Here is a 257194-nt window from a genome sequence, read left to right on the forward strand (position 1 = left end):
CTACAGTACTCCGCTTGACATCATGGAGTTCATAACCAGGGTCTATTAGCTAGAGAAGTTGATCGGAGCGCGGACCACAAAGCTGTGATGCGCCCTACCATTTGGGTACTTGGATCAGCATGGGCTTACCCATACTCACTACGCCTGGCTCGCTAGATATATGGAGTCAAACAAGGGTCTATAGCTTACCCGCTAGGACATCATGGAGTCATAACAGGGTCTATAGCTACTCGCTAGAATGTCATGGAGTCATAACAGGGTCTACAGCTACCTCGCTAGGACATGTCATGGAGTAATAACAGGGTCTTACAGCTACCTCGCTAGGATGTCATGGAGTCATAAAGGGTCTACAGTACCTCGCTAGGACATCATGGAGTAATAACAGGGTCTATAGCTACCTCGCTAGGACACTTTCCGAGGTAGCTATAGACCCTGTTATGACTCCATGACATCCTAGCGAGGTAGCTATAGACCCTTTTATGACTTCAGGACATCCTAGCGAGGTAGCTATGGACCTTAGTCTGACTCCATGATGTCCTAGCAATGTAGCTATGGACCCTGTTATTACTCCATGATATCCTAGCGAGGTAGCTATAAACCCTGTTATGACTCCATGACATCCTAGCGTGGTAGCTATAGACCCTTGTCTGACTCCATGACGTCCTAGTGAGGTATCTATAGACCCTGTTATGACTCCATGTCATCCTAGCGAGGTATCTATAGACCCTGTTATGACTCCATCAAAATGAACTACATTTCCATTCCATGTTTTCTTTTTAAAGTGAATATCCCTTCACTACAGTTAGATAATACTTTTTGTCCAAGTTGAGGGTTTTCTCACAGATTTTTCATTTGTGAGTCAATTCAATATCTTCAACCCATATACCTCCTGAGGCTCCTTTAGCTCCTTAAAGACTTTGAAAAACCACCCTGACACATGCTCCTTTAAGTGTAGGGTTTAGAGCAAAAGAAGGCGTGGGGAGCAGGGACAACCAAGGGCACTTAGAGAAGAGCCTTTCCAAACAGAAACCATCAGTCACCATCACTGGAGCGAGAAATCTGACTGAATATCGKCTGGTTCAGTCCTGACACCTTCAGGTCAACAGCCCAACAACAAGCTCTGGGTAGTGGCAGAGAAGCGATCGTTATTTTATGTATACATCGCAAATGGCACCCTATTGTCTACATAGTGCACTACTTGGGATGCACACTATAGCCCTATGGGCCCTGGTCAAAAGTATTGCATTATGTAGGGAATAGGGTGCCATTTGGGATGCACACTATATGTCTATGGTGGCAATGTAGCAAAGTGGCCTGTACTGTTAGCTGTAGTAGTAGACTTGCTGATGTTGTCACAGAGGAGACTGGAGTGTGCATGTGTCTGTCATCACCATTATCGGCCTCTGGGACTGGAATCTACTACACTACACTGTCAATGTGTAAAAATGTGTCAAACACAAGGTATATTTTACAACAATTTTCACAAATAGAGCAGTGTAAAAGCACCCAATGTCCTCCCGGTTCACTCTGTAACAGTAAGGTGTGATTCTTCTTAGGATATCTTTGAATTGAATTACTCACTTAGCGGCGCATGAGAGGGGTTTTCATTGGAGGGCTTGCGAATGCGAATCAGGGATTGCAACGTGCTCTGCTTCACGGAAACATGGCTAACTCAAGAGACGCTAACGGAGTCGGTGCAGCCAGCTGGTTTCTTCATGCATCGCGCCGACAGAAACAAACATCTTTCTGGTAAGAAGAGGGGCGGGGGGGTATGCCTCATGATTAACGAGACGTGGTGTGATCATCATAACAACACACAGGAACTCAAGTCATTCTGTTCCACCTGATCTAGAACTCCTCACAATCAAATGTCGACCGCATTATCTACCAAGGAATTCTCTTCAATCATAATCACAGCCGTATATATTCCCCCCCAAGCAGACACATCGATGGCCCTGAACGAACTTTATCTGACTCTTTGTAAACTGGAAACCACACACCCTGAGGCTGAATTCATCGTAGCTGGGGATTTTAACAAGGCTAATCTAAAAAACAAAACTCCCTAAATTCTATCAGCATATCGATTGTGCTACCAGGGCTGGAAAAACCTAGATCATTGTTATCTAATTTCCGCGACGCATATAAGGCCCTCCCCGCCCCCTTTCGGAAAAGCTGACCACGACTCCATTTTGTTGATTCCAGCCTACAAACAGAAACTAAAACAACAAGCTCCCGCGCTCAGGTCTGTTTCAACGCTGGTCCGACCAATCTGAATCCACGCTTCAAGACTGCTTCGATCACGCGGATTGGAATAGTTCCGCACTGCGTCCAACAAACAATATTGACGAATATGCTGATTCGGTGAGCGAGTTCATTAGGAAGTGCATTGACGATGTTCGTACCCACAGCAACGATTAAAAACATTCCCAAACCAGAGACCGTGGATGACGGCAGCATTCGCGTGAAACTGAAAGCGCGAACCACTGCTTTTTACCAGGGCAAGGTGACCGGAAGCATGACCGAATACAAACAGTGTAGCTATTTCTCTCCGCAAGCAATCAAACAGGCTAAGTCCCAGTACAGAGACAAAATCGAGTCGCAATTCAACAGCTCAGACACAAGAGGTTGTGCAGGGTCTACAGTCAATCACGGATTACAAAAAGAAAACCAGCCCCGTCGCGGACCAGGATGTCTTGCTCCCAGACAGGCTAAACAACTTTTTTGCCCGCTTTGAGGACAATACAGTGCCACTGACACGGCCCCCTACCAAAACCTGCGGGCTCTCCTTCACATGCAGCCGAGGTGAGTAAAACATTTAAACGTGTTAACCCTCGCAAGGCTGCAGGCCCAGACGGCATTCCCAGCCGCGTCCTCAGAGCATGCGCAGACCAGCTGGCTGGTGTGTTTACGGACATATTCAATCAATCCTTACCCAGTCTGCTGTTCCCACATGCTTCAAGAGGCCACCATTGTTCCTGTTCCCAAGGAAGCTAAGTAACTGAGCTAAACGACTACCGCCCCTAGCACTCACTTCCGTCATCATGAAGTGCTTTGAGAGACTAGTCAAGGACCATATCACCTCCACCCTACCGGACACCCTAGACCCACTCCAATTTGCTTACCGACCCAATAGGTCCACAGACGACGCAATCGCAACCACACTGCACACTGCCCTAACCCATCTGGACAAGAGGAATACCCATGTGAGAATGTGTTCATCGATTACAGTCAGCATTTAACACCATATACCCTCCAAACTCGTCATCAAGCTCGAGACCCTGGGTCTCGACCCCGCCCTGTGCAACTGGGTCCTGGACTTCCTGACGGGCCGCCCCCAGGTGGTGAGGTAGGTAACAACATCTCCACCCCGCTGATCCTCAACACTGGGCCCCACAAGGTGCGTTCTGAGCCCTCTCCTGTACTCCCTGTTCACCCACGACTGCGTGGCCATGCACGCCTCCAACTCAATCATCAAGTTTGCGGATTACACTACAGTGGTAGGCTTGATTACCAACAACGACGAGACGGCCTACAGGAGGAGGTGAGGGCCCTCGGAGTGTGGTGTCAGGAAAATAACCTCACACTCAACGTCAACAAAACAAAGGAGATGATTGTGGACTTCAGGAAACAGCAGAGGAGCACCCCCCTATCCACATCGACGGTCAGTAGTGGAGAAGGTGGAAAGTTTTAAGTTCCTCGGTGTACACATCACGGACAAACTGAATTGGTCCACCCACACAGACACGTTGTGAAGAAGCGCAGCAGCGCCTCTTCAACCTCAGGAGGCTGAAGAAATTCGGCTTGTCACCAAAAGCACTCACAAACTTCTACAGATGCACAATCGAGAGCATCTGTCGGGCTGTATCACCGCCTGGTACGGCAACTGCTCCGCCCACAACCGTAAGGCTCTCCAGGAGTAGTGAGGTCTGCAGAACGCACCACCGGGGCAAACTACCTGCCCTCCAGGACACCTACACCACCCGATGTCACAGGAAGGCCATAAAGATCATCAAGGACAACAACACCCAAGCCACTGCCTGTTCACCCCGCTATCATCCAGAAGGCGAGGTCAGTAAGGTGCATCAAAGCAGGGACCGAGAGACTGAAAAACAGCTTCTATCTCAAGGCCATCAGACTGTTAAACAGCCACCACTAACATTTAGCGGCCGCTGCCAACATACTGACTCAACTCCAGCCACTTTAATAATGGGAATTGATGGAAATTATGTAAAATGTACCACTAGCCACTTTAAACAATGCCACTTAATATAATGTTTACATACCCTACATTACCCATCTCATATGTATATTACTGTACTCTATATCATCTACTGCATCTTGCCATCTTTATGTAATACATGTACCACTAGCCACTTTAAACTATGCCACTTTTATGTTTACATACCCTACAGTACTCATCTCATATGTATATACCGTACTCTATTACCATCTACTGCATCTTGCCATGCCGTCGTACCACCACTCATTCATATATCTTTATGTACATATTCTTTATCCCTTTACACTTGTGTGTGTGTATAAGGTAGTAGTTGTGGAATTGTTAGGTTAGATTACTTGTTGGTTATTACTGCATTGTCGGAACTAGAAGCACAAGCATTTCGCTACACTCGCATTAACATCTGCTAACCATGTGTATGTGACTAATAAAATTTGATTTGATTTGATTTGATTTGAATGTGATGGCGATCGATGCATTTACCTGGTTCTTCTCATCCTGAATGAAGTCTAGCAGTTGTGTCGTGTCACCCTGATTAATATACGCCAATCCAGCATTCTGGAACAGCTCATGGTCCTCTGGCCTTAAACCATCTTCCACCACGGCTTTTCGCTGTACAGATACAAGATGCCAACTGACACCACTCGCAGAGACAGCTAGTTCAAAGTAATAATTCTGACAATATTATGCATCTGATTAGTCATATTATTGTTGAAAATGTCTTATCAATGATATTATATTAAGCGTAGCTAGTTCTAATCATTCTTATATGAGCCACTGTTAGCATGTTAGCTTACCCATCTCTGGATGACATCCTGCAGCTGATCAGCCATCCTCAGCGTTTGTCTTGAATAACAATCGTGGAGGGGTCCAAAAAATAAGAGTGTGAATATTCAGAATATAGATGAAATAATGATAATATCCAAATGTCTGCCAAAAATAGGACACCAGATAGTTACTGTTGCGGTTTGAAATTACTTGTGGTAAAGGTGGACTGTCCAGAGACCTCAGTCAGTAAACCTCTTATCAAGCCCTATGTGCCTGAGCTATAATCGGATTAAAGCAGTGCTACATAGTCACGGCAGACAACAGAACAGTCTGGAAGGCTCTAGCTGAGTCGAGGGAGACTCACTCAATCTTAAACCGCTAGAACTAACTGCATGCTGGTGACCTGGGTTTGTTTTGTTTTGTTTTAATAAACCACAAATGTAGGCTCCTGTAGGGAAGTAAAGTTCATATCTTGTACATCAAATGCATAACAGACTCTGTTACTCTAAGAACCAGTACTGAGCACTGGCCTAAGCTGTATCAGTTTGCTGCCCCAGACAGACAGACAGACAGACAGACAGGAACACACACACACACACGGCTGTAGCTAGTTGAGATAAATAGATAGGGCGTTTGAACGGTAGGATTTAGCCAGCGGCTGCTGGTTAGGATAGGTTTGCTCTCTGTATTGGGCCGTGATGAAAGCAAAGCCCTGAACAAAAGCCACAAAGCAAATACACGCAGAGACAGTGTGCTGTGTTGACTCTGATTTAGTCATCTTTAATTGGAGACTGATGATTGTTGTGACGGTTACATGTAGCCTACTGTATGTCAAAGCTGCTTACAACAATATACGGTTGCAAGAAAAATTATGTGAACCCTTTGAAATTACCTAGATTTCTACATAAGTTTGTCATGAAATTTGATCTGATCTTCATCTAAGTTACAACAATAGACCAACACAGTCTACTAAAAACACACAAACTATTATACGTGTTCATGTCTTTATTGAACACACCTTGTAAACACAGTGCAGGGTGGGAAAATGTGAACCCTTGGATTTAATAACTGGTAGACCCTGCTTTGGCAGCAATAACCTCAACCAAACATGTTCTGTAGTTGCGGATCAGACCTGCACAACGGTCAGGAGGAATTTTGGACCATTCCTCTTTACAAAACTGTTTCAGTTCAGCAATATTCTTGGGATGTCAGGTGTGAACCGCTCTCTTGAGGTCATGCCACAGCATCTCAATCGGGTTGAGGTCAGTACTCTGACTGGGCCACTCCAGAAGGCGTATTTTCTTCATTTGATTCATTGGTTCGTTGTCTTGTTGTTGTTTAGTGTTTTACATATCGTAGACTCGTCAACAGAGATGTTAGCATGTTCCAGAGATTTCTGTAAGTCTTTAGCTGACAGTGTAGGATTCTTCTTAACCTCATTGAGCATTTTGCACTGTGCTCTTGCAATCATCTTTGCAGGACGGCCACTCCTAGAGAGAGTAGCAACAGTGCTTAACTTTCTCCATTTATAGACAATTTGTCTTACTGTGGACTGATGAACATCATGGCTTTTATAGATACTTCTGTAACCCTTTCCAGTTTTATGCAAGTCAACAATTCTTAATCTTRGGTCTTCTGAGATCTCTTTTGTTCGAGGCATGATTCACATCAGGCAATGCTTCTTGTGAATAGCAAACTCACATTTTGTGAGTGTTTTTTATAGGGCAGGGCAGCTCTAACCAACATCTCCAATCTCGTCTCATTGATTGTTCTCCAGGTTAGCTTTTGGAGAAGTCATTAGCCTAGGGGTTCACATACTTTTCCCAACCTATACTGTGAATGTTTAAAATATGTATTTAATATAGACAAGAAAAATACAATAATTGTGTGTTATTTGTTTAAGCAAACTGTGTTTGTCTATCGTTGTGACTTAGATGAAGATCAGATCAAATATTACGACCAATTTATGCAGAAATCCAGGTAATTCCAAAGGGTTCTGTCACGTTCTGACCTTTATTTCCTTTGTTTTGTCTTTACTTAGTATGGTCAGGGCGTGAGTTGGGGTGGGCAGTCTATGTTTGTATTTCTATGTTTTGCTATTTCTGTGTTTGGCCTGATATGGTTCTCAATCAGATGCAGCTGTCAATCGTTGTCCCTGATTGGGAACCATATTTAGGTAGCCTGTTTTGAGGGTGGTTGTCTTCAGTCTTTGTGTGTCTGCACCAGATAGAACTGTTTCGGTTTTCACGTTTTGTTGTTTTGTATTTTGGAAGTGTTCAGTTTATTGTCTTTTATTAAACATGATGAACACTAATCACGCTGCGCTTTGGTCCTCTCCTTCTTCCACAGAAGAAAACCGTTACAGGTTCACATACTTTTTCTTGCAACTGTATGAAAAATATCTGGAAAGGAGAGGGGAAAGAGGGAATTTGAAAATAATCAGTTGTAGAGGATAACTTTATAAAAGAAAGTAGCACTTATTTTTCAAGCACTGTACTCACTCGATATCAAAGACAACCACAATGATACATTGGGTCATTCGTTTTCACTATACATTGAGATGATGCAGACTGAGACAGCCAAATACTTATAAATGCAACATGCAACAATTTCAAAGATTGTACTGAGTTACAGGAAATCAGTCAATTGAAATAAATGAATTAGGCCCTAATCTATGGATTTCACATGACTGGGAATACAGATATTCATCTGTTGATCAGAGATACCTTTAAAAAAAAAAAGTAGGGGTGATGATCAGAAAACCAGTCAGTATCTGGTGTGACCACCATTTGCCTCATGCAGCGCAACACATCTCCTTCGCATAGAGTTGATTAGATGGTTCATTGTTGCTTCTGGAATATTGTCCCACTCCTCTTCAATGACTGTGCGAAGTTGCTGGATATTGCCGGGAACTGGAACAGGCTGTCGTACACGTCGATCCAGAGCATCCCAAACATGCTCAATGGGTGACATGTCTGGTTAGTATGCAGGCCATGGAAGAACTGGGAGATTTCAGCTTCCAGGAATTGTGTACAGATCCTTGGGACATGGGGCCGTGCATTATCATGCTGAAACTTGAGGTGATGGAAGCGGATGAATGGCTCGACAATGGGCCCAGGGTGTCTCTGTGTATTCAACTTTCCATCGATAAAATGCAATTGTGTTCGTTGTCCGTAGCTTATGGCTGCCCATACCATAACCCCACCGCCACAATGGGGCACTCTGTTCACAATGTTGACATCAGCAAACCACTCACCCACATGATGCCATACATGCTGTCTGCTATCTACTCGGTAAAGTTGAAACCGGGATTCATCTATGAAGAGCACACTTCTCCAGCATGCCAGTGGCCATCGAAGGTGAGCATTTTCCCAATGAATTTGTTTACGACGCCGAACTGCAGTCAGGTCAAGACCCCGGTGAGGACGACCAGTACGCAGATGAGCTTCCGTGAGAYGGTTTCTGACAGAAATTCTTTGGTTGTGCAAACCCACAGTTTCATAATCTGTCTGGGTGGCTCGTCTCAGACCACAGCTGAAGAAGCTGGATATGGAGGTCCTGGGCTGGCGTGGTTGCACGTAGTCTGCAGTTGTGAGGCAGGTTGGACGTGCTGCCAAATTCTCTAAAACGACGTTGGAGGCGGCTTAGATGAGAGAAATGAACATTCAAATCTTACCATTCAATTCTCTGGCAACCGCTTTGGTGGACATTACTGCAGTCCGCATGCCAATTGAACGCTCACTCAAAACTTGAGACATCTGTGGCATTGTGTTGTGTGACAAAACTGGACATTTTAGAGTGGCCTTTTATTGTCCCAAGCACAAGGTACACTTGTGTAATGATCATGCTGTTTAATCAGCTTCTTGATATGCCACACCTGTCAGGTGGATGGATTATCTTTGTAAAGAAATGCTCACTTACAGGGATGTAAACAAATGTGTGCACCAAATTTGAGAGAAATAAGCTTTTTGTGCATATGGACATTTTCTGGGATCTTTTATTTCAGCTCATGAAACATGGAAGCAAAATCGTACATGTTGCGTTGAGAAGTGGAGCCAAATTATGAATTATTTGCATTGAAATGCAATGCAATGCCCAGTATATTGGTGTCTTCACACTCCTGGACACAATAAAGATTGACACTGAAGAATTGTTCTCTTTTCCAAAGGGGAAATCATCTCAACTTCACATCAATATTTTATTGTACCAAAGTAAAAAGCCAGACTCTTTTCAGCTCAATAGAAACCTATGACTAAACTCCACCTGTAGAGGGCACTGTTTTCAAGAAATGTAAACTGTGGGGTTTCAAGTGGAGCTGAGGGTAAAGCCACAAGGGAGAAATATACAGTACCAATCAAAGTTTGGACACACCTACTCATTCAATGGTTTTTCTTTATTTTTACTATTTTTTACATTGTAGAATAATAGTGAAGACATCAAAACTATGAAATAACACATATGGAATCATGTAGTAACCAAAAAAGTGTCAAACAAATCAAAATATATTTTATATTTGAGATTCTTCAAAGTAGCCAGCCTTTGCATTGATGACAGCTTTGCACACTCTTGGCATTCTCTCAACCAGCTTCATGAGGAATGCTTTTCCAACAGTCTTGAAGGAATTCCCACATATGCTGAGCACTCCGCGGTCCAACTCATCCCAAACCATCTCAATTGGGTTGAGGTCGGGTGATTATGGAGGCCAGGTCATCTGATGCAGCACTCCATCACTCGCCTTCTTGGTCTAATAGCCCTCACACAGCCTGGAGGTGTGTTTTGGGTCATTGTCCTGTTGAAAAACAAATGATAGTCCCACTAAGCGCAAACCAGATGGGATGGCGTATCGCTGCAGAATGCTGTGGTTGCCATGCTGGTTAAGTGTGCCTTGAATTCTAAATAAATCACTGACAGTGTCACCAGCAAAGCACCCCCCATCATCCGCTTCCATGCTTCACGGTGGGAACCACACACGCGGAGATCATCCGTTCACCTACTCTGCTTCTCACAAAGACACGGCGGCTGGATCCAAAAATCTCAAATTTGGACAGATCAAAGGACAGATTTCCACCGGTCTAATGTCCATTGCTCGTGTTTCTTGGCCCAAGTCTCTTATTCTTATTGGTGTACTTTAGTAGTGGTTTCTTTGCAGCAATTCGACCATGAATGCCTGATTCATGCAGTCTCTTCTGAACAGTTGATGTTGAGATGTGTCTGTTACTAGAACTCTGTGAAACATTTATTTGGGCTGCAATTTCTGAGGTGCAGTTAACTCTAATGAACGTTTCCTCTGCAGCAGAGGTAACTCTGGGTGTTCCTTTTCTGTGGCGGTCCTCATGAGAGCCAGTTTCATCATAGCGCTTGATTGTTTTTGCGACTGCACTTGAAGAAACTTTCAAAGTTCTTGAGATTTTCCCGGATTGACTGACCTTCATGTCTTAAAGTAATGATTGCTTGTCGTTTCTCTATGCTTATTTGAGCTGTTCTTGCCGTAATATCGACTTGGTATTTTACCAAATAGAGTTATCTTCTGTGTACCACCCCTACATTGTCACAACACAACTGATTGGCTCAAACGCATTAAGAAGGAAAGAAATTCCACAAATGAACTTTTAACAAGTTAATTGAAATGCATTCCAGGTGACTACCTCATGAAGATGGTTGAGAGAATGCCAAGAGTGTGCAAAGCTGTCATCAAGGCAAAGGGTGGCTACTTTGAAGAATATCAAATATATTTTGATTTGTCTAACACTTTTTTGGTTACTACATGATTCCATATGTGTTATTTCATAGTTTTGATGTCTTCACAATTATTCTACAATGTAGAAAATAGTAAAAATAAAGAAAACTCTTGAATGAGTAGGTGTGTCCAAACTTTTGACTCGTGCTGTATGTGTAAGATAAATTCAGCTCGCGATTTAAGAATATAAATCAGTTTTTACAGTGATTTGAAGAGCTTGATGAGATATGTTAAAACACATAGACAATGTGTTCGTGACCAATGATTGTTCGTCTCAAGCAATCGTAAAAAGGTGACACATGGAATACACTGAGACAGACATAAGCAAGATGAGCTGCTGAAAGTTTGTAGTTCTGGTAAAGTGTTGGTTATCCACTTATGTAATAAACTGTAAATATTATTCACGTTATCATTATATCAACCAACTGTGTTATTGGAAACTTTATTGTTGTGACTGTCAAATCATATCATATGGCCTAGTGAAATGCGACAAACAGATTATCTGTCTTGAAAAGTGCCCTGAAACAGTCAAAGGATGGACTAGGTTTGGTTGCTATGGCTATTGCCATGATTGCCACTGTGTAGGCCTACTGTTAGGATTCTTCCCAGATGACAATGGACCAGTAGAGGAAAGTGATCCAGGCAGGGTCTACCTGTGTCTCTGGCAGTGCAGTGACTCCATTCCCCCTCTGGCATGGCCTGAAACATTAATGATCACCAGGAGAATGTGATCTGCCTGGCCACCGCAACTCACAGCTCTCCTCCCAACCACCGCCCCACCCAGCTACAGCMTTCTCTTCTCACATCACTGCTTGGAAAGGAGGCCAGTGGATAGGAAGCCTGTGGGCCAGGATGAGCTGTACTGAAAATACAGCACTTTGTGTTGATGATAGACTTTTATTTAGAAAACTATGAATGACATCTGATATATTTACAAAATAGCAGGAAAGTTAATAAGCATAGTCATTTAAGTGTTTTGAAAAATAAAATGTTATTCTGTATTTTTAAGTTATATATTATAGATATAGGCATACATGCTCAAAATGCAGATTGTGATATTACTCACTAATACCTAAATGAAAGATATTTCAGAGTATGTAACTCTGCCACAACTCTGTCTGTCTGTCTGTCACATAGAGGAGATAGGAAGGGGCTGGAAAACGTCTGTGACAGGTCTAATAGATGTTTTAACACTTGAGCGAGCACTTAAACGGATAAAGAGTTTTTTTTCTGAAAGGCTAAAAGCCTCCATCACTTCCAACAAGACAGTGGAACCCMGAACATAGAGTGTCAGCATCTCAAAACACTGGAATTGTGATCCGGCTGTCAAAATTGCTTTGACAGCCGGATCACATGTAACATCTCCAATGCTTCCACCTTGGGGACATGCCGGGGAGACGGGGCTGGTGTGCACTGTGCACGCCAAAGTTGCCGTGCACACCATAGCAGAGAGAGAGGCCGGTCTTGACTGTAGCCCCTGTCTGTGAATCGAGACACACAGTAGATTATTGATCACAGCCAGACAGTGTGTCAGTCTCAGAGACACAGCCGACAGACAGCCGTGTGTCTATCCCTGTCAATTAAAGTCCCCTCTCTGTCTGTATTGATTGGGGAACAACTAAAAACTGGTAATTGTCATCAATATGCCGATTTACAAACAGGTGAGCAGAGCAGAGGCTGGTAGAGGAAGCGCAGTACAGTGACAGTGACAGTCAGTATGGATCTGTTGTTGTGTGTTACCTCCAGCGGCCCCAGACAACAAGCCAACAGGCAGATGCTAGTGTCCAGGTAACAGTGAGGCCTGCTTCATCATCTGGGCTTCCCTGTGCCTTCGGTGCTGTCTACTCTCTACTCTGTGGGATAAAGCAGCATTAAGGCCTGTTGAAAGATGTGGGAAAAAAGGGTCCAGACAACATGCGCACCATGGCACGGTAGCCTTCACCAAAGTACACAGAAATGCGCACAAACACACTGACACACTTAGAGCTGTTTTCTGCTCCCTCACAGCAGCACAGCCCCTCCCTTTAATTGTTTGGTATGGGCCGTATGGGGGGCAAAGCTTTTACAAAATGGGCCCAGGGAAGGTCAGGGTGTTCCCTTGAGAGACCTGGAGCTCCATTAATTCAGTCCACTTGGGATTCTCTCTTTATCCCTGTCAAAACTAGTCCTGCCCTTCAAAACCCTATTCCTAAAACCTACCTTGACAGTGAAACTCACAATTCTTCCTACAGTGAGCTACAAAAGTATTGGGACAGTGACACATTTGTTGTTTTGGCTCTGCACTTTGGATTTGAAATGATACATATTGGATGAACTGTTTAGAAATGACGGCACTTTTTGTACGTATTTTGTGCCCAATAGAAATTAATGGTAGATAATATATTGTGTCATTTGGAGTCACTTTTATTGTAAATAAGAATAGAATATGTTTCTGAACACTTCTACATTCAYGTGGATGCTACCATGATTACGGATAATCCTGAATGAATCGTGAATAATGATGAGTGAGAAAGTTACAGAGGCATTAATATCATACCCGCCCAAAAATGCTTACCTCTGCTGTTATTGTAATGGTGAGAGGTTAGCATGTCTTGGGAGTATGATACACTACATGACCAAAAGTATGGGGACATATTCTTGTCGAACATCTCATTTCAAAATCATTGGCAATAATATGGAGTTGGTCCCACCTTTGCTGCTATAACAGCCTCCACTCTTCTGGGAAGGCTTTCCACTAGATGTTGTAACATTGCTGCGGAGACTTGCTTCCATTCAGCCACAAGAGCATTAGTCAGGTCGGGCAATGATGTTGGACGATTAGGCCTGGCTTGCAGTCAGCGTTCCAATTCATCCCAAAGGTGTTCGATGGGGTTGAGGTCAGGGCTCTGTGCAGGCCTGTCAAGTTCTTCCACACTGCTCTCAACAAACCATGTCTGTATGGACCTCTCTTTGTACACGGGGGCATTGTCATGCTGAAACAGGAAAGGGCCTTCCCCAAACTGTTGCCACAAAGTTGGAAGCACTGAATCGTCTAGAATGTCATTATATGCTGTAGCGTTAAGATTTCCCTTCGCTGGAACTAAGGGGCCTAGCCCGAACCATGAAAAACAGCCCAGACCATTATTCCTTTTCCACCAAACTTTACAGTTGGCTCTATGCATTGGKGCAGGTAGCKTTCTCCTGGCATCCGCTAAACCCAGATTCGTCCGTCGGACTGCCAGCTGTTGAAGCGGGATTCATCACTACAGAGAACGCGTTTCCACTGCTCCAGAGCCCAATGGCGGTGAGCTTTACACCATTCCAGCCGACGCTTGGCATTGCGCATGGTGATCTTAGGCTTTTATGCGGCTGCTCGGCCATGGAAACCCATTTCATGAAGCTCCCAACAAACAGTTCTTGTGTTGACGTTGCTTCCGGAGGCAGTTTGGAGTGTTGCAGCCAAGGACAGACAATTTTTATGCGCTATGCTCTTCAGCACTCGGCAGTCCTGTTCTGTGAGCTTGTGTGGCCTACCAATTTGTGGCTAAGCCGTTGTTGCTCCTAGACATTTCGACTTCACAATAACAGCTGCCTTGACAAACTGACTTGTTGGAAAGGTGGCATCCTATGACGGTGCCACTTTGAAAGTCACTGAGCTCTTTAGTAAGGCCATTCTACTGCCAATGTTTGTCTATGGAGAGTTCATGGCTGTGTGCTTGACTTTATACCCCTGTCAGCAACGCGTGTGGCTGAAATAGCCAAATCCACTACTTTGAAGGGGTGTCCACATACTTTTGTATATATAGTGTATCTTTATTCACGATTCATTCAGCACCATCTGTAATCATGGTAGCATCCACATTAATGTAGAAGTGTTTAGAAACATATTATATTCTTACACAATAAAAGTGACTCCAAAATGACACAATACATGAATGCATCCAACAAGTTTGTAGAGTCACAATCTTAATGTAATCATTGTTCGCTAGGAATAAGGGATCAAATGCTAAACTTTTGACTACTTTAATTTAAAATGGGGGAAGTATGTACAAAAATAGTGTAATTTCTAAACGGTTTCCCCGAAATGGATGAAAATACCCTAAAATGAAAGCTGACAGTCTGCACTTTAACCTCATAGTCATTGTATTATTTAAAATCCAAAGTGCTGGAGTACAGAGCCAAAACAACAAAATGTGACACTGTCCCAGGACTTTTTGAGCTCACTGTGCCTTCAGAMCCCTTGACTTTTTCCACATTTTGTAACTTTACAGCCTTATTCTAAAATGGATAAAATAAAATAAAATCCTCAGCAATCTACACACAATACCCCATAATGACAAATCAAAAACATATATATATATTTTTTTGCAAATGTATTTAAAATAAAAAACAAATAGCTTTTTACATAAGCTCAGGTGCATCCTGTTTGCATTTATTATCCTTGAGATGTTATTAGAACTTGATTGGAGTCCACCTGTTGTAAATTCAATTGATTGGATATGATTTCGAAAGGCACACACCTGTCTATATAAGGTCCCACAGTTGACAGTGCATGTCAGAGAAAAAACCAAGCCATGAGGTCAAAGGAATTGTCTGTAGAATTGTCCGTAGAGCTCCGAGACAGGATTGTTTCGAGGCACAGATCTGGGGAAGGGTACCAAAACATTTCTGCAGCATTGAAGCTCCCCAAGAACACAGTGGCCTCCATCATTCTTAAACGGAAGAAGGTCTGAACCACCAAGACCCTTCCTAGAGGTGGCCGCCCGGCCAAACTGAGCAACCGGGGGAGAAGGCCCTAGGTCAGGGAGGTGACCAAGAACCGATGGTCACTGACAGAGCTCTAGAGTTCCTCTGTGGAGATGGGAGAACCATCCAGAAGGGCAACCATCTCTGCAGCACTCCACCAATCAGGCCTTTATGGTAGAGTGGCCAGAGGGGAAGCCACTCATCAGTAAAAGGCACATGACAGCCCGCTTGGAGTTTGCCAAAAGGCACCTAAAGACTCTCACACCATGAGAAACAAGATTCTCTGGTCTGAAAAAAACCAAGATTGAACTCTTTGGCCTGAATGCCAAGCGTCATGTCTGGAGGAAACCTGGCACCATCCCTACGGTGAAGCATGGTGGTGGCAGCATCATGGTGTGGGGTTGTTTTTCAGCGGCAGGGACTGGGAGACCAGAGATACTTGATGAAAACCTACTCCAGAGCACCCAGGACCTCAGACTGGGGTGAAGGTTCACCTTCCAACAGGACAACAACCCTAAGCACACAGCCAAGGCAACGCAGGAGTGGCTTCGGGACAAGTCTCCGAATGTCCTTGAGTGGCCCAGCCAGAGCCCGGACTTGAACCCGATCTAACATATTTGAAGAGACCTGAAAATAGATGTGCAGCGATGCACCCCACCCAACCTGACAGAGCTTGAGAGGATCTGCAGAGAAGAATGGGAGAAACTCCCCAAATACAGTTGTGCCAAGCTTGTAGTTTGGCACAAAAAGACTCAATGCTGTAATCGCTGCCAAAGGTGCTTCAACAAAGTACTGAGTAAAGGGTCTGAATACCTATGTAAATGTGATATTTCAGTTTTTTATTTTTAATACATTTGCAAAAATGTATAATAACCAGCTTTTGCTTTGTCATTGTGGGGTATTGTGTGTAGATTGATGAGGGAAAAAAACTATTTAATCAATTTTAGAATAAGGCTGTAACATAACAAAATGTTGAAAAAGTCAAGGGGTCTGAATACTTTCCAAAGACACTGTATATCAGCACAATTTGGGAAGTACAAGAAGGCACTTCCGCCTATACAATTCTAAATAGCTATAAACCTACTGAAGCAGGGAGATTCTTGAGAAAATGTGATCTATGGGTTTATACTTGACTATGGAGAACTTCTCTCCTTTTAGTTGTGCAATAGGAAGAGCCTGTGGTATTCAACAAATTTCCAATTTACTCTGTGGGCAATTTCTACACATTATTTAGGTAATCAGTGCTAAAAAGGAACTACGAATTGAAGAGGAAACTGAGGTTCCTGCTAATTGACTCTGTGGTCAATTACTACACCTCTCCTTTAGGTTACAGTACTCTGAGATTAAATGGGAAACACCATCCAATCAAAGAAGCAAATCAAGACCAGMATATCAGAAGAATATCGGTTTGAAATCAGACGCATCATTCGGGGGGGGTCGGTTTGGGGCAGGCAGGAGTGGTAGCAGAGGCAGTCTGTTAGGGGCCCCTATGAGCCTGCTCCTTCACACTGAGTTGGGCTGGGGTGGCTGGCTGGCTGGTAAATGGTCCACTGTGTGTACGTTCTCTAAGAGGTAAGTAAGGAGAAAGTAAGAAAAAGGGGGAATCTCTCCATGGAGAGATTATACTGTATATACAAATTAAATTCTGTTATAAACACTTTATAACTTCAACAATGTATTACTCATCTATATCACTGTAATTCCTTAATAAATCGCACATCCTAATAAAGAAATTGTTCTTTCAAATTTTTTAATTGTTATTTTCAGGAGAGATAAAAAAAAAAAATCCTAGTCACACATCTTTGAGTGTAACCTTGCAGAGCCATGCTGAATCTGTTAGCTGCATGGCCAGGTTACACAACTGTTTATTGTTGTTGTTTCGCCTATTAAATATACATGGCTATACGATAGCAGTGACCTGAGATATGCCTCCTGTCCTGCAACACTGCTTTTGCTCCCCACATGCCTTCAGCTTTCAGCTGCCTTCAGTTCAGCTGCCTTCAGCTGCCTTCAGCTGCCTTCAGTTCAGCTGCCTTCAGTTCAGCTGCCTTCAGCTTTCAGCTGCCTTCAGTTCAGCTGCCTTCAGTTCAGCTGCCTTCTGTTCAGCTGCCGTCAGGCTGCCGTCATTCAGCGCCTTCGTCGCTTCGTCCCGTTCGTTCGATCTTCAGGCTATTTCTTCAGCTGCTTCAGCTTTCAGCTGCCTTCAGCTTTCAGCTGCTCGGCTTCAGCTGCCTTCAGTTCTTCAGCTTTCAGCTGCCTTCAGTTCAGTTCGTTTGCCCTTCAGTTCAGCTGCCTTCAGTTCAAGCTTCCTTCAGCTGTATCACATCCGGCCGTGATTGGGACTCCTATAGGCGGGTGCATCAATTGGCCCGGGGTAGGCCGTCATTGTAAAAATTTGTTCTTAACTGACTTGCCTCGTTAAATAAAGGTTATACAGTATATATATTTTTTTTTAAATGTTCAAAGCTGCCTTGGCCTAGTCACAATGACATATTTGGGAAGGGTTCTTTGCTATGACTGCACACAGTGATTCAATTCACTGGTGTTCATTGCATTGTTTGTTGTTCCTGTGTGTGTGTGTGTGTGTGTGTGTCTGTGCGTGCGTGCGTGCGTGCGTGCATGTGTGTGTGTGCGCGCGGCTTGTCTCCATTCACGTGGGTGACTATTAGCCAACATGGCAGTTTTTCAGGGGGGCTCTCTCCTCTCTACTGCTTTGTATGAGCCAAGGCTGAAAGGAAAGGGCCTTTGGGCTGTGGAAGTACTCACACAGCCCCCTGAACGGCCATTAGAGCAGGCTTCAGTCACACAGTCCCGCACTGAAGCGGCCATTGAGCAAGCTTCAGTCACACAGCCCCTGAACGGCCATTAGAGCAGGCTTCAGTCACACAGCCCCCTGAACGGCATTAGAGCAGGCTTCAGTCACACAGCCCCTGAACGGCCATTAGAGCAAGCTTCAGTCACACAGCCCCCTGAACAGCCATTAGAGCAGGTTCAGTCACACAGCCCCTGAACGGCCATTAGAGCAAGCTTCAGTCACACAGCCCCCTGAACGGCCATTAGAGCAAGCTTCAGTCACACAGCCGCCCCCTGCAGACGACCATTAGAGCAGGCTTCAGTCACACAGCCCCTGAACGGCCATTAGAGCAGGCTTCAGTCACCCAGCCCCTGAACGGCCATTAGAGCAGCGCTTCAGCTACCCAGCATCTGTCTCCACACCCCACATGCACCGCCACCCACGGCTCAAATTCATTTCATTAAATCAGAACACAAAAAGTTACTTTACTTGAACGCCTCTTGCATTAATATTTTATCAGAGCTGATTTTGTTCTCCTTCCTTCCTAAAGTTGTTTATTTCTCTTGTCTTATAGCTCCCCTACGCGCACACTTGGCTTGGACGTTTGTGAAATGGATCCTATGAATTTTTTCAAAAGGATTCATTGCTGCAATCAGGCCTGGCTTTAATTGTATCACAAAGCAACATCTTCTGCTGCTCTCTCTCTCCCTCTATCGCCCTCCCTCTTTCTCTCTCTCCCTCTCCCTCTCTCTCTCCCTCGCTCTGCAAATCACATGCTGTTTGCATAGACAGGATTTTTACAGATATGAAGAGAAAGATGTGTGTGTGTGTGTGTGGAACATAACCATGTGGGGTGATGGGGGGGGGGGGGGGGGGGGGCACCATGATGTGCTCTGTGTGTGAAGATCAGAAATGTAATGTGCTGTGTAATTAAATAAGGTTGGGATGAACCCCAGGGAGATCTCTGGTAGATTACATTGTTTCTTTTTTTTAAATGTATCTTTATTTAACTAGGCAAGTCAGTTAAAAACAAATTCTTATTTACAATGACGGCCTACTCCGGCCAAACCCTAACCCGGACGACACTGGGCCAATTGTGCACTGCCCTATGGGACTCCCAATCACAGCCGGTTGTGGGACAGCCTGGAATCGAACCAGGGTCTTTAGTGACACCTCTAGCACTGAGATGCAGTGCCTTAGATCGCTGCTCCACTCGGGAGCAGTCACACCATTGTAAGTGGTGTGTGAGCACCAGTTTTACCTATGCTATGAATGGTGAGCAAGCTACTGACCCGACTCTAACAGAAGGCGTTTCAAGGTCTTTTCCCTGACTGACACGTTGATGTGTTCTGGATTTCCTTGTTGTGTGCTATTTATCCCCTGAAGAGAAACACTTTGTTATTAAGCCTTTTAACCAAAGTTAATCCTTTTAGCACCACAGTCAGAATTCATCTCACATTAAACAGGACTTAAAATAAAGATGAAACAAAGCCTACATGACACTGAGATAGAAATTGTGCGACTGTAGACAAGGTAAAAGGATTTGGACAAATAAAAAGCTTTTTCGCATTACACTTTAACTCGCCCATGTTATGAAGTTTGTATCTATGCTTTGTGAAATATGATGACACAGAATATAATATGAGAATGAATGTGTAAAAGGGCCTGTCTGTCAGTGTCTGCAGCAGTGAGACCTAAGGAATCTGACTAAGATATACAGTAGACTGCAAGCTGAGCAGAAGGACCAACCCCCTCTTTTCTTCAGGCTGAGTGAGTGACAGCTCACTTCCAAATAGTATAGTGATATGTAATGGTAAATCAAGCAGATAAACATGTCTTTAAATGAGCAGACGACCTTATAGTCAGTCAGATGGGTGTCACAAATAACACCCTATTCCCTTTATGGTGCACTACTTTTGACCAGGACTCATAGGGATCTGGTCAAAAGTAGTGCACTATAAAGGAAATAGAGTGTTATTTGGGATTCAGACAGAGTCTGACCCCCACCTTTTATAAGTCAGCCTAGTGGGGGAGGGTCGGATCTTTCCTTAAGGAGCCGTGCTGTTCAGGGCCACTCTCAGCCCCATCTCAGCCCTCCCAGCAGGGCTAATGGAAAGCTTTCAAGGCATGATGCTCCACAAAAACGTCCACTCTCATTTGGCCTCTGCTTGCCTGGCTCTGATGTGATGTCACTGGCTGCTTGCGGACGGGCATTGGCCACTGGCTCAGCCCATTCTTCTGGCTTGAAAGCCCCCAGGCTACCCCTCCTACGTGTACACGCGTGCATRCACACACACATGCATGCACACACGAATGCATGCACACAAACAAACAAACACACACACACACACACAGGGGACTTGCCATGTTAAACAGGCCTGAAAAGAACAARAGCTTCAGAACTAAATTCTAGATCACATCATGTGCACATTGGACATCCCAGAACCAGAGCAGGCTGACTGGAAAGTCCCCCATTCCTCTTGAGAAGGCAGGTAGGCGTCACATCAAGGGAGACCCATAGAGAGACACTGGTCCATAGCCATCTTTATTTTATAGACAATCTTGAGCATCTCTGACCTTTCTGAAGATATTGTATCGCAAATCACGTAATGGATTTAGATGTAAATCTTTCCACAATATATGACATTAAACACTGCTGTAGACTTAAAAACACTGCTGTATAATGTTAATTGACTGCTGAATTGCGTGGAGATTTACATTTTTATTTTGAGTTTCAGAGTGCATAAAGCCCACTCCAGTCTAAGCCAGTAAAGATGGAGTTTGATCCAAGCCGTGTCAGAGCAGAGAAACCTTTTTACCCTGTAGATGCCAGCTTTCCCCACACACCCTACCCTCTCTTGTTATCATTTTTCTCTCATTCTCCTCCTTTTATCTTTCCAGAATCATTAATAATTTGTGCCTTAGACTTGCTGTTTGATGACAGCTGTGCAGTTGGCTTCAGTCTAATTTTCAGATCAGGTGAATAATGAATAACCTCTTGCAACAAAAGAAGTCAAAGTCGTTCTTCTATACGAGCCCTCCCTCCTCCAGCTTACCTCCCCGTCCTCCCCCATCCAACCTCTTGTGTCAGGGGGGAGGAGGCAGGTGAAGAGAAAAGTCACCTTCTCTTACTCTCTGACATGTTGGATGATTTGCAAAGGTCTAACAATTACAACTGTGGGTAAAATGTATGTCCCTTTTGTTGTTTCGTATAATAACACTGAAACAGTCATATTATGGTATTCAAATCAAATCAAACTTTATTTGTCACATGCGCTGAATACAGCAAGTGTAGACTTTACCGTGAAATGCTTACTTACAAGCCCTTATTAACCAACAGTGCAGTTCAAGAAGAAGAAAATATTTACCAAGTAGACTAAAATAAAAAGTAATAATAAATAGTAACACAATAAGAATAACAATAACGAGGCTATATACCAAGTCAGAGTGCGGGGATACAGGCTAGTTGAGGTAATCTGTACATGTGCAGTAGGTGGGGGCGAAGTGACTATGCATAGGTAACAAACAGCGAGTAGCAGCAGTGTACAGGGGAGGGGGGGTCAATGTAAATTGTCCGGTGGCAATTTTATGAATTGTTCAGCAGTCTTATGGCTTGGGGGTAGAAGCTGTTGAGGAGCCTTGTGGTCCTAGACTTGGCGCTCCGGTGCCGCTTGCCGTGCGGTAGCAGAGAGAACAGTCTATAACTTGGGTGACTGGAGTCTCTGACAATTTTATGGGCTTTTCTCTGACACCATCTATTATATAGGTCCTGGATGGCAGGGAGCTTGGCCCCAGTGATGTACTATCCTCTGTAGCGCTTTACGGTCAGATGCCGAGCAGTTGCCATACCAGGCGGTGATGCAACACCAAGGAACTTGAAACTCTCGACCCGCTCCACTACAGCCCCGTCGATTTTAATGGGGGCCTGTTCGGCCCGCTTTTTCCTGTAGTCCACGATCAGCTCCTTTGTCTTGCTCACATTGAGGGAAAGATTGTTGTCCTGGCACCACTCTGCCAGTTCTCTGACCTCCTCCCTATAGGCCGTCTCATCATTGTCGGTGATCAGGCCTACCACTGTTGTGTCGTCAGCAAACTTAATGATGGTGTTGGAGTCGTGTTTGGCCACGCAGTCGTGGGTGAATAGGGAATACAGGTGGGGACTAAGTACACACCCCTGAGGGGCCCCAGTGTTAAGGATCAGCGTGGCAGACGTGTTGTTGCCTACTCTTACCACCTGGGGGTGGCCCATCAGGAAGCCCAGGATCCAGTTGCAGAGGGAGGTGTTTAGTCCCAGAGTCCTTAGCTTAGTGATGAGCTTTGTGGGCACTATGGTGTTGAACACTGAGCTGTAGTCAATGAACAGCATTCTCACATAGGTGTTCATTTTGTCCAGGTGAGGAAGGGCAGTGTGGAGTGCGATTGAGATTGCGTCATCTGTGGATGTGTGGAGTGCGATTGAGATTGCGTCATCTGTGGATCTGTTGGGGTGGTATGCGAATCGGAGTGGGTCTAGGGTGTCCAGGAGGATGCTGTTGATGTGAGCCATGACCAGCCTTTCAATGCACTTCATGGCTACCGACGTGAGTACCACGAGGCGGTAATCATTTAGGCAGGTTACCTTCGCTTCCTTGGGCACAGGGACTATGGTGGTCTGCTTGAAGCATGTAGGTATTACAGACTCAGTCAGGCAGAGGCTGAAAATGTCAGTGAAGAGACTTGACAGTTGGTCCATGCATGCTTTGAGTTCCCGTCCTGGTAATCCATCTGGCCCAGCGGCTTTGTGAATGTTGACCTGTTTAAAGGTTTTGTTCACATCGGCAACTGAGAGCGTTATCACACAGTCATCCAGAACAGCTGGTGCTCTTGTGCATGCTTCAGTGTTGCTTGCCTCGAAGCGAGCATAAAAGGTATTTAGCTCGTCTGGTAGGCTCGCGTCACTGGGCAGCTCACGTCTGGGTTTCCCTTTGTAGTCCGTAATAGTTTTCAAGCCCTACCACATCCAACGAGCGTCGGAGCCGGTGTAGTAGGATTCAATCTTAATCCTGTATTGACGCTTTGCCTGTTTGATGGTTCGTCTGAGGGCATAGCGGAATTTCTTATAAGCGTCCGGATTAGTCTCCCGCTCCTTGAAAGCAGCCGCTCTAGCCTTTAGCTCGATGTGGATGTTGCCTGTAATCCATGGCTTCTGGTTGGGATATGTACAGTACGTACATTCCCTGTGGGGACGACAACATCGAGGCACTTATTGATGAAGCCAATGACTGAGGTGGTGTATTCCTCAATGCCATTGGATGAATCGCGGAACATATTCCAGTCTGCGCTAGCAAAACAGTCCTGTAGTGTAGCATCCGCGTCATCTGACCACTTCTGTATTGAACGAGTCACTGGTACTTCCTGCTTTAGTTTTTGCATGTAAGCAGGAATCAGGAGGATAGAATTATGGTCAGATTTGCCAAATGGAGGGYGGGGGAGAGCTTTGTATGCATCTCTGTGTGTGGAGTAAGGGTGGTCTAGGATTTTTCCCCCCTGGTTGCATATGTGACATGCTGGTAAAAATGGTATTGTATGGTTGTCAACAATATGTTTGCCCACACACAATATGACTATCTGTCTGTATTGTTCAGCTCTCTGTTGATATAGTACTGTCCCAGGTACCACTCTTCTGTCCATCATTGCCTTCTAGTGATTTAGGCTTGCAAAGATGTTCTTTCCAGTGTGGCTTCTGTGTCTGAGGCAGAGTACAGTTTGATAGGATTGTTGTCTATCATTCTGGCCTTCAGTCTGAGTAAGTCTTACCTCTGTTCACTGGGAGTAACATAGTGTGTGACCTTGTTAATTTTTTTGTTGAATCCTGCTTTTAAACAAYTTCCTCAGTTTGTTTCTGTCAAAGTCTACTAATCAGTGCATGAGAACCAACGCAACATCCTGATTATACACATTAACATTGAAATAGCCCTAGAATTATCACAACTTTTCTCTCCCTTTGTCTTCCCCCCTTCTACATGACACATTTACTATTTGATTATTGGAGCTATTTTCCATTCAGCAGAGGCTGTTGATTCCAGATGTGGCCAGAGGGTTGGGTGTGATCATCTCTAATGTAAACAGGCTCTGATGACTGTTGGTGATTTATATACTAAACAAAAAACAGTTCTTATAAGGAAATCTGTCAATTGAAATAAATTAATTAGGCCCTAATCTATGGACTTCACATGACTGGGCAGGGGTGCAGCCATGGGTGGGGCTGGGAGAGCATAAGCCCACCCACTTGTCAGCAAGGCCTATCCACTGGGGAGATAGGCCCGGACTTACTGCCAAATTCTCTAAAACGACGTTGAGACGTCTGTAGCATTGTGTTGTGTGACAAAACTGCACATTTTAAAGTGGCCTTTTATTGTGTGCTCCAAAAAAAATGGGAAATTATGTTTTTACTGTATGTTTTTTTGTGTGCGTACAATGTAGCTCAGTATTTGAATTATTTTTGCTCGTCTTTATCAAGGTTGTCAATCATTTCGGACCTCACTGTACATGGATAAGGGAGAAACAGATCCTGGAAGGAACAGTGTTTTAACCCAAAACTGAGCTGTTATGGAGGCTGTTTCATCCTCCAACTATAAGAGATGCAAAGATTCTCATCAAAAACCAAAGCATGACTTAAAATGTCTCTTTTTTATATTTCATTTGTTATCTGACATCAATAATAAAACTGCCCCAAACCACCAAAACCACCGCACTCTACTCTCTAATTGAACAACTATGTTTTATTTGTCAAGAGAGACTAAATTAATTAATCTCAGCTGTCTATTGAAAGTGTGTGTGAGTGTGCGTGTGCGTGTGCGTGTGCGTGTGCGTGAGAGAGAGAGAGAGAGAGAGAGAGAGAGAGAGAGAGAGAGAGAGAGAGAGAGAGAGAGAGAGAGAGAGAGAGAAACACAACTTCAGAGCAGGCCTAGATTTGATCCACAGAATGTGCTCTGATTTTTTCCCCACTCGAATCAATCAGACAATTTCAGGACTTATTCTATTCATATTTGATATGCAGTGGGGTAATGCTTTAAAATTCTAGGCCAGGCATCAGCCAGAGGCCTGGAAGGAAAATCTGGGTAGACTAATGGCTCACTTGAAGGCTTTGCTTGAAAAGCCTCCTCGGTCTACTTTCAGAATGAACCACACAGGACTGAAGCAACTGAGTAGTTTTTAGACCCAGCCAGTCAGCCAATCAGTTAGTCAGTCAGCCTAAAAGATGAAGGACTGCTCTCCCTTCTCATAGTAATACATCCTTTACTGTACTCAGTTATTATCAATGCTTTCTGCTGATGCAAACATATCTCACAGCATTTTGAACTCTACCAGCGCTATGAGGAGCGAAACTGCAATTCATTTCTGTCTCCCAAAGAAATGTGACGTTGTATTTAGGATATTGTGTGACTTGCATATTCATCACAGGATTGAGTGCTTAGCAAATTCAATCAAGTTCTTGGCCATTTTGACTTTCACCTAAAGTCAACCCATGAAACTTTCCTCTTGACCTGGCTGACAGTAAGGTCCTTTGACTTGGGTAAACTGAGTCACTAACTAATGCCTTAGGAATCCATTTGGCTTTAGGGGCTATAGGGCATGGGCTGGGTTATACTGTATAGCTAGCTGCATGATAGTGGGATGGGAGCATTTAACAGCCTGGTAGCTTCAGGCTGCCTCTGAGTGTTAAAGGCACGTATTTATAGAGTGCTAGTTAGCTGCTTACTACTGTTCATTCTGCCAGAAGTCCCCAGAGCCAGACACAGCTCAGACCAGATATAGTGTCTCAATCAGAGCAGTCAGAGTGAGACATCAGAAGGTCACCCTGGTGGAGAGGGATCCTGTCACTTGGCAGATGATGATAGAATCATCTTTGTAGAGTAGGATCAGTCTTGACAGTTTACTTTGTATTTCTTTGCTTTGTTTTACTATGACTTTCATATGTAATAAGTTCACACTTGAATGATATTTCCCTCAATGCAGGTCCACAGTTGGTCACTTCTCTATTGGCCATTTATAAAACATAGACAAATCGGAATTATTATTATTGATATAGGAAACTAGGGAATACTTATTACATGCAGTAGCTGTCGTGATTAGTGCTGGTCTTTTTCCATGGATTTAAAAGAGGAAAGTCATGAACAAATACTCACAGGTTAATCATCATTCTTTCACAAGTAAACTCTACCTGGAAGAACGGCTGGCCAAAAGCAATGGTTATGCTTCCCTTCAGTGGCAATTTTAGCATGGAAATCTTGGTGGCGCAAAAGAATACAAGTGAAATGCATGCCAGCAAAGCCACTACACAACACAACACTAAACAATACATTCATTGTACTATAACGGTGACAAACGGTGCCCACAAACTGTTAGGGCCTACATAAAGCTGTCCCAACAGCAGTCCCAACATCTTATCACTGCTACACCTGGCTATCAGCTGAGCCTTGTTTGGCAGCAAAACAGTTAATTCAGCCTCATTTACTGCCTTTTAAAAAAACTGAGCTGATATGGCTGACTTGCTTAAACAAATTGTCTAATGACAATTGAGATGTACAAACTATGGCATAAGGGGACGACAAGCGGATAAGAGGCAATCCATAATTTCAATTAAGACATTAATGAGCGAGCTAGGATAGGCGTAACGTTAGTCAATATAACTATTTGTTTAGCACTTTTGAAATGTACAGCGACATAATTCAGAACATTGGCCGGTCTTACAGTGTACACCAAATCAGAACCGTAGGATAAATAAAGGGGGCATATAAGTAGACAATGAAAGATCTTACCATATTTGATGATTACATTTCTCTAAAATAGGTTATAGGCCACAGTAGAACAGTCAAAACAGTAGACAAAATTAAGAGGGGTAAATAGACCAAATTATTAGGGTGAGGCACATGGGCTACTAACATCTTACTACACAACATACACTTAGTATTACTTTCTTAGCTACAGTATACATATCTCTCTGGCATATTACATCATTTATGAAGCAGCGTACAATAGATTTTTGGACTCACATTGTTCATGCTGTGCTCACTTGAACAGGAAGGTGGGGCGGCGGTCTTCCGAGTTAACGGTTGTTTTGAGCACGGCACAAATCATGCTTCATTGACAGAATGGCCAATGTTGAATGTTTATAATTTTAAACTTGGAAAAGAGCATTTTAATCCCAGATTTGGGACCACACAGCCACAGTCACTGATTCCTTCCAAACCACTCGTTGAATTTGCGATTTCCTACTTGTTGTGTAATGTTTATGKCCAATGGCCGATGAGCACCGATACGTTTTATCTATAATTTCTCTTCATATGACAAGGATTAAAAAGGATTTGCCAGTAGATTGTTGACTTGATTCATGATGATAACTGCTAGCTAAAATTGTGAAAGTATGATATTGACATCAGTCCAATCAAAACTACCGTGATTTGACTTCATTTTATCTCTGGCCAATGACCTTGAGCCTTCTTGGATGGGCACTTCTATGGCAGCAGCCGAAGGGCAAAAAMATTCAAGGTCTCCTCTTAAGTGACAATTTTCAAAGTCCACATGGGTGACAGAACACTGAGCCAATCACGTCGCAACGCTCCGTAATTTCTGCTGGCTTGCCCCACCACCACAGAAAGCATTGAGCTAGGCTGAAACACCTGCATTTTGGAGTTGCCTTACTCAAAAAAAGAGATCCTGTTTGTATGCGGCTTTATTAACTCAATGATATAGATTATTTTTTACATTGTTTGCAAACTGATATGTGACACGTATTAATGCCAAAATAACATCCAAAACAGGCAAGCCCACCACCCCCCCMAAAAAAATATGCATTATTATTTTTTATTTATTCATTTTGCTATAAATGTAGGGCTCAAAACAGGTGGGGCTCTGCCCTGAATGACAGGTCGCCACTGCTTCCCTTTGGCTTTCTCCCTCGTTTGTTAAATAAGCAGACATTTTCCTGTACTCCTCAGTCTGTTCTTCAGGGGGTTTAAAATATTCAGTATTTTTGCAGGCCTGAACGTCGTAAGACTTGAGTGAAGTGAGGCGTGTAAAATCCTTGTGAGTCAGTGATTTCAATCAATGTAAAGGAATAAGCACTTCCTGATTAAGTTCTGTATCGAGATGAAATGATGACGTTGATGTAGGCTMTAGGCCTTCCCAATATATGGCATTTTGTCTAATTGACTAATATACACTACCGTTCAAAAGTTTGGGGTCACTTAGAAATGTCCTTGTTTTTGAAAGATAAGCACGTTTTTTGTCCATTAAAATAACATCAAATTGATCGGAAATACAGTGTAGACATTGCTAATGTTGTAAATGACAATTGTAGCTGGAAATGGAAGATTTTCAGCAACCATCACTCCTGTTTTCCAATGGCACGTTGTGTTAGCTAATCCAAGTTTATCATTTTAAAAGGCTGATTGATCATTAGAAAACCCTTTTGCAATTATGTTAGCACAGTTGAAAACTGTCATCCTGATTAAAGAAGCAATAAAACTGTCCTTCTTTAGACTAGTTGAGTATCTGGAGCATCAGCATTTGTGGGTTCGTTTACAGGCTTAAAATGACCAGAAACAAAGAACTTTCTTTTGAAACTCGTCAATCTATTCTTGTTCTGAGAAATGAAGGCTATTCCATGCAGGAAATTGCCAAGAAACTGAAGATCTCGTACAACGCTGTGTACTACTCCATTCACAGAACAGCACAAACTGGCCCTAACCAGGATAGAAAGAGGAGTGGAAGGCCCAGGTGAGCAACTGAGCAAGAGGACAAGTACATTAGACTGTCTAGTTTGAGAAACAGACACCTCACAAGTCCTCAACTGGCAGCTTCATTAAACACCAGTCTCAACGTCAACAGTGAAGAGTCGACTCCGGGATAGACTTGGATTAGCTAACACAACGTGCCATTGGAAAACAGGAGTGATGGTTGCTGATAATGGGCTATTGTACGCCTATGTACATATTCCATTAAAGATCTGCAGTTTCCAGCTACAATAGTCATTTACAGCATTAACAATGTCTACACTGTATTTCTGATCAATTTTATGTTATTTTAATGGTCAAAAAATGTCATTTAAAAAAAAACAAGGACATTTCCAAGTGCCCCCAAACTTTTGAAATGTAGAGTATATATACAGTATGTCAGGCCTATAGGAATATTAGCTATAAAGGAATGTAAATATGCATTGACGGTTTCATAACCGTCATAAAGTTCATGATTATGATTAACTTTCTATTTTATATAACTGGGTAACTTGTATAGTTGTTTAGTTTCTTGTTGCTGTTCATTCTCTCATTTTATAGCTGGCCTATTTCTATGTTAGCAAATTGCTAATTACAAATGTTGAATAAATTAATGAGTATTGTTCTCAATGGAAGGGATAACAGTAGCCCACACATACACCTGTGTTCCCCCTTCCTGCTCTTGCGCTTACAAGCTGTGTTTCGGGCAGAGGTGGTGTACAGTAGATGCCCTCCAGCCATGCTATGTGACGCTTTTTGATGGGTCTTTAGTTCCACCTGCGTAAATCAATCCTGTCCGGTCCTGTTTCCAACTTGAGCTTTATACAGAGTGGCCAAAGTTACATACCATTTGGTTAACGTGTAATATAGGCAACGTTTGAGGTCTAAACAAATAACTCCTTACTGCCTTGGTAAAAACAAACCAAATGTTTATAGGAGCTTTAGTCTGATGAAACGCAGCAGCATCCTGTAGTCTTGGTGGAATTGAGTTTCTATTCCCTATGTATTTTTCCACATAAAATTCTATTTTATTTATTTCACCATGACAAAAAGCTAAATTTACTCGTGGATGTCATTTTAAAATTCGATATAAGTTAGCCGAATATTTTAAGCATCTACTTCTTCATTCTAAGCGAAATTATTTGATAAATAGATGATTAAGCAATCAACTCTATGGCTTTAGAAAACTGCCCTTCTGGGTGGTTCAGATAAAAACGAGAAGAAAACACAACCTGGTTTGATTAATGAATAATGGGGGAACATAAACCTACCAGTTGGAAGGCACTTGAAGACCTTCCCTGTGATACTCGACTTAATTTGTGGTCACCTCTCAGATTTCCAGTAAAATAGCCAACGCCAAGAAAGCACTTTATAGACAGACCTATTACATGGAGTGGAGAATACACCAAGCCGCTGTAGGGGCTTTTTCCTGTATGTTTTAAGAGACTTCATATCAATTTGTGCTCAGCCAAGTTTTTCGGTTAATATTATACCCCTCAATGAATACAGGAGAGACATGTTTTCTATGGAAAATCACTGAAGGTTAACCACGAGGACAATCACTATCCACACAGTGAAAATATAGTATAAGGGCTCTATTCCATCCGCATCGCGGAGGATCATCTTTACAGCATGATTTAAATGAACTTTAATCCTTTATTACTAATATTATTATTAGGGATATATTCAATTTGTAACGCCGAAGCGTTACAGATTCAGCGATAGAAATGTAAAGTTAATTTCAATAAATGTAAACTATTAAATTCAACGAAAATGAATTGCCTCAAATTAACATTATCACAGGTCCCCCTCCAAGACGCATTTCAAGGGGGATAATTCTGTCTATAAAATKTAACAATGTTAGTTGGACCAATAGTCTAGACTAGCCTACTACAACGAATCCAGATAATCTGAGTTAGAATAAAAAATAAATTCTGAATATTTGCGTTGGTAGTCCTTCAAAGAATTCAGATAGGCCTATGCAGGATTTTGCAGCTTGAAACATAATGCAGTAGGCTACATAGAAACGAAAGAAAAATGAACAAAAACCTCTCGAAATCTGTTGGATTACAGTTTTCATATTTAAACGATAATCTGATTAATAAATAAGGTTTGACATTATAGTAAATGACACCTGGATATACCGTAGAGTTGATATTCTTAATATAAAATACAAATGTGCTATTTGAATTCTAAGAAGAAAAAAATGAAAATAACATTGTTTTTTAAAATAAATACACAACCATTGTTTATTAAATCACATAGACTTATTGTAGTGACTGTTGTGGCAGCATCCATGGCGTCCAACTAAAAACAACGTGTCTGTCATTCTTTAGACAAGGTCTATTTTCCCAATTGTCCGTTGGAAATTGGTCGTCTGTTGTTTTTGTTAACGCGCTTTCTTTGGGGTTATTACCTATCTGGTTATTTTGTGTTCAGATAGTGTCCCTCCCTAGTTCAACCCGGTTTTGTCTTAACCTACACTGCACAAAAGCCTCTATAACTCTCCACCAGTAAATCACAGTCTGAAATGTTTGAGGAATGGATAGCTACAGTAGCTTATGTCTGGTTTCCAAAAACAAGTGTTTTGTTTTATAGTGTTTGGTGTCCATTCTTTTATTTTATTTTAGTTTGAGGGTTTTAGTCCATGTTGTGACTCTTTGTGTCTTCTTAAGTCGACTTTTCTCTGGAATCCCTTGCTGCAGAGGTCGCATCCGAATGGTTTGAAGCCTGTGTGTTTCCGGCTGTGCGTTATGAGGTTGGAGCTCTGGCTGAACGCTTTCCCACACACTTGGCATTTGTGCGGCTTCTCACCTGCAGAACAAACATGTATACATTAACCATCGTGCTACCTTCAGTAGCCAAACCATATAAGCAAGCATGCTGTTTTATTTTATTGTATCAGGTCTTCAGAAAAATGCATGTCAATTACGCATGACCTCACCATTATGCATTGGGTGGCCGTGTATGCAATTAACATATTTAGTGTTGTAGCGAGGTCTACTAATACACTACCATTTCTGACGCCTACTTGCCTGTGTGGATGAATGTATGTTTCTTCATGTCTGATTTCTGGTGGAACCTCTTCCCGCAATGCTGGCATGGGTAAGGCCGTGTATCAGAGTGGATGAGGAGATGCGTGGAGAGAGTCGACGACCTTTTGAAGCTTTTACCGCATATTTTGCAATCAAAGCTTCTTTCCTGTGGAAGTATACAGGCAAATATAAGTCTAAATATGATATTGATTAGCTCGTCAAAACAGTAAAGTAGCCTATTTTGCTTGTTGCCTTTGAATAATCAATGTCAAAAACTAGAATGGTCTAGATTCTAGAATAGTCACCTGAGAGTGCACAGCTTTATGTTGCTCGAGGCTGACAGCATGTCCGAAGGTTTTGCCACAGATATCACAAGCGTAGGGCCTCGTGCCACTGTGTGATCTGCGAACGTGAACCTCCAACCCATGGGGAGTCGAAAACGCCTGCAGAGGGAAGTTGTTTGAAATTCGTGAGGGGAATGATGGTGGTACAAGGTCAATAAAGGGAGGGACAATTGTGTCCATAACCATACATCTTCAAGCAAATCATTGCTAACATAAAATGCTTAAATATTACATTTGCATACATTATCTTACCTTACTGCATTTGATGCACTTGTAGGTACCATTCAGAATGAACCGTGAGCAGGGTAAGTCAGACTCAGCCTTGATTTCTGGTCTTTTCCCGTGCAGGTTCCCTTCAGAGTACAACCCAACCCCGGGGGCGACGGCTCTCTCGAACAGACCGGCAGCGGACCGGTAATCACTGTCCTTTTCTGCTACCGGACTTCTGTTAAAGAGTGTTGGTTCGATGGCCCGGTCGCTGTAGTACCCTATCGCCGGGCTTCTCTTCAAGTCCATGGGGTGGTGGTGCTGGTGATGGAGACTCTGCTGGACCAGGTGACGGATGTCCGAACCAGAGTAACTTTTCCACGCATAGGGCCGGAAGGGAACAACGGGGAAGGGTTGTGTCTCGTCCACCGGGGACAGGGATTTCTCTGAATCTACTATTGAGTTGCAAAAATAAATATAATTCATTCGTGTAGGCCTATTGTGATTTAATTAATAGCTTAAGATCGATATAGGCCTACAAGCAATGAGGATGTCCCATCATCAAATTGTGAAATTGTAATCGCAGTGCATAATTTATCATTGACTCTGCTACAATCTCCCACTTTGGGATAGCTACATTTTAATGCACCACAGACTAGATCTCTACCTGGTGATGCTGAAGGCGATGGAGGCCGCCAGAAGTCTTCATAAACTGAAGCTGGACTGCACACACTGTCCCCACAGCTGAGTGTGGACTTGGAGGAGAAGTCAGCCGTGTCCACTAGGTGAGAGTCTGGGGAGAACCCGCGGATGGCATCGCCTCCTGTCAACGCATCCGAGTCCTCTAGAATCTTACTATTCTCTGTTTTAATTCCAACGAGGACAACGTGAGTAGCCTATTACAATAGCCTTAGCCTATAACAACGACAAAAATACAACTTTGCTAATGATATCCTAATAATGTAATAATTATTGTAAGAAGAAGAAACAATATAAATAAATAGTAATAGCCTATATGTGTCAGTACAATTAAACGTTATGAATAATAACTATACGAGCAAAATCATTCCACTGAGGTCAGTGTAGCTATCGAAATAATGTAAACATGTAAGATTTGGATACAGGATAAGCCCTTATGGGCTATATATTCCTTTGAATTAACAGCTAGGTTTTCATTATAAATCATAGGCTTGTATTTCTAATATATTACTGCTTCTTTTGAATAAAGCCGTGCCTCACAATATAGCAATCTGTAAAACTAGACAAATAAAAGTGGATATTTATAACAATATAATCAGGCTACAGAAAAACAAATGAGTTTGTTCCATTTCGATTGAAATAATTTGCATGTATAAATGGTGCACCTCACACAACATCCAGACATTAACATGGAAATAACATCCACATACCTGCACATATATGAGCTAAGACAGTATCCAGTCTACTGTAGTCATCTTCTAAGGAGCGAGGTTTGTGGTAGCTGTGCGCCTTCTTACTCTTCACCAAGAAGGACCGAGGCATTTTCACTCTCCTTGTTCGGTCTTTGCTAATATCCAAAATCACTGGCCATCCAAATCCAATAGCAATCTGCACCTCTGGTCCTGGGATGCGGTGTTGCTGTCTTATCCCTGAAAAGATTTGAAGACTATTGGTTGACAATGTGTGGTCAACTATAAGAGATTTCTGGCTGAGGATGGAGCACGCGCACACGCCCTCTCACGTCTGCCAGGTGTTGTGGGCGGGGACAGGTGCCTAGGCTAGAGGAAACTCCTCCCCAGTTCATTGCCGCCCCTGGAGCCTATGATTGGTCCGTCTCCAGAACAAACAGCTCTCCAGACAGCTCCCTCTCACGGATCAGCCTGTATCTCTCCACGGGGAATTAAAACCCATGGCAATCAGGATAAGTGATACACTGCTTTATGTGTTACTTAATCCCTCCCTATACCTAGCTGCAGGACAGGACAGACAGAGGAGAGAGGAAACACGGAGACCAACAGCACCTGGGTGCCAGTCAGTCAGGGTTGCTGTKGGCCGGAGTGTGCTACGTGTGTCTCTAATCAACATGACTCATGAGACGTGTTATCTACATGCTTGATAATGGTACAGTATCCACATATTTCCGTCATCGATTGAGCACGAATGAAAATGCGAATTAGAGAATAGTAGGCGAAGTATGGACGTGGTTGTGCCCAAATAGTCACACGTTGAATAGCCCCTCACTGGCTTACATAGCATTTCTCAAAATGAACAAATGTTGTAAAAAGACTAATGCATGATAATACTGCATCAGTCTGGAATTGTCTTGCGTCCTTCACAAATGTATTTTTATCCATCAATTTGGTCGGTGTCTCTTCATATATACATAAGGCTATATTTGATAACGGCAGACAGTCGCTGTCCACACGCCTGCCTGAGGGGCCACGGGAGTTTCGTATTTCCTGCAGTACTATAATATGBTCAGTGAGTAAACAGTGCTACCTCTGTTCCCTGTGCGCATAGTAAGGCCGCTGATTACCTGTTCTGGACCAATTACGCACAGAACAACAGGCCATGCAACGAGCGCATTCAGCTCGCCTAGCACTCCAGACTGCCAGTGGGGCGGAGAATATCAGTATCAGTCACATTTAGAACGTTTCAACCAGCTGATGGCGCGTGCCAGACATTCAGAATCTGTGATAGACATAAGTTCTATGTCCTTACATTATAGGTCTACTGCATTATCTTGCTACAATATTAATATTCGACAGGTGAAATGATTAACTCAAAACACCTATAAGCCTATTCTTTGAAATTATTTGGAGTATACCACAATGTAACTAAATTAGTTAGTTATGGAAGTTCAAACTTGGCCAATCAAACTAAATAATAGCAATGTTGGTACGAATTCATATTTAAATATAAATGTAGGCCTATTCGTTTATGACCTTTGCAGTGAGACAATACGTTGGTGACAGGAAGAGATTTAAAACATTTTATAATAAATAATTTTGTTTTAGACTCATGACGTAGCATTCTTTTTTAGTTATTTTCTGTCATCTTATTTCTATTATTTTTTAAACGCAGAAGTATTCTGGCAGGCCAAAAACCACAAGTGACTTGCAGGAAATCAAAGCGCCATATGCCCTCTATCGATTAGAAACATCGCCGCTGCATCCGGAACTCGCATTGGGTTGGAGGAGATATGACACGCTACCGCAACACAATCTCCAAAGAAAACGCCATGGCTACCATGGCTACCGATACAAGACACACTGACGCGAGGTAGTCCTAACCATTGCCCAATTTCTGGTGCAATGATATGACTGATGTGACTTTATTTCATATAGAAGCCTAGAAAATATATTCAACTAATCAAACCACTGGATCGTAATTTGAAATGCTTTAATAACATAATCCAAGCAAATCATTTAGGTAGAAGTTCATTTCTAGCCTATTTGAATGGAAACACTTTTAATGCAATTAATTATAGGCCTATCATTTAACAAAATAGCACTCAAAGAATCAAATAATTTAGGTTATTAAATTTGATAGGCTATACAATAAATCTGATAAGAATGGCTTTGGGACCATCAATGCATAGCCTGTAAGTTAGCCTATCTCATAATAATAATCATACATTATGAGGCCGTTTATCAAAATTCAGCAGGCCTATAGATTCCAACTAAATAACCAGTCATCTGATTGATTTGTTCTCCCTTTATGCATAGCTTATTAAAAAACAGGTCCTTCGTGTCTTTTTCCAGATGGCTATTAGCTGTTTTATGTGCATTAGGTATATACATTTTTTWAAAGTACAATCAACAACCATTGCTGAAATATTTATAATTTATAGACTAACTTTGTTTAAAAAAAATAAGAATGGTTTTCCAAACAAGTTTTTACGTATTGAAATGTATCACGGTTTTGAAGGATTGAATCAATGGCATTGGCTGCATGTAATGAACATAATAGCCTCAGCCTCTGTTGAAAGCCTGTGTCAAACTTTGTTATCCTCTCCTCTCATTTGAAAATGCGCGCTGGATCCCAACGCACAGTTCAACAAATATGAAAAAGCAGCCTGAGCCTACGCATATAACTCGTGGTTGTATATGCCTTTATATAAACCTACAGCCTTTTAGCTCATAAAGGTTTCTGACACACAACATAATTCTAAAGGTCGCCTCTCCACTGAGTCAGAAATGTACAGCTATGTTTAAGGTATTCTATTAAATTAAATTAAACCACTTTTTTGTCCACGAAAATGAAAAATGTTGAGCATCTATGCTGCATTGCGCAATTGATCCACGTGTTTAGATAAAAAGTCTCACACATGTTCTTATCAATAAAGAGCTGTACATGTTTTATGTTGTAGCCTATCAATTTAATATTATGCCCGTGTGCGTCCTCTTAACGCGGTATACTATAGCCATGCAATTGACTTAGAAAAATTAAGAGTTTGACAGTCGTGGAGCAGGTTCAAGACATAGCCTACCGGAGTTCAAGCGTAATGAAAGCTCCTCAGACTTGTCACAACAACCCGGGTCCAGTGCCGCTGAAGGATCTTATGCGTTGTTGTCCCATTGAAAGGCGCATTGCAAGACATGCAGCTCTGAAAGTTGGCCTCTTTAAAGCAGCAGAATGATTGACTTCCTGAACGTTATTTCAGACATTTGAGGTGGGGGGGGGGGGGGTTTAGAGCATCACTGACTGAGCGCTAATTCAAACTAAGCTCAACATTGAACCTTGTCAAATTGGCATAGGCTACCAATGAAATAGTGTAATAAGGCCCAAAGTGTCGTATAATTATTTAATCTGTTATCCAATGGGCGTTGTACATTTGAACTGCAAAACATTTTTACCCACCCAAATCAAATCAAGTAGGGGAGAGTGGGGTAAATTGAGCCATTTTCTAGATTCAGCATCACTCCATCAAAGCAAACATAGTATTCTTTCTAACAAAGATATCTACATATATTTCAGTATTTTGTATATCCCTAGAAATCATCAGAAGTCATGCAAATATTACAGTTTTGAAAACATAGCTTGTCCAAAGAAAGTGGTCTCCTGGCACAACTTACCCCGGGTATGAAGTAAATTGAGCTGCGGGACAGGTTAAGTTAAGCTGCATACACATTTCTGTGTTTGAATGAAATATTACCACAACCTTTCTAAAACCATATCTATCTTTATTTCCCAAAGACAATTCAACACGATCACAATCACTTTGTCTTCTAAGAATTTTAAGCATCTTTTAACACAGACTTAACACCTAACAAACACTGTACTTTTTAAATACTTAACGTAGGCCAGGCCCTGTTGTTACCTCACATCCCAGCGATAATGTCCAATGATCAAATTTGCAATGAATCTGACTTTTAGTCCATGAGAAGATTATTATTTTAAGCGTTAGCTTAACCTAGTCAAAAAAGTGAATTGTTAATAGGTTCCTTATTTCAGATATTAATGCCAAACGTAATATGGTTCATCATGGTAATGTCATTGATGATCCTAAAAAGTTTCAAGTTGATAGGACATTGTGAAGTGGATATTGTTTTTTATTTCAATGGACACGTAAAATCGTATTTCCTGATTTATCAACAACTCCGCCATCTCTTAACCAATCCCTTAGCTTTTCTCAAACTAAGTTAAGCAATGTACCATAGGCCTGCATGGTGTTATTTGGACTTATGGTTAATGAGAATATGTTTTTCAAAAGGTTTTCCAAAATGTCCAAGATTGAGGGAAATTTGTTCAGCATAAGGAAAACCACATACATAAAGTTTCTATGTTAAAGGGGCCGCACATATGAGGGATTAAGTGAGGCTATTTATAATAGCGCCACCTATAGGCCAATTGGTGCCATTGTATGTGACCAAATTACGCATGGGTTCTAGTTTGTGTGCCAAATTTGAAGATTTTTTTKGGGGGGATCTATGCTTGAGTTATTTAACCATGTCGAGGAAAAGAAATGATCTAAGAATAACAATAACAATGATATATAGGGAGGGTAATAGCCCATCAATTCATGCAACCCAAAACTATTTTAATCTTATTTAAAAAAAATCGGAGACCAATGACACGATACTGCAGTAAAAGATGTGAGAATGGAATTGTATTTGCTCCACCATGGTTACTATTACAGCACATCAGTAAACACTATATATAACATCAACAGAACTGAAAACACTGAAAATGTTTATCAAATAGTGAAGTTTATTTGTGAACTCAAACACATTCATTTCACATACATGTTGTTTTCAGAGTGTGGTAATGATTATTCCATAGCGTTATTATTCCATGTAGACTTCTCTCTTTACTGCATTATATTGTCTTTCTCTGAAAGTGCCAAAACTGCGTCATGATGCCTTTCCAAATATTCCATCTTTCGTTGTCCTCAACCAACCAAGGAATATCACATCAGTATCACAAAACCTCTTCTGAATAATGAGTCCGTGCGTTCTGGATATAAATATGTTACCGAGCCTGAGTAAGAGACTTGGCTGATAGGTTTTGGTTCTAATGTCTTAAAAGGGCCACTGCGGTAAAAACGTTTAAAAATCTCGCAAATATAAGATGTCCATTGTTGTGTGCCTCATTTCCAARTTGCGATGTAATTTACGCATTACGATGACCGTACCGAATGCATCGTTATTTACGAGCCAACTTTAAGTGTTTCCCAAACAAGCACGTAAAGAGAACGTGTGCTAAATGCGCCTTAAGACCATGTGTCGATACTGATAGGATAGAAAGAAAAACAGCGCTCGGATCAGCTTTCTCCATTCAAATCTTATTTAAACATAATTATCCCACAATACTGATGACAGATCAACTCATAGAGAGAGATCACCTTCTATGGCTATTGAAGGCGACACGGTTTATTATGCTTATAATAATGCACGAAATCACAGATTGGGTTTATCATTACACACGTTGTCACACAGAGGCAAACATTACAAACTGTAGCCTAGTCGCAAACTAGAACTCAATTGATTGAACATGAAATTTATTTCAATAAGATTAAAATAGCCTAATTAGGCTGTGTAGTCCATGTAATAATCTCTGTAATAATCTCGGTTTTCATTTGTTTCCAACAATTAGAAATACTTTGGCAACTTTGTATTTGTAGTCAATAACGTCCTTCTGAAGTTATCGGCAGTTAGTCATACCAATAGAATCATGATGTTTAATATATTTTTAGCGGAGATCTGTGAATAATGTGACGCGGAAGGGCAAAAATGCATCTAACGACGCACTTTGACTGCTCTACGAGTAGTCTGGATCACTCGTAGATGTGCAAAGGTTTCTATGAGCCACGTTACTAACGAAGGCTCAGGGAAACACCTTGGCTACTAAATATGTAAGGATTATCTTAATGCTACGARGGCTCTGGGAAACAAGGCGCAGGTCATGTCAACCTAGAGAAGTTGTCTATTTTAGTGTTCTGCTAATCCTGATAATGGATCAACATCAACCTTTATGAAACCGAGTGGTGCGTATTTCTCTGGCTGGCAGAGCCTACTGTTTAAAATGCCATCATTGTCCCAGATCTGTCATGCCAAGGCATCACAATGACCATACGAGTTATAGGCTATACAGCACAAACTGATCTGAGACCAGGCTTATACAACCCCTCCTACAGTTTGGTAACACTTGACAATACACTTTGCTTCATTCACAGAGGAAACAAACAGCCCATTTCTTATGATGCATCCCAAATGGCAAGCTATTCCCTACATAGTGCATTACTTTTGACCAGAAGCAGTGCACTACACATAGGGAATAGTTTGCCATTTGACAAACATTTAGAATTATCTTCTTAGTATTTTCAGATAAGTGTTGTTTCCCAAATGCAGTAGATTGTTTCATTGGCTTGGACCGTCATTCATTTCGTGCAAAAGTACAACATAGCAATACTTCTGTTTAACATTATTTATGTTCATACAAGATTCAGATTACAGTTCTCATACTTCTCATTATGTCCCTTAATGATTATTTATTTAAAGATCAATATGCCCACTTTAGAAATAGCAGTACTTCTAAATCTGGGCTGGTTTACTTAATAAACTAGTTACATGCTTCCATTAACCAACATGCTGAAACGTATTCTAATCTATGAAATTATGAAGTGATCCTAAATCAGTCCTTCCTCCAAAAGTAAGATCGTCCCAACAGAGAAAAGTAGGATATATGAAAACATCTACAGTACATTGAGACTGTGGCTACGTTCCCATACTCTACCCCTTTCCCAAAGAGTGCACTTGTACACTCCCCCTCATAGATATAAAAGAAATGCACTGGTATAGGGAATATGGTGGAAACTCCCTTCAGCCATGCTTGCACCAATCCAATGCTTTTAAATGCATGAGGGGAAGTGAACAAGTGCTCACTTCTGGAGAAGGGTGGAGAATTGGAACGCAGCCCACATCTGAAAGAAATGTCTGCTAATCAGTTATCTGTGCATCTTGACAAAACTAGAGTGATATGTCCCTTTCAGCCGCATCCTACATTAAACAGATATGCAATAATTCATTAGATACATATTTTCAAGTCAAAATGGACATGAAAAACAAACAATTACATATATACGGAGTATACAGGACTCAAATTGACCTTTGGATAGGCCTATACCAGGCCTGATGATAGACAGGTTGTATGTCTAAAGGCCAAAAAGCCAACATTATATCAACCTAGGTCGTATTCATTAGTGCACATTGTTGCAAACGGCAAGTTTTGAAACAAAAACATGTTTCTTTTTTTTTTTAGAGAAGTGGTACACCGTTCCTGGAGGAACTGCAAGCTCCATTTCCAACTCCTTGGTCTAAAAACCTATTTAGTATGTAGTCCCCTGATGGGGGACATATCAGCTGTTAAACTGTTAACAGGTACTACACTAGTCCCTCCCTGTTTTGGTCCTTTTTTTTCTCCTTTGTTTGGTGTCTAGTGAATACGACCCTAATGCTTGTTGACACTGTTTGATACTGGGGCTCATTAACCATGTTCAATAGAGACATTCATCACTCTTCAGTACATTATTCTCTCCTGATATAATACAGACACCCACACAAAAGGGCTCTATACATTTTTGATTGTTCACTTATAAAAGCGATAAAAAAAATAAAAACTGATTGAAAGAAGTGTCATAGTCATCATAAAGCATAAAACATTTTATTGCACAGTCTCTGTGTGTTGTGTCTGTTGTACCATGGTTGGTTGTGGGGCTGAGGGAGTGCCTGTAGTTTGGTTGTCTGGGTGGGGTCACCCTGGACGGGGTAACCCCAGTCCACTTCCCTGGTGGTCAGCCTAGCTCCGTGGAGCTCAGGGGGCTACTTGAACCTCCATGTTGTCCTTCTCTGATCTGCCTGCCTGGGGTCCAGACCAGAGCAACACACTGATATGATCCTCTTCAGGTGGGTTTTGGCAAAACAAGAGTAAAGCAGACTGACGCAACAGACAAAGAAAACAACCAACTCCACCACAGGTGTGATTCTGCTACGACTTCACTTGTTGACAAAGCCCACACATTCCATTCCAAGATTCCATTGAAAGGAGCTCCCTACATTGGAGTCCCACAGACAGTCAAACGCGATTCTCCTGAAGAGTGGCTTGCTACCATGGACAACCCCTCTGTCCCACTGTACCAGATCAGAACTGCCCTGATCAGCCTCCAGGCGTCTAGCGATGGTGCCCATCACCCAGTCACACGGTGGTGTGTTTGTGGGTGCCAATGGGAGGCACAGAGAGAACCAGACCCTGCCCATCATCATCCCCCTCACTGTCAGTGTCCCTAAGACCCAGGGAGGGGTGCAGCCTGATGCGGCTGATGCTGCTGTGCTGATGGTCCAGGTGGGAGGGGGTCTTGCCTACACCTGTGTCTTCGTCCGAGGAGTGGTACGACTCGTCATCTGGTATGTAGTGATTGACAATGTGGATCCCATCAAAAGCGGGCTGATTGGACATGCTGCTCCCCCTCTGGCCTTTTAGGCAGCGGATCTGTGGAAAAAGACAAGAAGCGTTTAATGGAGGAGCATGTAGAGTAATGTATAATGGGGACGTGTAAATAAACACACTGGTGAGTGGGAATTGTAAAATCAAAGATCCATACATTGCCAAGGCACATGAGAACATCAGGGTTGTTCATCTTTCTAGAAATCACATGCACAAACTACAACAAAGACGTCAACACCAATGAAAACATCAGTTCTGAAATTTTGACACTTGGAGATGAATTTYTAAACACATGCAGCGGGCACGTTCACACTCATTTGGGTAGACATGGTCCAGAAGCGGCTGTTGGGAGGAAATATAGGAGGACGGGCTCATTGTAATGGTTGGAATTGAATAAATGGAACTGAGTCAAACATGTTGTTTCCATATGTTTGGTACCCTTTCATTTATTCCATTCCAGCCATTACAATGAGCCTGTCCTCCTATAGCTCCTCCCACCAGCCTCCTCTGACCACGCTCCCCCTTCCCCACAACACATCAGATATTAGGTATAGGCTGCAAAACCAGTGGAAGAYGGGTAGAGGTCAGGTCAAAAGCTTGGTCTGGACCACACCTGCCCTGCCTAGAACTCACCTGGGTCAGCCTGCCTCGCAAAGACAGACATGTAGAGAGAGAGACACACTTAGAGAAATTGCTAAATCTAGTTATTGTACCGGTACTTGTCACTTTTCTCAAATACCAGTGCTTTATCTGTTAAATGTAAAAAAGGACAAATGTACAACGGAGATCAGTGATTTGAAACTACCGTGTTAACTTGACTGATGCAAGTGTGCAAAGACACTTCCGGGCTAAAAACCAAGAGCCGTTCATGACTTATTTTTGATCCTGAGAGAGATTAGTCAACTTTGGTTTAGCTCAACTCTCTGTGGCCGACTGGAAACCTTACTCTCTTATGAGAATGTGTGATTGAAAAGAACTGAGGCATCACTTTTTCTTCTTGGTCCAAGTCCATCTACTCTGATCTATTGGTCTCACTACTGCTCTTCTACCATCCCCAAGAAATGCATAAATTAGGCCTAATAATTATGCATTGACAAATGGAATCAACTAGCATATTCACCTCTAAAAGTCAGTAGTCTAGTCAGTATTTCCAGCTAACTGCAGTATCTCCAGGATTAGATCTCTCAGGTCATGAGGGTCAGGCAGGGGAGTTTGTACACCCAGATCCTGGCAATGAGGCCATTTAGAACCTTACACCACCAACACTTCAATCAGCATGTTTCATAGTTTCACTGCCGCCCATTCGTTTCCAACACCTCTGACCAAATGGCACCCTATTCCCTTAATTGTGCACTACGTTTGACCAGACCCTGGTCAAATTTAGTGCACTATTAACCTTTTCACGTGTGAGTTCCAAATATCTCTAACCGTCGCCCCTGTGTGAGTTTTTTCATACGCGTGATGTCAGAATGCTCTCACAGTTCCAAAATGTGATTGTTACGCAACAGGACAGTTACCCGCCCCGTCCTCAAACCAAGGCACGCTGACTGCTAATTATCTATAGGCTGTTTCAACTTGTCAATTTCTAAATATTTTCTAACAAGTTTTATTTTCTAACAGTTTGAATTGAGGTGTGTTCCGCCTCCTTGTTAATTCACATAAGAAGCAGCCCATTTCGATGTTGTGGACAATTTATGATTGAGGCTTTATTGGGCGGACAAACATCTCTCTTCAACGAGAGCCCAAGCACTTCCCTAGTGTTTCCCCCGATCAAGTATGAAGACATTGCGCATCTCTCCTCAGAACAGGCCTTGCACAAACATTTTCCCCCAGCACATTTTCTGGCTGGCACCCGCATTGCCTTCATGGTTGTTTTCCTTACACATTAGACATGTGTGTGTTCCTATCAAAGTAAGTGGCTTATTTTCTGTATATCGTGTTGTCGTTTATGATGTAGCACACCATATGTATGTACGGATCAATGTATTTGCTGTTTTATTCACGTTTTCAAGTACTGGTGACAAATCATGCATCGCAATTCTTGCATAGATTGTAATGGACACATATGTGTGTAAAATACTTTTTTGAATGTTGTACTGATTATGATGAGCTAATGCTAAGATATTTGCCGGCTATGTGTGGCGCCAAGTTTGTTGACAACATACCATGCCTTCTGGTTGTCACGTAAGTGTCTGTCAGACCAAAGATGTTAAAACAAAGGATAGTTCACTCGACTGACTTCTGTAGTTTAAGACAACTGTGAACTTGGGAAAAATAGTAGATAAAATCATGACGGCAAATTATCTTCAGGTCGGAGTTCTAGAAAGTTCCAGAGTTGGATGACCATTCAAAACGATTTTTCCCAGTCGGAGCTTGTCCCATTTTATTTTCTTTGTCAAAAACAGTAAACGACTTGTCAAGTCATATGCTCCGGTTCTTGTATACACTAACAAGTACATCGACGATTTGTAATATGCTAAAAAGTGGCTAAACTAAGTTAATATTTTTCAGGCAATGAGCGCAGCCATCTTTGACTTTGTTTATTTGTGTCTTGTAGTGAATGGCATTCTGGGATTAGGGAATTTTCGCCAAGTTAAACAAACAAACATGGCTGCCATCAAAGAATTTAGCTGCTGTTAGCTTAGCTGACACACATTTATTTTCTWAACAACATTACATTATTCTCTTGTGCTCACCAGAGACGTGGTACATTGTTAACTAGTCTAGCTGTTAGGTCACTAACTTCTGTTTTGTTTTTTGACAGCGCAACCTGTTATTTAGACTGGTTTACGGAATGAGTGTTTCCTTGTGATGCTTGGATGATGAAGTTCGCATGTATCTTTTACAATAAAAGGTTAAATTGAGGAATAAAGTTTAATAGCTTTAATTTCCATCAGCACAAAAAAATATTTAGATGGTGTTTAGACGCGTTTGTTGCGTCATACGTTCTGTTTCTACTGTTCCAATCACATATTTGAGATCGTATGCTGCAGGGATCACTCAACAATGATCACAAATATGTGATCGTACGCATCAAAGAGTTAAGGGAATAGGGTGCAATTTGGGATGCATATCTGAGTCCAGCCAAGAAGAGAGGAGGCGGAGTGGTTCTGTTCTGACCGACTGGCTCTGCCTGCCTGACTAATTGCCTTGACTGTTTGCCGGCCTGCCTGACCGCCTGACTGCCTGCACTGTCTGGATAGGAGATCCAGAGCGGCACGCTGCATGATTTAATGCTCAGCTCAGTTTAAACACAAGACACCAGCCTTTTGTTAGGAGGGGGTACAAATCTGACTACATCCTCCCTTATAAAGGATTGATTTGCTGGAAGAAAACAAATGGCTTTTTTCTTCTGGGGGTTTTCTACCACTTCTCACAACAAGAGTGGTTTATAAATATATATCAACTGGGTGGTTCGAGACCTCAATGCTGATTGGCTGACAGCTGTGGTATATCAGATCGTATACCATGGGTATGACAAAACATATATTTTTACTGCTCCAATTATGTTGGTAACCAGTCTATAATAGCAATAAGACACCTCTGGGGTTTGTGGTATTGCAGCATACGTAAGAACAGTCCTTAGCCGTGGTATATTGGCCATACACCACACCCCATCAGGCCTTATTAAATATTTGCTTCTCTCTCTCCTCTTTTGCCTCTTGGAGTCAAGTGCCATATGTCATATTACAATACATTGCACGCACATGCACCACACACAGAATAAAAGGGTGCATCAGGGCCTGCCAATATAATCCTACTAGGGATCCCTTCATTCAGGTCTGATCAGGTCTTTGTATTATTTGAAGGACACTAATCTGATCAAAGATGGCCCACTCTGCTGAAGTGATAGTGTCAAAGTCAAACCGTCAAATCTGTACGATCTGTTGCTGATCCTGTAGATTTCTGTGATGAAATTCATAACCTTTAAATCCTTGATCTAGCAATTCAGATAATAATAGCTAGCTGTGGTGTACACAGAGGAGCAAAAGCAGATTATGAGACTCTTCTATTCAATCTGGGCCCTCTCTCAGTATGTTGAGTAGTTGGTTTTAGGGTTTTCTTTTAGAAGATGAGTGTGAGGAGAGGGGTGTGTGCTAGTAAATCAACACCCTCAGCGCAGGAAGCTTTTGGGCGTAGTTTACACTTCTAACCTACAGTTGGCTTCAAAATAGACAAATCTGAGCAAAACACATGAAAAATACAATTAACAAAATCATCTCTGAAAACAACAGATACAAGCGTGTTTGTTATTCTCCCGGTTCAGTATTCCCCTGTTGTAACTACTCACCTCGTGTTTGAGTTCAGCTATCTGGTCCTTCAGGTCTCTGATGTACTGACTGGAGTCTGTGTTGTTCAGCTGGCCCTGGACCTTCCCTTCTTCTTTCTGTAGAAACAAACAGAAAATCACACGTCTTAAAACATAACTTTTCATTGTTCAGCTACTCATAACACTGGAGAGGAGATAAGAAGTTTGTGTCACTGCAGATGTTTTAAAAGTTGGAAACCTTGAATTGCTATAAGGGCAACTTGACAAGACCAGGTTGGGTTGCACTGTTGTAACAAAATGTAGGAGGGAATGAGGGAGATAACTACTACCACCAGACAAGAGACACTATAGCTACACATCACTGGAAAACTTGCATCACAGAAGCATCATAAAATATACAGTATGTAGAGAGTGGCTGTTGACTAAGCCATAGATGAAGTGGGGAACCTAGCTAAGCTAACACAAGGTAGCTATAGTCGTTTGTGTTGTTATCCTCTCTGGGCCCTGGGGATGAGGCTAGTAGCTACTGTATGTTTAACTGTCAAACATGACACGTGTGCTGTTTACCTTCCTCAGTGCAGACAGCTGCAGCCACAAGAGACAAACACACATACCCCATACACACCTCAAATCAATCCTGTCTAAAGCCTGGGAGAATATACAAGCAGAGAGAGAGTAAGGGGCACCGGCACAGGCTGAAGGGTTCAGGCTAACCACAACCAGCAACGCAGGAACAGGAGAGGGTAAAAAGTGGAAGAAGTTAAAAGCAGGGGTGGGGTAGGTGAGGTAGTGAGGTGAGTTAACCATCTCGGTCTGACCCAACACCTCAGAATATATACAACGCTCTCAGTTCCTGTGGTCAGGTAAGGGTTGATAGGTTGAGGATGTAGGCTTAGGCCCCTGAGAAGCTGCTGACAAGCTGACAATGTGAGATCTACAAAACAGCTATTCTTCCTGGAATCTGTGTTTTTCTTGAGGTTCCCTCCCTCCCTCCTGACAGAGCTAGTGATAAGGGAGAGGCAGTTAGCAAGACTTCCTCGTACTCAGTTGTGTGGATCCCCAGGTGCCAGGGGGTTAGGGGCTGTGGCCAGACACGTCAAACGTCTTTAAGTCATGTTGTGCATCCCAAATGGCACCCTATTCCCTATATACTGTACTACTGATTAGAGCCTTTGGGCACCCATTGGGCTCTGGTCAAAAGTAGTGCTCTATATAGGGAATAGGGTGCCATTTGGGATGCAGGAATGGCTTCCTTCGCCTGCCTGCGCCCCTCTAGTTCTATGCTACACCCACAGCAGGTTAGTGTTTTTCATAATGAATGTTGTTCTGAAGGCAGCTCTGCCGAGTGGTCACTAGCTGGCAGTGTCACAAAGCCATAAAATCAGATTTTAAACCTAACCACACTGCTAACCCTAATGCCTAATCATAGCCTTAAATGAAGACCAAAAAGCCAAAATTTTTGTTTTCATGAATTTTTACAATATAGCCAACTTCGACTTTGCAGCTGGCCAATTTAGAGGAAACCGTTCAGTTCTTCCTCCAGGACAAGACTCATCTCAAAAAACGCCAACCTGCTTTCCCAGACCTCCCAGAGGTTATTGTTGTACAGCTTTTGGCTAGTGACATGGTGGCTTGTTTCCCTCTGACAGATGGGCATTTCAGCATGGTTTAGATGGCCAGATCTCGTGTTCAGTTTCATGCTTGTTCTCTCTCTACAATCAGTCTTGGTTTATATGGCTATGGCAGAGTAGCGTTAGATTGATTCTGTGCAATCTCGCGACATATGGCCAACACAAAAAACCAATAGTTACCCCAATAACAATAGTTACACTAATATAATTAGTGTTAAAAACAAACACCTATAGAAACCACAAGACAGGAAACATTACTTTTTGACAAAGGAGATGACACTTAATTTCTTTGTAAAAGCAAACCACCATGTAAAACTGCAGACACAATTCTCAAGAGAGGAGTCCAAAAACACTGAGGAACCTCTAATAACCACTGAATTTGCWACAGCACATTCTAAAGCCCCCTGCTAAATATACATCTAAATCTGGGGAGCATATCATGCATGCAGAAGGACAAAATCATAGATAGGCCTCCAACAGTTGTCAGTTTGTCTTCGCCTCACAGTAGGAAGTGGTTTCTTGTCTTGTCTTGACAAGAAGATAGCCGAGCTGTGGTATTATCATGGGTCACACATACATTCAGCTACTTTCATACTGCAAAAACGTTGGATGTAAAAACCCTGATGTCCATTTGACTATACGTTCAGTTTTATCGACTGAGCTCTATATACAGATATATTTTCGGTAGTTTAGTACTGGAGGTTCTTTGCGACCCTATAATTTGTGAAATTCTTTAACTCAAGATATAAATATAGACATCACTGGCGTGTTGTGAATACTTTCCAATAGCGGGCGGTAGTGCAGGTGGGCCATACTGATGTTTTAGTTAGAGGAAGATCAGGTAGGCAGGCCGTCACAGGGGCTTTTTCAAGCTAAGAGAACTACAATGGTAAGGGAAACACTGCAAGGTACAGTGGGCAGAAGTGGGCGACACTCATTGGATGAGTTAACTAAAACTACACAATACATTCCTATTTGGAGAAGAAAAAAAAGGAATTTCTAAAGTTGTCAATTTTTGTCTATTTGTGTGTGAACCATCCTCCAACAAATTACTAAGTTTAAGGTTGAGCGAGACAGTACCCACTTTCTTCACTATTTGGAAAAAAAGTAACTTGTACTGTGGCGCGGCTCACAAAGAACAAACTTCTGTCATGTTATAGCATGCCTTCAGACACCTTTTATGAGTCTTTATTCGAGGTGTTAAATGCAGTAGACAGCAATTTATCAGTCATTGCTTTCTTGTACTCTTACCCCTGGTTCTACAACCAGAGCGACTGAGAGCTAAGGTAACACAGGTCATCTACCCACAACCTTAAGAGCTGCAACCAGGTACCCAAACCACAGACCAAGAGTTTGCCACTGGCACCACACAAAGTGGTTATACATAGGGAAAATACCTGTTTTGTCTGTCTGGCAGAGACTATTAGCATCCTATGCACAGCATATTCAGAGAAGGCTAGATTAAAAAGTAACTCAGTTTAGTGAAGATGGAGATTATCATCGGAGGCAAATAATGGTTTCATAGGATGACGTGAGAGTGTGAGGAGGGCGGTACTCGGTAGTGGTGAACGCTGGTGTTGATGCACTGTTGTTGTTGTTGAAGCGCCTAGTAACAAAACCTGACTACACTGTGTGTGCATGGAAGGGATGTTGGTTTGAAAGTCTATTGACACTTATTAAAATGGGTATAAAGGGTATATTAGAGGGTGTATGTGTGTGGGCCAATGGTGTGAAGAAAACTAAGTGTCAGACTGTCTGCTAACTCGTGATGGGAATGTTTCTGAAACACCAACACGTTAACTCGACGGGTTGAGACATCAAAGCTTCTGCATTAACATTTCTTCAGATTCAGAGCTGATGGAAAGAACTGAAGCAATCTGTCAGTGTCCCCTGATTATTCTCATGACAGAAAATGAGTTAGAGTGTTGTATCATGTATAGTTTCACACACATACAACCCCAACACCACACTAGATAAGGAACCGCAGCATGATATGCAGAGACGCACACAGAGGTTTCAATAATCTGACAAATCACTAGCACAGGAAGTGCATAGGTTATTTTCTACTGGCAGACAATCTGTTTAGCTGCTGCTAATACATTAAACACTAACCTATCTTTTCTTCTGACGGTACAAAACACTACCTTTCCATGATGTTCAGTTATTTCAGAGAAAGGTTGATCTCAATCTCCAAATACATAGTTCTGGGTCTCAGGTTTTCGTCACAGGTTATTTGGACCTATCAGCATTGGGCGAAGGCGGTGCTTAAACTGCTTGGCTTCGACGGATGATAAACACAGTTGAAAATATCTGACCAAATAACACAAGCTTTTAGTTCTGGTTTAACTGAGAGTACAAAATCAAGCATGAGCATGGTTGGTATGATATGCTAGACTATAAGATGTCACACTGTCCTTCCGGGAGATGATCATGGTTTCTTGGTTCACCTTTCACCTCTGCAGCAAACTGTCACTTTAAAAATACCCCACCTTCTTCCTCACATCAACAAAGAACACAAATAGATACAGGCTCTAAACTGTAAAACCTTCTTGGCGTGTCTGTCAAGAGTTGATGCACTCAGAGTTAGCCTGTGTGCTCATATGTTGGAGTGGGTATGGAGTGTTGAACTGTGGGTTATGGTGAAGAGAAGTCTATGGGCTGGACACAAATTAAGCAGAGTCATGGACTATGAAGTACAGTCAATATAGATTAAAAGTACTTTTTAATCCATGACTAGGCTAAATGTTCTGCACCAAGCTAGTGTGACAGTGAGTGAGGGAGGCCGGGATTAAGTACTACACCTGTATCTCCAGTTCAGAGATCTGTTGCTGCAGCTCGGCCATGGCAGCGATGTTGTCAGCCTCTCTCAGCCTCACCGCCATCACCTCCTCCTTGTTCTGAAACAAACAAATGAACAAACACTGTCAGGCCAGTGTCACTCACCTGAAGTAATGTTTCTAGAGTGTTACCAAAGACATGTTGACAGCCATTACATACTAGAGGTCGACTGATTATGATTTTTCAACGCCGATACCGATTATTGGAGGACCAACAAAAGCCGATACCAATTAATAAGCCAATTTTTTTTATTGTTTTATTTATTTGTAATAATGACAATTACAACAATACTGAATGAACACTTATTTTAACTTAATATAATACATCAATAACATCAATTTAGCCTCAAATAAATAATGAAACATGTTCAATTTGGTTTAAATAATGCAAAAACAAAGTGTTGGAGAAGAAAGTAAAAGTGCAATATGTGCCATGTAAAAAAGCTAACGTTTTAAGTTCCTTGCTCAGAACATGAGAACATATGAAAGCTGGTGGTTCCTTTTACATGAGTTTTCAATATTCCCAGGTAAGAAGTTTTAGGTTGAGGTTATTATAGGAATTATAGGACTATCTCTCTCTATACCATTTGTATTTCATATACCTTTGACTATTGGATGTTCTATAGGCACTTTAGTATTGCCAGTGTAACAGTATAGCTTCTGCCCCTCTCCTCGCCCCTACCTGGGCTCAAACCAGGAACACATCGACAACAGCCACCCTCGAAGCATCGTTACCCATCGCTCCACAAAATCCACGGCCCTTGCAGAGCAAGGGGAACAACTACTCCAAGTCTCAGAGCGAGTGATGTTTGAAACGCTATTAGCGCGCACCCCGCTAACTAGCTAGCAATTTCACATCGGTTACACCAGCCTAATCTCGGGAGTTGATAGGCTTGAAGTCATAAACAGCTCAATGATTGAAGCATTGCGAAGAGCTGCTGGCAAACGCACGAAAGTGCTGTTTGAATGAATGCTTAAGAGCCTGCTGCTGCCTACCACCGCTCAGTCAGACTGCTCTATCAAATATCAAATCATAGACTTAATTATAACATAATAACACACAGAAATACGAGCCTTAGGTCATTAATATGGTCAAATCCGGAAACTATCATTTAGAAAATAAAACATTTATTCTTTCAGTGAAATACGGAACCGTTCCGTATTTTATCTAACGGGTGGCATCCTCAGTCTAAGTATTCCTGTTACATTGCACAACCTTCAATATTATGTCATAATTACGTAAAATTCTGGCAAATTAGTTCGCAACGAGCCAGGCGGCCCAAACTGTTGCATATACCCTGACTCTGCGTGCAGTGAACGCAAGAGAAGTGACACAATTTCCCTAGTTTACTATTGCCTTCTAACATCAATTTCTTTTAACTAAATATGCAGGTTTAAAAATACATACTTCTGTGTATTGATTTAAAAAAAGGCATTGATTGTTTATGGTTAGGGTTACATTCGCTGGCAACGATTATGCTTTTGTTCGCAAATGCGCCTTTTGTTAAATCATCCTCGTTATAGGCGAAGTTGGCTGTCTTTGTTAGGAAGAAATAGTCCTTCCGGGCAACGAGCCAGGTGCGCCCAAAACTGTTGCATGTTACCCTGGACGGGTTGCCACAGAACGCAAGAGAAGTGACACAATTTCCCTAGTTAAAAGAAATTCATATTAGCAGGCAATATTAACTAAATATGCAGGTTTAAAAATATATACCTGTGTATTGATTTTAAGAAAGGCGTTGATGTTTATGGTTAGGTACACATTGGTGCAACGACAGGGCTTTTTTCGCAAATGCGCTTGTTAAATCACCCGTTTGGCAAAGGTGCTGCACTCGCGGGTGCTGCACTCCTTGCTGCACTCGCATAACAGGTAGTCAGCCTGCCACGCAGTTTCCTCGTGGAGTGCAATGTAATCGGTCATGATCGGTGTCCAAAAATGCCGATTACCGATTGTTATGAAAACTTGAAATCGGCCCTAATTAATCGGCCATTCCGATTAATCGGTCGACCTCTATTACACACTGTAAGCCCCAGGGTCACAACAACGTGCATCTGAGTGCTACTCTTAACACAAACTTTGAACCTTCTGAAACAGTTGTTTAGTATGATTCCTGCAGTAATCCCAGAGAGACAAGGGGTGTTGCTGAGCTGCACAGAGGTTTCACACACACACACACACACACACACACACACACACACACACACACACACACACTTTTAACATCAGCAGCACAGAGATGTTATCTGAAGATGTCAAGCAAAACTGCTTCCCTCTTCAGAACCTGGACTCTGAAGATCTGATTTTAACAAGAAGCGACGGATAAGATTAAGGATGATTTTTGACAACTCATCAAACCAGTGATTGAGAAATATTTCCAGTTTGACTGATTGTGGGGCCGATACACTCATACCCATTTCACACTATCATGCCGACCCAAACCAAACTGTGCCGGCTCAGATATTTTCTTGGCTCTAGTCATCTCAACAGCACATACTTTTTCTTACCTTGCACTCAATCTCTGCCTGTTTGCGTTTGATCTCCTGCAGCTGAACGTGTAGGCCCTTATTCTGGGCCGTCAGCACAGTCACACGCTCCTGAAAGCCCCGCCCCTCCTGCTCCGCCCGACGCAGTTGGTTGCTATGGATCTGGTTCTGCCGGAGGGGAAGGATATGGTAGGTAAATATTGGGAGGGGGAAGTTTACTCATCACACATTTCTGTTATTCTAGAATAGTCTCTATTCACAACCCCACTGTAATATCACAAGAGGCAACCCATGTAAAGCAAGCACTATAGCTTGAATCTGCTAAATGGCATTGTTCACCTACTACATTAGAAAGTAGTAACTGAACTCTGAATACAACACATCCTTATGGGAGCTACTGACAGTTAAGAATATGTACCTCTGCTGCCCCCTAGTGGTTGGACAATGCAATAGAAAAGGCCATATGTTTACTCTCACACATGCATGTGAAGATACATTGGTACTCGGGCTGCATGACATGTTAAACACCGCAAAAATGTTTGATGCTGTTAATCGCATCTCCATTTGACAGAACAGAACCTTTTAAGCGCATATATTGCCATACAGACCCTTTCAAGCGCAGAACACAACACGAACACAGTTACGGTCAATGCTAGTGCCTTTACATTGCTTAAGACCTTGTGCCTCTTGCCAAAATCTTGTCTAAGTTATGCCCAATATTACCAGAGCTATGTTTTTTCTTTCTGCCGCGGATTCATGAGCATGTCGCGGGCCATTTCAAACTACTTTGATAACAAACATTGTTTAGCTAGCTAGTCATGTTACCTAACTAGCTTGCTATCAACCTGATAACTTGACCACTGACTAGGCTATGCACAAATTTGGATGATACAGGAAGAACTGAAAAGGAATAGGCTTCTCAGAGATATTTCTAAAGGTGGGGTGTGTATGATTGTGTGTGTGTGTGTGACAGAGGATGTGTGTGAGAGCGGGAGTAAGTGGGCGAGTTCGTTTTGTATTGCCTGGTGCCCCGGGTGGGTGGAGATTTCACTTAAGGACCAATGGAATGGCCTAAAATGTGCAAACTCTGCCCACCCGGAGCACCAGGCCATACAAAACTAACTCGCCCAGCGAGAGGGCGAGAATGGAGGCCTACGTGTGTAAGGTTATCTGAACAGGACAGATGGTTACAGTGTTTTCATAACATTGTTGGACATGTTTAAAAAGGTCTTTGTTCTTTGTACCCATAGAGCCAGTTCTTTTTTTACTATATTCACACTCATTTAGAATGGCTGAAGATTAATTAGTACTTGAGCAAATTCAATAATGTACTCAATTATTTTAATCATTTGACAGCCATAATTGGTACACTACTAACATTTCTCCAAAGGCTRAGCTGTGTGTGTCTCTCTGACTGACCTGTGTCTCCAGCTCCATCATCCTCTGACGTGTCTCTCTGAGCTCTGCCTGGGCCTCAGCCTCCCGTAGCCTGACACTCATCAGCTCATCCTGCAGCTCAGACACAGCATTCTTCCTAGGGTTGTCCTTCCAGCGGCCCGCCGTACGCGCCAGGTGACGCTGTAGGAGCAGGGGGAGAGGGGGGAAGCACACAGTCAACCAAAGATGTTTGGACTCGACACACCTAAAATAGTAGTCCTCAACTCATACACACATGGACACACAGCAAGATGACAAAAATACATTTAACATTTACATCGGGTATATTCATGTTAATCCTCTCTGGGTCTCTTAGTGCTGTGTCTTGGGCAGGAGTACTCATGGTACAGCTGAGCTAGTCAAGTCAAAACACATTTCAATTTTTATTTGAAGTTCATCAGTTTCAATACACTATAGACCTACAGAAGGAAAGTTTTATTACTCATCYATATATTTATATATTCTTAATTCCATTCCTTTACTTAGATGTGTGTGTATTTGGTATATGTTGTGAAGTTGTTAGATATTACTTGTTAGATATTGCTGCAATCGGAACTAGAAGAACAAGCATTTCGCTACACTCGCAGTAACATCTGCTACACACGTGTATGTGACCAATAAAATGTTATTTGTTAATGTGTTTGATTCTTCCATGCGTGTGTATGGTATGGAGAATAGATGTTCATCCTCACCTGCCAGTGCTCCTCTAGGTCTCTGACCTGTTGTCTGAGCTCCTTCAGCCCCATCACAGCCTCAGCCTCTCTCAGCTTCACTGCTATCAGCTCCTCCTGCAACCGCACCACGTTGGTGTCATCTGGCAGAGATGTGTTCCTCTGGGGGACAGGCAACCAAAACAATGACTGAAAAGACTCAACTTCAGGATGCTTATGTCACGGGACAGTAAAATACCATGGATGCGTTCAGCAGGGCACAACATTGTGGAATTTTCAGATATAAATGTTTACGTAAAAAAAATAAAAAAATAGTCTCTACATGTAGAAAAGGAATCACGTCCACTCTAGTCATGACATTTATATCTGCAATATCCCACAACGTTTGCCTATTCCAGGCAGAATGCCTGACAGAGGTGTGGGACTAGGAGGCACCGTGACAGTGTGTGAATTGATGATAGACAGTTTGAGCCAGGTAACACACCTTCTCTATGTCCAGAATCTTGTCTTGCATCTCCTTGAGGGCACACTGGGACTCTGCCTCCTTTAGCCTGGCCTGAACCAGCTCTCTCTCCAACTGCAGGATGGACTCCTCTGTGAAGCACGGGATGCTCTTCTACATAGGGAGGAAGCAGGAGGAAGGAGAGAGAGGAAGAGGAGAGAGTAAGGAAGAGAACTATAGTCAGAGCTTTATATGACTCCGGGAAACCAGCCAGTGTCCTTAAGGTTGGTCTCTGAGTAGGAATATTATGTTGAATCTTGAAATAACTGCTAATTCAAATGACCTACTTCAAATCACACTGTCTCGAAACAATACAAATGTATAACAATATACATGTTATACATTTTCACTCAGGTATATACAGTTGAAGTCGGAAGTTTACATACACTTAGGTTGGAGTTATTAAAACTTGTTTTTCAACCACTCCACAAATTTCTTGTTAATAAACTATAGTTTTGGCAAGTCGGTTAGGACATCTACTCTGTGCATGACAAGTAATTTTTCCAACAATTGTTTACAGACAATAGTATGCAAGTATAAACACCATGGGACCACACAGCCGTCATACCACTCAGGAAGGAGACGCATTCTGTCTCCTAGAGATGAACGTACTTGTGGGAAAAGTRCAAATCAATCCCAGAACAACAGCAAAGGACCTTGTGAAGACGCTGGAGGAAACAGGTACAAAAGTATCTATATCCACAGTAAAACGAGTCCTATATCGAAATAACCTGAAAGGCCGCTCACTGCTTGGCCATAATGACCATCATTATGTTTGGAGAAAAAAGGGGGAAGCTTGCAAGCCGAAGAACACCATCCCAACCGTGAAGGATGGGGGTGGCATCATCATGTTGTGGGGGTGCTTTGCTGCAGGAGGGACTGGTGCACTTCACAAAATAGATGGTATCATGAGGAAGGGAAATTATGAGGATATATTKAAGCAACATCTCAAGACATCAGTCAGTAAGTTAAAGCTTGGTCGCAAATGGGTCTTCCAAATGGACAATGACCCCAAGCATACTTCCACAGTTGTGGCAAAATGGCTTTAGGACAACAAAGTCAAGGTATTGGCAGTGGCCATTACAAAGCCCTGACCTCAAGCCTGTATAACATTTGTGGGCAGAACTGAAAAAATGTGTRCGAGCAAGGAGGCCTACAAACCTGACTCAGTTACACCAGCTCTGTCAGGAGGAATGGGCCAAAATTCACCCAACTTACTATGGGAAGCTTGTGGAAGGCTACCCGAAACGTTTGACCCAATTAAACAATTTAAAGGCAATGCTACCAAATACTAATTGAGTGTATGTAAACTGCTGACCCAATGGGAATGTGATGAAAGAAATTAAAGCTGAAATAAATCTTTCTCTCCACTATTATTCTGGACATTTCACATTCTTATAATAAAGTGGTGATCCTAACTGACCTAAGACAGGGAATTTTTACTAGGATTAAATGTCAGGAATTGTGAAAAAACTGAGTTTAAATCTATTTGGCTGTGTATGTAAACTTCCAACTTCAACTGTATGTGTGTATATATATATATATATATATCTCTCAAATACACTGTAGTATTGTAAAACAAAAAAACGATTTGCTAGCTACCTAGTTCAACTGCTCACCACTAACAACTCCTCTAAAATAAACCAAGAAGTATGGCACTTCACTTTCAAAAACATATTCTCAATTGCACCATTGATTTCCTCTCTAGGACAACAAATGAGCCTCCCTCTTCCAAGTCATTATAAATGGTTAATGGATATAGCAGCACATTATGTAAAACACTGCTTCATTCACTGCAGTGCAGACATTATCATCTCAACATGTTTCACCTCATCAATATTAAAGGGGTCTGTTTGGCCAATGGATATACATCACCAAGAGAGGGTCCTGCTGGCCGGGGTACCATCCATTCCACACCCATACATCAGATGCTTATAAATTCATGAATCCTTTCCTGGGAGTATGTTAATGGGTGAAAAAGGTTGCTGAACTGTGTCAAACAGCATGTCCCGATTTCAAATCATGCATGAAAACAGGATCATTATGTATAGCGAGAGAGGGAGAGAGCGAGTGCGTTCTGCAGTGGAGAGGTAGGGAGAATCCATATCCACTGTTACCATCACTCACTGCAGATTTAGTGCTAAGCAATGTACACATTTCAATTGGCTAGACCTGGTGATCACCCCTCCCATTGAGGGCACTGTAATAACTGCCATTTACGAAGGCACTTTAATCCAAAGCAGTTTACAGTACAGTGAGTACATACATTTTTTGTATGTGAACGTGTCTCCTGCATTCCATCACCAGAGGCGGCACAGGTGCACGTGCCCCATCAGATCTGCCCTGTTTACAATTAAATACAAATATATATTTTTGTTGTTTCTCTGTAATACTACTAGCCACCTATCAACTGTATGAAGTTGTCTTTAGCTAGCCCAGATAGGTTCCCAATCTCCCAACCTCATAAGTAGCTACCAAGAAGACATTTCAGACCATCAATCAAGTTATATTAGCTAGCTTGTCTAACTTAGATGGCATGCCTGATGGCAAGGTTGCTAGACTTTAGAAAAGCAAGCAATTAGTAAATATACTGAATAAGACTCACATTCTTTTGCCCAGATTAAGGCAGAGAATAATTTTTTGTCAAAATTGTTTGTTTTCTTAATAAAAAAAACACACATCAGTTTGGAGGATACAGACAGCTCAAGAGCCATGTTTAAATATGCAGTTATATATATATATTTTTACATAGAATTAAGCTTATCCTCACATTGTGCCCCCTCAGATTCTGGGGGTGCACGACACCCCTGATCACCACTGTACCAACTGAGCCATACAGGACCTTCAACTTGAGCACTGTGCTTCTCCTTACCAATAGGGGTCTCTGCTGGAGATCCCTGATGGTGCTCTGTGCTAGCTCCAGCTGAGCTGTGGCCTCTTCGCTCTGCTGCCTGACCGTGGCCAGCTCCCGCATGACCAGGTAGGTCTCCTCTGCCTCCTGGGCACGCGTCACTTGTCCCTTTAGGACATAACCAACCGAGGGGTAGGATGAGCAGGGTGCACCACGGGGGTGGGATGGACGGAAGGGGTGGGCAAATCAAAGATTATATAAACGTGGGATTTGGAGTTTAGAAACTCATGCTGTTTTTTTTCTCTGCAAATGTTTTGACAGTCTTATTGGTTGACTGATTGATAGCTCTAAGCATTTTGTTTTGGCATGGTTCGAGATACATGCGCATGCTGGGTGATTAGTTATTTTTCTGATTTCAATGTCCTCATTTTATATTAATTGATTTWWAAAAAATACTGTAATCGCAAAGACATTTATTGTGCCATAATTTAAAGGTAACATTATGAGCATGCAAAGCTACATTGAGATACAGAGAAATCTAAGTGGTGAAAATTGCAATNGGTGAAAATTGCAATGTGAGATGGGGGGAGGGGGGGGGGGGGGTAAAGGAGGAGAAAATAAAGTTTATACCTGGATCAATCTATCTGCCAATGAAGCACTTTCCTACAAAACAGAAATATCCACAAGAGAGATAAAGCAGAGAGAGAGCAAATAACACAGTTATAACCTAAATATAAACAAAACACTTGATTTTGTTTTTGAAAAGGGAAATTCAATGTTCATTGTCCTTCCTCCGTCATTTTGGCAACCAATTAAGTCTATACATTATTTATGAACAATTCGAGAAATCTTGAATTCCACTTCAGTTGAATTTTCAGTTAGCCATGCATTGATGTCAATGGGAGAGGTTAAGATACGTCCCATAGTGTCTTAGTAATTTAGCCAGTTTGAGGTAGACAAGGAACATGGTCTTCAGGTGTGGTGGTGATAAGTCGTCGTGATAAGGTTGTGGGGGATAAAGTGGTGACAAAGTGAGAATTAGGTGGTGGTGGTGAGAGAGACAACATGGTGGTGAGACAGGCAAAGCAGAAGACTAAGGCTGAATGGGGCTAAGAGGAAAAGCATCATTAGAAGTTAGCTATAAAACAGCTAAATAACAGTTGTTTAGATGAAGCCATGCTTTTTAGGTTTGTGCCACACGGTTAAGTTTTAGAAGCTGCTGTGTCATTCCAGTTAATATTTTGGGTATGACGTTGCAGCCGCCGACTGTTGTTTAAAGCGATACGAGTGAGTGGTTATGTCTCAGACAGAGCCTGGTCATTTGGGACAGCTACTTAGGCCTCTGCATGGTGCCCTGGTACTCTGACCAGGCCTGGCAATGCCTGTATCTTTGTGCTCTGACAAACACAGAGGAGGATCCCAACAACATGCACAACAAAGGCAGCCGTGTACTCTGGCATGCAGTGCTCCTCTGCATCATCTTAGAGTGTACAGCCATCACTCTCACAGTGAGTAAGTCAAGCGTTTTACAGCTTTAGTTAGTTAGTGTCCGGTGGAATTACATAGAGCCCCAGAATGTAGCCTTGTGGAGCTCCACAGCCAGCTACAGTTTTAGAGTCTGGCTTAACTGGTCCTGAGTGTGGATCTCAAGACTGAGACATGCATATCAATGGAAGACTTCCATTCCAAAGCCAACTAGGATSCATTTATCCAATAAGATACACACCGACAACACTCACAGCCCAGTTAGTAACAACAAGACTCCGCCATGTGTCTTTGGTGACCAACAAGAGACGCATGAACAAGCGCTTGATGGTTTAATGTAGGGGGTTATGGATTTGTTGTGTGAATAGCCACGACAAGCGTTCACTGGTATAATATGGCTTCTTATTATGACTGGTGTCATGACATAGGATGGCAAGGAGAGCCACAGTTCAACTTCTACTCCTCCTTTTCACTCACTTTCTCCAGTGTGTCTATCCTCTGTTTCAGCAGTCGGTTCTCTGTGCGCAACCTCTGCAAAACAAAGACACGCAACACACACACAATAATTATTCCACACAACTGGGTTTTTAAGTACAGTGCACTCGGCTTAGGGAGAGTGCGGTTATAGTGATCAACTGCTTATAGTGATCAAATGGAGCTGTACTAATGTGATGACTATAAGAGCGCACTGTACTACCGCAAAACTAAAAACGTAGCCTACTGCGCCACCACTCACCTTAATCTCCACCTGCTCCTCCATCTCCTTAGTTTTGATTGTAGTGTATTCCTTTTCCAACCTGAAAACAGGAGTCATACAGCATCAATACAGAGCACCGACAACACCTGTACTTGCTTCAAGCATCCATCTCCAGTAACCCAGCCTAGACCCCAGAGAGCAAGCAGAAATGTACTACTCACTTCTTCATCTTCTTGGCGTTGTACTTGACATTATAAGCAGCCAGGATGACCTTGTCTGGTCCACTTTCCAGCTGGGGGGGAATGACCCTCTGAAAGTACTACAGCATTGCAGGGAAGACAATGGGTGAGGACCAGACATACATGTTCACATAAAGCAACTTAGAGTGTGTTTGTCTTTCAATCTGTATGCCATAGCCTGGTCCCAGATCAGTTTATGCGGTCTAGCCAACTCTTACGGTCATTGACACTACAGAACAAACAGATCTGGGACCAGATTATGTATCTTATGCCTGCTAGGGATGAAAAAAGTGTATTGAATTGATAAGTGTGCATTAACTCAGACAGGGTTGTTTTCCCAATGTTTATGGCTGCTCAGTCTTACCTGTAACATTCCCTCCATATCAAGCTGTATGAGTTCTGCCTGATTCATCTGTAGGATGGCCAGCCCCACGCGGAACACTATCTCCAGACCCTGAGACAAACATTACATTATCAAAGCATTATCGTTGCATTATCATAGCATTACGTTACCTAGTACTACACGGAACACTATTTTCAGACCCTACGACAAAAAAAGCAAAAAAAGTTACTGAGGTGAAATCGAATTTTAGTCCAGAAGATTTTAAGTTATGTGCTTTTGGCCAAGGCCACCAGAGGGTGCCAAATGCTTGCATTTACTCACAGCCCATTGTGTTTGCTGTAATAGAAACTATATTCTGGACTCACTCGGTAGACTAGAAGTAGATTGTCAAACATGAGTAAATCAGAAATAATTCTTTAAAGCTACAATCTGGGATTTGTTTATCAGCAAAATGGCAGCCCTGCCACTTGTTTTGGTATACAGTTGAGGGATTGGGATGCACCTTTAACTGGACTCACCTCTARCATGAAGATATCAAAGATCCTGGTGGCAACGGGGAGAGGGAATGAGGTGAGGAAAATGGTGAGGAACCAGGAAGAGGCATACATAGAGGTGTGGAAACTCTGGGCCTGGAAGTGGATATGGAGGTCTGGGAGAAGTTCCTGAAGGAGAGGGGGGGACGTTGGGAGAGAGAGACAGAGAGATAGATAATAGATTAAAATATATAATCATAAATAGATATGACCCATCATGACACTGACTGAATTATGATAAGAGTGCCTGCTAAATTATTAAATATAAAGTTGTTATTCATGATATTGTCTCAGTGAATCAGAGTTATAAGGATAGTCTAACAGTGCATCAATAATGCTCTGTAAAGGTTTGTCATTCAATCTTGTTCCAAACCCATGCCAGGTCTTACCTGGATCATATACTCAAACTGATACATGCAGAGACCCAGCTCAGCCATACTGGGCTTGAACAGTTCTCTCAGTCTGTAGTCTTGCATCAGCTTCACAAACACACAGAACGCCTCCTCTTCTGGCATCTAGTGACAGGGACACCCACACACCAAACAACCCTTAGAGATCATCAAGCAGATTCATTTAACCTTCAACAAAATACTTCCTCACACCATCTAGGCTAGAGGACAGACACATTTTAAGCCCAGTCCTGGACTAAAATTTACCTTCAATGGAGTTTTTTTTGTCCATGCCTAGGCTTAATCTGTATCTGGGGAAACCAGCCTTTAGAGACTTAACAATTTTATGAAACCATCAACAAAACATGTCTTCCTCATATACATAAAATACACATTTCACACATCACAATACAAAATATCTACCATAGTACAAGATAATTACATGAAAAACACAACTCTCAGTACACAGTTCTCTCAGAAAATGTTCTCTGATCTATAAGGAGTCTGTCAATGTGTGTAGTGGCAAGTTTCATGTGACCAATGACACAGCATGTTTTTCTATGTGAGTGAGGCTATCGGGTAGACAGCGTGTGTATGCGTGTGGTAGACGGTGACATTACCTGCATGAGAAGCAGTCCGACGATGAAAGCACTTCCCTGACAGTAGCCGACCTCCCGGTCCACCAGAGAGTAGGCCTGCAACAACAGGAAGTGATCTCGGATCATGGTCAAGAGAGGAGCGCCAAGAACTTTGGGGCTGCAACTCAATTCCCAAATGGCACCCGATTCCCTACATAGTGCACTACTTTTGACCAAAGGCTATGCAATATATAGGGAATAGAGTGCCATTTGGGACTCAGCCTGGGTCTACATGACAAACTGTCCAGCTAAGGGTTTCCAGGGTCAAGGTGTAACTGTGGACTCAACACTATGCGCTGTATTCATGCCCTGTATTCAGCACCAAGCAGGGCTACTGACTCCATTTTAAATCTGCACCCTGAACAACTCCCATTGTATTGAGAACTATTTTGTATATACACTACATGACCAAAAGTATGTGGACACAAGCTCGTAGAACATCTCATTCCAAAATCATGGGCATTAATATGGAGTTGGTCCCCGCTTTGCTGCTACGACAGCCTCCACTCTTCTGGGAAGGCTTTCCACTACATGTTGGAACATTGGTGCGTGGACTTGCTTTCATTCAGCCACAAGAGCATTAGTGAGGTCAGGCACTGATGTTCGGTGATTAGGCCTGGCTTCCAATTCATCCCAAAGGTGTCGATGGGGTTGAGGTCAAGGCTCTGTGCAGGCCAGTCAAGTTCTTTCACAACGATCTTGACAAACTATTTCTGTATGGACCTCGCTTTGTGAATGCGGGCATTGCCATGCTGAAACAGGAAAGGGCCTTCCCCAAACTATTGCCACAAACTTGGAAGCACAGAATCGTCTAAAATGTCATTGTATGCTGTAGCGTTAAGATCTCTGGCCCTTCTTTGGACACTGTGTTAACAAACCTCCAGACGAGCTTCAATGCCATACAACTCTCCTTCCGTGGCCTCCAACTGCTCTTAAATGCAAGTAAAACTAAATGCATGCTATTCAATCAATCACTGCCCGCATCTGCCCGCCCGTCCAGCATCACTACTCTGGGCGGTTCTGACTTAGAATATGTGGACAACTACAAATACCTAGGTGTCTGGTTAGACTGTAAACTCTCCTTCCAGACTCACATTAAAACATCTCCAAACCAAAATTAAATCTAGAATCGGCTTCCTATTTCAAAACAACGCATCCTTCACTCACGCTGCCAAACATTCCCTCGTAAAACTGACCATCCTACCGATCCTCGACTTCGGCGATGTCATTTACAAAATAGCCTCTAACACTCTACTCAAAAAAATTGGATGCAGTCTATCACAGTGCCATCCGTTTTGTCACCAAAGCCCCATATACTACACACCACTGCGACCTGTACGCTCTCGTTGGCTGGCCCTCGCTTCATACTTGTCGCCAAACCCACTGGCTCCAGGTCATCAACAAGTCTCTGCTAGGTAAAGCCCCACCTTATCTCAGCTCACTGGTCACCATAGCAGCACCCACCCGTAGCACGCAGTCCAGCAGGTATATCTCACTGGTCACCCCCAAAGCCAATTCTTCCTTTGGCCGCCTGTCCTTCCAGTTCTCTGCTGCCAATGACTGGAACGAACTGCAAAAATCACTAAAGCTGGAGACTCCCATCTCCCTCACTAGCTTTAAGCACCAGCTGTCAGAGCAGCTCACAGATCACTGTACCTGTACATAGCCCATCTGTAAATAGCCCATCAAACTACCTCAGCCCCATACTGTTTTTATTTATTTATCTTGCTCCTTTGCACCCCAGTATCTCTACTTGCACATTCATCTTCTGCACATCCTACCATTCCAGTGTTTAATTGCTATATTGTAAATAATTTGCCACCATAGCCTATAGCCTTACCTCTCTTATCCTACCTCATTTGCACATGCTGTATATAGATTTTTCTACTGTATTATTTTTTGTATGTTTGTTTATTCCATGTGTAACTCTGTGTTGTTGTAKGTGTCGAACTGCTTTGCTTTATCTTGGCCAGGTTGCAGTTGCAAATGGGAACTCGTTCTCAACTAGCCTACCTTGTTAAATAAAGGTGAAATAAAAAATAAAAGTTTAAAGCACTATGCATTGGGGCAGGTAGCATTCTCCTGGCATCCACCAAACCCAAATTTGTCCGTCGGACTGCCAGATGGTAAAGCGTGATTCATCACTCCAGAGAATATGTTTTCACTGCTCCAGAGTCCAATGGCAGTGCACTTTACACCACTCCAGCCGGCGCTTGGCATTGCGTATGGTGATCTTAGGCTTGTGTGCGACTGCTCAGCCATGGAAAACCATTTCATGAAGCTCCCGACGAACAGTTAACACTTGTGAGTGCTGCAACCGAGACCAGACGATTGTTCTGTAAGCTTGTGTAGCCCACCACTTCACGGCTGAGCCGTTGTTGCTCCTAGACGCTTCCACTTCACAATAGCAGCACTTACAGTTGACTGGGGAAGCTCTAGTGGGGCACACATTTAACGAACTGACTTGTTGGAAACGTGGATTTTATGCAACGGGTGTGGCTGAAATAGCCGAATCCACTCATTTGAAGGGGAGTCCACATATGTATATACAGCGTATTTTCTTTCTTATTTAACTGCATCATTGGGAAAGTGCTTGTATGTAAGCATTTTACTGTCTACACCTGTTGTTCTACACCTGTTGTATTCAGCGCGTGTGAAAAATAACAAGGTTCTCCCCCCAATTTTGTGATATTCAATTACGATCTTGTCTCATCGCTGCAACTTCCCAACGGTTTCGGGAGAAGGTCGAGTCATGCATCCTCCAAAACTTGACCCGCCGAACCACACTTCTTAACACCTGCCAACTTAACCCGGAAGCCAGCCGCACCAATGTGTCGGAGGTAACACTGTTCAACTGACAACCAAAGTCAGCCTGCAGGTACCCGGCCCTCCACAAGGAGTCGCTAGACCACGATGAGCGAAGTAAAGCCCCCCGGCCAAACCCTCCCCTAACCCGGACGACGCTGGGCCAATTGTGCACCGCCATATGGGACTCCAGGTCACGGCCGGTTGTGACACTGCCTGGGAACGAACCCGGGACTGTAGTGACGACTCTAGCACTGCGATGCAGTGCCTTAGACCGCTGCGCCACACGGGAGGCTAAAACAGCTTTTCTTGAACAATTCTGCCTCTGGCTAATGAGAAAAATAAAATTATCAGCTCTAACGCAATATTGTTCTTCATCTTCTATTGACAGGACAGTAAACTGAGTGCTAGTCTGTTTGTGCTATCCCGCCAAGAGCACAAACAGATCTGTGACCAGGCTAATAGGACAGATAGTAGAAGACAGACAGGAAAGATGCGTCGAAAGATGGGACCAGAATTCATTCCAGTTAAGTGTATATCCACCCACCTACCCACCCACCGGTAACTGCCCAAATAAAGGAAACATCATAAAGTGTCTTAATAGGGCGTTGGGCCAGTATCTGCTGTTCTGCCCTTGAGCAAGGCAGTTAACCCCCACAACAACTGATCCCCTGGGCACCGATGATGTGGATGTCGATTAAGGCAGCCCCCTGCACCTCTCTGATTCAGAGGGGTTGGGTTAAATGCGAAGGACACATTTCAGTTGAATGCATTCAGTTGTGCAACTGAATGTATCCCACCTTTCCCATGAGCCAGAACAGCTTCAAGATTCTACAAGTGTCTGGAACTCTATTGGAGGGATGCGACAGCACTCTTCCACAAGACATTCTATAATTTTGTGTGCTGATGATGGTTGTGGAAAACACTGTCTCAAACGCCACACCAGAATTTCCCATAAGTGTTCAACTGGGTTGAGATCTGGTGACAGATGGCCAAGGCATATGGTTTACATCGTTTTCATGCACATCAAACCATTCAGTGATTACTTGTGCCCTGTGGATGGGGGCATTGTCATCCTATAGGGACACAGCCACGGTAACCAAAATAATGGCGTGCCCAGCATTTTTACATATGACCCTGAGCATGTGATGTTAATTGCTTAATTAACTCAGGAATCACACCTGTGTGGAAGCACCTGCTTTCAATATACTATGTATCCCTCATTGACTACTCATTATTATTTTGACAGTTACCTGTATGTGCTGAAAGCGCCAGCGCTAAAGAGCTAAACCAACTCCAGAGCACACTGTAAAGCAATCTGTTGCGGGTAAAGGTTTCAGACAAAGAACCAGGGTCGCAAAATTCCAGTTACTTTCCCAAAATTATTTGGCTTTTCAAAAATACCGGTTGAAGAGTTCCAGACTTGAAGATTCTCTAGTGGGAACTTTTTCGGAATTCTGCAAACCTATGAAGCATTCACCTTCATAACATTGAAGAGTACTTCCTGTCCCAAGCTGTCCTCCTTAAAGAAGTCATGCTCAGGATACGTCCGGGCAATGTCCCGGCGAATCAGCTTCTCACATGGTGATGTCATCTTCAGCAGCTCAGAGTACTGGTCTTTGATAGGCATGTTCTGGGCGTTGCATAGCAACTGCCACACTATTGCTCGGAAGTGATGGGGGATCCCTTTTCTGACCAGATCCTGTTTGGAGAGAAGAAAAATATTGGTCAATACCATCCCGAATGCTTGGGACCTTCCTACCCTAAACCATAACCCTTACCTAACCTTAGCCTTAACCATTTTACATTTCAACTTCAATGGGGTAGGGACATCAAGGTACCCGGATAGCACGGACAAAACATATAATCAGCATTTACTTTGTTTTGAAAATGCTAATATTACCAATTGGTGTCAGTGGACAAACCGAAGTGTGGTTTGCAGTTTACCCAACCTTGTCTATAGATCGCTTTCAAGGTATATAAATAGTTTCGCTGAACTGGTCTATTCCTAATCATTAACGTAACAACAGCCTCTGATGGAAAATATGTAGTCCTTGTTTTCTGAGTGTGTTTATATATCAAGGAACATACTGGTATCCACATAAAATGTTTTATTCTATGTGGTGTTCAGAGCAAATCATGTGTCTGTGTGCTGCTATGCTCCAGTGTGTTTTCTCCACAGCACAGCATGTACCCCAGTCAGTCATTCTAATAACATTTTCCACCACTAAATATAATCTAGTCAGCGAGGCATTGTGCAGAGCGAAATGTTCTTGTAAATTACTGCCGAGGTGACTTGATTAAGACATTTCCTCTGCAGAGGGGGAACACTGACCAGTGGTGCTGGAGGGAGTGTGTGTTAGTGTAGGCTATGTGTTGTTTTTGTGTGCGAGTATGTGTGCGTGCAAGCTTTCGAGAGTGTGGGGTCAGGGGATCTTTCTCTCTCTCTGAGGTCAGTCTTGACAGTCCCAGCCTTGTAATGGAAACACACACACCTGTCTCTTATACACATCTAGATGTGTATAAGAGACAGGACACACACACACACACACACACACACACACACACACACAATCCCTCCACTGGATAATACTCACACACACATGCAAGAGGAAACACATGAATAACGCATACAGCTGCAATTACGCCTGTAAAATGACCTGCTCCCATTACTCTGCCTGTCACTACATTACTCAGTCTATGGTTGGTGTTCACTCAATGTTAAGTCCCAAATGGCACCCTATTCCCCATCTAGGGCTCTGGTCAAAAGTAATGCAGTATGTAGGGCATAGGGTACCAGTTGGAACGCATCCAAGGACAGGCTCATTGTTAAGAGGCTTATCTTTTTTTCTGGAGCACCCTAGTGGAAAAGGGGGAATATGATGCATTGAATTCGTCGCTAGTACGTTAAATTGAGAATGTCAATTTTGCTGATACAACATAAAAGTAGTCCACGTAGTAGTATCATCCTGCCTTGCAAGTTGAAACACACTAAACTAGGTCAACAGGAGAGAGCAATGTCAACTGAGCAATCTATTTGTTGAGGAGCTCAACATGATGATTAATAACATGACTAGGATGCAGTCTTGCAACAGTCAGGTTACATGGAGGTGATGTAGCTAAGGCCTCTTCTCTGGAAAAATTGTGAAATACTATTGTCATTTATAGGGCTGTGGCGGTCACAAAATTTCGTCAGCCGGTGATTGTCAAGCAAATAACTGCTGGTCTCACGGTAATTGACCGTTAATTAACAAACATTTATAATCTCCTGGCTTCCACACATAGCCTTCAATCCACTGATGCAGACCTTTGCAACGTCTACATTTTAAAAAAGTTGTATAAATACATGTAATATAGCCTACACATTAACAATAAATCCATTATTTATTTTAGACAGGTCTAAAGAAACATGATATGAAGAAAATGTAGTCTATTTCAGAAGACTTGTTCTTAAGTCAGGTCCTGATCTAACTATGCCATATGGCTGTGGCTACACTAGTGCATTTAGCAGACAAGATTTGCTTAGAATTCCGTGGCATTACTTTTATAGTCTGAAGAATTCAATTGAACAAAGCTGAATATTTTTCTCCAACCATTGAGGGAGTGTGCACACGCGGCTTTTCTGTGTTGAGCGGCTAACTAAGAAATAGGTACTCCTATATGCTTAATTTAGAGTTATTAATGTAACTTTAGTTGCTCTACAAACGTTGGGCTATATGTTTTGCATGCTGTGACTAATGATTATTTGAAAAAAGTCACATGAAAAGGCATGAGCTCTGCTTAGCTGTACACACTTCAATCTCCTATTCACAATTTGACAAGCACTTGATAATGCCTAAAATTTCACGCCAGCATCCTCTTTGTGTGGCCGTAATGCCCCCTAAAACAATCCATGCCTTTTGCAGCCAGTGGTCATTGCGCCCTTGGGCTAAATATAATAATTATAATTACCTTCTCCCTGAGTGCTCAGTACGCTGCAGCTCCTCTCACTCAAATGGCTCTCCATCACCTGATCGGGTCTTTCTCACAGGCTACAAGTGAAGACAGACATCGGGGGCGCAACTGCGCACGTTCTTATCCAATTCCGAGGTGCATATTGAAGGTATTGGGAGAACTGTCCACATTTACTTTTCATCAGCCAACAAGATGAGTGGGCCTAACGAACAGCAAAAGCATTAGCCTATGTCGGGCTCCCAGGTGGCGCAGCGGTCTAAGGCACTGCATCTCAGCCCAAGATGTAGTACCTGGTTCGAATCCAGGTTGTATCACATCCAGCCGAGATTGGGAGTCCCATAGGGCGGCGCACAATTGGCCCAGTGTTGTCCGGATTTGTATGTCATTGTAAATAAAAATTTGTTCTTAACTGACTTGCTAAGTTAAATAAAGGTTAAATAAAAAAAAAGGTTTTAAATGTCAATCTACTATCCCCCTTAGTACAAAAGTTGATCTATTCTATTGGTCAACTTTTCCTTCTGTGCGAGAAAGAAATATTCCAAACATAGTGTGGAACAGTTGTGGGATGCGATAGATCTCAAATTAATATAACCACTAGCATCAAAAAACACTTTTTATGCAATGAGGCTGACGGAACAGATCAGAACATTTAGCTTAAAAATGTTGATAAACGAATAGGCTATTTTTTCACATTATAAGCGCAGCAATGTGCACACGGCAGTAGGCTGGCTATAAGCGCAAATGTTCCATTAGCGGGAAAACAGCCTGATCAAAAGTGACCACAAATGCGATTATGCATGTAATGCTTTTATTATAAAGGTGAATTTTTATGGTGAAAATGATCTTCCCCAAACTTGAAACTCACACACTGCTTAAGTATGCCAGTTAGGCTCTACACCCCTTGTAAAGCAGATTAATGAGCTTCATTTTAAGAAGTTATTTGGCAACTTTAGTTGATACAAACCGTATCAAAACATATAGGCGTATGCGCTAGGCTACATGAGGTGTGCGACTATAATTAGAAAAAGTTGCACACAAAAAAGTCATCGTTTCTTGCCTTACACTGGCATCATTCACAAGTGGTAATATATAATTTACAAGTAATAGGCTAATATTGTCACCATTAGACTATTCTTGATTTAATCTTGTCTTTACATATACTAAATAATATATGTGTGAGTTTTTTTGTTGTTGAATGGACCATTATCATCCATGTATCTTGAAACAGGTGCAGGTGAAAATTACATGTCATCTACGCACTTAAATAGCGAATGGAGGACGTTTTTCCCGTGGTTCATTTTCATGCCAGCCAGGTAGGCTATATTCCTGCTGTAAAGATAAACGATGTGCTTAATATTAGGAAAGTTGAGAAGTAAATATGAACTCAGCAAAAAAAAGAAACGTCCCTTTTTCAGGATCCTGTCTTTCAAAGATAATTCGTAAAAATCCAAATAACTTCACAGATCTTCATTGTAAAGGGTTTAAACACTGTTCCCCATGCTTGTTCAATGAACCATAAACAATTAATGAACATGCACCTGTGGAACAGTCATTAAGACACTAACAGCTTACAGACGGTAGGCAATTAAGGTCACAGTTATGAAAAGTTAGGACACTAAAGAGGTCTTTCTACTGACTGAAAAACACCAAAAGAAAGATGCCCAGGGTCCTTGCTCATCTGCGTGAACGTGCCTTAGGCATGCTGCAAGGAAGGATGAGGACTGCAGATGTGGCCAGGGTAAGAAATTGCAATGTCCGTACCGTGAGACGCCTAAGACAGCGCTACAGGGAGACAAGGCGGACAGTTAATCGTCCTCGCAGTGGCAGACCACGTATAACACTTGCGCAGGATCAGTACATCCGAACATCACACCTGCGGGACAGGTACAGAATGGCAACAACTGCCCGAGTTACACCAGGAACGCACAATTCCTCCATCAGTGCTCAGACTGTCTGCAATAAGGCTGAGAGAGGCTGGACTGAGGGCATGTAGCCCTGTTGTAAGGCAGGTCCTCACCAGACATCACCGGCAACAACGTCGCCTATGGGCATAAACCCACCGTCGCTGGACCAGACAGCACTGGCAAAAAGTGCTCTTCACTGACGAGTCACGGTTGTGTCTCACCAGGGGTGATGGTCAGATTCGTGTTTATCGTCGAAGGAATGAGCGGTACACTGAGGCCTGTACTCTGGAGCNGATGGTCAGATTCGTGTTTATCGTCGAAGGAATGAGCGGTACACTGAGGCCTGTACTCTGGAGCGGGATCGATTTGGAGGGGGAGGGTCCGTCATGGTCTGGGGCGGTGTGTCCCAGCATCATCGGACTGAGCTTGTTGTCATTGCAGGCAATCTCAACGCTGTGCGTTACAGGGAAGACATCCTCCTCCCTCATGTGGTACCCTTCCTGCAGGCTCATCCTGACATGACCCTCCAGAATGACAATGCCACCAGCCATACTGCTCGTTCTGTGCGTGATTTCCTGCAAGACAGGAATGGCAGTGTTCTGCCATGGCCAGCGAAGAGCCCGAACCTCAATCCCATTGAGCTCGTCTCGGACCTGTTGGATTGGAGGGTGAGGGCTAGGGCCATTCCCCCAGAAATGTCTGGAAACTTGCAGGTGCCTTGGAAGAGTGGGTTAACATCTCACAGCAAGAACTGGCAAATCTGGTGCAGTCCATGAGGAGGAGATGCACTGCAGTACTTAATGCAGCTGGTGGCCACACCAGATACTGACTGTTACTTTTGATTTTGACCTCGCCTTTGTTCAGAGACACATTATTCCATTTGWTAGTCACGTCTGTGGAACTTGTTCAGTTTGTCTCAGTTGTTGAATATTATGTTCATACAAATATTTACTTTAGGTTTGCTGAAAATAAACGCGGTCGACAGTGAGAGGACGTTTCTTTTTTTGCTGAGTTTAGTAGGCCTAGCCTATTAAAAGCTGATGGGATGCTCCTCTATTTAGTAGAGGCCATCACTCTGTTCTCACGCAATTGCAAAGCCTTTAGAAATGTTGTGCAACATAAGCACATGATCTCTCATTAAGTGTTTGATTAGATTTTTTATTACATTTGCATTGATGTCAGAGTGATTAGAGGGACAATATATTGCTGGGTACCAGGCAGTTTTAGCAAGTTTGGTAGGCTACTAATACCCATCAGCAGCATCAGAGCTTGGAGAAGCCTAATTACTGTGACAAAACGGTCATTCGGAATTGACCGTCTTCATGACTCGTGACCGCCGTTGTGGTGGTAATTCGGTCACCGTAACAGCCCTAGTCACGCAGCCGAGGTCCAGTGGAAGGTTCTCCACCACTTTAACATACAATGCAAAACTAATGCATAACAGCACCTCAGATTTACCATTAGCTTTTTTGTCTGTGACCAGGCTTACGATTCGAACACACCGACAGCGTCATTGCACAAAATAGTACGCAGCCTCATCTGGATATGTATGCAATAAAAGTTAAACATTCAACTTCTGCTACCATTTCTGTTAAGCCGTCTACGCATACAGTTTGACGCATTCATTCGATAAATCCAGCGTATACATCACACCGAATGCACTGCAACTGCCTCTGCAACGCAATGCTGCAAGGCAAACGCCGCGTTTCATTGGAAATGAATTGAAATTCTGGTGTACCAAAATGCATTGATGCTGTCGGTGTGTTGGAAGCGATACTCTTGGTCCTGGATGTTAAGTTCATGTTTTAAGTATCCCTATATTTCTGTTATTACGGGGCTATCACTCAGTCAAGAGTGCGCATGCGCAGGAAGTCTAGTCGTTGATGGACCTAGCCTTGAGTGAAATGGCTACCTTGTAGTGTGTTCATATAGTAAACTTTGTTAAACTGGAACCTTCTCGTTGTGTCATTTCGAGTTAACACTGGAAACACGCCCCGATTGGCTGATTCAGATGTCATTGACATGGGTAATCAGACTTCCCCCTGAGCGACTAGAGAGACACCATCAGTTGGCAGTGAGCACTAAGAAGGCTACATTTTGAACAGGGTTCACACGGTAAAATCAAGACAACAGTAGTAAGGGTCAGTGAGAGACGTAGCTGGCCTTGGGGAAATACCCCTGAACTGCGCCTGTATAGTATCAATACCAGGAAACAAAGAGACTGCTGTACTGTACAAAATGTATTCACTAACTTCATTGATTACAAATATTTGTGCAACTTATAGCTAGCTAGTAAGCGAAGATAGGAACCTTGTATTATTCACTATTCTCTGAAATATTCAGGCGAGGATGAGAGGAATCGAGCACAGATTGAGACTCACCAATAGTCTCTCACCTATAGGTTTAGGGCCTAGGGGAAGGGGTTAGGTTTAGGGTCAAGGGATTAGGGCCAAGGGGAAGGGGTAATGGTGGTAGGGCAAGAGAAGGGGTTATGGTTAGGGCCAAGGGGATGGGTTATGGTTAGGGCTAAGGGAAGGGTAATGGTTAGGCCAAGAGGAAGGGTTATGGTTAGGGCCAAGGGGATGGGGTTATGTTAGGGCCAAGGGGATGGGGTAATGGTTAGGGCCAAGGGGATGGGGTAATGGTTAGGGCCAAGGGGATGGGGTTATGGTTAGGCCAAGGGGAAGGGGTAATGGTTAGGGCCAAGGGATGGGGTAATGGTTAGTGAGGGGATGGGTAATGTAGGGCCAAGGGGATGGGGTAATGGTTAGGGCCAAGGGGATGGAGGGTAATGGTTAGGGCCAGGATGGGGGTAATGGTTGGCCAAGGATGGGGTAATGGTTAGGGCCAAGGGATGGGTATATGGTTAGGGCCAAGGGGATGGGGTAATGGTTAGGGCCAAAGGAAGGGGTAATGGTTAGGGCCAAGGGAAGGGGTATGGTTAGGGCCAAGGGAAGGGGTAATGGTTAGGGAAGGGGTATGGTTAGGGGGAAGGGTAATGGTTAGGGCCAAGGGGGATGGGTTATGTTTAGGGCTAAGGGAAGGGTAATGGTTAGGGCAAGGGAAGGGGTAATGGTTAGGGCCAAGGGGATGGGTAATGGTTAGGCAGGGCTAAGGAGGAAGGGGTAATGGTTAGGGCCAAGGGGAAGGGTAATGGTTAGGCCAAGGGAGGTATGGTTTAGGCAGGAAGGGGTAATGGTTAGGGCTAAGGGGGAAGGGGTATGGTTAGGGCCAAGGGAAGGGTATGGTTAGGCCAAGAGGGAAGGGGTAATGTTTAGGCCAAGGGGAAGGGTAATGGTTAGGGCCAGAGGAAGGGGTAATGGTTAGGGCCAAGAGGAAGGGGTAATGGTTAGGGCTAAGGGGGAAGGGGTAGTTGTCATGGTTAGGGCCAAGGAGATGGGTATGGTTAGGGCCAAGAGGAAGGGGTAATGGTTAGGGCAGCGTAAGTTACGAGGAAGGGGTTAATGGTAGGGCCAAGGGAAGGGGTAATGGGTTTAGGGCGAAGGGGAAGGGGTATTGGTTAGGTGGCCAAGGGAGGGGTAATGGTTAGGTCCAAGGGGAAGGGGTTATGGTTAGGGCCAAGGGAAGGGGTTATGGTTAGGGCAAAGGGGAAGGGGTTTAATGGTTAGGGCCTAAGAGGGAAGGGTGTATATGGTTTAGGCGCCAAGGGGAAGGGGTAATGGTTAGGGCTAGGGGAAGGGTTATGTTAGGCAAGGGAAGGGGTAGTCATGGTTAGGGCCAAGGGAAGGGGTAATGGTTAGGGCTAAGGGGAAGGGGTTATGGTTTAGGGCCAATGGGAAGGGGTAATGGTTACGGCTAAGGGAAGGGGTTAATGGTTTAGGGCCACAGGGGAAGGGGTAATGGTTAGGGCCAAGAGGAATGGTTACGGGTAAATGGTTAGGGCCAATGGGGAAGGGGGGTTAATGGTGTTAGGGCCAAGAGGAAGGGGTAATGGTTAGGCCAAGGGAGGGGTAATGGTTAGGGCCAAGGGAAAGGTGGTAATGGCTTAGGCCAAGGGGAAGGGGTAGTTAGGCACCCAAGGGGAAGGGGTAATGGTTAGGGCCAAGAGGAAGGGGTTATGGTTAGGGGGAAGGGGAAGGAGTTTAGGGCATAGGGGAAGGGGTTAGGTCCAAGGGGTAGGGAGTGAATTGAGACGGGCTATTCCAGAGAGTTGACTCTTACAAAAGGCCAATAATAGTCTCTCCCTTTTTAAGCTTGTCCCCAGGCTATTGTGTACAGGAAGTGTCCAGTGCACGAGAGTACTCACCTTGAGCTGCTTCTCGTTCTTCTTGCGGAAGTCCTCCCACTCGTTAACTATGCGTCCCCAGAGGATCCAGGAGTCCTCCTCCAGGTGAGACAGATTGGAGGAGGCCGAGGAGCTGGACACCAGGCTGGAGACGCTGTTCCTCCTGGAGCCGTTCACAGAGCGGAGGGACTTACTGTCCGTCTCCAGCAACCTAGAGACACAAACACAACATGCATGAGCTTCTCTTGCCACATGACCAGCATATAACCATTATACTCAGGCATACATGATCTCCAATGAGAGACATTACGATGGGAGTTCGGACTGAATGAGAGAGCATTTCATTCTATGTTCGGAGGTGAAGGCAGCTCAAATTACGGACGACAGATATAGATTATTTAATGTAGCTTTAACTGCTAATGTACCAAATCAAGAATAAACACACGTAACTGGTCAATCTGAAATGTTTCATTAGTGTCAATAGATAGATAGTCACTGTAATGGTTAGCTGTGCCACTAGAGATTCTGGGTTCAAGTCCAGGCTCTGTCGCAGCCGGCCGTGACCGGGAGACCCATGGGGTGACGCACAATTGACCCAGCGTCGTCCGGGTTAGGGGAGGGTTTGGCCGGAAGGGATGTCCTTGTCCCATCACGCACTAGCGACTCCTGTGGCGGGCCGGGACCAGTGCACGCCGACACGTGTACAGTGTTTCCTCCGACACATTGGTGCAGCTGGCTTCCAGGTTAAGTGGGCATTGTGTCAAGAAGCAGTGCGGTTTAGTTGGGTTTCGGAGAATGGACGGCTCTCGACCTTCGCCTCTCCCGAGTCCGTACGGGAGTTGCAGCGATGAGACGAGACTAACTACCAATTGGATACCACGAAATTGGGGAGAAAAAGGGTATAAATAAAAATAATTTAATAAATAGATAGTCACTGTTACAGTAGAAAGGATCAGACATGCATTGATATGGGCAGTGTGGGTTTACTTTACACTGGGTAAATGCTTGAGGCAAGTAGCCCAATAACTGATGCTGAACATTTATCCAAATCGTGGCACTGGTAGACGGTGAAGCCACTAAATTCTAGCGCAGTGCTAAAAATGGAAACGCTCATTCAATGCAGAAGAATTTGCAGTGAGATATAGTACAGCTTTATGACAGAGCCATAGCCAAGGAGAGCCCACTGCAACAGCATCCCCAGTGATGATGGGAGAATAGCCAGCTGCCAGCTCTGAGCCCTGGATGTAGGGTCAATGGGGTTACAGACAGTACTAGGGACAAAGTGCATCTCTTAAAAAAGGTTGGCAGGACAACATATCCTTTCACAGCACTTCTGTTTGTTTCCTAAAAGAAATGCAATGAACATGGTGGATAGTAAAGCCTTGAACAACCATCATGATCACTATATCAGGGTCACTACTATATCAGTCAGACTGATATTTCATGGAACATTTAACTTGCATTAATGTCCCAAGTGTCGCAAGTGACAGAAAGCAAAGTGGACTTAGACAGTTGATTAACTATTACTTCAATGAGATCCTACATTTGACCTTAACCCAAAACATGACCATAAAAAAAAAAAGCTATGAAACGTCAACAGTAAAGTGGGTCAATACAAAGTAGCCTAAATAACTACCTGGCATCTGGTCTCATCTATTTGATTGAAAACATTCCTGAAAGTGGGTTGGTGAGAAAAAGCTGCAGGAGTATGTTTAAGTTCACAGCAGACTGACCTTGTATCACTGTATCAATTTATGTGCCAATTTGTTTGTCACTGGAGCTGTAAGACTGCAGTTAACAGACACTGGATCATGTTCATTAGGGAACGGAACAAAACACATTTTAAAACAAATTGAAACAGAAAACGCAAATTAGCATTTCTCAGACAAGTCCAGGCAGTCCATCCCTGTTTCAGTCAGTTGTCTTTCCGTTTAGTTCCATATGAACAGGACCCAGGGCTGTGAGAGGGAACCATGCCTCCCAACCTATGCAGTGCTGACGAGCCCATGTGTGTCCCAAATGGCAACCTATTCCCTATGTAGTTCTGGTCAAAAGTAGTGCACTTCATAGGGAATAGGGTGCCATTTGAGAAGAGGCTATGGCCTATGCTGGGACACAGAGGCTCAGAAACCTGAACTCAGAAAAAGTGCCTGGGCCTCTCGGCTCCAGGGTGACGTCACTGGGAGTGCTCCCAGACTGGGTAGGGTTACAGCCATATTTGGGTCAGGAGGAAGGGGGCCAGGGTAGGCCTGTGTTACAGGGACAGCTAGGAGATCCCCAGCAAGGGTTTTACATTTAGGACATACATTCAACATGTTGGGAAAGGTAGTAAATATTGCAGATTAATAATACTGTGTCGTAAGAATAATTTAAAAACAGTGATAGCTGCTTGCTTAATTAAAACATAGCTTTGCTTTCAAAGGCAACAGATCTAGAAAGCAGTAGGCTAGATACCAGACTATGTATCATGAGAGGCCTAAAAAGTGACAAGGCTGTTGCTAAATGTAGAGCCCAATGTCATCACAGCTATAATGGGATGTGAGGGAATACACTACTAAGATATATGCTAAAGGTTTAAGCCATCCTAACAGGACGCAAAGTTGCAGTAGCAGCCCATGGCTTCTAGCAAACATGCAAGATAACACTGAGTGTGTTCTTAAGAGGCCGTGTGGAAGTAGGAAGGGTAGGGAATGTTGAGGTCATTGATAAGGTTAGTCACTGGCCTCAGTGGCCTGTAACGATTCACTTTCCGCTAACCTAAAAAGTCTATGAGTTGTAGGCCTAAAGCAACAAATGTAGCCTAGAACATGGAACAAACAATCCATTTCAACCATGGATGAAGAACCGTCCACATATTCTCCTCTCCCTCTCTCCTTGGTAGATTTCATCACACTGTCATTTTCAGAAAATTTCCAAATGTTGATACACTGTTTATTCTAGGCACACACTGACAGTCAGAAAACCTGAATTTCCCATGTAGCCTAGTCACTGCTCCTCCGCTAATAATTCACCAGTCGACAAAACATTCCATGTTGGGTTCTCACAGATGGCTCAAATGGCTCAAAACAAATACATCAAACCATTGTAATTTACTGAAAAGATCCAGTACAGCACAGAGATTCGTAGGAGGAAAAACAGAGGATACAAAGGAACTATTTAAACAAGTTGCTCTGTCGCCAAAATAATCCATGTCAGTTAGACTTTGTCCTCAGTTATGGCCTCTCGGTAACGAGAAGAGAGCCATGGCATCTAGAAAGAGAAGTTAGGATCCTCGTGCTGCTTACCAGGATAAACTCATGGTGCTGTCTTCATGTCTTTGATGTGTAGTTAGAAGATCCAGAGAAGCTACCAGCCTTTGCCTAGTGAACTGGCTGAACTGAGTCTGGCACTAGTCTCTCTCAAACGCAAACCTCTTATCTACTTTGCACAGTACAAAGGCCTTCCCCTTCTCAGTGTGTGTGTGTGTGTGTGTGTGTGTGTGTGTGTGTGTGTGTGTGTGTGTGTGTGTGTGTGTGTGTGTGTGTGTGTGTGTGTGTGTTGCATTACATTAGTATCTGTGATACTGCATTGATCTCAAAGTACACAAGTCTTCCCTCGGTGCTCATAGATGTATAAAAACCTACTTTTGATGCACCTGCAGATCAGTGTCTTCCTGCTCAGTCAGAAAGTGAGGGTATCTAGGCCTTTACATAAAACTAAGATAGAAAAACTGCCAGTCCATTATTTTATATATCTTGTTCTCATCCATTTTGGTATTTAAAAAGGGGAGAAACAAGGAATTTCAACATCAGTGTGACATCATACAACTTTTTTAAATTATTTCTTTTGTTGAAAGATTATTCCTGCAATGAATGTGTACTTCTTCAAAGACACAGTGCTGGTTCGGAGGATACAACTTATTTTCTATGGGAGTTAATTAAATTTATCAGATTGGAAAAACTTTGTAATCTCCGATAAAAATGTAACATTTCTGTAGACGAGTCATTTTCAAACCCCAGTCACGATGATCCTCAAGACTATACCTCCTACCCTTGACACTGYAACAATAGCTCTGAATGTCGTGCTTTTTGGTCCACCAGCCACTCATATTTTTTACCAGTAATTTGCCATAATTACATAACACAAAAAAGCAGATGGCCATGCTTTGTAATGTTTCTAAAACAAATGTATTAGTAACAGGTAATGTGGTATATTGCTCAATTACAAAACGTGTGACCCGAGTGTTTTAATCAAAATATAAGGGACAAAATCTTCAGCTGCCCCTTTAAAGCGGGAGGTTACCACGGTAACAGGGCCACTCGAGTCCTGTCACGTGTGTCTGTGTGCATGTGTGAGATTTGGGATCTGATTAGGGAGTCTTCACTATCAGTTGAAGCAGCAGACAAACAAACGTTGAAAAGCAACCCGAGCTTGTGAACAAAACAAATGTAAATAGCCAAGAAACACGAGGACAAAGTCTCACTCTGCAGACTTGAGTAAATTAGACCGTCTTTTATGTCTGTACGCAGCACCTCCAAAAATGTATCTATCAGCACTTAATTCATTGCACACAGCTCCCCTGCCAGGCAGTATTGCTGCACGAGGTGGGATATACAGTAGGATTAGTATATCTTTGTGCAATTAGCAGCTATGAAACAAAACAGCAGAAATACTTTGAAAACAGCTACTACAGCCTTTTCTAACCCCAACATGTACTCAAAATTGACTTGACTATTTTTATTTGCAAATGTAATAGTGGAGGTGTCATAATACCCATAAAACCTTGCGGTCAAACAGGGAAATGGTTCTATTCGTTTTTCCACCATTGATTTTTCCCATAGGGAATTTTAAAAACACTTAAAATAATGGCTGTGTTGTGTGTAGGCTTACCCTGGCGTGACATTTTGAAAACCATGTATATCTCTCTTGCATAGGGAAAAATAAATAGTGGAAAAACGATTGGAACCATTTCCTTGTTTGACTGCTATGTTTTATGGGTATTATGACACCTGTTATGACTCATAAGGTGGTACTCTATGCTTGCACTGTAGAGCCTTGCAAATTGACCACCCGCCAACGTGGCTGGTGAAATAGACATTCTTAACCGCCAACACCTAAATTGACCCCCTGGAGGGAGACTGATGCAGGAGGGAGGGGCAGCAGGGACATGTGCCAAATGAAAGAGGCCAGCTGTAGCCCTGCTTGAACTAAACACCACACCTGCTGTCCACCCTCTGTTGAGGAAGGTGCTTAGAGGTCTGTCCAGGACAAAGAAAAGTTGACCTTTCCCCCCTATAATTACTTTGAACAGGAGGAGACATCGCCACGCTGTTGTCTTCAATCATGTTGTAGTGACTTCTGAATAATAAAATCAGCGATCTAAGAGGTTAAGAATCACTACTTCTGACTGCTCCTCTACTCAGTTGATGTCTTAACGGATGTTAGCCAAGCTTTATAAAGCATAAGGAAAACAGACCTATTCAAATATCATTCTCACTTCTCCTTCTCTCACACGGCAGACTGTTCAGAAGATTCAGCCAGTATTAGCTTTCATTAACTGTGTCCTACTACTACAACTCATCATCTCAGCCCCATGAGCATCGCTCTCACACTTCAGACAGATCAGTACAGCCACATCTCACAGGGCTCTGACTGCAGTCTTCTTCATTTGCGATTTCCATACTGAGTCGTCGTCCCAAATGGCAACCTATTCCCTTTATAGTGCACTACTTTTGATCAGGGCCCATCTCAGCGAGTCACCTGCTGCACTTCTCAGGCCTTGTTCTTTCCATGTCAACACTCAGAATGCTCATAAAAGCAGGGTGAGAGCCACAGGACGGAGAGAAAAGGGTAGAGTGGAGGGGACAGCAGTGGCTGTGTGTTGAGTCCTAATGCACTTATCTTGTTTCAGCTAATGAACACTTCAGGGACAGACAATGTGGCTGTAGGCCTACTTTTACTTAGATCATTGTGAAAATGTCTTTGTAGCCACTGTCAGTCACTGTTATTGTTAGACAATTAAGATTGATATAACCACTGCCTTTGTCACTGGTCTAATCAATGCAAATGTTGTACATGAAAAGAGGAAAGGGAACAAAAACGTATTCATATGTTGACAGAACTTGATTTAATAATTCATAGTTGGCACTCACCTGTTCTGCTCCTCCAGCTTGGCGAGCAGCTCCAGTTCATCTGGGCTGAGTTTAGCCGGCGATGCCGACGTGGGAGACGGGGAGAGGGATGTTGAGGAGGCGGCTGTGGTGGTCTGCAGGGACGAGGGCACCGTTGCAATCTGGCTAGACGAGGTGGCAACCTGGCTAGCCATCTGACTAACCGTGTGTGACACAGAGTTCTTCACCCATGAGAGAGTAGAACTCAGCTTGCCTGCAACCTTGTCAGTCGCCACCTGTGGAGAGAAGCATGTGAGCTGTAGGAGGGATTTACAAGTACACTTCCTTCCTTCTATCTGTTTTATGTATTTTGGGCTCTCTTTCCTGCAATGTTAAAGTTTATGAACACTGTCAATAGTCCTTTTTGTTCTCTGGCTGTCCAACCATCTCTAGACATATTAGAACACTGATTTGTGACTGTTACTGTGTAGTAAGGCTTTTCTTGGTGTGGATCCATGCTTCATCTAACGACTGTCTCGTTTTTTTTCTTCATCACACTGATGCATCAAGAATTTACAATACACAGACTATTAAATGCAAAAGCCGCAGCTTGAAGGAAGAAAGACAAACTGGTCTCAGTAGGTCATTGATACAGTGCATTTAGAAAGTATTAATACCCCTGGACTTATTTCACATTGTGTTGTGTTGCAGCCTGAATTCAAAATTGATTAAATAGATTTTTCCAACCATCTACGCACAATACTAAATAATGACAAAGTGAAAACATGTTTATTTTATTGAAAATGAAACACATATCGAATTTACATAAGAATTCAGACCCCTGAGTTAATACATATTAGAAACACCTTTGGCAGCAATTAAGCTATGAGTCTTTCTGGTTAAGTCTGGAAGAGCTTTGCAGACCTGGATTGTAGAATATTTGCACATTCTTTTTTAAATTCTTCAAGCTCTGCCAAGTTGTTTGTTGATCATTGCTAGACAGTCATTTTCAAGTCTTGCCATAGATTTTCAAGACGATGTAAGTAAAAACTGCAACTAAGCCACTCAGGAAGTCGCCTTGGTAAGCTATTCCAGTGTATATTTGGCCTTGTGTTTTAAGTTATTGTCCTAATGAAAAAGGTGAATTTGCCTCCCAGTGTGTTGGAAAGCAGACAACCAGGTTTTACTCTAGGATTTTGCCTGTGCTTAACTCTATTCCATTTATTTTTATTAAAAAAAGAACTCCCCAGTCCTTGCCAATGATAAGCATACCCATAACATGATGCAGCCACAACCATGCTTGGGAAAAAATGAAGAGTGATACTCAGTGATGTGTTGGATTTGCCCAACACATAACACTTTGTATTCAGGACATAAGGTTAATTTCTTTGCCACATTTTTGGCAGTTTTACTTTAGTGCCTTATTGCAAACAGGATGCATGTTTGGGAATATTTTCTATTCTGTACAGGCTTCCTTCTCACTCTGTCATTTAGGTTAGTATTGTGGATTAACTACAATGTTGATCCATGCTGTTTTCTCCTATCACAGCTATAAGACTCTGTAACTGTTTTAAAGTTACCATTGCCTCATGGTGAAATCCCTGAGTGGTTTCCTTCCTCTCCGGCAACTGAGTTAGGAAGGACGCCTGTATCGTTGTAGTGACTGGGTGTATTGATACACCATCCAAAGTGTAATTAATAACTTCCCCATACTCAAAGAAATATTCAACAGCTGCTTTTTTTTTTTTTTTACACCCATCTACCGATAGGTGCCCTTCTTTGCAATGTATTGAAAAACCTCCCTGGCCTTTGTGGTTGAATCTGTGTTTGAAATTCACTGCTCGACTTAGGGGCCTTATAGATAATTGTATGTGTGGGGTACAGAGATGAGGCAGTCATAAAAAATAATGTTAAACAAAAATCCATGCCACTTATGTGACATTTTTACACCTGAACTTATTTAGGCTTGCCATAACAAAGGGGTTGAATACTTATTGACTTAACGCAATTTTTTTGTACATTTGTAAAATGTCTATAAACATAAATCCACTGACATTATGGGGTATTGTGTGTAGGCCAGGCTGTAACACAACAAACTGTGGAAAAAGTCAAGGGGTGTGAATACTGTCTTAAGACACTATACATATTGAATGTATTCAGTTACATCACACCACTCACTCCAATGAAACTGACACCACTAGTGAGAATGTTGTGAGATCCAATGGTCTATACTATAGTCTAAGCAACACTCCAGTTCTTCTCCTAACCTAACAGAATGACACCACGGCTCAACTCCGTCTTTTGAAAAATAGTCTCAAAAGAAGTTTGCGGTGTGTCTTCCGTTACTTTGCAGGGTCATATGCTGATCACAGTGTCAGGGCAGACAGGGTCAAAGTTCTGTTTCTCCTCCTGAGATATTCAACACAGCACAGTGCTGCCTGGCACCAACAGGAGTTGGTTAAATCTTTCCTTTCAACTGTAGTCCGCAAGATAAGAGCCTCTGGAATTCACCTGACAGCGGGTGGCTCAGAACAACGTCAGTCACCAACTCATGTCACATCAAACTTAGAGTGCACTACTAGAGACATAAGTTTGACCTCAAGAGGAAGTCTGAGGAACCTCAGTCATCAAGCAGGTTTTTGTTGTTCTGTCAAAAATGGTGAGTCACTTGATTTCTAGATCATTGCAAATATTCCCTGATCGTCAATTTCCTTATAAATCAGCACAATAATAATCCATGTTCAAGCGAGCGGGAAATACTGTATCAGTGCTGAGGAAAAATACAATCTTATCACCCTTTCAGAATGACATTTACACAGTACAGTTTCCACAAGCTATAGGCCTAATCATAATGTCTGTTGCAAACAAAAATACATTTAGTGTTGAGAACAACTAACTAGTCTGCATGTTGTTTTGGCTGACAAACTTAAGCCCATGGCTCTACCCAGTCCCTTGACGCAAAACGTTTCGAAAGCAGCAGCTGTTACCATTCTGCTGGAATGAAAATACAGACAGCTGTTTCTCTGGAGAGAAGACGCCTACGTCCCCACCTGCTACATATTTCTATCTAGTGCTGTGGTGATACAAATGTTAGAGTGACGCAAATTTGACTGTTGAGTGACTGAAATAGAGGATCATTGTATTAGACCTAGGTGGCGTATATATTCAGTCTTGGAGAGCAACACTGATTGACATAATGCTATTTCATCTCTGGGAAACGAGTCACGACTTCACACTAACCATATCCTGTCATTTAGATCTGCAGTACTAATGAGGCCTGACTGACATCTTTAGAGATAAATCCTCAAAAGGAAACCCCTTCTTGAAAGGCTAACCTCAAGTCACTTACTCAATTTACACACAAGCCCACGGGAGCAGATGATATTGCTACCAGAGAGTCTCAGAGGCGTGTTCTGAAAAGTAACAACTCCTCAGCTCTTCTTCCTGGACCGTCTACATCATTTATACATAGAGGCAATTTGCTGCGTTGTGAGAATGCCAGAGCAGAGCTGAATCCGAGTCGACATCCACCAAAACCTCATGCATTTTGAGTTACTGTAGCTTAATGAGGAAGAATATAGAGCTGGAGCGCCGTCCCATAGTGAGCCTCAGAGAGTGTTTGATTTCTTTCCTTCTCATCTGCTGGGCCAGTTCATTAATTAAAACAACAGCATGGTCTTTAAGTGCTCCAGAGTCCTAACGTTAACCCGTTTAAAGGTCTTATTCACATCGGCTACAGAGAACATGATCACACAGTTGTCCGGAACAGCTGGTGCTCTCATGCATGGTTCAATGTTGCTTGCCTCGAAGCAAGCATAGAAGGCATTTAGCTCATCTGGTAGGCTTGTGTCACTGGGCAGCTTGCAGCTGGGTTTCCCTTTATAACCCGTGATAGTTTGCGAGCCCTGCCACATCCCGATAAGCGCCCGAGCAGGTGTAGTAGGATTTGATCTTGGCCCTGTATTGACGCTTTGCCTGTTTGATAGTTCATCGGAGGGCATAGCGGGATTTCTTATCAGTGTCCGGATTAGTGTCCCGCTCCTTGAAAGCAGCAGCTCTAGCCTATAGCTCAGTGCGGATGTTGCCTGTCTACCTGGCTTCTGGTTGTGATATGCATGCACGGTCACTGTGGGAACAACGTCACCGATGCATTAATGAAGCCGGTGACTGACATGGTAAACTCCATGCTATCGGATGAATCCCGGAACATGTACAGTATATCGTTTCCATATTACCCACAGATACAGTGCATTCGGAAAGTATTCAGACCCATCCCTTTTTAAACATTTTGTTATAGCCTTATTCTAAAATGGATTAAATAAAAACAAATCCACAGCAATTTACACACCACACCCCATAATGACAAAGCGAAAACAGGTTTAGAAATGTTGGCAAATTTATAAAAAGTAAAAACAGAAATACCTAAATTACATAAGTACTTAGACCCTTTGCTATGAGACTTTCTACAACTTGATTGGAGTCCACTTGAGGTAAATTCAATTGATTGGACATGATTTGGAAAGGCACAGACACCTGTCTATATAAAGGTCCCACAGTTGACAGTGCATGTCAGAGCAAAAACCAAGCCATAAGGTCGAAGGAATTGTCCGTAGAGCTCCGAGACAGGATTGTGTCGAGGCACATATCTGTGGAAGAGTACCAAAAAAATTCTGCAGCATTGGGGGATGTTTTTCGGYGGCAGAGACTGGGAGACTAGTCAGGATCAAAAGGGAAAGACGAACGGAGCAAAGTACAGCGAGATCCTTGATGAAAACCTGCTCCAAAGTACTCAGTACCTCAGACTGGGGGCGAAGGTTCCCCTTCCAACAAGACACTCACCCTAAGCACACAGCTAAGACAACGCAGGACTGGCTTCGGGACAAGTCTCAGAATGTCCTTGAGTGGCCCAGCCAGAGCCCAAACATCTCTGGAGAGACCTAAAAATAGCTTTGTAGCGACGTTCCCCAACCAACCTGGCAGAGCTTGAGAGGAACTGCAGAGAATTGGATAAACTCCCCAAATACAGGTGTGCCAAGCTTGTAGCGTCATACCCAAGACAATTACAACAATACTGAATGAACACTTATTTTAACTTAATATAATACATCAATAAAATCAATTTAGCCTCAAATAAATAATGAAACATGTTCAATTTGGTTTAAATATTGCAAAAACAAAGTGTTGGAGAAGAAAGTAAAAGTGCAATATGTGCCATGTAAGAAAGCTAACGTTCAAGTTCCTTGCTCAGAACATGAGAACATATGAAAGCTGGTGGTTCCTTCAATATTCTTCTTCAATATTCCCAGGTAAGAAGTTTTAGGTTGTAGTTATTATAGGAATTATAGGACTATTTCTCTCTATACGATTTGTATTTCATATACCTTTGACTATTGGATGTTCTTATAGGCACTTTAGTATTGCCAGTGTAACAGTATAGCTTCCATCCCTCTCCTCGCCGCTACCTGGGCTCAAACCAGGAACACATCGACAACGGCCACCCTCGAAGCAGTGTTACCCATGCAGAGCAAGGGGAACAACTACTCCAAGTCTCAGAGCGAGTGACGTTTGAAACGCTATTAGCGCGCACCCCGCTAACTAGCTAGCCATTTCACATCGGTTACACCAGCCTAATCTCGGGAGTTGATAGGCTTGAAGTCATAAACAGCGCAATGCTTGAAGCATTGCGAAGAGCTGCTGGCAAAACGCACRAAAGTGCTGTTTGAATGAATGCTTACGAGCCTGCTGGTGCCCACCATCGCTCAGTCAGACTGCTCTATCAAATCATAGACTTAATTADAACATAATAACACACAGAAATACGAGCCTTAGGTCATTAATATGGTCAAATCCGGAAACTATCATTTAGAAAATAAAACATTTATTCTTTCAGTGAAATACGGAACCGTTCTGTATTTTATCTAACGGGTGGCATCCATCAGTCTAAATATTCCTGTTACATTGCACAACCTTCAATGTTATGTCATAATTACGTAAAATTCTGGCAAATTAGTTTGCAACGAGCCAGGCGGCCCAAACTGTTGCATATACCCTGACTCTGCGTGCAATGAACGCAAGAGAAGTGACACAATTTCACCTGGTTAATATTGCCTGCTAACCTGGATTTCTTTTAGCTAAATATGCAGGTTTAAAAATATATATTCTGTGTATTGRTTTTAAGAAAAGGCATTGATGTTTATGGTTAGCTACACATTGGAGCAACGATACGCACCGCATCGATTATATGCAACGCAGGACACACTAGATAAACTAGTAATATCATCAACCATGTGTAGTTAACTAGTGATTATGTTAAGATTGATTGTTTTTTATAAGATACATTTAATGCTAGCTAGCAACTTACCTTGGCTTCTACTGCATTCGCGTAACAGGCAGGCTCCTCGTGGAATGCAATGTAATCAGGTGGTTAGAGCGTCGGACTAGTTAACTGTAAGGTTGCAAGATTGAATCACCCGAGCTGACAAGGTAAAAATCTGTCGTTCTGCCCCTGAATGAGGCAGTTAACCTCTTTCAGCTAGGGGGCAGAATTTTTATGTTTGGAAAAATAACGTTCCCAAGGTAAACGGACTATTTCTCAGGTCCAGATGCTAGGATATGCATATAATTGACAGATTAGGATAGAAAACACTCTAAAGTTTCCAAAACTTTTAAAATATTGTCTGACTATAACAGAACTGATTTTGCAGGCGAAAACCTGAGGAAATCCAACCCGGAAGTGCCTTTTATTTGTAAAAATCCCTGTTCCTTTGCCTGCCCCTCCATTTAAAGGGGTATCAACCAGATTCCCTTTCCAATGGCTTCCTCAGGCTGTGACYAGGCTTTAGACATAGTTTCAAGCTTTTATTTTGAAAAAATGAGCGAGATTTTTCAAAACGCGTCAGGTGTCCTTTGATTAGTTCCTGCGCGCGAGAGATGTAGCTCAACATTTTCTTTCTCTGTAGTATTGAATAGGTTACCGTCCGGTTGAAATATTATCGATTATGCATGCTAAAAACAACCTGAGGATTGATTATAAAAACGTTTGACATGTTTCTACAAACATTACGGATACTTTTTGGAATTTTCGTCTGCCTTTCAGGACCAGAACGAGCTTGTGGTTTTCTGAACATAACGCGCAAACCAAATGGCGGTTTTTGGTTATAAAACTAATCTTTATCGAACAAAATTAACATTTATTGTGTAACTGGGAGTCTCGTGAGTGCAAACATCCGAAGATTAGCAAAGGTAAGCGATTAACTTTATTGCTTTTCTGACTTTCGTGACCAAGCTAAATTTGCAGCTAGCTGTTCTTACTGTTTTGTCTAGTGATTGATAAACTCACAAACGCTTGGATTGCTTTCGCTGTAAAGCATATTTTCAAAATCTGACACGATAGGTGGATTAACAACAAGCTATGCTGTGTTTTGGTATATTTCACTTTTGATTTCATGATTAAAAATATTTTCAGTATATATTTTTTTAATTTGGTGCTCTGCAATCTTTTTCTTTTTTCACCTTTATTTAACCAGGTAGGCTAGTTGAGAACAAGTTCTCATTTGCAACTGCGACCTGGCCAAGATAAAGCATAGCAGTGTGAACAGACAACACAGAGTTACACATGGAGTAAACAATAAACAAGTCAATAACATGGTAGAAAAAAAAGAGAATCTATATACAATGTGTGCAAAAGGCATGAGTAGCAATAAATCGATAATTACACATTTAGCAGATTAACACTGGAGTGATAAATCATCAGATGATCATGTGCAAGAAGAGATACTGGTGTGCAAAAGAGCAGAAAAGTAAATAAATAAAGCAGTATGGGGGGTGAGGTAGGTAAATTGGGTGGGTAGTTTACAGATGGACTATGTACAGCTGCAGCGATCGGTTAGGCTGCTCGGATAGCAGATTTTTAATTTGTTGAGGGAGATAAAAGTCTCCAACTTCAGAGATTTTTGCAATTCGTTCCAGTCGCAGGCAGCAGAGAACTGGAAGGAAAGGCGTTCAAATGAGGTTTTGGCTTTAGGGATGATCAGTGAGATACACCTGCTGGAGCGCGTGCTGCGGGTGGGTGTAGCCATCGTGACCAGTGAACTGAGATAAGGCGGCACTTTACCTAGCATAGCCTTGTAGATGACCTGGAGCCAGTGGTCTGACGACGAACATGTAGCGAGGGCCAGCCGACTAGGGCATACAGGTCGCAGTGGTGGGTCGTATAAGGTGCTTTAACAAAACGAATGGCACTGTGATAAACTGCATCCAGTTTGCTGAGTAGAGTATTGGAAGCTATTTTGTAGATGACATCGCCGAAGTCGAGGATCGGTAGGATAGTCAGTTTTACTAGGGTAAGTTTGGCGGCGTGAGTGAAGGAGGCTTTGTTGCGGAATAGAAAGCCGATTCTTGATTTGATTTTGGATTGGAGATGTTTGATATGAGTCTGGAAGGAGAGTTTGCAGTCTAGCCAGACACCTAGGTACTTATAGATGTCCACATATTCTAGGTCGGAACCGTCCAGGGTGGTGATGCTAGTCGGGCGTGCGGGTGCAGGCAGCGAACGGTTGAAAAGCATGCATTTGGTTTTACTAGCGTTTAAGAGCAGTTGGAGGCCACGGAAGGAGTGTTGTATGGCATTGAAGCTCGTTTGGAGGTTAGATAGCACAGTGTCCAAGGAAGGGCCGAAGTATATAGAATGGTGTCGTCTGCGTAGAGGTGGATCAGGGAATCGCCCGCAGCAAGAGCAACATCATTGATGTATACAGAGAAAAGAGTCGGCCGAGAATTGAACCCTGTGGTACCCCCATAGAGACTGCCAGACGGACAACATGCCCTCCGATTTGACACACTGAACTCTGTCTGCAAAGTAGTTGGTGAACCAGGCAAGGCAGTCATTAGAAAAACCGAGCTACTGAGTCTGCCGATAAGAATATGGTGATTGACAGAGTCGAAAGCCTTGGCCAGGTCGATGAAGACGGCTGCACAGTAATGTCTTTTATCGATGGCGTTATGATATCGTTTAGTACCTTGAGCGTGGCTGAGGTGCACCCGTGACCGGCTCGGAAACCGGATTGCACAGCGGAGAAGGTACGGTGGGATTCGAGATGGTCAGTAGTCTGGTTTGTTGACTTGGCTTTCGAAGACCTTAGATAGGCAGGGCAGGATGGATATAGGTCTGTAACAGTTTGGGTCCAGGGTGTCTCCCCCTTTGAAGAGGGGGATGACCGCGGCAGCTTTCCAATCCTTGGGGATCTCAGATGATACGAAGGAGAGTTGAACAGGCTGGTAATAGGGGGTGCGACAATGGCGGCGGACAGTTTCAGAAATAGGGGTCCAGATTGTCAAGCCCAGCTGATTTGTATGGGTCCAGGTTTTCCAGCTCTTTCAGAACATCTGCTATCTGGATATGGTAAAGGAGAAGCTGGGGAGGCTTGGGGCAGTAGCAGCGGGGGGGGCGGGGCTGTTGGCCAAGGTTGGAGTCGCCAGGAGGAAAGGCATGGCCAGCCATTGAGAAATGTTTGTTGAAGTTTTCGATTATCACGGACTATCAGTGGTGACCGTGTTACCTAGCCTCAGTGCAGTGGGCAGCTGGGAGGAGGTGCTCTTGTTTTCCATGGACTTTACAGTATCCCAGAACTTTTGGAGTTAGAGTACAGGATGCAAATTTCTGCTTGAAAAAGCTGGCCTTTGCTTTCCTGACTGACTGCGCTGTATTTCCTGACTTCCCTGAACAGTTGCATATCGCGGGGGCTCTTCAATGCTATTGCAGTTCGCCACAGGATGTTTTGTGCTGGTCGAGGGCAGTCAGGTCTGGATGAACCAAGGGCTATATCTGTTCTTGGTTCTGCATTTTTTGAACGGAGCATGCTTGTCTAATATGGTGAGGAAGTAACTTTTAAAGAATGACCAGGCATCCTCAACTGACGGGATGAGGTCAATATCCTTCCAGGGTACCCGAGCCAGGTCGATTAGAAAGGCCTGCTCGCAGAAGTGTTTTAGGGAGCGTTTGACAGTGGATGAGGGTGGTCGTTTGACGCGGACCCGTGGCGGATACAGGCAATGAGGCAGTGATCGCTGAGATCTTGATTGAAGACAGCAGAGGTGTATTTGGAGGGCAGGTTGGTCAGGATAATGTCTATTAGGGTGCCATGTTTACGATTTAGGGTTGTACCTGGTGGGTTCCTTGATGATTTGTGTGAGATTGAGGGCATCAAGCTTGGTTGTAGGACTGCCGGGTGTTAAGCATATCCAGTTTAGGTCACCTAACGAAACAAACTCTGAAGCTAGATGGGGAGCGATCAATTCACAGATGGGTCCAGGGCACAGCTGGGAGCTGAGGGGGTCGGTAGCAGGCGGCAACAGTGAGAGACTTATTCTGGAGAGATTAATTTTTAAAATTAGAAGTTCGAACTGTTTGGCTAGACCTGAAAGATGACAGAACTTTGCAGGCTAACTCCTCCCCTTTGGCAGTTCTATCTTGACGAAAGTGTTATAGTTGGGTATGAAATCCCAGAATTTGGTGGCCTTCCTAAGCCAGGATTCGGACACGGCAAGGACATCAGGGTTGCAAATCTGATAACCAGGTGGTGAATCGCATCTCTGCATGTCTGGCAGACATATCAGTGTGGATGACGGATCACCACCTCAAGCTGAACCTCGGCAAGACGGAGCTGCTCTTCCTCCGGGAAGGACTGCCCGTTCCATGATTCTCGCCATCACGGTTGACAACTCCATTGTGTCCCCTCCCAGAGTGCTAAGAACCTTGGCTGATCCTGGACAACACCCTGTCGTTCTCAACTAACATCAAGCGGCGGTGACCCGTTCCTGTAGTTCATGCTCTACAACATTCGCAGAGTACGACCCGCCTCACGCAGAAGCGGCGCAGGTCCTAATCCAGGCACTTGTCACTCCCGTCTGGATTACTGCAACTCGCTGTTGGCTGGGCTCCCTGCCTGTGCCATTAAACCCCTACAACTCATCCAGAACGCCGCAGCCCGTCTGGTGTTCAACTTTCCCAAGTTCTCTCACGTCACCCCGCTCCTCCGCTCTCTCACCTGGCTTCCAGTTGAAGCTCGCATCCGCTACAAGACCATGTGCTTGCCTACGGAGCTGTGAGGGGAACGGCACCTCCGTACCTTCAGGCTCTGATCAGGCCCTACACCCAACAAGGGCACTGCGTTCATTCCACCTCTGCCTGCTCGCCTCCTACCTCTGAGGAAGTACAGTTCCCGCTCAGCCCAGTCAAAACTGTTCGCTGCTCTGCCACCCCAATGGTTGGAACAAACTCCTCACGACGCCAGGTCAGCGGAGTCAATCACCACCTTCCGGAGACACCTGAAACCCCACCTCTTTAAGGAATACCTAGGATAGGATAAAGTAATCCTTCTAACCCCCCCTTAAAAGAGTTAGATGCACTATTGTAAAGTGGTTGTTTCCACTGGATATCATAAGGTGAATGCACCAATTTGTAAGTCGCTCTGGATAAGAGCGTCTGCTAAATGACTTAAATGTAAATGTAAATGTAAATGTAAATGGTTGGCAGAGTGTGCTAAAGCGGTGAGTAAGGCAAACTTAGGAGGAGGCTTCGATGTTGACATGCATGAGGCAAGGCTTTTTCGATCACAGAAGTCAACAAATGAGGGTGACTGGGGACATGCAGGGCCTGGGTTTACCTCCACATCACCCAGGAACAGAGGAGTATGTAGGATGAGGGTGCGGCTAAAGGCTATCAAAACTGGTCGCCTAGAGCGTGGGGACAAAGAATAAAAGGAGCAGATTTATGGGCGTGGTAGAATAGATTCTGGGCATAATGTGCAGACTGGGGTATGGTGGGCACGGGTACAGCGGAGGCAAGCCCAGGCACTGGGTGATGATAAGAGAGGTTGTATCTCTGGACATGCTGGTCTCAATGGGTGAGGTCACCGCATGTGGGGGGGTGGACAAAGGAGTATCAGAGGTACGGAGAGTGGAACTACGGGGTCATTGCAAACCAAAACAATGATAATGATAACTAGCCTGAACAACAGTATGCAAGGCATATTGATATTTGAGAGAGACATACAATAAGGCATAAAGTGATTGCAGGTCTTGATTGGGAGAGCTAGCTAAACAACAGTAAGATAACAGCAGCAATAACAGGGTGCTAGTCTAACACAGCAACAACAGGTAAAAATGGCGACGACTAGGAGAGAGGGTCGGATTAACTACACACAGATCCTGAGTTAAAGCACAGAGCCGACAGATAAAACACAAATAAACAGAATTGGAGTACCGTGAATTAATGGACAGTCACACGCAGGCATCAGCTATGTAGCCAAGTGATCATAGTGTCCAGGGGCAGCCTGTAGCTGATTTAGACCAGTTGTGATGGATTGTCAGGGCTCTGTGTCGGCAAAAAAAAGTCCAGTCCAATTGGCAAAAGAGGTATTGTAGCCCAAGAATTCGCTGGTAGACCTCTTCGGCTAGCCGGCAGATGGGCCTAGCTCGAGGCTAGCTCAAGGCTAACTGGTGCTTGCTTCGGGACAGAGGTGTTAGCCAGTAGTAGCCACTCGGTTGCAGCTAGCTAGCTGTATGATACGGCTGTGAATTGTCCAGAGCTTGCGTCAGGAATCCCTGTGATGTGTAGAGAAAAGCAGTCCTATATGCTCTGGGTTGATATCGCGCTTGCAGACTGGCAGGTATTGGCCCGAGCTGAAGCTGGCTGTGTCCGAGTTAAGGGTGAAGACCGCAGCAGTGCTAACTGACTACTAGCTAGTTATCTGGCTAGGTTCTGATTGGGGTTACGGTTCTAAAGTATAAAAAATAGCAGGTCCGTACCACATTGGGTGAGGCGGAATGTAGGAATGTATATTCAGTTCCTAGATGGAAAGTGAAATTAAAATATATACGAAATGTATACGAAAAATACGAGGACTATTTACACGGGACAAGACAAACACACGTCCGACTGCTACGCCATCTTGGATTCAATAGTTGGATTCAAATTCAGCGGTTGTTTAGGAAAATTCCCTGTAAAGGGATCCGTGCGGCAAGAAGTTAACCCACCGTTCCTAGGCCGTCATTGAAATAAGAAGTGTTCTTAACTGACTTGCCTAGTTAAATAAATGTCAAAAAAAGTTTTAAAATAAAAATCGTCCAAATCGGTGTCAAAAATACCGATTTCCGATTGTTTGAAAACTTGAAAATTGGGACTAATTAAATCGCCCGTTCCATTAATCGGTCGACCTATATCTAGGCTATGTTAAGGACCCTAATAATGAACTATTTATAGCCTGCAGATGTTAAACACACACACACACATATAAAGTTGGGTGAATTTTGGCCCATTCCTCCTGACAGAACTGTGTGAACTGAGTCAGGTTTGTAGGCCTCCTTGCTCACACACACTTTCTCAGTTCTGCCCACAAATGTCTATGGGATTGAGGTCAGGGCTTTGTGATGGCCACTCCAATATCTTGACTTTGTTGTCCTTAAGCCATTTTGCCACAACTTTGTGAAGTGTGCTTGGGGTCATTGTCCATTTGGAAGACCCATTTGCGACCAAGCTTTAACTTACTGACTGATGTCTAGAGATGTTGCTTCAATACATCCACATCATTTCATACCTCATGATGCCATTTATTTGTGAAGTGCACCAGTCCCTCCTGCAGCAAAGCAACCCCACAACATGATGCTGCCACCCCCGTGCTTCACGATAGGGATGGTGTTCTTCGGATGCAAGCCTCCCCCTTTTTCCTCCAAACATAACAATGGTCATTATGGCCAAACAGTTCTATTTTTGTTTCATCAGACCAGAGGACATTTCTCCAAATAGTACAATCTTTGTCCCCATGTGCAGTTGCAAACCGTAGTCTGGCTTTTTTATGCCGGTTTTGGAGCAGTGGCTTCTTCCTTGCTGAGCGGCCTTTCAGGTTATGTCGATACAGGACTCGTTTTACTGTGGATATAGATACTTTTGTACCGGTTCCCTCCAGCATCTTCACAAGGTCCTTGTTCTGGGATTGATATGCACTTCTTGCACCAAAGTACGTTCATCTCTTGGAGACAGAACGCGTTGTCCCATGGGGTTTATACTTGCGTACTATTGTTTGTACAGATGAACGTGGTACCTTCAGGCGGTTGGAAATTGCTCCCAAGGATGAACCAGACTTGGACGTCTGCAGAAAAAAAATCTGAGGTCTTTGCTGATTTCTTTTGATTTTCTCATGATGTCAAGCAAAGAGGCACTGAGTTTGAAGGTCGGCCTTGAAATACATCCACAGGTACACCTCCAATTGACTCAAATTATGTCAATTAGCCTATCAGAAGCTTCTAAACCCATGACATTTTCTGGAATTTTCCAAGCTGTTTAAAGCCACAGTCAACTTAGTGTATGTAAACTTCTGACCCACTGGAATTGAGATACAGTGAATTATAAGTTAAATAATCTGTCTGTAAACAATTGTTGAAAAAATTACTTGTGTCATGCACATAGTAGATGTCAAAACTGACTTGCCAAAAGTATAGTTTGTTAACAAGAAATTTGTGGAGTGGTTGAAAAACGAGTTTTAATGACTCCAACCTTAGTGTATGTAAACTTCCGACTTCAAATGTACACACACACACCACGTTTAACTCAGCAACAAAGAAAAAAGAAACGTCCCTTTTTCAGGATCCTGTCATTCAAAGATAATTTGTAAAAATCCAAATAACTTCACAGATCTTCCTTGTAAAAGGGTTTAAACACTGTTCCCCATGCTTGTTCAATGAACCATAAACAATTAATGAACATGCACCTGTGGAACGGTCATTAAGACACTAACAGCTTACAGACGGTAGGCAATTAAGGTCACAGTTATGAAAACTTAGGACACTAAAGAGGCCTTTCTACTGACTGAAAAACACCAAAAGAAAGATGCCCAGGGTCCTTGCTCATCTGCGCGAACGTGCCTTAGGCATGCTGCAAGGAAGCATGAGGACTGCAGATGTGGCCAGGGTAAGAAATTGCAATGTCCGTACCGTGAGACGCCTAAGACAGCGCTACAGGGAGACAGGACGGACAGTTAATCGTCCTTGCAGTGGCAGACCACGTGTAACACTTGCACAGGATCGGTACATCCGAACACCACACCTGCGGGACAGGTACAGAATTGCAACAACAACTGCCCGAGTTACACCAGGTACGCACAATTCCTCCATCAGTGCTCAGACTGTCCGCAATAGGCTGAGAGAGACTGGACTGAGGACTTGTAGGCCTGTTGTAAGGCAGGTCCTCACCAGACATCACCGGCAAGAACGTCGTCTATGGGCATAAACCCACCGTCGCTGGACCAGACAGCACTGGCAAAAAGTGCTCTTCACTGACGAGTCACGGTTTTGTCTCACCAGGGGTGATGGTCAGATTCGTGTTTATCGTCGAAGGAATGAGCGGTACACTGAGGCCTGTACTCTGGAGCGGGATCGATTTGGAGGTGGAGGGTCCGTCATGGTCTGGGGCGGTGTGTCACAGCATCATCGGACTGAGCTTGTTGTCATTGCAGGCAATCTAAACGTTGTGCGTTACAGGGAAGACATCCTCCTCCCTCATGTGGTACCCTTTCTGCAGGCTCATCCTGACATGACCCTCAAGCATGACAATGGCACCAGCCATACTGCTCATTCTGTGCATGATTTCCTGCAAGACAGGAATGTCAGTGTTCTGCCATGGCCAGCGAAGAGCGTGGATCTCAATCCCATTGAGCACGCCTGGGACCTGTTGGATCGGAGGGTGAGGGCTAGGGCCATTCTCCCAAGAAATATCCGGGAACTTGCAGGTGCCTTGGTGGAAGAGTGGGGTAACATCTCACAGCAAGAACTGGCAAATCTGGTGCAGTCCATGAGGAGGAGATCCACTGCAGTACTTAATGTAGCTGGTGGCCACACCAGATACTGTTACTTTTGATTTTGACCTGTTGACCTGATACTGTTACTTTGTTCAGGTACACATTATTCAATTTCTGTTAGTCACATGTCTGTGGAACTTGTTCAGTTTGTGTCTCAGTTGTTGAATCTTGTCATGTTCACACAAATATTTACACTAAGTTTGCTGAAAATAAACGCAGTTGACAGTGAGAGGACGTTTCTTTTTTTGCGGAGATAGATATCTCTATCAATATATCTATCTGAATTTAGATAGAACATTTGTGGCGTCTGTTTTAGTTTGTTTCCTTTCATGTTACACAGGCAGGTGTTACCCAGGCATCAATCGGTGTCTCACTAAAAAGCCAGGCTCTACTATACCACCCCCATGCATCCCGAATGGCACCCTATTCCCTATACAGTGCACTATATAGGGATAAGCCTTGAAAAGCAGTATTTCCCTTATGTTTTCTCCAACGTAAAACAAATCCAGCTATCAATTAAGCCTATTTTCCTAACTAATTAAATGCAGGGCTCTACCGCGCGACCATTTTACTCCCATATGCTCCTAAATATTCTGCTGTGCGACCTAGAATTTTTATTTAGGAGCACCAGTTCACCTAGAAAACAAAAATCACCCAGATGATAATTGTGGCAATGACACTGTACTGCAGCCCCTGAGTGCCATGGAGAATACACAGAATGCAGATTCGTGACCGTCACGCTTGCACCATTACGACAAAGAAAACGGCTTGTTACCACAAATATTTTTCATTGTGCTCCTCAATTTCTTTCTGTGCTCCTACTTAGGCGCACACGTGATCCTTAAAAATAAAAAAAAGTCAATGTAGAGCCCTGACATGCTGTGAATTATCATATGCTTATTTACTGAAAAAAGTTGAGGAAAATCAACGTTTTACTTTACTCCATTGCTGTCACTTCTGGATGAGAAAAGAAAAGAGAACAGAATATTATTTGTATTGCACCTGCACACAAACATACTTTCTCTACTCCACACGATAAGAACTCTAATCGCAGTGTGGCACAGTAGGGAGATTAGAAAACAATTTTAAAATGTGGGCCACCTTCAGAGAACGTACTACAGTGGCAAGAAACCCTTTGGATTTACCTCCAGTTCTGCATAAATTTGCCATACAATTTGATCTGATCTTCATCTAAGCCACAAGACAAACAAACAGTCTGCTTAAACTAATAACACAAACAATCATACGTTTTCATGTCTTTACTGACCACCGTGTAAACATTCACAGAGCAGGGTGGGAAAAGTATGTGAACCCTTGGATTTAATAACTGGTTGACCCTCCTTTTTGCAGCAATAACCTCAAACATTTTCTGTAGTTGAGGATCAGACCTGCACAAGTCAGTAGGAATTTTTGACCATTCTATATCAGTTCGGCAATATTATTGGGATGTACGGTATGAACCGCTCGAGGTCATGCCACCGCATCTCAATTAGGTTGAGGTCAGGACTCATGAATACGTATTTTCTTCTGTTGAAGCCATTCTGTTGTTGATTTATTTCTGTGTTTGTCGTTGTCACCTAACTTCAGTTAAGCTTCAATTGGCAGACAGATAGCCCTACATTCTCCTGCAAAATGTCTTGATAAACTTTTCTGTCGATGATAGCAAGCTGTCCAGGCCCTAAACCATGATGCTCCCGCCACCGTAATTTACAGTGGGGATGAGGTTTTGATGTTGGTGTGCTGTGCCTTTTTTCTCCACACAGTGTTGTGTGTTCCTTCCAAACAACTCAACTTCAGTTGAATCTATCCACAGAATATTTTGCCAGTAGCGCTGTGGAACATCCAGGTGCTCTTTTGCGAACCTCAGATGTGCAGTAATTATTCTTTGGACAGCAGTGGCTTCTTCCGTGGTGTCCTCCCATGAACACCCTTCTTGTTTAGTTTTTTACATATTGTAAACTCATCAACAGAAATGTTAGCATGGTCCAGAGATTTCTATAAGTCTTTAGCTGACACTCTAGGATTCTTCTTAACCTCAGTGACCATTCTGCGCTGTGCTCTTGCAGTCATCTTTACAGGACCACCACTCCAAGAGAGAGTAGCAACAGCGCTGAACTTTCTCCATTTATAGACAATTTGTCTTACCGTGAACTAATAAACATCAAGGCTTTTAGAGATACTTCTGTAACCCTTTCCAAGCTTTATGAAAGTCAACAATTCTTAATCTTAGGTCTTTTGAGATCTCTTTTGTTCAAGGCATGGTTCACATCAGGCAATGCTTCTTGTGAATAGCAAACTCACATTTTGTTTTTATAGGGCAGGGCAGCTCTAACCAACATCTCCAATCTCGTCTCATTGATTGGACTCCAGGTTAGCTGACTCCTGACTCCAATTAGCTTTTGGAGAAGTCATTAGCCTAGGGGTTCACATACTTATCCCAACGTATACTGTGAAAGTTTAAATGATGTATTCAATATAGACAAGAAAAATACAATAATTTGTGTGTTATTAGTTTAAGCACACTGTGTTTTTCAATGGTTGTGACTTAGACGAAGATCAGATCAAATTTAATGACCAATTTATGCAGAAATCCAGTTAATTCCAAAGGGTTCACATACTTTTTCTTGCCACTGTACATTCCATTTGCTGTTGTCTGAGAGGGTTCTATGGGAAAGGGGGTGCTGCCAGAAAAAGCACACTCTCTCCCATGTGTGAGAATAAAGGCCTTTCAGTTCAAACAGAGGGCATCTCAGATTGGTGCAGTGTACATTCAGTATTTTCAGATGGCCTCTGAGGTTCTTTTCTCAATGTACAATGCAATAACCGTTACACGGTAAGCTGGTATTCAATTGAAAAGCCTAGGCTAGACAATTTACACGTGGCCTACAACAGTATTCCCATGTTGATGTCTAAAGGCTGACAACTGATTTTATGACAACACATCCACACACTATGATGTTGAGAAAATGAACACTACAAAGGAATTGAATTAGCTGTAAATGTGATTTGTGAAGCCTCTTATTTTTTCAGTTCTCTGCTAAATCACACCTTTGACTCATGTGGATTGTGCCATCCCTGTAGTTTACTCTATATGGTTTACGGTTAGACAAGAATGAAGAGGGGAGCTCTCTGTCATAGAACAAAGAACAAAGTGTCATGGTGGTGAGTACAGACAAGCCAGTCCTCCACAAGCTCAGTCTCAGTGGTGTGATTCAAATCTCAAGTCACACTCCCCACTAGGGATAAATATTTTCCATAAAATCTAACAAGTTTCAATACAGGGAATAATTCATATTTCTCCCGAGAGTCTCATGAAATACTGCAAAAATCAAAGTGCCCATTTTAAGCATTTAAAAGCAAGATATGGTCACTATGCCAGGGTTTTCTTAAGATGGGTGCTGCGCCACCTTCGGCTTGGCATCTATGTAAAGATTTCACAGCAAGTGAAACTGATATTTAGTAATGAGAGTAACTTTGATCAACCAATGACATTGTGAATTGCGAAACAGGCAGTTCATAAATTCAGAGCGTTATGTTCCTCAATTAACTCAGCATCTCGACACAGAGTGCGCTCAGGACGCACCCGAGAAGGCTATAGCGTTGTCGAAATCATGCAAAGCTTGCTAGATAACCTCCAATGAATGACAGAATCTCTCCTATTTGGCCAAATGGAGCTGATGATAAACCAGATAACAGATCAGCCCATGAATAACGGAGACATGGAGAGAGGAAATTGTTTTAATATCATCCTGTTTATTGATCACACATTCTCTACTGAAGCTCTCATACCGGCAGCAATACAGGACAGACAGAGAAGCGGAAGGAAATGTTTTAGCAGTATTTTGACATGCTTAAGGCGAGACGTGCGTTGATAATGCAACCTATGGATTACAGAATAAAGTAAGGAATTTTCATGTGAGACATGAGTCAGGATTTTGGGTTTCAAAAAAGATTGAGACGATAGGAAAATAGCCAAGGCTCTATATAAAGGCTAGTACAGGAGTCAATAGACGCATAATGCACATGATTTGGGCTACATTATTGCATGCTAAATGTTCTGATCAGCTAATTTATGAGCAAACTAGAATAAAGACGATCATTAGCACTCACCTCAATTTAGCTAACCGGAGAGCCAAGACTAGGACCAAAAGGCTCCTTAATGTGAGTCTGGAAGGAGAGTTTACAGTCTAGCCAGACACCTAGGTATTTATAGTTGTCCACATATTCTAAGTCAGAACCTTCCAGAGTAGTGATGCTGGTCGGACGGGTGGGTGCGGGCAGCAATTGGTTGAAGAGCATGCATTTCTGTTTACTAGCGTTTAAGAGCAGTTGGATGCCACGTATGGAGTGTTGTATGGCATTGAAGCTCATTTGGAGGTGTCCAAAGAAGGGCCAGATGTATACAGAATGGTGTCGTCTGTGTAGAGGTGGATGAAAGAAATCACCCCCAGCAAGAGCGACATCATTGATATATACAGAGAAATGAGTCGGCCCGAGAATTGAACCCTGTGGCATCCACATAGAGACTGCAGAGGTCCGGACAACAGGCCCACCGATTTTACACATTGAACTCTATCTGAGAAGTAGTTAGTGAACCAGGCGAGGCAGTCATTTGAGAAACCAAGGCTGTTGAGTCTGCCGATAAGAATACGGTGACTGACAGAGTCGAAAGCCTTGGGCAGGTCAATGAAGACGGCTGCACAGTACTGTCTTTTATCGATGGCGGTTATGATATCTTTTAGGACCTTGAGCGTGCCGAGGTGCACCTGTGACCAGCTCAGAAACCAGATTGCATAGTGGAGAAGGTACGGTGGGATTTGAAATGGTCGGTGATCTGTTTGTTCACTTGGCTTTCGAAGACTTTAGAAAGGCAGTGCAGGATGGATATAGGTCTGTAACAGTTTGGGTCTAGAGTGTCTCCCCCTTTGAGGAGGATGATGACTGCGGCAGCTTTCCAATCTTTAGGACTCTGAGGATATGAAAGGTTGAACAGACTAGTAATAGGGGTTGCAACAATAGTGGCAGATACTTTTAGGAAGGGAGGGTCCAGACTGTACCCCAGCTGATTTGTCAGGATCCAGATTTTGCAGCTCTTTCAGAACGTCAGCTGTCTGGATTTGGGTGAAGGAGAAGCGATTCTGGTGAAGGAGAAGCGGGGTGGGGGGGGGGGGTTGGGCCAGTTGCTACGGGGGTGCAGAGCTGTTGGCCGGGGTTAGGGTAGCCAGGTGGAAAGCATGGCCAGCCGTAGAGAAATGCTTATTGAAATTCTCAATTATCGTGGATTTATCAGTGGTGACAGTGTTTCATAGTCTCAGTGCAGTGGGCAGCTGGGAGGAGGTACTCATTCTCCGTGGATACAAAAAATGTAGACCTTACCGTGAAATGCTTACTTACAAGCCATTAACCAACAGTGCAGTTCAAGAAGAGTTAAGAAAATATTTACCAAATAAACTACAGTACTTAAAATAAAAAATAAAAAGAAGTAAGTAACACAATAATATAACAATAATGAGGCTATATACAGGGGGTACCAGTACCGAGTCAGTGTGCGGGGGTACAGGTTAGTTGAGGGAATTTATACATGTAGGTAGGGGTGAAGTGACGGCATAGATAATAAACAGCGAGCAGTGTACAAAACAAATGGAGTGGTGGGGTCAATGTAATAGTCCGGTGGCCATTCCATTAATTGTTCAGCAGTCTTATGGCTTGGGGTTAGAAGCTGTTAAGCATCTCCAATCCAAAGTTAAATCTAGAATCAGCTTCCTATTTCGTAACAAAGCCTCCTTCAGTCATGCTGCCAAACATACCCTCGTAAAACTGACCATCCTAACGATCCTCGACTTCGGCGATGTCATTTACAAAATAGCCTCCAACACTCTACTCAACAAATTGGATGCAGTCTATTACAGTGCCATCCGTTTTGTCACCAAAGCCCCATATACKACCCAACACTGCGACCTTTATGCTCTCGCTGGCTGGTCCTCGCTACATTTGTCACCAAATTCACTGGCTCCAGGTTATCTAAGTCCTTGGTAGGTGAAGCTCCGCCTTATCTCAGCTCACTGGTCACCACAGCAACACCCAACAGTAGCACACGCTCCAGCAGGTATATTTCACTGATCATCCCCAAAGCCAACACTTCCTTTGGCCCCCTTTCCTTCCAGTTCTCTGCTGCCAATGACTGGAACGAATTGCAAAATCACTGAAGCTGGAGACTCATATCTTCCTCACTAACTTTAAGCGTCAGCTGTCAGAGCAGCTTACCGATCGCTGCAGCTGTACACAGCCCATCTGTAAATAGCCCATCCAACCAACTGCCTACCTCATCCCCATATTTGTTTTTCTGCTCTTTTGCACACCAGTATTTCTACCTGCACATATAAATCACTCCAGTGTAAATTGCTAAATTGTAATTACTTTGCCACTATTTGCCTATTTATTGCCTTACCTCCTTACTTCATTTGCACACACTGTATACCGAGCTTTCTATTGTGTTATTGACTGTACGTTTGTTTAACCCATGTGTAACTCTGTGTTGTTGTTTTTGGTCGCACTGCTTTGCTTTATCTTGGCCAGGTCGCAGTTATAAATGAGAACTTGTTCTCAACTGGCCTACCTGGTTAAATAAAGGTGAAATTTAAAAAATCTGCATACGTGACAAAAAGTTTGATTTGATATCCCCAGCATAATTGTTACAAAATATCCAAACGGAGATTCAGTGAAAACAAAAATCTGACATTGATTGATCTAGACAAGTCCCCCACTCGTCTCAAAGCAGTGTGATGGCACAGTCCCAATCAAAACGGTGCTGAAATGMTCATCTAGGTGACCACATACGACTATTGCTTTAAAATGAGTATAACGGTTGGATATGACTTTGGGAGTTTCAGTACAAACAAGAATTTGACACGCCTTCAATTGCATTAGCCTACTTTATTCCAATATTTTCATCCTCAGTTAACTATAACTAAGGTGAGTTTTCCACTTTTTCTAGGCCCAATGACTGTTGCCTCACTCCGCAGCGCTGTTCTCAATACCAGTTTAAATAAATATAGCCTACTGTTATGTAGAAATCTTTATTTTCTTTTTTTCCAGGTTCAGGCTCATTTAATTTCTGTGATCTCAGGCCAGGCCAGGCCTGGGCTCAGGCTTCAGGTCACCGGGCTTGGGTTGAACTGGGGTTGAATTTTCAGTTCTGATTAGAACGCTAAACTGCATTCGGGTCTTGTGTGCAGTCCGGCATTGTCAATTATGCGTGTTCATTGTGTGAAGCAAATACTCTAGTCTAAACGCGTCCATGTAACAACCTGTTTAGATGTGCAGTTTTCTTTTTTGCCAATCTGCTGCTATTTTGTGGAATTACATTARTGCTACATTGGTGGAAAATGTAAACTAATTTCCTGTGTCTTGTCATTTAATTTTTTCGGGAAATATGAAGAGTTGTCCCTCTCCCGGGATCCCGGTGTTAATCTCTTCTCCCCACTACTCCTCCTAGCCAACAAACAAGCCAAGAAATCACTGAGGTTACATGGCATGAATGTCTGGCCTGGACTGTGAGACAGCAGGACAGACCAGCATGTGATTGTATTACGAAGCGCTTAACCTTAATGTCTAAAAACAGGTGTGCCTGTGAGGAGTAGTTTCCTAGTGTTATCAACTAGGCTAGGTCTAAGCTACGAAGTGGTATAATAGGGAGGGAGATATTTTTTGTCTTTAGTCGATCAGTGATATGAAAAAGGAGGAAGAAACGTGTGTCAGCTAGCTACAGCATTACTAGCTAACACCCAGCATAGCAACAGATGACTGCATGCCTGGATCAGCAGTTAAGTGGATCATGATGAAAGGGGATCTTCAGCACCCACTGCGTCCCAAATTGCACCCTATTCTCTAAATATTCCACTACTTTAGACCATAGGTTTCTGGTCAAAGTAGTGCAACATTTAGCAAATATGGGACATACCAGAGAGCTAGGGTTGAGGAGGGTTCCTGCATAGTGAGAGTGCAGCTATGTTTACTTCCAAGGCTCAGATGGAAACAGTGGGGGTTATAGAAACATTTCAGCAAGGATTTCATCTAGCACCTATGATGAAAATTCCTTGGTGTGCTTACATTCCATGAAAAGTAAACAAGCTAAGAAAAGGCGAATGGAAAATCAATGTCCTTGGCTGGCCCAACTGACACTGACTTATTTATCACTGTACACAAATAATTGGATGGCTGTACAGTAGAGGTAACAGTTGCAGTTCTATCTCTCAGCCAATTACTTAAATTACAGGAGTTTGTCATCCAGGAAACCCTCATTTGAATAATTTAAAAGACCTCACATGGAAATTGACTGTGGTGGACTAGAAACATTATCTTCAACTAGATATGCTGTCTCGAAAGTGTAAAACGATTAGCAAATAAAACATTTCAGTTCCACCATTGTGTGACTAACGTTAACGTTACTATGACAGTAAAACGTAACTAACTTACAGCAACTGAAATGTGTTTAACGGGKTTTTTTCTAGTCATTATAAATGAGGCGTGAGTTTGTTAGCTGTCCACATTAAAACTAACTTTCTGTTAAAGTTCATTGGATGGCTACAGGATTCAGTAAACATTTTGCATGAAGTTCAACTAGCAATGATTTATGAATTCATAGCTAAACGTTGTGCATATATTCGATGAACAAACAGCTTATGAAAGTTGCTAACGTTAGTTAGATTGCTAGCTTAGCTTGTTGTAATACCCAAACAACTACCTATTTAGCGACATAAAAAGCCTAACTGAAATACAGTGCCCTATATATCAACATACCAAACACATGATTAGCTCCAGGCTATTTCCAAACACTTTAACGTTAGCTAGCTAGCTAGTTAGCCAAAGCAACAGCTCCTTGCTCATAAAAAAAAGTCTGAACCGTGCTTACCGTGCCTAGTCGCGTTTTCAATCCTGAGAGATAAACATTAACTTTCCATTGACCAAAGTACAACTGCACAGACTTGCGCAATTGAATTTAAACAAGTTCAATAGCCTAGTTTCGGATTTATTTTTAGGCCGAGTCTGCTAGTTAGCTAGCTGATTCCACCAGGCAACAGCTCCACGTCCAACCAACCCATCGAGCAGACTACGTGTACACAAATCGACAGCCAGCTCGTGCCAACAAAAGGGCAGCTCCAATGTTTACATCCACGGTACAGAGCATGCGTCACGTCAGTCGACCTCAAAAACCCAACTACCGAAAAATAGTACACTACTACTGCCATCTACTGTTTATTTTATTACCATACACTTAGCTATAGTGGTTTAAATAACAAACCTTCAAGTTCCTTGATCAACTCTTTGACCTCTTTATAAACTCCATCAGCTATAGCTAGGTTTTTGTCAACAGACTTTTGAAAAATGTATCAAGTTCATGTCTATTATTTCTTGTCAGCACACAACAAAATACACTATCAGAGATCATAAACTGGGTGGTTCGAGCCCTGAATGCTGATTGGCTGACAGCTGTGGTATATGAGACCATATACCACGGGTATGACAAAACATTTATTTTTTCTGCTCTAATTACGTTGGTAACCAGTTTATAATAGCAATAAGGCACCTCGGGGGTTTGTGATATATGGCCAATATAAGGGCTAAGGGCTGTATTGGCCACATACTACACCTCCTCGTGCCTGATTGCTTAAATATAGACCCATTTGATAATTCTGTTTGATACTTTTCATATCATTAAAAAGAATCTAAACAATATCATATATACAATATAAATCGAATCAAATTGTATTTGTCACATGCGCCGAATACAACAGGTGTAGACCTTAAAGTAAAATGCTTACTTACAAGCCCTTAACCAACAATGCAGTTTTAAGAAAATACCAACAAAAATATATTTCAAAAGTAAGAGATAAGAATAACAAATAGTTCAAGAGCAGCAGTAAATAACAATATCGGGGCAATATACAGGGGGTACCGGTACAGAGTCATGTGCTGGGGCACCGGTGTCTAGGTAATTGAGGTAATATGTCAATGGTGGTAGAGTTATTAAAGTGACTATGCATAGATACAGGTCCTGGATGGCAGGAAGCTTGGCCCCRGTGATGTACTGAGCCGTACGCACTACCCTCTGTAGTGCCTTGCGGTCGGACACCGAGCAGTTGCCATACCAGGCAGTGATGCAACCCGTCAAGATGCTCTCGATGGTGCAGCTGTAAAACCTTTTGAGGATCTGAAGACCCATGCCAAATCTTTTCAGTCTCCTGAGGGGGAATAGGTTTTGTCGTGCCCTCTTCACGACTGTGTTGGTGTGGTTGGTGATGTTAGTTTGTTGGTGATGTGGACACCAAGGAACTTGAAGCTCTCAACCTGCTCCACTACAGCCCCGTCGATGAGGTTGGGGGCGTGCTCGGTCCTCCTTTTCCTGTAGTCCACATTCATCTCCTTTGTCTTGATCACATTGAGGGAGAGGTTGTTGTCCATGCACCACACGGTCAGGTCTCTGACCTCCTCCCTATAGGCTGTCTCATCGTTGTCGGTGATCAGGCCTACCACTGTTGTGTCATCAGCAAATTTAATGATGGTGTTGCGTGCCTGGCCGTGCAGTCATGAGTGAACAGGGAGTACAGGAGGGGGCTGAGCACGCACTCCTGAGGTGCCTCTGTGTTGAGGATCAGCGTGGCGGATGTGTTGTTACCTACCCTTACCACCTGGGGGGCGGCCCGTCATGAAGTCCAGGAACAAGTTGCAGAGGGAGGTGTTTAGTCCCATGGTCCTTAGTTTAGTGATGAGCTTTGAGGGCACTATGGTGTTGAACGCTGAGCTGTAGTCAATGAATAGCATTCTCACATAGGTGTTCCCTTTGTCAAGGTGTAAAAGGGCAGTGTGGAGTGCGATAGAGATCGAATCATCTATGGGTCTGTTGGTTCGGTATGCAAATTGGAGTGGGTCTAGGCTTTCTGGCGTAATGGTGTTAATGTGAGCCATGACCAGCCTTTCAAAGCATGTCATGGCTACAGACGTGAGTGCTACGGGTCGGTAATCATTTAGGCAGGTTACATTAGTGTTCTTGGGCACAGGGGGGACTATGGTGGTCTGCTTGAAGCATGTTGGTAGTATTTCAGACTCAGACAGGGAGAGGATGAAAATGTCAGTGAAAGGGCCTCCCGAGTGCTGCAGTGGTCTAAGGCACAGCATCGCAGAGCTAGCTGTGCCACTAGAGATTCTGGGTTCGAGTCCAGGCTCTGTCACAGCCGGCTGTGACCGGGAGACCCATGGGGCGGCGCACAATTGGCGCCGCCCCATGCATGTCCTTGTCCCGTGGCGCACTAGCGAATCCTGTGGCGGGCCCGGGCTAGGTGCACACTGATACGATCGCCAGGTGTACAGTGTTTCCTCTGACACATTGGTGCAGCTGGCTTCTGGGTTAAGTGTGCATTGTGTCATGAAGCAGTGCGGCTTGGTTCGGTTTCAGAGCACGCACAGCTCTCAACCTTCGCCTCTCCCRAGTCCATATGGGAGTTGCAGCGATGAGACAAGACTGTAACTACCAATTGGATACCACAAAATTGAGGAGAAAAAGGGCAAAAAAAATATATAATAAAAAATAATAAAATAATAAATAAAATGTCAGTGAAGACACCTGCCAGTTGGTCAGCACATGCTCAGAGTACATGTCCTGGTAATCCGTCTGGCCCTGCGGCCTTGTGAATGTTGACCTGTTTGAAGGTCTTACTCACATCGGCTGCGGAGAGCGTGATCACACAGTCGTCCGGAACAGCTGGTGCTCTCATGCATGTTTCGGTGTTACTTGCCTCAAAGCGAGCATAGAAGTTATTTAGCTCATCTGGTAGGCTCGTGTCACTGGGCAGCTCTCGGCTGTGCTTCCCTTTGTAGTCTGTAATAGTTTGCAAGCCCTGCCACATCCAACGATCATCGGAGCCAGTGTAGTACGATTCGATCTTAGTCCTGTATTGACACTTTGCCTGTTTGATGGTTCGTCGGAGGGCATAGTGTGATTTCTTATAAACTTCCGGGTTAGAGTCCCGCTCCTTGAAAGCGGCAGCTCTACCCTTTAGCTCAGTGCGAATGTTGCCTGTAATCCATGGCTTCTGGTTGGGGTATGTACGTACAATCACTGTGGGGATGACTTCCTTGATGCACTTATTAATAAAGCCAGCGACTGATGTGGTGTACTCCGCAATGCCATCGGAAGAACCCCAAACATATTCCAGTCTGTGCTAGCAAAGTAGTCCTGTAGTTTAGCATCTGCTTCATCTGACAACTTTTTTATAGACCGAGTCACTGGTGCTTGCTGCTTTAATTTTTGCTTGTAAGCAGGAATCAGGAGGATAGAATTATGGTCAGATTTACCAAATGGAGGGCGAGGGAGAGCTTTGTACGCTTTGTATCTCTGTGTGTGGAGTAAAGGTGGTCTATAATTTTTTTCCTTCTGGTTGCACATTTAACATGCTGACAGAAATGAGGTAAAACTGATTTAAGTTTCCCTGCATTAAAGTCCCCGGCCACTAGGAGCACCGCCTCTGGATGAGCGTTTTCCTGTTTGGTTATGCTGGTATACAGCTCATTGAGCGAGGTTTTAGTGCCAGCATCAGTCTGTGGTGGTATGTAGACAGCTATGAAAAATACAGATGAAAACTCTCTAGGTAGATAGTGTGGTCTACAGCTAATCATGAGATACTCTACCTCAGGCGAGCAAAACCTTGAGACTTCCTTAGATATCGTGCACCAGCTGTTGTTCACATATATGCATAGGCCCCAGCCCCGTGTCTTACCAGAGGTTGCTGTTCTATCCTGCCCATGGAATGTATAACCCGCCAGCTGTATGTTCTTAAATGTCGTTGTTCATCCAACATATAAACCAGCGTTAATATAATAACACCTTGTGATGTTTATTTTTGCTCTGTAAAAGAATATGTTCCTATTAGCTGTAGTCTACTAAAGTCAAGAGTAACTGCAAAGAACTGGAAGCCAATCACTACAGCACAAACTCACCTGTGGCTCATTGTTGCCTCTGACAGTAGTATCAATTCCACAGGAAGTTCTGGAATGTTGCTGTCTAGAGTGGATTACAGCAAACATGCCACACTCAGAGGGGGTGAAAGAGTAATCTCGGTTAACCCAGAAGTAAAATCGATGCAGAATCTGCCCACGGGAGATTAGTGACAGGGAGACTATTCAATGTCAGACAGAAGATGTTGAAATAAAGGTTCACTATCAGCTGTCCAGCTCAGACTAAAATAAGCACTTTTGCCTTTTTTTAAACAGGTGAGAATGAGGTTAATGGCAGAGCCGACTATCGTGATCCACATAAGAACAAAAGGTCATCAAACAAACTTTTCTGGTTTAACATGGAAATTCCAGTGCTTACAAACATATCATATTTCTTATATCAGCCACACCCTCGTCTGTCCTAAAACAAAAACACTGACGTAAGTGTTATGAGAATTTCGTTATCAATGTTCATTAACTTCAATTAATCTACTCAGTCCGTAACCCAAAGTTTGTATGGTTCTGGTTTAAATGAAACAGACAGATTTCCCAGCTTACAATAGTCAAAACGTTTATTCACGAGAGCACTCCGAAGTCCATTATACAAAAACATCCATTTTATACCTTGCTCCTTACTTACGCACATACTTTCACACAAACAGTAGATATCCTACGCACATACATACACACGAACAGAAGGTGAGTTGTATCCTTCTCCAGAGTTCTCACCCCTGTGTATCACTACCCAGCCGACAGTTCCATTCCCCCAAGTATAGAGAAACCTTGAGAAGTACTCCCTGTCCTATCATAAGTTTCTCAGAGTTCTAGCCAGGTCGAGTCAAACACAGTTTAATTGTTTTCGGTATTTTCTTAGGCACACGCATACAAGTTCAAATCTTAAGCTACGCCTTGCTCAGACAGTCGGTGTTTTTCCACTACACAGATACATTGTTTAATCTGCAACATGTTTCATAATTTTCTGCAAGCCTAACAGTTTCTCCCCTCCATGGGTGGAGACAGAACGTCCTGTAGGGAACACAGTAGTACAACTCGTCTGTCGATAGATCCTCTGATCATTTGTTTCCCACTTGCACCCTGCTTACATACTAAAAAGGAACAAAAGGTCCTTGTTCTAATTCGGACTAAAACTACACACATCATCAGATAAGRGTTTTATGATTCTAATAAATTTCATATGGTCTCAGGGTGGAATATTTATAGTCATTATCTTAACATTACCTTAAACATATAAATCATATTAATTTCTATCATATCAGTAAGACTCTTGCTTACACCATACTGTCTACTATGGAATGAAAATCAGACATAATTACAGAGAAACCCTCCCTTTGATGTCCCATGTGTCTTCTGTACAACATCATTTGGGTCTGTTGTTTTAATTAATAACATGTTCCTATAGCAATGTTTATTTTTATTCAGTAGATGTTCAGCATGCCACGGTCACAGTGTGATGTAATTTGTGTTGTAGGACACTTTGCAAATGCCTTCAATAAAAGTACTTTGAGGGTTTATTACAAACCCACAAAGGAAAATCCCTCAGTGATGCACATTTTTTATCATGTACTGTTGTTGGAGACATCTTATCACCCGGTATTGTCATTGTCCACCCTATACAGTAGAGGGCAGTGTAGCATTTGTCTTACTCTAAAGCTACATCCTGCTACACGCTATTTACTCAACATGCGCAATGCAAACTTCCTTTTTCTAATGCAGCGGAGTCAAATCCCCTGTCTTTGACTCCAGGCTCCTGGTTAAGGAGACAGAAAAGACTGAAAATGGTTAGTAAAACGCCAAAATATGTTCATACATACATATATAAGACATCAGATATGTGTTGTGTGCAATCACATGTTTTAGATGTTTTTAAAAGCCAAAGATGAAGATGGATTCCGTCCAGCTACCTCTCACGGGGGTCTATCAAACGTGGCCTAATGGCCGCCTGAATCAATTCATGCTTCCTGTAGCTCTAGGGATCTTCCTAGCGATTTGTTACTTTGTCTGTAATCAAGTCCGGTGATGTGAATCGCTAATAAACATGTTTATAGTGTTGCCAAAGTCAGTAGGATCGAAATTAAAACTAGCCCGAGGCTAGTACTTTTCACACCGGCTGGCTAGTAGAAAATGTGGTCAACTAGTTCGACAGTTGGTGAAATTGTCTTTTCACATATCACATGGCACAGATTTTGGACCGGGATAGAAAAATGTGGTCAGTGCCCAAAATCCATCCCTGTGCTGTACACCGCAAAGTAGTGCTAACTAACTGCTAGCTAGCCCATCAGCGAAGATGGGCACAGGACTTGGTGTAACAATGTCTGACAGTTTGGCCACATAAAATACACTTTCAGTGCAGCATGTGTAACGTTAGGTCTACTTTGTGTGTTGACAATTAGCTAGGTAGGTTTACCGACATGCTAATTACGTTACTGTCTTATAGGGTTTTGTGAAAGTGGTGAAAAATAAGTCCTACTTCAAGAGGTACCAGGTCAAATTCAGGAGGAGGCGAGGTAAGAGAGTTCTAAATTGTAAAAATTATTTGTTTTAGCACATGTGATTGGAGTTGCAAGTATGCAAATGACATGACTGTCCTGATATTTCCTTTCACACTAAAGACCCTATTCATTCCATTGATCAACCTCCATCTCACTGACTTTGGTATCCTTGTTCTGCATAGAGGGAAAGACTGACTACTTTGCCCGTAAGCGCCTGGTCATCCAAGATAAGAACAAGTACAACACACCCAAATACAGGATGATTGTCCGCTTCTCCAACCGGGATATCGTCTGCCAGGTAAGATGGGGAAAATGCTGGAATTACCAGAATGGACCATTTATTTAGCAGAAACTTATCTAAAGCAGCTTACGATTGACAGTAACACAATCATCAGTAACACACAATTGACAGTTACACATGTGGCCCATGTTATAGTCAAACCCACAACTCTGTTGCCACCTGAGCACCATGGTCTAGTCCAGTTTAATCTACTGAGAGAAATGTGGAACTGCATTCTCAGCTCAATTCAACTAGATTGACCCCATCATTCTCACATGTCACATGACGCTTTGAGATAATCTGAGATGTCCCACGACACTCGCGCTTATGCTTTAAATGTTGTAGACTATATTGTCATTATTTCTCGTTATGTGATTTGCACCAGATTGCCTATGCCAAGATAGAGGGGGACATGATCGTGTGCGCTGCCTACTCCCACGAGCTGCCCAAGTACGGGATCGCCGTGGGTCTGACTAACTACGCAGCAGCCTACTGCACTGGTCTGCTGCTGGCCCGCAGGGTAAGATCAGCTCTCATACACAACCTGCTCTGACCTCCATAGTTTTGTTCAATTTGCAGCACTATTAGTTAATGCGTATTCTATGTTTCTACCCTGTTAATGAAAGCTGTCTTTTATCAACATTGCTCGTGCCATTTCCTTTCCTCAAACCTTGTTTAATCTTTTACACCTTGAACTAATTTCTAAGATATTGACAACTCTGGATCGCGTTCTGGATTGTTTGTTATAGAGATGCCATGATTCCCTGTATTACATGAGAAGTATGTCTGTTCTGCATCTGAATGGCCAAACAATCCTATTGAACCATGCTTTTCTTTTTGATCATTGTGAGGAATTGGCAGTTACATGCAAAAGGCTCTACCAACCTGTCAGTTTGACTTGATCCACGTGTTTAGCAACTGACTGTAATATATTATGCCATTTAGCAGACACTTTTATCCAAAGCAACTTAGTCATGCGTGCATACATTTTCTACATTTGGGTGACCCTGGGAATGGAACCCACAATCTTGGCATTGCCAGCACGATGCTCTACCAACTGAGTCATACAGGACCTCTGCTTTAGCCACCTATGGTGTTTCTTTCTTGCTGAGCGAGAACACCCTACCAATGTTGTCAGCTTTGCTTAATACTACAACAGATTTCTCTAATCCTGTTTTTGTCTTCCCCTCCAGCTGCTGAACAAGTTCGGCCTGGACAAGGTGTACGAGGGACAGGTGGAGGTCACTGGAGATGAGTTCAACGTGGAGAGCATCGACAGTCAGCCAGGTGCGTTCACCTGCTACCTGGATGCAGGGCTCGCCAGGACCAGCACTGGCAACAAGGTTTTCGGAGCCCTGAAGGGGGCTGTGGATGGAGGCCTGTCCATCCCCCACAGGTAATTACACTTTCCCTGGCTTAAGAACAAGTTTTTGTAGCCAGGGGCTGTATGTATCAAGTGTCTTGGCGTAATAGTGCTGATTTAGGATCAGCTCCCCCTGTCCACAATCTGATTCATTGTCATCGAAAAGGAAAAACTAATCCTAGATCAGCATTCCTACTCTTGAGGCACATGATGCATACATCCCCAGGTCAAGATTTGTTTGTATATGTCCCACAGATCTGGGACTAAGCTAGTACTTCTGATGTTGCCAGGATCTATGTGTTGCTTGATGATGATACACTTGAGGCTGAGCAAATTGTAGTTGGTCCTTCATTTGCCCAGGTTGATGTAACATGTCCTGTTTCAAGACGGGGCTGAGAGCAATGTGAATCAGTAGTTAAGCAGCCAAATGTTCTGTTCTTGGTGTTCTGCAATCAATCATTTCAAATGGTCTTAGTGCACTGCCTATAATCCTAAGTCAATATGACTGGGTCAGTAGTGCCTTTCGGGTTGACATTGTCTTGTCCCCTCTTCCTTTCCCCCCCAGCACTAAGCGCTTCCCTGGATATGATGCGGAGAGCAAAGAGTTCAATGCAGAGGTCCACCGCAAGCACATCATGGGCCTCAATGTGTCCGAGTACATGAGCTATCTGATGGAGGAGGATGAAGACGCATACAAGAAGCAGTTCTCTCGCTTCATCAAGAATGGCGTTGCCCCTGACACGGAAAGTTCAAAGTTCACCCTGAACCCATTGTGATGTATCGGGAGGTGCCTGCCAATACATGTCTTATTAGTTAAATTAGACCACAGCTGGATGGTTACCTGTTTATCTGCACTATTAGCCACTTGGGATTGTATCACACACCCAGTTCTACCCAGTTTTCAGTGAACCAAACTAAACCTGAGCTAGCATGGGTAGCTACTACTGCTCTGTTTAAATTCTTAGGCCTCATGCCTGTAAGCATACTGGGGATCATATCAGCTTATGATGCAAATAAATTCTGAAGGGAAAGTTGTGTTGAATCCCAAACCAGTCCCTTCCCTTTGGCCCTGCATTTGTGTGTTCACGGAGCCCTATTTAAATGTGGAACATGAATTGCGTAATTCAAGTCACCCGTGTGTCCTGAAGTTAATGGTTTCATTTAATTCCCTCGTCACTTAGGAAGTCGCCCTTGGAGGTGTCAGCAACACGTGACACCAGAGTGTCCTCAAAACGTTTTGGTAGGGGTGACGGCCTGGTTTGGGATTCTGCTTTAACTTACTGTCCATTGCTTCAATCTATTCAATGCGCTCTGATCTACAGGAGGGGATAGGGGTTGATTTGGAATTTTTCGATGAGTCTATGTAGTAACTGCTGCTTGATGATGATAGACTTGAGGCTGAGCAAATTGTAGTTGGTCCTTCATTTTCCTAAATTGATGTAATCAACGTTTCAAGACGGGGCTGAGAGCAGCACAGTTAATACATTTGTGTCATATGTACTAGTCTTAAAATACAACTGACAAATGTGACATCCAACTCATTCCTATCAACTAGATGTGTAAAAAGTGTGTAGAGTATAAACTATATACGTACTGAATCAAGTCTGCATCCAGCAGGAGCCTCTACCGTTGTGTTAACATGCATTTGGTCTGTGGAATTTACTTTTATTTACCCACTACATGGTACTAATGTTTGCCACACTTGACTCGCAGGTTGAGGAGATGTACAAAAAGGCCCATGCTGGCATTCGTAACAACCCAGTCCACGAAAAGAAGCCCAAGAAAGAAGTCAAGAAGAAGAGGCAAGTTGATGAGCAATTTTGGCTATTTTCTATTGGAATGCAGTACTTACTACTGCATTGTTGGTTTTCATGCTGTTATGACTAAAACCTGATGGTAAACTTGACTAGATTATCATGGTCCGAGTTGGGGTCAATTCCATTTCCGTCTACCTCTTTGTATTTTAACACATTTCAGTTTACTTATTGAATTGTTCCCAACCCTGCCCTTGGCATTGTAGTCATGTTCCCTGACATTGTTCAAATTCATCGTAATGTAATAATTCTGACATGTTTGTCTCTCCCAGGTGGAACCGTGCCAAGCTCTCTCTGGCCCAGAGGAAAGACCGCGTTGCTCAGAAGAAGGCCAGCTTCCTCAGGGCTCAGGAACAGGAGGCTGCCGACAGCTAAACTCTGGTCCTAATGATGTAGGGACAATTCTTTGTTCTAATAAATCTACAGAAAAAGAATATAGCCTCTGTCTGTTATTGGTTTACCCCTCTATTATAGAAGCTACTGTTTGAAGTGTTACCCATACTGTGTAAGTGGTTGAGATTGTGTAGAGTTGGACATGGAACTGATTTACTTACTCTCCTCTGAAGTGTTGGCTAGTCTCTTGATTCAAACCATCCACCAGGGATATTCAAATATGGACCTCTAATCCAGTTCCACTGCTGATTTTCATTCATTCTCTCTAATCGGGAACTTATTTAGACCTGGGACACCAGGTGGGGGCAATTTAACCTGGTAGAACAAAAAACGGCAGTATGCCGACCTAGCTCGATTTGAATACACCCGCTATAGACAAAGTGTTAAATGCCAATTTTAAATGTTGACAATGGAATAAAATTGGCTTTGTTTGCTAGAAATGTACAATGAGTCTAAACATTACACAAATTAAGGGGGAAATTACTCCTTCCCCTCAATTTGTAGAGCATTTTTACCCGACGGTTTGATTGTCCCTCTATATACTGAAAAATATAAACACGACATTCAACAATTTCACTGAATTATACATAAGAATCTGTCAATTGAAATGAATTCATTAGTCACTAATTTGGCTTTCACATGACTGAGCAGGGGTGCAGTCATAGGTTAAAAACAAAAGGTCCACCGACTAGGGAGCCAGGCCCAGCCAATCAGTTTTTCCCCACAAAAGGGCTTTATTACAGACAGCAATTCTATCTGGGTGGCTGGTGTCCGATGATCCCACAGGTGAATAAGCCGGATGTGGAGGTCCTGAGGCATGTACTACCAAATTCTCTAAGACCGAGGCAGTTTATGGTAGAGATTAACAGTCAATCCTCTGGCAACAGCTCTGTTGAACATTCCTGCAGTCAGCATGCCAATTGCACGCTTCCTCAACTTGAGACATCTGTGGCGTTGTGTGATCAGTGGCCTTTTGTTCCCAGCACAAGGTGCACCTGTGTAATGATCATGCTGTTTTGTCAGGTGGCTGGATTAACGCTCAAACGGATGTAAACATTTGTACACAAAATTTAAGAAGATTTGAGTATGGAACATTTCTGGGATCTTTTATTTCAGCTCATGAAAAACGGAACCAACACTTTACATGTTGCGTTTATATTTTTGTTCATTATWGTTCCCTAAAAAGCTTAGAGGAGAGGGCGTTAGGGGGCAGCAGTAGTGTTCATCTGTGTCCTGATTCTCCACCTTTTACCAAAGTGTAGATTTACAATGGAAGAAATGCAGTTCCAATCAATACTTTCAAATCCAGGGTCTGGATGTACCCATGTTTCCACCTCATTAGGAGTCCTTGGTGTGCGATATCTTTTTCCACAACAAACTCTTCAAGTTGTTCAGTATAAGCGAGTGTTCCATCTCCATCTGTTCTGCCGAGCCCTTCAATGCGATACATGCATACAGTTGTTTCTCCAGCTCCTCCTGAATGTCAGACGGCGCCCCGTTCAGGAGGTAATCCTTCAGTGCGCCGCACGCCTTGGCCAGGTTGGGCTGTGTCACCTCTGGCGTACACCGGTGCTTGGTGAGGTCACAGGAAGTGCGACAGTCAGCACCGTACAGACAGTCCTCTTCCGTGTCGCACCGCCGCTCCCTCATGGCTTTCTGGAAGGTGGCCTCAGGGACAATGTGGTGAGTGTCCATCACCTTCAGGTCGTGGCGGTCGTTGTAACCGAAGCCGTCCGCGCTCATGTCACACATGAGGAAGGAGCCGAAGGTCCCGTGGAAGACATCCTCAACGAGCTCCAGGAGGCCGATGGAGATCTTGGCCTTGYGGGGCCAGGAGGGCGTGAACCACTGGTCCATGCTGCGTCGTACCCCCGCGGGGATCCACAGCTCCACCACCCAGGGCAGGCTGATGCCGTACAGGGGAGCATAGGGCACCTTCTCCATCATGTACAAGTTCAGAGAAAAAGGGAATAAGAGAGATGGGGGGGTATTGAAAGAGGCAGAGGAGAGAGAGCTGTGATGACTTTCATCACATAAATAAGCTCATGATTTGAATCAATGTATCATGATTACTGGATAATTTGTGTTGTCTGAAGAAAATAATCCCTGTTTTTTTTCTTCATAAAATGGGCATTCCTATTAGTTTACCTTCTCCATCACATACAGGTCCCCACAGAAGCCCAGGAGCCTAGGGGTGTGCTCTCTGTCCTGCAGGACTATTGCTAGCAGAAACTCATTGAGCTGGAGAAGAGCCCACGTGGAGCGGGCCTCCGGCAAGGAGATGAGGCCATCTTTGTTGTAGTCGGCCACGGAGAAAACCAGGCTCACCAGGTCTGGAAGGTTGGCCTGTTCACCCACCTTGGTCTGAAGAGAAATAAGGGGTAAGAGATACCTTCGTAACAGAACTGCATTAATGAACACGCTAGCCACTAAAGTCATAACACACTAATAAAGATGGCAATAAGTTATGTGAATGTGAATACTGTGACAAAATATCAATGAGCATTTATGAAATATTGGTGCACTGATTATAAATGCATAATGTATGGATTATGAATGTGTTATGAAGACCTTCAAATAAGTGTTGCAGACATGAACCTATTAATAAAAGCTGGTAGTCTAATGAATCACACTGGGATGAGATGACAGTATTCTGACCTTGAGGTGGCTGAGGACCATCTCTTTGAACTTCTCCACGGAAGTTCCCTTGGTGGGCTTGTTGAAGGGAGATGCCTCCTTCCTGTGCTCCATCTCTGCTCCCAGGTTATAATGAGGAATGTCTTCCATTTGGCACTTAATCACCCCCTCTAGGTCCCCCCAGCCACCTGAGTACACCTGAGACACACATAGACCCACAACATGCTCGTGTTAATTCTCAGACACAGAAACACTGTAGCTCTAAACACTATGGGTGAATCTCAAAAGTCCTTCCTTGATTCCTCATGTCCTCTCTCCACACCACCTGCCCAATGTCAGAAGGAAGTGAGATGCAGGTGGATTGGAGGAGAAGATCCTTGGATCTTCTCCTCCAATGCTCTCCTTCCCTCTTACATTTTGGAAAGGAAAGACTTTTGAGATTTACCGTAGAACTAGGATCAGAGTCAGCTCTGACCTGGTTGTTCGGCTTGGCAGAGAGACACTTCCCCAGGTACAGCGTGTCTTTTTCACACAGGCTTCCGCATGCCGAGCCGTCGATCACTCCTTTCCTGTACTTGTCACACTTGGATAAATAGACATGGTGTTGGTTTGTATACTGTAACTAACTAATAGACAGACATGGTGTTGGTTTGTATAGTAACTCACAGGATGGTTTCAATACAATATGGAAGCTGACACTGGAATGCTGTATTTGAAGGAATAGTATTTTTTTAACCAGTAGGAGGCTCCATCAATTTACTAATTTCATATAAGGAAATAGAGAACTCACTATGGAATTCTTGCACTCATGTCCACGACACAGCTCTGAGTAGGATGAGTACTCCACATACACCACCCAGCTACCCACAAATACTGCCAGCCACGAGAAGAACAGATACTTCATGTGCAGGTAGGAGAATCGGGCCTGAAATAGAGAGAGCAATGGAGTGAGGGAGAGAGAGCGTAGATAATGAGATAGAGGGGGAGAGAGAGCTGTGATGACTTTCATTACATAATAATATGATCATGATCAGAATACATAAATGGGCATTCCTATTTGAAGAGTTCAGGCGGAACAGCCTCCTTTATGATACTTGAACAGAACTTGACCCAGATATAGTGAGACTGAAGATGTATAAACAGCATTTAGTTAAATGTGAGTTTGATTATCCACAGGAGTAAATATCATGGAATGTAGAAAATGTATGATAGGTATGCTAAATATTGCCCCACATTTATGTTGCAATAATGATAAATCATATTACCAAGGAAGCACGAATGTGAAGTTGAGACGCACTGAGCACTGCAGGGATTTCCAGTCATTTCCATAAGCAGGCTGGTCTAGTACCAGTAGTGTAGTTATCCAATGAATGAATGGATGAATGAATAGCTCCCTCACTGGGGTGCATAATGAAATATGAAAGTTTAACTGAGATTCAGTATTATAACAATCATGCAGAATAGATGAGGTGAGAGATGAACAGATAACACACTGACATAATTTGCGCTAAAACAGGGTCAGGTTGTGAGATGTGAAGATTCATAGAAAGAACAAGATTCAAAACGACATTTCCTCAAAAACTAATGTCAATTTAGATTTGAGTGAGTTTCAACAGAATGCATTTGGGCGAAAAAATATTGCATTTTGCTGTGCCAGAAAATCCTACCTTTCTCCATGTTCCTCAGGAACTAACAGCAAACAGAGCCATTTTAAATCTAAATGCCACTCAATGAAATTTGGCCGGATTGCCGTAAATCCCAGACCCCTCATGGCTTGACATTATCTAATCAGACATCTTAAACCTGCTTACTGTGTTAATCTTCTCCAGAAGGGCTGGGTGATCTTGTAAAATGTATAACATGTGAAAGGAGTAATAACTATTGTTATTGAGAGGGAGAGCATGAGAGAGAGAGATGAGAGAGAGAAACAGAGTGTGCTTGGGGACAGGGAGTCGATACAGCCATAGGGCTCTGGTAAAATGAAGTGCACTATATAAGGAATAGAGTGTCATTTGAGACATAGCCAGTGACAGACCAAGGAGGGAGGAGGGGTGAGGCCTTCTGTCTTGTTCCCAGTGTCTGTTGCGCCTGCATCTATGCTTGTTGTAGTCTAGCAACCATCTGTGAGAACAGACCATGTGACTCGTTCTTCCTAGACTGACTTGGCCACTGCAACAGAGAACAATAAATCACTGAACTGAGGTGAGGAGGGTCATATAATGAGGGGGGAGAGCAAGAGACATATCATCTATATATTCTGTACGAGCCAGCATTGAGTCAATCATGTCATTTCATGTGATCCCATATAGTGGCTTGCGAAAGTATTCACCCCCTTGGCATTTTTCCTATTTTGTTGCCTTAAAAGCTGGAATTAAAATAGATTTTTGTGSGGTGTGTATCATTTGATTTACACAACATGCCTACCACTTTGAAGACCACTTTGAAAAAAACTGAAAACTTGAGCGTGCATAACTATTCACCTCCCAAAGTCAATACTTTGTAGAGCCACATTTTTCAGCAATTTCAGCTGCAAGTCTCTTGGGGTATGTCTCTATAAGCTTGACTCATCTAGCCACTGGGATTTTGCCCATTCTTAAAGGCAAAACTGCTCCAGCTCCTTCAAGTTGGATGGGTTCCGCTGGTGTACAGCAATCTTTACGTCATACCACAGATTCTCAATTGGATTGAGGTCTGGGCTTTGACTAGGCCATTCCAAGACATTTAAATGTTTCCCCTTAAACCACTCAAGTGTTGCTTTAGCAGTATGCTTAGGGTCATTGTCCTGCTGGAAGGTGAACATCTGTCCCAGTCTCAAATCTCTGGAAGACTGAAACAGGTTTCCCTTAAGAACTTCCTTGTATTCAGTGCCATCCATCATTCCTTCAATTCTGACCAGTTTCCCAGTCCCTGCTGATGAAAAACATCCCCACGGCATGATGCTGCCACCACCATGCTTCACTGTGGGGATGATGTTCTCGGGGTGATGAGAGGTGTTGGGTTTGAGCCAGACATAGCGTTTTCCTTGATGGCCAAAAAGATACATTTCAGTCTCATCTGACCAGAGAACCTTCTTCCATATGTTTGGGGAGTCTCCCACATGCCTTTTGGCGAACACCAAACGTGTTTGCTTATTTTTTTCTTAAGCAATGGCTTTTTTTCTGGCCACTCTTCCGTAAAGCCCAGCTCTGTGGAGTGTACAGTTTAAAGTGGTCCTATGTACAGATACTCCAATCTCCACTGTGGAGCTTTGCAGCTCCTTCAGGGTCAACTTTGGTCTCTTTGTTGCCTCTCTCATTAATGCCCTCCTTGCCTGGTCCGTAGGTTTGTTGTGGTGCCACATTCTTTCAGTTTTTTAATAATGGACTTAATGGTGCTCTGTGGGATGTTCAAAGTTTCTGATATTTTGTTATAACCCAACCCTGATCTGTACTTCTCCACAACTCTTCATAGTGCCACTTGCTTGGTGGTGTTGCAAACTCTGGGGCCYTTCAGAACAGGTGTATATATACTGAGATCATGGGAATCTTAGATTGCACACAGGTGGACTTTATTTAACTAATAAATGTGACTTCTGAAGGTAACTAGTTGCACTAGATCTTATTTAGGGGCTTCATATACCGTTGAAGTCGAAAGTTTACATACACTTATGTTGGAGTCATTAAAACTCATTTTTCAAATCACTCCACAAATTTCTTGTTAACAAACTATAGTTTTGGCACATCGGTTAGGACATCTACTTTGTGGATGACAAGTAATTTTTCCAACAATTGTTTACAGACAGATTATTTCACTGTATCACAATTCCAGTGGGTCAGACGTTTACATACACTAAGTTCAATGTGCCTTTAAACAGCTTGGAAAATTCCAGAAAATTATGTCATGGCTTTAGAAGCTTCTAATTGACATAATTTGAGTCAATTGGAGGTGTACTTCAAGGCCTTCCTTCAAACTCAGTGGCTCTTTGCTTGACATAATGGGAAAATCTAAAGACATCAGCCAAGACCTCAGAAAAAGAATTGTAGACCTCCACAAGTCTGGTTCATCCTTGGGAGCAATTTCCAAACGCCTGAAGGTACCATGTTCATCTGTACAAACAATAGTACACAAGTATAAACACCATGGGACCACGCAGCCGTCATACCACTCAGGAAGGAGACGCGTTCTGTCTCCTAGAGATGAACGTACTTTGGTGCGAAAAGTGCAAATCAATCCCAGAACAACAGCAAAGGACCTTGTGAAGATGCTGGAGGAAACAGGTACAAAAGTATCGATATCCACAGTAAAACGAGTCCTATATCGACATAACCTGAAAGGCCTCTCAGCGAGGAAGAAGCCAGTGCTCCAAAACCGGCATAAAAAAGTCAGACTACAGTTTGCAACTGCACATAGGGACAAAGATCGTACTTGTTGGAGAAATGTCCTCTGGTCTGATGAAACAAAAATAGAACTGTTTGGCCATAATGACCATTGTTATGTTTGGAGGAAAAAGGTGGAGGCTTGTAAGCCCGAAGAACACCATCCCAACCGTGAAGCACGGGGGTGGCAGCGTCATGTTGTGGGGGTGCTTTKCTGCAGGAGGGACTGGTGCACTTCAAAATAGATGGCATCATGAGGGAAGAAAATTATGTGGATATATTGAAGCAACATGTCAGGAAGTTGAAGCTTGGTCGCGAATGGTCTTCCAAATGGACAATGACCACAAGCATACTTCCAAAGTTGTGGCAAAATGGCTTTAGGACAGCAAAGTCAAGGTATTGGAGTGGCCATCACAAAGCCCTGACCTCAATCCCATAGAACATTTGTGGGCAGAACTGAAAAAGTGTGTGCGGGCAAGGAGGCCTACAAACCTGACAAAGTTACACCAGCTCTGTCAGGAGGAATGGGCCAAAATTCACCCAACTTATTGTGGGAAGCTTGTGGAAGACTACCCGAAACGTTTGACCTAAGTTAAACAATTTAAAGGCAATGCTACCAAATACTAATTGAGTGTACGTAAACTTCTGACCCACTGGGAATGTGATGAAAGAAATAAAAGCTGAAATAAATCATTCTCTCTACTATTATTCTGACATTTCACATTCTTAAAATAAAAGTGGTGATCCTAACTGACCTAATACAGGGAATTTTTACTAGGATTAAATGTCAGATGTTGTGAAAAACTGAGTTTAAATGTATTTGGCTAAGGTGTATGCAAACTTCCTACTTCAACTGTATATACACGCACCACCAAAAAAAATCATTTCACCAATTTGGACTATTTTGTGTATGTCGATTACATGAAATCCAAATAAAAATCAWTTGAAATTACAGGTTGTAATGCAACAAAATAGGAAAAACGCCAAGGGGGATGACTACTTTTGCAAGGCACTGTATCTCATCTAAGTGGAACAATCACCTACATTTTTTGCGCATCCACAGTGTGTTCTACCCTGCATAACTATATCTACAACATATTACAGTCCTTCATTAATTAAAACATAATTCTGCTCACTGCTATAACAGCACATTCATGTACACTATAGATGAAACTGTTAGTAATGAACTAGTTTATTCTAATTAGAGAGCAATTGATGAAGAAACAGGCCTTAAATTGGGATATACATGGGTAGTTGCCTATAGAGGGCCTTGTGGAGTACAGTAATACTTCATCATTACAATGACTATTGATTATGAGCTCTGTAATCAACAACCCAATGGTTCTCTGTGGTAACACATGGTTAGTTACAGGCAGACAGCTACTGTACAATCTTTTCCCTTTTTGACACACTCCAAATTGTTATTGCCTTTTGATAACATTTTCTTCCTGATTCATAATTCTAAATGGACTATCTTAATTTTCTCAGTAGATCAATAATGGCATTACTTCAACACAGAGAGCTGGCTGAGTGGAGGAATAACAGACATTCAGAAACCCTTTCTATTCCATCTATTAATAATGAATATGTCCAATGTTTGACAGTGATGGACTCCCCCAGCCTCTCTCCCTCTCCCTCGTTCAGTTTCAATTTGCTTTATTGACATGACTCTGTCTCTCTCTGTATCTCTTCTGTGCAATTCTCAACTTAATACAGTATTTTGAGTGCCAATCTCAATTTCTCCCTCTATTCCATGTTGTGATGCTGTGTGTGGATCTGTAACCACTTCTTACTCAATTCCCACATTTCATTACCGTCCAATGACTATGGACAGAGTGATTAACCTACATGATTGTGAGTAAAGGTGAACTCTTGCATCGTCTTTGCCCAGCACTTATAATGTGATGTCCATTGGACAATACCACTTTGAACCCTTTACTATGCGGAAAAGAGTGGAATTGGATTTGAGTTTCTCTCTATRAGAACTCTGTTATTAGTGATGACTGGGACTTGACAGATGTGCATTCACTCTCCCTTCATCTTCCACCCACCCTCTTTCACTAAAGATGACTCTTAAATCAAGTTAGCCCTTCAGTCTGCATCCATCTCGCTCTCTAATCTAATCCTCCTCTCTCTCTATTCAATGGACCTCTTACTGTAATGTCAGTCCATTACTCTCCTCTTTTGTCTTTGTCATCTGTGTTGAGAGCTGTGGAATCTATATTTTTAATTTTACCTTTATTTAACTAGGCAAGTCAGTTAAGAACAAATTCTTATTTTCAATGATGGCCTAGGAACAGTGGGTTAACTGCCTTGTTCAGGGGCAGAACGACAGATTTGTTCCTTGTCAGCTCGGTGATTCGATCTTGCAACCTTTCGGTTACTAGTCCAACGCTCTAACCACTAGGCTACGCTGCCGCTCCTGACTAGTCACAAGCCACTTCTCTATTGTGACTGCAGGTCCAGAGCAACTGCTTTTTAGCATATACTGGCTTGAGTTTCCTCTCTCCTCACAGCCCAACCTCATTCTGTGGTCCTAGACCTGGACGGTGGTTGGAGCAGCTAGAGGTCAAAGAGCTGTAATCTCGGTTAACCCTTTTCCTCTGTGCTTAGATTTTTCCATACTTGTGGGAAGAGTTGGTGCTTWCCAGATAAGTGTTCTCCCAGCCGTAGTGCCTTGATATTAAACCTAAAATATTCAGCATTCCACAGGACCGACAACTGCTCAGAATGTCATTTACAACAGCATGGTGTCTAGTGTAGTCCCTCTTTACATGCAGGCTGATCTCTGCCTCGGTCTCTCAGAGAACGAGATACACTTGACTTGGGAGGTGTGCCACAAAATACGATTAGTGCCAGGCTAATAATATCATCTGTAGCTTTCCTTGTAATTTCTCTGTGGCATTCCCTGGTCAAGTAATCTGACGACCTCATACAACAAATGAACAAAACATTATGAACACCTGCTCTTTCCATGACATAGACTGACCAGGTGAAAGCTATGGTCCCTTATTGATGTAACTTGTTAAATCCACTTCAATCAGTGTAGATGAAGGGGAGGAGACAGGTTAAATAAGGATTTTTAAGCCTTGAAACAATTGAGACATGGATTGTGAATGTGTGCCATTCAGAGGGTGAATGGGCAAGATAAAGAATGTAAGTGCCTTTGAACGGGGTACGGTAGTGGGGTACGGTAGTGGGGTACGGTAGCGCATTGGTTTGAGTCAAGCTGCTGGGTTTTTCACRCTCAACAGTTTCCTGTGTGTATCAAGAATGGTCTACAATCCAAAGGACATCCAGCTAACTTGACACAACTGTGGGAAGCATCGGAATCAACATGGGCCAGTATCCATGCCCCAACGAATTGAGGATGTTCTGAGGGCAAAAAGGGGGGGTGCAACTCAATATTAGGAAGGTGTTCTTAATGTTTGGTATACTCAGTGTACTGTATATACTGTATGTTTAGCGTGAGCATAATCTGTGTGTCCTAGTACTTTCCCAGTGTTTTTTTACAAACCTAAACTGAAAGAACTAATCTCGGTTAACCCAGAAGTAAAGTCTTGCCTAATTGGTCAGAGGCTCGATTAAGTTCAGGGTCCATATGTGGGAAGACAGAAAGAGTATAAGAACTGGAACAAAGAGCTCCACCCTCTCTCTTTGCAAGTTGCGGGCAAGTCTATGGCCAAATGTTCCCTCCACTTTCGAAATTCGAAAAAGATGCTAACACCTGTGAAACCAAGATTTGTCCAAAGCACCGGAACTAATGCTGCTCGTTATCTCACGCATGCCAGTGTACAAATCTACGGTAACATTTATGTTTACGTAGTCTGTCCATGAGAGACTAAAAGAACTGCTACAAAGCAGCATGACCACACAAACAATGCACTGTGTTCCATATTGATTCTTGCGTAGGTAGGTGCTGTAAATTGCATCCAACTGCAAAGTCATTATAGATAACACTCTGAAGGAAAATAAATATGTGGCTGTTCTTTAAAAATCAATGTTTTGAGGGCTTTCATTTGAACTCTGTGATTATGCATTTCTCACTCCTATACAGGATCCCATAGGCTACTGGTGGGGAAAGAGCAAGGCTACGTCGCAAATGGCTCCCTATATAATGCAAATAGTGCCCTATGGGCCCTGGTAGAAAGAAGTGCACTATAAAGGGGATGGAGCCCTAAAACACAGCTAATGAGGCAGCATTGATCCTGGCTGTTGTGACTGCATGTTATTATTTACCAGCTGTAATCAGAGCTGTGGTGATGTAATGGGGTGTGTGGATGGGAAGGGTGGCAAGAGTCATTATAGTGCACTACCTTTGCCCTAAGATCTCGGGTCAAAAGTGGTGCACTATAAAGGGACACAGCCTCAGCCATTGCTTAGCCACTAAATAATCATGCATCCCACCAGGCCTTGGGTTTTATTTCCTTAGATAGAACTGCAGAAAGTGTAATTGATTATATCCTACATATTATATATGTCTGAAACATGCTGGAGATACCAACAGGTCAATCGACACACAGGGACCACTGGTGTGCTGGGACTATAGTCTAACTAACCCTAACCACAGTCCAGTCTTTTTAATTGACACTGAGCAGAGGTCCAGATATTGAGTCCATGCAACTTAAGGATGCACAACAAATACATAGACAAAGCACTTGTTATTTGTGACCTGAAACTGCTCTTTGGCATCGAAATACGCAGGGAGAGAAGATAGAAATGTTCTCTGCTCTTGATCCATTTCTATGCTGACACTTGTTTTGCAGCCCTGCTCACCACTCATCCATTATTCATGATCATAAAGCTAGTACTCTCTAATGGGCACTCTCTCCAGCTGTGAAGAGAGAGAGAAATGGAAAGAGAGATATATGGAGAGATGGAGGAGTGAGAAAGAGAAAGACGGATAGAGAGATGAGGGAGGGACATATGAACAGGGAGAGGAAAGGGGGATACCTAGTCATTTGTACAACTGAATGCATTCAACTGAAATGTGTCTTCCGCATTTAAGCCAACCCCTCTGAATCAGAGAGGTGCGGGGGGCTGCATTAATTGATATCCACGGTATCGGCGCCTGGGGAACAGTGGGATAACTGCCTTGCGAGGGATAGAGATGAGAGAGGAGATGAAGGAGAGAGAGAGAGAGGAGATGAAGCAGGGATGGATGGAGAGGGAGAATTAAAAGATTGTGTCACACAGACAAAAGCAAACCATTTTCCTCCCTAATATTCTAGATGGGGAACACTAATAGGCTTATGCACAGTGCACACACATGGGAATCGTCAAGCGTGGAAGATGTTTCCTGGTGAGAGCTTCTTTTTGTACCACCTGTGTAAACTTTCTGCTTGCATCTCCCTCTCTCTCATAGGAGTTACACACCAGTAACTCATCTGTCCCAGCATCCATCTCTCTTACTCCCAGGACTCCAACTCTCTAAAGGAAGGAGGTGTCATTACTATTTGCTGTGTGCATTGTGCAGGCTCAGAGAGATATCACACTTGGTGTATCCCATATGGCACCATATTCTCTACAAAAACACTATCTAGGGAATATGGTGCCTTTTGGGAATCACACACTCTCTATTTGTGTGCACGGTGCAGGCTCTGGGAGATGTAACACTGTCTCTGTCTGTCTGTGCTATGTGCAGGAGCTACGCACTGCCTGGTTGATCGGACTCATCCCAGTCCCAAGTCGGACAGCATACAGCAGGCAATAAGAACGACACCACCCCTCCCTCCTGGTTGCGGACACACCCTCCTGGTCGAGGCCACACCCCAATCCCCACACTGACTCAACACTGCGACAGTAACACTACATGTTAACAGCAGATTTTGGGCCAGTTGTTCACTTTTCACTTACATACTGTGTAGATACATATGCCATGTTCATTGCCTGTTGTAAGTTACAGTCTCCTCACATACAAGCATGCAAAAATACACAGCCTTGCTCTCTTTTCCACTCTCACTCAAATATGCACACACACGTAAACAAGCACACACACGCGCAAACAATCACGCACGCCTACACACACGCACAGAATAGCAGAAGTTGCCACAACAACTTAACACATTGCTTTTTAGCTCTTCTCTTGTGTCACAGGACAAAGTGACATGTCAATAGCATTTAATTCTGACTTCCTGCTCTTCTGCTCCAGATTAGTTAATCAGTTCAGCCTATTGAGCATGTCCAAAATACAAATGAAGTTTACACCTAAGGAGAGTGGGGTGGGAAGAAAATACTAACCAGCTAAATGCTGCATCTTAAGTAATATTGATTAAATTAGGCTCCCACCATGTCCGCTGGGACAAGCTTAGACCTCAGACAGTGGTTTGTGAACACATGCTGATAGAGTCATGCACTGCAGAGCATGGAGAGGAGGCGATATGGGAGAGAATGGAGAGATGAGAGCACGCAGGTGTTCCCCGGAGGAGAGAGAGCTGTGGAAAGATGAGTTGACAGCTCCTCCTTAAACCTCCCCACACCTCTGAGTTTAACTGACTAAAATGTAGGTAACCAAAGCTTCCAGAAACATACAATTTATAACTTTGAATAATTTGCTCTGTTCTGTGCATGTGTGTTCTAGTTAGCACTGTCAAACTGTGCCAACATCAAATAAGATGATCAGCATTGTCATCATATCCCTCTATTGCACATACTGACACAGTTCCTCATATTCAGACTCGGGCCACAGGGGTATATCAGACCTGGTTCTCTCTCTTACTTCACAGGGACAAAACTGGTGGGTGGGCAATGGACATCGATCATTTAAATTTTTTATTGCCATACAAAAATACAGCAGTGCCTGATCACACGTTCACACTGTGGTAAATAGGTGACAAATCACAACAGACAAGTTTCTAGGCTACCCATATTAAAATGTGCAGCCAGGGCTACGTGTTTGGTGATCTCAAATGCGGCTTTCACACAGGCCCATAGGGCTCTGGTCAAAAGTAGTGCACTATATAGGGAATAGGGTGCCATTTGGGATGAGTCATTCCCAGGGTCTAACTCTGGTGGTAAAGGACTCAAGGAGCATTTGATGTCAGATCTGGATGACTGGGTACAGTAAACTGGACCCAGCATGGCAGGATTACCCTGTCTCCTGACAGACAGACAGGATCCATGGAGCAGTTTTATCTCGGCTGGACCACTGAGCTTTGCACAGCCTGACAACCATGACCTTCCACAGTATGTAGCCTATGTGGAGATTAAATTTAGGACGACTGCGATAACTTCAGCCACACGCAGTGCAATGTCTGACACTATTACGAGGAGTAAGTCGGAAAGCAGACCCAACTGTAGACAATACGCCTTTTGATGCTAAGGATTTGTTGAATGTTTTGTGGAACGATTTGTAATCTCTCATGGCTGTTTACGCAAGATTCTTGGTCTGGTTTGACGAGATTAAATTATTTGTGACATTCTGGGAAATTCAGTAGGCTACGGGGAGTACAATGTGCTCTGCATAGATGAAACATAATCACAAGGAATCGATATCTCATAGTAAGACTGCAGGACATCTGCTTGGGGTTTTATATACAGTTGAAGTCGGAAGTTTACATACACCTTAGCCAAATACATTTAAACTCAGTTTCACAACATCTGACATTTAATCCTAGTAAAAATTCCCTGTATTAGGTCAGTTAGGATCACCACTTTATTTTAAGAATGTGAAATGTCAGAATAATAGAGAGAATTATTTATTTATTTCATCACATTCCCAGTGGGTCAGAAGTTTACGTACACTCAATTAGTATTTGGTAGCATTGCCTTTAAATTGGTTGGGTCAAACGTTTCAGGTAGTCTTCCACAAGCTTCCCACAAGAAGTTGGGTGAATTTTGGCCCATTCCTCCTGACAGAGCTGGTGTAACTGAGTCAGGTTTGTAGGCCTCCTTGCTCACACACACTTTTTCTGCCCACAAATTTTCTATAGGATTGAAGTCAGGGCTTTGTGATGGCCACTCCAATAGATTTACTTTGTTATCCTTAAGCCATTTTGCCACAACTTTGGAAGTATGCTTGGTGTCATTGTCCATTTGGAAGACCCATTTGCGACCAAGTTTCAACTTTCTGACTGATGTCTTGATGTTGCTTCAATATATCCACATAATTTTCCTCCCTCATGATGCCATCTATTTTGTGAAGTGCGCCAGTCCCTCCTGTAGCAAAGCAAAAATTACTTGTGTCATGCACTAACCGCCTTGCCAAAACTATAGTTTGTTAACAACAAATTTGTGGACTGGTTGAAAAACGAGTTTTAATGACTCCAACCTAAGTGTATGTAAACTTCCGACTTCAACTGTATGTTAGTATGAAATCGGCTTGTCTTATTGGAGCGACCAACCGGCGAGTGACAGTGTTTCATCATGTTATTACCTCATTAGGAAGACGCAGAGTGGCCTAGAAAACCCTCCGTGGGACTAAGATGGCAGACACACACACACTCCCCCTTGTGACTGCTGTCACTTTTCACTTACATGGCTACTCACACAGCAGTGTGAAGGAAAAACACACACATATAGGGGTGTGAAGAAAACGGGAGCAAAACAAAACGCAGCTCAGAGTGTGTCTCTTGGCTGAACAAAACAGACAGATGAGATGATGATACCAGGGTTTTTGATTCTGGCTGTAAAATAAATTAAATATTTAACAGATATGTTGATCACAGGGGGAAAACATAGCTACAAACATGAACCATATCTAACTAAATTAAAAAAAGGTTGGGCTCTATAAGTTGCAGTAAAACACCACTCGCATTGTAGAGGTTGGATCTCCTACAAACATGGTCTCGAGAACACTGTATATCTCAGCTTTCCAAGTTGATTCGGAAAGTATTCAGACCCCTTGACTTTTTCCACATTTTGTTACGTTTAGTTTTTCCCCCCTCAATCTACACACAATACATAATTCTGACAAAGCAAAAACAGGTTTAGACATTTTTGCTAATGTATAAAAAATAAAAAAAGATGACAAGTTGTCCTTTAAAGTTCATGTGGATAATCTTGTGACAAAGCTTAAACTGATATTGTTTCGTTTTTTTTCGTAATAAGGCTTGCTTCCCGCTTATGGCTAGAAAGAAGCTTGTTCATGCCACTTTTCTCTCTGTAATTGATTATGGTGACTTGTGTATATGCATGCAACCTCCTCTGTCTTACAGAGATTTGACTCTGTTTATCATGCATCCTTGCGCTTTATTACAAATGCCAAGTCACTCACCCACCATTGCACCAAATGGTAGGTTGGACCTCACTTTATATGCGTAGAAAGATACAAATGTATGTATTCATCTACAAAGCCCTTTTGGGTAAAATCCCTCTTTACCTCTGTAGTCTGGTCTCCTTCACCACCAGCAGTTAACATGCCCGGTCTGCTAGGTGGTTGCTACTTAAAGTCCCCAGGACATTCACAGTATGAGRCAAGACTGCCTTCTCTTCTTGTACACCAGACGCATGGAATAATCTACAATCCATGCTTCATCTAGATATGTAAGTGCCACTGAATGAATTTAAAATATTGATGGGAGACTGTTACAGAGGAGTGTAAATGCTTTTTTTAGGCTGGATCATGTTGTTGTATGTTTTATTTATGTAATGTATTGATTGTTGCTGCCTTCTTGGCCAGGTATCCCTTGAAAAAGAGACTCTGGGTCTCAATGGGCTTTTCCTGGTTAAATAAAGGTTAAATAAAAKAAAAATACAGGACCTATATACTAGATGATGTCAGAGGAAAGCCCCAAAAATTGTCAAAGACTCCAGTCACCCAAGTCATAGACCGTTCTCTCTGCTACCTCACAGCAAGCGGTACCAGAGCACCAAGTCTAGGACCAAAAGGCTCCTTAACAGCTTCTACCCCAAGCCATAAGATTGCTGAACAATTAATCAAATGGCCACACAGACTATTTCCATTGTCCCCCCCTCCCATTGACACGGTACCGGTATCCCCTGTATATAGCCTCCACATTGACACGGTACCGGTACCCCCTGTATATAGCCTCCACATTGACCCGGTACCGGTACCCCCTGTATATAGCCTCCACATTGACACGGTCCGGTACCCTGTATAATAGCCTCCCACATTGACACGGTACGGTACCCTGTATATAGCCTCCACATTGACCCGGTACCGTACCCTGTATTAGCCTCCACATTGACCCGGTACCGGTACCCCCTGTATATAGCCTCCACATTGACCCGGTACCGTACCCCCTGTATATTAGCCTCCACATTGACCCGGTACCGGTACCCCTGTATATAGCCTCCACATTGACCGGTACCGGTACCCCCTGTATATAGCTCCACATTGACCGGGTACCGGTACCCCTGTATATAGCCTCCACATTGACCCGGTACCCGGTACCCCCTGTATATAGCCTCACATTGACCCGGTACCGGTACCCCTGTATATAGCCTCCACATTGACCCGGTACCGGTACCCCCTGTATATAGCCTCCACATTGACCCGGTACCGGTACCCCTGTATATAGCCTCCACATTGACCGGTACCGGTACCCCCTGTATATAGCCTCCACATTGACCCGGTACCGACCCCCTGTATATAGCCTCACATTGACCCGGTACCGGTACCCCCTGTATATAGCCTCCCATTGACCCGTACCGTAGCGTGTACACCCCTGTATATAGCCTCCACATTGACCGGTACCGGTACCCCCTGTATATAGCCTCCACATGTACACGGTACCGCGGTACCCCCTGTATATAGCCTCCACATTGACCCGGTACCGGTACCCCTGTATATAGCCTCCACATTGACACGGTACCGGTACCCCCTGTGATATAGCCTCCACATTGACACGGTACCGGTACCCTGTATATAGCTCCACATTGACACGGTACCGGTACCCCCTGTATATGCCTCCACATTGACACGGTACCGGTACCCCCTGTATATAGCCTCCACATTGACACGGTACCGGTACCCCCTGTATATAGCCTCCACATTGACACGGTACCGGTACCCCCTGTATATAGCCTCGTTATTGTACTGTGTTACTTTTTTACTTTAGTTTATTTGGTCAATATTTTCTTAACACTTTCTTGAATGGCACTGTTGGTTAAGGGCTTTTAAGTAAGCATTTTATGGTAAGGTCTACCTACACCTGTTGTATTTGGCGCATGTGACAAAGTTTGATTTGATCAAGTTGTAGAAACATCTCAAGGATGATCAATGGAAACAGGATGCACCCGAGCTCAATTTCAAGTATCATAGCAAAGGGTCTGAATGCTTATACAAATAAGGTATTTCTGTTTTAAAWWTTTTCTGAATTTGCAAAAATTCTAAACCTGTTTTCACTTTGCATAATTGGGTATTGTGTGTAGATTGAGGATTTTTGAAATGTTTTATCCATTTTAGAATAAGGCTGTAACGTAACAAAATGTGGAAAAAGGGAAGGGGTCTAGATACTTTCCAAATACACTGTATACTAAGTGTACAAAACATTATGAACACCTGCTCTTTCCATGACATTGACTGACCAGGTGAAAGCTATGATCCCTTACTGATGTCACTTAATGAAGGGGAGGAGATGGGTTAAAGAAGGATTTTTAAGCCTTGAGGCAATTGAAACATGGATTGTGTATGAAATTCAGAGGGTGAATGGGCAAGACAAAAGATTTAAGTGCCTTTAAACGGGGTATGGTAGTAGGTGCCAGGCGATCTGGTTTATGTCAAGAACTGCAATGCTTCTGGGTTTTTCACGTTCAACAGTTTCCCGTGTGTATCAAGAATGGTCCACCACCCAAAGGACATTCAGCCAACTTGGCACAAGTGTGGCAAGCATTTGATACAACATGGGCCAGCATCCCTGTGGAACGCTTTCGACACCTTGTGAAGTCCATGCCCCAACAAATTGAGTCTATTCTGAGGGCAAAGGGGGGGGGAATCCCAAATATCATAATAATTGTTCATGATTCTTAACTTGCTTGTACAGTTTTAAAACCGTATACAATCCTTTTTCCAGGATTGTAAACATTTCCACCTTAATGACCAGTTATTATATGCCTTTTATACAACAGGTTACATTGTGTGTGTTTCAAATGGCACCATATTCCCTATAGTGCACTACTTTTGACCAGAGCCCATATGGTAAAACAGAGTATGATTTAATGAAAAGGTTTTGAATGGGAAGTCAATAGGATAGATAGCATAAGAAGCTCATACACAGACAATGCAAATAAGATGGCTGATTTAAATACAACATAAGAATGCAAAGAAAAACATTATCTAGCAGACCTTGGGATTGAATGCAGTGCTCTCATCCATGGAAAAAAACCTTGTGTGTCCTCCTGTCTTGTGTGAATGCTGGATGATCCCTGTTGCTACAGAAACGGTGAGTACCTACTGAATTGGGCCAATGACTACAGCTCTTGGGCATCGACAGAGCAAGTACCCTATTGGAAATGAAATAGGATCAATCCAATACTCAAAAATAAACAGTTGTATCAGAAACAACAGCCTCAATAATGGCAATGACAACCATATAAAGGCCAAAATGACAGTTTACCGAAGATTAAAATATTGCAAGTGAATGTATATGAAATCGTGTCCAAAAGAGCCTTATAATGTTCAAAGTAGCCTACCATACAGGAACATGAATAATCCCAACTGTCCAATAGTGAATAGGTGATCGTCCGATCACGAGAAAGTATAGGAAAGATTTCCCACTGGGTTTACCTGTATGTAGATAGGCTTCCTCAGCCAGACCCATGAAAACAGACCTCTTGCCATGGCAAATAGAGCACATCTCACAACACTAACCTGCCAGAGGAAGAAATCACAATAAGAAGCGAAACATAGAAATCTAATATCGTCTTCTGCACAATTATTCTGCCTTCTTGTGTAGCAATAATTAACCACAGTGTGTACAAATAATAACAGTCCATTTCACCAAATCCTTTCTCATCCTCCGTCAAATAAGCTCTTCCTTGGAAGTGCGCTTTCGGTGCTGCAAAATAGCAGCCACTTGAACGCTGCAGTACTCTGCCCACTAGACAGAGTAGGAGGGGATTGTATAGGAAAAGGGGTCGTTGATAAAGGCGTATAGATTACAATACTGTCACAAATGTTAAAGGCCCAGTGCATTCAAAAACGTGATTTTTTTGCGTTTTATAATATTTCCACATAATGAGGTAGGAATAATACTTACAATTTTGAAAATGATGATAATGCCCCTTTAGTGTAAGAGCTGGTTGAAAAAACGGCATGAAATTTCAGCCTGCTTTGGTGGGATGGAGTTTTGGCCTGCCTGGAGACATCCCCAAGCGGTAAATTAGTTAATAGACCAATAAGAAAGAGAGTTCCAAAACTCTCTGCCAAAAACAACTGTTTTTCATTTTTCCCCTCCTTGCAAAATTCTTGCTTGAGAAATTGCTCTTTGCTAAGAAACGATTGTTGTTTGTTTTTGACCATTTTAATTGAAAACAATCACAGTAATGTACTTAATTGTTAACCAGAAATGATTTGCTATTGAGATAAAAACGTCTGCTTTGTACCTTTAAAGAAAAGCTGTTCGGTAGACTTGCTACTATGTACTACTGTATCTGTCTAAACAGCACACAGATAAAGTTGTCAAATAGTTTCTATAGTGTCTTTGGTCTTACTAAAACGGTTACAAAGAAAAACGCACGTTCTATGATTTTACGTCAGTTAATCATGAAGCAGAGCGCAGGATTCCTATCATGTTGTAAAACAACACCACTTCCTCCAGCATGTAGAGAGAAGTGTGGAGTGAGTGGCAGGCGAGCTTGATTGTATTCACTCTTCGCACCGATGTTATTCAGACTTTATTTCGAACCGCACCATGTCCACTGATTGACCAAACGGGTAAGAGCAGCACATAACGAAGTAACTGAGCAACTGCCTCCGAACAAGCCATCTACTTACTGGTGGCGAACTAACATTAGCTAGCTAGCTAACAAACTTGCTAGCTAACGTTAGCTAAAATGTTAACCAACTGTAATATGTCGCTGACTTTGGTGTTATTGTTGTCTTACCTCTGAAGTTTGGTGCACATACTTCACCATTGATTTTATTGCATCCAGATTGCCACTGTACACACTCGCCAGGATGGCTGAAGAACGCAGGGTCTGTAGCAGTGCCCCACAAGTTGAGTCAAAAGTGAGACAAGCTAACCGTAAATAGAGGCTTACAAGAGATTTATACTTTTTTAAATGTATGTGATTCATTTATCAAATAAACTGCTATTCAATGGAGGAATGCATTAAAAGTCATGTTTTTTTTCAGCCTCCCTCTTCATCCTCTTCAATGAGGGAACTGGAATCTAAAAACTTGCATCTCAGAAGGAAGTTAAGCTCAGTGGAGGAAGAAAGTGYTTCTGTGATGCAAGAAAACAGACAACTGATCATTGAATTGGAAGCAGTGAATCTCGAACTTGCCAGCTCCAAAACCAAAGTATTCCAGCTTATGCAATTTCGTACAACCTCTGCCATTATTAATGATTATAACGCTAATCATGCAGGCCTTTACAGAGGCCCCAAATAATTGTTACTAATGTTGGGTTTGGTTCTGCAGATGCTTAGCTTGAACTAAGACAAATTTGTTCACCTACAATGTTGACAGGTCCGGGTTCTGGGTTCCACCGTAGGGTCTAAGACTTCTAGTGTGTGTCATATGAAGGAGGAGATTCAGGGTATGGAGGCTGAGGTTGAGGCCCAAGGGAATGCACTCAGGTTGGTAGGAGAATACACATACACACACAGATACACCTTTGTGAATGCAGTTGTGCTAGATGTGTTGCCATGTTCATTGTAGAGATACAGAAAAGAGGCTGGAGGAGACTAAAGAGACATTGGTTATTAAGAGCAGACTAGTGGACCAGCTACAAGAGGAGCTGATAGCTGCTAGGGCTGAGTTAGAAAACAGGACTAATCAGGGGTTAAGGTAAGCAGTGATTCTATTTTCTTTAACAATCCCCACTTACTATAAACATGGAATTCTCAAAACATTAAGAACACCTTCCTAATATTGAGTTGCACCCCCCCTTTTGCCTTCAGAACAGCCTCAGTTAGTCAGGGCATGGACTCTACAAGGTGTCGAAAGCGTTCCACAGGGATGCTGGCCCATGTTGACTCCAATGCTTCCCACAGTTGTCAAGTTGGCTGGATGTCCTTCGGGTGGTGTACCATTCTTGATACACACAGGAAACTGTTGAGCGTGAAAAACCCAGCAGCGTTGCAGTTCTTGACACACACTGGTGCGCCTGGCACCTACTACCATACCCAGTTCAAAGGCACTTAAATCTTATGTCTTGTCCATTCACCCTCTAAATGGCACACATACACAATCCATGTCTCAAGGCTTAAAAATCCTTCTTTAACCTGTCTCCCCTTCATCTACACTGATTGAAGTGAATTTAACAGGTGACACAAGTAAGCGATCATAGCTTTCACCTGGCCAGTCTGCCATGGAAAGGACAGGTGTTCTTAATGTTTTGTACACTGTATGTATTACACATCACCTGATGACACCTCCTTGTACTAGTGCTTGTTTGTTAACCAAGATATACAGTTGAAGTCGGAAGTTTACATGCACCTTAGCCAAATACATTTAAACTCAGTTTTTCACAATTCCTGACATTTAATCCTAGTAAAAATTCCCTGTTTTAGGTCAGTTAGGATCACCACTTTATTTTAAGAATGTGAAATGTCAGACTAATAGTAGAGTGATTTATTTCAGCTTTTATTTCTTTCATCACATTTCCAGTGGGTCAGAAGTTTACATACACTCAATTAGTATTTGGTAGTATTGCCTTTAAATTGTTTAACTTGGCTCAAACGTTTCGCCTTCCACAAGCTTCCCACAAGAAGTTGGGTGAATTTTGGCCCATTCCTCCTGACAGAGCTGGTGTAACTGAGTCAGGTTTGTAGGCCTCCTTGCTCGCACACACTTTTTCAGTTCTGCCCATACATTTTCTACAGGATTGAGGTCAGGGCTTTGTGATGGCCACTCCAATATATTTACTTTGTTGTCCTTAGGCCTTTTTGCTATAACTTTGGAAGTGTGCTTGGGGTCATTGTCCATTTGGAAGACCCATTTGCGACCAAGCTTCAACTTCCTGACTGATGTTGCTTCAATATATCCACAACATTTTCCTCCCTCATGATGCCATCTATTTTGTGAAGTGCACCAGTCCCTCCTGCAGCAAAGCACCCCCACAACATGATGCTGCCACCCCCGTGGTTCACGGTTGGGATGGTGTTCTTTGGCTTGCAAGCCTCCCCCTCTTTCCTCTAAACATTACGATGGCCAAACAGTTCTATTTTTGTTTCATCAGACCAGAGGACATTTCTCCAAAAAGTACGATCTTTGTCCCCATGTGCAGTTGCAAACCGTAGTCTGGCTTTTTTATGGCGGTTTTGGAGCAGTGGCTTCTTCCTTGCTGAGCGGCCTTTCAGGTTATGTCGATATAGGACTCGTTTTTACTGTGGATATAGATACTTTTGTACCCGTTTCCTCCAGCATCTTCACAAGGTCCTTTGCTGTTGTTCTGGGATTGATTTGCACTTTTCTCACCAAAGTACGTTCATCTCTAGCAGACCGAACGCGTCTCCTTCCTGAGCGGTATGACGGCTGCGTGGTCCCATGGCGTTTATACTTGCATACTATTGTTTGTACAGATGAACGTGGCACCTTCAGGCGTTTGAAAATTGCTCCCAAGGATGAACCAGGTCTACAATTTTTTGTCTGAGGTCTTGACTGATTTCGTTTGATTTTCCCATGATGTCAAGCAAAGTGGCACTGAGTTTGAAGGTAGGCCTTGAAATACATCCACAGGTACACCTCCAATTGACTCAAATTATGTCAATTAGCCTATCAGAAACTTCTAATGCCATGATGTCATTTTCTGGATTTTTCCAAGCTGTTTAAAGGCACAGTCAACTTAGTGTATGTAAACTTCTGACCCACTGGAATTGTGATACAGTGAGTTAAGTGAAATAATCTGTCTGTAAACAATTGTTGGAAAAATTACTTGTCATGCACAAAGTAGATGTCCTAACTGACTTGCCAAGACTGTAGTTTGTTAACAATACATTTGTGGAGTGGTTGATACACTTAGATTGGAGTCATTAAAACGCGTTTATGTAAACTTCTGACTTCAACTGTATTTTCCATTCATCCCAAAGAGTTGAGCAACAGAGAAAGGAAGCTCTTGTAACTGCAGAGAGGCAGACATTGGCTCTCCGGAGTTACAAGGGAAATATGTCTGAGAAACTGAAGAAGGTATGGAATAAGATGAATGACGAGTCAAGCTATGTAAATGTATTTTAAGCCTGTTTGTTCAGAATAAATGCTTGTCAGGACATGGTGAAATGCGCTGCTTATGTTTAGACATTGAAGTCTTTGATTGTATAGCAACGGGATGCTGTGTTGTGGTCCATAGGTGTTGGACAACGAGGCCAGACTGAAGGAGGCTCTTATCCAGTGTGATAAAGAGAGAGTGGTGTGGGAGAGGAGGTGTCTTCAGCTAGAGCAGGACAAGACCGACATGAACCAGCTGATCGGGTTGGTACTCAAGTGTCTGCTCGTCATATCTTACATATTAGTTTCTGAATCAACCTCTGAAAATGTGTTTTCAACTCAAATGGATTCATCTCTGTGGTTACACTTCACTTGAATCATCTGTGATGAGGAGGACAGTGTAAAAAGGACAGTTTTGCTTAAAACCATGATATGTGGATATGGTTGAGATTTGTTGTAGTGAGTAAAATAGTAATACCACTGTGATGGACATACCTATCGTAATAGTAGTTGGGAATCTCTCTGACCAGCCAGTTGAAGGAAGAGTCGGTCAGAGCCAAGGCGGTGAGTGTAGAGAGCGCCATGTTGCGTTCTCGTCTGGAAGAGGCCTCTGTCCAGGCTGTGGAGCTGAAGAGAAGACTGAGTGACAGGGAGATAGTTGAGAAGGACATAGAGGTGTTGAGGAAGGAGTGTGGGGACCTACGCCACCTCACTACCAGCCAGGAGCAGAGACTGGAGCACTGTCAGAGAGAAGCACAGCAGAGCCAGGCTGAACAGGCCAGCCTAGAGGCCATCCTCAGCCTGCTGCATCTTAGAGAGGTGAGCCTAGCGCCATACTCCCTACTACACTCTCAAACTATACCCTCTGTGTATTGTCTATACATGCTATATTCTGTATGCTGTATGTGCCCCATAAAACCATAGTGCACCCTGCTTATTGCTAACTCAGCATACCCTCAACTCTGTTCCAGACAATGATGGTGGACAAAATGTACTATACTGTTATGTAAAAGTCACCTAAATATTTGTTATAGAGTGGAGGGGGATCACTCTGTGCTAAGCCTTGTCTGCCAGCTCCATTCTGTGATGTCCCCAAACTCAAGCCAGGTGATTTCCTTAGCTCACGTTTCAATACTATACATCGTATTGTAGTCTGTATACACTGAGTGTACAAAACACTATCATGCTCTTTCCATGACACGGGTGAATCCAGGTGAAAGCTATGATCCCTTATTGATGTCACTTGTTAAAGCCACTTCAATCAGTGTAGATGAAGGGGAGGAGACAGGTTAAAGAAGGATTTTTATGCCTTGAGACATGAATTGCGTATGTTTTCCATTTAGTGTGAATGGGCAAGTGCCTTTTGAACAGGGTATGGTAGTAGGTGCCAGGCGCACCAGTTTGTGTCAAGAACTGGAATGCTGCTGGGTTTTTTATACTCAAGTTTCCTGTGTGTATCAAGAATGGTCCACCACCCAAAGGACATCCAGCCAACTTGACACAACTGTGGGATGCATTGGAGTCAACATGGGTCAGCTTTCGACATTGTGTGGAGTCCATGCCCTGACGAATTGWGGCTGTTCTGAGGGAAAAAGGGGGTGCAACTCAATATTAGGAAGGTCTTCCTAATGTTTTGTACACTCAATGTATAGCACATATCTAATCTCCCATCTCTAGGCCATGTATACAGTAGAGTAGGTAAACTCTAACAATATCTCTCTTCCGTGCATGCTGTAACATTGTGGATACACATGAAAAATGCAAAGTATGTTTGTATCCTCCCAAAAAATGGTCTGTTTGTTTTTTGTGTCTACGGTGTGTCAGGGGAGCAGTACCAGCAGCTGCTGCCTGTGTTGCGTGCTGTGGAGCAGGAGAGAGCCAGGCAGGCAGCTCTAGCCCTGGACCTGCAGGAGAGACTAAGGCAGGCCCAGGAGGAGATGACTGCCCTACAGAACAACATGAACCAGAGAGACCTCCAGCTACAGAAACTACATACAGAGCTGCAGGAGAGGACAGTACAAATTAACCAGCTGGAGAGAGAGGTAAGGATGGACACATGAATAGTGTACTGTAACACCATTTTTATTATGAGTGGTCTCAAATCAAGGAAGAAGGCTGTATCTCAAAGGAATCTGAGGAACATAATGTCACATACCAGGAGAAGTGAGGGTCTCCCTCACAGAATCAGAGCAATAAGGCCTTAAACCAGTGCCTGAAACGAAAGATAACACTTGTTGTATACAGTATGTATACAACAAGTCTGTCCCTAGAGGTGAAGTGTTGTATTGCAGTTAAGGAGGAAGAACGTCTGCCTGGCAACTACAGAGCAACAGTTGGAGAAGAAAGATGCAGGACTTTCACAGGCTGTAGAGAAGACCACTGAGTTGGAGCAGAACCTGCTGGTAATGATGACGTGCTCAACACACACTGAAAATAAATTGTGTTGTCACTATACATGTTGGGTCTGTCTAAATCCACAAGGATGTCTCCCTGCCTTTTGATTGAGACATACCCAGTTCTCTCTTTTAACTCACATACACGTCCTTTCACACACACACAGGCTATGTTATATTTAAGTGGGCTAGTTAGTTGATGAAGTCTCTGGTTTGAAACGTAGGAGAAGAGCAGCAGTATCCAGCACTTTAAAACCACTCTGGACTTGAAGAAGAGGGATTTCCAGCAGGAGTTGGAGGAGACTCAGAGAGTTGGCTCAGAGCAACGTAAGGAGCTACAGGATCAAATCAAAATGGTGAGAGGATACATGTATTGTATTCCTTTATTCACACTTGACTGTTCATAAAAGTCACCCAAGGTTACAATAAGCAATTCCATGAACTTTACATACTTTCAGTCTTAGAATAGTTATACATGAAAGCTGGAATCCGTATACTTGGTGAAACTGCCACGTCTGTTTGTAATGTTACTGMAAACAACGACCACTGTTTTCCTTCGCACATCATTGCCCATCGTACTTGTGATAGAACTGCAGAGTATGTACTGTGAAAATATTTTGCCACGATGCTGGATGCTCCTCTACTCCGTTTCATTGACAAAACAATAACAAATGCACTGGGAGTGAAGAGTGAAGTTTCACCTTATTCTGAATTTCAGCTTTAACGTACAGTAGATGTTTTGGCACCTGCAAAGATACTTGTGTTTCCTGCTTGTTTCATGTGATTTTATGTCTGCCTGTCCTGTACAGTTGCACTCTCAGAAAGCAGAGCTGGAGAAAGGCTTCTCTTCAGCCCAGCATGAAAGACAGGAGGCCCAGCACAGAGCAGAGAGACTTCAGACCTCCCTCAACCAGCTCACGCATGCATGTCTGCCCATACACAACACTCCTCACATTACCTTTACCTAGAGTGCATTCGGGAAGTATTCAGACCCCTTGACTTTTTCCACATTTTGTTACGTTACAGCCTTATTCTAAAACGGATTAAATATAATCTTTCCCTCATCAATCTAAACACAATACCACGTAATGACAAAGCGAAAGCAGGTTTTTTACATAAGTATTCAGACCCTTTCAAGTGCTATGAGACTTGAAATTGAGCTCAGGTGTGTCCTGTTTCCATTGATCATCCTTGACATGTTTCTACAACTTGATTAGAGTCCACCTGTGGTAAATTCAATTRAYTGSACATGATTTGGAAAGGCACACACCTGTCTATATAAGGTCCCACAGTTGACAGTGCATGTCAGAGCAAAAACCAAGCCACGAGGTCGAAGGTATTGTCCGTAGAGCTCCGAGACAGTATTGTGTCGAGGCACATATCTGGGGAAGGGTACCAAAACATTTCTGCAGCATTGAAGGTCCCCAAGAACACAGTGGCCTCCATCATTCTTAAATGGAAGAAGTTTGGAACCACCAAGACTTCCTAAAGCTGATTGCCCGGCCAAACTGAGCAATTGGGGGGGAAAGGGCCTTGGTCAGGGAGGTGACCAAGAACTCAATGGTCACTCTGACAGAGTTCCAGAGTTCCTCTTTGGAGATGGAAGAAACTTCCAGAAGTGCAACCATCTCTGCAGCACTCCACCAATCAGGCCTTTATGGTAGTGTGGCCAGATGGAAGCTACTCGTCAGTAAAAGGCACATGACAGCCCGCATGGAGTTTGCCAAAAGGCACCTAAAGGACTCTCAGACCATGAGAAACAAGATTGTCTGGTCTGATGAAACCAAGATTGAACTCTTTGGCCTCAATGCCAAGTGTCACGTCTGGAGGAAACCTGGCACCATCCCTATGGTGAAGCATGGTGGTGGCAGATGTTTTTCAGCTACAGGGACTGGGAGACTAGTCAGGATTGAGGGAAAGATAAACTGAGCAAAGTACAGAGAGATCCTTGATGAAAACCTGCTACAGAGCGCTCCAGACCTCAGACTGGAGCGAAGGTTCACTTTCCAACAGGACAACGACCCTAAGCACACAGCCAAGACAACGCAGGAGTGGCTTCGGGTCAAGTCTCAGAATGTCCTTGAGTGGCCCAGCCAGAGCCCAGACTTGAACCCCATCGAACATCTCTGGAGAGACCTGAAAATAGCTGGGCGGTGACTCTCCCCAACCAACCTGACAGAGCTTGAGAGGATCTACAGAGAAGAATTGGAGAAAATACAGGTGTGCCAAGCTTGTAGCATCATACCCAAGAAGACTCAAGGCTGTAATCGCTGCCAAATGTGCTTCAACAAAGTACTGAATAAAGGGTCTGAATACTTATGTAAATGTAATGTTTCAGTTTATTTTTAATACATTTGCAAATATTTCTAAAAACCTGTTTTTGCTTTGTCATTATGGGGTATTGTGTGTAGATTGATGAGGGGGGGAAACGATTTTGTCAATTTTAGAATAAGGCTGTTACGTAACAAAATGTAAAAAGTCAAGGTCTGAATACTTTCCGAATGCACTGTAGATATTCACAGATTTATAAATCACACCCACGTCATTGAGTTTGACACAGAACGACACAGCTGGGCATCTCAGTATTAATCTGACTAGTGCTATAATCCTGTCACTTCCTAGGATACAGAGATGAGAGCCAATCAAGACCAGGAGGCCTTGAGAGCTCTCAGAGTGCAGGCAACAGAGTATACTACCAAGGTCAGTCCTTATGAAAACACATGCTATGGCAATTTAGTTATCAACTAAATCAGACTTTTTTTCCTGTATCGGTCCTGTTGCAGGTGAGGTTTTTGGAGACAGCCCTGACAACATGCCAGGATGAGTTGAGCGACTGTATGCAACAGATAAAGGGAGTGAAGGGACGCTACGAGAGAGAGCTGGAGACGAGCGCTAAAGAAGTAGAACATGAAGACCTTGCTTTAATTTCCTGTGAAACACTTACAACATTCCAGACACATTGTGTGATATCTGTGGGTGGGATGTTGTAGTCTGGTCCCAAATCTGTTTTTGCTCTCTTGCCAACTCCTTGTCACTTCTTCTCAAGCTGAGCATGACAATGTGTGGAATGACCATTCCATAAGGAGTGGACAGGAGAGCAGACTGCCACTGAGGAATTTGGGAACAATGTGAAGGATATGAGACCCCAAAAAATCTAGGATATGAGACAAAAATTAAATATATTTCTAACTTGTGAAGTGTATGGATGAAGACTAGTGAAGTTCAAACAGGCAGTTCCAGTGTTCTCTGTCCCCAGGTGGAGGCTCTGCAGGCGGAGATGAGGGGTAGCTCTCTGGTGTGTCAGAGCTCCAGTGAGCAGAACTTGCAGCTGCAGCACACCGTCCAGAGACAGCAGACCATGCTGCAGGAGAGCACCTCCCGTGTGGCAGAGCTAGAGGACAGACAGGCGCTGTTACTTGAGCAGGTAGACAGATAGATAGATACTTTACTGTCCTCAGAGAGGAAAATTATTTCCACAGCCTGTAAGTTACATACAACATAATGAGCAAACCAGCATCAGAGATTGAACATTAAATACAACACAGCAGTACATACAACATTACAGCTTTAATTGAACTCGGTGAATGAACAAATCGACTACTAGAGCGCGTGAGCTGCAGTTGTCATATCTAATGTACGAGTTTGAGATGCAATACAAATGTCCCTATTTTGAAACATTCTACATTGCTTTAACTGGTACAGTTCTTTATGTACAAAGCCAGCTTTTGTGGGCGAGCCTGAACTTCCTCTAAGGGCCCAGCAGGGTTAATAAATTGAGCTCATATCTGTTTATAACTGACTGTGCATGCTTGCTGCTCACTGTTCATGAGTGTTTTGAAAAGCCTAATTGTTTAGACAGATTCCTGTGTTCAAACTGATTACTTTCGGCTTGCAGGGGGTGACTATAGTGCAGGCCGATTTTGTTTCTTGAGCGGATGGTCGGGGGGCCGGAACATAATAATTTGTAGACTGCAATTTGACCACAAGAACAGATATAATATTTGACTAAAACATAATCATTTCAAACGTTGCTTACATTTGTATATGATCACGTGTCTCTATTATGCGTGGGAATACTTGAACAGATTTCCAAACTTAAAATCACTTGGAGCTGATTTCCTGGTGTTTTTACAGTATTTTATGTCCAACAATGATTTWAAAAAATGCTCAGAAAACTTGGGGGGGCAAATAAAACCACCGCCAGTTGGGGAACCCTGGTATAGTGGGTAAAAAGTAACTATTTGTTAAAATTTACAGTACAGTTTAGCAGACCATTTTATTATCATGGTTTGGAGGTGAGTTGAGAGGGTTCAATTCCCACACTGTGTGGTGTGTGCGTTCCTCCAGGTGGGACGCTTGGAGAAGGACCTGGAGAAAGAGAAGGTGTTAGCCTTCAAAGAGCTGAAGAGGAGAGACCAGAGAGCCCAGGAGGCCATAGAGGGACTGCAGGAGGCTAGTCAGCAGGCAGCGAGACATGAGAGAGAAGCCCTGCAACTCTCCAACTCTGTCACGTGAGACTTGTTTTTACTCCCTCTACTAGTCTTTAGTCGTCTCGGCTCTAATCTATGCTACTCGACTCTACCCTAATCTATGTTACTGTACTCTACCAGGGTTCAAAACTGTGACAAACTCTTGCGTTTGAGTGTTTGACTTGGCAGTGTGACACCAATTTTTAGTTAGGCACTAGGGTGCCTGTTTTTTTTTTTTTGCTGGTCACATTAGTTTTTCACCTCACTCAAGATTTAACCATGATTTGGTCAAAACGGTAAAGTACATTATCCACATGATTCCTGCCCTGTGGCTGTGCCTGTTTTGCTGGGGCCTACGGCTATGATGAGCGAGCCACTCCTTTCCCAGGGAACAAAATGCTCCTGGAGAAAAAAAGTGTTCCAATTTTTAAAATCCGATTGCTGGGGAAAAGCCAGCTCAGAGGTTCTCAGCTTTCTGTAGGTATAATTTTTATTTCTGAACTCTCAATTTTGACCTCAATAGCAACTATTCTTCAACCAAGATATTTGATATGGCTTTGATACAGAGTGTGTGAAATATTGCGCATTGGCTATTGCAATTGCATAGGCATAATTGAGCTGTAGGCTACAACTGCAACGTTTTTTGGACTTGACATTTACTGTTAGATTAATACATGGCTGCCAGCATTGGGTATTATGTTTAGTGTTACCGATCAAGCCAATGTGTTTTGAGATTTTGCGTACTCAGGTGGTGAATTAGCCTAGAATATTAGTGCACATGTAAAGATGTAGGCATGATTGTCTCTATTGAACAAAATACAATTCAGAACATTCTGGAGACCTATTCTAACAGTAAAATGTAACAACAATAGCTTATTTGTCAAACCAAAATTCATGACATTCACTGGATTAGGATGCAGAATATCTTAAATCATGCATTCTTTCATGGACATGTTAGATTAAACAAGTTTATTTATTTATGTATGTATTTATTACCATATCAGTAGTCTACACCTCTTAAAAGCACTTTGAATTACCTTTTATAAGATGATTACAAAGTTTTAAATTGTGTGAACTGGGAAAAATATTTGATTCAACCAAATCATGGGCTGGTGCCACCAACTGAAAAGTTAGTGGCACCAGTGCCACCAGGGGAACATGTTGGTCTGCTCTACTCTATACTACACTACTCTACTGCCAAGAACTGCACTTTACAACACTGCACACACAGGGAACATAAAGCACTTTGAATTACCTTTTATAAGATGATTACAAAGTTTTAAATTGTGTGAACTGGGAAAAATATTTGATTCAACCAAATCATGGGCTGGTGCCACCAACTGAAAAGTTAGTGGCACCAGTGCCACCAGGGGAACATGTTGGTCTGCTCTACTCTATACTACACTACTCTACTGCCAAGAACTGCACTTTACAACACTGCACACACAGGGAACATGTTGGTCTGCTCTACTCTATACTACACTACTCTACTGCCAAGAACTGCACTTTACAACACTGCACACACACGACCGCTATTAAATGTATCATTTTGATTTACTCTACTGAGACAAGGCTGCTTGTTGTTCTTGAAAATGTTATAATACTGTAATAACAATTATAGCTACAATTCCAAGTATAGCTTTTTACTAATGCTCAGACCCAACAGTAAAGCTTCATTCAAGAGTCGGTGGGTGGAAGTTCTATCAACATCTGACTTCCATCTCACCAAGTGATAAGTCTTGTCTTGTACTAATCAAGCTAGTTACTGATTGTACCAGTCAAATGAAGCAAAGTCTCCTGCATGCCTGCAGTTAAATGTTCTCCTTCAACATTGAGCCTAATGTCTGGTTGAGTGTATAATGTCAGTTAGCTGCAGGGCTTGTGAAGCCAGTCTTATGACTTGTCTGATTATAACGCTCTGTACTCAGTATTTGTTGTTTGGCGACTGTGCTCTCTGTTAGGGGTATATAAGCAGTCTAGATAGCCCATCCCCAAAAGATCAACCGGAGAACAAACACACTATAGACCAGTAGAAGGAAAAGCTTAGAGTTGTTCCATCCTGACCAGCTCAGTACAGGCCAGGGAACCAGGACATGCAGAATATCACTTTTATACTTCTCCAGACATCCCAAACCTTTTGTTATACTCACTTGGTTTCTGCGTTGCCAATTATCATTGTAATCAGTGCAAGCAACTTTAGGGTGACAGTTTACAGACATAGCGTGCCTAGTAGCCTTGTGCTCCTGTTGTTGAGGGCCAGGGTTTGTCTGTGTCCTGTCCTGCAGGCAGTTGTCAGAGGACATGAATAAGGTTCAGGGAGAGCTGAGTGAGCGAGAGCAGCAGATGCTGCTTATACGGAGAGACAGCGACACCAAGGCCTTACAGCTCTCTAAGATGGAGAAGATGCTAGCCGAGACTAGAGGAAAGCTGTACAAGAAGACAGAGTCTGGTACGGAAAGTAAAGGGCGGGACAACCGAGACAATATGGGTCTGTATCAATATCCTTACTTTAATTCACTGAGCTTCTTCTCTGAAATGCATGAGAACTGCATTGTTTTGGTTATATGGATACACTATCATAGAAGGATTCAAATGTACTCTTAGAAGAAGGTGGTACCTAGAACTGTAAAGGGTTCTTCAATTGTGTCCATAGGTTGGGAGAACCCTCTGAAAGGAAAATGTTTTTTGTTCCAAGTAGAACCTTTTCACTAATACAAGGTTCTACGTCAGGGGTGGTCAAACTTTGGATCCGGCCTGTGAGCCCATTAAAACCCCACCCAAAATTATTTTGGGATTAACACTCCAGGCCAATCTTGAATGTCTAAAATTAAATAGAAAGTATGTAGAATTAGAATGGACCTACATGCCTTTTTTTCTGGCCCGCAAATGGCTTTTGACGAACATTTTGAGAGAAAAAATCTGTGTGGCCCTCTCCTGAATTTTGAAATCCCAATGTGTCCCTTGAGCCAAAATAATTGCCCATCCCTGTTCTACATGGAACCCTTACAGGATCCCTTACACCACTAACAGGTTCTAAGTACGTAGAACCTTTTTCACCATCAAAGGGTTCTACCGGGAACCAAAAAGTRTTCTCCTATGGGGACAAACGAAGAACCCTTTTTTCTAATTCTAATTTTTTCTAATTATGTGACAGTGCATGTGCCCTTGATGATTSATTGATTTAATTTATTGGGTAAGTATTAGGCTGCTCCAGATGCATACAACATAAAAAATCATCTAAAATTAAAAAAATAAAGCCTGCAGGCTAATTTCCATTATGGTCCTCATGATTCTATAGTCAACTCGCTATCAAAAGTAGATACTTATATATTAATTAACTTTACGGAGTAAGTAACTGTGTTCAAATCAAATTTTATTAGTCACATGCGACGAATACAACAGGTGGAGACCTTACAGTGAAATGCTTACAAACGAGCCCTTAACCGACAGTGCAGTTTAAAAAAATACAGATAAGAATAAGAGATAAAAGTAACAAGTAATTAAGGAGAAGCAGTAAAAATTAACAATATATACAGGTGGGTGCCGGTACAGAGTCAATGTGCGGGGGCACTGACTAGTTGAGGTAGTATGTACATGTAGGTAGAGTTATTAAAGTGACTATGCATAGATTACAACAGAGTGGAGATGGGAGGGGGGCAGGGGCAATGTGAATAGTCTGGGTAGCCATTTGACTAGATGTTCAGGAGTCTTATGGCTTGTGGGTAGAAGCTGTTAAGAAGCATCTTGGACCTAGACTTGGCGCTCCGATACCGCTTGCCGGGTGGTTGAAGAGAGAACAGTCTATGACTAGGTTGGCTGGAGTCTTTGACAATTTTTAGGGCCTTYCTCTGACACCTGGTATAGAGGTCCTGGATGGCAGGAAGCTTGGCCCCAGTGATGTACTGGGCTGTTCGCACTACCCTCTGTAGTGCCTTGCGGTCAGAGGCCGAGCAGTTGCCATACCAGGCAGTGATGCAACCAGTCAGGATGCTCTCGATGGTGCAGCTGTAGAACCTTTTGAGTATCTGAGGACCCATGGCAAATCTTTTCAGTCTCCTGAGGGGGAATAGGTTTTGTCGTGCCCGCTTCACGACTGTAATGGTGTGCTTGGACCATGTTAGTTTGTTGGTGATGTGGACACCAAGGAACTTGAAGCTCTCAACCTGCTCCACTGCAGCCCCGTCGATTAGAATGGGGGGCATGCTCGGTCCTCTTTTTCCTGTAGTCCACAATCATCTCCTTTGTCTTGATCACGTTGAGGGAGAGGTTGTTGTCCTGGCACCACACGGCCAGGTCTCTGACCTCCTCCCTTTTAGGCTGTCTCGTTGTTGTCGGTGATCAGGCCTACCACTGTTGTGTCATCTGCAAATTTAATGATGGTGTTGGAGTCGTACCTGGCCGTGCAGTCATGAGTGATCAGGGAGTACAGGAGGGGGCTGAGCACGCACCCCTGGGTGGCCCCTGTGTTGAGGATCAGTGTGGCGGATGTGTTGTTACCTACCCTTACCACCTGAGGGCGGCACGTAGGAAGTTCAGGATCCAGTTGCAGAGGGAGGTGTTTAGTCCAAGGGTACTTAGCTTATTGATGAGCTTGGAGGGCACTATGGTGTTGAATGCTAAAGCTGTAGTCAATGAATAGCATTCTCACATAGGTGTTCCTTTTGTACAGGTGGGAAAGGGCAGTGTGTAGTGCAATGGAGACTGCATCATCTGTGGATCTGTTGGGGCGGTATGCAAATTGGAGTGGGTCTAGGGTTTCTGGGATGATGGTGTTGATGTGAGCCATGACCAGCCTTTCAAAGCATTTCATGGCTACAGATGTGAGTGCTACGGGTCAGTAGACATTTAGGCAGGTTACCTTAGTGTTCTTGGGCACAGGCACTATGGTGGTCTGCTTAAAACATGTTGGTATTACAGACTCGGACAGGGAGAGGTTGAAAATGTCAGTGAAGACACTTGCTAGTTGGTCAGCGCGTGCTCGCAGTACACGTCCTGGTAATCTGTCTGGCCCTGTGGCCTTGTGAATGTTGACCTGTCTAAAAGTCTTACTCACATCGGCTGCGGAGAGCGTGATCACACTCTTCAGGTACAGCTGGTGCTCTCTTGCATGTTTCAGTGTTATTTGCCTCAAAGCGAGCATAGAAGTAGTTTAGCTCATCCGGTAGGCTCGTGTCACTGGGCAGCTCTCGGCTGTGCTTACCTTTTGTAGTCTGTAATGGTTTGCAGGCCCTGCCACATCCAACGAGTGTCAGTGCCGGTGTAGTACGACTCGATCTTAATCCTGTATTGACGCTTTGCTTGTTTGATGGTTTGTCGGAGGGCATAGCGGGATTTGTTATAAGCTTCCGGGTTAGAGTCCCGCTCCTGACCTCTTCTTTATTGATCTAGTCACTGGTGTTTCCTGCTTTAATTTTTGCTTGTAAGCAGGAATTAGGAGGATAGAATTTGATTTATACAAGTATCTACTTTTGATAGCAATTAACTTTACAGCGTGAGTAACTGTCTGTGTTCTGATGCTATCCCTGTGTATTGTTGCAGCTTTTAGATCTTCTTTGTCTGAGCGTCTGTGTCTTTAGGGGCCACTTTCCAGGTCACAGATTAAGCAGAGTTCTTGATTTAAAATGCGCGTTCAGAATCTCGTCGAGGACTAGGCTTTATCTGGTGTTATCTCTCCCTCTGAGTGACTGTTTCTAACCTTGTTGTTCTCTGGGCCTTGTCCGGTTCAGTCCAGGATCTGGAGGAGAAGGTGCGTTTGACCAGGAAGGACAGGAGGAGCTCCCTCCACCGCACCCAGCTGCTGGAGAGCCAGATGAAGACGGTGAAGGGAGAGCTGGTGGACACACTGGACCACCTGCAGGAGCTACGAGACCGGCTGAGATGCTCACAGGCCAACGCAGAGCAGCGCAAAGTTGACATGGAGAAACTGCAAGCAGGGATGAGGTGAGAGAGCCCCAAATGCAAACAGTCCTGTCCGTTGGCCTCATCTTGTGTTCCTACAGATGAGTTGGGCAGAAGCCCCTTCATCCCTCTCCCAAGTCATTTAGTTACCTAGGCTCCATTTGGTACCTGGTACTTTGGCCTCCCACTTCACTCCTTTTCAACAATGGGGCCATAACACCTGAAGCTTGACGACAAAGCTGAATCCAAATACTTTTTTATTTGTAAAAATGTATATTGCCTCAAAGTAATGTTAAAATAATTACTGTATCTGTCGTTAAAATTTGTACTGCTTCCAAATTATTTGAAGTACTTATCTCCTTTCTTTTGCGGGCGCCGAAGACGTGGATGTCGATTATGGCAGCCCCCCGCACCTCTGATTCAGAGGGGTTGGGTTCATTGCGGAAGACACATTTCAGTTGAATACATTCAATTGGACAACTGACTAGGTATCCCCCTTTTACTCAGTTCTTTTGTGACTTGATTTTCATTGGGGGTTGATAAACACTGTGAACTTATTTCAGCTCCTATTCCCAGCACTTCTTACCCTGTCTGGGTTGTGTGGGAACTTGGAGCCAAACCAGAGTGTAAATTATTACCAAAGGACTGTAATACAAGCCAATGGGAAAGAAGCAAAAATATGATGACCATGGTTCTCTGTTTTTAACTTGTGTAAAATTAGATAAACGCTGTGTTGCTTCTGTGGTGTTCTATTGTCAAGGGTTGTCCAAGGTTATGTGCTTAAAGTAATTTTCCAGGGGACAAAGACTGAACACCCCCCACACCCCCGGTTGTCATACATCACTTGGAGGCAATTGTCACCGGTTGTGGGGAATCTGTTGCTGCTGTTTTTCAAACACACTTTCTGTGACGCAGCAGCAGCCCATACAGATTGTGTAACAAAGTTTAACTGGTGCTACTTGTCTTTTTATAAGGTAGACTATAGGCTATCGACATTACGTCCTTGCCTGCCCTCCAGTTCCAGTTCATACATTATGAAAAGAAAACATTAATATCATGCCAGTTTTATTGGGGGATTTTCCATGTGTATCCCTAGGATCATGTCTTTCATATTGTTTCATGAAACTATCTTTCAGATGCTTTGTTTCAATTGAAAATATTTGAGTGCCAAGATGTGGCTGTGACCCCACTCTCCGAGAATGTTTCAGGGGGAGTTGGGATATGCAAAAAAACACATTTCCAATTCACACATGCGTATTAATACACACTTGTACATGAAACGGGAGAAATATAATCATCCTAATTATTATTATTAGTGGGGCTTGCGAAGCAAGAGTCCCCACTTTTTAAAGGTGCAATATGTCAGCCTAATTTCAGTTTATGCGACAAAACAAGTAGTCATTGTGTAGAGAATCATTGTACCATCTAAATAGCTTTGAAATATATTTTTCATAACAAAAACGATTGTATTTTCAGAAGTTTGAAGCTATTGTACAAAACTGAAAGTAAACGCAAAATCAAACTTAAGAATGGGAAGCATAGAAATGGCGCACGTAGAACAGATCTATAATGCACATTTCTATGTGCATTTGGTCGGGTCGCCCAAAAAGTTACATATTGCAGCTTTAAATCACTGACATTCTTCTGACTTTTATTATTTACAAAGCTACTCCTACACCGTTTTTAAAGCTAGGAACGCCATTCAAACTTTAAAACATGCATATCGGTCTGGAATATTGTGCTTGATATCTTTTATACTTTTTAAACTATTAAGCTACTTCTCTGCTAATCAAATCTGATGTTGGTACAAAAATATCTGCTACCAATCTAACAATACAGCTGTCTTGTTAATGCGGTTATTACTATCACGTTTTCATAACATTAAATGCATTATGAAATAATGACATAAAAAAAGCTTGTTAATGGAAATTCCAAAGCCCAAAATAGTGAACATTCAATTGCCAAAACATTTAAATATTCCATTGTCTCTGCCAGGTCCACATTGGGTAGATGTCAATAGGAAATTACTGTGAAATAATACAACATTTCAGTTGTGTATATTACTTAGTTTTTATTTGATTACTTTATCATTTTTCATTGCCTTAGTCATTTAATCTCTGTTCAGGCAGTAGCAGCCTGACAGCATTATCTCTGTAGCCTACTCCCCATACTGTTCTGTCTAGTCATCCTATTTAGCTAGGCTAGCTGCAGAGCTGTCTAGTTCTTCAAAGAAGATAAAGTATACTTTCACGAACTGTCTATCCCTCTTTCTCGTCGGTGTCTTGTGTACATTCCTCTCTCATGCGGTCTATGCAGTCTGTGTGTATCTAACCTACGTAGCAGGTGTAAAAGTGTATACATCTCTGTGGGGTTTATGACTGTGTGGCTGTGGTAACTAGTCACGACCTTGCCTGAGCCCCCAAAAAACTGGCGCAGTGGATTATGGATGAATGGAATTCAAGTAATTGAACAGACGTCGGTCAATTAGTTGTTTAAKAATCTGGAGAAAAATCAAAATGTTGGTTAATCGCTCAGCACTACATCTTGGTCTACTTATCTGCTGTTCAAATCTGGACTCGGAACAATTATCTCCAATCAAAAGTTACAGATGTTTGTCGGAGTTTAGAGGAACTAGCTCTCATTTCATAATTGAGCAGCCCAAACGGAGCTGTTGCTATGGATACTTAACACACGCAGAGGAGCACGTGGCAGCACAGGCAAAAAGTGACGAGGGTGAAGAGGGCAAGGCAGCCAAGGCAACAGTGCATCGTCCTACTTCTCAGGATCTTGCCCCGTGCTCTAAATAACTAAACAGACTATTTTGCCTGTCTGTAAAGAGCGAAGCTGTCTCCGTTCACTCGCTTAATATTTCACCCGATCACTTCTCATTGCTCTTCTTTCAGTTTTCACACGCAACAACTGTAGTTTAGACAYTAACCACAACTACTGAACCATGACTACTGACCACAACCATAAAACTATTGACCACAACTACTGAACCACATACCTACTTACCACAACCACACAACTACTGACCACAACTACTGACCACAACCGCAAAATGACTGACCACAACTACTGAACCACACACCAACTTACCAAAACCACTGACCACAACTACTGAACCACGCAACTACTACCAAATCTTCTGACCACAACTACTGACCACAATGAACCACACCATTTAATGACCACAACCACACAACTACTGCCCTCAACTATTTACGACAACCACAAAACTACCCACCAACAGAACAGTAATTGTAACTCTTGAACCAATCAAGCTAGAGATACCAAATCAACTTTCACATGTCCAGGCTATCCTATCAACCAACCAATCTTTTCATCTACCCACTTTTTCAACAATATCCAGTCACCACCATTATTACGGAAGACTATACCAGTACTGTAACGTATTTCAAAACCATACATAGTGTACTTTAAAACAAGCAAGCAAGCACACCACATTTTTATTTCAGGACATGTACTTTTCAGTGTTAGCTTAAAGAGTTTATGTATTCGATTGAACTACAGCTAGTTATCAGGTTAACATGCAAACCTTTTCTGTACATAGTTCTTCAATTACCACATTTTTTTAAAGAGCTGTCATCACTATTTTATTTATTTTATTTATTTCACCTTTATTTAACCAGGTAGGCAAATTGAGAACACGTTCTCATTTACAATTGCGACCTGGCCAAGATAAAGCAAAGCAGTTCGACACATACAACAACACATAGTTACACATGGAGTAAAACAAACATACAGTCAATAATACAGTGAAAAATAAGTCTATATACAATGTGAGCAAGTGAGGTGAGATAAGGGAGGTGAAGGCAAACTAAATATATATATATAAATAAATAAATAAAAATATAAAAAGGCCATGGTGGCGAAGTAAATACAATATAGCAAGTAAAAAAATAAAAAAAACACTGGAATGGTTGGTTTGCAGTGGAAGAAAGTGTAAAGTAGAGATAGAAATAATGGGGTGCAAAGGAGCAAAATAAATAAATAAATACAGTAGGTAAAGAGGTAGTTGTTTGGGCTAAATTATAGATGGGCTATGTACAGGTGCAGTAATCTATGAGCTGCTCTGACAGCTGGTGCTTAAAATAGGGAGAGAAACTAGATGCACCATCATATTTATTTTCCAAAATAATAGCCTAAAACTTTAATCATTACATCATCAACTAAACTCAAACTTAATTTACACTGAACATTTTACAAAACTAAATTATTGTGCATCTGAAGTGCATTCGGAAAGTATTCAGACCCCTTCCCTTTTTCCACATTTTGTTACTTTACAGCCTTATTCTAAAATGGATTTAAAAATATATATATATCATCAACCATATTTACATAAGTATTCAGACCCTTTGCTATGAGACTTGAAATTGAGCTCAGGTACATCATGTTTCCATTGATTATCCTTGATGTTTCTACAACTTGATTGGAGTCCACTTGTGGTAAATTCAATTGATAAGGCCACACAGTTGACAGTGCATGTCAGAGCAATACCAAGCCATGAGGTCGAAGGAATTGTCCGTAGAGCTCCGAGACGACGTTTGTGTCGATGCACAGACCTGTGGAAGTGTAGCAAAAAMATCTGCAGCATTGATGGTCCCCAAGGACACTCCAGCATTCTAAAATGGAAGAAGTTTGGAACCACCAAGACTCTTCCTAGAGCTGGCCGCCTGGCCAAGCTGAGCAATCGAGGGAGAAGTGCCTTGGGTTCTTGGTCACTTCCCTGACCAATGGCCACTCTCTAACTGAGCTCCAGAGTTCCTCTGTGGAGATGGGAGAACCTTCCAGAAGGACAACCATCTCTGCAGCACTCCACCAGTCATGCTTTAATGGTAGACTGGCCAGACAGAAGCCAGTCCTCAGTAAAAGGCACATGACAGCCCGCTTGGAGTTTGCCAAAAGGCACCTAAAGGACTCTGAATGACTATGAGAAAAAAAGATTCTCTGGTCTTATGAAACCAAGATTGAACTCTTTGGCCTTAATTCCAAGCATCACATCTGGAGGAAACCTGGCAACATCCCTATGGTGAAGCATGGTGGCCTACGGTGAAGCATGGTGTTGGCAGCATCGTGTTGTGAGGATGTTTTTCACTAGCAGGGGCTGGGAGACTAGTCAGGATCGAGGGCAAATATGAACGGAGCAAAGAACAAAGATCCTTGATGAACCTGCTCAGGATCTGACTGGAGTGAAGGTTCACCATCCAACAGGACAATGACCCTAAGCACAGAGCCAAGACAACGCAGGAGTGGCTTTGGGACAAGTCTCAGAATGTCCTTGAGTGGCCCAGCCAGAGCCTGGACTTTAACCCGATTGAACATCTCTGGAGAGACCTGTAAATAGCTGTGCAGCGACGCTCCCCATCCAACCTGACGGCTTGAGAGGATCTGCAAAGAAGAATGGGAGAAACTCCCCAAATACAGGTGTGCCAAGCTTGTAGCGTCATACCCAAGAACACTCAAGGCTGTTGAAGCACCTTTGGCAGAAATTACAAAGTACTGAGTAAATGGTCTGAATACTTATGTAAATGTGATATTTCAGTTTATCTTTGTAAATGTCCTAATACTTTACGAATTCACTGTATTTATCTGAAACCCACAGCATGAATGGTTGAGTTGCTTTGCTTTCCTGAGAGTGTTGTCCACGTGATCCTTCCTTTTATTCACATCTTCTGACAGAAGATCACTTTTTTATGTCGTTCTGCTTTCAGTCCACGTGCAGAAACTGTAGTAAAGACATTTTTATGATCTAACTGCCCCACAATCCAGAGTAATACGGTTGATATAGTAGTCTATTAAAGTAATCAGACCAATTATTTAACTTTTACTATATGTAACTGCTTTGCTTTAAATAGTAAATAAACTGTTTAAAACCTCCTTCCATTACCACGGAAATACTTTTTAAAGAGCTAATGGGCGGCAGGTAGCCTATTGGTTAGAGCGTTGGGACAGTAACCCAGATCCGGCAAAGTGAAAAGTCTGATGTGCCCTTGAGCAAGTCACTTAACCCTAATTTGCTGCAGGGGCACCTTATTACTATAGCTGACCCTGTAAAACAATACTTTTCATTGCACCTACCCAGTGTAAGGGACAATTAAAAACAAAAATATACAATTGAAGTCGGAAGTTTACATACACTTAAGTTGGAGTTATTAAAACTCGTTTTTCAACCACTCCACAAATTTCTTGTTAACAAACTATAGTTTTGGCAAGTCGGTTAGGACATCTACTTTGTGCATGACACAAGTAATTTTTCCAACAATTGTTTACAGTCAGATTATTTTACTTAACTCACTGTATAACAATTCCAGTGGGTCAGAAGTTTACATACACTAAGTTGATTGTGCCTTTAAACAGCTTGGAAAATTCCAGAAAATGATGTCATAGCTTTAGAAGCTTCTGATAGGCTAATCGACATAATTTCAGTCAATTGGTGGTGTACCTGTGGATGTATTTCAAGGTCGACCTTCAAACTCAGTGCCACTTTGCTTGACATCATGGGAAAATCAAAAGAAATCAGCCAAGACCTCAGAAAATAATTGTAGGCCTCCACAAGTCTGGTTCATCCTTGGGAGCAATTTCCAAACTCCTGAAGGTACCATGTTCATCTGTACAAACAACAGTATGCAAGTATAAACACCATGGGACCACACAGCCGTCATACCACTCAGGAAGGAGACGCGTTCTGTCTCCTAGAGATGAACGTACTTTGGTGCAAATCAATTCCAGAACAACAGCGAAAGGACCTTGTGAAGATGCTGGAGGAAACGGGTACAAAAGTATCTATATCCACAGTAAAACGAGTCCAATATCGACATAACCTGAAAGGCCGTTCAGCAAGGAAGAAGCCACAGCTCCAAAACCGGCATAAAAAAGCCAGATTACGGTTTGCAACTGCACATGGGGACAAAGATCATACTTTTTGGAGAAATGTCCTCTGGTCTGATGAAACAAAAATAGAACTGTTTGGCCATAATGACCATCCCAACCGTGAAGGATGGGGGTGGCAGCATCATGTTGTGGGGGTGCTTTGCTACAGGAGGGACTGGTGCACTTCACAAAATAGGTAGCTTCATGAGGTAGGAAAATAATGGATATATTGAAGCAACATCTCAAGACATCAGTCAGGAAGTTAAAGCTTGGTCACAAATGGGTCTTCCATTTTTATATATATATATATATATATATCCTGTCAAGTTTTAAAACACCTACTCATTCAAGGGTTTTTCTTTATTTTTACTATTTTCTACATTGTAGAATAATAGTGAAGACATCAAAACTATGAAATAACACGCATGGAATCATGTAGTAACCAAAAAAGTGTCAAACAAATCAAAATATATTTGAGATTCTTCAAAATAGCCACCCTTTGCCTTGATGACAGCTTTGAACACACTTGGCATTCTCTCAACCAGCTTCACCTGGAATGCTTTTCCAATAGTCTTGAAGGAGTTCCCACATATGCTGAGCAATTGTTGGATGCTTTTCCTTCACTCTGCCGTCCGACTCATCCCAAACCATCTCAATTTGATTGAGGTCGGAATTGTGGAGACCAGGTCATCTRAWGCAGCACTCCATCTCCTTCTTGGTCAAATAGCCCTTACTCAGCCTCCTCCATACTTTACGGTGGGAAATACACATGCGGCGATCACCCGTTCACCCACTCCTCGTCTCACGAAGACACGGCGGTTGGAACCAAAAATCTCCCATTTGGACTCCAGACCAAAGAACAAATTTCCACCGGTCTAATGTCCATTGCTCGTGTTTCTTGGCCCAAGCAAGTCTCTTCTTATTTGTGTCGTTTTTAGTAGTGGTTTCTTTGCAGAAATTTGACAATGAAGGCCTGATTCACATAGTCTCCTCTGAACAGTTGATGTTGAGATGTCCATTACTTGAATTTATTTGGGCTGCAATTCCTGAGGCTGGTAACTCTAATGAACTTGTCCTCTGCAGCAGAGGTAACCCTGGGTCTTCCATTCCTGTGGTGGTCCTCATGAGAGCCAGTTTCATCATAGCGCTTGATGGTTTTTGCGACTGCACTTGAAACTTTCAAAGTTCTTGAAATGTTCCGTATTGACTGACCTTCATGTCTTAAAGTAATGATGGATTTTCTTTTCTCTTAGATGGCGCCGACAGAGACGGTCGCCTCACTTCGAGTCCTTAAGTGTTATTACATACAGCCGGGAACTATTGGATRTAAGAGCAACGTCAATTTACAAACCTTACGACCAAGAAAACGACTTTCCTGAAGCACATCCTCTGTTCGGACTACCACCCAGGACATTGGATCTAATCCCAGAGGCCAACCCAAAACAAAGTCGCCGCAGAAAGGGGTAAATGGAGCGGCCTCCTGGTCAGAATTCGAAGGCGTGCACACCACCCACCACTTCTGCGTATATTACTCGCCAATGTCCAGTCTCTAGACTACAAAGTGGATGAAATTAGGGCAAGTGTTGCCATCCAGAGAGACATCAGAGATTGTAATGTAACATTCTCTGTTTCATGTAAACACGGCTCTCTCGGAATATGTTGTCGGTGTCGGTACAGCCACCGGGTTTCTTCATGCGTTGCGCCAACAAAATAAACATCTCTCTGGGAAGAAGGGTGGAGGGGTGTGCTTCATGATTTAAGACTCATGGTGTAATACAAGAACTCAAGTCCTTTTTTTCACTTGGCCTAGAATTCCTTACAATCAAATTCCGCCCACATTATCTCCCAAGAGAACACTCTTTGATTATAGTCACAGCCGTGTATATCCCCCCCCAAGCAAACACCACGACGGTCCTCAAGGAACTTCACTGGGCTCTATGTAAACTGGAAACCATATATCTTGAGGCTGCATTTATTGTAGTTGGGGATTTTTAACAAAGAAAATTTGAGAACAAGGCTACCTAAATTCTATCAGCACATTGACTGTAGCACACGTGCGGTCAATACACTGGACCACTGCTACTCTAACTTCTGGGATGCATACAAGGCCCTCCCCCGCACTCCCTTCGGCAAATCCGACCACGACTCCATTTTGCTCCTACCGTCCTACAGGCAGACACTCAAACAGGAAGTACACATGCTAAGGACTTTTCAACGCTGGTCTGACCAATCAGAATCCACACTTCAAGATTGTTTTGATCACGCGAACTGGGAAATGTTCCAGAGAAGCCTCAGAAAATAACGTTGATTTATACGCTGACTCTGTGAGTGAGTTTATAAGGAAGTGCGTTGGAGATGTTGTACCCACTGTGACTATTAAAACCTACCCTAACTAGAAACCGTGGATAGATGGCGGCATTCGCGCTAAACACCGCATTCAACCATGGAAAGATGACGAGGAATATGGCCGAATATTAACAGTGTAGTTATTCCCTTCGCAAGGCAATCAAACAAGCGAAATGTCGGTATAGGGACAAAGTGGAGTCGCAATTCAACGGCTCCGACACGAGATGTATGTGGCAGGGTCTACATGAAATTATGGACTACAATAAGAAAACCAGCCACGTCACGGATACCGACATCTTGCTTCCAGACAAACTAAACACCATTGCCTGCTTTGAGGATAATACAGTGCCGCCTACCAAGGACTGCGGGCCCCCCCTCTCCTTTTCCATGGCTGATGTAAGACATTTAAACCCGTTAGCCCTCGCAAGGCTGCCAGCCCAGATGGCATCCCTAGCCGCGTCCTCAGAGCATGTGCAGACCAGCTGGCTGGTGTGTTTACGGACATATTCAATCAATCCCTATCCCAGTCTGCTGTTCCCACATGCTTCAAGAGGGCCACCATTGTTCCTGTTCCCAAGAAAGCTAAGGTAACTGAGCTAAACGACTATCGCCCCGTAGCACTCACTTCCGTAATCATGACGTTCTTTGAGAGACTAGTCAAGGATCATATCACCTCCACCCTACCTGACACCCTAGACCCACTCCAATTTGCTTACCGCCTCAATAGGTCCACAGATGACGCAATCGCAATCACACTGCCCTAACCCATCTGGACAAGAGGAATACCTATGTAAGAATGCTGTTAATCGACTACAGCTCAGCATTTAACACCATAGTACCCTCCAAACTCGTCATTAAGCTTGAGACCCTGGGTCTCAACCCCGCCCTGTGCAACTGGGTCCTGGACTTTCTGACGGGACGCCCCTAGGTGGTGAGGGTAGGAAACTTCTCCACCCTGCTGATCCTCAACACTGGGGCCCCACAAGGGTGCGTTCTCAGCCCTCTCCTGTACTCCTTGTTCACCCATGACTGCGTGGCCATGCACGCCTCCAACTCAATCAAGTTTGTAGAAGACACTACAGTGGTAAGCTTGATCACCAACAGCGACGAGACGGCCTACAGGGAGGAGGTGAGGGCCCTCGGAGTGTGGTGTCAGGAAAATAACCTCTCACTCAATGTCAATAAAACAAAGGAGATGATCGTGGACTTCAGGAAACAGCAGAGGGAGCACCCCCCTATCCACATCGACGGGACAGTAGTGGAGAAGGTGAAAAGTTTTTAAGTTCCTCGGCGTACACATCACGGACAAACTGAAATGGTCCACCCACACAGACAGTGTGGTGAAAAAGGCGCAGCAGCGCCTCTTCAACCTCAGGAGGCTGAAGAAATTTGGCTTGTCACCAAAAACACTCACAAACTTTTACAGATGCACAATCGAGAGCATCCTGTCGGGCTGTATCACCGCCTGGTACGGCAACTTCTCCGCCCACATCCGTAAGGCTCTCCAGAGGGTAGTGAGGTCTGCACAACGCATCACCGGGGGCAAACTACCTGCGCCCTCCAGACACCTACACCACCCGATGTCACAGGAAGGCCAAAAAGAACATCAAGGACAACAACCACCCGAGCCACTGCCTGTTCACCACACTATCATCCAGAGGGCGAGGTCAGTACAGGTGCATCAAAGCTGGGACCGAGAGCCTGAAAAACAGCTTCTATCTCAAGGCCATCAGACTGTTAAAAGCCATCACTAACATTGAGTGGCTGCTGCAACATACTGACCATACAATCTTTAGCCATTAATAATTAAAAATTGGATGTAATCAATGCATCACTAGTCACTTTAAACAATGCCACTTATATAAATGTTTACATACCCTACATTACTCATCTCATATGTATAACTGTACTCTATACCATTACTGCATCTTGCCTATGCCGTTCGGCCATCGCTCATCCATATATTTATATGTACATTCATTCATTTACACTTGGTGTGTATAAGGTAGTTGTTGTGAATTTGTTAGATACTTGTTAGATATTACTGCATGGTCGGAACTAAAAGCACAAGCATTTCGCTACACTCGCATTAACATCTGCTAACACATGTTATGTGACCAATAAAATTTGATTTGAACTTCACAGATCTTCTTTGTAAAGGGTTTAAACACTGTTTCCAATGCATAAGCAATTAATGAACACGCACCGGAGGAACGGTCGTTAAGAACACTAACAGCTTACAGACGGTAGGCAATTAAGTTCAACAGTTAATGAAAACTTTCGGGCACTAAAGAGGCCTTTCTACTGACTCTGGAAAAATACCAAAAGAAAAGATTCCCAGGGTCCCTGCTCATCTGCTTTGAATGTGCCTTAGGCATGCTGCAAGGAGGCATGAGTACTGCAGATTGTGGCCAGGGCAATAATTGCTATGTCTGTACTGTGAGACGCCTAAGACAGTCCTACAGGGAAACAGGAATGGACAGCTGATCGTCCTCGCAGTGCAGACTACCTGTAACAACACTTGCACAGATCGGTACATCCGAACATCACACCTGCGGACAGGTACAGGATGGCAACAACAACTGCCCGAGTTACACCAGGAACGCACAATTCCTCCATCAGTGCTCAGACTGTCTGCAATAGGCTGAGAGAGGCTGGACTGAGGGCTTGTATACCTGTTGTAAGGCAGGTTCCTCACCAGACATCACGGCAACAACGTCGCTATGGGCACAACCCACTGTCACTGGACCAGACAGGACTGACAAAAATGTGCTTTTCACAGACGAGTCGTGTTTTGTCTCACCAGGGGTGATGGTCGGATTCGCGTTTATCGTCGAAGGAATGAGCGTTACACCGAGGCCTGTACTCTGTAGCGGATCGATTTGGAGGTGGAGGGTCCATCATGGTCTGTGGCGGTGTGTTGCAGCATCATTAAACTGAGCTTGTTGTCATTGCAGGCAATCTCAATGCTGTGCATTACAGGGAAGACATCCTTCTCCTCATGTGGTACTACCCTTCCTGCAGGCTCATCCTGACATGACCCTCCAGCATGACAATGCCACCTAGCATACTGCTCGTTCTGTTCGTGATTTCCTGCAAGACAGGAATGTCAGTGTTCTGCCATGGCCAGCGAAGAGCCCGGATCTCAATCCCATTGAGCACGTCTGGGACCTGTTGAATCGTAGGGTGAGGGCTAGGGCCATTCCACCCAGAAATGTCTGGGAACCTGCTTGTGCYTTGTTGGAAGAGTGGGGTAACATCTCACAGCAAGAACTGGCAAATCTGGTGCAGTCCATGACAAGGTGATGCACTGCAGTACTTAATGCAGCTGGTGGCCACACCAAATACTGACTGTTACTTTTGATTTTGACCCCCCCTTTGTTCAGAGACACATTATTCAATTTATGTTGGTCACATGTCTGTGGAACTTGTTCAGTTTGTCTCAGTTGTTGAATATTATGTTCATACAAATATTTACAAAAAATCACGCAGTTGACCGTGAGAGGATGTTAATTGTTTTGCTGAGTTTATTTACATTCCTCCCAAACTGCAGGGCACCATCGTTGCTTGGATGGTTCCAGTGTCTTGAACAGACGCAGGGGTCATTTGTCTGACTGCGTCTAAAATGGCACCCTATTCTCGATATAGAGCTGTTTGACTAAAGCTCTGGTCAAAATTAGTGCACTATTTTTCGGGAATAGATTGCGTTTTGGGATGCTGCCTCTCTGTTTTCCTGGTCTTGTCCCTCAGGTTAGTGTCAGCTGAGTGTCTCTGAAGCAGTGCTCATGTTCTAACTCTTAACCCCGTGGAAAAGATGTGATCAGAGTAAATTTAGCATTGTGTTTTTCTCCCACACAGACAGCAGCATCATATGCTAGAAGGCTATCGGCTATGTTTATCATCTCCTGCTCTTGATCAAAACAGTAAACCCTAACTGTACAATAACATCAGTGATATCACAAATGTTTAACTTCAGTGAAATTRGAAAAATACCCTAGTCCTTCTGGATTTAGATTTTGTGGATATTGGGGTTTTGCGCCGAGCTCTGCTTTGTTGATACACTTTTGGGCCCTTGTGTGTGTGCGCGATTATGTACTTTTTACTTCGTACATTGTCCCTGACACCCAAAAGTGCTTGTTACATTTTAAGTGCTTAGCAGGACAGGAAAATGGTCCCATCCTTACTGCCTCTGATCTGGTGGATTCACTAATAACAAATGCTTCGTTTGTAAATTATGTCTGAGTGTTAGTGGCTATCCGTAAATTTTAAAAACAAGAAAATTGTCCCGTCTGGTATGCTTCATATTAGGAATTAGAATTGATTTATACTTTTACTTTTGAGACCAAATACTTTTACTTGAGTCATTTTCTATTAAGTTATCTTTTACTCAAGTATGACAATTGGTTACTTTTTCCACCACTGTATGTGTGTTTGTTTCCCCAGGGTGATACACAGTCAGTTGGAGGAGACATGTAGAGAGTTGGAGCAAAAGAAACAGGAGATTATAGACAAAGACACAGAAATTAAGGAAAGGCAGGAGGAACTTGAACTAAAATCCCTCCAGGTGCACCAAAGCAACCCCCCCCCCCCCCACACACACACTATATGTACACAAGACTACATAACACAGACAACCATGTTTTCAAATATGTGGTTAACTTTTTTATTTAACTTTTATTTTATTTTATCACTCACAATGGTTGCTCACGTCAACACCATGATTTGACCAATTTCTTTAATCCGTGTATGTGATTCTCTGTGTGTCAAGCTCAGAAAATTAGAGGCTGCAGTAGAGAGTCATACACAGAAGATGCAGCAGAAGCTCATCCTCCAACAGGGGACGCTGGAGATTTCCCAGAGAGAGGCAAAGGAGAGAACCAACCAGGTTTACTACATCACATCTCACTTGAGTTAACAGCACTCACTAATCCATCTGAGTAGAACAGGTTTTCTGTCAATCAGCAACTCATGCAACATGGTTCTGATAGTTGAAATAGATGTATGTTCTCCTATGCTAAACTGTTATTGCAAATGTGTTCTGAACTATTATAACGGAGCCATATGTGTTCCACAAACTCATTTTTGATGACCTGATATACAGTGCCTTCAGAAAGTATTCACACCACTAGACTTTTTTTTGTCTTACAAAAATGGGATTAAAATGGATTTTATTATGTTTTGTCAACAATCTACACAAAATACTCTGTCAAAATGGAAGAAAATGTTTAACATTTGTAAAAATAAAAGTATAAATAATAATAAAACACGAATATGTCTTGAAGTATTCAACTTCCTGAGTCAATACAGTGATTACAGCTGTGAGTCTTTCTGGGTAAGTCTCTAAGAGCTTTCCACACCTGGATTGTGCAACATTTGCCCATTTTTATTATTTTCAAAATTCTTCAAGCTGTCAAATTGATTGTTGCTCATTGCTAGACAACCATTTTCAGGTCTTGCCATAGATTTTCTAGCAGAAAAGTAAAAACTTTAACTTGGCCACTCAGGAACWTTCACTGTCTTCTTGATTAGCAACTCCAGTCCAGATTTGGCCTTGTGTTTTAGGTTATTGTCCTGCTGAAAGGTGAACTCATCTCCCAGTGTCTGGTGGAAAGCCCAGCACCTAAGTTTTAAGGATGTGCATATGACCACAAACTTTTTTGGGGAAAGTAGACAGAACCAAGTTTTCCTCTAGGATTTTTSCTGTGCTTTGCGCCATTCCATAACGATTACAAGCATACCTATATGTTTATTCTGTACAGGCTTYCTTGTAACTGATTTAGGAAGAATGCCTGTATCTTTTTAGTGATTGGGTGTATTGATACACCATCCAAAGTGTAATTAATAACTTCACTATGCTCAAAGGGATACTCAATGTCTTTTGTTTTTACCCTTCTACGAATAGGTGCTCTTTGCGAGGCATTGGAAAACCTCCCTGGTCTTTGTGGTTGAATCTGTCTTTGAAATTCGCTGCTTGACTGAGGGACCTTACAATTTTCTGTATGTGTGGGGGACAAAGATGAGGAAGTCATTAAAAAATATTGTTAAACACTTCTTACACACAGTCCATGAAACTTATTAAGCACATTTTTACTCTTGAACTTTAGGTTTGCCATAACAAAGGGGTTGAATACTTTTCAGCTTTTCATTCTTATTAATTTGTACACATTTTGAAAAACAGCCCCATAATGTCAAAGTGGAATTATTGTTTGTAGCTGGCTTACACACAATCTCAATTTAATCCATTTTAAATTCAGGCTGAAACACAAACAAATGTGGAAAAAGTCAAAGGGTGTGAATACTTTCTGAAGGCATTGTACAGGTGCAAATTGTGTAGTCTAGTGGTTCAGATGAGTTTGTGTGTGTCAGGTGGAGTTTCTGAGTGAGAGGCTGGAGTTGATACAGAAACAACTGCAGGGAAAGGAGGACCTGGAGAAGGTAGAGTGTGTGTCTCCATGCTGGAGGGCAGTGGATGTATGGCTAATAATAATACTTGATTAGGGTTAGGTATATCAAGGTTTCCATAACTCTGTCCTGGGGCCCCTCGTAGGTGTACATTTTGTGTTTTGCCCAACCACTAAACAGCTGACTCAAATAATCAAAGCTTGATCAATAAATCAAATTGATTTATTAAGCCCTTTTCACATCAGCCGATATCACAAAGTGATATACAGAAACACAGCCTAAAACACCAAACAGCAAGCAATGCAGATGTAGAAGCACGGTGGCTAGGGAAAACTCCCTAGAAAGGCAGGAACCTAGGAAGAAACCTATAGAGGAACCAGGCTCTGAAGGGTGTCCAGTCCTCTTCTGGCTGTGCCGGGTAGAGATTATAACAGTACATGGCCAAGATGTTCAAACGTTCATAAATGACCAGCAGGGTCAAATAATAATATTCACAGTGGTTGTCGAGGGTGCAACAGGTCAGCACCTCGGGAGTAAATGTCAGTTGGCTTTTCATAGCCGRGCATTCAGCGTTAGAGACAACAGTTGCAGTAGAGAGAGGGAGTCGAAAACAGTAGGTCCGGGACAAGGTAGCACGTCCGGTGAACAGGTCAGAGTTCCAGGCGGAACAGTTGAAAAGAGACCATGTTTGTATGCAGCTTTATTTTTGTACATTGTTTGCAAACTAATATGTGACACATATTAATGCCAAAATAACATGCAAAACACGCAACAACACTATATATATATATATACATACATACATACAGTTGAAGTCGGAAGTTTACATACACTTAGGTTGGAGTCATTAAAACTCGTTTTTCAACCACTCCGCACGTTTCTTGTTAACAAACTATAGTTTTGGCAAGTTGGTTAGGACATCTACTTTGTGCATGACACAAGTCATTTGTCCAACAATTGTTTACAGACAGATTATTTCACTTATAACTCACTGTATCACAATTCCAGTAGGTCAGAAGTTTACATACACTAAGTTGACTGTGCCTTTAAACAGCTTGGAAAATTCCAGAAAATGATGTCATGGCTTTAGAAGCTTCTGATAGGCTAATTGACATCATTTGAAGTCAATTGGAGGTGTAACCTGTGGATGTATTCTAAGGTCGACCTTCAAACTCAGTTGCCTCTTTGCTTCACATCATAAGAAATCAAAAGAAATCAGCCAAGACCTCAGAGAAAAAAATTGTAGACCTCCACAAGTCTGGTTCATCCTTGGGAGCAATTTCCAAACACCTGAAGGTACCACATTCATCTGTACAAACAATAGTACGCAAGTATAAACACCATTGGACCACGCAGCCATCATATCGCTCAGGAAGGAGATGCGTTTTATCTCCTATAGATGAACGTACTTTGGTGCTAAAAGTGCAAATCAATCCTAGAACAACAGACAAAGAACTTGTGACGAGGAAACAGGTACAAAAGTATCTATATCCACAGGAAAACGAGTCCTATATCGACATAACCTGAAAGGCCGCTCAGCAAGGAAGAAGCCACTTGCTCCAAAACCGCCATAAAAAAGCCAGACTACGGTTTGCAACTGCACATGGGGACAAAAGATCATACTTTTTGGAGAAATGTCCTCTGGTCTGATGAACCAAATAGAACTGTTTGGCCATAATGACCATTGTTATGTTTGGAGGAAAAAGGGGGATGCTTGCAAGCCGAAGAACACCATCCCAACCGTGAAGCACGGGGGTGGCAGCATCATGTTGAAGGGGGTGCTTTGCTGCAGGAGGTACTGGTGCACTTCACAAAATAGATGACTTCATGAGAAAGGAAAGTTATGTTGAATATATTAAAGCAACATCTCAAGACCTCAATCAGGAAGTTAAAGCTTGGTCACAAATGGGTCTTCCAAATGAAAAATGACCCCAAGCATACTTCCAAAGTTGTGGCAAAATGTCATAAGTACAACAAAGTCAAGGTAGTGGCCATCACAAAGCCCTGACCTCAATCCTATAGACAATTTGTGGGCAGAACTGAAAAAGCGTGTGCGAGCAAGGAGGCCTACAGACCTGATTCAGTTACACCAGCTCTGTCAGGAGGAATGGGCCAAAATTCACCTAACTTATTGTGGGAAGCTTGTGGACGCTACCTGAAACGTTTGACCCAAGTTAAACAATTTAAAGGCATGCTACCAAATACTAATTGAGTGTATGTACTTCTGACCCACTGGGAATGTGATGAAAGAAATAAAAGCTGAAATAAATCACTCTACTATTATTCTGACATTTCACATTTTTAAAATAAAGTGGTGTTCCTAACTGACCTAAAATAGGGAATTTTTACTTGGATTAAATGTCAGGAATTGTGAAAAACTGAGTTTAAATGTATTTGGCTAAGGTGTATGTAAACTTCCCACTTCAACTGTATATACAACACCACACACAGTACCAGTCAAAAGTTTGGACACACCTACTCATTCAACGGTTTTATTTATAAAATAGTAAAAATAAAGAAAACCCTTGAATTAGTAGGTGTGTCAACTTTTGACTGGTACTGTTTGTGTGTGTATATGTATGTGTGTGTGATATACAGTGGGGAAACAAGTATTTGATACACTGCCGATTTTGCAGGTTTTCCTACTTACAAAGCACGTAGAGGTCTGTCATTTTTATCATAGGTACACTTCTACTGTGAGAGTCGGAATCTAAAACAAAAATCAGAAAATCACATTGTATGATTTTTAAGTAATTAATTTGCATTTTATTGCATGACATAAGTATTTGATACATCAGAAAAGCAGAACTTAATATTTGGTACAGAAACCTTTGTTTGCAATTACAGAGATCATACGTTTCCTGTAGTTCTTGACCAGGTTTGCACACACTGCAGCAGGATTTTGGCCCACTCCTCCATACAGACCTTCTCCAGATCTTTCAGGTTTCGGGGCTGTCGCTGGGCAATACGGACTTTCAGCTCCCTCCAAAGATTTTCTATTGGGTTCAGGTCTGGAGACTGGCTAGGCCACTCCAGGACCTTGAGATGCTTCTTACGGAGCCACTCCTTAGTTGCCCTGGCTGTGTGTTTCGAGTCGTTGTCATGCTGGAAGACCCAGCCACGACCCATCTTCAATGCTCTTACTGAGGGAAGGAGGTTGTTGGCCAAGATCTCGCGATACATGGCCCCATCCATCCCTCCCTCAATACGGTAGAGTCGTCCTGTCCCCTTTGCAGAAAGCATCCCCAAAGAATGATGTTTCCACCTCCATGCTTCACGGTTGGGATGGTGTTCTTGGGTTGTACTCATCCTTCTTCTCCTCCAAACACGGCGAGTGGAGTTTAGACCAAAAAGCTCTATTTTTGTCTCATCAGACCACATGACCTTCTCCCATTCCTCCTCTGGATCATCCAGATGGTCATTGGCAAACTTCAGACGGGCCTGGACATGCGCTGGCTTGAGCAGGGGACCTTGCGTGCGCTGCAGGATTTTAATCCATGACGGCGTAGTGTGTTACTAATGGTTTTCTTTGAGACTGTGGTCCCAGCTCTCTTCCGGTCATTGACCAGGTCCTGCCGTGTAGTTCTGGCTGATCCCTCACCTTCCTCATGATCATTGATGCCACGAGGTGAGATCTTGCATGGAGCCCCAGACCGAGGGTGATTGACCGTCATCTTGAACTTCTTCCATTTTCTAATAATTGCACCAACAGTTGTTGCCTTCTCACCAAGCTGCTTGCCATTTGTCCTGTGCATCCCAGTTGTGTAGGTCTACAATTTGATCCCTGATGTCCTTACACAGCTCTCTGGTCTTGGCCATTGTGGAGAGGTTGGAGTCTGTTTGATTGAGTGTGTGGACAGGTGTCTTTTATACAGGTAACGAGTTCAAACAGGTGCAGTTAATACAGGTAATGAGTGTAGAACAGGAGGGCTTCTTAAAGAAAAACTAACAGATCTGTGAGAGCCGGAATTCTTACTGGTTGGTAGGTGATCAAATACTTATGTCATGCAATAAAATGCAATTTAATTACTTAAAAATCATACAATGTGATTTTCTGGATTTTTGTTTTAGATTCCGTCTCTCACAGTTGAAGTGTACCTATGATAAAAATTACAGACCTCTACATGCTTTGTAAGTAGGAAAACCTGCAAAATCGGCAGTGTATCAAATACTTGTTCTCCCCACTGTATATATTTTGCTAAACATGTGGGGCTCAAAGCAGAGCCCCACCTGCCCTGAATGACAGGCCGCCACTGCTTCAGTGTGTGACAGGTTTGTGATTCTGAAGGGACATTAACCGATATAACAGCGCGCTCATGTAGGAGAGTGCACTTTTTGTAAATCAAATCAAATTTATTTGTCACATACACATGCTTAGCAGACGTTAATGCGAGTGTAGCGAAATGCTTGTGCTTCTTGTTCCCGACAGTGCAGTAATATCTAACAAGTAATCTAACAATTCCCCAACAACTACCTAATACACACAAATCTAAAGGGGTGAATGAGAATATGTACATGTAAGTATATGGATGAGCGATGGCCGAGCGGCATAGGCAAGGTGCAGTAGATGGTATAAAATACAGTATATACAGGTGATATGAGTAATGTAAGATATGTAAACATTATTAAAGTGGCATTATTTAAAGTGCCGTTGTTTAAAGTGACTAGTGATCCATTTATTAAAGTGGCCAGTGATTGGGTCTCAATGTAGGCAGCAGCCTCTCTGAGTTAGTAATTGCTGTTTAACAGTCTGATGGCCTTGAGATAGAAGCTGTTTTGCTGTTTTTCAGTCTCTCGGTCCCAGCTTTGATGCACCTGTACTGACGTCACCTTCTGGATGGTAGCGGTGTAAACAGGCAATGGTTGATTTTMTTGATGATCTTTTTGGCCTTCCTGTGACATCTGGTGCTATAGGTGTCCTGGAGGGCAGGTAGTTTGCCCCCGGTGATGCGTTGTGTAAACCGCACCACCCTCTGGAGAGCCTTGTGGTTGAGGGTGGTGCAGTTGCTATACCAGGCGGTGATACAGCCCGACAGGATGCTCTCGATTGTGCATCTGTAAAGGTTTGTCAGGGTTTTGGGTGACAAGCCAAATTTCTTTAGCCTCTTTAGCCTCACCACGCTGTCTGTGTGGGTGGACCATTTAAGTTTGTCTATGATGTGTACGCCGAGGAACTTGAAACTTTCCACCTTCTCCGGGGCTGTACCTTCGATGTGGATTGGGGGTGCTTCCTCTGCTGTTTCCTGAAGTCCACAACGTCTCCTTTTGTTTTGTTGACGTTGAGTGAGGTTGTTTTCCTGACACCACACTCCGAGTGCCCTCACCTCCTCCCTGTAGGCTGTCTCATCGTTGTTGGTAATCAAGCCTACTACTGTTGTGTCATCTGCAAACTTGATGATTGAGTTGGAGGCGTGCATGGCCATGCAGTTGTGGATGAACAGGGAGTACAGGAGGGGGCTGAGTACGCACCCTTGTGGGGCCCCAGTGTTGAGGGTCAGCGAAGTGGAGATGTTGTTTCCTACCTTCGCCACCTAGGGGTGGCCCTTCAGAAAGTCCACGACCCATTTGCACAGGGCGGGGTTGAGACCCAGGGCCTCCAGCTTGAGGATGAGCTTGGAGGGTACTATGGTGTTGAATGCTGAGCTGTTAAACACAAAGGGCCAGTGGTGTAGTGGAGTGTATACGCAGGTATAAACTGTACACCCACTTTTTGTCAGTGGGTATTGCATATACTCACTTCTTAATCCCTACTGATGCGTATCAATGTAGTGTAGTGGATATATACGACATATCAATTATGTAGTAGAATAGGGAAATAATGCACAAAGTCGCCTACACATTCACACAGCACTTGAAATATATTTAGATGCGCTACGCGCACACAGCCTAGTTTCAGCGTAATGTCATCTGCAAGTAGCAAGAGTGTGCAGCTCTCAACTGGTTTTGGCATGGAGCATTTTGGACTGACAGCATTTTAACTACTTTGCAGATATGAAGCAAACAGACAATCAACATATCAGTCAAAAATGTTACATTTCCAGTTCATGCTACAAAACCAACATAAGAGTTTTTAAAAGTAGGTTATATTTGACTCAACGTTCCATGACGTACATTAAGGCAGTTCAATACATGATTAATATAATTCACCAATACATTTCTTGGTAGTACCAAAAATATTGATATTAGGTTGTAAATCACAGCTGGCCTGGTACATTGTTTGCTGCCTCCAATCGGGATGTACCGTTTCAGTTTCAATGACTCAATATTCTGGGAAAAATTKACGAATGTATCTAATGCTAGGGATGTCAATACAATCAAACTTTGCAAGGGCAATGATCACAAGTCACAACGTGRCTAATAGGCTAGCGTATCTATTKATGTAGCAAGCTAAAAACACAGCCTAACAGAGCTAGCTAGCTGCTAAGAGGATGTCATGCCATCCCCTCATTGTTTTTCGGTCGCTATACACAGCTACAGATGCTGATTTCATTTGGTTAGCTAGCAAGAACTTGAACGACTGTTATCCAGTGGACATATCTCTTGCATTCGCAAATTCACTCTGGATATCTACTCCGATTTCAGAGCACTCTCGTCTGAGTGTGCCAGTGGGCAGAACAATCGATTAATTGACAAACGGGCAACACCCGCTGAATATGACCGGTGTCAGTAAACGTACGCAAAAATAGTAATAGTTATCTAGAGCGTTCTTGACTAACATGTAAACAGCCTAACCAGCTCTGCTATGGAGAGTAAAATGGTCAGAGTGAGGTGTTCTCTCATTTGTGTCTGGAAGTAGCTAGCTAGCAAGCTAGCCAACTTTAGCCAGTTAGCTTGGGTGCTTGGTTGGGACAAGCATGCATTGGCAGGCATGCTGCAGAAGGGCGAGGAGGCTACAATACCCCATCATTTATCAGTGCAATTTTGACAGCCCAAAATTTGAGAGGGTTTATCTAATGTTCCTTAGTTAGATTTTAGTGAATCTTGCTCTGGCTAGCATTAGTTGTTGATCTTGTTGATGTGCATAACTGAGGGAGAGAAGCCTACCTTTTCATGGTTGTTTGATCAATAGGACAGTAAAGTTCCCAAACGCAAGAGGACTCCCGTGGTGTGTTATCGATTTATATATATTTTTTACCCCGTTTTCTCCCCAATTTTGTGGTATCCAATTGGTAGATACAGTCTTCTATCATCGCTGCAACTCCCGTACGGACTGCTTCTTGACACAATGCCCACTTAATCCGGAAGCCAGCTGCACCAATATGTCGGAGGAAACCCCGTACACCTGGCGACCGTGTCACCATGCACTGCGCCCAGGCCGCCACATGAGTCACTAGTGCGCCATGGGACAAGGACATCCCTGCCGGCCAAACTCTCCCCTTATCCGGACGACGCGGGGCCAWTTGTGCGCCGCCCCATTTGTCTCCCGGTCGCGGCCGGCCTCAACAGAGCCTGGACTTGAACCCAGAATCTCTAGTGGCACASCTAGCACTGAGATGCAGTGCCTTAGACCACTACACCACTTGGGAGGTCATACTTCTGTTGTGTTTACATATTTGCAGAAATCCATTCAAGTGTATTTTGTGGCTTTTGGCAAATGCATTCTACTGATCTAAAGTCACGCTGTTGCAACTGCCTGTAAACACACAGTCCAGTTCAAAGGGAATGATGGCAGGCCCTTGTGGCAAATGGCTTGTTTGTATAAAGGCCTACTCTAGCTCTGATTGGCTATAGTGCACCGGTCTGCGTAGACTCCAGTCCTGGACAAGACAGATGCTTTTATTCTGTTTTATTTACTGCAGTGTCTATTAATTGTCCAAACGCATGGCCCCTTTCCCACTCTATATTGATATAGAATTTCCACAAATGCCTTAGTATACGTAATTCCCAAACATTCTAAGAATTTATGAAAACGTGGAAATTACCATATCTAATTGGTCGCTTGTCCCCAAAAAATGTTTGTGTTATATTCTTCCCAGGGGTGTATATGAACAGATTTTAATAAGATATCATGTTGCTAAAATGCTGTCAGTTTGACATTAAATGCAACAATGTTTCACACACAAGTTTTTTTTCAAACAGATGGCTAACAGCATGCGCGCTGCAATAAAAAACACAATTCCACTCACCAGATGATGATAATTTGAAACTTAACTAGTTGAAAGTTATTCTTGAAAAGAGAGACGCTAACAAATTAGCAACAACATCCTCTTTGATAACACCTGCTGCAGCCGCTGCAAACTAGCCGATAACAAAAGCTAGCTAGCTAGACACTGGGAAAATGACTGCTCGCTCTTGCGCAGTGACCTATTGGCCTTCAAGAAGGCAGAAGTTTCCATAAATTTTTGTAATAACGATCGCAGCCATTAAGTCAAAATGTGATTGGTTGATTCCACTGTCACTCCAAAATGTTGCCCTAATACAGTTGAATGGCAGATGCCTTTTATCTAGCTCCTAATGGCTTAGCCAATGGCTGACTTAGCTAGCTAGATTTATCTCCCCAAAGACCAGCAAAGAAAAATCGTGATTGGATATTTTTTTTGCTTCAGTGTTAACCCTTTCCAACAAAAACTGAAGAGATTAAATCAGAACATTTTTGAAAATAATAATATAATTATAATATTATTATTCTAATAGTTATTTTATAAATCCTTAGCCCTTCTCTGAAGGCGTAGAAGGCCCATTGTTCCCCACTGTGTTTGGGTTAGTAATAATTTGTAGAGTGTCTCTATTTTCCCTCAGCATGCATTTTTTCAATGTTCTGAATGTCTAAAAATGTTCTGAAATATGAACACAGAAATACTGGACATTTTGAACCCTTATTATTGTGGTGATTTGACAAAATAACAATCATGGTCTTGAATTGGACTCGCATTTTTCTGATCTCGGTCTTGACTTGGTCTCTCGCTCCTTGTCCCCCTCCCTGTCAGAGTCCTTAACGAAAGGTGGGTTGGAGTCAGGCGCAGAGAGCAGAGGGTTCGAATAAATGTCTATTTATTTTCCTGGGAAAACGGTCACGCCAAAACACACGGCGCATCAACTGACCGGCCCATACACAGGACCCAAAACGTCCGGGAAAACAACATACAAAATGAACATCCACACACTAACAGAAAATAATCCCGCACAAAGGCGGGCCTAACAGGCTTAAATAGACAAAAATCAGGAAACACAATAAGAAACAGGTGCAACTAATAAGACCAAACAAACAGAAAAGGGAAAAAGGATCGGTGGCGGCTAGTAGACCGGCGACGACGACCGCCGAGCACCGCCCGAACAGGCAGGGGAGCCACCTTCGGTGGGAGTCGTGACACTCCCGGTCTCGGTCTTGACTCGGACTCGATTTCCCCCGGTCTTGTTCTTGAATGTGTCTCGCTTTAGGTGGTCTCGAACACAACACTGTCTGTAGTCTCATGGGTGTTCTAACCAGATTCCCCAGGGGAAGTCATTGTTTTCAACACTTGGACACTGACATTTATCCCACAATCCAAACCCATCTTTCCCATGTAACATCTTTGTCAACACGTCCACAGTGGGACAGGAGGAGGCTGTTGTCCTTGTGTGGCTCTCAGAGAGAGGGGAGTGTGAGAATGAGTTCCTCAGTTTAACGTAATGATAGGCTTATTATCTAACACTGTAGATTATAACAGCATCTCACACACAACCTGACCACAATAACACACACACTCACTCTACTGTCTACTTTCATACACCACACACTATAATAGTTTCACCACTAATTCACTGGGCTGCTACATTGGGCCCAGTTATCATCTCACCTCAGCTGACCTTTATCTATTTTATATCAACTGTGGCATGGAATGTTCCTTTGTTAGAGGCATAAGAAGTACTCATGCTGATATGTGTGGGGAAAGGAACACTTTTCAGAAGTATAATATATGGCAATGCTATGGCAGTTTTGCAATTGAGTAGCCCAAAAAAGTTAATGAAACAATGGTATACGGTATCTACAGTATGTCTAGCTTGTCATTACACTACTGTTATCACTCAACAAAAACATGTTTACCAAGGGTTTCAGTTTTGACAGCTTTGTCTCAAGATGTTGCCTCAGCAGTTCGACATCAGTGTCTATTTCTGAGTACTGACATAACATCTACTCTTCTTTTGTCAATATGGGTCTCTCATTTGACTGTCTTTCTGTAAGTCTTCTGTGTTCAATATGGGTCTCTCATTTGACTGTCTTTCTGTAAGTCTTCTGTTGTTTCATAATGGGTCTCTCCATTTTGAACAATGTCTTTCTGTCATAAGACGGTCGATTCTGTGTTTATAACTATTGGCGATACTCTACATCTTGAACTATGTCACTTCTGTAAAAGTCTTCTGTGTTCAATATGGGTCTCTCATTTGACTGTCTTTCTGTAAGTCTTCTGTGAACTGTGGCTACAGTATTTGTGTGTGTGTGTGTTTGTTTGTGTGTTTGTGTTTGTGTTTGGCCATCAGGAAGCCTTAGTCCAGGGCCAGCAGCTGTTTCTGTGCAGGGAGAAGCTCCAGAGGACATCTCACAACCAGGAGATGCATAGTCGCTGTGAGAGCCTGGCAATACAGCTAGAAGAAAGTGTTCAGTTATGCCGTGAAAAGGTTTGACCCACTCACGACACCCTCTTATTGTCTCCCACATAAGCGCACATGTCCGTGACGTGATATAATTTAATCAGCGCTTGTGTGCTGTGGTACTTACAGTAAATGCTATGTGATATAATTCCACCTTTGAGCATGCAAGAGTATCAGTGTTTGTACTAGGTGCTGTTAAACATCTACTAGATGCTGTGGGGACTGGAGTGCGGCACACAACGGTACTAATGCCTGGTCATCTGGGTGATATTGGTGATAGGAGAACCATGCCAGGCATATGGAGGAGGAGCAGGGGAGGATGGAGGAGCAGGCTGCACAGACTGAGGCCAGACTCCAGGCCACAGTGGCCTCCCTCAGACTGGAGCTAGACACACTGAGATGGCTGCAACAGAATGAGGTAGCTAGAGCCTTCTACATTAGGTCATAATAACTGTCTGTTTAGTTAAATTCACATCAAATTTCATAGGAATGACCCAGGTTCAGTAGAGGGGTTCAAACTTTGACCCTTTTATACTGAGTTTCTCCTAGGAATGAGCTGCTAAATTCCCAGGTCTGTCCTCCCGTGCGAAGGGAGTATTTGGGGGTTATTATACATCTCAGTTTACTAAATCGATCCTCTGTTTTTGTTGGATCCTCTGATTCAGAAAAGYATTAGATAAGAGGGACAGTCTTCTAAGTCTCTTGAGTACTGACAATGAGCATGAGTCCCTTCTGTTAAACCAATGGGGGTATCTTCTCCTCCAGCTGTCAGCTCTACAGGAGAGCCAGGCGGAGGTGCTGAAGGCATCAGAGTGTGTCTCCTCCACCCTACGCTGCTCCCAGGATCAGCTGACCTCTGAACTACAGCATTACAGACTGCAGCTGGAGGAGGCCCAGCACAACACCACTGCCCTGCTGGCAGAACTCAACACCAGAGAACAGCTGCTGCAGAGCACCAGCGAGACCCTGCTCATCAAGGTAGAGCTGTGAAGGAATATCCTCTTGTATGACTCCAAATAAACATCAGCTAATGTTTATTTGATAGTTAATTATCTTGGAGTTGCCATACCCATTGATTGTGGTCCAGTCATTATTATAATTATCTTTGTTTTGGGTGGGGGGGGGGGATCAGGAATCCGAAATGACACGTCTAAGGACCAAGATCTCCAGCTTTGAGAGAAGCAAGGAGCTCCATAAAATAGCTGTTTGCTCTTGTCTGACCTCTATCAGGTCACAACCCTACAGCCCCCTCCCTACTCCTACCACAAAGTAAGAGAGAAGACCGATAAAGAATACCTTTGTCGACAAATATACATTTTATTTTGAATATGAGATAAAGTACTTTCGGACAAATTAAATGCTTTTGTTTTTATTGTATTGTAGATTAGTCTAGTAGCATGCACAAATACTTGGTGGAGTGTAATGTGCTGATTCAGAATGCACTTTTGATTGCGCATATGACTATTTGTATTTTGTTGTTTACTATTACAGTAACATTCCACAGGTCTAAACACCAATTATAATTATTGACAACATATGCTAAACCACTGTGAAACGTGGCAGTGTTACAGCAGTGTTACGCCCTTATTTGTCTGTTCCAAGTGATCTGTGCCATTAGTATTGCTGCACGGAGAAGAGCTGCTCTCTGCAGGAAATTAAACGGAGCAACATCTGCAGGCGATTTGATCCTAATGCTACCTCCAAATCGCTTCCCTTGCTCATCCTAGGAGTGGCTATGTAGGGTTCCTTATGATCCTAGGAGATATGGAGCAAAGCAATCTGTCTGTGTCACAAATGGCACCCTATCGCCTACATAGTGCACTACTTTTGACCAGAGCCCTATGGGACCTGGTCAAAAGTAATGCACTATATAGGGAATAGGGTTCCATTTGAGAAGCATTCGTTGTCTCTGCTAGGTTTACGTTAAAGGTGAGCCATTCAAAAATCATGTAGTTGCACAGTGAGTGAGTCCATGCAACTTATTATGTGACTTGTTAAGCAAATGTTTACTGGTTAACTTATTTAGGGTTTCCATAACAAAGGGTTTGAATACTTCTTATTGACTCAAGACATTTCAGCTTTTCATTTTTTATTCATTTGTTAACATTTCCAAAAAACAAATTCCACTTTGACATTATGGGTTATTGTGTGTAGATCAGTCACACACATGTTCAATTTAATACATTTTAAATTCAGGCTGTAACACAACAAATTGTGGAAAAAGTCAAGGGGTGTGAATACTTAATGAAGGCACTGTGTATCCTCAATCTCTCTCTTCAATTTGATTGTCTTTTAGGACAAGAGCAGACTAAGATATTCACAGATTGTGTCTGGATATGTTTGTCGGTGTTTTTATCTACGTGTGTGTGTTTGTGACAGCATGCCTGCAAGTGTGTGTGCGCGTGCCTGCGAGTGTGTGCGCTCGTCTCTGTGTGTGTGTGTGTATACAACAGACAAAAGCAGCAGAATGTGCTGAGGCAGCAGTCTGTGGTAGGAGGAGTGATGGTGATGGACCCGGCCCTAACCTGAGGCGACTGCTAGCCCTCAGTCATCCCAGGGCAGAGGTACATGCCTTCCCCCTCTGTCACACTGCCACGTGGGGAACAAAGTGGTCAAATACCCCAGCTGCTGACAGCTCAGCACCACACAATAGCAGCCAGAGACACAGGATGCGGCGCAAATGGTACCCTATTCCCTACATAGTGCACTACTTTTGACCAGAGTCATATAGGTAAAAAAATAGTATATAGGGAATAGGGTACCAGTTAGGATGCTATGCAGGCCCACGCTCACGGCAAGCTGCTGAACTCAACTGCCAATGTTCAGCCACATTCTTTAGGCATCACACTTGATTTAGTCTCTTGTATGCGCCTGAACCAAAATGCATACATTTGGTTCCTGCGCTGGACGCTGTCTTTTTTATCTCTCTGTTAGACAATATTCTTCCTCTTCCTTCTCAGGGTCCCTGACACAAACTTAATTTTTCACACACTGTAACGGAAAAGTGTAATTTATACGGTAATTTTGGGTATTGTCAACAGTCAAATGCTGTGAAACATTTTACTGCAGCATACTTTAAATKATGGTACATTATGGGAAAATGTGGGTGGGGAAATAATTGCTGTATTTCTAATGGTACTGTAATTCTACCCCACAGAGTACAGTACTATGCCGTATTTTTGTAGTACCAAAAACCTTTTGACCACTAGTGGGTGCATGGTATTGTTGTTTCTGACTTATTAACATATTTTGAGAGGTAGCTTGTAAGAGCCTATATTTGCTGCGATATGAAATACAGTAACTTACTTGCCAATGAGCTGCCTGTAAGTTACTGTCAAATTCACTGCAATTCACAGTGCAAAGACAGCTCAATAAATTACTTTTTCGAAGAAGAAGAATCCAACAGGCTTATTCTTAATGCACTGCTTAGGGTTTTCATTCTCCAAAATTGTTCTATAATCTTTTTACCCTCAGATTTTATCATTTTTCATAAGAATATCTTGCATATTCAATGGTAAGCTGCGTGCAAAGGGCATTTAGAGGGATCTGTGTGGATTTCAGGGGGAATATTAAATGAAAAGCTTGTTGGGTTTCAGTTCTGGTGTCCTGCCACCTCTCTCTGCCAGTTGCCAGGCTATTTCTGCAGGTGGAATTGCACTGCTGTAACGTGGTTGATTGTTTTCACATAAATGTTCATAGATGTACACTGAGTATACAAAACATTAAGAACACCTGCTCTTTCCATGACATAGACTGACCAGGTGAATCCAGGTTAAATCTATTATCCCTTATTGATGTCACTTATTAAATCCATTCAGTCAGTGTAGATGAAGGGGAGGAGATAGGATAAAGAAGGCTTTTTAAGCCTTGAGACAATTGAGACATGGATTGTGTACAGTGCATTCTGAAAGTATTCAGACCTTTTGACTTTTTCAACATTTTGTTACGTTACAGCCTTATTTATAAAATAGATTAAATMGTTTTTTTCCCCTCGTCAATCTACACACAATACCCCATAATGACAAAGCAAAAAGAGGTTTTTAGAAATTTTTGCAAATGTTTTAATAATAAAAAACTGATATCACATTTACCTAAGTATTCAAACCCTTTACTCAGTACTTTGTTGAAGCACCTTTGGCAGTGATTACAGCCTCGAGTTTTCTTGGATATGACGCTACAAGCTTGGAACGCATATATTTGGGGAGTTTCTCCCGTTCTTTGCGGATCCTCTCAAGCTCTGTCAGGTTGGATGGTGAGCGTCGGTGCACGGCTATTTTCAGGTCTTCGATGTTCGATCAGGTTCAAGTCCGGGCTCTGGCTGGGCCACTAAAGGACATTCAGAGACTTGTCCTGAAGCCACTCCTGAGTTGTCTTGCCTGTGTGCTTAGGGTCGCTGAAAAACATCTCCACAGCATGATGCTGCCACCACCATGCTTCACCGTAGGGATGGTGCCAGGTTTCCTCCAGACGTGATGCTTGGCATTCAGGCCAAAGAGTTCAATCTTGGTTTCATCAGACCAGAGAATCTTGTTTCTCATGGTCTGAGTCTTTAGGTGCCTTTTGGGAAACTCCAAGCGGGCTGTCATGTGCCTTTTACTGAGGAGTGGCTTCTGTCTGGCCACTCTACCATAGAGGCCTGATTGGTGGAGTGCTGCAGAGATGGTTGTCTTTCTGTAATGTTCCCCCCTCTCCACAGAGGAACTCTAGAGCTCTGTCAGAGTGACCATTGGTTTGTTGGTCACCTCCCTGACCAAGGCTCTTCTCCCCCGATTGCTCAGTTTGGCTGAGCTCTAGGAAGAGTCTTGGTGGTTCCAACTTCTTCCATTTAAGAATGATGGAGGCCACTGTGTTCTTGGGGAGCTTCAATTCTACAGACATTTTCTTTACCCTTCCCCAGATATGTGCCTTGACACAATCCTGTCTCGGAGCTCTTCGGACAATGCCTTCAACCTCATGGCTTGGTTTTTGCTCTGACATGCACTGTCAACTGTGGGACCTTATATAGACTGGTGTGTGCCTTTCCAAATCATGTCCAATCAATTTAATCTACCACAAGTGGACTCCAATCAAGTTGTATAAAACATCTCAAGGACAATCAATGGAAACAGGATGCACCTGAGCTCAATTTCGAGTCTCATAGCAAAGGGTCTGAATACTTATGTAAATAAGATATTTCAATATAGAATTTATTATGAATTTGCAAAAAATCTTTGTCATTATGGGGTATTGTGTGTAGATTGTTGGGGGGAATGTTTTATTTCGTTCATTTTAGAATAAGACTAACATAACAAAATGTGGAAAATGGGAAGGGGTCTGAATACTTTCTTAATGTACTTTGTGTGCCATTCAGAGGGTGAATGGGCAAGACAAAATATTTAAGTGCCTTTGAACAGGGTATGGTTGTAGGTGCTAGGCGCACCGCTTTGTGTCAAGAACTGCAACGCTGCTGGGTTTTTCACACTCAACAGTTTCCCTTGTGTATCAAGAATGCTCCACACCCAAAGGACATCCAGCCAACTTGACACAACTGTAGGAAGCATTGGAGTAAACATGGGCCAGCATCCCTGTGGTACGCTTTCGACACCTTGTGGAGTCCATGGCCCGATGAACTGAGGCTGTTCTAAGGGCAAAGTTTGGGGTGCGTGCAACTCAATATTAGGAAGGTGTTCCTAATGTTTGATACTCTGTGAATATGTCAGCCATAGATGCACATGAACACATGCAGGAGAAGACACCTGTACTATCCTGATTGATGACTGTGAGAGTGGGAGAAAAAAAAACAGGAGAAAGAATGCATGATGCCTAGGGGGGAAAAGTACTCTGTTTCAGCAATTTATACAGTGGGGAGAACAAGTATTTGATACACTGCCGATAGGTACACTTCAACTGTGAGAGACGGAATCTAAAACAAAAATCCAGAAAATCACATTGTATGATTTTTAAGTAATTAATTTGCATTTTATTGCATGACAGAAGTATTTGATCACCTACCAACCAGTAAGAATTCCGGCTCTCACAGACCTGTTAGTTTTTATTTAAGAAGCCCTCTGTTCTCCACTCATTACCTGTATTAACTGCACCTGTTTGAACTCGTTACCTGTATAAAAGACACTTGTCCACACACTCAATCAAACAGACTCCAACCTCTCCACAATGGCCAAGACCAGAGAGCTGTGTAAGGACATCAGGGATAAAATTGTAGACCTGCACAAGGCTGGGATGGGCTACAGGACAATAGGCAAGCAGCTTGGTGAGAAGGCAACAACTGTTGGTGCAATTATTAGAAAACGGAAGAAGTTCAAGATGACGGTCAATCACCCTCGGTCTGGGGCTCCATGCAAGATCTCACCTCGTGGGGCATCAATGATCATGAGGAAGGTGAGGGATCAGCCCAGAACTACACGGCAGGACCTGGTCAATGACCTGAAGAGAGCTGGGACCACAGTCTCAAAGAAAACCATTAGTAACACACTACGCCGTCATGGATTAAAATCCTGCAGCGCACGCAAGGTCCCCTGCTCAAGCCAGCGCATGTCCAGGCCCGTCTGAAGTTTGCCAATGACCATCTGGATGATCCAGAGGAGTAATGGGAGAAGGTCATGTGGTCTGATGAGACAAAAATAGAGCTTTTGGTCTAAACTCCACTCGCCATGTTTGGAGGAAGAAGAAGGATGAGTACAACCCCAAGAACACCATCCCAACCGTGAAGCATGGAGTGGAACATCATTCTTTGGGGATGCTTTTCTGCAAAGGGAACAGGACGACTGCACCGTATTGAGGGGAGGATGGATGGGGCCATGTATCTCGAGATCTTGGCCAACAACCTCCTTCCCTCAGTAAAGACATTGAAGATGGGTCGTGGCTGGGTTTCCAGCATGACAACGACCCAAAACACACAGCCAGGGCAACTAAGGAGTGGCTCGTAAGAAGCATCTCAAGGTCCTGGAGTGTCCTAGCCAGTCTCTAGACCTGAACCAATAGAAAATCTTTGGAGGGAGCTGAAAGTCCGTATTGCCCAGCGGCAGCCCCGAAACCTGAAGGATCTGGAGAAGTCTGTATGGAGGAGTGGGCCAAAATCCCTGCTGCAGTGTGTGCAAACCTGGTCAAGAACTACAGGAAACGTATGTTCTCTGTAATTGCAAACAAAGGTTTCTGTACCAAATATTAAGTTCTGCTTTTCTGATGTATCAAATACTTATGTCATGCAATAAAATGCAAATTAATTACTTAAAAATCATACAATGTGATTTTCTGGATTTTTGTTTTAGGTTCCGTTTCTCACAGTTGAAGTGTACCTATGATAAGAATTACAGACCTCTACATGCTTTGTAAGTAGGAAAACCTGCAAAATCGGCAGTGTATCAAATACTTGTTCTCCCCACTGTAGTTGTAGGGTGTAGACTGGAGTTGCTGGACCCACAAGAGACTGGGAATGGTGTCTTACATGTATGTATTTACATGTTTTCTTAGAGAAGGGTTTCCCAAACTCGGTCCTCGGGACCCCAAGGCTTGCACGTTTTGGTTTTTGCCCTAGCATTACACAGCGGATTTAAAAAATAATCAAATCATCACGCTTTGATAATTTGAAATTGGCTGTGTAGTGTTAAGGCAACAACCAAAACGTGCACCCCTTGGGGTCACAAGGACCGAGGTTTGGGAAACTCTGTTTTATGAGTTGTTTAATTGTAAAAGAAAGGAATGATTTTCACATTCTGGTAACAACCTCAGACATTGAGCAACTTAAACCAAGCATCACATTTCTCTCATCTGAGTGGTATCCATGAATGTGCCTCAACATGCAGTTTCATTCAGAATAGGTTTAAAGTCTTTGAGTAGTTTAATCCGGTGCATTCCCTATTGTTATTATACCCTCAATACTATTCTGTGGTGTGTGCAGCTGGAGCACATATTTTAAGCTGAGTGAGAGACAGCACAATGGGACAAGGTGTCCTGCCAAAATAATATTGAGACTGCCGTCTGCAGCACCCTCTGTAGCACTTTGTTGTCGAGGGCGATGCAGTTGTCTTACCAAGCGTGGATGCAGCCAGTCAAGAAGCAAATAATGTACTTTTATTTTAACTACTCATTTACATTTACATTTACATTTAAGTCATTTAGCAGACGCTCTTATCCAGAGCGACTTACAAATTGGTGCATTCACCTTATGATATCCAGTGGAACAACCACTTTACAATAGTGCATCTAACTCTTTTAAGGGGGGGGGGGGGGGTTAGAAGGATTACTTTATCCTATCCAGGTATTCCTTAAAGAGGTGGGGTTTCAGGTGTCTCCGGAAGGTGGTGATTGACTCCGCTGACCTGGCGTCGTGAGGGAGTTTGTTCCACCATTGGTGCCAGAGCAGCGACAGTTTTGACTGGGCTGAGCGGGAACTGTACTTCCTCAGAGGTAGGGAGGCGAGCAGGCCAGAGGTGGATGAACGCAGTGCCCTTGTTTGGGTGTAGGGCCTGATCAGAGCTGAAGGTACGGAGGTGCCGTTCCCCTCACAGCTCCGTAGGCAAGCACCATGGTCTTGTAACGGATGCGAGCTTCAACTGGAAGCCAGTGGAGAGAGCGGAGGAGCGGGGTGACGTGAGAGAACTCATGTCATGCATGATGTCAGGGGAAACAAAATACTCTATTTCAGCAAATAATAGTTATTGGGTGCAGGGTTGGGGTCAATTCCATTTCAATTCCAGTCAATTCAGGAAGTGCACTGACATTCCAATTATCTTCAATGCTTTTCAATGTGGAAAATTTGGAATTGTAACTTGGTTCACTTTGTGAATTGACTGGAATTTAAATGGAATTGACCCCAACCCTGGTTGGGTGTAGACTGAGGTCACTGGGCCCACAAGAGACTGGGAATGCTGTCTTACCTGTATGTATTTTACGTGTTAGGTTGTTAGAGGTTGTTTGATTGTGTTTGGCCTGAGAAGCTGCTGTTTGATTGTTAAAGAAAGGAATGAGTTCCACATTCTGGTAACAACCTCAATATGTTCTTTTTGAGGATACTGAGCAACTTAAACCAAGCATCACATTTCTCTCATCTGAGGGATACATATGAATGTGCCTCAACATGCAGTTTCATTCACAATAAAGTCTTCACTATTGTTTTTATCCCCTAAATGCTAGGCCTATTCCTTGGCACCTGCAGCTGGATCACATCTTTTTTAAGCTGAGTAAGAGACAGCACAATGGAACAAAGGATCCTGACAAAATAATATTGAAACTGCTCACGTCCTGTACCAGGATGTATTTAGATGAGCTGAACACAGCATGATATCAGACTGTCTTTGCTATATTGGATCCGTGGGACCTCCCTACCCCCATTGAAGTCGAAATGTTATAAGGGTTAAGGTTATGGTTAGGTAAGGGTTAGGGTTTGGGGAATGAGTGTCCCAAGGATACCAGATAGCACAAACACATATCAGACAGTGGCAAATAAGAAAATGGCACCAATCTCATAGCAGCAGAGATGAAGTTATTCTCTAGAGAGTTATTCTCTGAAGAACCATTTTGTTCAACATCTTTGTTATTTATGTAGGCGTAGTTGTTGTCATGTTTGAAATGCCACTTTGCACTTAGCAAAAAGATTCCATACTCCTACATAATCAGAATAAAAATAAAACTCAAAACATGATTTATTACACACGAATACAAGTTTATTACATGGCAATGTTATAGTCATGATSTGTGCTGCATTGGTGTGTGAATAAATGCTGACATGTATGCAATTTATCATACAGTGACAGTAGTTGTAAAGTTCCATAAATACGTATCCAAATATTGTTTTGCACTCCATTCCTGCCAATCAGTGGCGGATTTAGGCATAGGCGGCATTGGGCGCCCGCACAAAACAAAACAATTCTGAATGGTGACATTTGCGCGATCGGTTTTCTATCGCTCATTTGCATGTTGCGTCAATGATATCATGTCACCGTGTGGGACTGTAGGTCAATTAACCTTATCGGAGTGGGCGCCCTGATGCTAGTTTGTGAGCTAGGCAGGCGACTGCCTGGGAAGGTCTCCCACTCAGCAGTACGAGATGGGGCGAGGTAGGTTGACYTCAGGTCTCCCCACTGGAAGCCCGAGGTAGGGCGAGCGGGGGAATCTATCAAATAGCGCACCGGGGGAATCTATCAAATAGCGCACCTCTAACTTTGTACAGTACTAATGCAATTAGTAATGCAATTAGTTGTGCAATTTAGCTTGTGTTTCTTGTTTGAAGTGCAATAGTGTAATAATCAGGTTCTCTTCTTTATAAGTGTGTTATTCTATTTGTGTGATATAGGATTTGTGCAATTTAGTTTTATGTGTGTTTTTTGTTAGCAATAGGGCAATAGTGTAATAATTTGATTCTCTTTTTTATTTGTATTTATATACTACAATTTGTTTCTATTTGTCTTTGTTACTTTTTGATATTTATGAGTCTTATTTTTGTATATATTTGTATATTTATATAGTTTTAAATGTTATGATTATTTCTTTGCGTTGTTGTCTGAATAAAAATTACAGTGCAGCATGGTGCTTTTTGTTGTTGTTGTTGGGGGGGGGGCGCTAAAGTGGGGGTTCGCCCAGGGAGCCATACAAGCTAGAACCGCCACTGCTGCCAATGACTGGTACCTTACTCAATGTAGGACTATAGTGGTATGTTTACGTGTTGTTACTTGCAAGTGGGTTGGGGCGCGTCCGGAGACGCCTCTAATTTCCCGAGCGCTGACCTCCAGCTATATAATATCCTCTCTCACATTCAATCTTTTCAGAATCTGGAATACTACACAACATCCAAATCTGACTTTGCTGCTGAGTTAATCTTCGAGAGTTTTCTACTAACAGGTAAAAAAATATATATAATACAACATTTTATAACTATACATCAACTTGTTCTCATACAATAAGGATACACATAGATTTGTAAAATAAGTACATAAATTGATCTGAAAGAAAAGAAAGCCTATGTTCATGGAAAATAGGAAACATACTCACTTCTGTAGCTTCTTTAGAGACGAGAACTAAACTATAAAGTTGTTTATTATCAGAATCTTAAGTATTGAAGTAGAATGTTGCTGCCGGTAGATCTATTCTTTATCATATCGCAGTTGCCCTGTAAACTCATATCAGGTAGCCTAGGCTAGATGTCTTTCGCTATTTTAAATAGATGTTAATTCACTCAAAATGTGTAGAGTGGCCAAGCGTAGTGAAAAATAACTGTTTGTTTGAAAATGTAAGTAAAAAATAAATAGAACTTCAATACGCTTCTATTTCATTCATCATTTCGGGAATTTACTGCCACTGTGCCTTTAAATTGTAGTGGGTGTCGGCTGGCTAGAATCACATGAATCCAAGAGAAAAGAAAAAAAACATTCCTTGTACTGTGAGTCATGTCATATCTTGCAGCGGAATTAAAGAGATAAAAAGACTTGTAGGCTACAGTTCTCCATTTGATTGCTTAATTGAGTTGCTGTGTCAACAAGTTGACTAGAGAATATGGAAAGTTACAAACACTGGCATATGAGTTAGAAAAATTATAGACAAGGATTTGAACATTGAAAAATATAAATCCATCTCTGTCATTACATTTACATTTAAGTCATTTAGCAGACGCTCTCATGTATCTCTCTGCATGTTGATGCTTTTTTGCACAATGAGATTGTGAATTTAATATTCCAATGACTGATAATTCATATGAATTTAATTAATKAATTAAATATATAATCTATTCTTATCATGTTTGTCTCAATCTTACATAACATTTTTTGTAAAAGTAGGAACTTTACTGTTTTTGAGGGTCATGAATCATATAGTTTTTGTGATCTGTGTTCTGAGGTGGTTTTGTTGAGTCATCCTCGACCAGAATTAACCCAGAACTCATCCAGTAGCACCACATAGGAWACAAGCTGCTAGGGGAATACTAGAGGATAATTGGTTAGAGGAACAAATGGGTCACAAATGGGCATATGTTTACAGATTCCTTCCTTGGGAGAAATGTCTCTTCTTATCCAATCTCACAAGAAGCTTCAATCAAAACATGGCTGCAGGAAAAATTATATTGATATTATGTAATTCCTGCTTGTATGGTGAAATGGACTTAAGKACTGTACATTTTCAGTTGCTGGATTGTTGAGAAAAGGATCAGTCTTCCATACTGTCAATTTGGAGAGAAAGGGAGAGAGCTACTGTTCCAAGTTCTCCCATGAGTCAATCATGGTCACTTGATTCACTCTCTTTGCACCACCACCCTAGATCAACACAGATTTTAGGGCTCTGGTCAAATGTAGTGCACTATATAGGGATTAGTGTRCCATTTGGAACAAAGCTTAGTTAGACACACAATTATCAATAAAGGAGTAATAATAGTATTACTCTCATAGATATACTCTCATTAATACTTCCAGTAATAAAGACATGAGTTTATAAATTCAAGCACACATAACATTTTTGTTTTAATGATGTGGACTGGAAGACATCCATAGTAAAGATAGACTGTCCAAGAAAAGAATGATTGGTCTCCAACAAATATTTGTTTTGAAAACAGACACCCTGGTATCTGCTGCCATTATGGTGAGCCATTCCACAGAACACACACCTGTCTTATGTAAATAATACTGTTCATATGGCTTTCTCTTCGGTGGGCCAACAATTACCTCTGTTTACCTGAGGAAAAACATTCACTGAGAATGGGAAGCTTTGCCCTGTGTTGTGTATTAAGAATCCTATAAGGATTCAATAGAACTATATGACATATATGACATTACTTGTGACATACAGCAATTATCCTCATACACATATGACAGCACACCATAGCAGTAGTCTATTATGAAACCTACTTTAGTACATCAACTTCCATTATTGTAACGTAGACGCAGAGAGTCAGGAAGCAAGTGCAGTTGGTGAGTTTAATAACAAAGAACATGAAGATATAAAAAACAAGAGAAGCGTACTGGACATGAAAACAAAACTAATACTGCCTGAATACTGAGGGCTAAATAAAGGGAGAGTAATACAGGTGATGATGAAGTCCAGGTATGCATAACGATGGGGTGCAGGTGTGCGTAACGATGGTTGCCAGGTGTGCATAATGTGGGTTGCCAGGACCGGTGGTTAGTAGAGCGGCAATGGGAGAATGGGTGACAATTATTAGCGCCATAGATTAACCTTTCACACTACAGACGCTCTATGGACAGACTCTGACATTGCTCATTCTGATATTTTGTACAATTTTTGATTGTGTGTATTGTTATTATATTGCTAAATATTACTACACTGTTGGAGCTAGAAGCATAAGCATTTTTCTGTACCTGCAATAACATTTTAAAATCTGTGTACGTGACCAATAAACTTTGATTTGATTTAAAGGCCTCCATAACAGGTGATAAAGAGCCATACGTTTCCATCATATCTTTGACATCACTGAGGGTWTTTTGTGTTTGTCAGTGGTAATGACAGTCACCTTGTATAGCACTCACCAAAGAGAGAATTAGATCAAGACGGAAATAGTTAGATGGCTTGTAGAGTAGTGGATCAAGATAGGGGTTGGTTACTATTACATAACATTGTTGAAGTCCTAACTACGGCAAGCTCAAGTATGAAATGTTACTTTGTTTCTCCTCCTCTCCAGAACCATGGTGTTCCATAAGGAATTTCAGACTGCAGGGAAGGAGCCTGGTCTTCAGGTGTGGCGCGTGGAGAAGCTGGATCTGAAGCCGGTTCTTAAACAGCTCCACGGGAACTTCTTCACCGGAGACTGCTACGTTCTTCTCTACACCACTGCCGCCCCCTCATACTACATCCACATGTGGCTGGGTGAGAGAGAGAGAGCTGGTTACCCGACTGATATAGCTTATCACCATGGCCACTCAGGCTTAGCCTTAAACCATTATCCTATACGTGCAGGAAATGCCCACATAGTGATAAGGGTTATAAAAAGATACATGCCTGTTCACTTGTCATATCTATTTGATAATTAACTGAAAGGTTCCTCCCTTGTATTGTTGTGTATGCTCCGGGGAGAACTTACCCCTATGTACAGATCTAGGATCAGCAATCCTAACCTAAACCATTAGTAGGACAAATGCTAAACTGACCCAAGAACTGCACCTAGGTGAAACTTCACCCTACACCGTTCTGTATGTTCATATGGACTTTCCCATTGGTCTTCTTCCTCAACTCCCCACGTCTCTATTGGCTGATACCACAGGAAGTGAGAGTTCTCAGGATGAGAAAGGTGCGGCGGCCATCTTTACCACCCAGCTGGATGATTTCCTGGGCGGAGGCCCGGTCCAGTTCAGAGAGGTGCAGAACAACGAGTCTCTCACCTTCCTGGGTTACTTCAAGTCTGGCATCAAGTACAAGGTTAGATATTTCAGAATAACATCTCAGAGAGACAGTTGGGCATATTAGCTTAGATCAGATCGCCATWGAAAAACCTCAAAAGAGTATTTCTTGGTTAAATATAGATACCCAAACACGCTAGCACGCACACTCTACACACACACATATATTGTAATATTGTTGTATGGTGTTATTATACATTTTGTATTGTAGATATGTGGTGGTGTAATTATGTTCAATTATGTATTGTTTTATATTTTGTTTTATGTGTGATGTAAGTGCCTTAATGTGTTTGGACCCCAGAAAGAGTAGCTGCCAAGGCAGCAGCTAATGGGGATCCTTAATAAATACAGTACTGCACATCCTTTTAAAAATGACTGAAGGTCTCGCTGTGTCTCGCATGACAACCCCAGTATAGCTTTGTTTTCCCTTTCCAGCACTTAGATGCTTACTCTGTTGTTATACATCCCACTACTATACTTCTCTAAGTATGTCAGTGACATTGAACCCCAATGAATTTGAAGAGAAGGGTAATTATCAAAAATAATGTGCGTGGGTTTCTCATTATTAGGTTAAGTATTGGTAAGTAGAGTGGAGTCCCATTTGAACTTGTTGACTAATGAGACTCAATTTCACAGCTATTGATTACCAGCGTCCAGTTAAAGGATGGTAAAATGTGTATTAATCAATACTCTAGTGAGAACAACAGCAACACACCCATCAAAGTATTGAAATACTAATGAGTCATGACACATGTTGCACATATTTGAAGCTGTACATGCACAAAAGAGGGATTTGCTAAAAAGGTAACTGTGCTATTTATAGTAATGTGTGTATTTAAGTTTTAGCATCTGCAGTGGATAAAGTTTTCCATAGAGGGTTGCCATGGAGAGTTTCAAATGATGGACAGGCTAAGGGAGGACACATATGGGTCTAATTCCAGAAAGCCAAATGGCTGCATGTCTGGCAAGATTTTACATTGGCTTCTGGATTGGCAAGTAGAGGAAGCTATGGAAGTAAATGTTTACTTACTACTCTGAACAAAGTTGCTGACAATGACGTTGGAGTTTAACATGCAGTATGTAACATAAATATATATAAACTTCTTATAAGCAATGTATTATTGTTAGCTTCGTTAACCTGATACACTATTTCCATTCTCTGTCCTTCAGCAAGGTGGGGTGGCCTCTGGCTTCCAGCACGTGGTGACCAACGACATGAACGTCAAGCGTCTGCTGCACATCAAGGGCCGCAGGGCCATCAGGGCCACGGAGGTAGACATGTCCTGGTCCAGCTTCAACAGAGGAGACTGTTTCATCATCGACCTAGGAAAGGTGAGGCTGGGATAGCCTATCGGTGACTAAGCTAAATTATGATATGTTACTAAGTCTCCTCAACCAGACTCACGTGTTGAACTTGGCCAATGCTACATAAGGGGATTGTCACATAGGCAGAAACACAATGATCCCACATGCACAATGTTTGCATATGTGTAATGAGGGTGATTTTACAGCCCTCTCTCTCCAAAGAAGGAAAGGGCTGTAAAATACTCCAGTTGTTATTTTGTGGATCATGCATGAGCATGCATAAGTAGGGGAGGGTAGGATAAGTTGAGCCATTTTGTACATTCAGCATCACGCCGTCAAGGGAAATATAGTATTCTGTCGAACAAAGATATCTACATATATTTTAGGATGGTCTGTATCCCTGGGAATAATCAGAATTCATGTAAACATTACCGTCTTGAAAACATTGCATGTCAAAAAAAGTGGTCTCCTGGCACGGCTTACCCAGGGTGTGGGGTACGTTGAGCCCCGGGACAGGGTAAATTAAACCGCCTACAAATTTCTGTGCTGAATTAAATATTAGCACTACCTTTTTAAACCCACGTCTAGCTTCTTTCCCCAAACACAATTCAACACAATAGATTTTTTGTCTTTTAATAATTTTAAGCATATTTTAACACAGCCTTAACACCTAACAAACACATTTTTTCAACACTTTTAACATAGGCCAGGTCCTGTTGTTACCTCATATCTAATAATAATACCTTGCATTACCCCAGGAAAGAAAACACTTAAATTTGCTTAACTTGCCATTGGCTCAACTTACCCCAAGGCAAACATTTTGACTAAATTAACCCACGCAGCTACAAGGATGCACTTCCATGCTAGGTTTATTTAAGCTTATAGAGGCCTCAGCTGATGTATAGAACACTCTTAAAATTATCTACTTTGGTTTAGATACAAGCATCATGAAACCTCTAACACAAAAAAAATGTTTTTTGGGCCTGACTTGCTTACCACTTTTTCCATGTGGTTTCTTCCTTCACAGACTCCATGAAATGATGACCTCTTCCTAAATATTTTATCAAATTATACATTTTGTGTATGGTTTCCTATAAACAAGGGTGGCTTAACGTACCCATTTGGCTCAATTTAACCCACTCTCCCCTGTGCATAAAGGCAAGAGTCTCTTCCCTTAGTCTGAGTCATGGCCATTCAGACAGCTTTTGTTTCTATTCTCAGGACGTCTTCCAGTGGTGTGGCAGCGAGTGCAACAGCTTTGAGCGTCTGAAGGCATCCCAGGTGGCCATCGATGTCCGTGACAACGAGAGGAATGGCCGTGCCACGCTGCTGATGATTGAGGAGGGGGGAGAGCCACAGGCTGTCATCGACGTGAGTTCACTTCTCTTCACAACACACACACACACACACACACACACCACACACACACACACACACACCACACACACACACACACACACACACACCAACACACACACACACAGAGACACAGACACAGACACACACACAGATGATCGCGGAGGGAAGATAGCCACCTTCACCACCACTTCCTGACCCTGTTACATTGGAAGGGTCAGAGAATATGAGGGGGATAGTTACTGGCATCTGGCATTATTATGCGCTCTGGGCACGCTAAGACATTGTGGTACGATCTTATCTCATTCAATGCATTTAAAGGGTAAGGAGTTGCATGGTGGTCACAAACTATGTACAATGTATTTTATGCAATGCTGGAACCTTTTTAGAGGAGTGCACTGGGACTTCTTAGGCAGAGTTGATTAACTTGTCTATGACTTATTTCCCCTTATTCACGACATGAAGCATTGTTGTGATTGTGTTTATTTTTAGGCTCTAGGGCCCAAACMCAACATCCCTGCAGGAAGCCCTGATGACGAGTCTGTTGATAGATCCAACCAGAAGAAGGGAGCTCTCTACATGGTAAAGATTTGCAGCCTTATGATGCTCCCAGTCTGACATGTTTGTGTTAAGCCCTGCGCACTGTGACAGCAAAAGTATCCATTTCCATTGTCGCTGTATAATATTGATAAATAAAGGTCTATTGTAGATCTCTGATGCAGCAGGCTCCATGAAGGCATCAGTGGTGGCCCAGACCAGCCCCTTCAAACAAGAAATGCTTTCCCCCAGTGAGTGTTACATTCTGGACAATGGAGTGGACAGCAAGATCTTCATCTGGAAAGGACCTAGTGCCAACACAGCTGAACGCAATGCTGCCATGAAGGCCGCAGAGCAGTTTATCAAGGAGAAGAAGTACCCCAGACACACCCAGGTAACGTTACATCAAACTTCTCCCTCATCACTACTGCTGCCATGAATATTCTGAACTTGTACCCATGTTTGGGAAGTTAGTTTCAAGTGGTAACACCGCCAACTCCGGAAGAACACATGTTAATCCCCCTGGTCCGGAATTTTCCATACATAATGGGAATGGCATTCGATGACAGCCACAACTCCATATCCCATCAACATCCTATCAGATCTGTGGATTGATAAAGTCCTTTGAAGTCTACTCTATTTTATTCTACAGGTCCAGGTGTTGCCAGGGGGAGGAGAGACCACCCTGTTCAAGCAGTTCTTCTGTAACTGGAAGGATAAGGACCAGACCACGGGCCCAGGCCAGGCCTACAGCTTGGGGCGTATCGCCAGGGTGGTGCAGGTCCCCTTTGACTCCTCCGGCCTGCACACCAACAAGACCATGGCAGCCCAACACGGCATGGTGGATGACGGATCCGGGAAGGTTCAGGTACGGCTGGAAGATAGTAGTGATGACGTACGATGATCTAACTCAGGACTATTTAAAACAAGTGGCACTGGCAGGGAAAGGGAAAGGGGATACCTAGGCAGTTGTACAACTGAATGCATTCAATTGAAATGTATCTTTTGCATAGGTACTGGAGGAGAGGTTAGGGAAATACTGATCTAACTCTACTACTCCTGGTGTGTTTAATGTAGAACATGACACACTGGGAGAAGTACAGTGAGTGTACAAAACATTATRAACACATTAGGTTTCATTTCTGGTGTCATGCCACCTCTTTCTGCCAGCTGCCAGGCTATTTCTGCTGGTGGGATGTGGAACACTCTTGTAACTTGTCTCCCCACTTCTAAAACCAAAGTTGCGCCCCTATCAAGAATGGTACAACACCCAAAGGACATCCTTAACACAACTGTGGGAAGCATTGGAGTCCGCATGGGCCAGCATCCCTGTGGAACGCTTTCGATACCTTGTAGAGTCCATGCTTGACGAATTGAGGCAGTTCTGAGGGCAAAAGTTGGGGTGCAACTCAATATTAGGAATGTGTTATTAATATTTTGTACACTCAGTGTATGTCGTAATGTAAAGGAGATGGATCTCCTCCTCAGGTGTGGCGTGTGGAGGATGGTGACCAGGTGCCAGTGGACTCCTCCAGCTATGGCCAGTTCTATGGAGGTGACTGCTACCTGGTACTGTACAGCTACCGCCTGGGAGGCAGGGAGCAGCACATCATATACACCTGGTGAGTATTGTTCACCATGTCGCCACAAGAGGGAGACATAATCAGGCTTAAGCTATAGGCCTAGCTCTGCAGGRGGCAGGAGCACATCCGTTCTCTGTGTTTGTCCCTATTCATATCACTGTAAGATTGATTGATTGATGATTGCAGGCAGGGGCTGAAGTGTACTCAGGATGAGCTGGCTGCCTCTGCCTTCCTGACTGTCAGGCTGGATGACTCCATGGGAGGGTCTCCTGTCCAGGTAAAATACTAATTCAGACACTATTCATAACAGATATATTTAATCTCATTTAATCACATCACATATGTCATAAAAAGGGGTTCTCTGTATATCATTGTCTTGACTTAAATGGTTGGACTTGTGAAGGCTCCAGAGGCACTGCTCTGTGGCTGACCCTGTGCAGGTTCCAGCCTCTTGTGTGTGTGTATCGATCCTATTCTGTGGTTTGACGGATGTGCTGAAGTGTCTCCTCTCCTACTCTCTCCTCCAGGTGCGTGTGACTCAGGGCCAGGAGCCGGCCCACCTGATGAGTCTGTTCAAGGGGAAGCCCATGGTGATCCACCTGGGGGGGACGTCCCGTAAGGGGGGCCAGAGCAGGGTGGGCTCCACACGCCTCTTCCACATCCGCCAAAGCTCCACCAGGGCCACACGGGCTGTAGAGGTCAGTCAGTCATACAACATATACAAATCAAATCAAAATGTATTGGCTGCATACATATACACACACTGAAGGCCTATGTAGGTTTAGGTGATCACACAACATACACAAACTACAGTACTAACACTGATATTTTTAATGATCCTGATTACTTAAAATTAGGGCAGAAGTTATGAAGTTACATAAGGAATATGAGAAAGAAAAAAATTATATTCTGCCAGTTAATAAAGTAACTGAGGAGGATTATAGGATATGAGTACCTCACCACTTCTCTTTCTCTCGCTATCACTCCCTCGCTCCCATTCTCTCCTATCCAGGTGGAGCCCTCTGCTGCATTCCTGAACACCAATGATGTGTTTGTGCTGAAGTCCCCTAACACTGTGTTCCTGTGGAGGGGAGTGGGGGCCACTGAGGAGGAGCTGGCTGCAGCCCAATACGTCACCTCTTTCCTGGGAGGAGGAAGTGCCACTGAGGTGTCAGAGGGCAAGGAGCCAGGTGGGTGTTTTAGTCTTACACCTAATCACAGGCATAACATATTTTAGTGATGATAGGATTCATTTACATTAGGTTTTTCTCTTTTAAATACGTTTATTGTAGCACTTCTTTTAGCAAATAATACATGTGAACAGTCATTACAAAATTACTCACTTCAATTTATTCTTGTGTTTTTCTATAGCTACTTTTTGTTTTTGAGGCAAATATCATTGCCGGCCGCTTTATAGTTAATTTTTCAGACTTTCCTTAATTTGCATTGAATGAAACTTGTTTTCCATACTGGTATGATGAGTGTTTCTGATGTACCATATTGTATTGTTCTGCATCCTTCCCAGCTGGGTTCTGGTCTGCTCTGGGAGGGAAGAAGGAGTACCAGACCTCTAGGAGCCTGCAGAAGATGGTTAAGCCACCACGCCTGTTTGGCTGCTCTAACAAGACTGGCAGGCTCATAGTGAGTAGAGGGGGGATTTCTCTTAGTGTAGGGATGGAATATTTTCTTGTGAAGGATACTCTGTATTCATCTCTCTCTCTCAGGCTGAGGAGGTGCCTGGAGATTTCAACCAGTCAGACTTGGCAACTGATGACGTCATGCTTCTGGACACTTGGGATCAGGTAGGGTCTTGGCCTGATGTTGAAGACCATTATACAGTATAATCCACATGATCCCAGTGGCTCTGATACAACTGAAGTCCTGCCATGATAGTTTTTAAAGGAAGTGGTCCAATCCTCCAATCCCTCTCCACATTCTGCTTTTATTGTTTCCCTATCCCATGATCCCCTGAGGGTGCAGGGTTGAAGCCATAGAAATAGAATGACATACTTCCTGGCATGGGTACACCCAATATGGCCGCCGCTCCACCCATCAAGGAGCATTGATTTGAATGGGAATGGCCGTTCTAGTCATTCTAATTGTTATATTACTTTTACAGATCTTCCTCTGGATCGGCAACGAAGCCAATGAGGTGGAGAGGACCGGATCAGCAAAAATTGGTACGATTGATTAATAATCTATTGGCCATTGTTGATGCATACACGCTATCACTACCTCAGTGTAGTCACTAACAAAAAGTGTCAATCTATAGCAGGGTTTCCCAAACTCTGTCCTGGTGCCCCCCATTTAGTTTTTTTCCCCTAGCACTACACAGCGGATTCAAAGAATCAAAGCTTGATGATGAGTTGATCATTTGAATCAGCTGTGTAGTGCTAGGCCAAGACCGAGTTTGTGAAACTGATCTATGAGGCTTAATGTAGAGCTTTCTTCTTGTCTTTCAGCCAAAGACTATGTGGATTCGGACCCTTCTGGTCGCCGGGGCATTGCCATCACTACGATCAAGCAGGGAATGGAACCACCAACCTTCACTGGCTGGTTCCAGGCCTGGGACCCCAAGTTGTGGGAAACCGACCCTCTGGAGCGTATCCGCGCCCGCTTTTAAAATTTACTGTGCTCAACCACTTCCTCCTGCTCCCTCCCCTTGCATGGCTTCTTCTCCTGCATTATCCTCTACTCCTGAAAACACAAGGCCAAGACATCTGCAAGACATATACAAGCAGTTGGACCCATAAACCCAATGAAACTGGTCTGGTCCATTATATTGGATTAGCCTGGTCTCAGATCTGTTTGTGTTCTTGCATACTCCATTGCTGGTATTGTCAAGCCAAATGTTTGACATGAAAGTGAGTGACAAGAAGTTGGAATGATAGCACAAACAGACTGGCACTCAAGCTGTGCTTGGATGACTCAGAAAATGTTGTCTTTATTTTGTTATTATCATGTATAACTGTATGGCTTCTCAATGAAACAAGTGCCAATGCTCAAACACAGGAATKATAGTTAAATACAAGAAAATGCACTTTGCTATCTTATATGCAAAAAAATAAGCATAGCAAAGTCTATTTCATGCTTGTATACTGTCGTAACTTTACTCTGAATCCAATAAAAATGTACTTCTGAAGAGAAACAACCAACAACCAGGTTTTATGGGATTTGATGATTGTTGTATTAAAACATCCTGCTTTTTGAAAGGAGGTTGTGTTTTTTTATTGTGTCTTGCATTATGTACACTGAACAAAAATATAAATGCAACATGTAAAGTGTTAGTCCCATGTTTCATGAACTGAAATAAAAGATCCCAGAAATGTTCCATACTCACAAAGAGCTTATTTATCTCAAATGTTGTGCAAAAATGTGTTTATATCCCTGTTAGTGAGCATTTATTCTTTGCCAAGATAATCCATCCATCTGACTGCTGTGGCATATCAAGAAGCTGATTAAACAGCATGATCATTACACAGGTGCACCTTGTGCTGGGGACAATAAAAGGCCACTCTAAAATGTGCAATTTTGTCACACAACACAATGCCACAGATGTCTCAAGTTTTTGAGGGAGTGTGCAATTGGCATGCTGACTGCAGGAATGTCCACCAGAGCTGTTAACAGAATGTAATGTTTATTTCTCTACCATAAGCCGCAACTAATGTCATTTTAGAGAATTTGGCAGTACACAGCCAGAAGAGGACTGGACACATCTCAGAGCCTGGTTACTCTCTAGTTTTCTTCCCAGCTTCCTGTCTTTCTTGGGTGTTTTATTTCTAGCAACCGTGCTATTACATCTGCATTGCTTACTGTTTGGGGTTTTAGGTTGGGTTTCTTGTGACGAATGCTGATGTAAAAAGGGCTTTATACAATACATTTGAATGATTCTGTGTGTGTATAGGTGTAGGCTATGTGTATGTGCTGGGTGGTAAACTATTTAAGCCTCGATCACGTGACCGGCATTGGATAATGAGAATTGAGCTATCTGAGGGAGCCATGTGAGTAAGAGGTGCTTTGGAGCAGGCAGCCGTGAAAAATGAATTATAATGACTATATTCAGCCCAAGGGCACAACGGCCACTAGCCGCAAAATGCATAMATTTTTTTAGAGGCCATTACGGCCACACAAAGGGGATGCCGCTGTGAAATTCGAAGCATTAACAATTGCTTGTCAAATAGTGAATGAGAGACTGATGAAGTGTGTGCAACCTGAGCAAAAAAAACAAAGCAGAGCGCATGCCCTTTTCAAATCATCATTAGAGTCTCATCATGCAGCCTTAGAATGTATTAAACATTAAAACATGTAACCCAGTGTTTGTATCACAACTAAAGTGTCATAAATAACTCAAAATTAAACATAATACGAAGACATGCTTCTTTGTTAAGCACTCAACACAGAATAGCTGTGCACGCACTCCCTCAAATTGTTTAAAGAAAATATCCTTTCTATATTATTCAGCTACGTTCAATTGTATTCTTCATACTATAAAATAACGCCATAGAATTCTAAGCAAATCTTGTCTGCTAAATTAACTAATGTAGCCCACAGCCATATGGCATAGCCAGGTCAGGGCCTAGCATAAGGACAACTCAGAGTATACTACTCTGTTCTTCTGTAATAGACAAAAAAAAATATCATGTTTCTTTGGACCTGTCTAAAATATATAATGGATTTATTGTGTTGGTGTAGCAATATCACATGGAGTTAGACTTTTTAAAATGTACATTTTCCAAAGGTCTGCATCAGTGGTGAAAGACAAGGCACTGGAGTGGCGAATCACACTTGCTGTCTCTGCCTGGCCAGCTCCCCTCTCCCCACCGGGATTATCTGCCTCTGACCTTATTAAAGGGGCTGAACAACAAGGCACTGGAGTGGCGAATCACACTTGCTGTCTCTGCGTGGCCAGCTCCCCTCTCTCCACCGGGATTATCTGCCTCTGATCCTTATTAAAGGGGCTGAGTCACTGGTTTGCTGTCTCTCTCTCTCTCTATTTCAATTCAATTACATTCAAAGGGCTTTCTTGGCATGGGAAACATATGTTCACCCAATAGATAATTGAGTTTACCAAAATTTGATTTGTTTTGGAATCATTTCTCTCTCTGTGTCTATCTCTACCGYACCTGCTGTCTCGACCTCTATAACCACTGTGATTATTATTTGACCCTGCTGGTCATCTATGAATGTTTGAACATCTTGAAGAAAGATTGGGCCTTAAAACCTCTCTGGGATATGTGGGACGGTAGCGTCCCACTTGGCCAATAGCCAGGGAAAATGTAGAGCCCCAAATAAAAWAAAAATGATATAAAATCAAACTTTCATTAAATCACACATGTAAGATACCAAATTAAAGCTACACTCGTTGTGAATCCAGCCACCATGTCAGATTTCAAAAAGGCTTTTCGGCAAAAGCATAAGATGCTATTATCTGATGATAGCACAACAGTAAACAAAGAGAGTGTAGCATATTTCAACACTGCAGGCACGACACAAAACGCAGAAATAAAATATAAATCATGCCTTACCTTTGACGAGATTCTTTTGTTGGCACTCCAATATGTCCCATAAACATCACAAATGGTCCTTTTGTTCGATTAATTCCGTCCATATATATCGAAATTGTCCATTTATTTGGCGCGTTTGATCCAGAAAAAAAACAGCTTCCAATTTGCTCAACGTCACTACAAAATATCTAAAAAATTACCTCTAAACTTTRCCAAAACATTTCAAACTACTTTTGTAATACAACTTAAGGTATTTGTAAACGTTAATAATCGATCAAATTGAAGACGGGTCTATCTGTTTTCAATACAGGAGATCAACAAACTAACGCTACTTTTCAAGTCTTGCGCAACTCTCAAACAGTACACATGACCCTTACTTCTTCATTGCACAAAGGAATAACCTCAACCTATTTCCAAAGACTGGTGACATCCAGTGGAAGCGGTAGGAACTGAAAACAGGGTGATTAGAAATCCAGTATTCCAATGAAAACTCATTGAACAGACAGTGACCTAAAAAAAATATAAAAAAATAATGGTTAGTCCTCGGGGTTTTGCCTGCTACATAAGTTATGTTATACTTACAGACATGATTCAAACAGTTTTAGAAACTTCAGAGTGTTTTCTATCCAAATCCACTAATAATATGCATATCTTATATTCTGGGGATGAGTAGAAGGAAGTTGAAATTGGGCACGCTATTTATCCAAAAGTGAAAATGCTGCCCCCTATCCTAGAGAAATTAATGGCCATGTAGTCTTATAATCCCCACCTGGCACAGCCAGAAGAGGACTGGCCACCTCTCAGAGCCTGTTTCTTCTCTAGGTTTCTGCTTTTCAAGTGTGTTTTTTCCTAGCCACCATGCTTTTACATCTGCATTGCTTGCTGTTTGGGGTTTTAGGCTGGGATTCTTGTGACAAATGCTGATGTAAAAAGGGCTTTATACAATACATTTGATTGATTGTGTATGTGTATAGTTGTAGTCTATGTGTATGGCATGCTAATGGATGCTAATCATGCTCCTGTATAAGGCTGTTTCTGCTGAGTCTGACTACAGTGGATTACTGAGCCGAAAGCAAATCACCTTTACTCCCTCTCTTTCATCTCCTCATGCTCACTCTTATTCCGTCCTTCTCTCTCATTCCCCCCTCGCTTTCAATCTTCCCTCACTTTCGCTCCCCCATTGCTTTCATTCCCTCCTCGCTTTCATTCCCTCCTGCTGTCCCTCATTACCTAAAACTGGAGTTGTGAGACCAATTTATTTTTGTACCGTTCAAATCACATTATTAGCCTTATCCAGGAATTTTTCTCAATTTAGGTTCTTAAAGACAAAGGAGTTTCTGTGAGACTAACAGCAGCGATGAACCAGAAGATTGTCCTCATCACAGGTTGCTCCTCAGGCATCGGCCTGGCCCTGGCTGTACGCATCGCCAAGGATGAAAAGAAGAGGTTCATTGGTAAGTTAATGGGTACTTTTTGGGTTGAACAGAATTTGGATATTTAATGTTATGGAAACCAAAATGTGATGTTTATTCCACCTCTGTCAATGGAAGAAATNATGCATATCTTATATTCTGGGGATGAGTAGAAGGAAGTTGAAATTGGGCACGCTATTTATCCAAAAGTGAAAATGCTGCCCCCTATCCTAGAGAAATTAATGGCCATGTAGTCTTATAATCCCCACCTGGCACAGCCAGAAGAGGACTGGCCACCTCTCAGAGCCTGTTTCTTCTCTAGGTTTCTGCTTTTCAAGTGTGTTTTTTCCTAGCCACCATGCTTTTACATCTGCATTGCTTGCTGTTTGGGGTTTTAGGCTGGGATTCTTGTGACAAATGCTGATGTAAAAAGGGCTTTATACAATACATTTGATTGATTGTGTATGTGTATAGTTGTAGTCTATGTGTATGGCATGCTAATGGATGCTAATCATGCTCCTGTATAAGGCTGTTTCTGCTGAGTCTGACTACAGTGGATTACTGAGCCGAAAGCAAATCACCTTTACTCCCTCTCTTTCATCTCCTCATGCTCACTCTTATTCCGTCCTTCTCTCTCATTCCCCCCTCGCTTTCAATCTTCCCTCACTTTCGCTCCCCCATTGCTTTCATTCCCTCCTCGCTTTCATTCCCTCCTGCTGTCCCTCATTACCTAAAACTGGAGTTGTGAGACCAATTTATTTTTGTACCGTTCAAATCACATTATTAGCCTTATCCAGGAATTTTTCTCAATTTAGGTTCTTAAAGACAAAGGAGTTTCTGTGAGACTAACAGCAGCGATGAACCAGAAGATTGTCCTCATCACAGGTTGCTCCTCAGGCATCGGCCTGGCCCTGGCTGTACGCATCGCCAAGGATGAAAAGAAGAGGTTCATTGGTAAGTTAATGGGTACTTTTTGGGTTGAACAGAATTTGGATATTTAATGTTATGGAAACCAAAATGTGATGTTTATTCCACCTCTGTCAATGGAAGAAATCTCAGCTATCTCTTAAAATTATTATGGAAAGCAGTGATATTGTGAGGATGGTTCCTTTACCTTCAAAATCCCCAAAAGTATTGTCAGAAACTCCTAATCCCYAGACTATACAGCTACACAATATTCATAGACAAACTTGTCTGCTTCTAAGAGACTAAGATACACCTGTGTTGTGTTCTCCAGTGTATGCCACAATGAGGAACCTGGGTAAGGCAGAGGCACTTGTGGAGGCGGCAGGCAGGACTCTGGGCAGGACCCTGGTGATTAAACAACTGGATGTTTGCAATGAAGACTCCATCAAGGCCTGTGTGGCCAGCCTACCGGATGGCAAGCTAGACATACTCAGTAAGTACGGATGCATGCATACACCCTTATCTGGTATTACATGTAGGCTAATAATCCCACGTTTATATGTATTGACACTGTCTTCCCTGATCGCGTTTGCATTACAAACCCAGTAAAGAATTAGACTGTAATTCTATTGTAAGGCTAGTTGGTTGTACAGTCAAATTAAAATGGCCTGCACTGAGTTTTCCCTCACACCACAATTCCAGTGGCCGGTTCAGTAGGATGTAACGTTACAGAACATTCAGGCAGAAATGTATCATAGAAAACAGATATAATTGTCTGTCATGTAGAATAGGGCATCGTTTCAGTTCTGCTGATTCTATTTGTATTTGCAAACGCAACGATCAGAAAGTTTCCACATAACTGAACAAACCTATATTTTCCCCTCTCAGTCAGCAATGCTGGGATGGGTCTGGTAGGCCCCATAGAGTGTCAGTCTATGGAGGAGATGAAGGCTGTCATGGATACCAACTTCTTTGGTCTAGTGAGACTCCTCAAAGAGATCCTGCCAGACATGAAGAAGAGGAAGAGCGGCCATATTGTTGTGATCAGCAGTGTCATGGGCATACAGGGTAAGAGATGTTGCTTCTTTTCACACAATGGCTTTTCATGAGGTTTTCTTACAGACCAGCAAGTGTATTTGTGAGTGGGCTACACATTTGTATGTGCCTAATAGCACAGACATGTATTTTAAAGGTAAACATGCATTACCAGTTGTAATGTGGCATGAACGCAACCAGGCATGATGTTTTCATCTGATTGTCAAATCAATTCAAAAAGTAGGCTACCTTAGCACATTGGTCCGCTCCAAAATAAATTCCAGCATCCAAACAGTGCACCAGCCATCGGATTAATGGAAAGAGACATCTGTTAAAAAACACCAAAACGTGCAATGACATTCGGGAAGATTGTCAGTAGATCTAAACTCTTGTAGCCTGCATTAATTGATGTATCTTGCGGACAATTTTTTTTAAATTGTAAAAAGAAAAGTCAGGACACCTGAAAAAGGGCTGAAATATGGACGTAAATACAGTCTTGTCTGTCCCGAGCTCATCGACACGGGAAACTGCGAAGGCCCAGTTAAAAACAATGTTGCAATTTTGCTAGCAGGCTGAATCCAGTCGATACAATGTTGCAAATTTGCTAGGGTATACTCAAAACAGAGAGAGAGGAAGACAGCCAGAGAAAATAGATTAATACGATTGAAATAACCTGAACCAGCTGTCACTGGATTAAACCACGACAGAGGTAGKGTTGTTCGTTTAATTTGGAATGCGCTTTTATTTTAATATTTACCACTGTATCAGTACAAAATTGCATTTTAAACACATAGGAGAATAGTTCAAAGAGATCCCCAGCAAAGTTTGCAACTTTTGTTGCATTTAGGGGAGCTCATGTCTCATTTGGGGGGCTGAGCCCCTCCGAACACCATAATTCCCACACTGCTACTGGTTCAATATTAACCGTTGAATAACCCTAGGCTTAGAAATGGAAAGACTCCATCACGATCTGAACTTCATAAATTTACATTTTACAATTGACACATCCGGTCTGTATAAATTATTTGGTGGCATTCACCTTTTTCACAGGTATATTGTTCAACGATATCTACGCAGCATCCAAGTTTGCTGTGGAGGGCTTCTGTGAAAGCATGGCCGTACAAGCCATGAGGTTTAATCTGAAGTAAGTAGTCCTACCGTACCACTAGTTCTGGTCCAGGGCGTTAGTGTGGTTTGCTAAGGAATGCTCAGCATTAGCAAGTACTAACGCCTTGGACCAGAGCTTCCCTACCACATACTGCATCTGGTGTGTGTGGAGGGTACATTCACACTGCTCTGTTTGTGAGAGTTAAATTAGTCTCGTGGGGCAGAGATTAGAGAAGGGAGTGAGAGGATGCATCGTGGACCTGCCTTCCCCTCAGGGGAAATAATGCATGCTAACCAACACCTGTAGCCCACTCGTCCATGTCACCAACATCTGCACTTATACACTGCAATATCCTACCAGTGTTTCATGCCACGAGTGACAAAAAACATGCTACAGTTGGGTAAAATGGCAATAACAACCACACCCGACAAATATTATAGAGATGATTTATAAGAAGCAACAGCGTACAGACACAATTTTAGGATTTATTATAGATTTTCCTGTGGTATTAGATACAGAAAATACAAAAGGGTTTTGGTGACAGAATATAATTGAGTTTACTAGGCTAACTGAACATTCACTTAAAATAGTAATTATGTGTGTGTGTGTGTGTGCGTGTGTGTGTGTGTTGCTGTCATTGCTGTGGCAGTATAAGTTTGATTGAGCCAGGCCCTGTGGTGACGGAGTTTGAGCATAAGGTCTATGAGGAGGGCATGAAGACAGACCTCTCCAAAGCTGACAAAGTGACAGCAGATATGTTTACCAACATCTATATGAAGAACTTCAAGCAGATCTATGAAAGCCTTGGACAGACACCTGAGGACATAGCAGAGGTATATTAGCCTATTGGGCTCAAATTGACACAYTATAAAGGCTTATACATATAACATCTTATAAGGCATTATACTTCGAGACTAAGTAAAGTGTAATTCTAAATCACAGGGTTAGTTTGTTTGGTGCATGTGTTCAAATTGCTGTGCTTAAATGTCTCTCCCTAGCTTGACTCGCTTGACTTGTCCAAGGGCCTCAACAGTGCATCTCCAGAAAACCATGTTCTGGGCAGTTATTTTTATTTATTTCAGGTTATTCTGAATTCTTCATCTCATTTCCAATGGCCCTTCCTTCTCCGTGTCTTCCTCCCTTAGCACACACACAAGATCATCACCATGGACAACCCTCCGTTCCGGCACCAGACCAACACCTTGTACACCCCCATGACCACCCTGAAGTATGCTGATCCAAACGGAGACCTTCCCATCGACACCTTCTACAAGATGGTGTTTGAGCACGACAAGGTCTTCAATGCCAGCCTCAACTTCCTCAAGCTGCTACGCTGGAGGACCCGCAAGAGCTTCACTATAGATAAGGACAAGAGCAATTCTTAGGATGTGTCCCAAAAGGCAATTTTCTAATTAATTCACTTTTTTATTATAAATTATAAACCAACATACAATTCCAATGTTTTATCTTCTGAGTGTTGGTGTTGAAAATGTACGGATTCAAAAGTTGATGGAATAGTTACCTTTCAATTTGGGCAAAATGTTTCACTGGGGATTCTCAATGGACTTTTGTATTGACAGAGCCTACAATGAAAGGATCCATCACCATTGATAAGATGTGTGGACATCCAATTATGTAACATTATTATCTATTGGGCCACTAATCCATAGTTCACAGGTTATAGAATATTACACTGCATTCAAAGCCCCAGTTTTATTAAAGGATAATCCAATATTAACCACTACCTACACATTATTAGATCACCTTTTTGTTTGTACTGAACAAGCACAAGACAGGAATAGGGTGACGCGATTTTTTAAAAACATGGTAAAGGTCAATTGTAATACCTGTTTTAGTCTAATTGGGAAAGGGGAAATAAGCTTGCATACTTAAGTATTATAACCATATGTAGGTCTGCTATACATTTTTATTATGGTATTATTGTTCCTTCAACACAGTAGGTGGCGACATTTTTATTTGGTCGATTTCACAGGGCACCGTAGAAAAATAATATACCGGAAAGGGGTTTTGTTTGCGTGGATCGTTTCCTCAGAAATTTCAGTGCCGAACTGCCGGTGAACCGAACTTAACAGAATAAATGAATTAAAGTATTTCGTTCGGCCGATAAAGGAACAGTAGTTCTCGTTCCAGTGTATACAGGATGTTGGTTTAAACAGTGTTTTGGGGATCAACACTGCGTTACGAAATGATCCCAACGACACGCTTGCTATAGCCATGTCCTCAAAAGCCGCTGCAGGTAACTAACTAGCTAATGTTAGCTAGACTAACGCGTTGCGATAGATGGACCATAGCTTGCTAACTCGCTAGCTGGTTTTCATTTTCTCTTGTCCTCACCATCGTGTTTTACTTAGACCTATTCGTTACATTCCACGTCTCTACAGTAACATTAGGATATGCTGTGTCAATAGACTTTTGTGTAGCTAGTTTGCATAGCTAGTTTAACTTTTAAACCCAACTAGCCAACGTTAGCGTCTAGCCCACGACATTTTCAACACGTAACGTTAGCTAGTTAGCCCTCTGCGGTACCCTACCATCAAATCAAGCTTTCCCCCAGTTTCGTTTTTTATTAACTTGAGAAACTAGTTCTCTTGAATACGATGGCTTCTTCGTCGGGAAACGATGACGACCTCACCATTCCCAGGGCAGCCATCAACAAAATGATCAAAGAAACTCTGCCCAACGTACGGGTTGCCAACGATGCAAGAGAGCTTGTTGTGAACTGCTGCACAGAGTTCATACATCTAATCTCATCAGAGGCGAATGAAATATGTAACAAGTCTGAAAAGAAGACCATATCACCTGAACACGTCATTAATGGTTAGTGTCTTTTGTATTTTTTATTCTGTATCAACAGGTTTGAAAATATATTCAGTTGTAAAGAATATGTATTCCCCCTTCCTGCCTGCCATGTATTTTGTAGTTAATGCAGGTATGCGCTTGCCTGGCCACTTATCTGTAAACCAGGTTAGTTATAGTAAACCAATCTGGAACCAAGTTAGCTAGTTATGCACTAGGAATTCCAACAATAATCAAGTGATGAGACTGTTGAATAAATGTCTGTTTCCTTTTCCCCAACATTGTTTCCATAATTTTTCTCCCTAACCATATCCTCTTCTCCACAGCACTTGAAAGCTTGGGTTTTGCGTCGTACATCACAGAGGTGAAGGATGTCCTGCAGGAGTGTAAAACAGTAGCACTTAAAAGGAGGAAGGCCAACTCTCGCCTGGAAAACTTGGGCATCCCAGAGGAAGAGCTCCTCAGACAACAGCAGGAACTATTTGCTAAGGTAAGGATCAAAAGTCATAACCTGGTTAACCAGATTGATCGTTGCCAGGTTACAAGTGTGTTACCTGTGTTAAGGATCAAGACGGATAACCTGTTTGATTCAGACTATTTCTTGCCACATCTCTGCACTTTGATAGATCACCTTCACCAGGAATGGATAACTGCAGTGTACAAACGGATATTTCTGCAGTGTGACAAAAGCTCAAATAATGTATATTTGTTTTGGTAACATTTAGTAGATATTCTAGGTTGAGTGGCTCCCCTGCTTTGCTGTTTGCATCTCTATCCATGTCTAATTTATTGGTGGCCTGACTGTATTTACTGTGTTCCAGGCACGGCAGCAGCAGGCCGAGCTGGCCCAGCAGGAGTGGCTCCAGATGCAGCAAGCTGCCCAGCAGGCCCAGTTGGCTGCAGCATCCGCCAGCGCTGGACAGCAGGCTGGCTCCTCCCAGGATGAGGATGATGAGGATGACATGTGATTATGAAGATGATCCCTGGGTCTGGGCTGCAACATTTGGAACAGATAATAAAAACAAGAATTTCTTATTGGATAACTACAGATAGTAGGCTACCACCTGTTTCTGGCTGTTTTCATCCGTTTCGTGACTGCTGAACACGACCCAGGCCATATCCCTTGTCTTAGGACAGTGTCGGCAAGCAGCCCTCTCTTTCTCACTCCGAACACTCTCATTGGCAGTGATTTGAGCTGTGTTTGGACATAATCCCACCAGTCCAGTATCAGGAGTTCACATTATGGACAGTTTCAAGGTACATAGATATGGGGAATTTTATTATATATATGTTTTTATTGTCACATACTAGGTAGACATTTTTTTCTTTTTTGACAGAAGTACCTGAAAACACATTTGAATAAAGATACATTTTCAAGCTTTCCTCCACTTAAATTAACAACTTTTTTGCCAATTACAAATCAAATGTTACATCTGACATGGAATTGTAATTTTCTGTGTGATTTGTAGGTTAGAGATCAATGGATGTAAGGTGGCATGGAAAATGGTGCAACGGGTATATTGGGAGGGGTGGGGGGATCATGGTTTTGGCTATGTTGAGAAAAGAACAGGAGGACATGTTAGGCGTATTATCTCTCCTACAATAATTAGTATTTTTTGTGGGGGCGGTCAGGAGAACAGCTCCTCACTTGTCTTGCCAAAGGTGGGCGTTGCTTATTCCTCCTACTGGCATGTCTTTTTTGGTAAATAATTTTTACAGAACTTGTTCCTTACCCCCCTCTTTGTATGTTTGTTTAACATGACGGATATGTCCCAAATAGCACCACATCCCATATAAACTGGCTCTCATCAATAATTTGGGATGCACCCAACATATTTCAGAAACACTTAGAATGGTTGTGAATGCTTTGATTTGTAAAATAGGATTCAAATGCTTTTTGTTTTCTTTTAGCTCGGTCACTGTGCTTTCGGAAAGTATTCAGACCCCTTGACTTTTTCCACATTTTGTTACATTAGTCTTATTCTAAAAATGATTAAATCATTTTCCCCCCCTCATCAATCTACAGACAATGCCCCATAATGACAAAGCAAAAACTGTTTTTTAGAAGTTTTTGCTAACAAAATAAAAAAAATTAAATTACATTTACTCAGACCCTTTAATCAGTACTTTGTTGAAGCACATTTGGCAGCGATTACAGAATCAAGTCTTCTTGGGTATGACGCTACAAGCTTGGCTCACCTGTATTTGGGGAGTTTCTCCCATTCTTCTCTGCAGATCCTCTCAAGCTCTGTCAAGTTGGATGGGGAGCTATTTTCAGGTCTCTCCTGAGATGTTAGATCAGGTTCAAGTCCAGGCTCTGGCTGGGTCACTCAAGGACATTCAGAGTCTTGTCCCGAAGCCACTTCTGTGTTGTCTTGGCTGTGTGCTTAGTGTTGTTATCCTGTTGGAAGGTGAACCTTCGCCCCCAGTCTGAGGTCCTGAATGCTCTGGAGCAGGTTTTCATCAAGGATCTCTGTACTTTGGCTCTCAGTCCCTGCTGCTGAAAAACATCTCCACACCATGATGCTGCCACCACCATGCTTCACCATAGGGATGGTGCCAGGTTTCCACCAGATGTGATGTTTGGCATTCAGGTCAAAGAGTTCCCTTTTGGTTTCATCAGACCAGAGAATTTTGTTTCTCATGGTCTGAGAGTCTTTAGGTGCCTTTTGGCAAATTCCAAACGGGCTGTGCTGTCATGTGGCCACTCTACCTAAAGGCTTGATTGGTGGAGTGCTACGGAGATGGTTGTACATCTGGAAGGTTCTTCCATCTCCACAGAGGAACTCTAGAGCTCTGTCAGAGTGACCATCAAGTTCTTGGTCACCTCCCTGACCAAGGCCCTTCTTCCCCGATTGCTCAGTTTGGCAGGTTGGCCAGCTTTAGGAAGAGTCTTGGTGGTTCAAAACATCTTCCATTTAAGAATGATGGACTGCACTTTGTTCTTAGCGACCTTAAATGCTGCAGACATTTTTTGGTACGGTTTTCCAGATCTGTGCCCTGACACAATCCTGTCTCGGAGCTCAATGGACAATTCCTTCGACCTCATGGCTTGGTTTTTGCTCTGATATGCACTGTCAACTGTGGAACATTATATAGACAGGTGTGTGCCTTTCCAAATCATATCCAATCAAATGAATTTACCACAGGTGGACTCCAAAAGTTCTAGAAACATCTCAAGGATGATCAATGGAAACAGGATGCACCTGAGCTCAATTTTGAGTCTCATAGCAAAGGGTCTGAATACTTGTGAAAATAAGGTATTTCTGTTTTCTAATCAGTTTTAGAATATGGCTGTAACGTAACAAAATGTGAAAAAGTCAAGGGGTCTGAATACTTTCTGAAGGCATTGTACATGGTGTAAGTAGGTTGATTCTTTTTTTTAGGATGTTCACCTACAGTATTGCTAACTGATTAGCTACTCCTTTCAGAATCTTTTTTGACTGACTCATATAACCAAAGATATAGGTTGTGTCCTAAATGGCACCCTATTCCCTATATTGTGCAATACCTTTGACCAGAAAACAATTGGTCCCGGTCAAAAGTAGAGCACTACATAGGGAATAGGGTGCAATTTGGGTCACAACCACAGGAGAGCTTAACAACCCAAGTATATGAGCCCAAAGTGTATGTTCCATGTGTAGTATAAAGAGACGTGGGTGCAGTGTGCACTCAAGTTACTGTTCTCAATGACTGATGGTAACTTTCACCTTGAAAAAATGCTTTGATTTCTTCTTGGCTTTTTATAATGTGCATCCCAAATGGCACCCTATTTCCTTTATGCCTCACTACTTTGTCTCTTGTCAATAGTAGTGCACTATTTTGGGAATGGGGTGCACATTTGTTTTTCTGTGGTGCAGTATGATAAAGTTGCATTATGAATGTGTGGTGAATTCTATAAAGATTGGTAACCTCTCATTGTGTTACCCATTCACATGCCTTTTATAAAGTTGTATTCTTTAAGCAATAAAGTTAACATCTTTTATAGTGACCTATTGTTCCTCATGTATTCTGGAGTTATTTACAGTTCTTTCCTCATTTTTAGGTGTTTTTGTACTGTGTATGTCAGCCTCAGTTTTATACATCATCATGGACAAAAGCTGATTTAATTTATTTTATTTTACTATGACCAACAAGTCATAAAATGCAATTATGTTTTGATGGTAAATTATTCTAAATAGGACAACTAATGTAAAGTAATTACAATGACCGACAGTGACATGGCCTGCATACTCACCAGGCATGTCACCCATTGATCATGTTTGGGATGCTCTGGATCGATGTGTACGACAGCATGTTTCAGTTTCCACCAATATCCAGCAACTTCGTACAGCCATTGAAGAGGAGTCCAACAACATTCAGGCCACAATAAACAGCCTGCTCAGCTCTATGCGAAGGAGATGTGTCATGCTGCATGAGGCAAAATGGTGGTCACACCAGAAACTGACTAGTTTTTCTGATCCATGCCCCTACTGTTTTTTTTTAGCTATCTGTGACCAACAGATGCATATCTGTATTCCTAGTCATGTGAAATCCACAGATTAGGGCCTAATGAATGTATTTAAATTGACTGATTTCCTTATATGAACTTTTAAAGGCTCTGCATGGTCAATCCAATGTCTAGGGTGGCCGTACAGCATTTATTGCAATGCTACAGAAGCTAGAGCAAACATACTTGCATGTTCGATCTCATCACTGACAATTTGAGCTAATTAGCATCTTTGCAACTACTTAGCATGTTAGCAAACCGTAATCCTTTAACCTAATTCCTAACCTTAAACCCTAACCCTGAGCCTAGCTAATGTTAGCATTAGCCACTTTGCTAACATTAGCGTTAGCTACCTGCCCACAACAAATTGGAATTAGTGATATATCATACATTTAGCAAATTCGTAACATATTGTACGAATTGTAATTCGGAACATTTTGTACAGAATTCCAATTTGTAATATGTCATCCGAATAGTAATTCGTAACATATATGAAAATCTTGAAGGATATCCACAAATTAATACATAGGCCTACCATACGAAACGTAACATATCATACTATTTGGAGTGTCCCGGATTGACATTTACTATGTTACATATACCCCTGAGTCAGTGTTGGAAGGACACTGAGGAACTTCTGCATCTTTATTTCGATAACTTTTGAAATGGCTGGAGCAATCATTGAAAACATGACGACAAAGAAGCCGGTATGTACTGGAATAATTTTGCTCAGTCTTCAAGTAGTGTCAGTTTTAGTCGGGGGATTGATCGGTAAGTGAAACCCAGTTTTGATTTTCTGTCAGATTAGGCTATCGGAAAGATTTCCACTTCTTTAGGATCATAAAAATGAAAAAAAAAATATGCATTTGAAAATGGTCGCCTAATTTCATTTAGTTTATGTGACCTAACAAACAATATAGGCTATAATGAAGGCTATTGTAGMGAATCATTAGCCTACCATCTAAACCGCTTTGAAATATTTGTTAAATACCCGAAAATGTCATATTTACAGCTGTTTGACGCTGGTGACAGTGTACAAAACCAAAAGTAAAAAGACCATTGAGGTACACTGTATGGCCAAAAGTATATGGACACCACTTCAAATTAGTGGAATCAGCTATTTCAGCCACAGCCATTGCTGACAGGTGTATAAAATTGAGCAAACAGCCATTCAATCTCCATAGACAAACATTGGCAGTAGAATGGCCTTACTGAAGAGCTCAGTGACTCAAAGTGGCACCGTCATATGATGCCCCCTTTCCAACAAGTAATTTCATCAAATTTCTGCCCTGCTACAGCTACCCCAGTCAACTGTGTTAGGTTCTAAATATCTGAGTAATAAATTGACGGACACTATAAAAGCTCCAACCAAGTTTATTCCCCCAAAGGATCGAACAGCTGAACAGGCAAAACATATTTCCACCAGTGATAGTATATATACCCCAATTTGGGTGGAGTCTCCTCCTTCTTTCTAAACATTACATCTTTATTGCTCGGCAGGAAGTTAAGTGATACGGGCAATAAACTGTTCCTTCTCCCTTAATGTGACCTGACCTCGACTCCCTTCCTCACTACACCACATCAATCCACCCTTGTCCGTGCCTGCCACATGTTATTGACCTTACTTTACGCAATACATTCCAAACTTAATTGCCTCCACCATATACATTCCTCCTACAGTTAAGTGATAGGGGCGGACATTAAAATGGCGCCGACAGAGAGGGCTGCCTCACTTCTAGTCCTTAGGAAACTTTGCAGTATTTTGTTTTTTATGTATTATTTATTACATTGTTAGTCCAGAAAATCTTAAGTGTTATTACATACATCCAGGAAGAACTATTAGATATCAACTTCCAGGAATATGACTTTYCCGAAGCGGATCCTTTGTCCGAACTAGCCAGGGCAATTGAGCTGATTCCAGAGGCTGACCCAAAACAACGCCGCCAGAGAAGAGGTAGACGGATTGGTCTTCTGGTCAGACTTCGGAGGAGCGCACACTGCCCACCACTTCTGAGTATATTACTCGCTAATGTCCAGTCTCTAGATAACAAGGTAGACAAAATTAGGGCAAGGGTTGCTTTCCAGAGAGACATTAGGGATTGTAACATACTCTGTTTCACGGAAACATGGCTCTCTTGGGATATGCTGTCGGAGTCGATGCAGCCACCTGTATTCTTTGTACGTTGCACCTGCAGGAATAAACATCTCTACGGGAAGAAGAAGGGTGGGGGTGTATGTTTCATGATTAACGACTCATGGTGTAATTGTAACAACACACCTGACCTAGAATTCCTCACAATCAAATGCTGACCGTATTATCTCCCAAGAGAATTCTCCTTGGTTATTGTCACAGCCATGTACAGTTGAAGTCGGACGTTTACATACACCTTAGCCAAATACATTTAAACTCAGTTTTTCACAATGCCTGACATTTAATCGTAGTAAAGATTCCCTGTCTTAGGTCAGTTAGGATCACCACTTTACTTTAAGAATGTGAAATGTCAAAATAATAGTAGAGAGAATGATTTATTTCAGCTTTTATTTCTTTCATCACATTCCCAATGGGTCAGAAGTTTACATACACTCAATTAGTATTTYGTAGCATTGCCTTTAAATTATTTAACTTGGCTCAAACGTTTCGGGTAGCCTTCCACAGGCTTCCCACAATAAGATGGGTGAATTTTGGCCCATTCCTTCTGACAGAGCTGGTGTAACTGAGTCAGGTTTGTAGGCCTCCTTGCTCGCACGCTTTTTCAGTTCTGCCCACAAAKTTTCTATAGGATTGAGGTCAGGGCTTTGTGATGGCCACTCCAATAAATTGACTTTGCTGTCGTTACGCCATTTGGCCTCAACTTTGGAAGTATTCTTGGGGTCATTGTCCATTTGGAAGACCCATTTGCGACCAAGCTTTAACTTCCTGACTGATGTCTTGAGATGTTGCTTCCAATATATCCACATAATTTTCCTCCTCATGATGCCATCTATTTTGTGAAGTGACCCAGTCCCTCCTGCAGCAAAGCACCCCACAGCATGATGCTGCACCCGGTGCTTCATGGTTGCGATGGTGTTCTTCGGCTGGCAAGCCTCCCCCTTTTCCCCAAACATAACAATGTTCATTATGGCAAACAGTTCTATTTTTGTTTTCATCAGACAGAGGACATTTCTCAAAAAGTACGATCTTTTCCCATGTGCAGTTGCAAACCGTAGTCTGGCTTTTTTATGCGGTAGTCTACTGCTGGAAAAACGTATGTGTTATGGCTTTACACCCCCTGCTTATAATGTGGATAAAGGGTTACTTGTCTAACAGAACACAGAGGTGTTCTTTAATGGAAGCCTATCAATATAATCCATTAGAATCAGGAATTCCCAGGGTAGCTGTTTAGCCCCTACTTTTTTTCAATTTTTACTAACATGCCACTGACTTTGAGTAAGCCAGAGTTCTATGTATGCGGATGACTCAACACTATACACAGCGACTGAAATGACTGCAACAAAGAGATGCGTTAGTTTCAGAGTGGATGGCAAGGAATAGATAGCCCAAATATTTCTAAAACTAAAAAGCATAGTATTTGGAACAAACCTCACTAAACCCTAAACTCAACTAATCTTGTAATAAATGATGTTGAAATTGAGCAAGTTGAGTGACTAAACTGCTTGAGTACCTCCTGGATTGTAAACTGTCATGGTCAAAACATATTGATAGAACAGTAGCTAGATGGGGAGAAGTACAGTATGTCATGATAAGGCGCTGCCTCTACTTCTGACAGCACCTGTCCCATTGGTTCAGAACAGGGCACACGGCTGGCCCTTGGATGTACACAGAGAGCTAATATAATAACATGCATGTCAATCTCTCCTGGCTCAAAGTGGAGGAGAGATGACTTCATCACTGCTTGTATTTATGAGAGGTATTGACATGTTGAATGCACCCAGCTGTCTGTTTGAACTACTGGTGCACAGCTCGGACACCCATGCATACCCCACAGACATGCAACAAGAGTCTCCTCACAGTCCACAAGTCCAGAACAGACTATGAAAGGCACACAGTACTAAATAGAGCCATGACTACATGAAACTCTACTCCACATCAAGTAACTCATGCAAGCAGTAAAATTAGATTTAAAAAACAGATAAAAAAAAAACCTTATGGAACAGCAGGACTGTGAAGCAACACAAACAAAGTGCACACACACCACACACACACACACACAACACACACACACACACACACACACACACACACACACACACACACACACACACACACACACACACACACACACACACGCACACACACACACACACCACACACGACACACACAACACACACACACACACAATAGCATACGCACTATACACAGACGTACACATGGATTTTGTACTGTATATATGTGGTAGTGGTGGAGTAGGGGCCTGAGGGCACACAGTCAGAATGTATTGTAATGTTTTTAAAATTGTATAAACTGCCTTAATTTTGCTGGACCCCAGGAAGAGTAGCTGCTGAATGGGGATCCATAATAAATACAAATAAAAGCCCCCCCCCGCCCTCTTTTTGGCAAATCTGACCACGACTCCATTTTGCTCCTCCCTTCAAACAGGATGTACCCGTCTTAAGAACTATTCAGAACTGGTCTGACCAATCGGAATCCACGCTGTTTTGATCACGCGGACTGGGATATGTTCCAGGTAGCATCAGAGAATAATATCGATGTATATGCCGATTCGATGAGTGAGTTTATAAGGAAGTGCATAGGATATGTTGTACCCACTGTGACTATTAAAACCTACCCTAACCAGAAATCGTTGATAGATGGTGGCATTCGCACAAAACTGAAAGCGCGAACCACCGCATTTAACCACGGCAAGGCGACTGCGATTATGGCTGAATACAAACAGTGTAGTTATTCCATCCGCAAGGCAATCAAACAAACAAAATGTCCGTATAGAGACAAAGAGGAGTCGCAATTCAACGGCTCAAACACGAGACGTATGTGGCAGGTTCTACAGACATCACAGGCTTCAAAAGAAAACCAGCTACGTCGTCTTGCTTCCAGATAAACTAAACACTTTCTTTGCCCACTTTGAGGATAATACAGTGCCACCGACGCGGCCTGCTACCAAGGATTGTGGGCTCCCTTCTCCGTGGTTGATGTGAGTAAGACATTTAAACGTGTTAAACCTCGCAAGGCTAACGGCCCAGACGGCATCCCTAGCCGCGTACTTAGAGCATGCACAGACTAGTTGGCTGGTGTGTTTACGGACATATTCAATCTCTACCTATCCCAGTCTGCTGTCCCCACATGCTTCAAGATGGCCACCATTGTTCCTGTTCCCAAGAAGGCAAAGGTAACTGAACTAAATGACTATCACCCTGTAGCACTCATTTCTGTCATCATGAAGTGCTTTGAAAGGCTAGTCAAGGATCATATCACCTCCACCTTACCTATCACCCTAGACCCACTTCAATTTGCTTACCGCCCCAATAGGTCCACAGACAATGCAATCGCCATAACACTGCACACCGCCCTATCCCATCAAGACAAGAGGAATAACTACGTAAGAATGCTGTTCATTGACTGTAGCTCAGCATTCAACACCATAGTACCCTCCAAGCTCATTAAGCTTGAGGCCCTGGGTCTCAACCCCGCCCTGTGCAATTGGGTCCTGGACTTCCTGACGGGCCGCCCCCAGGTGGTGAAGGTAGTAAACAACAWCTCCACTTCGCTGATCCTCAACACTGGGGCCCCACAAGGGTGCGTGCTCAGCCCGCTCCTGTACTCCCTGTTCACCCATGACTGCACGGCCATGCACGTCTCCAACTCAATCATCAAGATTGCAGACAACACAACAGTAGTAGGCTTGATTATCAACAACGACGAGACAGCCTACAGGGAGGAGGTGAGGGCACTCGAAGTGTGGTGTCGGCAAAACAACCTCTCACTCAACGTCAACAAAACAAAGGAGATGATCGTGGACTTCAGGAAACAGCAGAGGGAGCACCCCCATATCCACATCAACAGGACAGCAGTGGAGAATGTGGAAAGTTTTAAGTTCCTCGGCGTACACATCACAGACAAACTGAAATGGTTCAGCCACACAGACAGTGTGGTGAAGAAGGCACAACAGCGCCTCTTCAATCTCAGGAGGCTGAAGAAATTTGGCTTGTCACCTAAAACCCTCACAAACCTTTACAGGTGCACAATTGAGAGCATCCTGTCGGACTGCATCACCACCTGGTACAGCAACTGCACCGCCCACAACGGCAAGGCTCTCCAGAGGGTGGTGCGGTCTGCACAACGCATCACCGGGGGCAAACTACCTGCGCTCCAGGACACCTACAGCACCCGATGTCACAGGAAGGCCAAAAAGATCATCAAGTACAACAACCACCCGAGCCACTGCCTGTTCACCCTGCTACCATCCAGAAGGCGAGGTCAGTACAGGTGCATCAAAGCTGGGACCGAGAGACTGATAAACAGCTTTTATCTCAAGGCCATCAGACTGTTAAACAGCCATCACTAACACAAAGAGGTTGCTGCCTACCTACAGACTTGAAATCATTGGCCACTTTAATAAATGGATCACTAGTCACTTTAATAATGCCACTTTAATTATGTTTACATATCTTGCATTACTAATCTCATTTGTATATACTGTATTTTATGCCATCTATTGCATCTTGACCATGCCGCTCTGTCATTGCTCATCCATATATTTATATGTATATATCCTTATTCCATTCCTTTACTTAGATTTGTGTGTATTAGGTAGTTGTTGTGGAATTAGATGACATGTTAGATATTGCTGCGCTGTCAGAACTAGAAGCACAAACATTTCGCTATACTCGCAATAACATCTGCTAACCATGTGTATGTGACCAATAAAATTGTATTTTATTTGATGCAGATAACCATTAACTTCTGATGTAGACCCTAGAATATAACACTCAATATTTCAATAGGATACCTGATAATGAACAATATTCCAAGTTTAGGAGTCAGAACCCAGAGCCTAAGATCACCATACGCAATACCAAGCGTCGGCTGAAGTGGTGTAAAGCTCGGCGCCATTGACTCTGGAGCAGTGGAAATGTGTTCTCTGGAGTGATGAATCACGCTTCATCTCCTGGCAGTCCGATGGACGAATCTGGGTTTGGCGGATGCCAGGAGAACACTATCTGCCCCGAATGCGTAGTGTCAACTGTAAAGTTGGGTGGAGGAGGAATAATGGTCTGGGGCTGTTTTTTCTTGGTTTGGGCTGGGACCCTTAGTTCCAGTTAAGGGAAATCTTAACGCTACAGCATACAATTACATTCGAAATGATTCTGTACTTCCAACTTTCCAACCCCATCCAACACCTTTGGGATGAATTGGAACACCGACTGCGAGCCAGGCCTAATCACCCAACATCAGTGCCTGACCTCACTTATGCTCTTGTGGCTGAATGGAAGCAAGTCTCCTCAACAATGTTCCAATATCTAATGGAAGGTCTTCCCAGAAGAGTGGATGCTGTTATTGCAGCAAAGGGGGGGCAGGGGGGGGGCAGCTCCATATTAATGCCCATGATTTTGGAAATGGATGTTCAATGAGTAGGTTTCCACATACTTTTGGTCATGTAGTGTAGAACGGCTACACTGCTATCAGACTTGCTTTCAATACATTTGATCGGGTCGTGCACAAGGCTTCATACTCTCAGATTATAGGAAATATTTACCAGTTCTTTGGATCATAAACATTACAGCAAATTTATTTAGACATTAAAAGTCCATAGGTTATGTCAGTGATATGGATAATTTTACGCATCTTTCCCTCTTTTCGCACGAGGCAGCTTGAGGTGTCCGAACAGTTTCTTTACTACAGGATCATTCTCCACTACTAGTTAGCTGTTTTCAGTTCATTAACACACACAGGAAGAATATTGCAATACTGTACTTTCCACTGATTCAATTGAACTGCAACTTGTCATGTGCATAACCAGCCTGTAAGGTGGTTCAAACTTTTCCCCTGTTCCCTATCAGTTGCTAGCCTATAAGCCCACATACATATCTATAAATATTAACACATTTCTGTAAAATTGCGAATGTTCACGTTTGAATAATGTATTTGATATCCCTCTCTATCAGCTCCCAGTCCCACCATGGCTATCCACTATCTGGCTACCAAATGTGTGGACATCCACCATCYCCACATTCACCACAAACACATGGGGCCCGAATGGTTGATGCATTTGGGGCCCAAACAGTATCACAAGATCTGTGACTTCGACAAGTCTTTGGGGAAGACTATTGATGTCAACAACATAGTGTTTTCTCTCCATGTTCCCTTTCCCAACAAACAGATGAGCCCCTGGTTCCAGTTCCTGCTGATGGTTCCACAGTTTACATTGGCTTCAGAATAGTCAACCAGATAGGTAAGTGACATTCCATTTTACTGTAGCTTTCACCTGGATACACCTGGTTAGGCTATGTCATGAAAAGAGCAGGTGTTCCTAATTTTTTGTACACTCAGTGTATATCTGGCTGTGTACAGTACATTGAGCATACAAAACATTTAGGACACCTGCTCTTTCCATGACAGACTGGCCAAGTGAATCCAGGTGAAAGCTATAATCTCTTATTGATGTCACTTGTTAAATCCACTTCAATCAGTGTAGATGAAGGGGAGGAGACTGGTTAAAGAAGGATTGTTAAGCCTTGAGACAATTCAGACATGGATTGTGTATGCGTGCCATTCAGGGGGTAAATGGGCAAGACAAAATGCCAGGAGCACCGGTTTTTGTCAAGAACTGCTACCCTGCTAAGTTTTTCATGCTCGACAGCCAACTTGATACAACTGTGGGAAGCATTGGAGTCAACATGGGCCAGCATCCCTGTGGAACGCTTTTGACACCATGGTTAGAGTCCATGGCCCAATGAATTGAGGCTATTCTGAGGGCAAAAGGGGGTGGGGGTGCAACTCAATATTAGGAAGGTGTTCCTAATGTTTGGTATACACAGTATATATCTCAATGGTTAGCATTTTGTATGAGACAGTAAGTGGTGAGTACATGTTCTTTCAGATGATTAAATGAGAATATTTGTACTCTCCTGTGTACACTCTTCTTCAAGATGAGACTGYAAGGAATCACCTCTGCCTACTGGGAGTAGATTGGGCTAATTGTCTTTGGCTTTTCTATCCTCCTTATATTTGACCTGAGTGAGAAGTAGTATTCATCAATTCGTTTTTTATTTTGGCATTAGTTGATCTGTTTCATTTTGACAAAGATAGTATTTGACTCTCAAAAGATAATGGGATGAATCCATTCCACAACATCTGGTCATTAGACTTGGGGACAGAGATAGCAGTATTCTTCAGAAAATAACTGCATCTCTATGTCTATGATACAAACCCACTATTACATTATAATTAGAACTATAATGTTGGGAGCATTTTCCTCATTATCCTTATATTATAAAAAATGACATTGTATTCTCCTTAACCTAAACCAGAGATGGCCTTCATCATTGTGGCTAGTATTTCCTTGTGCCTGTACTTCCTCTTTCTGTGTGTCATGGTTTAGCAGGTATTCTAGAACTTCAGTGGGAAAATAGGCCAACTGCTGGCCATGACAGAAAATAGAAGACCATGACAGAAAACAGGGTGGGTAAAAGGCAATAATTATTCAATTTGTTTTAAAGTGGCACAGTACCACTCCATTACTTTGAGTTTGTCTCAACACTAACAAGTATAGAATCAGTTTACCCTACTCTCAATCCTAAACATAACCATGATGAGGATGAATGAATATCTGTGGTAAGGGCAAACTTCTATCTTTTCTGTCATTGGGCACAGACAGTGCTTCCCAATACCCTTTAGTTGGTCTTAACACTAACATGTCTGTCCTGGTGTTATCAGGGCATTATCTTCACGTTCAAGTTCCTGGTGTTGGACACTCTGGCGTATGCAGCCGTGACTGTCATCTTCTTTATCGTCAGTCAGGTGAGAGCAACAATAATATCCTGGAGTGATGGTGTAACGTCCTGACCAGAGTTCTTATGTGTTTTGCTTGTTTAGTGTTGGTCAGGACGTGAGCTGGGTGGGAATTCTATGTTGTGTGTCTAGTTTGTCTGTTTCTGTGTCCAGCCTAATATGGTTCTCAATCAGAGGCAGCTGTCAATCGTTGTCCCTGATTGAGAATCATATATAGGAGGCTTGTTTTGTGTTGGGATTTTGTGGGTGATTGTTTCCTGTCTTCTGTCTTTGTGTTCTGCACCAGATAGGACTGTTTTCGGTTTTCACATTTATTGTTTTTGTTGTTTGTAGTGTTCACACATTCTTTATTAAATATGTTGAACACTAGCTGCGCTGCGTTTTGGTCCTCTCCTTCATCCCAGGAAGAAAACCGTTACAGATGGGTCACATGGGTCAATTTGTTCTGTTTTAAGAGTAGAATAACCATCCCTCTTGTGTAATTCAGATACATTATTTCCTGTTTTGGGGGACAATAAATTCCTATTTTATTGTTTTACATTCTATTGTATTCTACTCCATTCCATTCCACCAGGTTATTGAAGTCTACTGGCGCTTGGGTGACTACTCTTTCTGCTTGGGTGACTACTCTATCCAGATGCACAGTCACAGTGCCTTTCTCACAGGAACCTACGGCATGTGGAACTTTGTGTTGTCCATCCTGTTTCTCTACTCACCCTCCCACAAGACTCACATTGACAAGACAGATAACACCGGATCAACAGGTTAACACCCTCTTCAGACTCTATCAATTTGAATATGTTGTTGAGAGGACAGCATTTAACAATACATAATACATAATAATAAAATAATATCAAATAAAGAAAATACTGACTCCGCTACGGACTCGGGAGAGGTGAAGGTCAAGAGCCATGCGTCCTCCGAAACACGACGCTGCCAAGCCGGACTGCTCGCTTAACCTGGAAGCCAGCCGCACCAATGTGTCGGAGGAAACACCAAAGTCAGCTTGCAGGCGCCCGGCCCGCCACAAGGAGTCGCTAGAGCGCGATGGGACAAGGAAATTCCGACCAACCAAACCCTTCCCTAACCCGGATGACGCTGGGCCAATTGTGTGCCGCCTCATGGGTCTCCCAGTCACGGCTGGCTGTGACAAAGCCTTGGATCGAACCCGGGTCTGTAGTGACACCTCAAGCACCGCTATGCAGTGCCTTAGACCGCTGCAAAACTTTGAAGGCCCTCATGGTATATTTGTCATGCCCATGTATTTCAGTTTTGTATTGACTGTTAAAGTATGTGTGTGTCAACAAACTTGGACTTAATCAGTATTTTAATAGATGGCCTACATTTAATTTAAACATAGCATATCTTAAAATGTATTTAACCTTTATTTTGACAGGGAGTCAAGGTCTCTTTAATAGATGAGCCCTGTATACACATCAATACACAATAACATATATCAATATACTCTACATGTATCAATTTACAATGCCTTCAGAAAGTATTCAGACCCCTTGACTTTTTCCACATTTTGTCTTATTGTAAGTCTTATTGTAAAATTGATTAAATAAATGTTTCCCTCATCAATCTACACACAATACCTCATAATGATAGAAATGATAGAAATTTTTGCAAATGTATAAAAATAGAAAGAACTGATTTACATAAGTATTCAGCCCTTTGCTATGAGACTCGAAATTGAGCTCAGGTGCATCCTGTTTCTATTGATCATCCTTGAAATGTTTCTACAACTTGATTGGAGTCCACATGTGGTAAATTCAATTAATTGGACATGATTTGGAAAGGCACACACCTGTCTATATAAGGTCCCACAGTTGACAGTATATGTCAGAGCAAAAACCAAGCTATGAGGTTGAAGGAATTGTCCACAGAGCTCTGAAACAGGATTGTGTCGTGACACATATCTGGGGAAGGGTACCAGAACACTTATGTAGCATTGAAGGTCCCCAAGAACACAATGGCCTCCATCATTCTTAAATGGAAGAAATTCAGARCCACCAAGACTTGGTGGAACCAACCAAGACTTCCTAGAGCTGGCCACCCGGCCAAACTGAGAAATTGGGGGAGAAGAGCCTTGGTCATGGAGGTGACTAACAACCTGATGGTCACTCTGACAGAGCTCAAGAGTTCCTCTGTTGAGGTAGGAGAACCTTCCAGAAGGACAACCATCTCTGCAGCACTCCACCAATCAGGCCTTTATGTTAGAGTGGCCAGACGGAAGCCACTCCTCAGTAAAAGGCACATGACAGCCCGCTTGGAGTTTGCCAAAAGGCACTTAAAGGGCACTCAGACCATGGGAAACAAGATTCTCTGGTCTGATGAAACCAAGATTGAACTCTTTGGCCTGAATGCAGAGCGTCACGTCTGGAGGAAACCTGGCACCACCCTACGGTGCAGCATGGTGGTGGCAGCATCATGCTGTGGGGATGTTTTTCAGCGGCAGAGACTGGGAGACTAATCAGGATCGAGGGAAAGATGAATGGAGCAAAGTACAGAGAGATCCTTGATGAAAACCTGCTCCAGAGCGCTCAGGACCCTAAGCACACAGCCAAGACAACGCAGGAGTGGCTTCGGGACAAGTCTCTGAATATCATTGAGTGGCCCAGACAGAGCCCGGACATGAACCCGATCGAACATCTCTGGAAAGACCTGAAAATAGCCTGACAGAGCTTAAGAGGATCTGCAGAGAAGAATTGGAGAAACTCCCCAAATACAGGTGTGCCAAGCTTGTAGCGTCATACCCRAGAAGACTCAAGGCTTTAATCACTGCCAAAAGTGCTTCCACAAAGTACTGAGTAAAGGGTCTGAATACTTATGTAAATGTGATATATATATTTTTAAGCAATTCTAAAAACCTGTTTTTGCTTTGTCATAATGCAATATTGTGTGTAGATTGATGAGGGGAAAAAACTATTTCATACATTTTTGAATTTGGCTGTAACATAACAAATTGTGGAAAAAGTAAAGAGGTCTGAATACTTTCCGAATACACACATCAATATTCACATCGATAAGCCTAATACAGTAGCTATGAGATTGAGGAACAGTCAGGGGGGCAGGCTCACAGGCAGAGGGCGCCCTGTATATAAAGAAGGAGACGTGGAGATAAATTGCACAATTCCAGTCCTCCCTCCAACCAGCGTTCCCACCATTCCATGTATTTAGACAGACCAGAGAGAAAAAAGGTCGTTCCTCCTTTCTGTCTGTCACTCAGCCGTGCAGCTCAACGGAATCGCGGTTGGCTAAAAGTCGAACTAGTCGGTCATAACAGTAGGTTTATGTTAATTAAAAAATATATTAATTACTTTATACCCAAGAAAAGCACGACGGCTCGATTTCAGCGGACTTCAAGATACTTTATCGATTCCAAGAGGCAATGAAAACAGATTTTTCGAAAATTGTGCAGCCCTAGAGATTAAGATTTTGTTTAAGATTTTGCGTTTGTAACAGAGGCCAGCCATAAAGCAGGTGAGTGCAGAGCTATCGGGGTTAGATTAATGAGAACAGAATATACATCATTCGAATTATATTGGCGTTAAGAGCACATGTAACTAAACTTCTACAGATTATAGTTGGTATGGATGTGTAGGATTAGGATACCTGCCTTTTTGTTACACGTCGGGTTTCTCTCACGCCTGCCTGCGTGATGCCGTTGTCTTGCCATATGGTCAGTCTCTTATCCCATGTGGGTTTAAGCAAATGTGTAGCATCACTGTTTTACTCCAGCGCCAGCATAGTATATGTTCTTGTAATATATACATGTTTTTGTAATTGCATAGTAATGGAGTTTTTGCTGTTGGATAGAACAACTTGATGTTATCCTTTATGCTGTCTTCTACAGAGAAACTCAGACCCACACATGTCTTGGGTTGAATAAAACACCAATAATAATCTTTAATAATAAATCAATGTATGGCCCATCTCTACCTTATGTTTGTGTGTGGTGCCTTGAGGGTCAGCACACACTGCGGATATCAGCCTTTTTTGAATAAATGTGATGAGTCTGAACTTGTGACCGTTGATGTGTAGTTCCAGAGACAGTGCAAGGATAAATGGACAAATCTGGAACTTGCTCTGTGTTCAATGTTTTAAGATTTTTTTTCCATCTCTGCTAAATGGTAAATCTAGTTTTTTTCCCTCTCTGCTAAATGGTAAATCTAGATCTTTTTTTCATCTCTGCTAAATGGTAAATCTAGATATTTTTTCATCTCTGCTAAATGGTAAATCTAGATATTTTTTTCATCTCTGCTAAATTATAAATCTAGATATTTTTTTTTCATCTCTGGTAAATGGTAAATATAGATCTTCATCTTCGCAGGAAGTGATCATAACCTCTTAGAAAAAAAGGTGCTGTATCTCGAACCTTAAAGGGTTCTTTGGCTCTCTCCATAGGAGAACCCTTTGAAGAACCCATTTTGGTTCCAGGTAGAACCCTTTTTGATTCCAGGTAGAAATCTTTTGGGTTCCATGTAGAACGCTTTCCATAGAGGGTTCTACGTGGAACAAAAAATGGTTCTACCTGTAACTTAAAAGGGTTATCCTATGGGGACAGCCGAAGAGCTGTTTTGGAACCCTTTTTTCTGAGAGTGTATGAATGCTGTTTCACCAGTCTGGTCTGGTTGAGCCTGTAAGGTACTGTGACCAGTTCAGACACCTGCACTGTCATGTCCAAGACTTTATAAGATGACCTGTAATGGAATTAACAAGAATAGCACATCTTCTTTAACTGTTTCCTAGTGTTGCCAAAGTTGACTTGAAAGCAGTAACCTTGGTTCAGAATGATGTCTGTCTGAAAGGCCTGATGAAGATTCACCATTATTAGTGTGTCGGTGTTCTTTGCCCACTAGACTTACAGTACATGTACCAGAAATTAATATCTTCTTTCACCTTCAAAAGGTCTGAGCCTGTTCATGCCATGCTAGATTTTTGAATGTAGAAATATAATGTAATTATATTAGAAACCACTGCTGTAGATCATTTAAGGTGAATCAAAAGGTCAGGCGAGAAGTGGAGTAACCACCTGTGGCTTTGTGTCCCAAATGGCACCCTATTATGTAATGCACTTATTTTGATACTTAAGTATATTTAAAACCAAATACTTTTAGACTTTTACTCAAGTAGTATTTTACTGGGTGACTTTCACTTTTACTTGAGTCATTTTCTATTTAGATATCTTTACTTTTCCTCAGGTATGACAATTGGGTACTTTTTCCACCACTGCACACACACACAAAGTTCATGACTCTGATAGGTTCTAACAAGGGTTGGTTGACAGACAAAACCAAACAAAGGATGTTCCTCCTCATATTAAACCAATAGCTGTGGCTTGCCAGTGTAACTGGTGTTGACGAATAGAAGAGTGGGAGAGGGGCATGGGGTCAGAGAATTAAGGAAAAGAACAGTTAGCACAATCATCCCCTTGTTATCCCTTATGTGTAGTTTGATCTCTGTTAATCCATGCCATGTTAACTGAATCATCAAACCAGATTAAGGCAGGGGGAACTAAAACCTGTCAGAATCACAGGAACTTCAAACTGATTCAAAAACKGCATCCCAAATAGATCCCTATTCCCTATATAGGCTAGTGCATTAGGGCTCTGTTCAAAAGTATAGATAATCACTAAAATATACTGAAGTATCAAAAGTAAAAGTATAAATCATTTAAAATTCCTTATATTAAGCAAACCAGATGGCACAATTTTCTTGTTTAAAAAATGTAAGCATAGCCAGGGGCACTTTCCAACACTCACACATAATTAAAAAAACGAAGCCTTCATGTTTAGTGAGTCCGCCAGATCAGAGGCAGTAGAGATGACTAGGGGTGTTCTCTTGATAAGTGCGTGAATTGGACCATTTTCCTGCAAAGCATTCAAAATGTAATGAGTACTTTTGGGTGTCATGAAAAATGTATGGAGAAAAACATACATTGTTTTCTTTAGGAATGTAGGGAAGTAAAAGTAGTCAAAAATATAAATAGTAAAGTACAGATACGCCCAGAAATGACTTAAGTAGTACTTTAATGTATTTTTACTTAAGTACTTTACACCACTGTGTATGTGTGTATCAAAGTGATGAAGTTATTCTGACGCTGTGACTCAAGGCAGCACTCTGTTCAACACCAAAAGGCTGACCATGCAGAATGTTAGAATGATACATTTTTGAGTGGTTTCTACTTAACCAGCCTCATCATAGACAGACTCCTCACAGGTTATTGTATTTTAAAGCATGATCTACAGTGATGCCTTTGCACTAGGCTACTCCAGCTCCTATGCCAAACTGCATCCCATAGGGCAAAACTGTCKGAAATGTTCGTAAACTGGTTGTAATGATGTTATTTCACACATCGTTGCCCTTTGGAATTGGGTTATGTTGTAAAGACTGTATATATCTGCATGCAAGTTGAGGAAAGCCTATAGGTTTGTCTGTATTCCTTTATGGGTGGCCCCAGTTGAGCATTTGAATCGCAGCCAGTCCCAGCAGGGCATCCAGATTTCAGTGGTCTTTTTGTTGTGTCTCAACAACCCAGTCAGACCCCACTGTGTCATTAGTTTGTTTGTGAACTCAACTGTTCCTTTGGCTGTGTTGTTTTTACTCTCAGTCTCTGAAAGAGTTTTGAGTTCCTCAAGCAGCCAGATAAGAGATTATGCTGTGCCCTGCCGTTGTGTGGGCCTACAGTGGTTAGAAAGTTCAGTGTATGGAACAACCAGCCAGACATACTGAACACTGACTATAACAATAACACTAAATTCTAAAGCTTATTTGAACTAATGTCCACTGAATATGTAGGTCTACCTGTTGATGGGTTTTAGGGATTATTGTCGATCCAACTTGAGGAAAGGTTTAGTGATTTATGAGACGTTACAGTCAGTAATATGTGATTAAACCTGCTGAATCACAGAGGAATGACAAACAGCTTGTAATAGCAGGAAGCAACCAAAACAGGGTTAAAACGGACAATTTCACCTTTTCCCCCTGGGGCTCCGAAAGCGTAGCTCTTTTATCCGGAATGGGGCGGAATGATGACATCATAGGTAGCGTTGCCTGGACAACTGAGCAGCGTAGATGGAATTAAAAGCCTCCATGCCACTCCTCATCTGTATCATTGGGTTAGCAGGGCGTCTCCCATTCATTCACACCAACAGATACACACACACACACACACACACGCACGCACGCACACAGGTACACACACAACACACACAAGAACAACACGCACGACATGTACACACGTGTGTGTATGTCGTGTGTGTTGTTTGTGTGTAACGTGTGCTTGTGGTGTGTGTGTGTGTGGCGTGTTTGTGTGTGTGTGTGTGTGTGTGTGTGTGTGTGTGTGTGTGTGTGTGTGGAACGAACAGCTGACTGAAGACAGGACAGCCGGGTGTTTGTGCGGTTGAGTCCGTTTCTGCGATAACATTGACTCTTAACAACGTGATGAAACTTTGTTGCCCCTTGCTGGAACAAGCAAAGTGTTGTAGCAAAGGATGAAAATGGGCTTAGAAACTCTAACCCTGGAAATTTGACTGATAAACTCATGCGTACACTCGCAATGTCTGCCTGGTATTGTGATGCAATATTGACCATCGTAATGTAGCATGTTCATTCAAATGATGTTATCTGATGTGGCTCATGCAATGGAGTCTATTTTTTGCAACGTCAGTTGAGTTGAATCAACAAATCACAGCACATATTGATGGGTACACTTCCTGGTTTTACTTCCTGCTTCGCTCCTATGGGTACACTCGCAATGGCCACCAGTCCACCCATTATGCCATAATGTATTTGCTATTTGAACGGTTATTATGGAGACCCCGGTCATTTGGCTGACCAATTACCATCATCAAAAATTCCATTACCGTTACATCCCTACTGTAACGTCGACGCAGGGAGTCAGGGAACAGGTGCAGTTAGTGAGTTTAATATTAACGAACATAGAACGATACAAAACAAAAGAAATGTCTGACAAGAAAACATAACCAATACTGTTTGATAATAAAAGAGTGCTATATAAAGGGTAAGTAATCAGGGAGTAATGAAGTTCAGGTGTGACTGATGAGGAGTCGCAAATGTGCGTAAAGATGGGTTGCCAGGACCGGTGGTTAGTAGAACGGCGATGTCGAGCGCCGGGGAGCGGGAGTAGACGTGACACCTACGTTGGGCTCCCTTGTGGAACACAGGTGAAAATCGCTTTCTGTTCCCATGAATGAATGGTATTTAAAGAGACTAGTCCACTTGGAGTGGTGTGTGTGTGTGTGTGACTGTGTGTGTGGGGTGAGGTGGGGAGGTGGGGTGATGGAAGGAAGTTCTTTTTGGAAGCTGACATCAGTGTGAAGTTGGGGGCCAATCTGGTGCTGTTGTTGGAGTGCCATTCTGTTGTGTCTGAGTCAATGAATGAGCTTTATTATAATTCCAAGCCCTGCCGCTCTGTATGCCCAAACCTGTTCAACCCAATAGTGGCAGGTCATACTGCATCATAATAACAGTACATGGTTCTGTTCACAGCTTCACCCTTTAAAGGCACACCCACTAGCATTTCTTGATCTTGTGATTACTGTACAGAATGAATTACACACACAATCGTGTCTAAAAACAAACAAATGCCAATCAGGGCATCTGTTCTCCTTCTTCATCTCTGACTTTGCACTTGTAAATATCCCCCCCCCCCCAGTTCTCCAAAACTAAAACAGACAAGTGTTCGGGCCACACTGTTGACTGGATGCAAAGGAGTGTGTGTTGTTTGTATGTGTGTGTGTGTTTTTTGTATGTGTGTGTGTGTGTGTGTGTGTGTGTGTGTGTGTGTGTGTGGTGTGTGTGTGTGTGTGTGTGTGTGTGTGTGTGTGTGTGTGTGTGTGTGTGTGTGTGTGTGTGTGTGTGTGTGTGTGCAGTGCTTTTTGTAAGTACATGGAGTAGCCAGCCAAATAGAAAAAGTTGCCAGCCAGGGAGTTCCTGTCTGAGGGGGCATGCCCCCACAATATGTGTTTTGCAGAACAAGCTCTATTGGTGGCCTCTGGTACATTCTAATGCCTTGATTCCAGCTGAAATACACAGCTACATTATTGAATACTTTAATGACTTTACCTCCAGATTGGTAAAATGAGTTGTGGTATAGAAAGACATGACTTTACAATTAAAATGACTGAAAATGTATCAATTCAGTGTGCTGTTAGTTGTTTTGGATATTGTTTAGGCCTAGGCCTATATGATCAGGACTAAGTAAGGTTATTGTTAAAAAAGGCTATCTTAATTAAAGTCATATTTACAGTTGTACTAAACATATGAAATCAAATCAAATCAAATTTGATTTCTCACATACACATGGTTAGCAGATGTTAATGCGAGTGTAGCAAAATGCTTGTGCTTCTAGTTCCGACAATGCAGTAATAACCAACGAGTAATCTAACAAAACAATTTCACACAAACTACCTTATACACACAAGTGTAAAGGGATGAAGAATATGTACATAAAAATATATGAATGAGTGATGGTACAGAACGGCATAGGCAAGATGCAGTAGATGGTATAGAGTACAGTATATACATATGAGATGAGTAATGTAGGGTATGTAAACATATAACAGTGGCATTGTTTAAAGTGCTAGTGATACATGTATTACATAAAGATGGCAAGATGCAGTAGATGGTATAGAGTACAGTATATACATATGAGATGAGTAATGTAGGGTATGTAAACATTTATTAAGTGGCATTGTTTAAAGTGGCTAGTGATACATTTTTTACATACATTTTCCATTATTAAAGTGGCTGGAGTTGAGTCAGTATGTTGGCAGCACCACTCAATGTTAGTGGTGGCTGTTTAACAGTCTGATGGCCTTGAGATAGAAGCTGTTTTTCAGTCTCTCGGTCCCTGCTGTGATGCACTGTACCTCGCCTTCTGGATGATAGCGGGGTGAACAGGCAGTGGCTCGGGTGGTTATTGTCCTTGATGATCTTTATGGCCTTCCTGTGACATTGGGTGGTGTAGGTGTCCTGGAGGGCAGGTAGTTTGCCCCCAGTGATGCGTTGTGCAGACCTCATACCCTCTGGAGAGCCTTACGGTTGTGGGCGGAGCAGTTGCCGTACCAGGCGGTGATACAGCCCGACAGGATGCTCTCGATTGTACATCTGTAGAAGTTTGTGAGTGCTTTTGGTGACAAGCCGAATTTCTTCAGCCTCCTGAGGTTGAAGAGGCGCTGCTGCGCCTTCTTCACAACGCTGTCTGTGTGGGTGGACCAATTCAGTTTGTCCGTGATGTGTACGCCAAGGAACTTAAAACTTACTACCCTCTCCACTACTGACCCGTCGATGTGGATAGGCGGGTGCTCCCACTGCTGTTTCCTGAAGTCCACAATCATCTCCTTTGTTTTGTTGACGTTGAGTGTGAGGTTATTTTCCTGACACCGCACTCTGAGGGCCTTCATCTCCTCCCTGTAGGCCGTCTCGTCGTTGTTGGTAGTCAAGCCTACCACTGTAGTGTCGTCTGCAAACTTGATGATTGAGTTGGAGGCGTGCATGGCCACGCAGCGTGGGTGAAACAGGGAGTACAGGAGAGGGCTCAGAACGCACCCTTGTGGGGCCCAGTGTTGAGGATCAGCGGGTGGAGATGTTGTTACCTACCCTCACCACCTGGGGCGGCCCGTCAGGAAGTCCAGCACCCAGTTGCACAGGGCGGGGTCGAGACCCAGGGTCTCGAGCTTGATGACGAGTTTGGAGGATACTATGGTGTTAAATGCGAGCTGTAGTCGATGAACAGCATTCTCACATAGGTATTCCTCTTGTCCAGATGGGTTAGGGCAGTGTGCAGTGTGGTTGCGATTGCGTCGTCTGTGGACCTATTGGGGCGGTAAGCAATTTGGAGTGGGTCTAGGGTGTCAGGTATGGTGGAGGTGATATGGTCCTTGTCTCTCAAAGCACTTCATGATGACGGAAGTGAGTGCTACGGGGCGGTAGTCGTTTAGCTCAGTTACCTTAGCTTTCTTGGGAACAGGAACAATGGTGGCCCTATTGAAGCATGTGGGAGCAGCAGCCTGGGATAAGGATTGATTGAATATGTCCGTAAACACACCAGCCAGCTGGTCTGCGCATGCTCTGAGGACGCAGCTGGGGATGCCGACTGGGCCTGCAGCCTTGCACGGGTTAACATGAATTGCCACAATGATGTTTTCTTGCTCTGCTGCTGTGGACACCTTTGAATCCTAGGAAAATACAACAAGATCTTTGGTTTACTTGTCCTGATGCAATACCATGGACATATCTACGTTGTATGATTTATGAATAGGAGATTAACTTTATTCAGTCAGTTTGACACCTTTTATAAACTAGTCATCACTTCCTGTTCGGTCATCAATCAAAGAACAGTAAATAGCCTATGCTCCCGACTCCGTGGCTGGCTATAGTAGAACCTATGAAACAGGCGAAAGAAAATAATTGAATGTGCCACAAAACAATAATTAAGTAGATTTCAACTCATTGTCACCACGTACATTACATGGGACATGTAAATTCACTTACAGGAGACGATGAAGAAGCATCATGCTCTCCCTCCGTGAAAATCGGTAGAAAGCTATACAGACTTTTCTGACTAACGAATTGAAACGTTAAAATTKAATAGAAGCCTAGTTAATTAATGAAGTGGAAAAAGTACCCGGCTAACAATGAGTCTGTTATCGGCTATTTGGCCGACGGCCGGTGCTTATGGAAAACACTGTGTGTGTGTGTCCATGTGCTATGTGTTCATCTGTGGTCTGCAGACAGCAGTGGTGGAGCTGCTGAAGCAGAACAGTCCAGTTCTGCAGCCTCTGCACTTCCTTGTTGGATGTCCTTGTGTCACTCCCCTGTAGAGGCAGACATACATCCTGGTCCCTTCTAAGTGAAGGTCAATCAGGACTATCTAGGGTGTGTTTTGAATACAGGGTCATGGGTGTGTTGTAAATGCAGACTAATGGCTGAACTATAGTACTGTACTGTAGCTGACAGTGCTCAACATTAGCTAGGTCACCTCCAGACAATACGATGTCAGACAGAGAGCCTTGTTGTGAACCACAGACGGTGTGGAAGCTGCTGTCACACAGTTGTGATGGGGTATTTATAGACTCCTGCTTTGTGTGTGCTTGCGCTAGCTCTCCCGCCTCTCCCCTAACGTCATCCAGGACCCAGCCTCCTGCCGACCAATGTATTGGGCAGACACACAGCCACAGTTATATTATATACATTCAGTCTGTTTCCTACGTGCGTCTCTAATAAAGAAYACCACAATTTACTCTTTAACTAACTCCTACTACTCCTTTCCCTATTCACTTCGTCAYATGAGTCATTAGTGCTTACCTGTAGGGGCCTTGACTGACTGACTTGTAGTGAGTGCATACATTCCCCATGGGAATTGAACCTACGACCCTGGTGTTGCTAGGACCATGCTCTTACCACCTGAGCCACACAGGACCACAGGAAGAGGTTGCCCCCCCAAGCACCCCAATCCTTTTTAGTCTAGGACTAGGCTTAAATGGTGTCCGGGACACCAGCTCTTAGATATCTCGAGCTAACCTTAGAGGGGCCACACCCATGCACTAGTTCTCACCTGAGAGCAGAGCAGGCCTTGGTGACATTGGAGCTGGTCAGTGGGAAAGATGAAGCTCTGGATAAATAGTATTATGCAAGCCACTTACTCTTAATAACACATCTSTAGGCCAAATGCTACTCACCCTCAGGCTGTATCTCAAATGGTACCCTATTCCGTACACAGTGCACTACGTAGAGCCTTTTGGGTTCTGGTCAAAAGTTATGCATTATAGGGMAATAGGGGGCCATTTGGGAAGCAGACAGTCACTACAAGAGTAGACAGACAGCTTGTTGCGTGTTTTTTACAAGTCTGTTACGTGTCAGAGCAGAGAATCCAGTGGGCACTGGCCAGTGCCATGGTGATGCTGCTGTTTACGTGGATGCATGGTGGTGGCCACAATAGCTGAGCTAAGGGTGCGTCTTAAATGGCACCTTATTTCCTGTATATTACACTACTTTTATTGCACTATAAAGGGAAAGGGTGCTATTTTGGATGCACACTAAAGACTGGAGAAGCCATAGCAAAGGGAAGTAACAGGTTGCTTAGCAACTGCCAGACACAGTGGGTAATAAAACATCTTTACATCTTACAATAAAATACATACATCGATTGAGTCTAAGAACTACAGTACTGTCACGTTCCTGACCTTATTTCCTTTGTTCAGTCTTTGTTTAGTTGGTCAGGACGTGAGCTGGGTGGGCATTCTATGTTATGTGTTTCTATGTTTGGTTTAGGGTTGTCTGATTTGCCTGATATGGTTCTCAATCAGAGGCAGGTGTTTTACATTGTCTCTGATTGAGAACCATATTTAGGTAGGCTGTTCTCACTGTTTGTTTGTGGGTGATTGTTCCTGTTCGTGCGTTCATTGTTTTTCATTTGTTCACATGTTCAGGACTGTTAGCGTCATTGGTTTTGTTTTGTTTATTGTTTTGTTCGTCTAGAAAAGTATTCTAATAAATATGGATACATACCACGCTGCGTTTTGGTCCTCCGATCCTTCTAACTTATCCTCCTCAGACGAGGAGGATTACGACGAGCGTTACAAGTACATAATATTTGTTCATGTTCTACCTCAATTTCCTCATACCCTTGCACATCAACTTGTACTGGTACCTCTTGTATAAAGCCAAGTTATCATTACTCATTGTGTATCTATTATTACTTTATTATGTGTTTTTCTTTTCTATTATTTCTCTATTTTCTTTCTCTCTGCATTGTTGGGAAGGGCCCGTAAGCATTTCACTGTTAGTCTACGCCTGTTGTTCCTAGGTTACCATGGTTGGATTGTATTGGGTTGGCATAATGCATGTTGTTACTGGTCATTTCTATGTAAAAGGACCCATAAGCACAAAAATGTTACATTTATAGGAGCATATAACATTTGGTGTCAAATGAAAGCTAAGAGTCTATATTTTTGGGAAATGAAGGCATACATACATTTTTCAACCATTTTCCACTTTTAGCAATATATTCGCCTGTATTTACCCCCCAAAAATGAAACGCTAATGTGGCTGTTAAAAAGAGCTACAAATGCCATGATGATCTGGATGAGATTGCTGAATCGAGGCAAAGGTATGGATCTCTGGATTAACTATCTAATGTTAGCTAAATTTTGTAATTAATAAATTGGTAAAATGGCTTTTTAAATAAACAATTCTGTGAACTGTCTTGTGCAGGTTTTAAATTGACCTAATACCTGTTAGCAAAAGTGTCAGCTAGAGATGACGAGCAGGAGCTTGCAGGGATTTATTTGTAGTCTTCCATGACGCTAATTAGCATGTTTGAATCTGAGAGTAAATAGAGCTGAAATATATTGATAAAAGTCACCTTGTCCGAGAGAGATTTGCATGGTTATCAAAACGTCATGCCAGGGTAGGCATACACTAAACACAGCCCTTATTTTAAGTGTTTCTAAAATCCCCTATGGGAAAAATGAATGGTGCAAAAACGATTGGAACCATTTCCCTGTTTGACCGCTAGGTTTTATGGGTATTATGACACCTCCACTGTGGGGCTCTATTGCCATATGGGAACCTAAATATTTATGAATTACTGGTAGATAATGTGTCCTTCTTGGAATATTCAGAAAGAACAACACCATGCCTGCATCCCAAATGGCACCCTATTATTCCCTTTATTATTCATTACTTTTTTCCCCCTTTCAAGTTGATACAAGGAATGAAAATGTAAACTTTGTCGTTATCATGAAGAGTTTATTTTAGTTTCAAGCCTTCTAGAGACACCAAAAGTGTGGCCTATCATCATATTTGAATCACTGAAGTAAAATAATAGTGTAGTATTTGAACGTTGCTAGCCATTACACTTTATGACCTGTTATTTTGTTTAAACGTTTCATCTGGAGTGGCGCTCTCTCTGGTCTCCATGACGAGTTTCCTGCCCGCTTCCTARTGATTCAGAAACCCACAAATGGCCCCAGCCCTTTAGAGAAGTAGCTTGGTGGCATTTTACACACAAACACGCACGCAAAGGCTCCTCTGACTGTAACTGTAACTTAACCATTCCAGAAGGGACTAGGCTACTCTTGTCTTGTTCTCCTGTGTTTTGGGACTTTCCTTCCCAGTGACCCATAAAACAAAACAATGCCTCTGATACTGAATACTTGCTTTGCTATGTCTGTTGCTCCGTTGCTGTAGCCCGCTCCAACTAACTGACCTATCTTTGACCCATTAAACAAAATACCTCCCTGATGCTGAATTCTTGATTTGCTCTGTCTGTTACGGTTTACTCAAAATGTTGGTAGATGTTTGCCCGAAACAAATTGCTCCATTTATGGCCATTAAGTCCTGAATATTTAAGCCATTTCAGCTCAGATGGACCCAAAGTGCTAAACACTGAATGACAGCAGGCTTACTGCACCCACACTAAGAAAAAAAGCTTATATCCAGAACCTAAAAGGGTTCTTCAGTTGTCCCCATAGGAGAAAAAAGGGGAACCCTTTTTGGTTCCAGGTCAAACTATTTTGGGTTCCATATAAAACCCTTTCCACAGAGGGTTCTACATGGAACCCAAAAGAGTTCTACCTGGAACCAAAAAGGGTTCCCCTATTGGGACAGCCGAATAACTCKTTTGGAACCGTGGGAGATTGCACTAAACCTATGGGAGATCAATGAGGACCAAAAATTGTCCTATGCACCCAATAACACCCAATAACTGTTCTGATTGTTTTATGGGTTTAGCTTATAGATCTTAGATGGTTCAGTTGGCCCACCAGACTCTCCCCAGCTCCTCTTGTCATCATTGACTGTTCAAAAGTGAGTGACATTGTTTCATTTGCTCAGTATGGAGAGTGCCATATATGTCCTCCACTGTAACAAGATCCTCCGGGCTATAGATAAGAGGAAAGTGTTGTGTTGATTCAGAGAGCATACACACACAGCACTACAGATAAATCTGGGATCAGCTCTGAAACAGACGTTGGTCTGACTGGTTTCACTGGAATGTGTTGAAGAATGATAGACTCTGAATGACTGGCAAGTTGAAGCTGAGGATGACTCCACCCGAAATTGTGTGGTCACCAGTCATTGTTTACTGTACTTCMAACAGGATGAGACAGCCTATGCTACTCTCTTGACTCTGATGATGACATGGGTCATCATCACAAGTTACACAGGATATGAATGTAATCTATTTCTTTCTATTTCTTTCAAATTCCACAACAAAACGTAATACACACAATCTAGTCAAGGAATGGGAGGAGACTAAATAAGTATAAAATATATGGGTGAGCAGTGACAGGGCGGCTAAGATGCAATAGATAGTAAAGAATAGATAGTAAAGGATACAGTATACAGTATATACAGTCGTGGCCAAAAGTTTTGARAATTACACAAAAATTWATTTTCACCAAGTCTGCTGCCTCAGTTTGTATAATGGCAATTTGCATATACTCCAGAATGTTATGAAGAGTGATCAGATGAATTGCAATTAATTGCAAAGTCCCTCTTTGCCATGCAAATTAACTGAATCCCCCCAAAACATTTCCACTACATTCCAGCCCTGCCACAAAAGGACCAGCTGACATCATGTCAGTGATTCTCTCGTTAACACAGGTGTGAGTGTTGACGAGGACAAGGCTGGAGATCACTCTGTCATGCTGATTGAGTTCGAATAACAGACTGGAAGSTTMAAAAGGAGGGTGGTGCTTGGAATCATTGTTCTTCCTCTGTCAACCATGGTTACCTGCAAGGAAACACGTGCCGTCATCATTGCATTGCACAAAAAGGGCTTCACAGGCAAGGATATTGCTGCCAGTAAGATTGCACCTAAATCAACCATTTATCGGATCATCAAGAACTTCAAAGAGAGCGGTTCAATTGTTGTGAATGCTTCAGGGTGCCCAAGAAAGTGCATCTGCACGCACAATGAGGCGAAGACTTTTAGAAGATGGCCTGGTGTCAAGAAGGGCAGCAAAGAAGCCACTTCTCTCCAGGAAAAAAATCAGGGACAGACAGATATTCTGCAAAAGGTACAGGGATTGGACTGCTGAGGACTGGGGTAAAGTCATTTTCTCTGATGAATCCCCTTTCCGATTGTTTGGGGCATCCGGGAAAAAGCTTGTCCGGAGAAGACAAGGTGAGCGCTATACCATCAGTCCTGTGTCATGCCAACAGTAAAGCATCCTGAGACCATTCATGTGTGGGGTTGCTTCTCAGCCAAGGGAGTGGGCTCACTCACAATTTTGCCTAAGAACACAGCCATGAATAAAGAATGGTACCAACACATTTTCCGAGAGCAACTTCTCCCAACCATCCAGGAACAGTTTGGTGACGAACAATGTATTTTCCAGCATGATGGAGCACCTTGCATTAAGGCAAAAGTGATAACTAAGTGGCTCGGGGAACAAAACATCGATATTTTGGGTCCATGGCCAGGAAACTCCCCAGACCTTAAACGTGTTAACCCTCGCAAGGCTGCCGGCCCAGACGGTATCCCTAGCCGCATCCTCAGAGCATGCACAGACCAGCTAGCTGGTGTGATTCGGTACATATTCAATCAATCTCTTTCCCAGTCTGCTGTCCCCACATGCTTCACCTCCACCCTACCTGTCACCCTAGACCCACTCCCAATTGCTTACCGCCCCAATAGGTCCACAGACGATGCGATCGCCAACACACTGCACACTGCCCTATCCCATCTGGACAAGAGGAATACCTATTTAAGAACGCTGTTCATTGACTACAGCTCAGCACTCAACACCATAGTACCCTCCAAACTCATCATTAAGCTTGAAACCCTGGGTCTCGACCCCGCACTGGTCAACTGGGTCCTGGACTTCCTGACGGGCTGCCCCCAGGTGGTGAAGGTAGTAAACAACATCTCAACTCCGCTGATCCTCAACACTGTGGCCCCACAATGGTGCGTTCTCAGCCCTCTCCTGTACTCCTTGTTCACCCATGACTGTGTGGCCATGCACGCCTCCAACTCATCAAATTTGCACTACAATGGTAGGCTTGATTACCAACAGCCTACAGGGAGGAGGTGAGGGGCCTCGGAGTGTGGTGTCAGGAAAATAACCTCTCACTCAATGTCCACAAAACAACAGAGATGATCATGGACTTCAGGGAACAGCAATTGGAGCACCCCCCTATCCACATCGACGGGACAGCAGTGGAGAAGGTAGAAAGTTTGAAGWTCCTCTGGGTACATATCACGGACAAACTAAAATGGTCCACCCACACAGACAGTGTGGTGAAGAAGGCGCAACAGCGCCTCTTCAACCTCAGGAGGATGAAAAAATGTGGCTTGTCACCGGAAATCCTCACAAACTTTTACAGGTGCACAATTGAGAGCATCCTGTCGGGCTGTGTCACCGCCTGGTACGGCAACTGCACTGCCCACAACCGCAGGGCTCTCGAGAGGGTGGTGCGGTCTGCACAACACATCACCGGGGGCAAACTACCTGCCCTCCAGGACACCTACAACACCCGATGTCACAGGAAGGCCAAAAAGATCATCAAAGACAATAACCACCCAAGCCACTACCTGTTCACCCTGCTTCCATCCAGAAGGCGAGGTCAGTACAGGTGCATCAAAGCTGGGACAGAGAGATTGAAAAACAGCTTCTATCTCAAAGCCATCAGACTGTTAAACAGCCACCACTAGCACAGAGAGGCGGCTGCCTACCTACAGACTTGATATCATTGGCCACTTTAATATAAATGGAACACTAGTCACTTTAATAATGCCAGTTTAAGAATGTTTACATATCTCGCATTACTCATCTCAYATGTACAGTCCCGACCAAAAGTTTTGAGAATGACACACATATTAATTTTCACAAAGTTTGCTGCTTCAATGTCTTTAGATATTTTTGTCAGATGTTACTATTGAATAGTGAAGTATAATTACAAGCATTTCATAAGTGTCAAAGGCTTTTATTGACAATTACATGAAGTTGATGCAAAGAGTCAATATTTGCAATGACCCTTCATTTTCAAGACCTCTGCAATCTGCCCTGGCATGCTGTCAATTAACTTGTTTGTCCACCCGCCTCTTAAGGATTGACCACAAGTTCTCAATGAGATTAACCTGTTTGGGCGCATGAACCGCTAGCAGGTCACCTACGACAACATCCGGTGAATTTGCAGAGCGCGAAATTCAAAATAMAAAAATCGTGATATTAAACATTCATGAAAATACAAGTGTCATACATCATTTAAAAGCTTAACTTCTTGTTAATCCAACCGCTTTGTCAGATTTCAAAAGGCTTTACGGGGAAAGCATACCATGCGATTATCTGAGGACTGCGCCCCACATCAAAATACTTTTTCAACCAGCACAGGCATCACAAAATCACAAATAGCGATTAAATAAATCACTTACCTTTGAAGATCTTCCTCTGTTTGCAATTCCAAGGGTCGCAGGTACACAATGAATGGTCGTTTTGTTCGATAATGTCCTTCTTTATATCCAAAAAAGTCAGTTTAGTTGGCACCAATGATCTCAGTAATCCACTCGTTCAACATGCGTACAAACAAATCCAAAAAGTTACCGGTAAAGTTTGTCCAAACAAGTCAAACGATGATTCTAATTAATCCTCAGGTACTCTAATATCTAAATAAACTATAATATTTAAGACTGAGAATATTATGTTCAATAGGGAAGATAAATAACGAAGAGCGTGCACCTCATTCACGTGCCAAAAAAKACTACTTTTCTAATGAGAGACACTTTGGAAAAACTACAACTACTTGCTCATTTTTCAAAAAACAATCATGAAACCCTTTCTAAAGACTGTTGACATCTAGTGGAAGCCATAGGAACTGCAATCTTCGTCCTATCTATTTGTATTTCCCATAGGCTAGCATTGAAATGACCTGTGACCTCAACAAAAAAAAAGTCAATATTTTCTTCTGACCACCTATTGTGGTTCAGGGCTTTGTAAGACCTGCTACATGCTGTAGGCTACATTATCCTTTTCAATCTAGAAACATTATTTATCACTTTCCAGGAGAATCGTCCCTCCCATAACACGGAACCCAAACCGGCTGCGCGTGTGCGCCATCGTGCATACATTTATTTTGTCCCCCTACACCAAATGCGATCACGACACGCAGGTTAAAACAATTCATAACAATCTCTGAACCAAATACATTAATTTGGGGACAGGTCGAAAAGCATGAAACCTTTATGGCAGTTTAGCTAGCTAGCTTGCACTTGCTAGCTAATTTGTCCTATTTAGCTAGCTTGCTGTTGCTAGCTAATTTGTCCTGGGATATTAACATTGAGTTGCTATTTTACCTGAAATGTACAAGGTCCTCTACTCCAACAATTAATCCACACATAAAACGGTCAACCGATTCGTTTCTAGTMATCTCTCCTCCTTCTAGGCTTTTTCTTCTCTTGACTTTATATTGCGATTGACAAATTTTACAAATTAGGTGCATTACCGCCACCGACCTCGTTYGTCTTTCAGTGACCCACGTGGGTATAACCAATAAGGAGATGGCACGTGGGTACCTGCTTCTATAAACCAATGAGGAGATGAGAGGCAGGATTTACAGCGCGATCTGTGTCAGAAATAGAACTGACACTTCTATTTTATCCCTTGGCAGACGCTCGTTGGCACGCGCGAGCAGTGTGGGTGCAATAATTGAATAATTGAATAATATAGATTTCTACATTTATTTTGCAACGCTCGAGCGGTGTAGTCAACCTGTAAGGCACCTCTGAGGTGGCACTGCCCTCTACTGGTGGAAAACAGAATTACTGTATGTCTGTCACCATAGCTGTGCTGCAACTTGTTATCCACATGGTGGCAGTATTGGGGTGTAGTTGAACTTCAATGTTGTGGTCCCAGTGCATAGCCCCACACTGGACAGCAAACACCTGCCAAACAATGACATGCATTCAATACAGCATATTTTTCAGTGCATTTGAAGCCTTTTACTTAATTTCTATATTTGTGTATATCTCTTTACCATCTTGAAATGCTCAACAGTGTGAATAAAAGCATAGTAAGTACTAAGTCACCTGGATTTCTACACTCACATAAAAAAAAACTTTACTGCAGTGGGCTAAATCAGGATCAGACAGAGTGTTTCTTGGTAGTCTTAAACAAATCTACTTTGAAACAAAAGTATACACCTCACACACATGGTTATGAGCTTTAAAAAAAGAAGACACCTGTACCATGTCAGATATAGAGTTTAAATGTATTTAGTTTTGAGTTTGCATTCCAATATTACACTTTACATACACCACGGAAGACTGAAATATAACAAAACTGTTTGACATAGAAACACCGGATTTTCAGCGGGTTTTAAAAATAATGTTTATTACTTATGAACTTATGAAAAATATGAATAACATTCCATCCATGAGGCCATTGCAGGGAGATTTGGTCATTTGACTGCAGGAAGGGGCTACCCAAGGCAAGTCTGTAAATGCCAATATCTTGGTCACTGATCGTTAGACCTAGAATATTGAATGTAAGAAGGTTGCACACTGCATGATAATGTCTGTTGAATGGTGATGGATTAGGAGAATCCATTGTGGGAACCCCTGGGATAGTGGAGTACCACAGTCTCTCATGCAGAATACATGTGGCAGCTTGGCTCGACCCTGTAGGAAAACACTTAAGGTGTGTTCTCACTCAGGTACAGCTGGCCTGGTGACTAGCCCCATGGGAGCGTGCATTGTGTGTACTGTGTCAGTGTCCCTCCCATGTAATTGCAGTGGAGGAGTGAGAGGGTAGAAGTACAGGTGTTCAACAATAGCTCTTTCTCCTGCATGGAGGACTAGACAGGTGTGAGGCTGGATGGGCTAGCCAGGCCTCTTTCTGCCTCTCCTCTGCACAGACTGAAGAGGGGACCCATGTCTTTGGCCTGAATGCTGATGGATGTTTCAAAGTCATCAGCCTTGCAATAACTGAAGCCTGTTCCAAAGCACCTTTGACTCCTTGCAGTTTTTTGAAGATGACAAGAAACAGCTGTCGTTCCTGTTAGAATTGGTTTACATTTACAACTTTTGTCTTGTTTTTTAAAGGAGTAAGGCATGTGTTGCTCATATAAAGTTAAAGTGGTTGTCTGGTTATCATACCATACATATTGTAGTAGTGGTGTCATGATCTTGAGAATCCAGCTGCAATCTACTGTTTTAGAAGCTACTGTTACCAAACCCTTGATACGATTGATTTAGTCATGTGAACCTCTCTGAACTCTCGCAATTCCATAATGCCAAGGTTCACACGAATGGGAATACATACTGTTCTGCACAGGATATCCTGGAGTAGTGTATGTGTCAGGCAGAGGAAATAGAATAGAATAGTTTATGTGAGGCTATGAGAACTTGAGCGCGCTCTCTCTGTCTCTGTGTGTGTGTGTGCAGTGATGAATTTATGTATAGGATGTGGTGTATACGTTACTGTATTGTACATTATTGCATTGTTGTCCTACACACTCATGGCCTAGCCCTCCTAGGCATGTGTTTCCATCCTGTTCATTAAGCCTACGCTCATATATGGGCATCCCATCCTCCTCCTGCACTCTAGGTTCACTTCCTGCCCCCCTTCCGCCCACACTCGCTCCCTGTTAGCCAAGGGTGAAGCAGACATACAGGCGTGGTCTCCCGAAGGAGGAAGTGATGTGGTTGACATTCTCCTTTAATCACCACTTTTGAAACATTTGTTTTGCACTGATTCCCTTGTACACTCACTAGACTTTACGCACASACTGACACATACTACACTGACACTCCAACACGCACACACACACACTTACTGTACGCTCAGACACACAAACACACATGCAAATTGACACCACACACACACACACATAGACACACTTTCACACTTCCCATACACTGCTGCTACTCTATTATATATATGCTGATTGCCTAGTCACTTTTATCCCTACCCACATGTACATACTGTGTTACCTCATTTACCTCAACTGCCTTGTACCCCTGCACATTGATTCGGTACTTGTACCCCTGCACATTGATTCGGTACTTGTACCCCTGCACATTGATTCGGTACTGGTACCCCTGCACATTGATTCGGTACTGGTACCCCTGCACATTGACTCGGTACTGGGTACCTCTGCACATTGATTCGGTACTTGTACCCCTGCACATTGATTCGGTACTGTGTACCCCTGCCACATTGATTCGGTACTGGTACCCTGCACATTGATTCGGTACTGTACCTGCAACATTGATTCGGTACTGGTACCCCTGCACATTGATTCGGTACTGGTACCCCTGCACATTGATTCGGTACTGGTACCCTGCACATTGATTCGGTACTGGTACCCCCTGCACATGATTCGGTACTGGTACGTCCTGCACATTGATTCGGTACTGGTACCCCCCTGCACATTGATTCGGTACTGGTACCTCTGCACATTGATTCGGTACTGGTACCCCTGCACATTGATTCGGTACTGGTACCCTCTGCAATTGATTCGGTACTGGTACCCCTGCACATTGATTCGGTACTGGTACCCCTGCACATTGATTCGGTATACTGGTACCCCTGCACATTGATTCGTACTGGTATCCCTGACATTGATTCGGTACTGGTACCCCTGCACATTGATTCGGTACTGGTACCTCCTGCACATTGATTCGGTACTGGTACCCCTGCACATTGATTCGGTACTGTACCGCCTGCACATTGATTCGGTACTGGTACCTCTGCACATTGATTCGGTACTGGTACCCCTGCACATTGATTCGGTACTGGTACCCCCTGCACATTGATTCGGTACTGGTACCCCTGCACATTGATTCGGTACTGGTACCCCACTGCACATTGATTCGGTACTGTACCCCTGCACATTGATTCGGTACTGGTACCCCTGCACATTGATTCGGTACTGGTACCTCTGCACATTGATTTCGGTACTGGTACCTCCCTGCACATTGATTCGGTACTGGTACCCTCTGCACATTGATTCGGTACTGTTATCCTGCACATTGATTCGGTACTGGTACTCGTGCACATTGATTCGGTACTGTACCCCTGCACATTGATTCGGTACTGGTACCCTGCACATTGATTCGGTACTGGTACCCTCTGCACATTGATTCGGTATGTGTACCCCCTGCACATTGATTCGGTACTGGTACCTCTGCACATTGATTCGGTACTGGTACCCTGCACATTGATTCGTATGGTATCCTGCAAATTGATTCGGTACTGGTACCTCTGCACATTGATTCGGTACTGGTACTCCTGCACATTGATTCGGTACTGGTATCCCTGCACATTGATTCGGTACTGGTACCCCTGCACATTGATTCGGTACTGGTACGCGCCCTGCACATTGATTCGGTACTGGTACCCCTGCACATTGATTCGGTACTGGTACCCCTGCACATTGATTCGGTACTGGTACCCCTGCACATTATATTCGGTACTGGTATCCCTGCACATTGATTCGGTACTGGTACCCCTGCACATTGATTCGGTACTGGTACCCTCGCACATTGATTCGGTACTGGTATCCCTGCACATTGATTCGGTACTGGTACCTCTGCACATTGATTCGGTACTGGTACCTCTGCACATTGATTCGGTACTGGTATCCCTGCACATTGATTCGGTACTGGTACCCCTGCACATTGATTCGGTACTGGTACCCCTGCACATTGATTCGGTACTGGTACCCCTGCACATTGATTCGGTACTGGTACCCCTGCACATTGATTCGGTACTGGTACCCTGCACATTGATTCGTACTGGTACTCTGTTGTTTTTATTCTGTTACTAGTTATTTTTTTTATTTAGCAAATATTTGTCTTACTTTTTAACTCTGCACTGTTGGAATGGAGTCGTAAGTAAGCCTTTCACTGTAAAGTCTACACCTGTTGTATTCGGCGCATGTGACCAATGCAATTTGATTTGATTTGATGACACCCCTCATTTTCTTTCCCTGTCCACCCAGTTTTGTTGACTTTGGGAGGTGGTGCAGTTTGTCAGCGCTAATAGGAAACTTAGTAACAAACCCTACTGTAACCGCATGTTCTAGGAAGGAAGAGTTCTTCCTCTCGTGTGAGATACAATGGAATTTGGATATAACGTGGGGTCTGAATGATTGACACCCTTGATTTAAGATGAGCAAAAATAACTGTATAAAATAAATAATTCAAATACTGAGTTATATTGTATGCAAAAAATGGAAATGATATTATTTATACTAATAGAATTGCTCAGAGAAATAGATTTAGTTCAACAAATAATTTTTGTTGAGTCCAAATTATTGACACCCTGTTTTCAATACCTCACCTTGCAAGAATAATGGCACAGATCCATGATATCCTTCATCTGCGCTTATGGACTGCCCTCTTTAACAGGTTTATAAATTGGTTTCAAGTCAGGAGACCATTTCATTTTGGATTTGATGTGTGCTTGGGGTTATTGTCTTGCTGGAAGATACACTTGTGGCGAAGTTTCAGCCTCCTTGCAGAGGCAACCAGGTTTTTGCTAAAATGTTCTGGTACTGAGTAAAGTTCATGATGCCATTGACCTTAGCAAGGGCCCCAGGACCAGTGGAAACAAAATAGCCCCAGAACATCAAAGATCCACCACCATATTTTTATAGTAGTATGGGGTTATTTCTGCTCATGCATTCTCAATTCAACGCCAAACCCACCACTGGTGTAACCTGGCCAAAGAGCTTTATTTTCATGTCATCCAACAAATGTAAACGTCTGGAATGTGCTAAACGGCATGGGCACTTGGATTGGAACTGGTGTTTTGGTTAGATGACGACATGAAAATAGAGCTCTTTGGCCACACACACCAAATCAAATTCAAATCAAATGTTATTTGTTTAAAATGCGCCGAATACAACAGGGGTATGCTGTTATGCTGCATTAGTTTATGTGTCGGAGGGCTAGGGACAGTTTGTTATATCTGGAGTACTTCTCCTGTCTTATCCGGTGTCCTGTGTGAATTTAAGTATGCTAATTATGTTAATTCTCTCTTTCTTCTCTCTCGGAGGACCTGAGCCCTAGGACCATGCCTCAGGACTACTGGCATGATGACTCCTTGCTGTCCCCAGTCCACCTGGCCCGTGCTGCTGCTCCAGTTTCAACTGTTCTGCCTGCGGCTATGGAACCCTGGCCTGTTCACCAGACGTGCTACCTGTCCCAGACCTGCTGTTTTCAACTCTCTAGAGACCGCAGGAGCGGTAGAGATACTTAATGATCGGCTATGAAAGCCAACTGACATTTACTCTGAGGTGCTGACTTGCTGCACCCTCGACAACTACTGTGATTATTATTATTTGACCATGCTGGTCATTTATGAACATTTGAACATCTTGGCCATGTTCTGTTATAATCTCCACCTGGCACAGCCAGAAGAGGACTGGCCACCCCTCATAGCCTGGTTCCTCTCTAGGTTTCTTCCTAGGTTTTGGCCTTTCTAGGGAGTTTTTCTTAGCCACCGTGCTTCTACACCTGCATTGCTTGTGGTTTGGGGTTTTAGCTGGGTTTCTGTACAGCACTTTGAGATATCAGCTGATGTAAGAAGGGCTATATAAATACATTTGATTTGATTTTGGTACTTTACCGTGAAATGCTTACTTACCGCCCCTTAACCAACAATGAAGCTCAAAAATAGAGTTAAGAAAATATTTGCTATATAAACTAAAGTCATTTTTTAAATAAAAAGTACAACAATAAGATAACATAACCATAACAAGGATATATACAGGGGGTACGGTACCGAGTCAATGTGCGGGTGTACAGGTTAGTCGAGGTCATTTGTAGGGGTAAAGTGACTATGCATAGATAATAAACAGCGAGTAGCAGCATGTTAAAAAAAAATGGGGGTGGGGGGGGGGGTCAATGTAAATTGTCCGGGCTGCCCTTTGATTAATTGTTCAGCAATCTTATGGCTTGGGGGTAGAAGCTGTTAAGGAGTCTTTTAGTCCTAGACTTGGCGCTCCAGTACCCCTTGCCGTGCAGTAGCAGAGAGAACAGTCTATGACTTGGGTGACTGGAGTCTTTGACAATTTTTGGGGCCTTCCTCTGACACCGCCTAGTATATAGGTCCTGGATGGCAGGAAGCTTGGCCCCAGTGATGTATTGGGCCATATGCACTACCATCTGTAGCGCCTTACGGTCGGATGCCGAGCAGTTGCCATACCAGGCGGTGATGCAACCGGTCAGGATGCTTTCGATGGTGCAGCTGTAGAAYTTTTTGACGATATGGGGACCCATGCCAAATCTTTTCAGTCTCCTGAGGGAGATTAGGTGTTGTCGTGCCCTCTTCACGACTGTCTTGTTGTGTTTGGACCATGATAGTTTGTTGATGGTGTGGACACCAAGGAACTTGAAACTCTCGACCCGCGCTACTACAGTCCCGTCGATGTTAATGGGGGCCTGTTCAGCCCTCCTATTCCTGTAGTCAATGGTAATTTCCTTTGTCTTGCTCACATTGAGGGAGAGGTTGTTGTCCTGGCACCACACTGCCAGGTCTCTGACCTCCTCCCTATAAGCTGTCTCATCATTGTCAGGCCTACCACTGTTGTGTTGTCAGCAAACTTAATGATGGTGTTGGAGTCTTGCTTGGCCACGCATTTGTGGGTGAACAGGGAGAACAGGAGGGGACTAAGCATGCACCCCTAAAGGGCCCCGGTGTTGAGGATCAGCATGGCAGATGTGTTGTTGCCTACCCTTACTACCTGGGAGCAGCCCGTCAGGATGTCCAGGATCCAGTTGCAGAGGGAGGTGTTTAGTGTCAGGATCCTTAGCTTAAGGATGAGCTTTGTGGGCACTATTGTGTTGAACGCTGAGCTGTAGTCAATGAACAGCATTCTCACATAGGTGTTCCTTTTGTCCAGGTGAGAAAGGGCAGTGTGGAGTGCGATTGAGATTGCGTCATCTGTAGATCTGTTGGGGCGGTATGCGAATTGGAGTGGGTCTAGGGTTTCAGGGATGATGGTGTTGATGTGAGCCATGACCAGCCTTTTAAAGCACTTCATGGCTACCGACGTGAGTGCTACGGAGCGGAAGTCATTTAGCCAGGTTACCTTCGCATTCTTGGGCAGAGGGACAATGGTGGTCTGCTTGAAACATTTAGGTATTACAGACTCGGCCAGGGARAGGTTGAAAATGTCAGTGAAGACACTTGCCAGTTGGTCCGCGGATGCTCTGAGTACATGCACTGGTAATCCTTCTGGCCCCGYGGCCTTGTGAATGTTGACCTGTTTAAAGGTCTTGCTCACATTGGCAACGGAAAGCGTGATCACACAGTCGTCCGGAATAGCTGTTGCTCTCATGCATGCTTCAGTGTTGCTTGCCTCGAAGCAAGCATAAAAGGCATTTAGCTTGTCCGGTAAGCTTGCGTCACTGGGCAGCTCGCGGCTGGGTTTCCCTTTGTAGTCCGTAATAGTTTGCAAGCCAAATAAAATAAAATAAAATAAAATTTTATTTGACACATACACATGGTTAGCAGATGTTAATGCGAGTGTAGCGAAATGCTTGTGCTTCTAGTTCCGACAATGCAGTAATAACCAACGAGTAATCTAACCTAACAATTCCACAACTACTACCTTATACACACAAGTGTAAAGGGATAAAGAATATGTACATAAAGATATATGAATGAGTGATGGTACAGAACGGCATAGGCAAGATGCAGTAGATGGTATCGAGTACAGTATATACATATGAGATGAGTAATGTAGGGTATGTAAACATAAAAGTGCATAGTTTAAAGTGGCTAGTGATACATATATTACATAAAGATGGCAAGATACAGTAGATGATATAGAGTACAGTATATACATATACATTATATTAAGTGGCATTGTTTAAAGTGGCTAGTGATACATTTTTTTGATAAATTTCCATMAATTTCCATTATTAAAGTGAGATGGAGWTGAGTCAGTATGTTGGCAGCAGCCACTCGATGTTAGTGGTGGCTGTTTAACAGTCTGATGGCCTTGAGATAGAAGCTGTTTTTCAGTCTCTCGGTCCCTGCTGTGATGCACCTGTACCTCGCCTTCTGGATGATAGCGGGGTGAACAGGCAGTGGCTCGGGTGGTTGTTGTCCTTGATGATCTTTATGGCCTTCCTGTGACGAATCAAGCTCGAGACCCTGGGTTCTCGACCGCCGCTGTGCACTGGGTCCTGGACTTCCTGACGGGCCGGCCCCGGTGCTGAGGGTAGGTAACAACATCTCCACCCCGCTGATCTCAACACTGGGGCCCCACAAGGGTGCGTTCTGAGCCCCTCTCCTGTACTCCCTGTTCACCACGACTGCGTGGCCATGCACGCCTCCCAATCTCAATCACAAAGTTTGCGGACGGACACTACAGTGGTAGGCTTGATTACCAACAACGACGAGACGGCCTACAGGGAGAGATGAAGGCCCTCAGAGTGCGGTGTCAGGAGAAAATAACCTCCCACTCAACGTCAACAAAAAAGGAGATGATTGTGGACTTCAGGAAACAGCAGTGGGAGCACCCGCCTATCCACATCGACGGGTCAGTAGTGGAGAGGGTAGTAAGTTTTAAGTTCCTTGGCGTACACATCACGGACAAATGAATGTGGTCCACCCACACAGACAGCGTTGTGAAGAAGGCGCAGCAGCGCCTCTTCAACCTCAGGAGGCTGAAGAAATTCGGCTTGTCACCAAAAGCACTCACAAACTTCTACAGATGCACAATCGAGAGCATCCTGTCGGGCTGTATCACTTGCCTGGTACAGGCAACTGCTCGCCCGGCAGCAAGCCGTAACTCTCCCAGAGGCGTGCGACGGTCTGCAGTAACATCACTGGGGGCAACTAACCTGCCCTCCAGGACACCTAACACCACCAATGTTCAC

General features: G+C 42.9%; 10 protein-coding genes and 1 non-coding gene across 16 annotated transcripts in view; 7 read left to right on the forward strand and 4 right to left on the reverse strand.

Annotated features, from left to right (window-relative positions):
* LOC111975658 (glomulin) overlaps positions 1–5235 on the reverse strand; it is a 32349-nt gene extending 27114 nt beyond the window's left edge. The window contains exons 1-2 of the mRNA XM_024004145.2: positions 5035–5235; positions 4721–4849 (exon numbers count right to left, since the gene is read on the reverse strand). Of these exons, the coding sequence (XP_023859913.2) occupies positions 4721–4849; positions 5035–5070 (165 nt within the window). The 5' untranslated portion in view covers positions 5071–5235. The remainder of the gene's footprint in view (positions 1–4720; positions 4850–5034) is intronic.
* Positions 5236–31517: 26282 nt separating this feature from the next.
* LOC111975660 (zinc finger protein Gfi-1-like) lies at positions 31518–37177 on the reverse strand. Of its 2 annotated transcripts, none has more exons than XM_024004150.2 (7): positions 37076–37177; positions 34014–34232; positions 33272–33427; positions 32650–33059; positions 32359–32496; positions 32054–32219; positions 31518–31832 (listed from the first exon to the last, which is right to left on the reverse strand). In XM_024004150.2, the coding sequence occupies exons 2-7, from the start codon at positions 34123–34125 to the stop codon at positions 31645–31647; spliced, it is 1170 nt and encodes a 389-aa protein (XP_023859918.1). In that variant the 5' UTR covers positions 34126–34232; positions 37076–37177; the 3' UTR covers positions 31518–31644. The 2 variants fall into 2 exon arrangements, with proteins under 2 accessions (XP_023859918.1, XP_023859916.1); XM_024004148.2 differs by having other exon boundaries at positions 33272–33466.
* Positions 37178–38776: 1599 nt separating this feature from the next.
* LOC111975653 (ecotropic viral integration site 5 protein homolog) lies at positions 38777–107378 on the reverse strand. Of its 3 annotated transcripts, XM_024004139.2 has the most exons (20): positions 107296–107378; positions 82576–82829; positions 76466–76655; positions 67821–68042; positions 63518–63592; positions 62898–63023; positions 62494–62637; positions 61997–62086; positions 61615–61712; positions 61433–61493; positions 61174–61227; positions 59842–59874; positions 59233–59379; positions 56343–56474; positions 55880–56020; positions 55170–55328; positions 53772–53918; positions 51231–51326; positions 46820–46915; positions 38777–42573 (listed from the first exon to the last, which is right to left on the reverse strand). In XM_024004139.2, the coding sequence occupies exons 2-20, from the start codon at positions 82746–82748 to the stop codon at positions 42280–42282; spliced, it is 2478 nt and encodes an 825-aa protein (XP_023859907.1). In that variant the 5' UTR covers positions 82749–82829; positions 107296–107378; the 3' UTR covers positions 38777–42279. The 3 variants fall into 3 exon arrangements, with proteins under 3 accessions (XP_023859907.1, XP_023859904.1, XP_023859905.1); XM_024004136.2 differs by lacking the exons at positions 82576–82829; positions 107296–107378 and adding an exon at positions 79729–79841; XM_024004137.2 differs by lacking the exons at positions 59233–59379; positions 59842–59874; positions 107296–107378 and having other exon boundaries at positions 82576–82825.
* Positions 107379–113063: 5685 nt separating this feature from the next.
* Positions 113064–117775, forward strand: LOC111975456 (large ribosomal subunit protein uL18). Its single transcript, XM_070447661.1, has 8 exons — positions 113064–113173; positions 113830–113899; positions 114067–114182; positions 114550–114684; positions 115358–115560; positions 116093–116269; positions 117240–117329; positions 117614–117775. Exons 1-8 carry the CDS (start codon positions 113171–113173, stop codon positions 117714–117716), a joined length of 897 nt encoding a protein of 298 aa, XP_070303762.1. The 5' UTR covers positions 113064–113170; the 3' UTR covers positions 117717–117775.
* Positions 116156–138338, reverse strand: LOC111975659 (divergent protein kinase domain 1A). Of its 2 annotated transcripts, XM_024004146.2 has the most exons (9): positions 138233–138338; positions 137887–137985; positions 137629–137727; positions 137415–137498; positions 121162–121296; positions 120847–120954; positions 120393–120569; positions 119883–120098; positions 116156–119669 (listed from the first exon to the last, which is right to left on the reverse strand). In XM_024004146.2, the coding sequence occupies exons 3-9, from the start codon at positions 137641–137643 to the stop codon at positions 119073–119075; spliced, it is 1332 nt and encodes a 443-aa protein (XP_023859914.1). In that variant the 5' UTR covers positions 137644–137727; positions 137887–137985; positions 138233–138338; the 3' UTR covers positions 116156–119072. The 2 variants fall into 2 exon arrangements, with proteins under 2 accessions (XP_023859914.1, XP_023859915.1); XM_024004147.2 differs by lacking the exons at positions 137629–137727; positions 137887–137985; positions 138233–138338 and adding an exon at positions 136974–137131 and having other exon boundaries at positions 137415–137496.
* Positions 116903–117000, forward strand: LOC111976181 (small nucleolar RNA SNORD21). Its single transcript, XR_002878897.1, has one exon. It is a non-coding gene; the product is annotated as a small nucleolar RNA SNORD21 (small nucleolar RNA).
* A 134-nt stretch (positions 138339–138472) lies between the features above and the next one.
* On the forward strand, positions 138473–180942 carry LOC111975657 (coiled-coil domain-containing protein 18-like). Its single transcript, XM_024004143.2, has 20 exons — positions 138473–138563; positions 138782–138857; positions 138984–139151; positions 139320–139429; positions 139512–139640; positions 141884–141980; positions 142141–142262; positions 142529–142817; positions 143033–143105; positions 143823–144040; positions 144290–144400; positions 144616–144747; positions 145201–145314; positions 147014–147091; positions 147175–147291; positions 147648–147815; positions 148739–148902; positions 151146–151348; positions 154587–154800; positions 180859–180942. The coding sequence occupies exons 2-20, from the start codon at positions 138807–138809 to the stop codon at positions 180866–180868; spliced, it is 2568 nt and encodes an 855-aa protein (XP_023859911.2). The 5' UTR covers positions 138473–138563; positions 138782–138806; the 3' UTR covers positions 180869–180942.
* Positions 180943–191671: 10729 nt separating this feature from the next.
* scinla (scinderin like a) lies at positions 191672–203414 on the forward strand. The gene is made up of 16 exons (XM_024004140.2): positions 191672–191805; positions 194588–194772; positions 195167–195321; positions 196473–196634; positions 197829–197978; positions 198456–198545; positions 198673–198894; positions 199153–199368; positions 199989–200122; positions 200270–200360; positions 200611–200781; positions 201096–201273; positions 201609–201724; positions 201808–201885; positions 202203–202263; positions 202546–203414. The coding sequence occupies exons 2-16, from the start codon at positions 194592–194594 to the stop codon at positions 202704–202706; spliced, it is 2166 nt and encodes a 721-aa protein (XP_023859908.1). The 5' UTR covers positions 191672–191805; positions 194588–194591; the 3' UTR covers positions 202707–203414.
* Positions 203415–207635: 4221 nt separating this feature from the next.
* zgc:109982 (retinol dehydrogenase 8) lies at positions 207636–211433 on the forward strand. The gene is made up of 6 exons (XM_024004156.2): positions 207636–207953; positions 208237–208398; positions 208794–208973; positions 209991–210084; positions 210698–210881; positions 211194–211433. The coding sequence occupies exons 1-6, from the start codon at positions 207857–207859 to the stop codon at positions 211431–211433; spliced, it is 957 nt and encodes a 318-aa protein (XP_023859924.1). The 5' UTR covers positions 207636–207856.
* Positions 211434–211494: 61 nt separating this feature from the next.
* LOC111975669 (protein Dr1-like) lies at positions 211495–216856 on the forward strand. Its single transcript, XM_024004159.2, has 3 exons — positions 211495–212886; positions 213192–213355; positions 213687–216856. Exons 1-3 carry the CDS (start codon positions 212667–212669, stop codon positions 213831–213833), a joined length of 531 nt encoding a protein of 176 aa, XP_023859927.1. The 5' UTR covers positions 211495–212666; the 3' UTR covers positions 213834–216856.
* Positions 216857–230476: 13620 nt separating this feature from the next.
* gng12b (guanine nucleotide binding protein (G protein), gamma 12b) overlaps positions 230477–257194 on the forward strand; it is a 62286-nt gene continuing 35568 nt past the window's right edge. For both annotated transcript variants that reach the window (XM_024004165.2, XM_024004164.2), the window contains exon 1: positions 230477–230808. The gene's annotated coding sequence lies outside the window, so the exon portion shown is untranslated. The remainder of the gene's footprint in view (positions 230809–257194) is intronic.

The sequence above is a fragment of the Salvelinus sp. IW2-2015 genome, linkage group LG16, assembly GCF_002910315.2.
Source record: "Salvelinus sp. IW2-2015 linkage group LG16, ASM291031v2, whole genome shotgun sequence".
NCBI classification, from domain to species: Eukaryota; Metazoa; Chordata; class Actinopteri; order Salmoniformes; family Salmonidae; genus Salvelinus; species Salvelinus sp. IW2-2015.

Coding starts and splice junctions, on each gene's coding strand:
- zgc:109982 (XM_024004156.2), top strand. CDS start 207,857: ATGAACCAGAAGATTGTCCTCATCACAGGTTGCTCCTCAGGCATCGGC. Junction 208,399..208,793: donor TGGCAAGCTAGACATACTCA/GTAAGTACGGAT, acceptor TTCCCCTCTCAG/TCAGCAATGCTGGGATGGGT. Junction 208,974..209,990: donor CAGTGTCATGGGCATACAGG/GTAAGAGATGTT, acceptor CCTTTTTCACAG/GTATATTGTTCAACGATATC.
- LOC111975456 (XM_070447661.1), top strand. Junction 114,685..115,357: donor GTCTGCTGCTGGCCCGCAGG/GTAAGATCAGCT, acceptor CTTCCCCTCCAG/CTGCTGAACAAGTTCGGCCT. Junction 115,561..116,092: donor GGCCTGTCCATCCCCCACAG/GTAATTACACTT, acceptor TTTCCCCCCCAG/CACTAAGCGCTTCCCTGGAT.
- LOC111975660 (XM_024004148.2), bottom strand. CDS start 34,125: ATGCCTCGGTCCTTCTTGGTGAAGAGTAAGAAGGCGCACAGCTACCAC. Junction 33,060..33,271: donor ATCGCCTTCAGCATCACCAG/GTAGAGATCTAG, acceptor GCAACTCAATAG/TAGATTCAGAGAAATCCCTG. Junction 32,497..32,649: donor AGTGCATCAAATGCAGTAAG/GTAAGATAATGT, acceptor TTCCCTCTGCAG/GCGTTTTCGACTCCCCATGG.
- LOC111975669 (XM_024004159.2), top strand. CDS start 212,667: ATGGCTTCTTCGTCGGGAAACGATGACGACCTCACCATTCCCAGGGCA. Junction 212,887..213,191: donor ACCTGAACACGTCATTAATG/GTTAGTGTCTTT, acceptor TCTTCTCCACAG/CACTTGAAAGCTTGGGTTTT. Junction 213,356..213,686: donor AGCAGGAACTATTTGCTAAG/GTAAGGATCAAA, acceptor ACTGTGTTCCAG/GCACGGCAGCAGCAGGCCGA.